This window comes from Odocoileus virginianus, chromosome 10, assembly GCF_023699985.2.
Source record: "Odocoileus virginianus isolate 20LAN1187 ecotype Illinois chromosome 10, Ovbor_1.2, whole genome shotgun sequence".
Classification (NCBI taxonomy): Eukaryota; Metazoa; Chordata; class Mammalia; order Artiodactyla; family Cervidae; genus Odocoileus; species Odocoileus virginianus.
Window position 1 is genome coordinate 67851823 of NC_069683.1, and position 271834 is coordinate 68123656.

The window sequence follows — 271834 nt, forward strand, 5'->3', positions numbered from 1 at the left end:
TGGTATGAAATAAATCAAGTAGTCATATTTTATCTCTAGAGTAATCATTAAAAGCTACACTAAAACATATAATTAAAAAGCTAAAAAGGAGAAAAATGAAATAATAAAAATATTATTTCTTCTTTCTTGGATTAAAGGAAAAAAAGAACAGAAATACAAAACAATAAACAAGATGGTAGGCTTAAACTCAACCATGTTCATAAGAGGACTAATATAAATATTTAGAAGACAACGGTACTGAAAATAAAATCAACAATGAAGACCAATATTGTGTGTGTGGGCGCGCGTTTCCCTCCCTGTTTCGCCGACTGCTGTTGGCTGAAAATGGAATAATCAAGATTATTGAGGACTAAGGGGGAAGGAAAGGGAGTTACAAGAGAGGTGGCAATGAACGACATTCTGCCATTTCTCAACTCCCTTCTGATACACAACTATTAGGCAAAACAAAACGACAACAAAACTACACAGACGAAACGCAATTTTCAATACGAAATCAGAAATATGTGTTTCTATTAAACAGCCCGTTGTACTGTACTGTATTTGGAAAAGTTTTTTTAGCCTTCAGATGTAACATTCAAAGAAAAAAAAAAAAAAAAGCCAGAGGGTGAAAAAAGTTTCCCAAGTAATTATATAGACATCTCTCTTGAAAATAATTAGTTCAGAATAACTTTTTCTTCAGAAATGGTTGAGTCACTAAACTTAGATGGCTATAAATCTAAGATTAGAGGTTTGAAACTAAGAAATTAACCCACGCGGAGTAATTATTATTAACGGTTAAATCCAACAAGTGTGTACTGGCGTTTTTCCATCACAGACCCCTAGTTTCCTCCTCCGCCGGCTCCGCCCGCGGACTCCTTGATCGCACTAGAGCCGTGGCCCCGCCCCGCTCCGCTGTGGCCCCGCCCCGCCGCGCCCCGCCGCGGCCCCGCCCGCCCCCGCAGCACCGCTCAACGGAGGCCGCCGCGTCGCCTTGGAAACGGCCCCCAACTCCTTGCAGTGAGGAGCAAGATGGCGGCTGGGGAGCCGGGCGATTTGGGCGTCTACAGCTTCAGATTCCTGCCTCAGAAAACCTTCCAGTCTCTGAGCACCCCGCAGACCACCAGCCGGCTCCGCCAGTGGTGAGAGGCCGAGGGGCTCTTCTCCGTGCCCCTCGGGCTTCTCGGCTCTGGAGGCGCGGATCGGGCGTCGAGGCGGCCCCGTCCTGAGTGAAACCCTGGGGCACCGTTACCCTCAAGAAGGGCGGGCTCCGTGGGTGGGACGGGTGAACTTGCTGCCCAGAGGGTACCACCCCGAGTTGACCGTCGTTCTCTTCTGTGCCCCAGGTCTATGCTGGGTAGAATCGAGGCGCAGGCGTTCGGGTTTGACCAGACGTTTCAGACTTATCGCAAGGATGATTTCATTATGGTTGGTATGGAAGTTGGAGCGTTCCTTGACCCACTGCTGATGTTACATTTTTTTCCTACTTTGGCATAGATTCTGGTGAACACGGCATTACTCTGTGACGACGTTTTCTTTAAGTTTGAGAAAATAAAAAGGTTCAATCGATTGTTTCACAGGAACTTCTTATCTTTTCCATCACCATAAATTAGCTCATCTTCAGTATGCCGCCATAGAGAGCTTTTCAATTTTGGAAAGTTAGTCTCTTCCTAGAAAATCGGTCTTTTTTTTTAGTAGGCACACCTCATTTTTAAATATTATCCAGCTTTAACTAGCTGGTGAGCTAGTTTCTCAAAATTGAATCTACCCTGTGAGAAGAGGCTCTATTAGCAGTTCCACATGAATTCCAGAGAAAGCTGTAAGCAGTGACTAAGTTACTGAAATAAATCTATAGCTGGTAGAGGTGGCTGCTTTGAAAGGGGGAAAACTCATTTGAAAGTAGATTTTGGTGTGTTCACTGTATTTCATTCACTTTATTTAAAATCTTAGGGGTTTTTTAGTCCTCAGTTAAATGGAAAAATACTTTTATTGTTTGTGATAATACCTTTGCAGTTCTTGTCCTCAGGCATTGACTGTAGTGTGTAGTTGACATAGTTTATTCACTCATTGACAAACACTTCCTCAGGGCCTACCATGTGCTAGAAATTCTGTCAAGTAGTGGGGATTCCAGAAGGAACAAAACAGGAGCCTGGCTTTCAAGGATCTTACCAACTCCTGGCAAGACTGCCAATAAATTTAAAAAATCAGATCATCTCATACAGAGTGGTAGTGCAGTGAACAAAATATTAATCTAATTAACAAACCAAAATATTTACTGTGAGGGTATATTGATGCTGTAGGGAAGTACCACAAACTGGGTGGCTTAAAACAAGAGAAATGTATTATCTTACAGTTTTGAAGGGTGGAGGTCCAAAATCAAGTGGTTAACAGAGTTGTGCTCTCCCTGAAATCTGTAGAAACGAATCCTTCCTCACCTTTTTCCTAGCTTCTCATGGTTGCCAGCAATCCTTGGCATTCTTTAGCTTGCAGCTGCAAAACATGAATCTCTACTGTCAGAGTCCCTTAGCTCTCCTTCCTGTGGTGTACATAGCTGTGTCACTTCACCTTTTATAAGAACACCAGCCGAATTGAATTAAGGGCCCACCTTATTCCAGTATAATCTCACTTTAACTAATTGTATCCACAACAACCCTGTTTCCAACTAAGGTCACTTTCCACGGTCCCAAGGACATGAATTTTGGGCAGGGGGCTGAGGGAATGCTGTTCAACTCTGAAATGAGGGTAGATTACTTAAAGTCTATTTCCCTTTACCTCAGATTGTGTTATAATGTTAATATAATATGCTACTGATTATAATATTAATGACATTTCTCATTCAGTTCGATTCTTATAGTTTTTAATATATTTCATTTATGCCAGGACTGGCTCTCCAATTAATTTTTTTTAAAGATCATCAGGATTTTAATTAACTGAATTTTAGAGTGCTGTAAAAATTTTAATATAAGTCATTTATTCAACAAATGTTTGTTGAATACTTACTGTATCCCTGCTGGGAGGTGTTAAAAAGACAGAGAGTCTTGATCTCAGCTTGTAGGTCATGTGTATAGGTTTAAAAGCTAGAAGTGTAGAAAATTCTCTACAAGACAAAATAATTGCTATATTGGAGGCTATATAAGGTGCCTTAGGCACACAGAAAAAGATCATTCAATGAAGGGGCATTGGTATCAGAATAATTTCATAGACAAGGGTGTAGACTTAATTTGGTTTGTTCAGTAGACACAGATCTTCAACAGAATCAATATTAATCCATAAAGCACAATAAATTTCTCTTAATAGGCAATTTTTTCAAACTAATTTTGAATATCTTCATGTTTATCCTAATTTTTTTCTTGTGAGTAGGCAGTATTCTCATATTTTAATATAAAGAGGTGTATTCATACAATCATTTTTTACTCATGCAACTAATTTGGAGAAGATAAAGAATTGTGGCTGAGAGCATGGCCTCCAGAAGGGGATTTACCTTGAAGCTACTGAATCTTTAGGACCCCTCACCAGCTCAAGCTCCTCACTCACAGAATCGCCTTACAAGGAAGTCTGAGCTACTCCAGCATCATACTCACTTGGTCATATGTTTTTGGAATTTTTCAAAATTAACTGTTTTGTATTCTTAGCGAAGATTGCTCAGTCATGTCCGACTCTTTGCGACCTCATGGACATGGATTTCTCCAGGCCAGAACACTGGAGTGGGTAGCCTTCCCCTTCTCCAGGGGATCTTCGCCACCCAGGGATCGAACCCAGGTCTCCCACATTGCAGGCAGCTTCTTTACCAGCTGAGCCACAAGGGAAACTCTTGTGTATTCTTAGAACCCCTAAAATTGTACATGCTTAAGACACTACAGACGGAGAAGGCAATGGCACCCCAGTCCAGTACTCTTGCCTGGAAAATCCCATGGATGGAGGAGCCTGGTAGGCTGCAGTCCATGGGGTCGCTAAGAGTCGGACACGACTGAGCGACTTCACTTTCATTTTTCACTTTCATGCATTGGAGAAGGAAATGGCAACCCACTCCAGTATTCTTGCCTGGAGAATCCCAGGGACAGGGGAGCCTGGTGGGCTGCCATCTATGGGGTCGCACAGAGTCGGACATGACTGAAGTGACTTAGCAAGACACTACAGAACCTGGATTCTCCCTTCATTTGACCTCTAAATAGCTGTCTGTCCAACTCTGCTGCTTACTGGCTGTATGACATTGGGCAAGTTATTTAAGCTTCTTCAACCTTTGCTTTCCTACAAAATTGTCACAGTGCTTAACACTTAAGTACTTTCTGAGAATGAAAATAATGCTGAATATATAGATTATTATGAAGATTGAGTGACATGAAAATATTTAGCAAAATGCCTGGCTCATAATAAGTGCTGTCATTGTTACTAACATTTGTATACTACTTTTCAAAATGTTTTCCCAAAGCAGAAATGACTCCTGTGTGCCAAATTTAGCTTTCAGCAATTTTTATCCATTTATCACTAATCTTTACAACAATCTGGTAGATTTGGTGTTTTGACCCCTACTTTACAGCTGAGGAAACTGAAGCTCAAAATGGCTAAATAATTTGTGCAAGCTCGCCCAGCAAATAGCAAAACCTAGACCTTTTGGCTCCAACTTCCATTTTGACTACAAAACCCATAACTGAGCAAAGAGGGCTGCTTAAAGTAGGATTCCAGATTTTGAATTTTCCCTTAAAATTTAGAAACAAATTAGGTTTCAAAAGTTTGTAAGGTAGTAAATGGATGGAAAGAAGGAAACATTCATCCAGCAAATATTTCTTTAGTTCTAGTCTGTACAGATGAGCAGGACACAGTGAAGGAGGGAAACAGCCCAAAAAGTGCATTGTAGAATGAGAAGCTGTATAATATAAAATGCACAAGGTGCTGCGGTGGCGCAAAAGAGAAAGTGGTCATTTTTGACTGAGGTGGTTAAAGGAGAGTTAAAAACGTTTAAAAAAAGTTAACCTTAAAAAGGTTAAAAAAGTGCCCTTCCAAAAGACAGGGCACTTGAACTCTGGCCTGAAAGATGAGTAGGAGTTTGTCAGGTAGACAGAGTGGAGTATTGTTAAACAGATGGTGGGACAATACTTTTTAAGACTTCCTGTGCCATGCAAAGGAGCTTGGTCTTTATGTAGCTGAAGAGTTGCTGAAAGGTTTTCAGCAAAACAGTAAAATTTAAAGTACTGAGATCACCTGGCAGAAGTATAGGGGTGGATTGCTAGAACTGAATCTGGAAACAGACTAAATTGGAAACTTATCTTCCAGACTGTATATGGTGGTGCCCTGAATTAAGACAGAAGCACTGAGATTGCCTGCAGAGATGTTTATGAGACAGGTAGTACTCATGGACTGATAAGATAACTGACAGGCAAAGGATGAAATGTAGGATGACCGAGTTTTTTATTTGGTTGACTAGAGTGGAAGATTTAAATGTATAGAAAATGGAGAAGAATAAATAACGAAAATGATTTCAGTTTCAGGCATGCTAAATTTGAGGTGCATCCAAGTGGCAGTATCCTAGATAGTTGAATATAAGATCTCACTTTGAGTCTCAAGAGAGCTCTGTGCTTAGAATATAATGCTGGCATTCTCACCAGAGATAATGATAGGAACCCTCCAAATTCACAGCAAGGGCGCTCCTCAGTTTACAGAGCTTCTTGAAGGTCTGCACATAGCTTCTGCTTATATCTCATGACCAGACTCTACGTATATCTCAGGATCACTTGCCACAGAGATTGCTAGGAAGCGTAGACATTTAGCTGAGCACATTGCTGTTTCAAATAAAATTGAGATTTCTTAAGGAAGGAGAGATATGATATTGGATCAGAAATCAGCAGTCTGCCAGATATAGAATCACATAACTACTTATATTTCAAATGTGTGTCATCTAACAAACATACATTTAAACTGTTGTTATATAAAATGTTAATTTAGAAATATGTTTCTACTCTCACATTTATAGTCCAACTCTCACATCCATACATGACTACTGGAAAGACCATAGCTTTGACTGCACGGACCTTTGTTGGCAAAATAACGTCTTTGCTTTTTAATATGCTGTCTAGGTTGGTCATAACTTTTATTTCAAGAACCAGGCGTCTTTTAATTTCATGGCTGCAGTCACTATGTGCAGTGATTTTGGAGCACAAAAAAATTAAGTCTGTCAGTGTTTCCACTGTTTCCCCATATATTTGCCATGAAATGATGGGACTAGATGCCATGATCTTAGTTATCTTATGATGTACTCTGAATATAAGTTAAATAAGCAGGGTGACAATATACAGCCTTGATCTACTCCTTTCCCAATTTGAAACCAGTCTGTTGTTCCATGGCCAGTTCTAACTGTTGCTTCCTGACCTGCATACAGATTTCTCAAGAGACAGGTCAGGTGGTCTGGTATTCCCGTCTCTTGAAGAATTTTCCACAGTTTATTGTGACCTACACAGTCAAAGTCATTGGTGTAGTGAATGAAGCAGATGTTTTTCTGGAACTCGCTTTTTCAATGATCCAACAGATGTTGGCAATTTGATCTCTGGTTCCTCTGCCTTTTCTAAATCCAGCTTGAACGTCTGGAAGTTCACAGTTCACATACTGTTAAAGCCTGGCTTGGAGAATTTTGAGCATTACCTTCCTACTATGTGAGATGAGTGCAATTGTGTGGTAGTTTGAGCATTCTTTGGCATTGCCTTTCTTTGGGATTGGAATGAAAGCTGACCTTTTCAGGTCCTGTGGTCACTGCTGAGTTTTCCAAATTTGCTGGCATATTGAGTGCAGCACTTGCATAGCATCATCTTTTAGCATTTGAAATAGCTCAACTGGAATTCTATAACCTCCACTAGCTTTGTTCGTAGTGATGCTTCCTAAAGCCCACTTGACTTCGTATTCCAGGATGTCTGGCTGTAGGTGAGTGATCACACCATCATGGTTATCTGGGTCATGAAGATCTTTTTTGTACAGTTCTGTGTATTCTTGCCACCTGTTCTTAATGTCTTCTGCTTCTGTTAGGTCCATATCATTTCTGTCCTTTATTGAGCCCATCTTTGTATGAAATGTTCCCTTGGTATCTCTAATTTTCTTCAAAAGATCTCTAATCTTTCCCATTGTATTGTTTTCCTCTATTTCTTTGCATTGATCACTGAGGAAGGCTTTCTTATCTCTCCTTGCTATTCTTTGCAACTCTGTATTCAAATGGGTATATCTTTCCTTTTTTCCTTTGCCTTTCGCTTCTCTTCTTTTCTCAGCTATTTATAAGGCCTCCTCAAAGAACCATTTTGCCTTTTTGCATTTCTTTTTCTTGGGGATGGTCTTGATCCCTGCCTCCTGTACAATGTCTCAAACCTCCATCCATAGTTCTTCAGGCACTCTATCAGATCTAATCCCTTGAATCTATTTGTCACTTCCACTGTATAATCCTAAGGGATTTGATTTAGGTCATACTGGAATGGTCTAGTGGTTTTCCCTACTTTCTTCAATTTAAGTCTGAATTTGGCAATAAGGAGTTCATGATCTGAGCCACACTCAACTCCTGCTCTTGTTTTTGCTGACTGTATAGAGCTTCTCCATCTTTGGCTGCAAAGAATATAACCAATCTGATTTCAGTATTGACCATCTAGTGACGTCCATGTGTAGTCTCTCTTGTGTTGTTGGAAGAGGGTGTTTGCTATGACCAGTACGTTCTTTTGGCAAAACTCTATTAGCCCTTGCCCTGCTTCATTCTGCACTCCAAGGCCAAGTTTGCCTGTTACTCCACATATCTCTTGACATCCTACTTTTGCATTCCAGTCCCCTAAATGAAAAGGGCATCTTTGGGTGTTAGTTCTAGAAGGTCTTGTAGGTCTTCATAGAACCGTTCAACTTCAGCTTCTTCAGCATTACTGGTTGAGGCATAGACTTGGATTACTGTGATATTGAATGGTTTGCCTGGGAAACGAACAGAGATCATTCTGTCATTTTTGAGATTGCATCCAAGCACTGCATTTCAGACTCTTGTTGACTGTGATGGCTACTCCATTTCCTCTAAGAGATTCTTGCCCACAGTAGTAGATATAATGGTCATCTGAATAAAATTCGCCCATTCCAGTCCATTTCAATTCCCTGACTCCTAAGATGTCGATGTTCTGTCTTGGCGTCTCCTGTGTGACCACTTTCAATTTGCCTCGACTGATGGACCCAGGCTCGCAGGTTCCTGTGCAGTGTTGCTCTTCACAGCATCGGACTTTACTTCCATCACCAGCCACATCCGCAACTGGGTGTTACTTTTGCTTTGGCTCCATCTCTTCATTCTTTCTGCAGTTATTTCTCCACTCTTCTCCAGTAGCATATTGGGCACCTAATGACCTGGGGAGTTTATCTTTCAGTGTCCTCTATCTTTTTGCCTTTCGTACTGTTCATGGTCCATTGTCTTTTCATACATGTTCATACTGTTTATATCAGTATATTTGTCATCATTCCTAGTTGGGAATCAAATATTCCAAACATGTCTCCTTTCTTAAAGCTATCTGAGATTCAGAGACTCCCTTCTAATGCCTCACTTGAAATTCTATAACAAACCCAAAATAACATTTGTACACATTAAGGCAGGGTGTTCTTGTTTTTTTAAGAAAATTCATTCTTTGGTGTATAATTATGATTTCAGTAGCAACTATTCCTTTATTTGAAGGGCCTTTTGTTACTGTTGTTGTTCAGCTGCTCAGTCGTGTCCAGCTCTTTGTGACCCCATGGACGGCAGCACACCAGGCTTCCCTGTCCATCACCACCTCCCGGAGCTTACTCACACTCATGTCCATTGAGTCGGTGATGCCATCCAACCATCTTGTCTCTGTCGTCCACTTCTCCTGCAATTTATATCAGTATCTTTGTTATCACTGGACCTTTTATGAAGACTTATTTCCATTGGCTCCAGGCCAATTCACTGCAGACCACTTAACCTACTTCCATTCATAGTGACTATTTAAAACGTAAGTGGATTCCCCCCAGGTATAATTACTAATTCTGAGCTAAATTTCCCCTTTTGCTGATTCTTTCAGGAGACTTCTAAAAAGCATTCAAAACTAGTATTAATTGGGATTGATTCCAGCATACATGTCTTTTTAAAATGTGTGTTATATGAATTAAAATAGTTGCACAAACACTCCTTATTTGACTTTTTAAAGTTATAAGGTAACTTCCTTTTTTCTGAGTAAGATTTTTTTTTTGTAGTTAGACATATATGATACCTGTAAGGTGTTTGTCTTTAATTTCCACCATTTTAATGTAAACACCATGGGACCAGGGACTTTGTCTTGCTTGGCATAATGTAGACGTTATTCATGAGTAGCTGTTGAATGTTGTACTAATCTTCACACACATACCTGTTCCTCTCCACTGTTGCCTCTCATTAAATGACATTCATTTGGCCTGATTTTTCATGCAAAAATTTGGAGAGTCATCTTTGAGTCCTCCTTCTCCCATTGTCTCTTTCTTCTAAATATTTATTGAATCCATCCACTTCTCTCCCTCCCCATTTGCTATCATTTTGACGTGTGAACATCAGATCTTCTTGGATTACAGTAGTACCATCTCTCTTAACCAGTCTCTACAGCCCCTCACTTCATTCTCCACACTACAGAAGAAGTGAACTTTTAAAAATATGGCTCTAATCACATCTTTCCTTTGTTTAAATCTCTTCAATGTCTTCCAACTGCCCTTACTGATCAGTCTAGAGCAGTGTGAGATTAAGATAAAAATTTTTGACTTTTGACCTCCAAAGTTCAGTTTAACTCCCCAACTTCATCAGACCCATTGGCCCATTGACTCTGGTCACCCTGAACCTTCTTACTTTTTTTTTTTGGCAGCACTGTGCAGGTAGTGACTGGACTGCCAGGGAAGTCCCATGAACCTCATTACTTTTCTTCAATGGAATGTCCTTTCCATTCTCACCTTAACGACTTTAAACTTGCCATTTTCTCCACCTTAAAAAAATAGTCTTTCCAGTGTCATGCTGGAACCAGCTCAGGACAGCCCAACTGCTAAATTTTCAGGAATCTTTGCTGGCTGTTAAACTGTTGGCAGTTTGAAATCCACCCTGGAAATCATCAAATGCTACAAATCAGGGCTTTGTGGGGAGGAAGGGGTTTCAGTTATTAAGCATTTACCAGTATGCCTTTTTTCCAGCTGACTCCTACTCAGCTTTTAGATTTGAACCTAAATGTTCTTTCTGCATTAACCTTTCATCCCACAGCTGTTAGAGTAGGTCTGCCTACTATATACTTCAGTATTAGCGCCCTGTATTTTTTCATAACATTCACGGTGCATTAATATCTTAACATCTCTCCTTTCAGTCTGTTGATTCTATGAGGGTGGGACTATGTCCACTTGATTTTGGGAATTGGGATACTTTCAGTTGAGTGTTAGGAGTAGGAGCCAGATATAGAAGAATAACTGGAAGACAGAAGTGAAACAAGATAGACTCCTCTTTCAAGAAACCATTTAAGAAAACAGAGCAATAGCTTAAAGGAAGTGTCGCAATAAGAGAAATGTTTATTGCAACAATCTGAACAGCAAAGAACAATTCACAGAGTCAACAATCTTTCTATACCCCAATCTAATTCAACCCTCTCAACCTCTTCTCACAAGCCTACAACTATCACTTCTTAGGTGACTGTTGGCAACAGTTTGGTATGTGTTCTTCCATACTTTTCTTTATGTTTGTGTAAAGTTTTTTGTTTTTTTCATATATATTACTCTTAAACTGTTGCTTTTACTCAAAAGACTTAACAGCTTTCCTTCAAAGTCAAAACAGTAAATTAAGTAACTGCTATATGCCAGGTACTGGCAATATAACAATGAATAAGAAAAACAAGCTTCTGGAGCTTACATGCTATTCTAATACTTTCTTTTCAATAATTGCATGCCATCTAGTGTAGATATACTATATTCAGCCATTTTATTTTTTTTATTATTCAGCCATTTTATTCAACCATTCTACTGATGGGCATTAAAATTTTCAGGTATTGACACTACAGACAATATTATTAAAAAATTCCTTGTACATAAATTTTACCTACTGATGTTTCATTTTTGTATAACATACCAAAAGGTGAACTTTTGTTGAGTCATAAGTTACATGTTTTTAGTGTTAAATATAATACCCAGTTCTCCCTGAATATAAAGTTATAAAGATTCACATTTCTACCTGCAGTATGTAAGAGTGCATATTTTCTGGTACTCCTACCAAAAGTTACTAGTCTTTTTAAATCTTGCCAATATACTGGGTAAAAATGATATCTTCTGGCTTTTATTTTTATTTTTCTCACTGCTCTTGAAGTCGAGCATCTTTTCATAAGTTTGTTGGCTATTTGTATTTTTTTACATGGCTTTTTGTTATCTTTTGGCTGTGTTTACATCAGGTTGTCAGTTTTTCTTATCATAAATGTTGGGTTTTTTTAAGCCATTAGGGATATCAACCTCCCAAGCCTCTTTTAAATCGTATTCATTGCAAATATTTCTTACCAATCTGTTGTTTTTCTTTTATTGCTCATCCTGGGCATCATTATGTTTTCTGACTGCCCAATATTTTTTGAACATATATGTGATTTGGAGTGATTTTTTACCCTTCATTTTTTAGGAAGTCCAAAGCAGAATCCAAAACACTTGCCTTTTTTGCCATGTGTCATGGGCTTCCTAGGTGGCTCAGTGGTAAAGAATCCGCCTCCCAATGCAGTAGATGCAAGAGACATGTGTTTGGTCCCTGGGTCAGGAAGATCCCCTGGAGAAGGAAATGGCAACCCGCTCCAGTATTCTTTCCTGGAAAAGTCCATGAACAGAGGAGGGCTACAGACCATGGGGTCACAAAAAGTCAGACACAACTGAATGACTTATCACGCATAACTGACATATGATACTAGTTTCAGGTGTATAATATAATGATTCACATACTGCAGAATGGTCAATATATTTAAGTCTAATTTTATCACCATGCAAAGTTACATTTCTTTTTTCTTGTGATGAGAACTTTTAAGATTTATTCACTTAGCAACTTTCAAATATTCAATACATTAATTATAGTCACTGTGCTATTCATTACATACCCTATAACTAACTTATCTTATAATCGAAATTTGTACCTGTTGACCTCCTTCACCCATTGCATCTACCTCGCAGCCCTTCTCTGTGGCAACAACCGATGTGTTCTCTGTTTCTGTTGATTTGGTTTGTGCTCAGTCGTGTCAGACTCTTTGTGCCCCTTTGGTCTGTAGCTCACCAGGCTCCTCTGTCCATGGGATATTCTAAGCAAGAATGCTGGAGTGGGTTGCCATTTCCTCCTCTAGGGTATCTTCCTGACCCAGGGATGGAACCCCTGTCTCCTATGTCTCCTGCATTGCAGGCAGATTCTTTACCAGTGAGACTTCCTGGAAGCTCACTTGCTTGGTTTGGTTTGTTCATTTATTCTGTTTTTTAGATTCCACATATAAGTGAAACCATAGAGTATTTGTCTTTCTCTGTCTGACTTATTATGCTAATTTAGCATAATACATTCAAGGTCCTTCCACATGTCACAAATGGCAAGATTTCAATCTTTTTATGACTGGGTGGTATTCCATCATATATATATATGTATTTATGTATATGTATATATATACTATATATGTATACATATATACATATATATATTCCATACATATATATATATATATATATATATATATATATATATAAAATGCAGCTGCTTTATCCATTCATCCATATATGGACATGTAAGTTATTTAGGTTGTTTCCATATCTTGACTCTTGATAAATAATGCTCCAGTGACCATAGGGTGCATATAGCTTTTTGAATTAGAGCTTTCATAGTTTTTGAATAAATACTCGGAGGTGGATTTGCTGGGTAGTATGTTAATTCTATTTCTTGTTTTTTGAGGAACCTTCATACTATTCTCCATAATGGCTGCATCAATTCACATCCCCACCAGCAATCCATGAGGATTCCCTTTTCTTCACATCTTTGCTAATGCTAGTTATTTCTTGTCTTACTGTTGATAGCACTTCTAATAGATGTGAAGTAACACCTCATTGTGGGTTGATTTGCATTTCCCTGATGATTAGTGTTGGGCATCCTTTCATGTCTTGTTTGGAAACATGTCTATTCAGACTGCCCATTTTTTAAATCATATTTTTAGTTTTTTTGTTATTGAGTTATGAGTTTTAGTTATTTGTTACTGAGTTCCTTATATAATTTGGATTAACCCCTTATCAGGTGTACGACTTGCAAATATCTTCTCCCTTTCAATGGGTTGCCTTTTCATTTTGTTGACGGTTTACTTCATTTTGTAATACTTGCCTTTTTTTGCACACAGAGTGCAAACCTGGGATCTAGTGTTACTAATCAGACTCATCAGTACAAAACCAGTTTTTCAAAAGTGAGCAACTTAAGGAAAGATTCTGCACACAGAACCCCAAGGGTTGGTGGCCGAGGCATCCAGCTTTCAGGCAGGGCAGTCCTGGCACAGCAGTGGCCTTGCTGAGGAAGGGATCTTGATAGCATTTTTTAGTGCTTGGCGAGGCTGTAGCAAGGGTGTTTGGCAAGGCTGTTTCCTCATCAGTGCTGGTCTACCAGTGATTCTGTATTATTCCCAGTGCCTTAGCCTGATTGTCTATATCTCCTGAAAATGATATGGACTGCCTGAGATATTTTTAATAAGTTTCTCTTCAGATCTTTTTGCCCAGAGTCAGCTGCTAGTGCCTAAAAATAAAACTCATGGCTACTTTTCCTTCTTTTGCCATACAGAAAGTTTTCATTTTTAAAAAGCAAACTCTATCACTTTTCTGTGTGCCCCTTGGATAGAATTAAATTGACAATTACATTTAGATTTCGTCCCTCAGTCAAGTTTAACTCTTTGTGACCACATGGACTGTAGCTTGCCAGGCTCCTCTGTCTATGGAATTCTCCAGGCAAGAATACTGGAGTAGGTAGCCATTCCTTTCTCCTGACACCAGGATCAGACCCAAGTCTTCTGCATTGCAGCAGATTTTTTATTGTCTGAGCCGCCAGGGAAGCCAGTGGCTATTGACTCCGGTGTTCTTGCCGAGAGAACTCCATGGACAGAGGAGCCTGGCAGACTGCAGTGTGTCGGTCACAAAGAGTTGGACACGACTAAGCAACTTTCACTTTCACTTTACTTTTTAGATTTGGGAGTTAGGGAGAGTGGGAGTAATGATTACTAAGTCAGTTAATTGGGAGAACGAGGTTAAAAGAAAACAAAATTTCCAAACGCTATTTAACTTCCTACTTTTCACTGTAAATCATAACTTTCTATTTATTATATTAAGTTCCAAAGGTAGCTACTTGGACATTACAGTATTGTTAATACTGTTCTAAAGTGAAGGTAACAAAACTTCATTTCTTTACGACACATTAATTATTTAGACATTTTACCAATTAAAGATTTCCCTTCCCCAATTTAAATAAGATTCTACTCTAGTTATTTTAGAAGTTATTTCTTATTATTGTGTATAATAATGTAACTAACTTTGTTCCCTTCAAATGTGTATTTTAGGCCTTTTTCAAAGATCCAAATGTTATTCCCAATTTGAAGTTACTTTCAGAATCTTCTGGAGAGTGGATTACATTAGGTAAACAAAATTTATTTTCATCTCTTCATATTACTATTTTACTATTATAACAAAATTTCACTTCAGGAATTTTCATTATCAAAATACAAATTATGAATAATGACTCATGTTTGATAACAACAAAGCCAAAATAATCGTCTGTGCCAGGCCTGCCATACATCTTCCCCCCCAAGGGCCCACTGCAGAGGTAAGAGAAATTAGAATAAGAGAAATCCTGTACTCAAGGAACTCATTATTATGTTTGAAAATATGTGCAGTAATATATCAGTGGTATATCCCATAGCAATGGGAGCAAAAGGAAGGGAGTGGTCAATTCCACCCAAGAGAAGAGGGTCACGTAAGAGTCCACTAACATGAGGGTGCTTGGGTGAAATCTTATTTGGGGTGGCCCATGGAGCCATTCAGCTGCAAGCATGTGCTATTTGTCAAGAAAAGAGAGGGACTGAGAAGGGAATTCAGAGATCATCAGGGCCGCCCCTCAGTGTCAGTGACACACTCCCCTCGGAAGGAGAAACACGGGGCCACCATCCAGTAGGTCTGGCAAGCAGAGCATTGGACCAGGGAGGATTACTCCTGAGGCTTAAAGTCTAATGAAATTTGCCTTGCCAAGTTTTAGACTGGCTTGGGACCATCACCTCTTTCTTCTTCCCTGTTTCTCCCTTTTGGACTACAAATGTCTGTCTTATGCCTGTCTCACCATTGTTTTCTGGAAGCCTGTAACTTGTCTCATTTCACAGGTTCATAGCTGAAGAGTTTTGCCTCAGTACAGATTATACCTCGAGTCTCACCCATATCTGCTTTAGATGATATTTAGACGGCACTTTGGACTTTAAACTTTTGGTTGATGCTGGAATGAACTGAGACTTTTGAGGTTGTCGGGATAAAATAAATTTAGGAGGGGGACAAGGGCAGAAGCCTATGGACTGAATTGTGTCCCTTCAAACTTCATATGTTGAGATCCTCCTAACCCCCTGTGACCTCATTACTTTCTCCAAAGACTCCATCTCAAAGTACCATCACTTTGGGGGACAGGTTTTAACATTATGAGTTTTGGAGGGACACAGTTCAGTCCACAGCAAATGCTATTTCTGTGTCTCAGACTAAGTGGTTTGAATTTAATTATGTTCTCTCAGCAGCCGTACCCTCCTGCCACTCCCCACATCAGACCCAGGGTAGACTTATTAAAGTGGCAAGTTGCCCGGTGCCAGTCCCTCATCCTGTGGCCACCAACTCATCGTCAAAGATTGTCTGGTTTTATACTGCTCTTGTTCTTTGGTTTTCCAATATTGCTCAGACCTACTTCATCACTTTCCAGGATCTTCTTTTCACTTTAATCCCCCAGAGGATTTTGCCTCTGAAACAAAAGGAGCTTTTCTTAGCAGCGGAGCTTTTGAAATAACTGAGGCGAACACAGTTTTTTACCATCTGAGCCACCAGGGAAGCCTTGTATCCATGGGGCACAGAGTCAGACACAGCTGAGTGACTCACACACGCAGTTCTTGGCTCCAGACGCTCATCTTGCCTCCACACTAGCCCAGCTCAGGATCAGAACGAGTGCAGTAGTTCCTAGCCAGGACTCTGGGTGGACAAGAGGGAAGAATTGCAAATAATCACCAATATTACTCTTCTCAAGCTCAAACTGCTTCTCAGATCAGAGATCAGCAAAGGTATTGGGGAGAGGACACACCACATCTAAGTCTGCAGTCTTCCTAGAACTTTAAACAAGGAGAACCCCATCCCTTTATATCTGAGTGAGTGCATGTTCATATGCAGGTGTGCAAAAGAGAGAAACTGATTGAGTGATTCACTGAGGCAATGATAAAAATATTCGCCTTAATCTTTATAACTTTTTATCACTTAATAGAACCTCTATTAATGGAAAATACACTCCTGAAAGACACATTCTGGAAATGTCAGGGGGGGAATATAGGTTTGGAAGGGGAAAAACTAGAGCTGAAAGAGAAAAATAGAATACCAGATTAGAGCAATAGATTTCAAATTTCTCTAATTCCATACTTGTAATAACTTGAGTAGGACCTGGTTCGAAATTTACCTTGGCTTGAAGAAAACTTTTTTTGTAATAAACAATGTCAGTGAGATCACAGGAGGAAATTTTTTAATGGAGAGAAACATTTTCAAAACACCCTCAATAACTTTAGAAACACACTTGTTACATTGATTAAAAATTTTGTATTATGAATTATAAAGCATTAAACATAATACAAATCCAAAATCATATGAAGCAATTTCTATGTTTTTTACAGGTAGTTCTGATATCATTCATTAAAAGTGATCTAAGAACTTCCTACTACCCAATAAATGTATTTCATTGTCAAGTGCTGATATTTTCTAATTTACATATCCTTTATCTAGGTCTGAAATGGTGAAATTTGGTTATAAATTTTTAATAATTAATAAAAATAAACAACCTACAAAATAAGAATTTAATAAAATCCCTAAACTAATGTGTCTTTTAAATATATCAAAACATATGTCTTTTTTTTGTTAATTGTTAGAATCTCTGCATAGTGATATTTGTTTTGGAAATAATTGAAAATACTAAATTAATTTTTATATCTTTATTCAGGAACTGAAGTGAAAAAAATTGAAGCTATAAATGTTCCTTGCACACAGCTTTCAATGTCATTTTTTAATCGGTTATATGATGAAGCTATTGTACGAGACAATGGATATATTGTTAAATGTCTAGATTCTTTTTGTGATCCCTTCCTTATTTCTGATGAGTTACGAAAAGTAAGTACAGAATTTAAAATTTTCACAATAGAATTTCATTTCAGGAAATGCTTGATGTCAAAAACTTCTGCCTGCCTAAAACCTGTAAAATACCTCTTATCAATGAATAATGATCAGTAATAATCATTGCACGGTAGGTGTCTTCTTGAATGGCACTTTTCTTATCAACTTGTTTATTTGCATATTTCAAATAAAATAACAAGAGAATGGGGTTTTACTGACATCTAAGGGGTAGAGACCAGGGATGTTAAACATACAATGCACAGGACAGTCCCCAAAACAAAGTTATCTGGCCCATAATGTCAGTAAACCCTGAGCTCAAGAAACACTGGCCTATTAAATTGATGACTATTTTTCTTTAAAATTTCCCTTAACTTGTGAAATGAGTACTTAAAAACATCCCTGGAGTGAAATAATCTTTCAATCTCATTGCTGAGATCAAAAAGCTATTTGATTAACCAAGTTAATTTTTGTTTTAATCAGAGGTGTACCAAACTTGATATCAGAAGACATGGATTATTCACCTAATTCCTAATTTATTATTTACAAGAGAATAATAACCTTAGGCAAGTCATTCAGTATCTTGAGCCTCAAGATCTTATCTATACACTATGAAAATTAAAATGCCCATTCTACTTTCTTTCTAAAATTGTTGAGAAAGCATTTATGAAATCCTGTTGAAATGAATTATTATTATTTAAAGGTGGTAAAAAATTAGGGCTATCAAATAGATGTAGGTTCCAATTCAGGCCCTGCCACTTAATCACGGTTATACTTAACCTCTCTAAGCTTCAGTTTCTTATATGAAATCAGAATAATGTAAGAATTTTGATGATATGGAGAATGGCATTGAACCATGTAAATTACCATATGTGAAATGAATCGCCAGTCCAGGTTGGATGCATGATACAGGGTGCTCGGGGCTGGTGCACTGGGATGACCCAGCGGGATGGGATGCAGAGGGAGGTGGGAGGGGGGTTCAGGATGGGGAAAACATGCACACCCATGGCAGATTCAAGTCAATGTATGGCAAAACCAATACAATGTTGTAAAGTAAAATAAATAATTTTTTTTAAAAAGAAAAAAAAAGAATTTTGTTAGATGATGCATTTAAAATGCTTTGTACAACGCCCAGCGCTTAGTAATCTTTCAATAATATTAACTACTACTACTAATTACTATTATTATTATTATACATTAAGAGAGATGTACAAGTCTAATGTATTACAAATCCAGATAAAAATGAACTAGGGAAGCCACTGGTATACCATTCTGGACACAGAAATCTTATCTGAAGGAGACCAGAGGGCATCCCACTAGTCTATATATTGATCTTCACTAGAACAGTACCTAAAAGAACTCTGCCTCCTATGCCCTCACTTCTATAGAGAGAGCCTCAGCAATGGACTTTTTAAAGGGATTTGGTTTTCAACAGAATACTTTGCAAAACCACCTGTTGCTGCCTGTCTTATTTATTGCTGGGAATAGCACCTCTATTCAGGAGGTGTTGGGGCTCCGTGTTTTTTGCTGCTTGCCTCTGTTGTACTCTTGTGTTCTTTGCCTTTCTGTGGCAACAGAGAAGGCTTTAACTTGGTTGCTTTCTGGCTACAAATATATATATAAATAGCCTGAACTGGAAAGGGCCCTCCCAATGTGTAGCAACACAGACCCTGTAGGCCAGCTCTCAGGTGAGAGCTGATCATAGTCTCCTTCCTGACTGGGGCTCGGAAGTTGGACTCACTCACTATTGCATGTCTACTCTCGGAGGGCTACACAACTGAACAGATCTGTATGTGAACAAACAGGGAGATCAGACATAAAGCAGCATCGTTTTAACATTCACTACAAAATTTTTCTACTACAATCTTTTAATTGCACAGCCTAATCAGATAAGTACATGAGAACCTTTGTGTTAGAAATGTGTGAACTGTTCTTTAAGGGCCAGAGCTTTAAGCAGCTGCAAACCTGGGTTTCAGTATCACATCATTTCCTTATTGAGAGAGAGGAAGAGACGGAGGGGAGATGTGCAAGTGTTATGTGTGGCACACAGAGAAGAATAGACTGTGGACCACTTCCTCTCGCCTCTCTCTTTTGATTTTATTTACTTTTTTATTCATAGCCGTGCTGCGTCTTTGTTGCTGGGTGGGCTTTTCTCTGCTTGCAGCGAGCAGAGGCTCCTCTGGCTGCAGTACGCAGGCTTCCTCTTGTGGTGGAGCACGGGCCCTAGGGTGTGTGGGCTTCAGTAGCTGCAGCACACAGGCTCAGTGGTTGTGGCCCTGGGCTCGGGGACGCGGACTCAGTGTGGCGCACGGGCTTAGACGCTCTGCAGCACGTGGGACCTCCCCAGACCAGGGATCAGACCTGTGTCTCCTGCGTTGGCAGGCGGAAGCTTCACCGCTGAGCCATCGGGGAAGCCCTCACCCATCTTGTACTGCGTATACTTTGGCTTTCATCAGGTCATTATGGGTAAATTATATACAGACAGTACCATAAAGTTTAGTATTTTTAAATGCCTCTTTATATAATGACCTTGGGGTGATTTCCATTTGAAATTAAGGTAAATAACGTGGTTAAGTTTAATCAATTTTCCTAATAAAAATGTGCTTCTTACTGCTAGACTGTGATTGTTATATGACTCACGTGTCCCTCCTTTACCTGTATGGTAGTATTAAGTGTTATACACAGTTTTTATAGCTTTTCTCCATCTAGAGTTTCATACATGTATTTATTTTCTCTTCCCAATTTATGTCTCGGTTACATTCTTTTGTTTCTTATTATTTTTATCTTAGTGTATCTATATTTTATTGTTAGCTTAGTTCACATTCTTTTATCAAGTAAGTGGTATATAACAATTCAATAAAAGAAATATATTTTGTATTGTACATTCATCACCTGTTTATGTCCACCATGGTCAACAAATTAATCAATTGTCTGTAATGCACAATGGTGTAAGAAAATCCTCCACATCAGAGCTAGCCAAACTGTTTGCTGAAAGAGGTAGCAAGGGCTCAAGAGAGCAGGAGTCCATGTAGGTTGGTGATGTGTAAGGTGATATTATTAGGAGAGCAGGAATAAAAGAGAGGTGATTATGAGGTTCCAGCTACCAGAACAGTTCAAAATGGAGTAACTGCGGGCATAAGGAAAGTAGTAATCCAAACACTATGAGAGGGCTTAGAAAATGACCATTTTTGTTTAGCTACTTGGTGGAAGCAGATGGAGAAGTTTCTCCATTTATTTATACCCCCATTGTTTCCAAATGAGATTCACAGTGACTCAAGGCTAAAATTGCAATAGCACTAAAGTATTAAAGATTAAACTAGAACAAAGAAAGCAACAGAAGAGAAGGCTAAGGTTCAGATTTATTCCTTTCACTGAGTGTCATTACCTAATGATAAAATGGAGGGAAAATAAGCACAGGTCTTACAGATCTTCTCCATGGCCTCTGGATTGGTTCTTAAAATAGGTCTAAAATCACTTTTAAACTATAAATTGAAACTTTTGAAAGCATATAAATTAGAACCTCAAATTATGTTACATTAAGATGAATTTTATCATCTTATATAGGTTTTGCTAGTGGAAGACTCAGAAAAATATGAAGTATTCAGCCAACCAGATAGAGAAGAGTTCCTGTTTTGTCTTTTCAAACATCTTTGCCTTGGTGGAGCTCTTTGTCAATATGAAGATGTAATTAGTCCATATCTGGAAACAACAAAGCTTATCTATAAGGATCTAGTGAGGTAATGTTGCTCTATTACAATATGTAAATCTCTGGTTGGTAGAGGAAATTGTTTAACTCTGGTGAGATTACCCAACCTCTATTTGTGGATCTATTAATAACCAAAGTGAATAAAAATAGCACTACTCTGGCGCGCTCCTCAGAGCCTCCTTCTTCACTTCCAAACTAGAACATTTCATTTCCCTGACCCTGTTTTGGTCCTCAGTTCTCTCTTCTGCCTCTTGACCTTTCCTCAGCCAGACCTGTCACTCACTCCATCCCTTACTGGCAGCTGCTGTCTTCCAGGTCTCCCTTTTCCCCCCAGGCCTCCTTGTAAATCTCAAGGAGACATGAGATCCCTCAGGATGTTTGAACTTGCTTGACTAATACTAATAAATAATAGTAAAAAAATTACCTTTGTTCTAAGGAGGGGGAAGAATTTTCACTGAGGTGTTTATCTTTTCAAAATTAATCCTAAGTTTGTTTTTGGAATTGCACCAGGGCTTTTTTTTCTTTTTGAAGATCACATGAGGATAAGAACTTTGATTTATTTTAATTCGAGTGAACATTCTATAGTTGGGTTTTTCAGTGATGAAGATATCGGATCATGTTTTTAGGCAAACAGGAAAAAGTAAAAGCAAAGGTTCCCAGAGTTTGGTTACAAATTTTTACTTTAATAGGCAAACAGTAGAACTAGCTTCCCATCAGACTCTTACTGCTTTACTTATTCTCAACATCTTGATTCTCACATCCATCACACGTGTCATACAGCCATACAACAAACTGCATGGTTCAGTTACTCTACTGGGTTTATTTCTGATACAGTTTTAAAGACAAAAATATTTCCATAATCTGTTTCTGATTTTTATGAAAGTTATTGTGTCAATTCATAGAGATTATTAGATGAGAAATTACAGAAACAATTTCAGAAGCAGCACACACATACCTACACGTCAAACATATTCTTATCGTTTGCAGCCCATGAAAACTTACAAGACAACTTCTAACACTCCCAGTAGATACCCAAACACACACACGCCACGGCCACCACAGTGTGCTGTCCCTCACCAGCCACAGGAACCTGTGGAATTCCTCACTGCCATGTGCTGTGGAGGAAGAGATTCTGTTAAAGATACTTGAAACAACTTCAGAACCTAAACATCGCAGAAACTGCAGTTTTTTCCCACATACTCGTCCCTGAATTCTTGGCGATTCTCTTCTGTGTTTTGAGGGTGCTAAGAAATACATGACTCAGAGTAATGGCCACTCATAAAGTGAGTAGCCAAAATTCATGACATCTTATACAAAGAATAGGAACTGCATCCATGGAATCACTTGATTAGGCCACCAGCAAGTGTTAATATTGGGCACAGAACTCTGGCAGGCACTGAAGAGTACAAGAGGAGGCATCATGTAGTCTCTGACTTTAAGGAAATTACAAGTTAACATAGGAAATAATAAAGTAATTGCTTAAATATTTCGTAAGTAAGTATTGTTTATATAATTCAATGCTCAGTTATGTATAGGCAAATGTTTATAGCTCTTTATACTGTAATAAAAATCTCAGAAGTTCAAAAGAAGACATTGTCAGTGTGGGTACAAGTGGTCAAGAATTTCTTGATGGAATGGAGTCCGCAAGGGCCAGCAAAGAGGACGGCAGCCTGTTCCCAATTCAGGGGTGATGCACCCCAAGTCTGTCATTGTAGGGAGACTGAGAAGACTAGCCAGTTAGAGCATTACTTTTCTTTGAGAACTATTAAATATCTCTCTCGATGACCCAAGTTTAAGTATGCTTATGAGTTTCTTTGGTGAATGAGGAAAAGATATAAAATTGTCTTCTCAATGCAACTTCAGTAGAAAACTATGATTAGAATAAACATCTTGGTTAAGATAAAGATACAGGGTGGTTCAACATAGCCCTTATCAAGGGATATAGAAGTAGAGAAAGCACAGGTGGGACTTGCAGTCATCAGTAATTTCTCAGAATTCTGAGCCACATATCTAGTCATGTCATTTGTACAAGCTAACTTAGCCAAGAAGAATATTTTTTTCTGTTCCTTTACTTGAAATTTGGGTGTCTTTACCTGCTTTAGAAAAAATATCTGCTTTCTTTCTAATTATACATGCAGTGGCTACCTTACAGTATCTAACCTGCACTTGCAGGTGTAAACATTGTTACTATTTAATTCTAGCAAAGAAGTTGATCCCTTATATTTGTATCAGTAGATATTGAGGGCACACATTACAGAGTCTGATTTTAGGGGTCTCTAGCTCAAACAAAAGGGTAAAAACATTCTTAAGGTATTTTTCCCTCATCCATAATTATTAATGTAACTCCTATAATAGACATCTTTTAAATGTTTTGGAAAATGCCTTATTTTCAAGGATTATGGCTTCTTTCAATCACATAGGCAATACTTTAGAATCATTTTATCAGAGTAAATGGTCAATCGTTTCATTACATTTCAAAAATGTCTTAGACATAATTCTATACTCACTAACAGTGCCTGTGTCTTTCCTATTTTAGACATTAAACACATTTGTCAGATTTTTTCGAGAGGTTTCCCAAACTACATATCTCCCCAAGATTTATGATTTGAACTGGTTTAGGCTTAGATTATGGCCTTCTGATGCTTATTAAGCAGTAGGATTATTGTTTCTTAAAATGAGCAGAGTTAGCTATGTCTGTACACCATGACATTTAGAGTCAATATGAGACAAATCCTTAGAAATTAGCACAAATAATATTGATAAGAAATCAATCATCATATTATTTTATTTCTAAACCATTAATATAATCATACTTTTAACATTCAATTTTTTTTTTTTCTTGGCTGTGCTGTGGGGGTTTCAGGAGCTTAGTTCCCCAGCCAAGTATCAAACAAGGAGCCCCGGCAGTGAAAGCGCCAAGTTTTAGCCACTGGATCATGAGGGAATTCCCTAATCATATTTTTTAAAAGAACCATGTGGAAATTATGTTCCAAAATCCTTAAAAACCATGGTACCTGGAGAGTGACTTCAGTTCAATCCAGTCGCTCAGTCATGTCTGACTCTTTGTGACCCCATGGACTGCAGTATGCCAGGCTTCCCTGTCAATCACCAACTCCTGGAGTTTACCCAAACCCATGTCCATCCAGTCGGTGATGCCATCCAACCATCTCATCCTCTGTCTTCCCCTTCTCCTCCCACCTTCAATCTTTCCCAGCATCAGGGTCTTTTCAAATGAGTCAGCTCTTCACATCAGGTGGCCAAAGTATTGCAGTTTCATCTTCAGCATCAGTTCTTCCAATGAATATTCTGGCCTGATTTCCTTTAGGATGGACTGGTTGGATCTCCTTGCAATCCAAGGGACTCTGAAGAGTCTTCTCTAACACCACAGTTCAAAAGCATCAATTCTTCTGTGCTCAGCTTTCCTTATAGTCCAACTGTCACATCCATACATGACTACTGGAAAAACCATAACCTTGACTAGACGGACCTTTGTTGGCAAAGTAATGTCTCTGTTTTTTAATATGCTGTCTAGGTTGGTCATAACTTTCCTTCCAAGGCACAAGCGTCTTTTAATTTCATGGCTTCAGTCACCATCTGCAGTGATTTTGGTGCCCCCCAAAATAAAGTCTGACACTGTTTCCCCGTCTATTTGCCATGAAGTGATGGGACCAGATGCCATGATCTTAGTTTTTTGAATGTTGAGCTTTAAGCCAACTTTTTCACTCCTCTTTCACTTTCATCAAGAGGCTTTTTAGTTCTTCTTCACTTTCTGCCATAAGGTTGGTGTCATCTGCATATCTGAGGTTATTGATATTTCTCCCAGCAATCTCGATTCCAGCTTGTGATTCATCCAGCCCAGCATTTCTCATGATGTACTCTGTATATAAGTAAGCAGGGTGACAATATATAGCCTTGACATACTCCTTTCCTGATTTGGAACCAATTTTTGGAGAGTGAGTTCAGTCAGTTCAGTTCAGTTCAGAGTGAGTTAGTGAGTGCTAAAAATCTGATACAATGTAATTGTCAGTTGAACACCCCAGGACAGAAATAAATATCACTTTACATTTCCTTCTCTTTTTTTCTTATGAGATGTGGGACAGATAATACTGTACTTTACTTGATCTATAAAAATTAGACAAATTGTCTTAGAGATATTTTAAAGTAATACAAGATCAGAGGTAGTAAAGTAGAATAATATTTATATCTATTAGGAATAGTGAAAGTGAAGTCACTCAGTCGTGTCTCTTTGCAGCCCCATGGACTGTAGCCTACCAGGCTCCTCCGTCCATGGGATTTTCCAGGCAAGAATACTGGAGATTTCCTTCTCCAGGAGATCTTCCCAACCCAGGGATTGAACCCTGGTCTCCCTCATTGCAGGCAGACGCTTTACTCTCTGAGTCACCAGGGAAGCCCTAACCAACTTCTAATAGTGTACCAATGTAGTTTTTTTTTTTTTTTTTCATTTATTTGTATTAGTTGGAGGCTAATTAGTTTACAATATTGTAGTGGTTTTTGTTAAGATATCTATGGTACATGTTTGTAGGTGTTAAGTGATTATTATATGTAGTATCAAATACTAAATTTTCCTCCAAGTTCATCTGATAAGCACAGACATTTACAAGGGTTCTTTTTTTTTAGACTTTTCTAAACTAAGGAATAATTTGCATACAGTAATCTCAACAAATCATAGTACACATAAGCTCAGTGAATTTTTATATATTTCTATACCCAAATAACCACCTCCAGATCAAGATTTAAAATTAGATATAACTATAGATAGGTTCTGTATTTTAATCCGGGTGGTCATATAGGTATATATAAATGTTTTATATGTAGTGGTTATAGTCTTCCCTACAATAAGCATGAAGTTTTAAATGTAGTCTCCAACTTTCAAGCAGTGTATCTTAGGCATTAGAAATGAAAGAGGATGACCTCAATTCATGTTACAGAAATAGAAATCAATATAATTGCATGATTCTTGGATTTCAATCTTAGTGAAATGTTTTCAGGATGAAACTCCCTAAGAATCTTGAACCCTGAACCCTGAAATGGTCCATGTGTGGCCACCTCCAACAGGTGCCCAAGCTCAAACACACGTACATGCATACCCTCCCCCAGAGCCCCCTTCTTCCTGCTCGTCTCTCTTTTCCCCCATTCTTTTTACATACATAGTGAAGGGAAAGCAATAATCTCACCTGACAAAGTGAAGAGGGTTCCCTTCCTTTAAATTTAAACTACACACATAACACACGAACAGTACCTTTGATGCATATGAATTTATAGCACAAGTATAGGATAAACAGGTGAAATGTAGAGAAAGAAAACTGGACTCTGTATCACCTACATCCTGTTTCCGGAAATGCCACTTTTAGTTGGAATGTCTTAAATATATCATTTAACTTCTCTAGTTCTATTGTCTATAAAATTGGCAAAATGATGCCTACCTCACTGAATTGTGTGATCTTTATGTGAAGTAAAGTATAACAAGGTTTTTTGAAGATTGTAAAGCATTATAAATTTAACATGTATTTATTTATGTATAAATTAAGTAATTTATTTCCCCAATCCTCAGTTTGCTTCCGCACTATATATTACTAAAGATTACCTTTTGTGGGGAGAATAAGTGAAAGAGAGCTAGGAGAGAAAGTGATTTTAATTTAGGAATACATGATATAACAGATAGTTTTCATAGATATTATTCTACCTAATTCTCATAAAATCCTAAAAGGAACCAAGTCATGAGTTCACATATGACAAAACTGATGTTCAGAAAGGTTAATCTTGCTTAAAGTAGAATAACAAATCGGTGACAGAACTGGCATTTATGTTCAGGCTGTTTAAATCTTTAGTATGCTTTTATCTACCCCTTTCAGCTGTTTACCCTTAAGTCGAACTTTAACCTATTCTTGTTTGTCAATAGTTGTCTCTGGCCTGAGAGTGCTTTTATCATCTGAGTCTCAAACTGACCTCAAACCTTCTAACTGAAAAATTCCATTTTCTGCAATTTCCATTCGGTCAACCTTTCTGAAACCACAGATACCATCCTTTTCAAACTACTTAATTAGATATTTTGTATTTCCATGTTATATGTGAATGAGGACACCCAAGTACTAAAAGGGATCTGTATCTTAAATATATTATACTAGTGTTTGCTGAATTTTAAAATGTTCCCTTTTCCCCCCTATTTTAGTGTTCGGAAGAATCCTCAAACCAAGAAAATACAAATTACCTCTTCTATTTTTAAAGTTACAGCATATGTAAGTGTTGAGGGGGAAATTTGCAGCCAATCAATTTAATTGTTATTAAAAGGATTGTTGTAACTGGAGTTAGCAACTAGGAGAGGCATGGTTAATAGAACATATATGTGTATACACTTCCTTAGTGACTCAGGCAGTAAATAAGCCTGCAATGCGGGAGACCCGGGTTCAGTCCCTGGTTTGGGAAGATCTCCTAGAGAAGGGAATGGCTACCTACTCCAGTATTCTTGACAGGAGAATTCCATGGGCAGAGGAGTTTGGTGGGCTACAGTTCACGGGGTCTTCCAAAGAGCTGGACATAACTGAATGACTTAACACTTTTCCTTTTTTACTTCATACATGTATGCACAGAACATAGTTAACATAAACTTAATAGTTTTCTCTTAAAAGTTGATGAACTGTTCTTTATTTGGAGAACAGTATGAACTTTTCCTCCCAGCTTTTCTGTTATCCATGCCTAATAATAGTTATTTCTTACTTTAGAGCTAAATCTGTAGCTCAGATGAGGTAGAACACAGTTCCTTAAACTTGTCAAACCAGATTTATAGGACAAGTAAGTAAGAATGACATAAATGTTTTTATATCACAGAATCTGATACTTGAATTTTAGCATTGCACAAAATATTATACATATGAAGCAGTTTCTAACTATTCAATCACTGAATAATTATTTTTAAAATTCCTACTATGTATCAGCTACTGTGCTGGGCTGGAGTCCAGGGTTAAACAAAAGAAACATAGTCCCAGCCCAAATAGTATGTATAAACTATGTTCTAACAAAAGCAAAGATAGAAGAAAAATGCAAAACTATTTTTTCTATATTAGCACTTTTTTAAAAGAATTTCCTCGATTATAAATTCCTTAAAGTCAAGAAGTATGCATGTGTGTATAGTATTATATGTATTGTTGGCATGGTAAACTGTGCTGTCCAACTTACTGTCAAAGATTTAATATGTGTTTCATGATATTTTAATAGAAAATACATAATAGCTAAATGTGTTGATTATTACTCAAATGTAGCTGTATATTAAATACATTCATCTTTTTCAGGATTCTGTTGGTGTGTGCTACCCTTCAACAAAGAGTCACGAACAGACATTTTCTTACTTTATTGTGGATCCTTTCAAGCGTCATGTTCATGTTTTATACCACTGTTACGGCATGGGGGAAGTGTCTTAATATTTTTTCAGGTTATCTATACTTACTCTTTTTTCTTTACCAATTTTTTATTTTAACACTGATTTACAGATAGACATTTACTCTGCAAGTTAATTCAAGTAAAATGTAAAGAACCTGCATAGAGCAGAAGAAAATACCAAGATGCCTTTCTTTAAATCTTTGTGAAATACCAACACAGGAACCAAATTTTACCCCTAACATAATCTACACTGGTACAGTTATGGAATTTTTACAGAAAGTCACAAAGAACTAAATATCTTGTTCATATTTGTTACGTTAAGTTTCAAGTGAGTCTTCAATATTCCATGTATTTTATTTTAGAAGCCAATTAATTCTGGATTGAAATTCTGAAAGAAAACTAAACATGTCTAACCATGAATCATTCATGTGAATCGTTAGCTTTTAAAATTTAAGTTTCATTTAATTATGTTTCTTCATTGCATGAAGATTTATGTTTCTGGAACTGTGAAAAGCATAACAATTCCTTTGTTTCATTTGTCCCACTTAAAATTCTCAATTAAAAAAAAATGTTCTGAGCATAATTGAAAACTCTTTTATTATGTAATAAAATTGGAGCTGCCCCACCACTAATTCAAGAGCTGTATAAACAAAGAGAGTTGCTCTCATGGTATTGTTAAGTTGGCAGACGAGTAAACTACAGGGTGTCTTAGTATTGTCCCCTCACTGACAGTGAAAGTCGCTCAGTCATTCCTGACTCTTTGAGACCCCATGAACTATATAAAGTCCATGGAATTCTCCAGGCAAGAATATAGGAGTGGGTAGTCTTACCCTTCTCCGGGGGATCTTCCCAATTCAGGGACTGAACCCAGGTCTCCCGCATTGCAGGCAGATTCTTTACCAGCTGAGCCACCGGGGAAGCCCAGGAATAATGGAGTGGGTAGCTATCCCTTCTCCAGCAGATCTTCCCGACCCAGGAATTGAACCAGGGTGTCCTGCATTGCAGGTTGATTCTTTACCAACTGAGCTATTAGGGAAGCCCCTCATTACCCTCATATAATGAATATATAAGTTTGATCTTTTTAATGATTGACATGTACCCCAAAGATGATGATGGGGAGCCTAAACCCTGAGGAAGAGCCGTTTGGAATATGCGTCTGAGTTGCAGGGATCAGGATAATAGTCTTAGATTTGAACCTGTAGTTGTACCTGGAAGGCAGCTGGCAATTTAGGTAAAGAGAGTCAATTTTACTTCTAATACTTAGCACAATGCTTTGGTATGTTAAATGTTTATTGAAAGTATTTTCCAGATATGATCATAATATCCATAGATTTTTTAAAAAAAATCATAAAAACAAAATCAAGAACTAAAATGTCCATTTGCCACTGACCTTGCTGCCTATCATACAGACCCCTACAACCCAGGGACCCTCTCTTAATAATTCTGAGTACCAGTTCTGTGCAAGGCACTGTGCTGTTTACTTTGGGGAAACACACTTGCTGTAAACCTAGTAGAGAACATAATCTGTAAGAGGTGTCTGTGCACAATGATTGTACACGAATTCAGAGATGGAAGTGATCGCTGTGAACCAGACCTAGGAGGGGTCTCCTCTGGCTGCTACAGAGGAGCTAGTAGGGTGGCAGCAACTAGGAGAAACAGTGCAGTGAGTGGAGAAGCGTAATGTTGCGGGGCGCTCTGAGCCAGGCCCTGCGGTGGGCGTTCAGAGGCGGAAGATAGGAACGCACTGTTGAGAAAGGATTATGCAAATTCTCTGTATTGAGAGGTGTAATAGACCAGTAATAAAGAATTTGGGCTGGCAGTCAGATTGCATGGATTCTTAATTCTGCCATTACCTGCTGTGTGACTTTGAGCTAGTTACAATCATTCTGAGCCTTAGCTGCCTTATCTGTGAAATGGGGAAAATAGTAGGACTCCTTCATTGGTTATTGTGGAAATTATTTAAATTAATATATATTGGGCTTAGAATGGTACCAAGAACATAGTTTAAGTGTTCGTGCATTTTGGCTCTTTTCATTCTCCATGGAGGAAATTAGAAAAAAAAAAAAAAATTGGAGCTAAACTGTCTGCATAATATAAAATACTTCTTTCTTAAGGTCAGAATTGCTTTTCTACAGATTATACCATTACTAATTTGATTAGATATCTGTAAGAGATGGGAACTGGTTTCCACCCCACTCCCCACCCCCGCCCCCAGGCCACTAGAGAATGTAGAGGACTTAAAATTGTACTCCAGGTATTTCTTTGGCAGCATTTTGCATACTTCGAATTATTTTACCAATTATTTGTAATAATTTATTTAATTACTGTCTTGAATACAGGAACTGTCTATTTGGTTCATCCCCAATGTGTAGCACACTGCCTGGCACTTAATTGACACTCAGTATCTGTTTCCTGATTGAGTCTACTTGCTGGAGAGAAGCTGGCCCTTGAAGTGTGACTGCAGGTGTGGTGGAGAGACTGGGAACGGTGGGCGAGTAGGGACCAGGAATATCAATAATGCAGTATTTCCTCTTGCTGTTTCTAAGCCTTTTGTAAAATTTTGCAGACTACTATAATTCGGATTTAGCTGTACTGTGTGGGATTAGATATGCAGCCTGGGAACATGCCTGGGACAAAATTGTCCCTGGAGAACAGTAACAGCCTGTGAAAGCCAGCTTTGAAAGAGTCAACTGTGATCAGCTGAGGGTGGAGGATTTTTCTGGGGTGAAAAAAACCAACCATGGTGACAAGCAACAACAGAATGATTTTCCAGAATTTGAGAGCATTCTTAAGAAATTCTGAAAGTAACTTAAAGAGAGAAGGCTCACAGAATTATAATTTGGATGTTCAAAAAAGGGCCCTAGGCTGAATAACAGAATTTGGGACTCTTAAGACCCATGAGCAAGCAAATAAATACAGAGACATAGAAGATGATTTGAGGAAGACATAAGTACACCTGGACTAATTGGAATTGAGGAGTTCTGCCCAGGAGTTCTGGGTAATGACACAGGGAAAGCAAGTAAATGGGGTCCTGGTCACTGAGGGCCATGGGTACAAAGCTAAAAATTTAAATCTTTTAAGTAGGTGATGTATACAAGTCATGAAAGACCTTTGAGCAGGGTAGTAGCATTATGAAAGTGGTACTCTGGAAAGATTAGTCCGTCGGTTATAAATTGGCATGAAGAAAGTTCACGGTCCAAAGGTTAAATAGAAGATTATAATAATTGTTGAAACACAAAACTGAATGATCTGAGTTAGTAGCAATAGAGACCTTTCTGGGCATCATGAACTACATGACAATAGAGTGCTCATTCCTAGGTCTGAAGTTTCTGAAAACTGACTGAAGGCTTCTCAGTCATCCAGTTAATCAGCAAATGTTTGCTAAGAACTAATATCCTTCATTCTTCCACAGATATTTGTTGATTACTTACTATGTGCTGGGTGGGCCCTTCTAGGTACTACAGATATAGTGATCAACAAAAAATACAAAAATGTCTATTTTGGGGAGTTTACATTCTAGAACCCATAACATTTGTGAGGAGCAATGAGAGAAATACCAGTTACTCTCAAGAAACTTGTGTTGGAGAAATGACACGCTCATAATTTTTGCTGTTTTCAATCTGTATGAAATGGTATTTATTATTTTAATTGTTCGGACTTTTTTATGAGGTGGAACATTGTGTTTTGTATATTTCCTTGATAATATATATTCATTCTGGTGGGCAACTCCGCGGTTGAGCAACTGCTCTCTACTTCTGTAGTTTAAAAAAAAGGAATAGATGAAAGCAAAAGAACAAAGGAAAGAATAAAAGAGAAGTATGTGTCTCTTACAGTAAAAGCTGCATTAATTAGCACTAAAAAGGTGCATTTAGAGCCACATTTAGCAGTGTCCAACTGGTAAACTTTAGTATACCTGATATCCTCTAATGTAAGTCTGCACGTTAGGAGACTTGGCACACGAGTTAAAGTGGATTGGGATAGGTGGGCTGAACTGATTTCAGTAAGATTGAAACTCGTGTGCTTAGTCGCTCAGTCATGTTTGACTCTTTGTGACCCCATGTATCGTAACCCGCCAGCTCCTCTGTTCATGGGGTTTTCCAGGCAAGAACACTGGAGTGAGTTGCCACACCCTCCTCCAGGGGATCTTCCTAATCCAGGGATCGAACCCAGGTCTCCTGCACTGCAGGCAGATTCTTTACCATCTGAGCCACCAGGGGAGACCAAGGTTGAAACTTATCATTCCTGTTTATCAGAACTAAGTCACTGAGCTTTAAGAAACAGAATTTGTAAATTATTTTTTCTTATCTTTTTTGTTACTAGAAATGTGTGTGAGAGAAGTAGTAAAATAGAAACCACCTATGACAATATAAATTAACTTTCATTCAACCAAATTTTTCATCAGGTATTACCTTTTATCCTCTTAACATGTTGTAAAATAAAATACTTATTTTGCTTAAAACTACTTACTTCCTTCATATAAAGTAAGTGCTTACTTCCTACATATATAAAACTTGTCACTGAAGTTCTGAGGGGGCCTAGAGAGATCAGGGTCAAGGATGATTTGTAATGAAAGGACTTCTTGAGAAGGGAATTGAGGGACATTTTAAAAGAAAGGACAGTTGTGGATTAGCTTGGGACGGGAGATTTCTAGGCAGAGAAAATGTTTCAGGCTATGGTGAAGAAGAAGTGAAGAGAAGTCGCTCAGTCGTGTCTGACTCTGCGACCCCATGGACTATAGCCCACCAGGCTCCTGGGTCCATGGGATTTTCCAGGCATGAATACTGAGTGTGTTGCCATTTCCTTCTCCAGGGGATCTTCCCAACCCAGGGATCGAACCTGGGTCTCCCGCATTGTAGGCAGACGCTTTACTGTCCAAGCTACCAGGGAAGCAAGAGGTAGAAAGAACATGTAAGATTATGAACTTCCTTGAATAGAGCAGTTGGACTATAAAGTAAGCTGAGTGCCAAAGAATCAATGCTTTTGAACTGCGGTGTTGGAGAAGACTCTTGAGTCCCTTGGACAGCAAGGAGATCCAACCAGTCCATCCTAAAGGAGATCAGTCCTGAATATTCATTGGAAGGACTGATGCTGAAGCTGAAACTCCAATACTTTGGCCACCTAATGTGAAGAACTGACTCATTGGAAAAGACCCTGATGCTGGGAAAGATTGAAGGCAGGAGAAGGGGACAACAGAAGATGAGATGGTTGGATGGCATCACTGACTCAATGGAAACGAGTTTGAGCAAGCTCTGGGAGTTGGTGATGGACAGAGAAGCCTGGCGTGCTGCAGTCCATGGGGTCGCAAAGAGTTGGATACGACTGAGCGACTAAGCTGAACTGGACTGCAAGGAGATCAAATCAGTCAAGCCTAAAGGAAATCAACGCTGAATATTCACTGGAATACTAATGCTGAAGCTAAAGCTCCAATACTTTGGCCACTTGATGCAAAGAGCTGGCTCACTGGAAAAGACCTGATGCTGGGAAAGATTGAAGGCAAAAGGAGAAAAGGGTGACAGAGGATGAGATGGTTAGATAGCAACACTGACTCAATGGACCTGAATTTGAGACAACTCCCAGAGACAGTGCAGGACAGGGCAGCTTGGCATGCTGCAGTCCATGGGGTTGCAAAGAGTGGAACATGACTTAGTGACTGAACAACAAAAAGTAAAATGGGGTCACACTGATGGGCCCTAATCCTATATGAGTAGCATCCTTATAAGAAGAGGAGATTAGGACACAGACACCAAGCGAAGACTCTGTGAAGACTCTGGAAGAGGACAGCCATCTACAAGCCAAGGAGAGAAAGCTGAGAAGAAACCAACCCTGATCACACCTCGATGCTGGACTTCTAGTCTCCAGAGCTGTGGGAAAGTAAGTTGCTGTTGTTTAAACCGTACAGTCCGGGATACTTTGTTATGGCAGCCCTAGAAAACTAACACATGGAGGGAAGTGGATATATTCCAGATGTTTTTCTGGACCCAGAACCAAACCAACATTACTTTCTGATGGACTGAACTGGGGGTTGGGGAGTGGGAACTGGAAAAGTTGAGGCTGACTCTCAAGTTCCTGGTTTTCAAACTTTTAGAAAAAGTCTATTTAAAACATTTAACAAGAAGCAATCTTGTGAAATAAAAGGGCAACAGTTAATTGAAGCCCTTGAAATCTGAGGAGAAAAATGGAAATAAATGGGATAGTGTGTGGAGAAGTTTTTGTTTTGCAAATGCAAGTCATTGACTGTATCATATTTATTAGTTTATGTACACACTAGGAATCTACTACAGTTTTGGATAGAAGATCAAGGGTGAAAATGCTACTTGAGGGAAATGGATTTTGAACTACAGAAAATTGATTGAAGCTGGAAAGGCCAGATGGGGCCTAGGAGACCAGCCAGGAGTAGGCTGCAAGAACTGAGGTATGAACTAAGAAGTGTCTGATATGTCAGGGAAAATCAAAGGGACTGAATACACTTCAGTAAACATTTAGTGCATTCAGTGAATACATTTGCATACATAAACAGTGGCCCCTTGAACAACACAGGTTTCAACAGCTCACACCCAGCTATCATTCACTAAATATACACCATGGTACCATATGATCTGAGTGGGTTGAATCCTCAGATGTAAAATCAAGGGACAAGTGTAATTTTATCTGTGGATTTTTGGACTGTGGGGAGGGTTGGAGCCCCAACCCACAGGTTGTATAAGAGTCAGCTGTAGATATTAAATAGCTGGAGGTCAGAAGGGAGATGTAACTAAACCTCCTGCTATTTTTTCCAATAGGCAGCAAGCCCACCTAACGTAATTTTTCTTCAAAGCTTTTTGGGGTCAGGATCCATGCCTCCCAAACTGCTTTTTATAAAACTTAATAAATGTTGTAGATAAGCAATCTATTCTGCCATTTTTAAAAGGTGGTATTATTATTTTAAAATAAATATGGTGAGATTTCTCTGGACCAGGAACGAGAAGCTCTGGTTCTGTCACAAAAGCTGTATGGCTTTGGGGGAAGTCATTTACCCAGTGCTATCCAATAGAACTTTATGGGGTTAAGGGAGGGTTCCATATCTTTTCTATCTAATACTGGAGCTGCTAACCACATGTGTAGCTACTGAGCAGTTAAAACGTGGCTAGTGCGACTAAGAACCCACTCCAGTATTCTTGCCTGGAGAATCCTGTGGACAGAGGAGCCTGGTGGGCTGCTGTCCATAGGGTCGCACAGAGTCGGATACGACTGAAGTGACTTAGCATGCATGCATTGGAGAAGGAAATGGCAACCCACTCTAGTGTTCTTGCCTGGAGAATCCCAGGGACAGAGGAGCCTGGTGGGCTGCCGTCTATGGGGTCGCCCGGAGTCAAACACAACTGAAGTGACTTAGCAGCAGCAGCAGTGTGACTAAGGGAACTGAATTTTCTATTTAATATGCGATTAGTGACTACCATATTGGACAGTGCAGAGTAACTCCTCAAGACCTTAAGTTCTTCTTGTGCAAAAGGTGGGAGCTGAGCTAAGTGATCTCCTTTGCCTTTTAGTTCTAAAATGCTCTCATTCTAATTCAGCATAAAAAATTCATATGCACATTGTAAGAGTTCAAATTTTGACTTCCTAAAACTGTATTTCCAAATAATAAATTATATACTTTTACATATAGAAAGTATCTAAATAATGACCTTCACCAATTTAAATCAAATGTGTATAAATGATGTTTTGGACACTATATAACATATATTGTGACTTAATAGCTGGAGAATAAGGGGTACTTGGAGAAGAGTCAGAGGACTGCAAGAGGAGAATTAAAGAGTTGAGAAACAAAACAGTGAAGAAAGTTTAAGAAACTGGGATCGTTTAGGAAAAAAAGACTGATGGAAGACAATATATTCAAGTATTTATGAAGGGTAATTAGAGATGGTATCCAGATATTCTCCATTAGATTGTCGTCGTTGTTCAGCTGCTAAGTCATGTCCAACTCTCTGCAGCCCCATAAATTGCAGCACACCAGGCTTCCATATCCTTCACTATCTCCTAGAGTTTGCTCAAACCCAAATTAAGTTAAAGAGGAAATAAGTTATACTGATGCACTTTCAGAGTTTGGTATATTAAATCCTCAAAAGAAATTCAGATTTTTAATTTAACTGTTTTAAACCATTTTCGTGCCATGTGTTATATGCAATTTCAAAATAATAATCACAGGACATTAACACTACAAATAGGAATCACTGCTTACTAGATCTTTTTTAATTGACTTTTTAATTGGAGGAAAATTGCTTTACAATGTTGTGTTGGTTTCTAGATCTTTTAAAATAGGATTAATTGTCAACCTTTACGTAATATTCAAGACATCACTCTGAGATCCTTTACAACATGAATATGTTACCAAATATGTATTTTTTCAATTATCAAATACATATTATATACTAGATGTAGATATTTCTAGAATAAAGGATGACATGAAAGGGATACTTATCTATAGAACAGTGAAGCATAATGTTTACAAAGCATGATGTTTTATATGTATAGATAAAGTCCAGATTTCTGTGTCTACCTCCAGGGTTTCTGATTCAGTAGGTCTGGGTTATGGTCTGAACATTTACATTTCTAACAAGCTTTTAGGAATGCTAATACTGCTGGTTTGGGGGCCACACCTTGAGAACAATTGATAGAGAATATAATGTGTGGGCGTGCTAAGTTGCTTCAGTCGTGTCCAACTCTTTGCGACCCCGTGGACTGTAGCTCACCAGGCTCCTCTATCCATGGGATTTTCCAGGCAAGAATATTGGAGTGGGTTACCATGCCCTTCTCCAAGAGAATATAATACATTTAATATTTTTAGAAGACACATTTCCATTTTTAGTATAATTTTAAACAGTATAGTAAAGGCTGAGACCAGTAACCTTTCCTTTCAAGCCTGGATATGGAAAGCACGGGCCTGAATTTGACAACCTATGTTGTGTACAGCACTAGAGAGGCCCGCTGGGGCCTCGCTGACACGTTCCACTCAAGTTCTACCCTAAGTCTGAAGGCTTCATACTCCAAAGTTCTTCACATCCTGCTCTCAAAATAAACTTTAATTTCTCCCATATGGATAACTTTAGCTAGATGTTAGAAGAAAAAGACATCTGATTTTAAATATATTTTTATACTGTGGCATGTATGACATTACATTTAAAAAAGCTTATTAACCAAAATGCATTACAGTGCTAAAACTATATATTTTATATGGATGTGTTTGAAAGTGATCCTTCTGTAATAGGCCTGACATGTCCTCCAACACAAAAGAACAGGATTGAGCAATTTACTCATGCCCCCAACCTTTTCTGGAAGGCTATGATACCTTGGCATATTGTTTATTAGTTTAGGCAACCAGCTCATTCAGGTGGCAACCTGAGTAGTGGTGGTTTATGGTGGTTTAGTCACTAAGTTGTTTCCGATTCTATGCAAACCCATGGACTGTGGCCTGCCAGGCAATTTGTCCATGGGATTCTCCAGGCAAGAATACTGGGGTGGGTTGCCATGTCCTTCACCAGGGGATCTTCCTGACCTAGGGATCAAAACTGGGTCTCCTGCATTGCAGGCAGATTCTTTACCTGAGGAGAGTTACTTACAAATATTTTTTCTGCTCTCAGGGAACGTGTCTACTTAACTGTCAGAAAAGCCCACTGAAGTCAGTGAAAAGTTGACATTATAAACTTTTACAAAGAAGTCCTGTTTACATACTCTAGCTTATGTCTTTTCTAATCCAGCTCCCTACCCCAAATCATACTGTGTGACTGAACAGGGGTGAACATGGTTTGGGTTTTTAAATGATTATTTACATATAGATGTCCATCTTTAAAGCACTTTAAACAATTCACAGTTGTTTTTTGCTGCTGTAGAAGAATCTCCTTCAAATCAGAGACAGTTTTATAATTATTGATTAGTGTCTAATATGGAACATGCATAACAATCAATAAAGGCTGTGGTGATAAACATTTTATATTTCAGTATTTAGAACATGAATTAGAATAAAAGAATAATTTCAGGACTATTTTAATTCACAAATGCATGCAAAATATCTTCTAAATTATTAAAATGGAGAACTCTGAAATAATGTGTTTGAGTTAAATAAGGAGGTACTCCTGAGAAACCTGTATGCACGTCCAGAAGCAACAATTAGAACCAGCACTGCAACCATGTGTAAAAGAATGAAACTAGAACACTTGCTAACACCACACAAGAATAAATTCAAAATGGATTAAAAACCTAAATGTAAGACCAGAAACTATAAAACTCCTAGAGGAAAACACAGGCAGAACACTCTCTCTGACATAAATCACAGCAAGATCCTCTATGACCCAACTCCCAGAGTAATGGAAATAAAAATAAAAATAAACAAGTGGGACCTAATTAAACTTAAAATCTTTTGCACAATGAAGGAAATTATAAGCAAGGTGAAAAGACAGCCTTCAGAATGAGACAAAATAACAGCAAATGAAACAACTGACAAAGAATTAATCTCCAAAATATGCAAGCAGTTCATGCAGCTCAATACCAGAGAAATGAACAATCCAATCAAAAAGTGGGCAAAAGAACTAAAGTTTTCTTCAGAGAAGACATACAGATGACTGATAAACACATGAAAAGATGCTCAACATCCAACCAGTGAAGTTGCTCGGTTGTGTCCAACTCTTTGCGACCCCATGGACTGTAGCCTACCAGGCTCTCCATCCATGGAATTTTCCAGGCAAGAGTACTGGAGTGGGTTGCCATTTCCTTCTCCAGGGGATCTTCCCAACCCAGGGATCGAACTCAGGTCTCCTGCATTGCAGGCAGATGCTTTACTGTCTGAGCTACCAGGGAAGCCCAACATCGCTCATTATTAGAAATGCAAATCAAAACCACAATAAGGTATCATCTCAGGCCAGTCAGAATGACCATCACCAAAAAGTCTACAAAGAATAAATGCTGGAGAGGGTGCAGAGAAGAGGAAACCCTCTTACACCATTGGTGGGAATGCAAACTGGTACAGCCACTATGAAGAACAGTGTGGAGATTCTTTTAAAAACTGGGAATAGAACTGCCATATGACCCAGCAATCCCACTCCTGGGCATACACACCGAGGAAACCAGAATGAAAAAGAGACATGCACTCCAATGTTCATCACAGCACTGTTTATAATAGCCAGGACATGGAAGCAACCTAGATGTCCATCAGCAGACGAATAAGGAAGATGGATAAGGAAGCTGTGGTACATATACACAGTGGAATATTACTCAGCTATAAAAAGGAATGCATTTGAGTCAGTTTTAATGAAGTAGAAGAAACTGGAGCCTATTATACAGAGTGAAGTAAGTCAGAAAGAGAAAAACAAATACTGTATATTATTGCATATATATGGAATTTAGAAAGACAGTAAAGATGATCCTACATGCAGGGGACAAAAGGAGACACAGATGTAAAAACGGACTTACGGACTCTGTGGGAGAAGGCGAGGGTGCAATGATTTGAGAGAATAGTATTGAAACATATATATTACGATACATAAAATAGATGACCAGTGCAAGTACAATGCATGAAGCAGGGAAGAACAACCCAGAGGGGTTTGGAGGGAAGCAGAAGTGGGGTTCAGGACAGAGGGAATATGTACCCATGGCTGATTCATTTCAATGTATGGGAAAAGCCATCACAATATTGTAAAGTAATTATCCTCCAATTAAATAAATTAATTTTTTAAAAAGAATATGACATGGAAAAATGGACTGGTTCAATATTGGAAAAGGAGGACAACAAACCTGTATATTGTCACCATGCTTATTTAACTTTTATGCAGAGTCAATTCAGTTCATTGACTCAGTCGTCTCCGATGCTTTGTGTCCCCAAGGACTGTAGCATGCCAGGCTTCCCTGTCCATCACAAATTCCCGGAGCTTACTCAAACTCATGTCCATTGGGTCGGTGATGCCATACAACTATTTCATCCTCTGTCATCCCCTTCTCCTCCTGCCTTCAATCTTTCTCAAAACCAGGATCTTTTCTTATGAGTTAGTTCTTCCCATCCAAAGTACTGGAGTCTCAAAGTGGCCAAAGTATTGGAGTCTCAACTTCAGCATCCGTCCTTCCAAGGAATATTCAGGGCTGATCTCCATTAGGATGGACTGGTTGGATCTCCTTGCTGTCTAAGGGACTCTTAAGAGTCTTCTCCAGAGATCACAACAGACAACACTGAAATACAAAGGATCATAAGAGACTACTACCAGCAGCTCTATGCCAATAAAATGGACAACTTGGAAGAAATGGACAAGTTCTTAGAGAAGTATAACTTTCCAAAACTGAATCAGGAAGAATTAGAAGATCTTAACAAACCCATCACAAGCAAGGAAATCGAAACTGTAATCAGAAATCTTCCAGCAAACAAAAGCCCAGGACCAGATGGCTTCACAGCTGAATTCTACCAAAAATTCAGGCAAGAGCTAACACCTATCTTACTCAAACTCTTCCAGAAAATTGCAGAAGAAGGTAAACTTCCAAACTCATTCTATGAGGCCACCATCACCCTAATTCCAAAACCAGACAAAGATGCCACAAAAAAAGAGAACTACAGGCCAATATCACTGATGAACATAGATGCAAAAATCCTTAACAAAATTCTAGCAAACAGAATCCAACAACATATTAAAAAAATCATACACCATGACCAAGTGGGCTTTATCCCAGGAATGCAAGGATTCTTTAATATCCGCAAATCAATCAATGTAATACACCACATTAACAAATTGAAAGATAAAAACCATATGATTATCTCAATGGATGCAGAAAAAGCCTTTGACAAAATTCAACATCCATTTATGATTAAAACTCTCCAGAAAGCAGGAATAGAAGGAACATACCTCAACATAATAAAAGCTATATACGACAAACCCACATCAAGCATCACCCTCAATGGTGAAAAATTGAAACCATTTCCCCTGAAATCAGGAACAAGACAAGGGTGCCAACTCTCACCACTACTATTCAACATAGTTTTGGAAGTGCTGGCCACAGCAATCAGGGCAGAAGAAGAAGTAAAAGGAATCCAGATAGGAAAAGAAGAAGTGAAACTCTCACTGTTTGCAGATGACATGATCCTCTACATAGAAAACCCTAAAGACTCCACCAGAAAATTACTAGAGCTAATCAATGAATACAGTAAAGTTGCAGGATATAAAATTAACACACAGAAATCTCTTGCATTCCTATACACTAACAATGAGAAAACAGAATGAGAAATTAAGGAATCGATACCATTCACCATTGCAACAAAAAGAATAAAATACTTAGGAATATATCTACCTAAAGAAACAAAAGACCTATACATAGAAAACTATAAAACACTGATGAAAGAAATCAAAGAGGACACAAACAGATGGAGAAATATACCGTGTTCATGGATTGGAAGAATCAATATTGTCAAAATGGCTATTCTACCCAAAGCAATCTATAGATTCAATGCAATCCCTATCAAACTACCAACGGTATTTTTCACAGAACTAGAACAAATAATTTCACAGTTTGTATGGAAATACAAAAAACCTCGAATAGCCAAAGTAACCTTGAGAAAGAAGAATGGAACTGGAGGAATCAACCTGCCTAACTTCAGACTCTACTACAAAGCCACAGTCATCAAGACAGTATGGTACTGGCACAAAGACAGAAATATAGATCAATGGAACAGAATAGAAAGCCCAGAGATAAATCCACGAACTTATGGTCACCTTATCTTTGACAAAGGAGGCAAGGATATACAATGGAAAAAAGACAACCTCTTTAACAAGTGGTGCTGGGAAAACTGGTCAACCACCTGTAAAAGAATGAAACTAGAACACTTTCTAACACCATACACAAAAATAAACTCAAAATGGATTAAAGATCTAAATGTAAGACCAGAAACTATAAAACTCCTAGAGGAGAACATAGGCAAAACACTCTCCGACATAAATCACAGCAGGATCCTCTATGACCCACACCCCAGAATTTTAGAAACAAAAGCAAAAATAAACAAATGGGACCCAATGAAACTTAAAAGCTTTTGCACAACAAAGGAGACTATAAGTAAGGTGAAAAGACAGCCCTCAGATTGGGAGAAAATAATAGCAAATGAAGCAACAGACAAAGGATTAATCTCAAATATATACAAGCAACTCCTCCAGCTCAACTCCAGAAAAATAAATGACCCAATCAAAAAATGGGCCAAAGAACTCAACAGACATTTCTCCAAGGAAGACATACGGATGGCAAAAAAACACATGAAAAGATGCTCAACATCACTCATTATCAGAGAAATGCAAATCAAAACCACAATGAGGTACCATTATACACCAGTCAGGATGGCTGCTATCCAAAAGTCTACAAGCAATAAATGCTGGAGAGGGTGTGGAGAAAAGGGAACTGTCTTACACTGTTGGTGGGAATGCAAATTAGTACAGCCACTATGGAAAACAGTGTGGAGATTCCTTAAAAAGCTGGAAATAGATCTGCCATATGACCCAGCAATACCACTTCTAGGCATACACACTGAGGAAACCAGATCCGAAAGAGACACGTGCACCCCAATGTTCATCGCAGCACTGTTTATAATAGCCAGGTCATGGAAGCAACCTAGATGCCCATCAGCAGACGAATGGATGAGGAAGCTGTGGTACATATACACCATGGAATATTACTCAGCCATCAAAAAGAATTCATTTGAATCAGTTCTAATGAGATGGGTGAAACTGGAACCCATTATACAGAGCGAAGTAAGCCAGAAAGATAAAGACCATTACAGTATACTAACACATATATATGGAATTTAGAAAGATGGTAACGATAACCTTATATGCAAAAAAAGAAAAAAGAGACTCAGATGTATAGAACAGACTTGTGGACTCTATGGGAGAAGGCGAGGGCGGGATGTTTCAAGAGAACAGCATCGAAACATGTATATCTAGGGTGAAATAGATCACCAGCCCAGGTTGGATGCATGAGACAAGTGCTCAGGCCTGGTGCACTGGGAAGACCCAGAGGGATGGGGTGGAGAGGGAGGTGGGAGGGGGGACCGGGATGGGGAATACATGTAAATCCATGGCTAATTCATTTCAATGTATGACAAAAACCACTGCAATGTTGTAAAGTAATTAGCCTCCAACAAATAAAAATAAATGGAAGAAAAAAAATAAATAAATAAAATAAAAAAAGCAAGGAAGCAAATTAAAAAATATATATATATATAAAGAAATATGACACAATTATGGAATTTTTTTTTTTTTTTTGCAAGGAAAAGGATTACCTGGAAATCTTTGCAGAAACCATTTTACAGATAAAAAAAAAAATCTAGTCCCAGGGAGACACCTGACCAGCCTTTGGTCTCATACCATTAATGGGAGAGCCAGTCTGAAGGCTAGCCAGGACTTACTGTTACGGCTGTGTTAAAACATTGAAATGTTCCTTTCTGTTTTTAAACAGTTTTTATTAGGGTATAATTCACATATCATAAAGGTCATGCAGGAAAATTATTCAATAATTTCCAGTAAATTTATACAATTGAGCAACTATCACCATAATGCAGTTTTAGAACATTTCTGTCACCACCAAAAGAAAACACTGAAATACTTTCATGTTGTTAATCACCAAGTCATGTCTGACTCTTTGTAACCCCATGGACTGTAACCCGCCAGGCTCCTTTGTTCATGGAATTCTTTAGGCAAGAATACTGGAATGGGTTGCCATGTCCTTCTTCAGGGGATCTTCCCACCCAGGGGTTGAACCCAAGTCTCCTGTGGCACCTGCACTGGCAGATGGATTCTTTACCCCTAAGCCATCAGGGAAGCCCATGAAATACTTCTATAGCAGTTAGTTAATAACCACTGAAAAAAAAAAAAAAAAAAAAAGAGTCTTCTCCAACACCACAGTTCAAACCATCAATTCTTCAGCACTCAACTTTCTTTATAGTCCAACTCACATGCATACATGACTACTGGAAAAACCATAGCTTTGACTAGATGGACATTTGTTGGCAAGGTAATGTCTCTGATTTTTAATATGCTGTCTAGGTTGGTCATAGCTTTTCTTCCTAGGAGCAAGCATCTTTTAATTTCATGGCTGCAGTTGCCATCTGCAGTGATTTTGGAGCCCCCCCAAAATAAAGTCTGTCACTGTTTCCATTGTTTCCCCATCTATTTGCCATGAAGTGAAGGGACCAGATGCCATGATCTTAGTTTTCTGAATGTTGACTTTTAAGCCAACTTTTTCACTCTCTTCTTTCACTTTCATCAAGAGGTTCTTTAGTTCTTCTTCACTTTCTGCCATAAGCGTGCTGTCATCTGAGTACCTGAGGTTATTGATATTTCTCCAGGCAATCTGGATTCCAGCTTCTTCTTAATCCAGCCAGGCATTTTGCATGATGTACTCTGCATATGAGTTAAATAAGCAGGGTGACAATATACAGCCTTGACGTACTCCTTTTCCTATTTGGAACCAGTCTGTCGTTCCATGTACAGTTCTAACTGTTGCTTCCTGACCTGCATACAGATTTCTCAGGAGGCAAGTCAGGTGGTTTGGTATTCTCATCTCGAAGAATTTTGCACAATTTGTTGCGATCCACACAGTCAAAGGCATTCGCATAGTGAATGAAGCAGAAGTAGATTTTTTTTTTAACTCTCCTGCTTTTTTGATGATCCAGTGGATGTTGGCAATCTGTTCTCTGGTTCCTTTGCCTTTTCTAAATCCAACTTGAACATCTGGAAGTTCACAGTTCACGTACTGGTGAAGTCTGGCTTGAAAAATTTTGAACATTACTTTGCTTCTGTGTGAGATGAATGTAATTGTGTGGTAGTTTGAACATTCTTTGGTATTGCCTTTCTTTGGGATTGGACTGGAAAGTGACCTTTTCCAGTCCTGTGGCCACTGCTGAGTTTTCCAAATTTGCTGGCATATTGAGTGCAGCACTTCCACAGCATCATCTTTTAGGATTTTCAATAGCTCAACTGGAATTCCATCACTTCCACTAGCTTTGCTCGTAGTGATGCTTCCTAAGGCCCACTTGACTTCACATTCCAGGATTTCTGGCTCTAGGTGAGTGATCACACCATCATGGTTATCTGGGTCATGGAGATCTTTTTTGTATAGTTCTTCTGTGTAATCTTGCCACCTCTTCTGAATATCTTCTTCTGTTAGGTCCATGCCATTTCTGTCCTTTATTGCACCCATCTTTGCATGAAATGTTCCCTTGGTATCTCTAATTTTCTTGAAGAGATCTCTAGTCTTTCCCAGTCTATTGTTTTCCTCTATTTCTTTACACTGATCACTGAGGATGGCTTTCTTATCTCTCCTTGTCTTTTTTTTTTTTTTTTGAAAGCTGCACTCACATGGATATATCTTTCCTTTTCTCCTTTGCCTTTCGCTTCTCTTCCTTTCTCAGCTATTTGTAAGGCCTCCTCAGACAGCCATTTTGTCTTTCTTTTTCTTGGGGATGCTCTTGATCACTGCCTTCTGTACAATGTCATGAACCTCCATCCATAGTTCTTAGGCACTCTGTCTATCAGATCTAATCTTTTGAATCTATTTGTCACTCCCACTGTATAATCATACAGGATTTAATTTAGGTCATACCTGAACGGTCTAGTGGTTTTCCCTACTTTCTTCAAATTTAAATCTGAATTTGGCAATAACAAGTTTATGATCAGAGCCACAGTCAGCTCCTGCTCTTGTTTTTGCTGACTGTATTGAACCTCTCCATCTTTGGCTGCAAAGAATATAATCAATCTCATTTTGGTATTGACCATCTGGTGATGTCCATCTGTAGAGTCTTCTCTTGTGTTGTTGGAAGAGGGTGTTTGCTATGACCAGAGCGTTCTTTTGGCAAAACTCTATTAGTGTTTGCCCTGCTTCCTTTTGTATTCCAAGGCCAAATTTACCTGTTATTCCAGGTATCTCTTGACATCCTACTTTTGCATTTCAGCCCCTTATGACGAAAAGGACATCTTTTTGGGGTGTTAGTTCTAGAAGGTCTTGTAGGTCTTCATACAACCATTGAACTTCAGCTTCTTCAGTATTACTTGTAAGGGCATAGTCTTGGATTACTGTGATATTGAATGGTTTGCCACAGGTTTATCTTATCTTGCCTGGAGAATCCCATGGATGGAGGAACCTGGTGGGCTACAGTTCATGGGGTTGCAAAGAGTCAGACACGACTGAGCGACTTCACTTTTCACCTCAGTTTATCTGATAGCTTAGTTGGTAAGGAATCCATCTGAAATGCAAGATACCCCTGTTCGATTCCTGGGTTGGGAAGATCCACTTGAGAAGGGATAGGCTACCTACTCCAGTATTATTGGGCTTCCCTTGTAGCTCAGCTGGTAAAGAATCCACCTGCAATGTGGGTGTCCTGGATTCGATTCCTGGGTTGGGAAGATCCCTTGGAGAAGGAGAAGACTACCTACTCCAGTATTCTGACCTGGAGAATTCCATGGAGTGTATAGTCCATGGGGTCACAAAGAATCAGACATGACTGAGCAACTTTCTATGCAGAGTGCTGCTGCTGCTGCTAAGTCACGTCAGTTGTGTCTGACTCTGTGCGACCCCTTAGACGGCAGCCCACCAGGGTCCCCAGTCCCTGGGATTCTCCAGGCAAGAACACTGGAGTAGGTTGCCATTTCCTTCTCCAGTGCATGAAAGTGAAAAGTGAAAGTGAAGTTGCTCAGTCGCATCTGACTCATAGCGACCCCATGGACTGCAACCTACCAGGCTCCTCCGTCCATGGGATCCTCCAGGCAAGAGTACTGGAGTGGGGTGCCATTTCCTTCTCCTTCTATGCAAAGTACATCATGCTAAATGCTGGACTGGATGAATCACAAAGTGGAATAAAGACTCCCAGGAGAAATATCAACAGCCTCAGATATGCAGATGATACCACTTTAATGGCAGAAAGTGAAGGAAAACTAAAAAGCCTCTTAATGAAGGTGAAACAAGAGAGTGAAAAAATTTACTTGAAACTCAATATTCAAAAAACTAAGACCATGGCATCTGGTACCATCACTTCATGGTAAATAGAAGGGATAAAAGTAGAAGCAGTGACAGCTTTTATTTTCTTGGGCTCCTGCAGACAGTGATTGTAGTCATGAAAATCACTGTAGACAGTGACTGCAGCCATGAAATTAGAAGATGCTCGCTCCTTGGAAGGAAAACTATGACAAACCTAGACAGCAGATTAAAAAGCGGAAACATCACTTTTCTGACAAAGGTCTCTCTAGTCAGATCTATGGCTTTTCCAGTAGTCATGTACGGATGTGAGACTTAAAGCATAAAGAAGGCTGAAGGCCAAAGAACCGATACTTTCAAACTGTGGTGTTGGATGAGACTCTTGAGAGTCCCTTGGACTGCACAGAGATCAAACCAGTCTATTCTAAAGGAAATCAGTCCTGAATATTAATTGGAAGGACTGATGCTGAAGCTGCAGTTCCAATACTTTGGCCACCTGATGCGAAGAGATGATTCATTGGAAAAGAACCTGATGCTGGGAAAGATTGAAGGCAAAAGGAGAAGAGGGTGGCAGAGGATGAGATGGTTAGACAGCATATCTGACTCAGTGGACATGAATTTGAACAAACTCAGGAGACAATGGAGGACAGAGGAGACTGGCTTTCTACAGTCCATGGGTTGTAAAGAGTCAGACACAACTTAACAACTGAATAACAACCACAACAACATCAGGTCAAGTAGAAATTTCTCCTGAAAGCTGTGCCTTAATTTCTTCTCATGCAATTATATAAATTTTCTGTTGGTGGTGGGGTTGTGTTCCCTCCCTGTTTTTGATCTGAGGCCAAACTATGTTAGGGGTAATGGCTGTAATGGCGACCTCCTTCAAAAGGGCTTGTGTCAGGACTGTTGTATTCAGTGCCGCTGACCCTGCGGGAGACCACTGTCAACCTATGTCTCTGTCAGAGACTCCTGGACACTCACAGGCAAGTCTGGCTCAGTCTCTGGTGGGGTCAGTGCTCCTTTCTCCTGGGTCCTGGTGCACACAAGGTTTTGCTTGTGCCCTCCAAGAGTCTGTTTCCCCAGTTCTGTGGAAGTTCTGCAATCAAATCCCACTGGCCTCCAAAGTCAAATTCCCAGGGGGTTCTCAGTCCCTTTCCCAGATCCCCAGGTTGGGAAATCTGTTATGGGTCCTAGAACTTTTGTAACAGTGAAATAACTTCTTTGGTGTAATTATTCTCCAGTTTGTGGGTCATCTGCTCAGCGGCTCTATGGTGGGGCTCTCACACCTTGCCTCCCAAGTCTGCTGCACCCAGAGCCCCTGTCCCCGTGGCAGGCCACTGCTGACCCCTACCTCCACAGACCCTCAAACACTCAAAGGCAGGTCTGGCTTAGTCTCTGTGGGGTCTCTGGGTCCTGGTGCAAACAAAGTTTTCTTTGAGCCCTCCGAGTGTCTCTGGTGGGGATGGAGTTTGATTCTAAATGTGATCTCTCCCCTCCTACTGTCTTGGTGGGGCTTCTCCTTTGGCCTTGGATGTGGGGTATCTTTTTTTGGTGGGATCCAACATTCTCCTATTGATGGTGTTCAGCAGTGAGTTGCATTTTTGGAGTTCTTGCAGGAGAAGAGGGGCACACATCCCTCTAGTCCTCCATCTGGATTAAAGACTTACTGAGCATGGCCCTGCCCATCAGAACAAGACCCAGATCCCCCCACAGCCTATCCCTCCCATCAGAAACCTTTCATAAGCCTCTTATCCTCATCCATCAGAGGGCAGACAGAATGAAAACCACAGTCACAGAAAATGAACCAAACTGATCACATGATTCACAGCCCTGTCCAACTCAATGAAACTATGAGCCATGCCATGTAGGGCCACACAGATGGATGGGTCACGGTGGAGAGTTCTGACAAAACGTGGTCCACTGGAGAAGGGAATGGCAAACCACTTCAGTATTCTTGCCTTGAGAACTCCATGAACAGTATGAAAAGTCAAAAAGATATGACATTGAAAGATGAACTCCCCAGGGTGTTAGGTGCCCGATATGCTACTGGAGATTAGTGGAGAAATAACTCCAGAAAGAATGAAGAGATGGAGCCAAAGTGAAAAAAACACCCAGTTGTGGATGTGACTGGTAATGGAATCAAGGTCTGATGCTGTAAAGAGCAATACTGCATAAGAACATGGAATGTTAGGTCCATGAATCAAGGAAAATTGAAGTGGTCAAACAGGAGATGGCAAGAGTGATAATTGACATTTTAGGAATCAGTGAACTAAAATGGACTGGAATGGGTGAATTTAACTCAGATGACCATTATATCTACTACTGTGGGCATGAATCCCTTAGAAAAAAGGAATAGCCCTCACAGTCAAAAGAGTCTGAAATGCAGTACTTGAATGCAGTCTCAAAAACGACAGAATGATCTCTGTTCCTTTCCAAGGCAAACAATTCAATATCACAGTAATCCAAGTCTATGCCCCAACCACTAACACCGAAGAAGCTGAAGTTGAACAGTTCTATGAAGACCTACAAGACCTTCTAGAACTAACACCCAAAAAAGATGTCCTTTTCATCACAGGGGACTGGATGCAAAAGTAGGAAGTCAAGAGAGACCTGGAGTAACAGGCAAGTTTGCCTTGGAGTACAGAATGAAGCAGGGCAAAGGCTAACAGAGTTTTGCCAAGAGAATGCACTAGTCATAACAAACATCCTCTTCCAACAACATAGGAGATGACTCTACACATGGACATCACCAGATGGTCAATGCCGAAATCAGATTGATTATATTCTTTGAAGCCAAAGATGGAGAAGCTCTATACAGTCAGCAAAAACAAGACCGGGAGCTGATTGTGGCTCTGATCATGAACTCCTTATTGCCATATTAAGACTTAAAATTGAAGAAAGTAGGGAAAACCACTAAATCATTCATGTATGGCCTAAATCAAATCCCATATGATTATACAGTTGAAGTGACAAATACATTCAAGGGATTAGATGTGATAGACAGTGCCTAAGAACTATGGATGGAGGTTCATGAAATTGTACAGGAGGCAGTGATCAAGACCATCCCCAAGAAAAATAAATACAAAAAGGCAAAACAATTGTCAGAGGAGGCCTTACAAATAGCTGAGAAAAGAAGTGAAAGGCAAAGGAGAAAAGGAAAGATATACACATTTGAATGCAGAGTTGTAAAGAATAGCAAGGAGAGATAAGAAAGCCATCCTCAGTGATCAATGTAAAGAAATAGAGGAAAATAATAGAATAGGAAAGACTAGAGATCTCCTCAAGAAAATTAGAGATACCAAGGGAACATTTCATGCAAAGATGGGCACAATAAAAGAAACAGTATGGAACTAACAGAGGCAGAAGATATTAAGAAGCGGTAGCAAGAATACACATAAGAACTGTACAAAAAATGTCTCCATGACCCAGATAACCACGATGGTGTGATCACTCACCTAGAGCCAGACATCCTGGAATGTGAAGTCAAGTGGGCCTTAGGAAGCATCACTGCGAACAAAGCTAGTGGAGGTGATGGAATTCCAGCTGAGCTACTGAAAATCCTAAAAGATGATGCTGTGGAAGTGCTGCACTCAATATGCCAGCATATTTGGAAAACTCCGCATTGGCCACAGGATTGGAAAAGGTCATTTTCATTCCAATTCCAAAGAAAGGCAATGCCAAAGAATGCTCAAACTACTGCACAATTGCATGCATCTCACACAGTAGCAAAGTAATGCTCAAAATCTCCAAGCTAGGCTTCACCAATACATGAACTGAACTTACAGATGTTGAAGCTGGATTTAGAAAAGGAATAAGAGATCAAATTGCCAAAATTCACTGGATCATAGAAACAACAAGTGAGTTCCAGAAAAATGTCTACTTCTGGTTTATTGACTACCCAAAGCCTTGACTGTGTGGATCAAAACAAACTGTCGAAAATTCTTCAAGAGATAAGAATACCAGACCACCTGACCTGCCTCCTGAGAAATCTGTATGCCAGTTAAGAAGCAACAGTTAGAACTGGACATGGAACAATGGACTGGTTCCAAACTGGGAAAGGAGTACATCAAGGCTGTATATGCAGAGCATATCATGCAAAATGCCTGGCTGAATGAAGCACAAGCTGGAATCAAGATTGCTGTGAGAAATATCTATGACCTCAGATATGCAGATGACACCATCCTTACGGCAGCAAGTGAAGAGGAACGAAAGAAGCCTCCTGATGAAAGTGAAAGACGAGAGTATAAACGGTGGCTTAAAACTCAATATTCAAAAAACTAAGATCATGGCATCCAGTCCCATCACTTCATGGCAAATAGATGGGGAAACAATGGAAACAGTGACAGACTTTGTTTTCTTGGGCTCCAAAATCACTGCAGATGGCAACTGCAGCCATGAAGTTAAAAGACACTTGCTCCTTGGAAGAAAAGCTATGATCAACTTAGACAGTATATTGAAAAGCAGAGACATTACTTTGCTGACAAAGGTCAATCTAATCCAAGCTATTGTTTTTTCCAGTAGTCATATATACATATGAGAGTTGGACCATAAAGCTGAGTGCAGAAGAATTGATGCTTTTGAACTGTGGTGTCGGAGAAGACTCTTGAGAGTCCCTTGGACTTCAAAGAGATCAAACCAGTCCAGATTTGAAGTCCAAATCTTCAAGGAGATCAGTCCTGAATATTCATTGGAAGGACTGATGTTGAAGCTGAAGCTCCAATACTTTGGCCACCTGATGGGGAGATCTGACTCATAAGAAAAGACCCTGATGCTGGGAAATTTTGAAGGCAGGAGGAGAAGGGGTTGATAGAGGATGCAATGGTAGGATGGCATCATCGAGTCAATGGACATGAGTTTGAGCAAGCTCTGGGAGTTGGTGATGGAAAAGAAAGCCTGGCATGCTGCAGTACATGGGGTCACAAAGAGTTGGACACGAGTGAGTGACTGAACTGTACTGAATTATTCCAAGTCAACTAAATCTTGGATCTTCTTCATACTGATGATGCAATAATAAAAAACTCATTTATACTTCCTATTTAATTTTTTTATTATCCCATGAAATAGGCATCATTATACCAATTACTACCAATGCCTGGCACAAAATCATCACTCTACAAGTACTTATACAAAAGTTTCATCTGAATTTCATCCACTCATATAGTTAGCACACCAGTAGGAAAATCCAAAAATAGAAGGGGAAAAGGAGAAGCTTTGAAGCTATTGAAGCTATGAGTGAAGAGAAATCATGAGGAAGAGATGGAAGAAAAGAGTTCTCCAGTTTTAGACCAAAGAGAAGCTGAGTACAGGTCACTATGATAGAGAATTTACAAATAGAGAGTGATGGATTCTGCAAGATTTAGAGTCCTGTCCTCTCTCCCCCACACACACACCATAAGGTTAGGGCTACAAGGACAAGAATCCTGATCAAGGTATAATGCTCCATGATATCCGACTCCACGCACTAGAACCGTTTCCTTCGCCTTCCTGTGAACTCTTAAGTTAGACTCTCATGAACCGAGGTAATCTATGTCCCTCATGGTATGAAAAGCCCTAAAAGTATATTGTTCAGTAAAATGTTTCCAAACATCTCCTTTGGGACAAAAGGTTGTATCTCTTTACACTTTTCGTTGGAGTTCCTGAATATCAATCCAGATTGTCCTTGACATTTAACACTAAGACTTTATAACCTTAAACTAGCATTTATTAGTCAATAGAAATAAATATTTCTTTATATTTATTTGAAATATATTGACAGGGTGCCTATACCCACTTACCTTTCTATATGTATAAATTTGTCAATAATCCTTTTGAATTACCTGAAATTAAATGTAATATGCCTGATGGCAAGTTTGCGTTCTGGACTTAAAACTGAAGATTCAAATGCAGCTCTACCATCTACTAGCAGTACAACTTTGGCAAGCTCTTTGGCTTGTCTCTGCCTCTATTTCCTCATCTGTAACAGGTTGCTTTTAACTTGAATTTTTAATTTTAAAGAGTTGTTATAAGGATTAAATGACTTAGCACAGTGTCTGGCATGTTAACTGTTCCTTTCATTCCATCAAGAACATTTGAAAAGCCAGGCAAATTCACTGGCATTTATTAAATGTTGTAAGTCGTGGAGGTATATGATACAGAAACATCTGTATGTTCTGTGGAGACTGAATTTTCACAATCAGAGTCAGGGCAGCAAACCCAAATCACTACTCTGGAGCTCTGGGATCCCTCCCTACCTCTCTCCCCTCCTTCTTTTTATTGAATGTCTATTGTTAAGCATTGACTGGCACAAGAATAAAGAGATGGGAGATATTGTTGTAGAAGCTCCCAGAGTGGTGTTAGGGACACAGAAACACACAAACATTATGACTATGGGAAAAGCCATGATGGAAGTGGTGGGCAGCTTCTGTGAGAGCCCAGAGGAGACACCTCTCAGCTGCTGTGGGGTGGAGGCCAGTGAGAAGGGCAGAGCCAAGGAGGGCTTCCCATTGAGAAGCTTTGCAATTCAAGTACTAAGGGAAATCAGGTGAAAAGGGGAGTAAAATGTTCCAAATGGCAAGAGCAGCACCTGCAGAGGTCAAAGCTGAGAGCGCAAATGGCTTATTCAAGGAACCGTAAGTGGTTCAGTAAGCCTGGAAAACAGAACTTATATAAGTGAGCTTAAGAGTTCAGAGGAGGAGAGGAGCAAAGGGCCTTACATACTGTGCCAAGGGAGCTGAATTTGTCTTGATCAGACCTGCACACTGGAAAAATCACTGATGGAGTGACTAGAGTCAGAATAGATGTCTGATGGAACCACGCAAAACTAGAAGCAGGGACACGATCTGGGGAGCTCTGCACAAAGGGATGGGAAGTGAAGTCTAAGTGGAAATAGACCTGGAGCTGGGCAGTAGGCTTTCAAAGATGCCAAAGAAAATCACATGTATTAACCGGTTGGATGGTGACAGGGAGGTGATTAAGAGGACACTCAATTTTCTGGTTTGATCAAGTGGGTGCATCCTGATGCCATTAACTGAGACGGTGAATCAGAAGGAGGATGTGGCTTGGGAGGGTGTGTGTGTGGTATAAGGTGGAGGAGGGTAGGGGTGAAGAGTTCAGTTTCAGATGGGTTGAGTCAAAGGGTCAATGATCAAAAGGTGAGGAAGTGAAGAACAGGCAAGTAGACTGCTTGTTCCAAAAATGTACCTGTGGAGAGAAGGTCTTGTGCAGTTGTATACATGTTTCTGAAGGTTTAGTTCAGGTCAGTCGCTCAGTTGTGCCCAACTCTTTGCGACCCCGCGGACTGCAGCACACCAGGCCTCCCTGTCCATCACCAACTCCCGGAGCTTACTCAAATTCATGTCCATCAAGTCAGTGATGCCATCCAACCATCTCATCCTCTGTCATCCCCTTCTCCTGCCTTCAGCATCTTCACCAGCATCAGGGCCTTTTCCTATGAGTCAGTTTTTTGCATCAAGTGGCCAAAGAATTGGAGTGTCAGCTTCAGCATCAGACCTTCCAATGAATATTCAGGACAGATTTCCTTTAGGATGGACTGGTTGGATTGTCTTGCAGTCCAAGGGACTCTCAAGAGTCTTCTCCACAGTTGAAAAGCATCAATTCTTTGGCACTCAGCTTTCTTTATGGCCCAACTTTCACATGCATACATGACTACTGGAAAAACCACAGCTTAGACTAGATGGACTTTGTTGGCAAACTAGTGTCTCTGTTTTTTAATATGCTATCTAGGTTGGTCATAGCTTTTCTTCTAAGGAGCAAGTGTCTTTTAATTTCATGGCTGCAGTCACCATCTGTGGTGATTTTGGAGCCCCTGAAAATGAAGTCTCTCACTGTTTCCATTGTTTCCCCATCTATTTGCCATGAAGTGACAGAACCAGATGCCATGATCTTAGTTTTCTGAATGTTGAGTTGTAAGCCAGCTTTTTCATTCCCCTCTTTCCCTTTCATCATGAGGCTCTTCAGTTCCTCTTTGCTTTCTGCCATAATGGTGGTGTTACCTGCATATCTGAGGTTCAGGGGAAGACTTCTAGGTCTTTTGTGCATGGTGGCCTCCATTCCCTGAGCAGCTGGAGGTGATGTGATTTTCTGAAAGGCAGGCGGAGGGGAGATGATGAGTAAACATGAAGAGGAGAGTGGCAAAGCTTAGAATATCACATGAGTGAGAAGCTGACTGTGGACATAAGGAAACATGGTTAGGGTCTATGAATGTGGAGGGGAACCAATCTACTAGCCTGTGAGATTACCTCCAGCTGTTCCCAGGAACCAGAGTGTCAGCAGGCTTTCTGGAGGCTGAGCGGAAGAGGGCTGGACACTTCCTCTTTTCAAGCCCCCCTGTATATCTGAGCATGCTGAAATGCCAAGAGAGGGTTACGAAATCAGAGTATGTTTCAAATCCTTACACGTCGCAAATTAATAACTGACACACAATCATTACTACACAATAAATTGTGCTGTTCATCCTGTAATTACAGAATTTACTTAAAATATTAATTCATAATGCACTACAGATGATATCATTTAGTAAAAGCACAAAGTTTAAGTTCTCTAGTGAATGCTTTCTTGTAATTGCATAGGTATATCTGTGGGATGACAGGATAACTTCATTTGGAGAAACTGTCACACGTTTTGGTTTCCTCAGGGTATATGCCTAGTAGTGGGATTGCTGGGTCATATGGTGGTTTTATTCCTAGTTTTTTTTTTTTTTTTTTAAGGAATCTCCATACCGTCTTCCATAGTGGATGTATCAATTTACATCCCACCAAACAGTGCAAGAGAGTTCCCTTTTCTCCACACCCTCTCCAGCATTTACGGTTTGTAGAATGTTTGATGATGGCCATTCTGACTGCTGTGACTGTCACAAGTTTCATTTGAGGATTTTAATGAATATGGAGCCCAGGACCTCTATCAGCCTCAGGTATTAGAATGGAAAAGACAGATGACCGGATTAATCCAGTTTAATAGGTCCAGCTTACTGAAATACAATAAACTTGAGGACACAGATGATTATAGAGGCTGAAGAAATGAGTTACAATTTCTAAACTGAATTGGGAAACAAGTGAAAACAGGAGTGATAGGTTGGTAGAAAAGACAGAGGTTAATAGTAAATGAGGTATGAATAATTAAGGGAATAGTATAATACAGTTTGATCACACAATCAGAGTATTTCTGGATGATGGTGGGGTGTGGACATAGATGCAGATAGCTAGAGTGAAGTGGAGAAGACGGTCACTTGTAGCTGGGAGGGCAAGCGCTGAAAGACTAGTCTTCTCAGAGAGTGATCTACACAGGTGTGGAAAATGATCCGGGATACCTGTGGGTCTGTGTGTGAAGAAGGCAACTCCCTGTCTCAAAGAGCCTTGGGTTAATTATCGCTCTAAAAGTGGAGCTGCAGAGGAACAGAGGGGACGAAGGGTTGAATTCAGGTTATCTTTATCCCTTGCTGACCTGTGACTGAAATTTATAATGAGGAATACTGAATTACAAAATCTTGATGTTACAGAGGTGCTTACAGAACATAACATCACTCCAGACAGCCTTTAAATCCACTTATCAAAGTAATTTTGTTCTCAATTGAACAGCAGGTGAAACAATACTGAACAAAGCAACCTTGGCTGTACCCTAAGCCCTTTAATTACAGTGTTCATAGTAATAAATACTCTAGTGAAGGGACAACTTGCATTACAATCCCAGGTTTTCAACCACTTTGGTTCTTAAAAAGTTTTTTTTAGTTGAAAAACTTAATGCATAGTTTGTGTGCAAAGGCTTTGTGTGTGTGGATTGATTATCAGATGTGAGAGGAAGGGGCTGCCGGCAGTGTCCCAAGGAGCGCTGTGGCAAAGGAGAGGCCGTGAGTAGTCTGTGAACACAGGGTGATGAGAGCTGATGTTTATGCAGATCTCACCACATGCCAAAAGCTGGGCTAAGTATTAATACTTATTTATGTCCACTGACTCATTTGTCTCAACGTATGCAGTAGGTGTCATTACCTGACCCCAACATTAAAGAAATTAAAGAATAGGAAATAAGTCACTTGTCCAATGTCACAGAGATAGTAAATGGTGGATCTGGGATCTGAATTCAAATATCTGTAACTCCAGAACTTATAAATTTGTGGTTAAATGCACTTGACATTTGGGGATGTGCATGACAAGTCACTGTTGTGTCTCTTTTCAACCCCATGGATTGTAACCTCCAGGCTCCTCTGCCCATGGGGATTCTCCAAGCAAGAATACTGGAGTGGGTTGCCATGTCTTCCTCCAGATCTTCCCAACTCAGAAATTGAACCCATGTCTGTTATGCCTCCTGCATTCCAGGTGGGTTCTTTACTATTAACATCACCTGGAAGGCTTCATTTGAGGATGGAGTGGGGATAAATATAAAAGCAGTCATGGGCATCATGGAGGCAGATCCCTTTCTTCACATGAAAGTGGAATCCAGAGCAGTTGATTAGAAACTTGCCTTAAAATCTTGGAGGGCCTGAGGCCTCTTTCCCTGGCCCACCCCACCACACCACGTAATACAGCTTCCTCTGAACTGTGGTGTTGGAAAAGACTCTTGAGAGTCCCTTGGACAGCAAGGAGATCCAACCAGTCCATCCTAAAGGAAATCTGTCCTGAATATTCATTGGAAGGACTGATGCTGCAGCTGAAACTCCAATACTTTGGCCACCTGATGTGAAGAACTGACTCACTGGAAAAGACCCTGATGACCCTGATGCTGGGAAAGATTGAAGGTGGGAGGAGAAGGGAAGGACAGAGGATGAGGTGGTTGGATGGCATCACTGACTCAATGGACATGTGTTTGAGTAAACTCCGGGAGTTGGCGAAGGACAGGGAAGCCTGGCGTGCTGCAGTCCATGGGGTCTAAAAGAGTTGGACACGACTGAGCGACTGAACTGAACTGACTGGTCTGGCTGGAGGAAAAGGTGTTTTTCTTTTTTTTCTCATGGGACCTTTTCTTGTTTAATCCTATTTACACATCTGTTTCACTAGCATTGCAGACACAATCTTTAAAACAAGAAGCTAGTTTTTCTATATAATGAACTAGTGGATTTAAAATCAGAGTGATGTTGCATAGCCCTGTGAATATACGAAACATACTGGATTGCTTGAATGGACACATTTTATGGAATGGGATATCTCAGTAAAGCAGCTTTTAAAATCAGACTGTATGAAACAAGAAACAAATTTTTGGAAAATTCCCTGGCACTCCAGTGAACTCCCTGGTTCCACTGCTGGAGGCACAAGTTCGCAAGCAGCGCGGTCAAACAAACCAAAAACCCCAACACATTTTCGTGGCTTTTGAGTGATTTCAAGTGGACTCCTTGCATGCAAGACACCGCCACAAAGAGAACCCGGTGCATGGCGTGAGCTCCTCACCCATTTACTTCTTGTTCGGTCAGCTTTCCCAAAGTGAAAGTTAAGGTGCCAGGCACGGGGTAACAAAGAAAGGTAGGCTCCCATCCCGTCGAGGATAAGACAGGTACACAGAGTTAACTTGCAGTTAAGCGTGGACTTTCTTCGCCGTTGAAGTTTTCACGACTATGTTGCAAATCTGAGTACTAAAAAAAAGTTTTCACTTTAAACAAAGGCAATTTTTTGGTTATTTAGTAAATTAGACCGAGTCACAGATTTAGTCTTTAAGCTTCAAATCACAAAACTGGTTTCAAGCGGGTTTTGCATGTTTAAGAAGTATCAAGTTCATGTTTTTACCAAAAAAATGGATCCTTATTAAGTCAATGTGTGTTACGGGTACCATTTTAGGTCCACCCTCGCCGTGAGCCCACATGGGCACTCCGGTCGGTCAGGTCGGGCTGACGCGGGGCGGGCGTCCGTGGACTCCGCCGTCCCCGCCCGCCTCCTTTCTGCCTTAGCTGTCCGGCATCGAGGGGCGAGGGGCGGCCTCGCAGCCGCTCCCGAGGGCGGGCGGGAGGCGGCCGGACCCCCTGAGCCCAGGGCGCCCGCGCTCCCAGCGGAGCCGGGGCTCCGACCTGGACCGGCTCCGCGCGCGTCGTCGAGCCGGCACTCCCCGGGCGCGGGGGGCCAGGCACGCTCCCGGCCGCGGCCGCGGCTCCGCGAGGCCCCGCGGAGGCCGGGCGCGCGGGCGCGCGGGCGGGCGGGGCGGCGGCGGCCGGAGTCCGCAGGAATGCGGCGCCCTCGCCGGGGAAAGTTTCCCTGCGCATCTGGCGCGGGCGGGCGCGCAGAGGAAGGAAGCGCCGCGAGGAGGCGGGGCCGCGGCCGCTCGGGCGGGCGCGTCTCCCAACTTTAGTTTTGGCGTCCGAGGCGAGTTTGCGTCTCAGTCGGGAGCGGCCGCCGCCGGGGGAGAGAAAGGGAGGAAGGAAGGAACAAGGAGAGGAAACCGGGCGAGGGGGAGGGGAGCGGCGCGGGCCGTGTGGCCGCAGCCCGGGCCGAGGGAGCGAGCGCGGGCGCCGCGGGCCCCGGTCTCCGGCGGCCCCTCCCGACGCGCCGCAGGCCCGCGGAGCCGGGCGCGGGGCGGGGGCTGCGGGGCCGCGGCGCAGCCCCCGGCCCTGAGCGCGAGGCCAGCGCCGCGCCCGCCGCTTCCCCCGCCGCGGCTCGTCGAGCCGGGCCGTCCGGGCGGAGCCCGCGCCCGCCGGGCGAGGCAGGAGCCATGGATCCCGGGCCGCCGCCGCCACCGCCAGCCCCCCAGGGCCAGGGCCCGCCGCCCGCGCAGGCCCCCCAGGGCCAGGGCCCGCCGTCCGCGCCCGGGCAGCCCGCGCCCCCGGGGCCCCCGGCGGCGCCGCAGGCCCCCCCCGCCGGCCACCAGATCGTGCACGTCCGGGGGGACTCGGAGACCGACCTGGAGGCGCTCTTCAACGCCGTCATGAACCCCAAGACGGCCAACGTGCCGCAGACCGTGCCCATGAGGCTCCGGAAGCTGCCCGACTCCTTCTTCAAGCCACCCGAGCCCAAATCTCACTCCCGACAGGTAACCGCGCCGCCCGTCTCCCCGCTTCCCCGCCGGGCGGGCCCCCGGCTCGGGGGCTCCGGCGGGGGCGCTCGTGGGGTGCGGGCTCCGGGGGCGCCGGCGGGGCGGGGATGGGCGCGCGCAGAGGCGGGCCGGCCAGGGCGCCGCGCTCCTCGGGAGTCCGAGGCCGAGATTTGTCCCCCCCCCCCCCGGGATCCTCTCTCCGCGGCTGCAGCCCCCGGGGGCGCGCTCTGCCCGCTCACTTCTTTCCTCCCCCGCGGGCTCCCGGCGGAGTTGGGGGGGAAGGCAGGGGCGGGCGAGGCGGCCGGGCAGCGGGGGGCTCGCACAATGCGCGCGCGCCCCGCACCTCCGCTCCCGCCGCCTGGCCGCGGACGGGGGCGGCCCTGGCCTCCGCGGGCGGAGTCGCGCCCCAGGCCCCCTCTCCTCCGGGGCCCCCCGGTCCCCCCCCCCCCCCCGCCCGTCTCCCGGGGAGGCACGGAATCGTGCCCTCGTTGGCCAGCGTGGAGCAGGGCCGGGGCTCGAACCGGCCCGGGCGGTCCCGGGCTCTTTGTCCCCCGCCCCCTCCCGGGAGCAGTTCTCCTCCTCGCGGCCCCGGCGCTCGCCGAGCACAGGATCCAGACTTTCCTGGAAGTTGTTTATGGAGTTGGGCGCTCTCACCCCGGCCCTTCCCCCTTGCGCTCTGCAGCTCGCGCAGGCTCACTCTCCCCCGAAACGCAGTGGGCTCACGTGCTGGCTTCCCCACGGCGGACGATTATTTACAGCCCGCTGAAATGCTTTTAAATGGGCCACATCTGCACGGCGCGCGGGCCCTGGGCTGGGTTGCACCGCGCCTGGGGTTTAACACAAGCCTTTGATAACGCTCCGCAGGTTGACTCACAGGCCGAGTCCTGCCTAGTTCAGCTGTGATTAGAACTTAATGTTTGGGAAGCGATGACTAATTCGAGGCTCGCCATTGCTCTTTAATTCTTACTGAGGATATGAACATGGCTGTTCCACATACACAGCGTTCGATTGTTTGGTCAACGTGATCCAGCATTGAAGTGCAACTGTGTATCATAAAAGTGTTAACATTCCGATCGGTCCCAGATTTGTTTAGGGGAGATTTTTCTTTCTGTCCTTCCTTTTTAAAAAAAGAACTTGCTTCAGGCTAAACTTCAGCATAGGAACTTTGCCCAAAAGTTAATTGGTTTTCCAAATACTGCGATGAAGTTAGTCCACTCGGCTGTAACTTGAGCGGAAAGAACACTTATCGCCCCCACTCCCATCGCCCCTCCTATTTGCAGGCCTGTGATAAGTTCTTCTCCCTCAGACCAGGGGGTTTGGGAACTCAGAAAAACTCGCTTAACCTGCTGACAAAAACCTGGGTTAAGGGAGAGGAAGGAAAAGCAGTTCAGCTGCTTGCCCTAAACATTTCAGTTTGTAAGAAGTAGACATCAAAAAACAAACAAACAAAAAAAGTAGCAGACTTAGGGATGCTTCTTTCTCTTACCCCTGGAAATGACTTTCCAGACTCATGGGTAAAAATGCGTGTTGGCATTGCACCCCACCGTCTCCACAGCTATGCCGCTAGTTAATATGTTTCGAAAGTATAATACCCATAGGAGGCTGAATTCCCCATTTTGTGGCATCTATAACCCGAAAAGAATTGCCAATGAAAAGTGTGCCTATTCTAGTAAGTGATTGCATGAAAGTTTGTTTCAGCAGTTTATGGATTCATAATATTCAGAATTTACTAGTTTTGTTTGTTTTAATGTGTTTGTTGACCAAGTGGTGTGCATCTGTAAGTTTGACTTTTATTTATGCTAATGAGTCCTAAATTCCAGTTTATTCTGATTGGAAACTCAGAATGTATATGATTTAACATCAAGGCATAGATGCCCTTGCTGATTGCTTCCAGTCTGTCTTCCTTGGCTGTATCAATCTGGGAAATTCTAACTTTTTGATAATCAAACCCTAACTCTAAGGAATTTAAATAACTATTTGCTTATGAATAGTATGAATATGGGTTGTCAATACTGTTGTTCACAAATTATTGAATGTTTGAATATAAGTTCATTTATTGCCTCATTTTTCCATCGTGGGAAAAAAAAAAAGCTATTACAAATGAGGAAACTTGAGGCTCAGAGAGTAAGATACTGTCCCGTGTGTCACACTAGCCAGGTTGGACTGGAACCCGTATCTTTAGGGTCTGAGTTCAGGAGGCTTTCTGCTGCTACACAGTTGTAAATATGTAAGTACGTAAATTCTTAAGTTACCTTGTAGTTACATTGTTGACATCTTTATCATCTAGGTACAAATATATGGTGGGTTTATATTTCATTCATTAGGTGGCTTTTAAAGAATATTTGGATGTTTCTGGATCTTTTGTAGTTCTTAAAAGTTGTATAAATTTTGATGGTTGCTGTATTGATGACATTTGTCCATGGTGAGAAAAAAAATGACACCTGTCTTGTGTTTAGGGCTTGGCTTAGGAAAAAACCATTACGTAAAACTTAGTTTTGAAAAAAGGTGGGGAGTACATAGTCATTTTATTCTTTGGGTTTTGTTTATACCTAAAACAGTTCAGACCTTGGAAAAACATCCGCCTTGGCGTTTACCTCAGCATTTAAAAGTATCCATCTGCAACCTGTATTCCTCTGTGTTAGACATTAAATGTTGAAATTTACCTTTGGTATTTAGAATTTCATGGCAACCAAATATCTATTGAAGAAGTTTGCAAGGATTCTCTTTGAGAACGTGTCTTAAGAAGTCTTTGTTTCCACCTTCCCGCAGGCCAGTACCGACGCGGGCACCGCCGGGGCGCTCACTCCGCAGCACGTGCGGGCTCACTCGTCCCCCGCGTCCCTGCAGCTGGGGGCCGTGTCTCCGGGGACGCTGACCCCCACGGGAGTGGTCCCCGGCCCGGCCGCCGCACCGGCCGCTCAGCACCTTCGACAGTCTTCCTTTGAGATCCCTGACGATGTGCCTCTGCCAGCCGGCTGGGAGATGGCGAAGACATCTTCCGGTCAGAGGTACTTCTTAAAGTAAGTGGGAGAAGGGTGGGAGATCGTTTTTCTGTTACCAAGATATGATTAATTTTCCTTAATGTTTATGTCAAGCTCAGTGATCTCTTCCATAATTTCTTTTTTTTCCAGGATAGTATGACCTAAATACCTTCTTTGGGTAATATTTTGAAAGCTTTATGGATTCCTGGCTCATAGCCTCTTACTAAACTTTTTTTGTGGCAGTTAGGATGTTCTCATTTTGAGTTTGTGCCAAACCTGTTAATTAGCCTAGCTCAGAACTGAAAGGATCCCGTGAAGAATTTCAAATTGTGAGAATTAGGAGGCTGGCATAGTTTTATAAGTTCGTACGGCACTACTTACCTTTTTAAACATTTTACTGGTAGAAAAGAACTATAAAAATAGGTAGGACTTCCCTGGAAATCTGATTTTACAGTATTTTAGGTATGAGGTGACGGATCCTTTAGCTACAGTTTGATGTGTATTGTCATTTTCTCCTTCAAAAAGCAAAGAGAAATACGCTTTTCATATTTGATATACAGTAGTTCAATGGCAAACTTCTTTTGAGCCAGCAGGTCTTCAAAATAGAATCCCTCTTCTCTGGGTAGACGGAAACAAGGCTATTGGGTTATTTGTTTTTCTCAGCCTAATTTTTTGTGTGTTTAACAAAATGGCAGATTTTCATTGACGCTGAAAAGATCAAAGTAGACTTTTGTCTCCTCTCACTTTGAAATTATGGATAAGACTCTAATATTCTTATTTGGCTTCTTTGGCATAAGTATATACAGAATGTTTCCTACAAGTAATTATAGGCTGAAATTGATATTTTCAAAAAGTTGCTTAGTTCTGTTCAATCATGTTGAGATGATAAAATAAAAAACAATCCAAGTTTTGATTGACATCTGTCTTTGACAGTCTCCTCCCAAGGCAAATGTAACATTTATTCATTAGTTCAGATAATACAATAATAATAATACTGTTTTGTTGTATATCTTAATATTTTATATTGGCTTTCAGGGCAGGTTGTTAACTTTCAGTGTAAGATACAGTTTTGTGACAAGCTTATTTAGGAGAAAAGCAGAGGGAAAAGTTTGATCTTGAAAAGTTTCTGCAGTTTTTTGCCCCCCTTTCCTGCAACTTTTTTCTTTTTTAAATCGTTTTCTGGTGTCCCAGTATCCATTTCAGAGGGTCAGGTTTCAACCAGAACAATAAAGCGCCTGAGACTGGAAGGTACACACAAGTCTGGCAAACTCATCTGCATGAGCAAGATCATTTGTTCTGAAGCAGACGTCCCCAGTAAATGGTTGAAAGAGTTGCTCGCTGTGAGGGATGTGCCTTGAAGGGAAAAGGAGTGGAAACAAACCAGGTTGTTAGGAAAAAGAAAGGCTGTACTTTTCTGAACCTCTCCCTGCTGGGTCGCACGCTGACCTGGGGAGAGTTTTAAACAGTTTAATAGCCGGCTTGCCTCTCTCCTTTGGCTGATGTTATGGCTGAAAGTCTGTGATTAAAGAGCAACATTTATGCTCCCCTTTTCGTCTCTGTGTCTTGTAATAATTGCTTTGAGGTGACATCTGCCTACATTTTTATGTATGTACATTTAACGATCTTTTTGTTTTGACCTGAAATGTTCTGTATTTTATTTTTTAAAGCTTCCCAGTGCTGCTTTCTTTGAGAAAGTGTTTCTCTCAAAGGTGGATTAACAAAAGATACACACATGTACACCCCCCACCCCAAACACCCCACTCAAGGGAGCCTCTAGCGAAGGTAAACCAGGAGAAAAAGGTCGGAAAATTATGCCACGGAAAAGAAAAACGGGAAAGAAGATAGATTAGCATGATTGTTTTTCAAGATTTTTGAGAGATTCTCACTGGAAGTAAAGTTAGATTTATTATGTGATAAGAATCATGAAGATTTTTGACTCCCAAGGAATATTTGGCTCACATCAAACCTTCAGAAATAAAAAGGTGTCCCCTTATGGATGGATCTTGGTTAGTAAAAGTCAGCAAAATCATGGGTTAGTTGGTACACATCAGGAATTACAGAGAGGGCCCCTAAGCACTGGATGTGGAAAATGGATGTGGACTTACAAATTTAGTATCTTCTAAAGGATCTGCTTTATGAGCAGGGTGTAAGTTGGAGAAGAGTTATACAAAGATTAGTTCACATCCAGTTGGTGGCTATTTCCATGATATCGTGGGGCATGTGAGTTGTCTTCAACAACTTATTTTTGTGTATTGCACAGGAAATGAGATTAGTATCTGCCTTGACTTAGAGTTGAAGGTAATAAATGAAGTTTTTGGAGCCGGGTTGTTAATTATCAAAGTTCATTTTTATTCTGGGTTTGATATTTTAAAGTCAAGGTCTCTTTGCAGTCAGCAGTACTTTCCTCTTGTGTCTAAAGAAGATTCTTATTGCTGGCTAGATGGTGAATGAAGATTTAAATTAGTTAGAGACTTCACACTCATTTCAACAGTGAAAGCTGTACCTTACTATACATTTTTTTTACATACTTGTTGGCACTAATTTTAAGTTACAAAGTATATAATGTGTTGAAATACACACTTGGCATGGAGAAATCTGACCATAAATGGTCCAAATTTGCAAGATGATATAATTTAAAACTTAGAAACATTTACTTTGGAAGCCACTGATTATTGTCTTGTGACATTAGATAAATGACTTTGAAGTTAGTTGGCCCATCCTATTGTTTCAAGGCAGCATAACTACTGAAGGATTGCAGGCAGGCAACTGTTGGGATTTTTAAAGCCCTGCCTCCATCAGTGAGATTTTCTGGAGAAGACTTGTGCCTTAGGTTGGCAAGTGATAAGGTGGAAGTATGCTCCTAGCTATTTTATCAGTGACACACATTCAGGTTCTGGTAAGACTGTGAAGTATTTTTTTTTAAAGTTTAGTCTGCATATTAGGTATAATATTTGTTCTACTGAGTTTACTGTTTAAAACTAATTCCTTCAAAATTGTGTATTGAGCTTTAAGAGAATTCTTTTATTGCTTTGAGAATTACTGCTTTCTTCATCTGTCTTACAGTTTTCCTACAGGAAATAGTTCTTCAAGTAGTTGGTCAACAACTTCCTATTTCTTTATAAGCTGCTGAATAACTTCCTGAATTAGAATTCTATATCTCTGGTTACAAGAGTGTTCTTACTTCTCCTATTTGTTTTATTGACTCTGATGCTCTGTAACTGTTATAACATACAAAGAACTTATGTAAAATGTAGCATATAGGGTTCCATCCAGTGATTTTAAAAATGTGTAGATTTTCATTGTTTTAATAATCTTCTCATTTTTAAGAGGTCATTTTGTTTCATTTCTGTTTTTTTTTTTATCATCTTCTAAATAACTGGACTCTGTTTTTAAACCTTGAAGACTCAAGGTTTCTTGTGGCTGTGATTTTATTAACAACTATATTGAGTATCTTGATTCACAGTTTTAAAATGTATCTTTTCACCAGCCCAGGTTGGATGCATGGGACAAGTGCTCAGGCCTGGTGCACTGGGAAGACCCAGAGGGATGGGGTGGAGAGGGAGGTGGGAGGGGGGACCGGGATGGGGAATACATGTAAATCCATGGCTAATTCATTTCAATGTATGACAAAAACCACTGCAATGTTGTAAATAATTAGCCTCCAACAAAAAAAAAAAAAAAAAAAAAAAAAAAAATGATCAATCAGCCAATAAAAAAAAAAAAATAAATAAATAAAAAACACATGCATTAAAAAAAAAAAAAAATAAAATAAAATAAAATGTATCTTTTCAGAGATTTTTGACATTCCACAGCATAGAAATTAGCCCATATTCCAACATTAAATGAACTTGCCTTCTAGGTGTTGTTAATTGCTGGAAGTGATTGGAGTCTTTTTTTTTTTGACCCTTATCTTGTTTTCGAAATGAATGTTCCACTAGCTAAGTAAAGCTACTTCAAACATGTATCAGTTAAAGGAGACTATTATCAGTTAAATTGTTTCTTGTTATAATAATTTGATCTTGCATCTTGTCCCAAACACCCAGTAGAAGACTATGAACACATATAATGTGTATTGCTACTGTAATAAATATTAGGTGTTTTTAAAAGGAAGTTTTATTGAGAAGCTAATCTGCTTGTTTGGTTTCTTGCTATATCAAATGTAACCCAGATGATTTTCCTTTAAAAATGAAGGCCTGTGATATTGCCCTTAACTGTTGATTAAGCTGCAAAAAAACAAAACCCAGAAAAGAGAGGGGGTGGGGACATGAGCCCATAAACAGTTGAAATTGCAGTCACAAAGTATTTCCCTAATATAATATTGTAAGTCAGTTATACTTTAGTGTCAAAACTCCCAGAACAGAGTTACTTGCCTGTCTGAGGGAGTGGCCAGCCTGCCCGTCTGTCTCGCTGGCTGAGTGGAGAGGGATGAAAGCAGCTCTCAGGAGAAATGCTTCCTTCAGCTCAGTGGGTGGGCACCTGGGAAGAATGACCTGCGGTGCCTCAGAGGTTTAGGCAGGAAAACGCAGGCGAAAGTGCTGAATATGGTGGTAGGGAAAAAACAGTCGGAAGATGGTGAGTGTGACAATAAATAGAACATAGAACTTACTTTCCTAAACATAATGAGTATTGTCAATGTGAACTGAGACAGATACTTGACCTTTCTTAAACTAGAAGTTTAACTGCAGCAAGCTCAATTAGCTGCAAGATGGTAGGCAAATTTTCTTTAAAAAGTAACATTAGAATATTTCTCCCCTGAAGCTTCATGTTAACTGTAGAAAAAAACCTGGACGAGAGTCAAATAGTTGAAACTTTAAAAAGTTTTTGAAACCCTGAGATCAGTCCTCATTAGTAATATAGAAAAGTTGGGAAATAAATATTGTAGTTGGGAAAATAAATTAGCATCCCAAGATAGTAATGCTGGTATGACTCTGAATTTCTTTTTACCTTGAGATTTTGGGGAAGATGTAAGCTCTAAATGTAATCTATTCATGAAAATATATGTGAAGTTTAGACTTCAGGCAAATCAAAATGAAGTTGTTTTAAAAATCAGTTGTTAAGGGTTAAGATTATTCAAACTTAATTTGCTACCTTAAGTGATAGCATAATTTAGCCATTAATTATGACTTGAAAGTTTAATAATAGTTGAGTAGCACATATAAAAGAAAGTCTTAAAGAGCTGTGTGATTCTATAACTATGGTTACTAAGTGATGCAGTTTTTACAAAAAGGGCTTCTGATTCGAGGATTAATCAGAACTTCAAGCCATGAAAGGGACATTTCTGTTTTTATGAAGAAGAATTACTTCCTGGTTCTGGATGCTCAAGTACTGTAGCACAAAGTTTCCTGGGAGCAGTACTGCCCCCGTGGAAGCACTTCTATTTGCGCAGGGCTTGACCCCTTCTGAAAGCAAACAAAAGAAGTTTAGTATAAATCACAATGGTCTTTTTCTTCCCGTTCCCTTTAATATTTTTGACAAGAAAAAGTGGTCAGTAGTTTAATCCTTATTTGGCATTTAGCATGAGAAGAATCACAATCTTTAACACATCAAGTGATAAGATGATGTTTCTCTGAATAGTGTTGCAAATTATCAAAATGAATAGAGCTATCTATTTAAAATACTGGTTTTTCCTTCTACCAAATATTTTCAGTGTTTTGTTTGTGGTTAGTACTGTTACCTACTTATTTTTACTTTAGTGGGCTTTTTCTCTGCACAGGATATTGTTACTCAATAGACTTAGCGCATTTTTCAACTAAGCCTTGCTTTGAGGGTGGAGGGCACAGTTTGTTAGAAGCTTCTTCTCTGCTCTTGCAGTTTCTTCAAGTAAGGTCTTTGTTTAACCAATAAATGTATGTTTAGAGAATGAGCTTTTTGATACACGCATGAAGACTTGCTATAGGCTCGTTGGTCTGGGCTTCAGAGTGAAAATGCCTTTCTTCAGAGTGCTGCTTTGCGCCTTCACACAGTCCAATGTGTATTTAGAAAGTTGCCTGAAATGTTAACTTCTCACATATTCTGAGGCGACTATAATATGAATATGAAGTAAGGTTTGAGGAAAGAACTAAGGAAATCCTGTCATCTAGGAGGTGGGGGTAAGAGGTGGATTTTTTTTTTTTTTTCCTCTGTAGAAGCATGAATGTGGGGTTCTTTTGTTTTATGTTTATAAAACTGTCCTTCCTTCCTTTACTTCTCCCATGTATCTGATTTTGTGAATTTTTAATGAAAGTGTATTTTTCAAATTATGCAAGTAACACATGTTCATTAGAGAGAATTGGAAAAATCAGGAAAGAATAATGTTAGGAAGCTCTAGATTTCTGCCAGAGAAAGGTGGTTGAAGATTCATTCATATGTATGTATTTTGAAATTTAATTTTAGGGGAGTAACATATACATAGATTCAGAAAATCCCTTGCTGCTATAAGGGTCATAAAGAAAAGAGCAGTTTTAACAGAACTTTTCTTTATCTCTAACTTACATTCTCCAGAGGCAAACACTTTCAGTTCTTTTGAGATTTTCCACCTTTTTAAAAATTCCGTATTTATAAAATATGCTGCACTACCATTTAAAACTTTTTCTGCGCCCTTTAAAATTCCCCTTTCCTTTACCTTGCCACTATAATTGCTATAATTGTTTTGCTAGTATTCTTACTAGTATTGTTAAGACTTTTTAGGGTTTGCGTACAGCTGAGTTGTATAATGTGATTTTCTGAACAACTTGTATATTCTCTTGGAATTGTTAAGTGCCTCATTTTTCTCGTTTGTATTCCTGTTGCTCTTTTGGCCCCTTGGAGACACCCCTGAACCTTTTGTCTTCCTGCCCTGCGCTAGATTGGTTGCTTTCAGCTTGCTTCAGAGTCATCTTTCTAGGACTTTGCTTCACCCTCAGCCTGGCGAGTCCCTGCATCACTCTTCTTGGTTTGATGCCCTGATTACTATTTTTCTTTTTCTTGATTTACTCAGTCTTAGAGTTGAAATTTCTCAGGAATTTGCTTAGAAAAAGGGTGTAGGTAGCTAACTGTGTTGAGATCTTTTATGTCTAAAAGTATCTTTATCTGTTGGCATTTGATGGCAGTTTGGTTGTTGAACTCAAGCTATTTCCCATTAGAGTTTAGAAGGTAATACTCCATTTTATGCTATCTTCTTATTGAACAGTTAAACCCAATTTGCTTTCTTTGGTGATTTTGGGTTTTCTCCCCTTTATTTTGGTTGGTGGGGGGGTGACTTAAATTTCATAGTATGCTTTGGTATGCACTTTTAAAAATTCATTGTAAAGATCATGTTGTTTGGAAACTCAATCCTCAGTGTGAGTGGCGCCCTTCAAAGTTTTGCAATGTAGTTTCCCTGTACTTCACTCCTGGGGAAGATGTCTTTTATTATTTCCTGCATAATTTCTTCCAGTCTTTTTCATCTCTTCTCTGTTTTTGGAATTCCTGCTAGTCAGAATAGCTCCCGAATTTTCTTACCTTTCCTTCCTGTTTTTCCTTCTCTTAGCCTTTTGTTATGCTTTCTGGGAGATTCCTTCAACTCTTAATTTTCAGTTGTTGTTTGTGTTTTTTTTTTTTTCCAGAAAGATATTTATCATTCTTAATTTCCAGGGACTCTTTTCTGAGCTCATTGTTCCTTTGTTATTTTTTAATAGCATGCTGTTCTTTTTTCATGGATGTGGTAGTGTCATAGTTCTCTCAGGATGCTACAGTGGGTGTTTCTTCTTAAATTTTCTTCTGCTTTCTGTGTCTTAAGTGGGCTTCACTGGAGAGTGATGTAACAGGACCCAGCCAGGCCCTGAGGTGGGAAGCCTTAAATGTCAGTCCCTGTTGTAGTGGCCAGTTTCTCCAGATAAAATCTGCCAGCCCCTCTAGAGCCCTGGCCGAGGAGCGCGTGTTAGGACTGGCAGCTCGTGTTTGCGCCCAAAGCGCGGGGCTTCGTCCTTGCTCTTGGCTGTGGCAGGTACGTGAATCCAGACCTTTGCAGTCTGCCTCTCTGCAGCGTAAATTTCGCATTTTCTGCCCAGGCCAGTGACGGAGTGTGTGCAGTAGGTTTTAAAAAGTTGAATATAGGCTTAATTTTTGTGATTCCAATTTTGCAGTTTTTAAGTTGACTATATAAAGTTGCCAGTTTTCTAAGCTCCAAACAGTAACCACTGACAAATTCATATGATTTGACTTAAATATTACAGGATAACTTTTAAATCAATACTTAAATGCTTTTACCAGGCAAGTGATTAATTCAGTGTCATTGGTCTCTTTCAGTCTTCATATTAGATAGGCTAAAGGAGGGACCTGTGTACTCTGATACCAGGGTGGTTGGCTTCAGGCAGTGTACCAGTTTATTCAGAGGGTTTGAACCCTGAAAAGTGTGAAGGGGCGCAGAGCCTGGAGACTTAACTCCTACCTGTACATGCAATAATGGAGCTGAGCCTGTCTGCTTTTCATGTCCTTTTCAAGTTTTCTGTCTAGTATCCACAGCTTTAAAAAGTAGGGCTTAAAAGTAAAAGAGCCTTATGAAATCAGCACATATATTTTCTTTCATTCTTTTCCTTTCACCTGGTTTTTATCAACATAGATGTTGAAGAAAATGTGTATGCATATCTAAATTCATTAAAGGTACGTAGCTTGATTTTATCTTAGTTTAGGTGGTTGCTTTCTGTAGCAAATGCTCTTTTGATAGCTCAGAAAAGTAACCAGTGCTGCCTTTGACAGGCCATTTTAGATGTCATACAGTAATATTAAGAGAGTATTTTTTACATATGAAAAAACCATGGACATGTAAAAAGTTAGAATTTTATGAAAACTGGGTTTAGGTTAAATTGGATTCACCTTAGGTAGTAACAGAGATGTGTTAGGACCCTTTGCTGGTAGCAGGTTGAATTTCTTCAGATTGACGTTTTCAGCAGTCTCTTCCTTGAGTGGTTTATTTGTTGTTTCTCCCTTGCTGCTTTTAATATTTGTTCTTTGTGTTTGATCTTTGTTAATTTGATTAATATGTGTCTTCGGGTGTTTCGCCTTGGGTTTATCCTGTTTGGGACTCTCTGGGTTTCTTGAACTTGATTGGCTATTTCCTTCCCCATTTTAGGGAAGTTTTCAGCTATTATCTCTTCGAGTATCTTCTCATGGCCTTTCTTTTTGTCTTCTTCTTCTGGGACTCCTATGATTCGAATGTTGGGGCGTTTCACATAGTCCCAGAGGTCCCTGAGGTTGTCCCTTGAGTGGTTTAAAAACTTACATATGGAAATTTTTTATAGAAAAAGAAGAAGCAAACATTTAAAAATCTGCATAAAGTCTTAAGTGACCAGTGCAAAACCAGACCAGAACACTCTTGCGTCAGAGAAGAGTGCTAAATGATACTGAAAAGGTGGGTACTTTGAGGTGGTAAAAGGTATTAAAAAAATATTGAATGGGGTAGAGGAGTGGAACAGAATCAATACATCTTAGTTAAATATGTTAGGTGGTGTGTTAAAATCACCAAGTACTAATGTTAGAAATGAGCTAAATTAGCTTTCTGAGACTCTGCCTGGAGCTAATCCTTACCAGTGATAGGGTCACAGTTAAAACTTACCAAGCTCTCCTGGATAACTTTTTTTTTTCTTTTTCATTTTAAAAACAGAAAAAAAATAACTCTGGGGAAGAGTAGGCCAAGATACAGATGTTTCTGTTTTTCCTCTACACATGTTCAGACTGATACAGGTTATGTTTCCGAAATTGTGTAGTCTGGATGGGCGCCAGCTGATGTAATAGATCACTGTTAACCCCTCCCAGTTGTAGGGGTATGCAGACTTTCCCGTTAAGACTGGTACAGATCTCTTCTTATGGGTCACACAGTAAGCACTGTTTCTGCACAGTGATAGATAAAATTAGTATCATTGTCCTCTGTGTTTGAAGATAACCCCCCCTCGTATCCCCGTCTGTTTTTCGGTTTTCAGTTAGGGCCCATCACTACAGAGAGGAATTTGCACAGCTCCCTCTGCTCCCTCAAACACAGGGTGATTTTTCTTAAAAAAAGGCCCACTTGGTTTTGGATGGTGTGTGTTGGATCACTCACATTGATATATCTGTGGTTTCTTTCACCCTCCTATTCTGAATTATCTTATTTGAATTCACTATATGTGCTTAGTGGTCTCTTCATTTCATAAGCCCTTACCTCTTGGTTTTACATAGAAGGCATTGGTTTAAGGGTTCACTGGGTTCCCCTCTGTGGAGTTGGGACAAAATTAATAATATATCAGTCTTGATAGACCAGACAGGTCTCAGGACACGTCTATTGCAGGTTTGCCTTTTCATTGCTAATTATCTCTCAGTGGAGAAGCTGTGGAGGCTAGCTCATCATGGACTCAATAAAGATAGATCTTTGTTCAGCACTATGTATGTAGCTCTAGACGTGTTTATTGGTGGATGACGTCCCTTTGTTATTTAGTCGATGTCATGTCCAGCTCTTTTGCGACCCCACGGACTGTAGCCCTCCAGGCTCCTCTGTCCGTGGGATTCTCCCGGCAAGAACACTGGAGTGGGGTGCCGTTTTCTTCTCCAGTGGCTCTTCCCAAACCAGGGATTGAACCCACATCTTCTGCATTGGCAGGTAGATTCTTTACCACTGAGCCACCAGGGAAACCTGCGCTGTCCCTTGGGCTGCTGATTTATTTCAGTCCGTTGGTTGATAGTCACCCTGATTAATGCCTGTAGCCCCTGCTTAGTTATTATTGTTATTCATTCCATGCTAAAAAGATGCTAAGAGTATTACTTGTGTATTCTGAAGTTTATAAGTTTGAGGTTATTCTTAAACTCTAATAGCTAGAACTGTTATAAAAAGACAGTTACTTATTTGGGATTGTAAATGAATAATCTAGGGTTCCATGGACAGGGAATATATGACTGCTTTAGAATTAAAGGAATAAGAAATGAAAGTATGTTGTTAAAACATTACAGACGGTGAGTAGGGTGCTATGAGAATTGAGGGAAAATTAATGAGGTGATGGCAGGAGGACTTTGAAGAGACAGTGTTGAAGTTATACCATCGGGCTCTGCGGTGCTCAGTCGCATCCAACTCTTTGCAACGCCGTGGTCTACAGCCCACCAGGCGCCTCTGTCCGTGGGGACTTTCCAGGCAAGAATCCTGGAGTAGGCTGCCATGCCCTCCTCCGGGGAATCTTCCCAACCCAGGGATTGAACCCAGGTCTTCCGCATTGCAGGTGGATTCTCTACCAGCTGAGCCACCAGGGAAGCTTGTACAATTAGGATTTTCAGTTCAGTGAATGTGGGGGCGTAGGGAGTGGGGAGACCAAGACAACTGCAAAGAGATTTTCTGGTAACAGCCAAAAAGCTTGCCCTTCCCATCCTGAATTCTATTTGCATCTTAAGAGATTCCTCCCTTCATCAAAAGGAAGCTATTAATTGTGGTTACATCTGCACTCTGACCTTGAGCGTTTAAAAAAAAAAATTCTTTATCAAAACACTTGAAAAACCACTAAGTGGCAGGGTTTTATTCCCTGCTTAGGGGAAAAAACAGTTTTACAAGTTGAAGACCATCTATTACAGACCGTCCATTACATGAACATTGTCAAATGCGTTTGTATCCTCTATGTGTTTTTTTTAAGGTTTAGTGTTACAGCCTATGTAAGATTTTTTTTTTTTTTTTTGCGGCGGGGGGCTACTTTTAACACTATTATTTGCAGGAAATGCTAGTAAAAGGGGATTGTTTTCAACTTTCTGGTACTGTTAGCTTGATGTTTATTTACCAAGTAAACTTTATTAAAATTGTGCAAAATGAATGTAAGCCCTTTTCATTCACTGATATTATTGTTGGACAAATTGAATTACTAATAAAATATGCTGTAAAAAGTTACAGTCTTTACTTTTTAAAGTTGGTAGGAAAGCTGCTAATAACTGAAATGTTTTCTTTCAGAGATTTAAAGAATTCTTTAGAGTTTTAGACAAGCAAAATCAGGTAGTTTAGAGTCCATTTTACATTACCAACACCAAATAAACATTTGAGTGCATATTTATTAATCCACTCTATTAAAATAGTGAAGCAAATCTAATATCCTGCCTATCACCATTATAAGTTACTGTTAAAACAAATCCAGTAACTGTTAAAACAATCAGATTTAAATTTATTAAAACTTTTGTGGGACACAGAGCAGTCAAAGTTCTTTTTACACAAAACTCATTAACATGGTTTTGGAAGGCAGTTAGGAGTTTCAGGAATGCTAGTAATTAGGACGTGTATGGCCGATAGCAGCGTATTAGATCATGAAGACTTCCAGCTGTTTTGTAGGAAGCCACATGGAGGTTATTTGGCCTTACTGGTTGCCTTACCAAACTGGGCCACCATAACAACAGCAACAGAAGAAAAGTAGACTGGGCGGCTTAAGCCATCGCCTAGGTCCTCTCATAGCCCTGGAATCTCGGGACCAGCGCCGGGTGCATCCTGAGCCTTGCTCTCCTGGCTTGCCAGTGGCTGCCCTGGTGGGCACAGAGGAGGTCTTCCGTGTTGGTGGGAGCCTTCCGAGGGATAAAGGGAAACGCTGCAAAGCCTTCTGAGGCTGTTCCATAATGTCACTTGTTACTGCATTCTGTCAGCTTAGAATGAAAGGTTTGAAATGACTCATTGTTCATGGGAGGAACTGCAAAATATTGTGGCCATGTTTTTCAGCCTACCATACTTGGATGGAAGTTTGTTAAAAAACAATGTTCAGGATAGTTGAATTTCACCTGAGGCCTAAAAAACTCAGGGTAAAGCATAATGTCACAGGAAAACAGTTTTTACTGTTAAAATGTGAAATCTAATCTTTTGTGAATAATGTAATATGAATTGAGATGCCATCAGATCAGTCAAGTTATTTCTAAGCCATTTAGTAAGTTAGAATATGGGCTTTTTGATTACAAGTCATCATGTATGTTTAAAACCATGAATTCTAATTGACAATTAATTATACCTATCCTGTAAAACTTGACTCTTATGTTTTATTTTTAAAAACTGCCTTATTTGTTGTAGATTAACGTAGGCATGAACTCACGTGGAAAACTGGATCGACATGGAACCTGAATTTTCCTGGTCCCTATTTGTGTTTGATTTAAATGCATTGCTGCTTTCTTTCTCTGCCTGAATTCAACTCCAGAAAAATCTTCATTGTTACTGCAAATATATTCAACTAAAGTGGCTGTTCATTGAGTTTTTGTTAATTTACAGTAAGTTATCCGAATGATCAAGTTACATACGTATATGTAAATATACATGAACATAAGGACTGCAGGAGGTGTGAGTGCTAGCGGTGACTTTAGAGCATTGGTATATATGTGGTTCCTGCTTTCCCAGAGTGTGTTCTGTGACCATACCACATGTGTCTCAGCTCGCAGGTGACTTACAGACACCGAAGGAGCCCTGCTCCACTGGGAGTTAAGGAGACATTCTCAAGCATTTAATTTCAAACTTAGTATACATCCCTTTTTCTACAGGCCTATGAAAACAACAGTTCTTTTTCCCTTTTGTGAAATTGCATGATTACAAAAACTAACTTAATCCCTTGTGATTTTTGCTACCTGAAAGTTGAATTCAAGCAGTGGAGCAGATTTCAGTACTGTGATTCATTCCCCAAAATGAGGAACCTGGTTAGCAGGCTAGTCCTCCTTGTTCTCTTGACCTTTTTTTTTAAAGGTCCATGGTGACTCCTCCATTTTTGGTAGTGCAGTTCTGTTGGGTCTACGAAGAGGCTTTACAAGAAAAAAGAGCTGCTATTTATGGAGCATTTCCTCAGGCCTGCAATTTGAAGCCATTACAGCGAAGTTGCTGAGCAAGTCAGTGATTCCAGGCCCGCAGTCAGAGGCCCCCACCCTGCAGCGGTGAGGGGCAGGAGCTCGGTAACGCTGCTCTGCAGAATGTGCCCTCTGCCGTTCTGTCCGTCGCTTCCTGTTTAAAGAGCAGGAGGGTTTCAGGCATTCCGAACAGTTAAGACTATTAAGTGGGTATAGAAGAGAAGCTAGCTTTTAAGTTTTCAGGAAATAGTTCAGCATCCAAGAACGGTGATTCCCTCCACTGCCTCCCTGGCTCCCACCCCAACTCCCTTTTAGTTAGTCAAGATCAGGTGACCTTATCAAATGTAGAACTTGTCCAGCAGTTTTGCTTAAGCTCCCAAAAACAGATGACAGGAGTTGTCTGTCACAGGAATTCCAGCTTAATGTGTCTGTCCTTTAGATCTGAGTCTGTGTTTGGGAGGAGTTTGATTTTCAAAGTTTAGGTAACTTTGTTGTCTACCTATGGAAACATCATTTCTCTATGGAGTTTTTCTTTTTTAAATAGTGTTAGAAAAGAAAAGAAAACGGTCTCATTTGTGATTTTTTTATTTTTTCTTTTTTTGGTCATCAAGGGATGAGATTGGGTTATGTGAATGTGGTTATGTTAATTACAGCAAATGATTAATTGAAAACCAGGGAGCTTCAGTCCACTCAGGGTAAAATCAGTAGCCATTTTATCTTAAACAGGGCACTCCTAATATGTGAATTTGACAAACTTTCCATTCTTTGGTGTCAAACTTTTAAAACTTAGTAGCTTCTATATTATAGTCTATTGTCCTAAAAAATTGAGGCATTGTTCAATGATTTTTTTCCATCCTCCTAAAAAAAAACTGTTTTCTCCACTGTTCTGGATTCAATTTCAGGGAAATTTTAAATTACTGAGAAAAGGTTTTTAGCCATACCTATAATTTGAATTTTAGGAAAGCATCAATTGATAAAATTGGGAATTATGTTACAAGAATTGAAATGTGCTTTTATGTCAAATTCTTTAAAAGTGCTGACATTTGGAACTGTAATAATCTAGGATATTTGAAATTATTTTCTAGTCATGGACATTATCTGTAAAAGGTGAGTTAATTCCTAACTTACTGTGTGTCTATAATTCCTCTCACCCCCCCCCCCAAAAAAAAAAAAAACCCACGGTAGTCAACAGCATAGACTAAAAGGAAAAAGAGGAAAGAGTATCCTTACAGGATGACCCCTAAGTTACGAGGCCTTTCCAAAGAGGCACCCTTGGACTTCCATGGTGGTACAGTGGATAAGAATCTGCCAAGCAGTGTGGGGGTCACAGGCTCCATCCCTGGTCCAGGAAGGTTCCTCATGATAAGGAGCAACTATCATGCTCCGCCACTACTGGAGCCTGTGTGTTTTCCGGCCAGCAAGCCACAGCTACAGGGCCTAACACCTGTGCCCGCAGCAGAGGGAGCCAGCTCAGCCCGAAGCCTTTGCACCACGCCAAAGAGGAGCTCCGGATCGCCGCAGCTAGAGAAGGCCCGTGTGCAGCAGTAAGACCCAGCACGGCCAAAAATAAATAGTTTTTTGAAAGAGTGGCACTCTAGCGACAAATCCCTGAATAATCCTCTTAAATTTCACAGTTAGATTGAGTGAAATAGTGTTTCTTAATTGTGGCAGTTATAATTGAAAGAAATTTCCTAGTTCTGTGACCTAAGTTGAGATTTAGGACATTTCTGTATTTTACTAAATGGTAGCTTTCTTCAAGATCCCTACCCTTCATCAGGGAATTGTTTAAATGAAACACAGATTCATTCAGGATTCTGCTCAAGATGTTCATTCCTGGGATTGTCTTCCTGGATTTTCCCTAGCCTCCAGTCTGCCTGGAAGTGCCCTCTTCTAGCCTGTCACGAACATTTCTACATGAGGAATACATTTTCACTTAAAAGCTGTTGATATCGTATCTCCCTGCACCTAGTATAGTGCCACCACATAATAAAGTCTCATCAAAAAAGTGTTGAGAATTGTTTCTAAGTGTTCTCAGTCATTTTGGAAGCACTGAGTTATATTCATCTGTGTTGATGTCTTTAGAAAGCGTTAGCACCGTGCTTGCCCAAGGTGTAAAACATACAGATTAAGAACCTCGTGGTCCCTTTCTCAGTTAGGAGTCAAGGTATGTGAAATAGAAATGGTCCAAGAATATGTCCAGTTGACTGCTAAGCAATGCGGTCAGCCTTAGGTAGTTTAGGTGAGTAACCCAGAAAACGACGAGATCATTGTGCCAAGTCATTAGAGGTTTAGGCAAGAGTGTGGTCTTTGGTTGTATTTAAAGGACGAACAGGATTCGATGGAAGAGGATTTTATTCTTACTGAATGTTGAGTGCTTTTGTTGACTCTGCTTTATTTGTGAGTGGTTTTGTAATTCGACATTATGTAAAGTTCTTTGTCTAGTGAGAAAACACTTCCTTCTTACTTGAACATCAGTTACCTGTTGCTTGTCTTCCCCGTTGGAAATTACAAAGCCCACATTCACTTCCTCATTACGTTTTTGACCCTTACCATAGTGTCTGGAATTTAATAACTGTTTAGTAATATGGCTGACTGGCTGATTGCTTACTTGGGAACGTTGATTTCCCCATCTGTGAAATTAGTGGATTAGAATATATGATTTCTAAGAACTTTTCCAGCTCTAAGATGCTGTGAAAATCAGTGAAAAAATTCACGTGAATTCCCAGTCTATATATAAGTATCAAATTAACTTTTTGATGTGACGTTGTATTTGCATGCTTTTACATTTACACAAAGAATACTAAGTTTAGTGTGTAAATGCCACCATTAGGCAAAATCTCTTAGCAATGCTGGCAGTAGAAGGGGGATTGCTAATGTTTAAAGGAGGGATTTTTCTTATTGTGACTAAGTGTAAAGGAAAATGAAAAGTAAAAGAGCTCTAACAGTGACACTAGGAATATAGGTAGAAATTTAAGATGAAATTGATAGTTAGAGTTAGAAAAGACAGGGCTGGCTATATAGATAAAGAATCGGTGATGAGTTTTGGGGTGTGGTTTCGCTGAGAGTTCAGTCGCTCAGTCGTGTCTGACTCTGCGACCCAATGGACTGCAGCACGCCAGGCTGATTTTAAGAAATATTTTGTTTGAGAAAATACTAACGTATCACTAATCGTTTATTATCTATTAAGCTGTAAATAAATATCAGAAAGAAGAGATTTGAGATTCAGACTTTCAGCTCTTTCTCATCTGTAGCTCTTCTGTTAGCACAGAAACTAAAAGGCAGTCACTGTCCCCGAGAGCCCAACAAAAGGCTTTTTCAGCCTTCTGAAGAAGAGCACTCTGTCTGTCCGAGCCACAGCGTAGTAGTCCCAGACACTTTCCATATTTGCAGCATCTGTTCTTTATAGTCAGCTGTAACTCTGGACTGTTTTGATTGTCAAATACAACTTAGAATTCTTTTTTTTTTTTTTAGCCCGTTGTCAACGGTAGTGCAAATTGCTGATGATTATTTTCGTTGCCTTATTCATTCCAGTGTATGGAAGAATGTTAGTATTTTGTGAGTCAGATAGTGATTTATATTTAATTTCAAAGAAAAACATTTGAAGAAACTTCTTTTTGAATATGCAGAATCACTTTATATGCTGCTGCTTTAAAGTTAGAGTGACCCTGCGTTGAACACTGCTGTGTGGATACCTAGCCGTGAATACTTCCCATACTGTCTCATTTAGTCCTCGTGGGCTGCCATCAGGGGGTCGCACAGAGTCGGACACGACAGAAGCGACTTAGCAGCAGCAGCATAGTCCTGTAGGCATTTCCCGTTACATAGATTGGGCCTCTGCCTTGAAGAGGCGAGGTAACTTCTACAGATTCACCTATCCTGGCCTGTGTCATTCATAGCTGTTAAATCTCTACAATTGTATACTTTGCTTTTATCCTATGAGGGTCTTTTTTTTTTTTTTTGTAGACTGAGCTAAATCTACACTGTATTTATCACAGAGTTTCATTCAGTAATTGTATACTCATTGGGTGATCTGTAAACACTTGCTGGATTAAACTAGGATGTTTTAATTTCTTTACCAGGTTCCTTAAATGATACCAGTAAGGCTGAATTATCTACTCTTTCAAAAGCTTCCAGAGTGATTCTGATATGATTTGATAAGTTGTTGAATTAATTGAAAGGACTTAAGACTGAACATATGCTTCTGTACATACAGTTGACTCTTCATATCCATGGGTTCCACCATTTGAGGAATGAAAATTTTCAGAAAAAAAGTTTTCCAGAAAGTTACAAAAATCAAAACCTGAATTCTCCATGCACCAGCAACTATTGGTGTATCATTTACATTGTGTTAGTTATTAATAAGTAATCTAGAAATGACTTAAAGATACAGGAAGATGTGTGGAGGTTATATGGGAATATGATGCCACTTTAAAATGAGGGACTTGAGCACCCTCGGATTTGGGGGTCTGAGGGGGTTCTGGAGCCAGCCCTCCGAGGATACTGCAGGAGGCTGTACTCTTTGGTGTCATTAAATGCATCAAGCGTGGAATGAATGGGCCCTCGTTTGACACGTGTGGAGGTTCAGCCAGCGCTCCTCCCGCCCACCTGCTGCTGATTTAAGGTGCCTTTACCATTGTATACATTTGTGGTAATGTATGCAAGAGTACTTCATAAACTGTAGCGGTCTGTACCAGTGTTGTCTTTTATTACCTGGCTTTGTCTATTGCTAAGAGCAGGTTACATAGTGCAGACACTAGGGAAGAAGAGGATACCCAGAACACCTTGTTTTGTCTGTTTTAGTTCAGCAGATTACTTGTTAGTACTTACCCATCGGATTAGAATTTAATAAGGATTTGATTCAGCGTCCTGTTGCTCTGCCTTCACATAACTGTGAAAACAGCAAATTCAAATGGCCACTCGTTCTTACAACTTTCTCTCTTCCGATTAATTTTTGTCGTTGGTCGCCCTGGGTCTTCCTGCTGCTTGCAGGCCCCCTCTGATGGCGAACGGAGGCCCCTCTTGGTGAGAGCAGTGCTTCTCGTCGGGAGCGCAGGCTCGAGGCGCTCGGCCTCTGCCCCTGCACGTGCGGCCCTCGGGCCTGTGGGCGTCCGCAGTTGCTACACTAGGCTCTGCAGTGGTGCGTGAGCTGAGTGCATGTGGAATCTCCCCGGACCAGGGATTGAACCCGTGTCCCCTGAGTTGGCAGGCAGATTCCTATCCACGGAGCCACCAGGGAAGTCCTAATATAACTTTCTTAATGGAACTGTCCCTATTGGAATTTCCCAGTTCTAGGAATATTAAGCAACAGGAGTGATTTTTTTTTATAGTACCTGATTAAGATAAAAGGGCCTTCGTTATAAAGACATTTAAAGAGTAAGCAAGTATGTGATAGAGGGCATTGGATCATTGGCAGTCCAATGTGAGAAGAGGCAGGACAACCTCGTGGATGCCTTCTGGCTCTAGACCTGTGATAAGAGTTCATAACTAGGGACTTGCCTGGGGGTCCATTGGCTAACATTCCAAGCTTCCACTGCAAGGGGCAAGGGTTTGATCCCATGTCGTGGGATTAAGATGTCCCCCCCCCCCCAAATTTTTTTTTTTTAATTTTTAAACAAAAAAATTCATAACTAAAGCTGTTTGAATGCTGAAAATAATAATATCAGACAAACCTGTTTAAAATGAAAACTGAAAATTCATGACATTATAAAAAGACTATTTACAACCCACACACATATATAATTTTTTCCCAACTATGTACAAAATCAGTTCAGGTTGCATAGTTTTTATCATAGGGCTGAATTATTTCCCTGGGAGTAAAGTATTTGACTATGTAATTTTAAGTAGGGAAAAAAGTTTTATTTAGGAAATTTATCTTGTAGCATATTAGGACCTCTAATCTTTAGGACACCTGGTATATGAATTTTAAGTCAGTCTTACTGATTTTCATGGGATGCCTCTTTTTAAAGTAAAGAATAAGTTTCTGCTTTCAGGAATACATTCTAGTGTTTCAAATGAGAGCTCATGTATTGCAACATTATTTATCTATTTTTGTAAAGGGCTGTTAATCACTTGGTGCCACCGTGTCTGAGTTGTGTGCTTGTGGATTGTCTACATGAAATCACTTGATACAGCCTTTCATTTTTGCAGAAATTTTTCTTATATTTTTAGCCCATCACTGTAGTATAAATCTAAATTATTTATTGGAAATATTTAAAAACCGGAAGCTTACTTTTAATAAAATCTTTATTAAAAGATTGCCCTACCTGTTTTGGAACAGGGCAGTGTTAAAGGCAAATGTCGATATAGTTATGAAACATAATTTCATTTATCCTGCCTTTGGCCAAAATACACACACACACACACACACACACTCACACTCCCTCATCTTTTCCCTCTGCCTTTCTACCATTTCTGAGTCACAGTCTTTTGCTTAAAAAGATTAGTGTGTTCAATTTATTTCCATATCATATTTCTAGATTTGAAATTTTACCGGATACTTGGATTTTAATGGAACTGTCACTTAATCCCTCTTGAATTATTCTGCAGGAGTGTTAGCAAGAATTGTAAACTGGAGTTCTTACTTGAAACGTGAGACTGTGACCTCTTGATCCAGAGGCCAGGAGTGTTGCCAGCCGAGCCAAACCCTGCTCTTCCCTAAGAATAGAAGTTCCCTGCTTAATGATTGGAGTTCGACTCACCGCCTATGGTGTTTTCCTATACTTGCTCAGAATCCCAGATGCACATGTTGGGTCTGTATGTCTTTTCTGTGGACAGGCAGGTATTTCTTTGTAGGGAGGAGGAGAGGGAAAATGGGAATAATTTCTTCAGGGTTTGGAAAGGAGTTCCTAGTATACCAGAAATACCACTGCTGCCTAAGGCCTGCCTCTCTTGGGACCACAGAGGTTGTCTTCAGATGTGGAGAGGTGTCCATTTTTATGTTACATATAACCAACTTGAAAAGAAATGTAATAAGTGTATCCTCTAAGTCTTTTCATCCTTGAAAAGTTAAGCCCTAGAAACCATAAATATTGAATGGAGAAAAAAAATTGAAGGTAGAGAAAGATAATTAAGAAACATCAATAAATAGGTTCATCTGTGAAATATCTGTAAAATGTTGACTGTATTAGTTTGAACTGTTTTAAATCAAAACACAGCAAGCCTTATAGGTCTTCGCTTGGTAGACAGGGTTAATCATAACGTCCACATTCATGATTCTTGTTCTCACATCCATGTTGCATTACATGTATTTCTACTTTTCCTGTCCTTTGCTTCCTCCTCTCTTTCTTTATGCTTTTCAAAATTTGTGGTGTTTGGATGCCTGAATATTTGTGAGTCTTTCAGGACCAAAGGGGTTGTCCAAAGCCATAGTCCACCAGAGACACGGAAGAGAAGCCCTTTGCCCTGACCCTGGGCAGTTGAGCCAGGGCACTTAATCCAGATTGATTTAGGATGAGTTGGTTGGGTCAGATATGTCAATAAATTAGTTTGGTAGTTAAATTAGATAAATCACATATAAGGATTGCACGTGTACAAGCCAGCGGAGCGGCCCGCCCAGGGATTACAGTTCGGCGCCTGCCCCAGTCTCCGTTCCCGCCTCCTCTCCTACTCTCCTCGCCTGCTCGCCCTGCACACCGACCCTGCAGAGACCACGCCGCAGAGCATGCTTGTTCATGCGTGTGTAACTCTGCAGGCCAGGTTCCCTCTGTTCGGGCTGCTTACCCTTCCGGTCCCCCCACCTTCTCCTAGCTTTTATTTTATCATTTAAGAAGCAGCTCCAGCTCAGATGCCAGCACAGATTTTTTTTGCACAGCTTGCATTGACAGTATTTGAACCTTCCTATCTCAACTTTGATAGTATTAAATTCATTCATTTTTATTCCAGTAGCATTTCTTCAGTTCTGACTTTGAAGAAAATCTAACATAATTTGAATAACATTCAATTCTAACATAATTTCACTCAGGGTCTTTTCAAATGAGTCAACTCTTCGCATCAGGTGGCCAAAGTATTGGAGTTTCAGCTTCAACATCAGTCCTTCCAATGAACATCCAGGACTGATCTTTAGGATGGACTGGTTGGATCTCCTTGCAGTCCAGGGGACTCTCAAGAGTCTTCTCCACAGTTGAAAAGCATCAATTCTTTGGCACTCAGCTTTCTTTATAGTCCAACTCTCACATCCATACATGACTACTGGAAAAACCATAGCCTTGACTAGATGGACCTTTGTTGACAAAAGTTTTAATATGCTGTCGAGGTTGGTCATAACTTTCCTTCCAAGGGGTAAGTGTCTTTTAATTTCATGACTGCAGTCACCATCTGCAGTGATTTTGGAGCCCAGAAAAATAGTCAGCCACTGTTTCCCCATCTATTTGCCATGAAGTGATGGGACCGGATGCCATGATCTTAGTTTTCTGAATGTTGAGCTTTAAGCCAACTTTTTCACTCTCTCCTCTTTCACTTTCATCAAGAGGCTCTTTAGTTCTTCACGTTCTGCCATAAGGGTGGTGTCATCTGCACCTCTTTGGTTATTGATATTTCTCCCGGCAATCTTGATTCCAGCTTGTGCTTCCTCCAGCCCAGCGTTTCTCATGATGTACTCTGCATAGAAGTAAAATAAGCAGGGTGATGATATACAGCCCTGACATTCTCCTTTTCCTGTTTGGAACTAATTAAATATTTAGTGATCCACTATGTGCCCTAACTGCGTTTCTCATATAACTCTCAACACAGGCCCATGAAAATTTATAATGTAATAGAACAATCCATCTAGTCATCTCTATAAATTCTAGTCCCTATTTTGGCACTATAAAGAGATACACAAGATTAAGGGATTTCTTACTGTTACGAGTACATACTGGAGTATTGAGGTTAATAAAATGATTTCTTTAGGCTTCTGTGTTTTGAAATTATTAAATTGCTGAAATACATCCAGACTTAAAGGAAATGAGCTATAATTGACCACTTTCTACACTTAAGATGGACATCATTCCTGTTTTACAAATGAAGAAACTAGGTTCAAGGAGATTACTATTGAATAAGAAATACAGAGTTCAATTTTAGCATTGGACCTCTGCTTTGAGAATGACGTCTAAACAGGCACAACCACTGTGGTGTTACGTTTGTTTTTCTGGTTTTTAAGAAGTCTTTTTTTTCTCCACAATCCTAAAACTCTACAGCTATTATCAAAATTTTTTAACCTTGTGTTTATTATTATAGCTACATAGTGTCTCTGCCAGCCATATGACAGACTTTAAAAACTGACTATTTAAAAAAAAACTTTAGAGTGATAGTCATGAAAAGCAAAAGGAAATGTTTGCTGTTTATGTTTTAAAAATTATTTGAGTATATTGGTGAAATTCCTTTCAACAAAATCTTTAGAAAAGTCTTTTAAAACCTTTAAAAGTGTTCTTGTGAATTTTCTAAGTCTATGCTAACTTTGGCTACCCTTGATTATTTAAAATAATTAAAATAAAGTTTAGTCTATATTAGGGAAAAAAGGATTTTGAATGTTACCAGTGTGTTTTAAAATCTAGTCATTTCATAACGTCTGAGATGAATAGAGCGTGCTTTAACTTGGGAAACTTGGTGTTTCTGCTGTTCAGTTGTGAAGTCCTGTCCAGTTCTTCACGACCCCGTGCACTGCAGTACGCCAGGCTCCTCTGTCCTCCGGTATCTCCGTGTTTGCTCAGACTCGTCCTTTGAGTGGTGATGCTGTCTCAGCACGTCACCCTCTGCAGACGCCTTCTCCTTTTCCCATCAGTCTTTCCCAGTGAGTCAGTTCTTCGCATCAGGTGGCCAAAATGTTAGAGTTTCAGCAGTAGTCCTTCCAATGAATATTCAGGGTTGATTTCCTTTAGGATGGACTGGTTGGATCTCTTTGCAGTCCAAGGGACTCTCAAGAGTCTTCTCCAACACCACAGTTCAAAAGCATGAATTCTTTGGTGCTCAGCCTTTTTTGTGGTCCAGCTCTCACATCCGTACATGACTACTGGGAAAACTATAGCTTTGACTGTGTGGACCTTTGTCAGCAAAGTGACATCACTGCTTTCTAATATGCTGTCTAGGCTTGTCATAGTTTGCCTTCCAAGGAACAAGCTTCTTTGAATTTCATGACTGCAGTCACCGTCTGCAGTGATTTTGGAGCCCAAGAAAATTAAATCTGTAACTGCTTCCATTTTTCCCCTTCTTTTTGCCATGAAATGATGTGACTGGACGCCATGGTATTTCTTATTTGCCTCATAAGAATGCAACTTTGGTCTCTAAACTGGAAGTAAATGTCTGACTTATCTGTAAATAGCTGGTTTCAGGTCTTTCTGGGAGCCTAAAAAGACCATTGGTTTCAAAGCTGAGTGTACATATATGACTGCCTGTGTTTCTGCAAAAGGAAAGCAGGCTTGGATTTAATTTCTGTGTCCGAAAGATCTTGTGTAATAGAAAAAAACTGAAGGAAAAAAAAAGACTTGGCAGTTAAGACATAGTTTAGCAGTGGTCTATTCAGTTCAGTGAATCTGTCTGCAATGCAGGAGACCCAGCTTCAGTCCCTGGGTTGGGAAGATCCATGGACAGAGGAGCCTGGTGGGCTACAGTCTATGGGGTCACACAGAGTCGGACTTGACTGAGTGACTAACACCTTTATTCATTCAGTTCAGTGAGTCCTGTGTGCCGCACAGTGATTCTGGAAGGCGTTAATATGCCAGGTTTAAGGATCCCACAAGAGTTAGTGATGCCTGCTCATTGTTGGTGTCAGTTTGGGGTAGCTGTCAACACTGGAGCTCTTAGAGTATTTAGTATATGATGTGCTTTATAAATGGGCTTCCCTATGGCTCAGTGGTAAAGAATCCACCTGTAACATAAGAGCCCCTGGAGACACGGGATTGATCCCTGGGTCGGGAAGATCCTCTGGAGGACGAAGGGCAGCCGACTCCAGTATTCCTGCCTGGAAAAAAATCCCGTGGACAGAGGAGCCTGGTGGGTTACAGTCCATGGGGTTGCAGAGAGTCACACACGACTGAGTGCCTAAGCACAAAGTGCAAATGCCTTATAAATACTATTTTACGTTCTCTGTAGAGCGCGACAGTATCTGAAATGTCTACTCATCTGCCGGTTGATCATTGTATCAATCCACTTTTAAAAGCAAGTTTCATTTTTTATTGCACAGGTAATGGAGCTATTTTGGAGTAAGAATTTGAAGGTGCTGTAGGATAATAGAGAGGCATGGTTTGTCCAGGGAGATGGAATAAGATGAGCATGACCTCTGTGCTGGATAAAAAATTAACAGTATATCTGAAGGAGGGAAAAGCTGGTGAGATGTGGGGGTGGGGGTGGAGGTCAGATGAAGTGTTAAGCCAGGGATGATGATAGGGAAAGCCAGATTTACTGTTGTAAAGGAAAGGGAGAGAACAGGTAGGGATTGTGTTTAAGGGAAGCTGGCCTAGCAGCTGATGTAGAAGGTGGCCTGTGAGGCAGGGAGTCAGGTCTCAGTCCTGTAATTAGGATGGATATGAACTGATTGGCCAAACTCGTTATTGCTGAGTATAGGTGGTTAAAAAAGGGGGGCTGCTGCTAAGCCACTTCAGTTGTGTCCGACTCTGTGCGACCCCATCCCTGGGATTCTCCAGGCGAGAACACTGGAGTGGGTTGCCATTTCCTTCTCCAATGCGTGCAAGTGAAGTCGCTCAGTCGCGACCCCATGGACTGCAGCCTACCAGGCTCCTCCGTCCATGGGATTTTCCAGGCAAGAACACTGGAGTGGGATGCCATTGCCTTCTCTGAAAAAAGGCGGGGGCAGGGGCATGTAAATATTTAATACTGCTTTCGTGATTGTGCAAAGGTGTAAAGAATTTGGGAAAGTTAAAATGATAGCTTTTGATTGCATTTGTATAAAATATTAAACTTACTTCCTTTCTAATCCTTGCTCTGTGGAATCTCGGGGCTCTGGTTGGGGACTGCATCTCACTTATTCTATTCCCCACATCACCCCTCCGTGGGGGCTTTGCCCACAGTTGGTGCTTAGGCACCTTCCTCGTCTGATTGCACAGATGAAGGGATGTGTCTTCCTGAGGTATGCTGCAGCACCAGGGCCGTCCTGTGCAAGGACGGGGGCCTGTCTGCGTCCGTCTTTTCGAGGCTGGAAAAACAGGAAGAGCTGTCAGCACTGAAGTGAGAGGCCAACCATGGGGCCCACTGATTGTTGCCAGAGAGAACTCTGGAGTCTCGACAGGGTGCTTAGACTTGGAAGAGAGAAGAAAAGAAAACTCACTTTCTTTGCATTTCCATTTTTTAACTCTGCTGCTGTTAATTAGCTCAGGAAGAGATTGCAAGCAGTTTGCAAACTTCTTTCCAGAGAAATCGGGAGTGTCATTTTAGTGTCTCTTGTTTGTCAGACATAAGTCTCGGGATGCTTTGATTGTTGGCCAATTGAAGTATTGTCGAGCAGTAGTTTTAAAAATGATGGGTTAGAGCTCAATTATCTTGTGTGGCAAATTGTTGAGATATAAAGTCTCAGGAGAAATAGCTTTAGTTACCAAGTTAAGCTGTAGTTAAACAATATATTTGGTTATTTAATAGTTTCATCCAACTATCTTTCTTCCTTGAGATAACTCTTTAGATAACATCCTTAGAGAGGAAGGGTTCTATCTTGTATTTATTTTGTAGTTCCCACAATGTCTATAGTTAGGCGTGGTCTACAGTAATTAAAAAGATACCTGTATACTAGTCTGATGTATGTATTAATTTTTGAAAAATTCTTGTTATTATTCAGTTGCTAAGTTGTGTCTGACTCTTTGCAACTCCATGGACCCAGAGTACACCAGGCTCCTCTGTCCTCCCCTGTCTCTTGGAGTTTGCTCAGAGTCACGTCCATTGAGTCGGTGATGCCATTCAACCATCTTATCCTCTGCCCGCCTTCTTCTTTTGCTCTTAATCTTTTCTAGCACCTGGGTCTTTTCTAATGAGTCAATTCTTCGCATTGGGTGGCCAAAGTATTGGAGCTGCAGCTTCAACATCAGTCCTTCCAGTGAATATTCAGGACTGATCTCCTTTAGGATGGACTGGTTGGATCTCCGTGCAATCCAAGGGGGACTCGAGAGTCTTCTCCAACACCACAGTTCAAAAGCATCAATTCTTCGGTGCTCAGCTTTCTTTATGATCCAGCTCTCACGTCTGTACATGACTACTGGAAAATCTATAGCTTTGATTATGTGGCCTTTGTCAGCAAAGTGATATCTCTGCCTTTAATATTGTGTCTAGGTTTGTCATAACTTTCCCTCCAAGGAGCAAGTGTCTTTGAATGTCATGGCTGCAGTCACCATCTTCAGTGATTCTCAGTTCAGCTCAGTCACTCAGTCATGTCCAACTCTTTGTGACCCCATGAACCACACAGCACACCAGGCTTACCTGTCCATCACCAATTCCCGGAGCTTACCCAAACCCATGTCCATTGAGTCAGTGATGCCATCCAACAACCTCATCCTCTGTCGTCCCCTTCTCCTATTGCTCTCAATCTTTCCCAGCATCAGGGTCTTTTCAAATGAGTCAACTCTTCGCATCAGGTGGCCAAAGTATTGGAGTTTCAGCTTCAGCATCAGTCCTTCCAATGAACACTCAGGACTGGTCTCCTTTAGAATGGACTGGTTGGATCTCCTTGCAGTCCAAGGGACTCTCAAGAGTCTTCTCCAACACCACAGTTCAAAAGCATCAATTCTTCAGTGCTCAGCTTTCTTTATAGTCCAACTCTCACATCCATACATGATTACTGGAAAAACCATAGCCTTGACTAGATGGACCTTTGTTGGCAAAGTAATGTCTCTTCTTTTTAATATGCTTTTTAGGTTGATCATAACTTTCTTTCTGAGGAGTAGGCATCTTTTAATATCATGGCTGCAATCACCATCTGCAGTGATTTTGGAGCCCCAAAAAAATAAAGTCAGCCACTGTTTCCACTGTTTCTTCATCTATTGGCCATGAAGTGATGTGACCAGATGCCATGATCTTAGTTTCCTGAATGTTGAGCTTTAAGACAACTTTTTCACTCTCCTCTTTCACTTTCATCAAGAGGCTCTTTAGTTCTTCTTCACTTTCTGCCATAAGGGTGGTGTCATCTGCATATCTGAGGTTATTGATATTTCTCCCTGCAATCTTGATTCCAGCTTGTGCTTCCTCCAGCCCAGCATTTCTCATGATGTACTCTGCATATAAGTTAAATAAGCAAGGTGACAATATACAGCCTTAACATAATCCTTTCCCTATTTGGAACCAGTCTGTTGTTCAATGTCCAGTTCTACCTGTTGCTTCCTGACCTGCATACAGGTTTCTCAAGAGGCAGGTCAGGTGGTCTGGTTTTCCCATCTCTTTCAGAATTTTCCACAGTTTGCTGTGATCCACATAGTCAAAGGCTTTGGCATAGTCAGTAAAGCAGAAGTATATGTTTTTCTGGAACTCTCATGCTTTTTTGATGATCCAGAGGATGTTGGCAATTTGATCTCTGGTTCCTCTGCCTTTTCTAAAACCAGCTTGAACATCTGAAATTTCATGGTTCATGTATTGCTGAAGCCTGGCTTGGAGAATTTTAAGCATTACTTTACTAGCGTGTGAGATGAGGGCAATTGTGCAGTATTTTGAGCTTTCTTTGGGATTGGAATGAAAACTGACCTTTTCCAGTCCTGTGGCCACTGCTGAGTTTTCCAAATTTGCTGGCATGTTGAGTGCAGCACTTTCACAGCATCGTCTTTCAGTGATTTTGGAGCCCAAGAAAGAAATCTTGTCACTGCTTCCACTTTTTCCTCCTCTGTTTGCCATGAAGTGACGTGACCATGATCTTAGTCTTTTTAATGCTGAGATTCAGGCCAGCTTCTTCATTCTTCTCCTTCAGCCTCATGAAGAGGTTCTTCAGTTCTTCACTTTCTGCTGTTAGGGTGGTCTCATTTGCATATGCAGATGAAAAATTCTTACTTACACATAGTTTTGTCTACACTTCTTTATGAAAACACATGTCTAAGCAGTAGCTATAATCATAGTTTGAGATTTTATTTTCTTTATTTTGATGAAATTATCAGACCATTTTTCAGTCCACATGGTGTCTTTGTGCTGGTCACTCTAGGATGTAGGCTGTGGGTCATTGAGAGATGCTCACTTGTGTTGGATGATTGTGCGGGCATGTCACAGAGCTATGTGCCCAGTCTTTCACCTACACAGCTTAATATTCTGCTCTGACTTTTGCCAAAATCCTGTATTCTCACAGTCAGTTAAAATACTGCCTCTGGGGTATGAAACGAGCTTGGAACCTTTACCTGACCTGAGCATATCTCATTGTTGATTGCACACAAGACTGGCGTTTCTAGTTCTGTATCTATGTACCTTTCTAGTTTCGTAGCTGGAGCTTATTGTTTACAGTTCTGCTTTAGTTCTTCAGGAATTTCTGGTGCCTTGCTTGCTTACCATACTGTCTGTAGCTATCAAAGGCTGCCACAGCCAGTGGTATCAGGTGGATTTGTGAAGTCAGCAGATACTGCATAGAGATCTTGATTTTCACTGAATTTTTCCCTGTACAGGTTTACTGAACTTCCTTTGAGGAAGTTCTTAGACTGTAATGGGAATGTGGTTCAGTACTGCGTTTAGAAGAATTTCACCAGGCCTTAGGTGGTGAAGGAAAAAGAAACAGCAAATAGTCTGCGTGATTAACTTTTTTACTTAAAAAAAATTTTTTTTTTTATAATGGTGGTATATAACATATACCATAAATTTTACCATTGTAACAATTTTTAAGTGCACAATTCGGTGGCATCTAAGTGCATTCATAATGTTACATGATCATCAATATGCATTTCCAGAATTTGTTCATCATCTGAAATAGATACTCGGTACCCATAATGTTAAATAGTAGCTCTCCATCCCCCCCTCCCCCGCCCCCATCCCTGGTGCGGGATGGGAGGTGGGGCTTTAGTCTGCATTCTTGTGTCTATGAATTTGCCTATTTTAGGTCCTTCTTATAAGTATGTGTTAGTCACTCAGTTCTTTGCGACCCCATGGACTGTAGTCCGCCAGGTTCCTCTGTCCATGGATTTCTCCAGGCAAGAAGACTGGAGTGGGTTGCCATGCCCTCCTCCAGGGGATCTTCCCAACCCAGGGACCGAACCCAGGTCTCCTGCGCTGCAGGCGGATTTGTTTTTTGTTTTTTTTTAAACATCTGAGCCACCAGGGAAGCCCTTCATCATGCAGTATTTGTCTTTTTTAGTAAATGTTACGGCTAAATACCATTCCACTGTCTGTGTATCACAGTTGTGTATCCATTCGTGTGTTGATGGACACTCCGTTGTTCCCACCACTTAGCTGTTGTGAATAATGCTGCTTTTGAACACTAATACACACGGCTGCTTGAGCACTTGGTTCAAGTATATATCTAGAAGTGAAATTGTTGGATCATATGGTAATTTTATGTTTAGTTTTTTTTTAAGAACTGCAAAACGTTTTCACAATGTCTGCAGCAGTTTTCATTCATATCGTCAATGCACAAGAGTTCCTAACTGTTCTGCTTCCCTGCCGATACTCCTTTTTTGTTTTCTTGATAATTGTTGTTTAGTTGCTAAGTCATATCCCAATCTTTTGTGACCCCGTGGAGTGTAGCCTGCCAGGCTCCTCTGAGATTTCCCAGACAAGATCACTGGAGTGGGTTGCCCTTTCCGTCTCCAGGGCATCTTCCCAACCCAAGGATCCAACCCACGTCCCTTGCATTGTAGGCGGATTCTTTACCACCGAGCACCAGGGAAGCCCTTTTCTTGAGGATAGGCATCAAATGGGTTGTACTTCATTTGGTCTTGGTTTGCATTTCCCTAATGACTCTGATAATGGTGGTGTTGAACATCTTTTTGTGTGCTTATTGACCATTTGTATGTTTTCCTTGGAGAAATGTCTATTCGTGTGCTTCTTTATCTTTTAAAATAAAGATAGAGTATATGGTGAAAATTTTACATTTTGGTGTGTGATAGGTGAGTTTAGCAGCATGAAGATTCTTCAGGAAGTAGGTGCTCGCATGCCTCAAGCATCTGAGTGAACACGCGTCAGATACTAGCAGCGCTTTTTGGTGTTTTGTGCTGGGACAGGGGAGGTGGTGGTGGGTGACGCTTGATCCAGAAAGTCTCGTGTCTGAGTGCCTTGTCTCTCACTCACAGGATGCTTTTGACTGCACGGGGCCTTCGCTGCTCCCGAGAGCTTTCTTAGTTGCGGCGAGCAGGGGCTCCTCGGTCGCGGGTGCGGGCCGCAGTAGCAGTGACCCAAGGGCTCAGCAGGTGAGCTGTCCTGTGGCATGTGCAGTCTTCCCAGGCCAGGGAGCAAACCCGTGTCCCCTGCGTTGGCAGGCAGGTTCCTATCCACTGTGCTACCCGAGCAGTACTAGAGGGTAGCATTTTAATATAGCTTGTTAGGTTCGCAAGAAAGATAGCTTAGTTGAATCAACATTATTGAACATATAAGGGACTTTTAGGAACTAGAGGTACATAGTGAATAACACATGATCTTTATTCTCAAGCCTAGAGTAGTACTTCTCAAACAGGATTGGTTTTACCCTCTCCCAGGGAGCACTTAGTAATGTCTGGAGACATATTTGTTTCTTACAATGATGTTAAATCTTTTTCTATCACAGTGGTTTAGTTGAAATCTACTCCAGCCCTTTTATTTAAGTGGACAAAAGCCACACTTCTGTGATTTAGCCTGTGTTTCTCCTTTGGTGGAATGCTTTTCCAGCCTCATCAGTGAGCTAATTTTATAGATTTTTGAGCACTCAGGTCAGAGGTTATCTTCTCTTGTGTGTCCTTTATATACCTAGGTGGGACCAAGATCCTTTCCATAAACACCATGAGCCTCACTGTATCATTTTCAATTAGAACTTTATCTTAGTGGGTCTTTCCCACTAAAAGGAAACATTTCCAGGTCAGGAACCGTGTCTGACTCATTTTGATGTCAGTAGTAGCTTGTACTTAGCAGTATTCAGTAAATGTTTGGAATGAACTGTAGTCCAGATAATGCTGTTTTGTAATATTGTTTGGCTTGGGTGTAGATCTGTTTTTGGTTTTGTTTCCTTCCTTTTGTGTGTCTGGAATGGGAGAGGGCTGGGGGAGAGAAAAGCTAACTCCAGGTGTTTTCCCTATAATTTAAGATAGAGGACTGTAAAGAGTAGTTGATAGTAAATTAATACCCAAAACTGAGAGTCCAAATGAAGAGGTCCTTGCGCTTCTCTGTAAAAGAACTCCTGGGGTACACTTTTCTTCTTTCTTAGTGACCTGGGTAGGCGAGGTGTGTTGTGCTCGACCTGGTTCACGTTCAGTCTTCGGTAAGCACCTGGCTCGTGAAGAACCCGTAAGATGCTGATCACGTGGCTTTGTTGTGAGTTGTTGTTCATCCTCTGAGTCATAGGCATCAAAGCAGTTGCAGATGCTTCTGCCAGTGTCCTTGATGTTACAGGTGTTGGACAGGTGAGACGGTGCCATGCACCTTTCAGTCTGGCCTCTCTTGGCCAAGCTGCTTGGTTTAGGGGATCAGGCTGGGTGTTGCCAGTGGAAACTGTGCTACTGTGTGAGTCAGAAATCTGTTAAGGTGCCCCTGTGAGCACTGACTCACAGTCCTCTCTTATCTGTCCATCTCCCCATCTGTGAAATGAAACCATTGGTCTCTTGGTCCTCAGGTTTCCTTTCAGTTCTAACATTATACTTTTCTATGTAAGTTTGCCATTTGATTTCAGCAGTTCTTTAATTATATTGACTTAATCACCAGTTTAGTGATTCAAAAGATTCGGGTTATGCCTAGAAATAACTGAATGATCTAAATATAATTTAGGATTTGCTTCAGTTAGTAGAAGTAAGCTGTGCTGTCTTTGGGTGATCAAAATGAAATTTTTAACAGTTCATCTTGGAACATACATATATAGTCTATCAGTTCAATTCAGTCGCTCAGTTGTATCCAACTCTTTGCGACCCCATGAACCAAAGCACGCCAGGCCTCCCTGTCTATCACCAACTCCCGGAGTTTATTCAGACTCATATCCATTGAGTCGGTGATGCCATCCAAACATCTCGTCCTCTGTCGTCTGCTTCTCCTCCTGCCCTCAGTCTTTCCCAGCATCAGGGTCTTTTCCAGTGAGTCAGCACTTCACATCAGGTGGCCAAAGTATTGGAGTTTCAGCTTCAACATCAGTCCTTCCAATGAACACCAGGACTGATCTCCTTTAGGATGGACTGGTTGGATCTCCATGCAGTCCAAGGGGCTCAAGAGTCTTCTCCAACACCACAGTTTCAAAGCATCAATTCTTCAGTGCTCAGCTTTCTTTATGATCCAGCTCTCACGTCTGTACATGACTACTGGAAAATCCATAGCTTTGATTATGTCGCCTTTGTCGGCAAAGTGATACCTCTGCTTTTAATATTGTGTCTAGGTTGGTCATAACTTTCCCTTCAAGGAGCAAGCGTCTTTCAATGTCATGGCTGCAGTCACTGTCTTCAGTGATTTTCAGTTCAGTTCAGTTGCTCAGTTCAGTTCGTGTCCAACTCTTTGCGACCCCATGAACTGCAGCACGCCAGCCTTCCCTGTCCATCACCAATTCCCAGAGTCCACCCAAACCCATGTCCATTGAGTCGGTGATGCCTTCCAGCCATCTCATCCTCTGTCATCCCCTTCTCCTCCTGCTCTCAATCTTTCCCAGCATCGGGGTCTTTTCCAATGAGTCAACTCTTCACGTGAGGTGGCCAAAGTATTGGAGGTTCAGCTTCGGCATCAGTCTTCCCAATGAACACCTAGGACTGATCTCCATTAGGACAGACTGGTTGGATCTCCTTGCAGTCCAAGGGACTCTCAAGAGTCTTCTCCAACACCACAATTCAAAAGCATCATTTCTTCAGTGCTCAGCTTTCTTTATAGTCCAACTCTCACATCCATGCATGATTACTGGAAAAACCATAGCCTTGACTAGATGGACCTTTGTTGGCAAAGTAATGTCTCTTCTTTTTAATATGCTGTCTAGGTTGGTCATAACTTTCCTTCCAAGGAGTAAGCGTCTTTTAATTTCATGGCTGCAATCACCATCTGCAGTGATTTTGGAGCCCCCTAAAAATAAAGTCAGCCACTGTTTCCACTGTTTCTCCATCTATTGGCCATGAAGTGATGGGACCGGATGCCATGATCTTAGTTTCCTGAATGTTGAGCTTTAAGCCAACTTTTTCACTTTCATCAACAAGCTCTTTAGTTCTTCTTCACTTTCTGCCATAAGGGTGGTGTCATCTGCATATCTGAGGTTATTGATGTTTCTCCCTGCAATCTTGATTCCAGCTTGTGCTTCTTCCAGCCCAGCATTTCTCATTATGTACTCTGCGTGTAAGTTAAATAAGCAGGGTGACAATATACAGCCTTGATGTACTCCTTTTCCTATCTGGAACATATAATGTATATTCTGAGTTTTTTCCCTACTGGTCATTAACTTGGGTTTGTTTTTCTGTGCCTTGACATGGTATACAAGAAAGAAATATGAATGTTTTGTGTATGAACAATAAGCAAATAATTATAGATGTTTTGTTTATAATCTAGTTGGTGAGCTAAACCATACCAGACAAACGTCCTGCAGTAGATGTAGAATCCCTCAGAACCAGGAAACAATTTCATTTTTGTTTCCCCTGCACCTGCTACCATGCTTAGAGTTAAGAAAATGAATGTTTAAATGATTGGATGATAAGTAATACACTATACTATGATAATTTTGGGAAAGAAACTGTCACTGGGGGCTGAAGTAATTAAGGTTTTATGAGACAAAGCAGACCTGAACAGTTTATTGAAAGAACAAAAAGTTTTGGGATTTTCCTCCCCAGTTTTACTGAGATAGAATTGACATGCAGCACTGTGTAAGTTTAACCTGTCAACATAATGATTTGACTTGTATGTATTGTGAGATAAGTACCATAATAAGTTTACTTAATGTCCATCATCTTATACAGATACAAAATAATGGAAAAAGAAAAAAATGGGTGGTTTTTCCTTATGATGAGAAATTTGAATTTACTCTTTTAGCATTCATGTGTCATACAGCAGTATTAACTGTCATCACCATGTTGTACATTATGTTCCTAGTATTTATCTTACAACTGCATGTTTGTACCTTTTGACCAACTTCATCCAGTTCCCCCTACCCCTGCCCACCTCTAATAACCATGAGTCTGATGGCGTTTTCTATGAGTTTTTTTACCCCCTTAAGTTTCCGCATATAAGTGAGATCGTACAATATTGGTCTTTCTACCTCTGACTTACATCACTTAGCATTATGCTCTCAAGGTTCCTCCGTATTGTCTCAAATGGCAGGATTTCCTTGTTTTTTTGGCTGAATGGTACCCACCCCCACACACACCTTCTTTATCTGTTCACTCATCGATGGACACTTAGATTGTTTCCATGTTCTGTTTATTGTAAATAATGCTGTTATGAATATGGGCGTCCACATAGCCTTTTGAGTCAGTCTTTTTGCTTTCTTTGGATGAGCACCCGAAAGCTGGATCGTCCGGTCGTTGTAATTTTAGTTTTTGAGGACCCTCTGCACTGTTTTCCACAGTGGCTGTCCCAGTTTGCAGTGCCACCGGTAGATTCCTAGGGTTCCCTTTTCTCCTCCTCTCTGTAGCAGTTGTCTCTTTTTCTTAATGCTTGCCATTCTCACAGTCTGGCAGTGATATTTCATCATGGTTTTCATTTGCATTTCTCTGATATTTAGCGATCCTGAGCATCTTTTCATGTGCCCTTGTGTATCTACTTTGAACAACTGTCTTTTCAGGTCCTTTGCCCATTTTTATTGGGATTATGTAGGGTCTTTTAGCTATTGAATTTAATATTTTGGATAGTAACCCCTTACCAAATATATATATGGTTTGCACTTTTTTCCCCCCAATTCCATGGGTGTCTTTTCATTTTGTAGCTTGTTTCTTTTGCTTTGCAGATTTGAGACCTTTTAAGCTGCCTAAGGTTGATGGCTTTTGTAAGGCTTTTGCATGATTTTTGAAGATTGCTTAAGCTAGCAGCATATTTTTATTTTTTAATCTTTTGTTTGTCATTTTCCTCATCTGTAACATGAATATGTTGGATTAAGTAATTCTGGGATCTCAAGGAGCTCCTCTAAACAAATACTAGGTCTTCTCCCTGATGCCACTTGGCGGATCACATAAAAACTCTTCATACAGGTGTGTTTTCACTTTATGCATATGAAATGATTCATATAATAGAATAAGAGTTTGGCCTAATACTACTGAAACTAAGACCTTTAGATGTTTTCTTTGCCTTAATATTTGTTATGGTGGTATAGTACTTTATTAAAAAATAATGCCTCACACTTCCATAGAACTTCATAAATCTAGAGGATTCCATGTTACGTCCCTTTTCTGTAAAATGTTAATTAATGTATATTACAGTGGGGATTGAAGAACATGTATGCATAATAGCCCTTTGACCTGTATAGTGTTAAAAGTAACTCTAAAGACATCTCCATGAAGGCAGAGGAGGACAGTTAGACCCGTGGTGGGGAGAGCACAGGGGGCCCGGCAGCGGGCCTTGGGGCCAGCTCGGAGCTGCTGACACGCGGGGCAGACACGGAGGCCGGGGCCCTGCGAGCAGAGGCGTGGAGGCAGGGACGATGGCTGAGGGCAGGAATTTTCCTTCAGACGTGACGTGTTTTTCATATTTTAAGAAATTCAGGATTTTCCTTTCCATTTGTGATTTTAATCACCTCCACTTGGACTTCATCTTTATAGACTGAAGCGTTCCAAATAGGCCTCGTCTGTTTCATCCCTTAAGCGATTTTAATAGTTTGTCTTTGTCCAAGGCTCCATTTTGTCGGTCTTGAGCAACAGTGACAAAAACTTTCCACAATTTCGCAGATATAAGTGATTCATGATCAGCAGGCATTATAGCCCATTCTACCACTCAGCTGCAGCTCCTTCCCAGAGTCGCAGCAGACGAAAATATTTCATGCAAACTTTTGTGCAGAGATGGGCTTTTTTTTCCTTCAAGATTCAAAGAAGTACTTATTTTATAATTAAGGTATTTTAGTCTTACCTTAAAATCCAGTTCTGATATTATTCTAAAGAATCAGTTATTTAGATTCCTAGAGTCTGGATTTGTTTTCATAAGCTCGTGGGCATTTGCCATTTTAATCAGAGTAGAGAGAGTACACTGGAGTTCTCAAAGGAAAAAAATGACAATGTAAAAGCTAGATACCTAAGGAACTACTCTTTGGGCAGTGTCTTATGTGAAATGAGGATTCAGCCAACCAGCATGGCTCAAAAACTGAGACCATTGCCAAATGATCACGTTACTTAGTGTTTACAATATACCCTTTTTTGTTAATTTCCTTTTAAGGAGGATGACGGTAACATTTTCTATCAATATCCATAAAAATCCCCTTCAAAAGGGTGTTAATATATTTCATAGTGTAATTGAATTTCGTAGTCATTTAACTTGAAAGTTTCAAAGAAGAAAATTGTATTTTCACTGACATTTCAGTTGCGACTTAGAAAAACCAACCTGAGCAGATACTCAAAAATCATAAAGTGATTTTTGTTCTTTTTAATGAACATAGTAAGCCTCGAGGAGGCAGAAAGAAGACATTTAATTTGTATTTATAATTAGTTTTGATAGACTACTAAGTATTTATGTAAGTCAACACTACCTAATAAGGTAAACCTGGATTGGATTACTGTCTGGCATTTATTTTCTTTAATTAAAAAAAACAGTAGTATGGCATGACCATATAAAGAAAACTTACGGGATGGCAGAAAGGTGAATGACTGCTTGGCCATGAATGAAAGAATCCTACTCCCCTTTGGCACATTTTACACAGGCCTAGCAAACCACCTTATTAGTTCCTGCAAAAGTCCTACACATGAAACCTATTCATTTATTTGTCAGTAGTTGTTAGCAGTATAAACTGTTAACCTTAATTTAACTAAGTGGTTCTATCAGTCCATTCAAAATAATTTATTTACTTTGGAAATAGCCCTATGGATAAAGTGCTTGGTTTTTGTACAGTCGGTGTTCAAGAAATGAAGTATTGATTCTTATCAATAACTGGAGACCAGTCGTATATCAGAGCTACTGAAGATGAGGTCCAGAAAAGTTGAATGACTTGACTAAGATTGTGTACCGTGAGTCTCGATTTAAGTAAATAAACATAGCACATTTCTACCAGTGTCCTGCTTTGTCTTCTGAGACACCCTTTGTGAAACCCCTGAAGACATTACTAAAATTTCAGTTATGTGAGCAAGCAGCACTCCTGAAATGACATCTACCTATTAAGTAATGAGATATCAAATAAAAAAAGGTTTTTTATATGAGGTCATGAAATGCAGTTAAGGCTGAGTAAGACTCTGAATACTCTTCTATAGAAATCATCTCTCATTGTTCAACGTGCATCATGGATATTTATTCTGAAAGCGTGATGTCTTTGTCACTAAGTGGCGTCCACCTCTTTGCACCACCATGGACTGCAGCACGCCAGGCTTCCCTGTCCCCCACTGTCTCCCAAAGTTTGCACCAGCTCAAGTGCGTTGAGTTGGTGATTCCATCCAACCATCTCAGCTTCTGTTGACTTTTTGCCTTTTGCCTTTAGTCTTTCCCAGCGTCAGGGTCTTTTCCAGTGGGTCAGCTCTTCACATCAGGTAACCCAAAGTATTGGAGCTTCAGCATCAGTCCTTCCAATGAATAGTCAGGGTTGATCTCCTTTAAGTTTGACTGGTTTGATCTCCTTGCAGTCCAAGGGACTCTCAAGAGTCTTCTCCAGCACCACAGTTCGAAAGTGTCAATTTTTTGGCGCTCAGCTTTGTTTATGGTCCAACTTGCACATCTGTACATGACTACTGGAAAAACCTTAGCTTTGATTATATGTTCTTTTGTTGGCAAATATCTCTGCTTTATAATAGGTTCGTCATAGGTTTTCTTCTAAGGAGCAGGCATCTTTGAAGTTCATCGCTGCAGTCACTGTCTACAGTGATTTTGGAGCCTAAGAAAATAAAATCTGTCACTGTTTCCATTTATTTCCTCATCTTTTTGCCATGAAATGATGGGACCAGGTGCCATGTTTTTTGGGTGTTGCGTTTTAAGCCAGCTTGAAAATTCTCTTCTTTCACCCTCATCAAGAGGCTGTTTAGTTCCTCTTTGCTTTCTGCCATTCTAGTGGTATCATCTGCTTATCTGAGGTTGTTGCTGTTTCTCCCAGCAGTCTTGATTCCAGCTTGTGATTCATCCAACCCAGCATTTCACATGATGTACTCTGCATAGAAGTTAAATAAGCAGGGTGACAGTATACAGCCTTGATGTACTCCTTTCCTGATTTGGAACCAGTCTGTTGTTCCATGTCCAGTTCTAACTTTGCTTCTCGGCCTGTGTACACATTTCTCAGGAGGCAGATCAGGTGGTCTGGTGTTCCCATCTCTTGAAGAATTTTCCAGAGTTTGTTGTGATCCACTCAGTCGAAGGCTTATCTAGTCAGTGAAGCAAAAGTAGATGTTTTTCTGGAACTCACTTGCTTTCTCTGTGATCCAGCAGATGTTGACAGTTTGATCTCTGGTTCCTCTGCCTTTTCTGAATCCAGCTTGTATATCTAGAAGTTCTCAGTTCATGTAGTGTTGAACTGAAGCCTACCTTGAAGAATTTTGAGCATTACTTTGCTAGCATGTGAGCTGAGTGCAATTTTATGGTAGCTTCAACATTCTTTGGCATTGTCCTTCCTTGGGATTGGAATGAAAACTAACCTTTTCCAGTCCTGTGGCCACTGCTGAGTTTTCCAAATTTGCTGGCATGTTGAGTGCAGCCATATACACTCAGTATGCAATATACACTCCATTGAGATTTTGGGGTCCTTCCCCAGGTTATTTTGCTAATTTCAGTAAGACTCATTTTAGATGATTGAAGACGTTCTACACTGTTAATCCAGTTATTGTTTAAAGCAAGTTGTGAATAAAATAAAAATACATATAAGAATGAAGTATATATATTTAAGATTCTTTCATTGTATCATTTTTATCAAAATGGTGGTGGTATTAAAAGTAGGGCCATTTGCCTGCTTTGCTTAGAGGTGTTTATTGTGCCTTCCTGGTGATTTACCCTTTGGGAAATGTTTTCTAGGCTGTTTGACTCCTCAGGTCTTAATATTTTGGGTGACTTAAGCCATGTTCTGTTGATAACAGTTGAAAACTTGAATGTCACCATAAATATGCAATGAATATGGCTCCAGGTTTGTAATTTAATGTGATTTCTTCACAGTAGGCACAAGAGCCAACAGACTGAACACATCCTTATTTGGAAGCCAGCTGGTGTTTGATGAGATGCAGAAGGCTGATTATAGTTTTGCTTGACTGCCTAAACCTGTCTTCCTTGGTGCCTGGCTGAGGGCCTTAGGCCTAAGTCGTGTCATGGCAAATGAGGTCAGAGTTGGTACTCAACACATTTGTTTCCTTACCTTCACAGGGCTTGTTGTTTAAACCTAGACTGACAATTTTAAAATGAAAGGATGATACTGCCAAGGTCTGACATATATATATAAGAAAGTTCACTTCACTTTGACAATCTGACATCTAGTAGTTTAATTTAAAACAGTATTTGCTAAGGAATATCACTCTAAGGATTACAGGGGAATGTGAGAAAATCATCAACTGCCTTTAGAATGGTTGTATTGTATTCCTCATTTAGCTCTTCTGGTAAATGAATGTCTTATTATTGTATGTAGTGATCTCAGATTATGAAAAAATATGTAAAAATATATGATAAATTGTTCTTCACTCTTATCCTGCTTTGAAATACTGAGGAGCTAATAAATCTTCCAGGTAATTGTGATGCAGGTGGTTTAAGGACCATATTTTGAATAATGTGTATATATATTCTGTGTCTTAATATTTCTCAGAACTCCAAAAAGTTTTTTTCATCATAATTCTGCCATTCAGCTATTTCTTTTTTCTTTAAGATGACTCTTACAAAAGAATCTAGGTAGACCTTATAATTGAGAATCAAGAGACTTGAACTCTGGTCTTCTGTTAACAAAATTATGAGCCTCAATTCTTGCTGTGATGACATCTGACTTTTTCTATAACCTGGAATAAGGACACTTTTTTTTGAACTTTTGCTGAGAATGTTCTCAGTCATTATTGAAAGAATGTTGCTGAACCTAACTACAGATAAAAGCTATCTGGAATCAAGTTTGAGAGAACTGTGTGTTTTAAGAAGCCTCCACTAGAACTTTGGCATTATTCTCAAAGCTGCTGCATCCCACGCTCACTTTAGGGAATACCCATTTCCAAGGGAGATGTATATGGGCGTGTCACTTTTATACGACGACATGGTTAAGTTTGGGCTTAAACTGGTTTCATATTTGTACATGCATGCATGCTCAGTCGTGATCGATTCTTTGTGACCCCGTGGACTATAGCTTGCTCGGCTCCTCTGTCCATGGAGTTTTCCAGGCAAGAATCCCGGAGTGGGTTGCCATTTCCTCCTCCATCCTACTTGTGATCAAGTACTCAGTTTATTCAACTTGAGGCTATAGGGTCAGATTGCACTGTGGTTATACAATTTGTAGAGTGGAATATAATCAGTTGTCACATTTGCTTTTATGTGTTTCTGCCCACAATTAATTGTTCATAATTTTAACTCATTTTTAAGCCTTTAGTGATAGTCCAGTTAAATATAAGATATTAATTTCCATTCATTATAAATACTATGTTGTAGTATAAGTGAAATCTGTAAGTTTTCTCATCCTTATCAAGAAATGATAGTATATGCCTATCTCTGAATTTTTGAAGATTCTAAAAATAGTTCGTGGTAGATATATGTACAAATGTAAAAAGCATATGGTTGTGGCTTAGAAACCAGCTCATAGAAGGATTAAGTTGAACAATGTATCATTGTTCCTAGGGTCAATTAGGCGTGTAGGTTTAGCTAGCTTGGGAACAGCCTCTAGCATGTGACTCTATAAATAACACTTGACAACAAACATTGGCTTGATAAGTGAGCAATAAATCTGGGCTGACTGCCCGCTTTTCTGAATTTTAGAACCAGTCCTGCCATCATAGTATTTCGAGGGCCTGACAGCAGTAACAATTTTTAAATGAAAACATTTTTCATATCTACTTTGTGTTATTCCTAGTTAGCCAGTTTTATTCTTATTTTTTGTTGTTTCTCAAAAGTCAGCTTTGTTTGATAAAAAGAATCCTTTGGTTTGGTCACTTGTCTTCTCATTAGATACTTAGGTTTTGTGGTCTTGCATACACTTTTAAGTACAAATTTTCTTACATTCTTAAAGAATTGTGATGGTTTGGTGGCCCAGATATCTATAAGCATGAAAGCAAGCACACTTCTCTCATTTCATCTTTGTTTACCTTTATTGGAAAGAAGTAGGAACTTCCAACAGTTCCCACAATGTCCTTGATTTATAAGCCCAAGCAACAAAAGATAAATTCACAAAGACGCATTTTATCAAAGGATCTATCAGAGCAAGTCACTATTGCCAAAAAAAACACCCTTTTTTGTTTTGTTTTCCCATTGCAACACAGGGTCTGAAAGGTGTGTTAGGAGATTAAACATTTGTCAGATGTAATTTTTTAAAATTTCTGTTGGTTTAGTTTGTAAATTATGTTGTTAAATTCTTACGACCAATTTGTGCCATCTAATGTCACAGAATCTTGGCAAAGTTGAAAAGAACCAATTTGTCAGGTAGCTATAAGGTACAAACAATTTAGGACTACACTGCTGGGATTTTGTGAAAAAGTGGTTCTATAGTCTAGAAGAAAACTTTTTCAAAAGTGGAGTATGAAAAGGGAGTAAACCATACAAATTATATAGTTAGTCTTAAGTTTATAAGTTTATGGCAGCTTCATTTTACTGGTATTAGTCCTAGATTTTAACAGAGATTGCAAGTATTTTCCTGGGGCTTTCGAGGACATTTAACTCCTTCTCTGCCATCTTTTCTCCACCTAAAATCCAGGATGTTGTAAACCACCATTTTGTTCTTACTGTGTATAACTACATTGTTACCCTTAACACCTTATCTTGAAATATTGGTGTTTATTTCTCATTACTTAAGAGTCTTGGGGGCAGGATTTTGTCTTTATTCTCAACATCTAACTTATTTATTTCTCACAAATGTGCCACACCCTCCATTGCAGTTGAACCCATTTAGGATTTAGGTCACAGGTATTGGTGGTTAAAAAACAACCCAGTAGAATAAGCTTTAAACTCATCAGAGGAGTTAGTAGTGAGCATTTATGCAGAGCACTGTGTTCATTGAAATGTAGAATGGGAGGGAGAGGCAAATGTGAGATCATTTGCCCTCCAGAAATTCATAATCTGATGGAAAAGACATCTTAGACTTAAGCTAAAAATGCTGTTTAGCATTGAAACATGTATATTATCTAGGGTGAAACAGATCACCAGCCCAGGTTGGATGCATGAGACAAGTGCTCAGGCCTGGTGCACTGGGAAGACCCAGAGGGATCGGGTGGAGAGAGAGGTGGGAGGGGGGACCGGGATGGGGAATACATGTAAATCCATGGCTAATTCATTTCAATGTATGACAAAAACCACTGCAATGTTGTAAAGTAATTAACCTCCAACTAATAAAAATAAATGAAAAAAAAAAAATAAATTAAAAAAAAATGCTGTTTATAGTTTATGGTCTCTAAATGCAATGGTTCTTATCTCTATCAATCCCATCAGTCTCTTTTAGTAAGAAATATTTTGGAAAGTGTTTATTATTATCCTAAAGTAAAATTTTTATGTAACTACATACATAATTTTTAAAAGTTAGCATTTATATCAAATGTATGCAGTATGGAGGAGAAATAAAGTAATTTATGATCAAACAACACAGATATTAACTTAGAGATCTTTGTCTGTGTCAGTCGCTCAATCATGTCCAACTCTTTGTGACCCCGTGGACTGTATCCCACCAGGCTCCTCTGTCCATGGAATTCTCCAGGCAAGAGTACTGGAGTGGGTAACCATTCCCTTCTCCAGGGGATCTTCCCAACCTGGGGATCAAACCCAGGTCTCGGCAGACTCTTTGCCATCTGAGCCACCAGGGAAGCCCCATAAATGCTTGGGCATTCTGATATACTCGAAGCTCTAATAAAGTAGTCAGGTGCCTGCATCCATATCTAAAATTGCCCTGAACATGGCAGTTTTGAATAAAGACCAATTGTACTGAGTTGTTAACTAAAATACCAAGGGGCATTGCTGTGATGATATGATTATCCAAAAAGAATACACTATTAACAGATTTCCAAACAAAACTAAGTATAATTGATTGCTTTCCAGAAAAATTTGGTATATAACTAAAATTGTGCAAAACATACTTTGTCCATGTATAAAATGGAGTTTTGTATTAAATTTGGATTTTTATATACATGAATGTCTGGCATGACATTCAGAAATGGTGGGAGGCCATCTACTGCATTACAGGAAACCTAGCATCCAGTACTCTCTGCCCATTAGATGCTTATGACCGTGATAACCAAGAATACCCTTTCCCCAGTTTCTAAATTGAGAGTTGTTGCTTTAAATAAAAACGTGTCATACAGTACCAAATCAGCTTTTGAAAAGCTGCGGCACTTCGTTTTGTTTTGAGTTAAGAGTCGGCATGAAGGGGCAGGAAACACGGCCACCAGTGCAGCGGCCATGCAGACAGTGGCGCGCGCTGCTCGCGGTGAGAGCGGCGCCTCACCCTGCAGTCGGGATCGGGGCGTGTCAGTGAGCCCTTCTGCAGCAAGGGTGCAAACGGAAGTTTGAGTTTTTACCACGGGCTGTTGGCTTTGCTTTAAGTGTAATATCTAAACTATATAGCTCTTCATGTATACAAAATATTTACCCTCCAGGCATTAGTCATCCTTAAAACACAGCGTAGGTGATCCAGTCTCAAAGTAGTGTCTAAGGCCGTGTTTCTCAAACTATAATGAGCTCACAAATCTCCTATGGATCTTGTTAACCCACAGATTCTTAATCAGCGCGTTGGACAGAGCCTGAGGCTTCCTGCCAAAGTTCTGTCAATTCTGCTGGCTCAAGGCCGGCACTCCATTTTCTTCACTTTCTTGGCCACGCCGCGTGGCATGCAGTATCTTCGTTTCCTGGGCAGGGATGGACCCTGCGCCCCCGGCAGTGGAAGCCCAGAGTCTCAACCACTGGCCACCAGGGCAGCCCTCAAGGCCCACGCTCTTACAGAGCAGGGCCATAAGAAGTTGTTAGACTATCCATTCCTTGAGGTGTTCAACTTTTATCGGTGTTAATGTTGATCACTAAAATTATTTTGCTAAACTACGTTAGCTTAGTTCTCTAATACTTTCACTAGTGCATAACATAAGGTTATTCTAAATTTTTAGGATAGAGATAAGAAAAGTCCTCAGTATTTTTCTATCACTATAAAACTCATTTCCCATTATGTTGCTCAGTATTCCTTAAGTAAAGGTTATGGATTTAGTATTTGATAGATAAAATGTACAAGAACAAATTTGAAGAGCACCTTAGAATTTGTTGGGATGGGCTTTGCCTCATTCATAAGAAATGTAGCATTTTCTTTGCCCTTGGTTTAGGTGGATAAAGTTGACCACCTTAATGACTTAAGTTAAAATTAGAGTGATTTTTTTTTAATAGTATTTTAAGATACTTGCTTATACGGATGGCATTTTTCTTTTACTTTCAAATCACTTAGCTGCTCTTCCCTCAGAGCCAGTATGATTGTGCTTGCACGGTTCATTTTCTAGTTCATTCTTATTCTAAGTAGATAGATATGTGCAGACTGAACTTCGGGTCCAGAGGCATTTTGTTTTCTGCCCCAAAACCTGTGTGTACTACATCTCTTCATCACCTATCAGAGGAAAACTAAACTCTTTTTCAGAGTTCTTCAAGCCCTGAATCTGTCATTCTCACTTAACCAAACTCATCTCATTCTTAAATATTCTCTTGACTTTACCTGTCTACTATGAAGTTTTTCCTGTGTTGAACTAGCACAGAAATGAAGTCAGAAATACTTTTGATGCTTTTGAACTGTGGTGTTGGAGAAGACTCTTGAGAGTCCCTTGGACTGCAGGGAGATCCAACCAGTCCATCCTAAAGGAAAACAGTACTGAATATTCACTGGAAAGACTGATGCTGAAGCTGAAGCTCCAATACTTTGGCCCCCTGATGCGAAGAGCTGACTCATTTGAAAAGACCCTGATGCTGGGAAAGATTGAGGGCAGGAGGAGAAGGGGACGACAGAGGATGAGATGGTTGGATGGCATCACCGACATGATGGACATGAGTTTGAGCAAGCCCTGGGAGATGGTAGGGGACAGGAAAACCTGGCGTGCTGCAGTCCATGGGGTTGTAAAGAGTCGGACACAACTGAGCAACTGAACTGACCGACTGAAATCAGGAAAAATATTTGAGGGCTTTTTGTATACCAGGAACCACAATACTAGCTGCTTTTTTTATATGCTGCTGAATTTATTCTTCAAAACCATGAGAAGTAAGTAAATACGTCAGTCTTATTTTCATGAAGATGAAACCACTTAATAAAACAACCTGCCTGTACAACCCAGTTTGTCGTTGACACATTTGAGACTGGAATTTGAGTCCATGTCTGCTTTTTCTTACTGTTCCATAGAGGAGAATTCTGAAATGAAGGATCTGGGTCTTGAGAAGTTTAGGTAGAAATTAAGTATTTTGTGGGCCAGTTGGGGAAGAGATTACCGGAGTAAGAACAGTCGTCTCAAATATAGCAGATGTCTCAAAAGAAACAGATGTTTACATTGAGTTTGTGTTGTTGTTGTTCAGTCACCAGCTTTTGTCTGACTCTGTGACCCCATGGACTGCTGGTGAGGGTACCTCACTGGTACCCTGCTGCTGTGCAGTCGCTCAGTCATGTCTGAATCTGCGATCCCGTGGGCTGCAGCACGCCAGGCCTCCCTGTCCTTCAGTATCTTCCACAGTTTGCTCAAGCTCAGGTCCATCGAGTCGGTGATGCCATCCAGCCATCGCATCCTCTGTCGTCCCCTTCTCCTCCGGCCCTCAATCTTCCCCAGCACCAGGGTCTCTCCAGTGAGTCACTTCTTCGCATCAGGTGGCCAGAGTACTGGAGCTTCAGCATCAATCCTTCCAGTGAATATTCAGGGTTGATTTCCTTTAGGACTGACTGATCTCCTTGCTGTTCAAGGAATTCTCAAGAGTCTTCTCCAGCACTACACTTGGAAACCATCAAGTTCTTCGGCACTCTGACTTCTTTATGGTCCAGTTCTCACACCTCTACATGACTATTGGAAAAACCATAGCTTTGACTGTGTGATATAGTGATATATCACTTTGTTGGCAAAATGATGTTTATGCTTTTTGATATGCTGTTTAGGTTTGTCTTAACTTTTCTTCCAGGGAGTAAGCATGTTTTAATTTCAAGGCTGCAGTCACCATCCACAGTGATTTTGGAGCCCAAGAAAATAAAATCTGTCACTGTTTCCACTTTTCCTCATCTATTTGCCATGAAGTGATGGGACCACATACCATGATCTTGATTTTTGGAATGCTGAGTTTTAAGCCAGCTTTTTCATTCTCCTCTTTTACCTTCAGGAGTATCTGAGGCTGTTGATGTTGCAGTCTTGGCTCCAGCTTGTGATTCATCCAGCCCAGCATTTCACGTGATGTACTCTGCATATAAGTTAAATAAGCAGGGTGACAATATACAGCCTTGACCTACTCCTTTCCCAATTTTGAACCAGCCCTTTGTTCCATGTTCGGTTATGACTGTTGCTTCTTGACTTGCATGCAGGTTTTTTAGGAGATAGGTAAGGTTGTCTGGTATGGTTCCCATCTCTTCATGAACTTTCCACAAATTTGAGATCCTCACAGTCAAAGGCTTTAGCATAGTCAGTAAAGCAGAAGTAGATATATTCCCCACAGCCAGTTCCTCCCATCAGGAAGCTTGCACAAAGCTAACCAAAATGATCACATGGATCACAACCTTGTGTAGCTCAGTGAAACCATGAGCCGTGCCATGTAGGGCCACCCAAGACAGACGGGTCATGGTGAAGAGTTCTGACAAAACATGGTCCACTGGAGAAGGGAATGGCAAACCGCTTCAGTATTCTTGCTTCAAGAACCCCATGAACAGTGTGAAAAGCAGCAAGAGATGACAGCAGAAGATGAGCTACCAGCTACTCTCCAGGTTGGTAGCTGTTCAATATGATACCAGTTGAGAGGGGAGAAATAGCTCCAGAAAGAATGAAGAGGCCGGGCCAAGGCAGAAATGACATCAATTGTGATGTGTCTGGTGGTGGTGGTTTATGTGCCATTGTGACAATATCTGTTGAAGTAAAGAATAGGGAGAAGTACTTTTAGTAGATTCTGAGGAAGTCCAGTGCTGCAAAGAACAATATTGCATAGGAACCTGGAATGTTAGATCCATGAATTAAGGTAAATTTTACATGGTCAAGGAGATGGCAAGGGTGAACATCCACATTTTAGGAGTCAGTGAACTAAAATGGACTGGAATGGGTGAATTTAACTCAGATGACCATTATGTCTACTACCGTGGGCAGGATTCACGTAGAAGAAATGGAGTGGCCCTCAGAGCCAGCAAAGAGCCCGGAATGCAGTGCTTGGGTGCCGTCTCAACGATGACAGAAGGAGCTCAGTTCATTTTCAAGGCAAACGTTCAGCATCACGGTAATCCAAGTCTATGCCCCAACCACTGATGCCGAAGAAGACCTAAAAGACCTTATAGAACGAAGACCAAAAAAAGATGTCCTTTTCATCATAAGGGACTGAAATGCAAAAGTAGGAAGTCAAGAGATTCCTGGCGTAACAGGCAAGTTTGGCCTGGGAGTACAAAATGAAGCAGGGCAAAGGCTAACAGAGTTTTGCCAAGAGAATAAGCTGGTCATAGCAAACTCCCACATGAGGTGACTATTCGTGGACATCACCAGACGGTCATTTCTTGAATCAGATTGATTATATTCTATGCAGTCGAAGATGAAGACGCTTATATAGCTGTTGATTATATAATATTGATAAGAGTTGATTTGCAATGAGGAATTTATAAAGTCACACATGCGATCTAAGCTATCTCTCCATGGACCACTTCTAAAATTGGTTCACTGCTTTCTTAAAACAGTTGTTTATGTGCCATTGTGACAGTATGTGTTGAAGTAAATAATAGGGACAGTTACTTTTAGTAGATTCTGTGGAATGATTTAACAGAAGTCCTTAAAACCAGTACTTTCTCAGGAGATTAGACCCTATGTTATAACAAGAGAACAATGTCTAGATAAGGAAGCAACTTGCAGGTTATCATACCTGTATCTTAATTTATACCAGTGCCAATAATCCTGTTTCCAAAGTAGGAAACAAAGCAAGAAAGAGAAACACCAGTGTCACTGCAGACCACCAGATCAGAAGACTAGCAATGGAGGCCTCGTATTCCATAGCCAGTTTATGTCTGCACCCATGCCACCAGTTAACCGAGCACCACCATCTCTAATGACTGTGCACTTTACCAAAGACAGCTTTGGCTCCGATTGCAGAGCTCATCTGCTTGTCCTGGAATAGCCTTTTTTCTGGGGCTGCCTTGGGTGTTCGTTGGAGCGTGTGGACTTCTCTAGTTGTGGCGCATGGGCTCAGTAGTTGTAGCTTAATTGCCCCGTGGTCTGTGGGATCTTAGTTCCCAGGCCAGGGATCAAACCCGCAATCCCTGAATTGGAAGGCGGATTCTTAACCACCCGGGATTGAACGAGGAAGCATGTAAAAGAACTCTGATTCTCTTCTTAAATTACATTCCCTGGAAAGATTTTATTCTGTAGAGTGTCAGATTATCATTTTAGAAAATCTTTTCCTATTTAGTGATCAGTAAGGTAAACTGAAAAGAGCACTGAGTTAGAAGCTAAAAACATGTATTTTAATCCTGGCTTTGTGTGATTGGATGTTTGGTCTACTGAGTGTTGTTGCAGAGATTTTTGTCTCCTTGTACTTAATTCTTACAGGGATTGCAGGAGGGAAGGTTGGTGATGTAGAGGTTAGTTTTAAGATATCCAAACAATACTGACAATACTCTCACAGCAGAAGAGGAATTCTGATAATGGTTCAAAGAATACAGATTTTTGTATCAATTCATTCCTGAGTTTAAATCCCATTTCTACTGCATACTCATTGGCTGTCCTTGGGCATATCACTTAATCTTAATACACTGTAGGAAATGATTATTTTGTTCAGCCTTTGTGAGAACAGTCACACAATATCATCTTTGCTGTTGAACACCGGTCCTGGGGAGATGAGTCTCCCTGCTGTAGCTTCAGGCAGCATTTCATGTTCTTATGGTTTTCCCGCTTCAAATTTGAAGATGTGATGGTAATGTTCTTCTTTATAAGATAATAATTCCTTATGTTCCTTGCCCACGCTTAAGTTTCGTAAGGTTTACATCTCATAGGAGGACAGAAAGCTTCATACTGTAGCCTCAATTAACTTTTGTGGAATTATGCGAAAAGTCAATAGTACTAATAATTCACTTCGGATTTCTGCCCTTTTTGTGTCTATATGCATTTTACTAAGGCATCCAATAGGTGAGGCCAGATTCTGCAATATAAAGTAAAAGACTAAAGCCAATAGGAGATTGGCTCTGCATACGCCGGAGAGATCGGACCTTGGTCAAAGTACAGCTCCTTAGGTTTCACCAGTCTAAACTTTTGAGCGGGTCACTGTTTCCCAGCTATAACTGCTCTAGAGTAAGGTCATATCTTGGTCATAAATTCAGTCACCTTTCCTTTTCCAGAATAATAGCAGAAACTAATTTATTTACATACCTTGAAAGGGCTAGAGAATTTCACACATTATTTTCCTTTGGTAAGGCTTCCCTGATAGCTCAGTTGGTGAAGAATCTGCTTGCAATGCAGGAGACCCTGATTCGATTCCTGGGTCGGGAAGATCGCTAGGGAAGGGATAGGGTACCCACGAGCTTCCTTTGTGGATCAGCTGGTAAAGAATCGACCTGCAATGCAGGAGACCTGGGTTGGAGCCCTGGGTTGGGAAGATCCCCTGGAGAAGGGAATGGCAACTCATGCCAGTATCCTTGCCTGGAGAATTCCATGGACAGAGGAGCCTGGTGGGCTACAGTCCATGGAGTCACAAAGAGTCAGACACGATTAAGTGACTTTCACTTTCACAGTAGGTTTAGCAGCTAGACTATTCTTAGGAACAAGATAAACTAAATTTTAAATTATTTTCTATGTTATATATAAGTACTCATACATTTAACTCTGAAAATACTGTTTTATGAGTTTTTCTTAATTTTATCTCCTTGGTTTATATATTTTGGTTCTGTTATTTTTAATTTGACGTTTTTTAGAATCTTCAGTTTAAGTGAAAATTCTTTTCACCCGTTTCTCAGATGAGCATTTATGTGAACTCTTACTTACCTACATTCTTAAATAATGCACACTGCTTTAGTGTTTATGCCATTTACATGTTTACTGAGCCCTACTATATACTTCGGCCTCCTCATGCAAAGAGCTGACTCATTGGAAAAGACCCTGATGCTGGGAGGGATTGGGGGCAGGAGGAGAAGGGGATGACAGAGGATGAGATGGCTGGATGGCATCACTGACTCCTTGGTCATGAGTTTGAGTAAACTCTGGGAGTTGGTGATGGACAGAGAGGCCTGGCATGCTGTGATTCATGGGGTCGCAAAGAGTCGGACAATACTGAGCGACTGAACTATACACCAGGCAGTCTCCCAGGTGCACTTTCTTCAAGAAGTTTATATTCCAGTAGTAATAGAAATTGTGTTTCTTAATATTTTTTTTATTGAGTCTTCAGTACCATGCCATTATATTCCCTCTTAAGCATTTATGCAGTATATTTGTTTTTCAGTGTATATTGCAGAGATTTATGTTTTTAAGTCTTGTCCTTTTCATGTGTATTTCTAGTATGGAAATTGCTTTCAGAACTCCTGGACACCGTGCCGTCCTGCTGTGGACTGCTGTGTGACCGTGTCCATGTGCCTCGGTCTCTTTTTTTCAGTGTTTGTTCACTTACTTGGCTGGGTCAGGCCTTGCTTGCTGCATGCTGGGTCTCCGTGGGGCAGGCTCGGCCCTTCAGTGGGATGCACAGACTCCCATTGTTGTGTACAGGCTCCAGTTTGCATGGGCTGCAGCTGTGGTGAGGCATGTGTGGTCCTAGTTCCCTAGTTGGGGATTGAACCCGTGTCCCCTGCATTACCAGGCGGATTCTTAACCACTAGACCTCCAAGGAGGTCCTCATTCCCTCAGTTTTCTATTTGCATAGCGGAGGTGCACCCTCGTTAATCCTCGTGATGATAGATCTTTCAGTAAGAGAATAGAAGCCATCACACTGGAATGCGATGAGCTGACCAACCGTGAAATTATTTGCCCTGCCTTGCCCCTCCTCCCCCACCTCCCGGTGCCCTGGACACCGTGTCTACACCTGCCCTTCTCACGCTCTGATGGCTGGCTGGAACTCTTCACATGCTCCCTGAGCAAATCTTCAGCCACTCTGTTTTCAATCACACTTAAACACTTCCTGAAAAAAACAAAAATTCATACCCATTCATAGGTGGATTTTCTTACCTCCTATTGACTCGCCCCTCATCACGCCCCTGAAGCTGCTCTTGTCAGTGTTGCCAGTAATCTTATTGCTATTTCTAGTGGGTCTGTAGTGTTTGCCTGTGATTACATTTTTGGAAAAGAAGATGGGTATTGATAAGGTTAGTCTTTAAGACTGCAAGGACTTTGGGAGACAGTTTGAGTCCTTAGGTCAGAAAGGAAAAAGTTTTCATTAATTCATTGACAAATATTTATCAAGCACTCTACTAATTGAAGAATGGTAGTTAACAAAATAAGTAAAAGTGCCTTTTCCTCTGGAGCTTGTTGGAGAAAATAGATGAATACAATATGTATATTATGTGTCAGATAATGATAAAAGATAATCAAACAAAAATAAAGCGAAGAAGGAGTAGAGTTTAAATAGGGTGGATTTTAAATGACATGACTACAGAAATCCTCTCTGAGGATAAGACGTTTGAACAAAGATGAGAGAAGATGAAGGAAAGTCCCATGCAGACATCTGGTGGAGGAGCAAAATTTCTTAACAAAAAATACTTCTTTGTTTTATGAAATGTTTTTATAAAGATTCTTATTCTTGTGGTAAAAAGGAAAGCTAGAATAAGTGAAGACAAAAATTCTAAAGTTAATTTTGTTTCCTGTTCCTTTTGGCATCTAAATGGTTACATGCTTTTATAGTTGGGACAGTTTGTTACTGTTGTTGTTCAGTTTCTCAGTGGTGTCTCTTTGTAACCCATGCACTGCAGCACACCAGGCCTCCCTGTCCTTCACCATCTCCAGGAGTTTACTCAAACTCATGTCCATCAAGTCAGTGATGCCATCCAACCATCTCATCCTCTGTCGTCCCCTTCTCCTCCAGCCTTCAAGCTTTCCCATCATCAGGGTCTTTTCTAATCAATCGGCTCTTTGCATCAGATGGCCAGAGTACTGGAGCTTCAGCTTTAGCATCAGTCCTTCCAATGAATATTCAGGATTGATTGCTTTTAGGGTTGACTGGTTGGATCTCCTTGCAGTCCAAGGGACTCTCAAGAGTCTTCTCCAACACCACAGCTCAAAAGCATCAGTTATTTGACATTCAGTCTTCTTTATGGTTCAACTCTCACATCCATACATGACCACTGGAAAAACCATAACTTTGACTAGATGGACCTTTGTTGGCAAGGTAATGTGTCTGCTTTTTAATACACTGTCTAAGTTTGTCATAGCTTTTCTTCCAAGAAGCAAGTGTCTTTTATTTTTGTGACTTCAGTCACCACCTGCAGTGATTTTGGAACCCAAGAAAATAAAATCTGTCACCGTTTCCATTGTTACCCCATCTATTTGCCATGAAGTGATGGGACTGGATGCCCTAATCTTAGTTTTTTGAATATTGAGTTTTAATCCAGCTTTTTCACTCGCCTCTTTCACTTTTCATCAAGAGGTTCTCTAGTTCCTCTTCGCTTTCTGCCATAAGGGTGGTGTCATTTGCAAATTAGAGGTTATCGATATTTTCCCTGGCAGTCTTGATTCGAGCTTGTGCTTCATCCAGCCCGGGATTTCCCATGATGTACTCTGCATATAAGTTAAACAAACAGAATGACAATGTACAGCCTTGACATACTCCTTTCCCAATTTTGAACCAGTCCATTGTTCCGTGTCTGGTTCTAACTGTTGCTTCTTGACCTGCATACAGGTTTCTCAGGAGGCAGGTAAAGTGGTCTGGTATTACCATCTCTTAAAAAAAATTTCCACAGTTTATTGTGATCCACACAGTCAAAGGCTTTAGCATAGTCAATGAAACAGATGTTTTTTCTGGAATTCTCTTGCTTTTTCTATGATCCAGCGAATGTTGGCAATTTGATCTCTGGTTCCTCTCTCTTTTCTAAATCCAACTTGAACGTCTGGAAGTTCTTGGTTCATGTACTGTTGAAGCCTTACTTGGAGAATTTTGAGCATTACTTTGCTATCGTGAAATGAGTGCAGTCAGTTGTGCAGTAGTTTGAACGTTCTTTGGCATTGCCTTTCTTTGGGATTGGAATGAAAACTGACATTTTCCAGTCCTGTGGCCACTGCTGAGTTTTCCAAATTTGCTGGCATATTGAGTGTAGCACCTTAACAGCATCATCTTTTAGGATTTTCAATAGCTCAGCTGGAATTCCATCACCTCCACTAGGTTTGTTCATAGTGATGCTTCCTAAGGCCCACTTGACTTCACATTCCAGGATGTCTGGCTCTAGGTGAGCGATCACACCATCGTGGTTATCTGGGTTATTATGATTTTTTTTTGTATAGTTCTTCTGTGTATTCTTACCACCTGTTTTTAATATCTTCTGCTTCTGTTAGGTCCATACCATTTCTGTCCTTTATTGAGCCCATCTTTGCATGAAATGTTCCCTTGATATCTCTGATTTTCTTGAAGGGCTCTCTAGTCTTTTCCATTCTATAGTTTTCCTGTATTTCTTTGAATTGATCAATGAGGAAGACTTTCTTATCTCTCCCTTCTTTTCTGTGGAACTCTACATTCAAATGCAAATATCTTTCCTTTTCTCCTTTGCCTTTCGCTTCTCTTCTTTTCTCAGCTATTTGTAAGTCCTCCTCAGACAGGTATTTTGCCTTTTTGCATTTCTTTTTCTTGGGCATGGTTTTAATCACTGCCTCCTGTACAATGTCACGAACCTCTGTCCATAGTTCTTCAGGCACTTAGACTTTTATATTTGGGACAGTTTAGATGATGGCATATTTATTCCTTAAAGAAAAGTAGATCTTTTTTGAGTAAGTGAAACATTTGCTGAAGTAGCATAGAATAGCTCTGTACCTCTCTAGACTGGCTTACTGAGGTTCAACAGAAACCTTTTTAGGAGAAGAAATTTTAGCATTTGTACACTTAGTAGCATTTCAGCAAAATAGTCACTCTAAAGAGCAGTGAAGCTATACATTCTCTGCATTGTATTTAAAAGCCTAATTTGTTTAAAGGAGATGAAAACCTTAAGACCAGATTTATGGATTGGCTACTCTGTCTGGGAGGATTTGCTGTGCCACTAGTCATCAGAATAGGATCTTCCTAAACCATCAGGTGGACTTTAGTTATAAAGGATTAATGTGATTTATGTCATTGGTTAGTTTTCAGAGAAACCCAGCTGTTAGATATCAGAAAACCTTCAGCAGTTAAAATCCTTGTCTTTTACCTCTCACAAATACAACATTTTCAGAAGTACTGGAGACAAGGTGTGGGCAGGTGCTACAAATTTCATTGAAATTTAAGAGCTAGTAATAATGACTTCCCTGGTGGCTCAGATGGTAAAAGCGTCTGCCTACCACGCGGGAGACCTGGGTGCGATCCCTGGGTCGGGAAGATGCCCTGGAGAAGGAAATGGCAACCCACTTCAGTATTCTTGCCTGGAAAATCCCGTGGATGGAGGAGCCTGGTAGGCTGCAGTCCACGGGGTCGCAGAGTCGGACACGACTGAGCGACTTCGCTGCTACTACTGCTAATCAATCCCTGGCCACTTTCCCTGGTTTCTTAGCGTTATAACAGGCGGTGGGACGCAGAGCAGTTCCTTGCATTTGGTCGTCTTACAGGTTTCAGATCTCTTTGCTCAGTGTGACTGTATTAATTACCATGTGCGCTGCTTTGTAAGCACGAGGCTATCTAGAAAACATTTTATGGTTTAGTTTGTTCCCTGACTCACTGAAGGATGGAAGAAGTTAGCTGTTACTGGGCTTGACAGGCACGTGACCTCTCGGAATGCGGTGTTTACATATCCAGACTTGAACAGGGTTTCACCTGTATTGTCTAGACCTGAGCAGTGCTAAAAACCGCCTGTGACTGGTAAAGAAGTGCTGCTAAGGCAGTATTTGAGAGACTGTGTACTCAGTCAAATATTTTCTCTCAGCATTGTTAGTTGGTGTGTAATAACATTCAGTTGTCAGGTATTATTGTTATTCCCACGTGTACAAATTTTTCACGTTTTTTACCCCCTCTGTTTTCCTCTTCTTTCTCCTTCCTTAGGAAGAAGGATGCTTCCATCTCTAGGAGATAGTACTTAAGGTCTGTTCTAGCCTGAGCACGTGGCAACCCACGCCAGTATTCTTGCCCGGAGAATCCCCATGGACAGAGGAGCCTGGCAGGCTCCAGTCCGTGGGATCACAAAGATTCGGACAGGACTGAGCGACTAATCACAGCACAGCGCTAGTCAGAGCCTTGACCCCTGTGTTATTGATCAGATAACATTATTGACGAGAGAGCATTCGGGTTTCAAGAAAATTAATCACAGGGTGTCATTTCCTTACCATTTACATGAGTATCATGCAGATGATTCAAGAAGAGAGAAATCAGATTTGAAGTTTAAACAGCCATAGAAAAAATGATTTGAGTTTTTTTAAAAAAATAACCCTTATTTCTAATGTCCTTCTACACCCTTTTCAAAGATAGTGAGCGCATGACTGTCTTTCTAGGTTTTCCTATTACTAAGCAAAGTTCTGTAATTTTGCCATCTAGAGAGAAACACTGTTAAAAACATTCTGATGTTAGAAGGCTGATTCACTTTGCTCTATGGAGGAAACGAATACAATATTATAAAGCAGATATACTCCAGTAAAAATTCATTAAAAAGAAACATTTTGATGTGTATCCTTCCCATGTGCTTTCAGCACACAGGTTTAAACAATTAGCTTCATGGTGTACATACTATTTTACAGTCTACTTTAAAGAGCTGTGAGTGATTGAAAGCCTCTCAGTCGTGTCTGACTGTTTGCAACCCCGTGGACTATACAGTCCTTGGAATTCTCCAGGCCAGAATACTGCGACGGGTAGCTTACCCCTTCTCTAACGGATCTTCCTGACCCAGGGATTGAACCAGAGTCTCCTGAACTGCAGGCAGATTCTTTACCAGCTGAGCTATCAGGGAAGCCCAAAAATTGAAAGCCAGATCACATCTAAGGAAAGGGACTAGTTAAATATTGTTACATATGATCTACTATATATTGAAAATATTTTAGAATAATATTTAATAGCATAGAAACTAATAATCTGTATACTCTGTTATAATCTGTATTATTATTTTCTATGCTATTAAATATTATTCTAAAATATTTTCAATAGCTGCTGTACAGTACATCATATGTAGCAATATTTAATTAGTGCCTTTCATTAGATGTTATCCGGCTTCTATAAATTATACAGAAGAGAACTTGGCATAGATCTTGAGTACTTCTCTATTTCTTCAAGATAGATTTCAGGTAGTTTCATGGGTTTAATTTTTTTTTTCTTTCACTGAAGTAATTATACTTTGCTGGAAGATGAAAGCTAATATTTTTTTTGCATGCTCGTAAACCAGATACTGTGCAAGATGCCTTGTAGTTTCATATTCATGTAATTTTTAGCTAATTTTAATCCCCAGTTTTTTAGATGGAGATGTCCAAATGCATATGTATTAGACATTGTGTAGTAAGTTAATAGCACATAGAAAATGTTTGCATGTTTTGTTTAGCAAATAAAAAAGTCCTTCAGTAGTCAACAGGAGACAATCAAAACTTAGTTTGTATTTCTGTTTTGGCTTTGGAGTATATAGTATAATAAGAATGTTTAATCTTCTTGTGTTTTGTTCGGTGTAAAGGGTTTTAGGTCTTCAAATTTTATAGTTAATTAGCATTTATAGCTTTGGGAGGAAAAAAAGTGGGTGAGTCCCTAATGAATTTTGCATTTAGCTTATATGACTACTATAGATGATTTATAAATCACATTTCAACTTTAAATTATGGCAGATAATTGTCTACGTCTACTAGGTGAAAATGGTTTCCCTTCACTTAAAATTTCAGGTTTAACTTTCAGATTTTGCACTTATAAAATCTAAGAGCAGAAAGTTCAGTGATACAAGGATGAGAAAAGTTTGCAGAGGAAGGGTGAGGGCAGTGAGGTGGTAAGACTGCTTTTACAGAGCTTGCTTAGAATCCTTTGCCTGCTAGTTCATCCAGCAAACCTGTTTTGATAAGCGAGGCTGCTGTTTGTAGGGCCTCGTCGGTGTTATCTAACACAGGGGCTGTTTTGTCTCAGTCACATAGATCAGACGACGACCTGGCAGGACCCCAGGAAGGCCATGCTCTCCCAGATGAGCGTCGCCGCCCCGACCAGCCCGCCAGTGCAGCAGAACATGATGAATTCGGCCTCGGGTGAGTGAAATGCTGTCATCAGGGCACACAGGTAGTGCCTGTGCATTGGTGAAGCTTTCTATGGAAAATAGTATTTATTCTTTTAAGGAAGTTGGAGCATCGGTGATGGTTATTTTCTATCCTCTTTCATAAGAGAAACTTATTTTATTCAAATAGCCCGCTATACCAAACCCTTATTTAATGATGAATACATATGGGAGTTGGTGATTGAAAGCCAGCAGTCTTCCAAGTTTCATTTCTGAAGTGACTGTCTCATTCCTAGTTTGATTAATTTTGACATGCTCATGCTTTATTCTACTGCTTTCTTGTGTCCGAGACCTTAGAGTTGAACTTTCCCTCTTCTTTTGTGGTTTGGATGGGAAGCCACCTCTTATCGTAAATGTTTGTTCTATCTTGAGAATAATGGGAAGGTAGCAACTTATAAAACCCAACCACCTTTCTTAGGGCTGGCACATATTATTTAACACATTTCCCCCTTTTTCACAGAAGATAAACCTGAGTGTAAATTTTTTTTCTCTCTCCTATTTGGCAGTTTACTAAATCTGCTGTTTTTCTCATCTGTGTAATTGGGAGTCACAGTGCCCCTTGTTAGGAAGACAGCAAAGGAAATAGTATCCATGTAAAAGTTTTATATTGCAGTTCTAATACGGAGTAGCTACTAAGTAAAGGTTTACTTCCTTCTTCCCTCTGTCACTTAGATTTTGAATGGCTTCTTTCTTCTTTGTTACATGCACCCAAGGCTATAGCTACCCATTAGCATCTTTGTGCATGGTAGGAAAAGGGCTTGCCGGGCTGCGTTAGTGGGTAAAGAACCTCCTGCCAATGCAGGAGATTGAGAGGCACAGGTTCGCTCCCTGGGCCGGGAAGATCCTCTGAGGAGGGCATGGCAACCCACTCTAGTATTCTTGCCTGGAGAATCCCCATGAACAGAGGAGCCTGGTGGGCTGCCGTCCATGGGGTCACAAAGAGTCAGACAGGACTGAAGCGACTGAGCCCGCGTCCCCGCCCCACGCTCTGGGAAGATGCCCCCCAAGCCTGGCGTCGGGGCTTGGGGCGTGTGGCCGGGTCTCTGACCAGGCCCCTGCCCCCGCGCTTTACCCCCCGCTGAAGTCCTGGGTTGGGGCGCAGACGGCGGCGGCAGCAGCTGTGACCTGCAGCCTGGCGCCCCGCTGGCCTTCCCCCTCACAGCCCTGCCCAGCAGGCCGGTCAGCGTGGTACTGCTGGAAGCTGCACTGCAGATTTTCTCAACTGGCAAGCAGCCTTCGGAAGGGGACTGGCAGAGGTGGGGAGGCTGGTACAGTTCTGTGTCAGAAGGATTCCTTGGCTAGGAAAGCTCATGAAACTTAAAGTGTCCTTCCCCTGGAGATGGTGACAGTGTGTTAAAATGTTTTGCTGGTCCATAACCCTGTTCTTGCCTTCGATGGGTTTGACACTTGAAAGAATTCAAGAAAATGAAAATCAAGGCAAGATTTGTGACTGAGCCTTTCTTGTCATATAGTTTCCATTTTATCTGCTCTTATTTTAATATCAGTACCTTTACTTATCCTCAAAATATGTTTTATGTGTGACATTGAAGTTAAACTTTTTTCAAAGGCCAAATATTATGCAAGTATTTATTGACTAAAATTTTTACTTGACAACTATTTTTTTAATTATCAAATATCCAAATAAGAGCTATGAAAGCTGCTTTGTATTTATAGTTCAAAAAAGATGATGCACGGTTTTCATTTTGTCATAATCCAACTAAAACTATACCTGGGAAGTTAGTAACAATAATTCATTAATTTAACATTTATCTTGGAAAATCAGGCATTTTGCTTCTATAAGATTCATTATGATTCTTTTAGAACATTGGTTTGTTTATGTTTTTCCTATTAAATTTTCTAACAGCAATGATCTAAGGAAATGAAAAGAATTGGAATCAAGTTTATGTTTAAAACCAAAAGTATGTATCAAATTGGTTTTAATGGATTTTAGAATATTTGTGTATATTATATTTCAGCTCTGTGTTTTGTAAAATACTAAATGTGTTTTTCTGTACTGCATAGAAATTACTAGACATGCTTGCTGCTGTGTTAATGAAAGAGGTGACTTTGGCAGAAGCGGTCTGAGTAAAGTGGCGGGAGGCACGATTGTAGTGGGTGGGTGTGTTTTTGTTGGGGAGGGGCTGGGAGTTGTGTGAAGAGAGGCTTCGATGTGGAGCTGGAGGCAGGACCTGAAATGGGAAAGGCCACCCCTCAGAGAGACTTGAGCGTGTTTAGTGGTGGTGTGGTGCGTGCTGTTCTCTGCTTAGTCGCTCAGTCATGTCCAACTCTTTGCAAGTAGCCCACCTGGCTGCTCTGTCCATGGGATTCTCAAGGCAAGAATATTAGAGTGGGTTCCCTTGCCCTCCTCCAGGGGAGCTTCCCCACCTAGGGATGGAACCCAGGTCTCCTGGATGCAGGCAGATTCTTTACCATCTGAGCCACCAGGGTATTAAATAATAGCAGGAAGCCCTACTTACATGCCAGGCTTCCTGCTAAGGTCATTTTGTACAATCTGATTTAATTCCCATAATGGTCATTAAATTAGGTGCTGTTATTAGTCTCACTTCACATTTGAGAAACCTTGAATGGCTGTTTAAAAATAGAAGACTTCTTCGTGGTGTTACGATGCTTTGGAATCAATGTCATGGGAACTGTAATCTTGATAACCGCATGTTCACGTACAGTTACGGCCATAATGTCACGTTAATAAGGGTTCACCTCAGGGGCTTCCCCTTCTCCATCTGAAACGAACTCACGGTGTTTGACGGCTGTGCATTCTCCACTGAGATACAGAGCATGATTTCTCGAATAACTTTAAGAGAAAATGATTTTCTCTCTCAGTCAAGGATTTCTCTTGAGTAAAGCAGCAAAAAGTGATGCTCCTCTGTGCTTGGGAAATAAGTCTTGAGTTTTCAAAGCCTGGAGCCTGTGAGCAAGAATTGTGAGGATGTTTAAATAAATTTTCAGGATATTGACTATAACAAAGTAGCTAGCCTATTTCCAGTTAAGCAGGGTATCTGACAGTTTTCACCTTGAAGACAATTCCTTCTGAACCTGCTAATCTGCAGCCTTTGTGTAAAAGAGATACACAGCTTTTTTGAAGCCCTTTACTGAGTTAATCAAGCTAAATACAGCTTGATTTACATTTTTGTCATTAATTATTTTAACTGGAACTTCCTATTGTTAATATTTTTATAAAAGAACTCACCTCATTCAAATATTTGAGTCCAGCTTTGTGTTCTGTTCTAATTATTTCTAATCAACTCACTTTCCCGTATTTTCTCTAGACTCTCTAGTTTTCTACATAGGTTTTAATGGAACTGAATAATATTTTAAGACTTTCTCCAGTTCTAAGATTTTATGAAATCCATTCTTTCACTAGAATTTGGTTTAGCAAAAAATGATTAGTTTACTTTTGCATTTTATAAGTCTTCTTCACAACATGGAGTTGAAATGATAAGTTTTATTGCTAGACTGGAGGTGTGTGATTTAAAATTGGCTAAATTTCTGTTACTATTAGTCACTCACTCATGTCTGACTCTTTGCAACCCCATGGACTGTAGCCTATCAGGCTTCTCTGTCCATGACATTTTTCCAAGCAAGGATACTGGTGTGGGTTGCCATTTCCCTTCTCCAGGGGATCTTCCCAACCCAGGGATTGAACCCAGGTCTCCTGCATTGCAGGCAGATTCTTCACCTCTGAGCCATTGAGAAATCACTTAAAGATGCACCTGGAAACGGTTTAGAGGCAAGACTTACTTAATCCTAGGAAGAAATTTATATTCTTTAACTGGCCATTTAATTAGCAAGACAGTGAACTTTGTAAAAAGGAATTTGAAATGTGAGGAAAAGAAAATTACAAAATAAAAGGAAATTTGAATAATTAGTAAAATAATTCTACTTTTCTTTACATTAAAATATATAATATATAATGTATAAAAGTACACACAAACCGTATTCTATTAGATGGATGATTGCCCCTTACAAGTTACATTAAATGTATTATGTTTATGGCACATTGTTGTTGTTCAGTCACTCAGTTGTGTCCGACTCTTTGCATCTCCATGGACTGCAGCACGCCAGGCTTCCCTGTCCATCACCAACTCCCAGAGTTAGCTCAAACTCGTCCACTGAGTCGGGATGCCATCCAGTCATCTCATCCTCTTTTGTCCCCTTCTCCTCCTGCCTTCAGTCTTGCCCAGCATCAGGGTCTTTTCCAAGGAGTCAGTTCTTCGCATCAGGTGGCCAAAGTATCAGAGCTTCAGCTTCAGCATCAGTCCTTCCAGTGAATATTCAGGACTGATTTCCTTTAGGATTGACTGGTTTGATCTCCTTGTAGTCCAAGGAACTCGAAAGATTCTTCTCCAACACCACAGTTCAAAAGCATCAATTCTTTGGTGCTCAGGCTTCTTTATGATCCAGCTCTCCTTTTATGCTCCTTAGAAGAAAAGCTATGACAAATGTAGACAGTGTATTAAAAAGAGGTGACAAAAGGTCTGTATAGTCAAAGCTGTAGTTTTATCATGTATGGATGTGAGAGAGAGTGTGTGAGAACTGCATTTATATGAAGATTTTTATTAGTAGCTTGTTACCAATGACTCACAAGATTGCTGAGTCTTAAGGCAGCAGTATAAAGAAAATATATCCTGTGATAATCCAGAAATAACTTGGTGCCAAAGGACAGGTGACTGTTTAGGATAATTAAAAATGGCATAAGCCGTGATTTAAATGATGCAAAGTCAATGAACCCTCTATTGTCTGCTTTTAAAAAATCTACCTTTGATAGCAATTTGATAAAATCAAATGTCTTGTTACAGGTACATTTTAAGGAATTCATTATTTTCATGGTTTAAGTCTGGCATTTATTTGACTAATGCCTGAATCTGCCAATACAGCACTTTCTGATTTCCCCATTATGAAAACCTGCATGGAATTCCTAGGAAATCTGTCAAGATGGGTGGAGAAAATGCCGTCTTGATCGTGGAAGATGATGCATGTTGAAGGAATTTGCTTAGCACCTCCCTTGCTGTGGGGGACACATTGAGAAGCAGACAGAGTGGGTCTTACAGAGGTGCCTTGATATTTACCTGTTGTATTACTTCTGCTTTGTGTAATCTCTCTCAGAGGACCAAATTCCAGATGGGCAAGAGAGATTATTACCAAGGAAAATATGACACAGAGCAGATGTAAAATGTAACAACAACAGGTAAAAGGTTGATAGTGAGGTTTTTAACTTTAAAAAGCACAGAAGAGGTAAGGATGTATGAAAAGTACAAAGCTGACCACAGAGTTTAGAAGTTGCTGATTCCTACTTCATGTGTTGTGGTTCACAAGCGTTTAAGTTCTGCTTTTCACCTTTGGAGTGCACTCAGGAGGAGTTTAGAATAAGGGTTAAAGATCAAGGGCTCTGGGTCAGGTGGGCACAGGTTTGAATCCCAGCTCTGTCTCTTAATTGACTATAAGATCTTGGATAAAGGAGTATATTTACTTGTGCCTCATTTTTCCACTTGGAAAATGGAGTGACAATAAAAATAGTAACACTGAATTTGTAGAGCTGTTGTGAAGATTAAACAAAACAATTTTAATACAAAGTGGGTACATAGAAATTATTATTAACAAAATACAGCACTTGGTATAATATACTGAATAATAAAGTAAGTGTGATTTCATCTGATATTTTACAATTTAATCAGTTTACATTACCTGGTAATTACTGTTCAGTTCAGTCGCTCAGTCGTGTCTGACTCTTTGCGACCCCATGAACCACAGCACACCAGGCCTCCCTGTCCATCACCAGCTCCCGGAGTTTACTCAGACCTCGTGTCCATCAGGTCAGTGATGCCATCCAACTGTCTCATCCTCTGTCGTCCCCTTCTCCTCCTGCCCTCAATCTTTCCCAGCATCAGGGTCTTTTCCAATGAGTCATTTCTTGGCATCCGGTGGCCAAAGTATTAGAACTTGAGCTTCAACATCAGTCCTTCCAATGAACACTCAGGACTGCTCAGCTTTAGGATGGACTGGCTGGACCTCCTTGCAGTCCAGTTACTGTTACTTCATTTTAAATAAGTTTGTTATAATCTTTTACCACACTATCTTTAGGGCTATGTTTACAAGCTTTTTAACACCAAATGTACATCATTGGTTCTTATTCAACTCACGTGTTATCTGCTGACTTTTAGAGTCACATAGATTTTCCATTTGGTATAGAAGGTGTAAGAGTGTTAAATGTAAATATGGTTTTCTTCTGTGGGTCAAACTTTTTCCTTGATTCTTAAAGTTTTTTTTTTATTGTAAGATGGAAATAATCTGCCAACATGAAGTTGTAATGTATGGAAGAAGACTATACTAAAGTATACCAAATGGGAATAAAACTATAATAAAGCCCAACATCAAAGCACTGACGTACAAGAGAGAGGCAGTGTCCCAAATACTCTTTTTTTAAACCAAAATTGCTGCTTTTTTCTTGTCTGCAAATTTTGGTAAATTAAGAAAGATAACCCCAGGAAAAGAGAAAAGAGTAAAAAGCAAAAAACATAATAATCCCAAATGAATATAATCTTTAAGAAACTCAGTTTGTTTTATTCAGTGTCTTGATTTATTTGTTAATTAAGTTCCTGAAAAAAATGGTTAATAATATGGAAGCAAGAACCCCCTTTTTAATTTAAAAATATGGACCAGTCCATTTCATGTTAAAGTTATCAGTAAACTATATTGGAATTTTGATGGTAAAAATATTTATTTGTGAAATAGAAAAGATAATCCAATTAGAGTGTCCAGACGAGTTGCAGATGACAGTAGCTTGCAATTGTACCTTCAGTATTTAGGAGTTCTTCCAAGTTAGTTAGTGTTAGCCGCTCAGTCGTGTCTGACTCTGCGACCCCATGGGCTATATCCCGCCGGGCTCCTCTGTCCATGGGGCTCTCCAGGTGAGGATACTGGAGTGGGGTGGCACTTTGTCATCTTGGTGGCTTCATGGCATTGCTGCTGATGAAACATGCCACTCATGTCAGGGCAGCTAAGAGCCTGTATGTTACTCTGCTGGTGAGAGCTTCTCACTCCTCCTACACTGGGAGTCGATATTGGCTAATTCCGTTCAAGATTTTTAACTGAAAAGTATTTTCTAAATAATATTAAAACTCAGAATACCTGAGCAAGACAGCAACATTTGGCAAATGAAAAAATGTGTTAGATTTATTCTGAATCTACTCAGTTACATTTCTGAAATGACTCTCAGAGCAAGACACCCTCCATGCCAAATGTATCGGTAGAACTTTAAATTCAGTTATTCTGGAATCAAGGCATGTGTTTATATATTACTTAACATATCGGCATGTACAATATATGTTGTTCGATTCTTTGCATCCCCGCAGACCCTGCTAGGCTGCTCTGTCCATTGAATTCCCAGGCAAGAATACTGGAACGGTTGCCATTTCCTACCCAGGGGATCTTCTCCACCCAGGGATTGAACTGTATTCATATTTTTAATTATATGCCCTATTATTTCATACACGGTAATTCTTTTCTGTCTTCTTTAGAGGTTATCTTTGAAAGCAAGGGGAGACATATAGAAGCTCAAGATTGCTGAGGTCCCTTGATCTGATCTTAGAGCATGAATAGCAAATATTTTTTAAAATGTATTAAAGGCCTCTTAAGTAATCATTTGGGAAAGTAAAGTTCATTTGAATTCTGAAAGTTACTAAGAATTTGTTGTAAATACTGCACCTAATGAAAAAAAAAAGGATGTAAGCTTATTTTGGTTACTTTAACTGGCTGACTTAGAAGAGTGAGAGGATATTGTTAAAGAATATACAGAAAAAAATTGATGCATACCATTGCTACCAGCTCTTAGTAAAATGAGTTATTAGATAATGGTGTTTAAAAATACAAGTGTCCATGTTCAACTTTTCTACAGTGATTATTTGTAGAATTTTGGAAGCTTTGCTCAGCTTTGGAGTAGAAAGGATAAGAAAGAGATTAAATTATTTACGTGTAAGAACTAAATGAATGCCTGTTCTCGTTCCTTCCTTTGATAAGTTCTGGGTTATTTCTTTTGCCTTTGCTACTGGTTTCTAAATCCTTCTGGCTATTCTCTGCTGGAATAATTTTATGACTCATAAGAGGAATATTTGTGTGAAAGATTAAGATGCTAATTCTTTTTAAATGATATCCATAGACTACCATATATAGCCAGCATCAGTGAAATGAAAAAAATCCTGCAACAACAGAGTTTTTCCAAATAATATTTTCTTTGGAGTGAAAAAGGTAAAGAGGTGATAAAACATTAGGTTAAAATTTTACCAAAGGTCATTACTTTATTGGAACATTTCTGAGGTCTAAGTGAGCTTGACGAAAGCTAATCTTTTATAAATTTACACACTAAAGCTATAAGCCATTAAGTTAAAATCTTAAGACTCAAGTTACACTTAAGACAGTCTGAAGAGTTTCATGTTAGAAGGGTCTCTGAGCTTGCATTCGACCTTTTCCTCTGGGAAGTTCATCTGGCTGTAACAGACTAACTGATTTAAAAGTCTTCTTATTCAGCTGTGAAACAGTTGAATTGTTACCTTTCTAAACTACTCATTCAACAAATATCAATTACTCTATTGTAATGGCCACTTGGATTATGAAGTCAAAGTAAAATAATTTTCCCCTTGCAACAGTAAACGCTATGGGAGACATACATGGAACCGAGAAAGCGGAGGAGAAACAGGGAGATGAGTGCTCCAGAGGGCAGAGTGGACGTCTCTAAGGTTTGCTCATGCCCACAGCAAATACTGAATATTGAACATGCGCAGAGCACGACTCTGAATCATAAGAATATAGAACAGAAACAAAGAGACAGTGTCATCAGTTAAAAATGGAAAGAGAAAAATAGTTAAGAATCAGAGAGGGATTGGGGATGGAGGGAAATGATCATTTTAGATAGCTTCTCCAGTATGGCCCTCTGTAATCAGTGATTTTTGAGCTTCAGTTCATTAAGAGCCATGCAGATAGCTGGGGAAACAGAAAGGAATGTTCCATGCCTATCGCAACAGCCAGATCAGAGGGGCTGAGGACATTTGAAGAACAGCAGGAAGGCCACTGAAGCTGGAACAGAGCAAGTGAAAAGGAGCATGGATGGAAGCCAGATTATATAGGGATTTGTAGGTTTTGAACAGAACAGGGACATGATCTGAGTAAGGTTTTTAAAAGTAGGAAGATTACTTACTGGGCAATTGAAATAATTCAGGGGAAACAATGGACCAGGGTGTTTGAGGGGAAGTGATAAGAAGTGATTGGACTCAGAACCTAAATTTTAGTAGATGAGTGGGACTTAAGTTTACAGAAGAAAGGGGAAGATAAAGGAAGCATTTTGTAAGAGATCACTGAACCTGAAATCCCCAGCCCCATATAACTTGTGATGGAACAGTAAGGAAGTGAAACTAAAGACAATTAAAAAGGCTGGGTCCTGAAAGGTTTGGGAGATGAGTAAAAATGATTCCTTTCTAGGGTTCTTCTCCTATGGAAGGGAAAACCTGTGGGTTTCCTGTTTTTATTATCCAGTCATTTAATCTTTGAGACCAGGTTTATTTTATCATAAGCATATCTTGATATTATATACAATTTTTCATAAAATATGTATATTGTTAGAACAAAATGGCGGGACTTCCAAAAAAGAGTTGAAATGACTCTTTGTAAAAGTATCTATTATAAGCCCAGCCCTTTGTCGAGCACTTTCTCCTTTTAATCCTTTCAACAATTAGTTGAGAAAGTACTTATGTCCATTTTTATGAAGAAAGTGAGCATCAAGCAAATCAGGAATTTGCTCAAGGTTAGATGGCTAATAATTACAAATATTAGATTCAGAATTTGAACCCAGGTCTGTCTGAATTTAAACCTTTCATAGTTTTCTTTAAAGTGTGCTGTCTCTAATTTCATTTATAATGCATGGGGAAAAAAACAAGCAAGCCATATTAGTTTTCTGTATTGTAAATCAGTTCAGTTGCTCAGTCGTGTCCAACTCTTTGCGACCCCATGGAGTGCAGCACGCCAGGCCTCCCTGTCCATCACCAACTCAGAGTTTACCCAAGCTGATGGCCATCGAGGCAGAGATGACAGCCAACCATCTCGTCCTCTGTCATCCCCTTCTCCTCCTGCCTTCAATCTTTCCCAACATCAGAGTCTTTTCCAAGGAGTCAGTTCTTCGCATCAGGTGGCCAAAGTATTGGAGTTTCAGCTTCAGCATCAGTCCTTCCAGTGAACACCCAGGACTAATCTCCTTTGGGATGGACTGGTTGGATCTCCTTGCAGTCCAAGGGACTCTCAAGAGTTTCCTCCAACACCACAGTTCACAGTATTGTAAATCAGTGGTTCTCAATTCGTAATGTGTAAAGGAATCTCCTGGAGATATATATGTTTTTTTTAATGAAGATTCTGATTCTATAGGTCATGGGTGGGGCCTGAAATTCTGCATTTCTAACAAGTTTCAAGGAGGTGCTAGACTGCTGATTCATGAACTACAAAGATAGAAGACGCTAGAATAGTGAACTTAAAACTATAGAAATGTTATTAAAGATCCACTTTGTTATTCCTATTCTTATTTTATTTCTATATTCAGTCGGGGAAAAAAAGCTTTCCTAAGTACCTATTACATATGAATGACTCCACCATTTCACGTGAGAGCTCATTTAATATAAGAGCACTGCAAAATGTTAACAACTTATAAAAAAAAAAAAAGCCTGTGATTTGTAAAAGCACAAACTGAGGATCAGAGAGACTGACTTGACCAAGATTAGTCAATCATTCTTTTCACAGGTAAGTTCTTAATCATTTCAGCTCAACAAACTTCAGTTGTATTTGGTTGTAGTGCTAAGCCCTAAGAGATATAAAGACCAAAAAAGTCCAAATACTTCCTTTAAGACTTAGAGCTTCCTGGGAAGACATGCCAGGATATAGGCAAATGAGTGGAGTTCACTGAGGCATCTGCTAAAATGGGACATGAGCAAAGTGGCTGGGGACACAGTTTACGGTAGTGAGTAGAATACAGGTAAGTAGCAGTGTCAAAATTCCAATCTAAGCCTTAAAATGTATCAGTTCAGTTCAGTTGCTCAGTCATGTCTGACTCTTTGGACTGCAGCACGCCAGGCCTCCCTGTCCATCACCAACTCCCAGAGTTTACTCAAACTCGTGTCCATTGTGTTGGTGATGCCATCCAACCATCTCATCCTCTGTCATCCCCTTTTCCTCCCGCCTTCAGTCTTTCCCAGCATCAGGGTCTTTTCAGATGAGTCAGTTCTTCACATCAGGTGACCAAAGTATTGGAGCTTCAGCATCAGTCTTTCCAGTGAATATTCAGGACTGATCTCCTTTAGGATGGACTGGTTGGATCTCCTTGCAGTCCAAGGGACTCTCAAGAGTCTTCTCCAACACCACAGTTCAAAAGCATCAATTCTTCGGTGCTCAGCTTTCTTTATGCTCTAACTCTCACATCCATACATGACTACTGGAAAAACCATAACTTTGACTAGACGGACCTTTGTTGGCAAAGTAGTGTGTCTCCTTTTTAATGTGCTGTCTAGGTCGGTCATAAGTTTTCTTCCAAGGAGGAAATGTCTTTTAATTTCATGGCTGCAGTCCCCATCTGCAGTGATTTCGGAGCTCAAAAAAATGAAGTCTGTCAATGTTTCCACTGTTTCCCGTCTTACTTGCCATGAAGTGATGGGACCAGATGCCATGATCTTAGTTTTCTGAATGTTGAATTTTAAGGCAACTTTTTCACTGTCCTCTTTCAAACTTTCATCAAGAGCCTCTTTAGTTCTTCTTCGCTTATGGGCTAGAGTTTAATCTTACCTTTGCATCCCCATGAACTGCAGCATACTAGGCCTCCCTGTCCTTCACTATCTCCCCAAGTTTTCTCAAACTCATGTCCATTGAGTAATGAGTTGGCTCTTAACATCAGGGAGCCAAAGTATTGGAGCTTCATCTTCAGCATCAGTCCTTCCATTGAATATTCATGGTTGATTTCTTTTATCTCTCTGCTGTCTAAGGGACTTTCACGGGTCTTCTCTAGCACCACAGTACGAAAGCATCAATTCTTTGGCTCTCAGCCTTCTTTATGATCCAACTCTCACATCTACCTGACTACTGGAAAAACCATAGCTTTGACTATATGTTATACGAACTTTTGTTGGTAAAGTGCTGTCTCAGCTTTTTAATACTCTTTAGGTTTCTCATAGCTTTTCTTCCAAGGAGCAAATGTCTTTTAATTTCATGGCTGCAGTCACCGTCCACAGTGATTTTGGAGCCCCCAAAATAAAATGCGTTACTGTTTCCTTTGTTTCCCCATCTATTTGCAATGAAGTGATGGGACTAGGTGCCATGATCTTAGTTTTTTCATGTTGAACTTTAAGTCATTTTTTTTTTTTTCACTTTTCTCTTTCACCTTCATCAAGAGGCTCTTTAGTTCTTCTTTGCTTTCTGCCATAAGGGCGATGTCATCTGCGTATCTGAGGTTATTGATATTTCACCTGCAATCTTGATTCCAGCTTGTGCTTCCTCCAGCCCAGCGTTTCTCATGATGTACTCTGCATATAAGTTAAGCAAGCAGGGTGACAATATATAGCCTTGACGTACTCCTTTCCTGATTTGTAACCAGTCTGTTGTTTCATGTCCAATTCTAACTGTTGCTTGTTGACATACACGTTTCTCAGGAGACAGGTACTGTGGTCTGGTATTCCCATCTCTTTTAAGAATTTTCCACAGTTCGTTGTGATCCACACAGTCAAAAGATTTTAGTGTTGTTAATGAAGCAGAAATTAAATATACCACTCAAAAAACATGGAGAACTCTTTATTCACAGGTAGGGAAGAATGTTAGTAGTGGGATGGAAATTAAGAAAAACTTCACAAAGATAGAATAGGAAAAGAGGGTAGGATTTTGGTGGCTAAAAATCATGACGGCTCGGAGGAGACAGGCTGGGGTTTGTGCATCGGGGATATGTGTGGAGGTGAAAAGTGCATGACCCTGCTTGAGTACTGGAAAGACAGGCCATGCCAGAAGTACTCACTTTGAATGGATTACTAAGTTACTGATGTGCTAGAATCATCTCACCAAAGATGCACATGATGCAAAGGAGAGGAATGAACCTGTGTGTGTGTAGGCGAAGCCCTCTTGAGGAAGGCGTGTCCACACTGAGGAGGGAAGAGGAAGAGTTGGCTGAGCAAGGCGGATGGGAGAGTAGCCGCCTTCGGGAGGTCCTCGGAGAAGGGAGAAGAGTTGGCAGGACTGAACCAAGACTGAGTGAGGAGGGCGTGAGCTGTAGTGGCGACACATTAGAGCCTCTTCAGCGTGCTGTGTAATGGTTGGCAACTGAGGACCTTGGATAGTCCAGTGACGATTTGGGAAGTTTTCCTCGGGGCCTTAGGGAGCTCTGAGTCATAGAGCTGCTTCCTCAGAGGAGATGTGAGGCAGGATGCTCTTCAGTTCAGTTCCGTTCAGTTGCTCAGTCGTGTCCGACTCTTTGCGACCCCATGAATCGCACCACGCCAGGCCTCCGTGTCCATCACCAACTCCCGAAGTTTACTCAGACTCAATGTCCATTGAGTCCGTGATGCCATCCAACCATCTCATCCTCTGTCGTCCCCTTCTCCTCCTGCCCCCAAGCTCTCCCAGCATCAGGGTCCTTTCCAATGAGTCAGCTCTTTGCATGAGGTGGCCAAAGTATTGGAGTTTCAGCTTCAGCATCAGTCCTTCCAGTGAACACTCAGGACTTATCTTTAGGATGGACTGGTTGGATCACCTTGCAGTCCAAGGGACTCTCGAGAATCTTCTCCAACACCACAGTTCAAAAGGATCAATTTTTTGGCACTCAGCTTTCTTCACAGTTTAACTCTCACATCCATACATGACCACTGGAAAAACCATAGCCTTGACCAGACCGACCCTTTGTTGGCAAAGTAATATCTCTGTTTTTTAATATGCTATCCACGTTGGTCATAACTTTCCTTCCAAGGAGTAAGCGTCTTTTAATTTCATGGCTGCAGTCACCATCTGCAGTGATTTTGAAGCCCCAAAAAATAAAGTCTGACACTGTTTCCACTGTTTCCCCATCTATTTCCCATGAAGTGATGGGACCAGATGCCATGATTGTAGTTTTCTGAATGTTGAGCTTTAAGCCAACTTTTTCATTCTCCTCTTTCACTTTCATCAAGAGGCTTTTTAGTTCCTCTTCACTTTCTGCCATGAGGGTGGTGTCATCTGCGTATCTGAGGTTATTGATATTTCTCCCGGCAGTCTTAAGGTTGCTTAAGGATGCTCTTAAGGTACTTAAAATGTGCCCTTGATTAAGACCAGCTGGAAGGCTACTGCTAAAATGTAGTCATGGAAATACAAAAGTCTACATTTAACTTTTATTTGAAGAACAGGGGCAATTGTATTGTAAAGTAAAATCAGCTCAAAATATGAGGCCATGTTTTGTGGAGTGTAGATGTGCAGCTGGTGGAGGAGAAAGACTGGTGTCCCTGTGAGAAGTATTAAAGATATGAGAGCCAACTGTATGAATATGACCAAAGTGATGAGATTTCATGGAAGTTCTAGGAGAAGAAATTTTTAAAAATACTCCTTTTGATTAATGTGTGTCATAATTGCAGTATAGTACTTAAAAGCATGAGTTCTGGAAAGCTAGAACTATCTGGGTTTGAATCCACCCTCTGCCAGTTACTAGTCTGGGCTAAGTAATCTGGGGCAGCTTTCTTGTGCTTTAGTTTCCTCATCTGTAAAGTCAGGATAATAATAGGACCTATACCATGGGACCTATACCTATACTATGCTTTTGAACTGTGGTATTGGAGAAGCCTTCTTGAGAGTCCCTTGGACTGCAAGGAGATCCAACCAGTCCATCCTAAAGAAGATCAGTCCTGGGTGTTCATTGGAAGGACTGATACTGAAGCTGAAATTCCAGTACTTTGGCCACCTCATGCAAAGAGTTGACTCACTGGAAAAGACCCTGATGCTGGGAGGGATTGGGGGCAGGAGGAGAAGGGAACGACAGAGGATGAGATGGTTGGATGGCATCACCGACTCAATGGACATGAGTTTGAGCAAGCTTCAGGAGTTGGTGATGGACAGGGAGGCCTGGCGTGCTGCGATTCATGGGGTTGCAAAGAGTCGGACACGACTGAGCGACTGAACTAAACTGATACCATGGGACTGTTAAATGAGTTAGTCTGTGCTTGTAAGGAACTTAGAACAGTGTAGTAATGGAGTTCGTGACTCATTATAAATGTCAGAGACCAGAATGTCAAAACTGAAATTGGTCAAAATTAGATTGCTCTGAAAGATGTATTGTGTATACTTTTTCCAGCTGCTCTTAATTTTCTAAGGAAACTACTTCTTGATAGCCCTGCACTTTGAACCACTTAGCAGGTTTTGTTTAGTAAACTTTCAGTATCCTGGGTTACTTCTTTATTCCTGAGTTGTGGGGCAGGTGAGAGGGAGAGATTGAGCATCTCACTTGTGGTATAATCAGGACTTTCTGGTTTGATTAGACGTTGCAGATGGTTTGTGAGTCATTCCTGATGCAGGAGGGTCCTTAGGCAAGAGCAGGAAGTTGGTGTTGAGTCACCTTCAGTATTATGACATAGAATATTTTGTTTTCAAAATATTACAGGAAGTTAGTGTTTATTGTAGTAGTTTTTCAGCTAGTAGCAGTAAATAGGACATAAAAATTTATTTTTCCCAAGGATAACTAATTCTAAATTATTAATTATAGGCTACTGCTGTTTCTTGTTTGTCCTAATTCAAATTTCTCACCCTCTTTACATCTTATTAAAGTGATGGCCTCTTACTCTTTACCTTCATGTCCAGGGCCTACTTTTTATCTCCTTATCCCCAAAAGACTTTGCTGCAGTGGTTAAGCCTAATAGCCTAGCCTTTGAAAACTCCCACACCTTTCCCACGTCTAAGGGTCTGCCTCTCATGTGTGTGCACGTTATCTGGGATGAAAATGTTTGTTGCCCACTTGTACATCTTTAGAGGTGATCCATCAGTTTGGAAAAGTCGTTACCATCCTTTAGGATTGGTGGTTCCCTGTAGGTATTCCCCAGTCCACCATTTGCCGCTTAAGATGCTTGGCCATCTGCTCATGGAGCCTGGGTCTTGACCACACGGTGACCGAAGCGTCAGCCCCACTTCCTCTGCCCTGGCCCCTCCGCGCCCCCTCCTGGGATCCGCGCGTCCCAGTCATCACGTCTTGGCTTGCTTTGTGTTTGTGTCTCTGCCCTGAGGTCACCAGCAGTGAGCCCCTTCTTAGTCCACGTTGCTGAAAGACCGTTTCAGGTTTGGTTTGGCTTTCTGGTTTTTTTTCACTGCGCTTGTCATTAGTCAGCACTGTACTGTACATACCTGTCTGTCTTCCTGGCGAGACCATAATCCATGAAGCAGGAACTGTTTTGCTTACTGCCCTATATCCAGGGCCTGGATTAGAACTTGAATATAGTAGGGGCTCAGTACATACTTACTGAATAAAAGAGTTTGCTACATCCTTGTGCCTTTAATTTCGGTGATACTTAATAATGGAGAAATTGAACTTAACATGGAAAGGATAAAACGGGATATTTTTCTCTCACAGTCATAAATGAAGAATTTTAACTGGACTTTGTTTTGATTGCATTAGTGTCAGCCAACATGTATTTGTGCCCTTCTGAGTAGTAGGCACTCTGCTCAACAGTAAAATAGAAAACTGCATAATATACACTTCTCTGTTCAGGTATTTCAGTCTCGCCTGGGAGCAAACACGTATAGACAGTACCGTGTGATAAGTATTATGGCATTAGGTATTAAGAAAACATTTTGTTTGCACAGAGAGAGGACTCTTCATTTGAATTGAGAAAGTGAAGAGGTCTCAACTAAAAATGGTTTGAAGCTCAGTTAAGAGTAATAATAATTCCCACGGATCACACCAGTTTGGTTGCCTCCAGAGTCTTTACTCTTCGTTACAGTCTGGTCATTAGAAGCCAAAAAGAAATGTATCTGGTCTACTTCTCCAAGATAGTTGCTTGGGCCGTTTCAGTTTTTTAAAAAAGAAGCATTCCCCTTCTGCTTTATCCTGATGGAGGCTGAGCCGTTTGCCTCATCTTATTCTAGCAGAGGTGACTGTGTGCTGTCCTCAGACATGGAGTGCTTGATAGTTTGGTCTCTGAACTGCGCCGATGCCTAACAGTGAGCAACTGCAATTTCATAAAAGTTAGATAAATTCAGGTAACAGTTATATACCAGCAAAAGAATTGTAAGTAGTTTTTTTTTATATCATTGTTTCTCAAAAATGTGTTCCTTGGACCAGCAGCATCAGCACCATCTGGGCATTTTCAGGCCCAACTCCAGACCTACTGAATCAGAAATTCTAGGGATGGGACTCAGCTTGTGTTTTATCCTAAGTCATTAAAATATCACTACTTATATTTGCTTCATTTCATGTACTCCCTATTGGAGAAGTTTTAATATTTATGATGCTAAAATCAGGAGGTAAATTGAACTCCAAAATTTTCTGAATATATTTTGATCTATCTCTTAGGGTTAGGGTTAGGGTTAGGGTTAGATCCTCTTGTAAATCTAGTTTTGTGAGAAGCCCAGATTCCCCCACACACTTACTGACTTTATTCAATTCCAACTCTAGCCCAAACAGATGCTTGAATCAAACTTTCAGTAGCCTGTGCAACTTGATGATTCAAAAGATATATCATTCTTGCTGTCTCAGCTTCTTCTGGTTATTCAGCAGTTAGCTTAGTTTAACACAGTGACTTAGAAACCTGCATCATCAAGTCACTGAATTTCATCCCAAGAGCGTTTAAATAAAAATTCTCTTTGTGTGTGAATAAAGTGCAGATCTGTTATTGTTTATTTAGTTCATATTTGAGGTTGAAGATTGTTTTTTTCTTTTCAGTTTTTTCTATTAGAATTTGATTGTGATGTGATGCGAAGCTTTTTAAAGGTAATGTTTCAAATTAGTACAGCCACTATGGAAAACAGTGTGGAGATTTCTTAAAAAGCTGGAAATAGAACTGCCATATGACCCAGCAATCCCACTTCTGGGCATACACACTGAGGAAACCAGATCTGAAAGAGACACGTGCACCCCAATGTTCATCGCAGCACTGTTTATAATAGCCAGGACATGGAAGCAACCTAGATGCCCATAAGCAGACGAATGGATGAGGAAGCTGTGGTACATATACACCATGGAATATTACTCAGCCATTAAAAAGAATTCATTTGAATCAGTTCTAATGAGACGGATGAAACTGGAGCCAATTATGCAGAGTGAAGTAAGCCAGAAAGATAAAGACCATTACAGTATACTAACACACATATATGGACTTTAGAAAGATGGTAACGATAACCCTATATGCAAAACAGAAAAAGAGACTCAGATGTATGGAACAGACTTGTGGACTCTGGGAAAAGGCGAGGGTGGGATGTTTCAAGAGAACAGCATTGAAACATGTATATTATCTAGGGTGAAACAGATCAGCAGCCCAGGTTGGGTGCATGAGACAAGTGCTCGGGCCTGGTGCACTGGGAAGACCCAGAGGGATCGGGTGGAGAGGGAGGTGGGAGGGGGGCCGGGGTGGGGAATACATGTAAATCCATGGCTAATTCATTTCAATGTATGACAAAAACCACTGCAATGATGTAAAGTAATTAGCCTCCAACTAATAAAAATAAATGGAAAAAAAAATAAATAAATAAAGGTAATGTTTCCTCATCTACTCCTTTGCCTTTGATCAGTAGCTTTTTCTGTAAAGAGGACATCCTGTTTTAGACAGTCTCTTTCCATACATTAAATTTTTACCTAGTGTTAAATGAACATAAGCATAAAAGCATTCTTTTGTGTTTAGTATATGTATTTGGTATCAGTTTGAATGCTTATAAAAGTTTACTGTGATTATTCTACTTCATATGTACATATTTACTTCTTTAATTAGAAATATGGGTAAGAAAATAGGCAACAGTCACTACATTCTTTTTTTGTACCAGTCTTATCTCTCCTTTATATCTTTATGTCTAAAATTAGTTGTTTAGTCACTCAGTCATGTCTGACTCTGCATCCCCATGGGCTGCAGCACGCCAGGCTTCCCTGTCCTTCACTATCTCTGGGAGTTTGCTCAAACTCATGTCCATTGAGTCGATGATGCCATCCAACCATCTCATCCTCTCTCGTCCCCTTCTCCTCCTGCCCCCAATCTTTCCCAGCATCAGGGTCTTTTCCGATGAGTCAGTTCTTCGCATCAGGTGACCAAAGTATTGGGGCTTCAGCATCAGTCTTTCCAATGAATATTCAGGGTTGATCTCCTTTAGGATGGACTGATTGGATCTCCTTGCAGTCCAAGGGACTCTCAAGAGTCTTCTCCAACACCACAGTTCAAAAGCATCAATTCTTTGGCTCTCAGCCTTCTTTATGATCTAGTTCTCACATCCATACCTGACTTCTGGGAAAACCATAGCTTTGACTAGACAGACTTTTGTGGGCAAAGTGATGTCTCTGCTTTTTAATATGCTGTCTAGGTTGGTCATAGCTTTTCTTCCAAGGGGCAAGTGTCTTTTAATTTCATGGCTGCAGTCACCATATGCAGTGATTTTGGAGCCCAAGAAGATAAAATTAGTTAGAGGTTTATTTTTTGTTTTTAAATTGAAGTATAGTTGATTTACAATGTTGTGCCAACCTCAGCTGTATAGAGGTTTGTTTTTGGTTGTTTATACAAGAACAGAACTGGTGGCAAGTTTGCTAAATTTAATTTTTGAAGTCTACTGTTTTTAGTGAAATCCTCAATATTATACTTAATGACATATATGAAAAATACTTGAGAAATATGATTTATATAGGCTAAATAGCTAATGATTTAAACTTAGTGTGAATGAATAAAGTCATTATTTTGCTCTGCAGAGTTAATGTATGGAAACACCTGCATAAGTTTTGGGGACATATATATGTCTTTGGACAGCAGCACACTGTATGATTTTAAACAGGGTCTCTCATGTCAGATTGCCTGGGTTCAAATCTTTATCTTGGGAAAGTTTGCTCTGCGGTCTGCGTTGGGCAGGTGATCTGCCTGAACATCAGTGTTTCATCAGTGTGATGGGGTTAAGCACAGGGTGTGCAGTGATAGTGAGAGAGCTGGTGCCCTCACTGCGGGGGGGCAGTGCATTGCACAGTTTGTAACAAATTCAGGACAAAACGTGGAAACAACTCTGACATATAACAGTGGGATAAATGAATTCTAATATATCTGTGTAGTAAGATCTGTGAAACCATTAAAAAGAATGAGAGAGACTTACGTGTTGTGTTAAGAAAAGCGGTCCGTGATAGATATTAAGTGAATAAAAGCAAGTATGGTTCAGGTATATAGCATGACATCAGTAGTTATGCATGTGTATTACAAAATGTGCACAGGAAAGATAATCCAGAATCTATCACAAAACGAAAGTTCGGTTTTTCTCCTGGAGAATAGACTACAAGAAACTTTCACTTTTCCATTTTACTCTTCTACAAATTTTAAACACTTCTTAGGATGTCAAATGAGCCGTAAAAATGAAAACACTTAAGGAACAAAAAGCACTAGATTAATATCAAGTCATTCACATATTCTGTTTATAATAGAATGTGTGACGCCACTCACCCTCTCTGATCTGCTTCAGTCCATCTGTGAGGATTCAGCCGTCAATAATTTCCAGCTCTTTTTCTTAACCAAGTAAGAAAAAGAATGGTGACAAGAACTGGTGACATGTTTGCTAAATTTATAAAATACTAAATATTATACTTAGTGACATATATGAAAAATACTTGAGAAATATTATTATTATAGGATAAATAGCTATATTTATGGCTGCAGTCCTTGGGGCTGCAAAGAATGTAGTGTTTAAGAAAAGAAGCAGGGAATCCATTCCCTTCGGCAGGTTTGCAGGCTGTGATGGAATCTGTCAGGGCCACTTTGCTGATGCTCCCAGCGATGCACCCAGTGACTGCTGTTGGCTTGTTCGTCATCATGTCTTAAGAACTTAAGGATTTTATTACTTGTTTTTCAGACTCATTCAGCCATCTTCTGCAATTAAAGTTAGTAACAAACCCTTGGGCTTCTCTAGTGGCTCAGTAACAGAAAATCCTGACTCAGTACCTGGGTCGGGAAGATCCCCTGGAGAAGAAAATGGTAACCCACTCCAGCGTTCTTGCCTAGGAAATGCCATGACCGAGAAGCCTGGTGGGCTGCAATCTGTGGGGTCGCAGAAGAGTCGGACACAACTGAGCGAACTAAACAGCAAGAGCTCTGAAGTTTCTGATTTCCTAGTGGGGAGGCAGAGACCGAGGTGACACTCACAGCTGCTGAGAAAAGGGGTTTGGTTTCTACGTGTTTTACCGAGTCTGCTTCCCATCCACCTCTTAGTAAACACAGGATGCCTGCAGCAGAGTCCCAGCTCTGGACATAGCATCGTGTGCAGAGCTTCACACCAGGACCGGAGGAGGGTCTTCCCCCATGGTCTCTGCAGTAAGAGTCTAGAACACTCCAGCCACGTGCCTGCATTCCCTAACATGATTTTGACCCCATCAAAGAAGACCTTTGATAATAGTGTAATAGCAAATCAGTCTATTCTTGATGCAAATGGCACTGGCCTAGAATTAGGGCCTTGGTCCCATGGGCCCGTGTGAGTGGTCTGTTAGCGAAGTTCCTCTTCCAGGACCACTCACAAGGCTGTCTTGGACTGCCAGTACAGTCAGTCCCCTGCACATGAAGGAGTTCTATTCCAAGAGCTTGTTCATAAGTTCAACAGAGTTAGCCTAGGTACCCAACTGACACAATTAGGCTATATGGTATTGTACTGTAATAAGTTAATAATATTTTTTCAAAAATAATACGTTAAAAAACACAAAAAATGAAAGTTCCAATCTTGCAGTGTAGTACCTTGAAAAGTATGGTTCTAGAGTGTGACGGCTGGGTGCTAGAGTGTGAGGGCTGGGTGCTAGAGTATGATGGCTGGGTGCTAGAGTATGAGGGCTGGGTGCTAGTTTGAGGGCTGGGTGCTAGAGTATGATGGCTGGGTGCTAGAGTATGACGGCTGGGTGCTAGAGTGTGAGGGCTGGGTGCTAGAGTATGATGGCTGGGTGCTAGAGTGTGACGGCTGGGTGCTAGAGTGTGACGGCTGGGTGCTAGAGTGTGACAGTACTAGAGTGTGACGGCTGGGTGCTAGAGTGTGACAGTACTAGAGTGTGACGGCTGGGTGCTAGAGTGTGACAGTACTAGAGTGTGACGGCTGGGTGCTAGAGTGTGACAGTACTAGAGTGTGACGGCTGGGTGCTAGAGTGTGACAGTACTAGAGTGTGACGGCTGGGTGCTAGAGTGTGACAGTACTAGAGTGTGACGGCTGGGTGCTAGAGTGTGACAGTACTAGAGTGTGACGGCTGGGTGCTAGAGTGTGACAGTACTAGAGTGTGACGGCTGGGTGCTAGAGTGTGACAGTACTAGAGTGTGACGGCTGGGTGCTAGAGTGTGACAGTACTAGAGTATGACGGCTGGGTGCTAGAGTGTGACAGTACTAGAGTGTGACGGCTGGGTGCTAGAGTGTGACGGCTGGGTGCTAGAGTGTGACGGCTGGGTGCTAGAGTGTGACAGTACTAGAGTGTGACGGCTGGGTGCTAGAGTGTGACAGTGCTAGAGTGTGACGGCTGGGTGCTAGAGTGTGACAGTACTAGAGTGTGACGGCTGGGTGCTAGAGTGTGACAGTACTAGAGTGTGACGGCTGGGTGCTAGAGTGTGACAGTACTAGAGTGTGACGGCTGGGTGCTAGAGTATGATGGCTGGGTGCTAGAGTATGACAGTACTAGAGTATGAGGGCTGGGTGCTAGAGTATGAGGGCTGGGTGCTAGAGTATGACAGTACTAGAGTGTGACGGCTGGGTGCTAGAGTATGATGGCTGGGTGCTAGAGTATGACAGTACTAGAGTGTGACGGCTGGGTGCTAGAGTGTGACAGTACTAGAGTGTGACGGCTGGGTGCTAGAGTGTGACAGTACTAGAGTATGAGGGCTGGGTGCTAGAGTATGAGGGCTGGGTGCTAGAGTATGACAGTACTAGAGTGTGACGGCTGGGTGCTAGAGTATGATGGCTGGGTGCTAGAGTATGACAGTACTAGAGTGTGACGGCTGGGTGCTAGAGTGTGACGGCTGGGTGCTAGAGTGTGACAGTACTAGAGTGTGACGGCTGGGTGCTAGAGTGTGACAGTACTAGAGTGTGACGGCTGGGTGCTAGAGTATGATGGCTGGGTGCTAGAGTATGACAGTACTAGAGTGTGACGGCTGGGTGCTAGAGTGTGACGGCTGGGTGCTAGAGTGTGACAGTACTAGAGTGTGACGGCTGGGTGCTAGAGTGTGACGGCTGGGTGCTAGAGTGTGACAGTACTAGAGTGTGACGGCTGGGTGCTAGAGTGTGACGGCTGGGTGCTAGAGTGTGACAGTACTAGAGTGTGACGGCTGGGTGCTAGAGTGTGACGGCTGGGTGCTAGAGTATGACAGTACTAGAGTGTGATGGCTGGGTGCTAGAGTGTGACAGCTGGGTGCTAGAGTGTGACGGCTGGGTGCTAGAGTATGACAGTACTAGAGTGTGACGGCTGGGTGCTAGAGTGTGACGGCTGGGTGCTAGAGTGTGACGGCTGGGTGCTAGAGTATGACGGCTGGCATAAACTGGCGTCAAGTGAACAGGCAGGCTTCTGACGGGGGAGCGGAGGTGGAGGACGGGCGAGTGACGCATCTCAGCGATGGGAGGCAGGGGGCAGGCTGGTCTCCCTCCTGCCGGCCCTGGGAGCACAGGCTCCTTGCTGCGTTCAGCTCTGTCCTCCTTGAAAGCACGATCGGACGATGCTGGGTGGAACATGAAGCGCAGCCGCATGTGGGGGGTGCACACGTGTGAGTGTGCGCCGGCACCTGAGCCAACGGAAACACGGTTGGCGTGCATGTTTGCGTCTTGCAAGTTCACAACTTGAAGGCTCGTGTGCAGGGGACTTACTGCCTAGAAAAAGGGACTGTTCCGTTTTTGCACAGGAGACACACTTAGTCCCTAATCCTGGATGTGGAAGATGAATAAGGGGTTGTGGGAGTAAGAGGGAGGTTCACGAGGGAGGGGGTGTGTGTATACTTGCGGCTGACTCATTCCTGTGTGACCGAAACCAACACAACGTTGTGAAGCAGTCGCCCTCCACGTAAAGTTTCTTTTAAAGTTTAAAAATGATAAAAATATAGAAAAGAAGTGTTATGAGGAAACTGGCTCAGGAATCACGCTGCTGGGTTTGAGTACCATCTCTGACACTCGCTCTGTGATGTACTGCTGAGCCGCTCTGCCTCAGTTTCCCGTTAGAATGGAGATTGTCCTGCTGCTCGCGTCCTCAGTCATCGTCTGCATTAGATGAGTCCGTGCGCATGTGTACCTGGCACTGTGCCTGGCGCACAGTAAGCAGTCAGTTCCTGTTGGTCCGTTTCCCTTTGCCTCTCCTGATCCTCGTGGGGCTGGGAAGTGGAGGAGACAAGAGGAAATGTGCCTGGGTTTGATCACTTACGCTAGGCCTCTCATTTCCTCACTGTTCCCTCTCAAAAGCAACTCGCTACCCTCGTAAGGATAGCATCATCTTGGTGATGGTTTAGTCACTAAGTTGTATCCAACTCTGTGACTGCGTGAACTGTAGCCTGCCAGGCTCCTCTGTCCATGGACTTCTCCAGGCAAGAGTACTAGAGTGGGTAGCCTTTCCCTCCTCCAGGGGATCTTCCCAACCCAGGGATCAAACCCAGGTCTCCCACTTTGCAGGTGGATTCTTCACCAGCTGAGCCACAAGGGAAGCCCAAGAATACTGGAGTTGGTAGCCTATCCCTTCTCTAGCAGATCTTCCTGACCCAGGAATTGAACCATGGTCTCCTGCATTGCAGGCAGATTCTTTACCACGTGAGCTACCAGGGAAGCCCAAAACTGAAAGTGAAAGTCGCTCAGTCACATCCGACTCTTTGCAGCCCCATGGATACAGTCCATGGAATTCTCCAGGCCGGAGTACTGGAATAGGTAGCTGTTCCCTTCTCCAGGGGATCTTCCCGACCCAGGAATCAAACTTGGGTCTCCTGCGTGGCAGGCAGATCCTTTCCTGAATGAGCTAGGAGGGAAGCCTAGCATCATCCTAAACTTCTGTGTTCTTAGCCCTATCTCCCAGGTGTTGCTTCCTCACGCTGTAGTTTCGGAATTTGTACCTCCTTTTTCTTCCTGAGAAACGTGCCTCCCAGCAGTCTTGGTCCTTACTCTCTCCGCTTCCCACATCTCTAACAGACTGAAACTCCCAGCCCCGTCCCCACCTCCTAGCACCTTCTGGGCTGCTTGAGAATCAGCTCTTTTCCACCGTTTCCTCTGTTACTGTGTCTTGGCGTGTCAGTCACGTACAGACTGGAAATCAGTGGCAGTTGGCAGGCTGAGCTAACTGTGCTCTATGTTGAGCCGTGTTTGCGATGCCACAGTGCTGCAAGGACTCCTGCACAGACTCCTGGGGAAGAGCTCTGGGGAGGTGCTGTCACGATGCAGGCTGGATGGGGGGCAGCCCCTGGGCTGCGGCACTCCGCATCTTGCGTTAACACCAATAGTAATTGCTTGGGTCATGACTCCAGAGAGTTTTCCCAAAATCTGAAGTTTGTTTACATCTGTGTCTCCGGGGATGTAGATTTTATTATTGGATAGTTTCTCTTGGCGGAGAAGAATCAAGTATTTGGGTGTACCTTTCTACCCTGAGCACATCTTAAGTCTACTTTAATGAGTTGTTTTATGTCAGGATGTGTTTTCTTTTTAAATTAGCACCTCTACCACTTTTTTTATTTTTGGGTGCACCGAATAAAAACAAACCGTGATTTTTTTTTTCATGTTGTTTATAGGTCCTCTTCCTGATGGATGGGAACAAGCCATGACTCAGGATGGAGAAATATACTATATAAACCACAAGAACAAGACCACCTCTTGGCTAGACCCCAGGCTTGACCCTCGTTTTGGTAAAGGTTCATCTCAAAATCTTTTTAAATATTTTTGATTACTGGTTTTTGGTATGTGAAATTTGGAAGGTACATTTAAATTAAATTGCGTTGCTTTATAGTTTTAAAAAATGACTGCCTAGCCAACTTATCTAGTTCTTTGCTTATGCCTTTCACTTAAAACTTGAATTTGTATCTAAATCAACTTTTTAGCTTTGACTTCTTGGGATGGGATTGGAGGAATTTTGTGGTGGTTTACTAACCAGACTCACTGTTTCTTTCACATATTTAAGAAGCACAGTGATCTTGTTTAAAATGATCTTTCTAGCTATAGAAATAATCAGGCTGTTGCTTCATCTAAAACCTGAAATACCAGCTTTTGTTGGTGAATGACCTGGTGTCTGCTTATGCTTAACTTGAGGAGAGCAGTGACTCTCATCCTGTGTTTCAGTGTTAAAATGTTTTCTGTCCTCAGCTGGGTCAGGGACCCTGTCACCTAGAGATAGGCCAGTGGAAGCATTTCCCCTTCTCTCCATTTCTGCCCTCACTTCCCAACCCCACACCCATATTTTAAGGGTTTTTTTTTTTTTTCTTTGTTTTTCATTTAGGAAACAAAAAGTAAAGCCATATTTCTCTCTCAAATCAAATGACAAAAATCACCATTTGCACAAAGAAATACTTCCCTCCCAAATGTGCATATCTTGATAATAGTATACAAACTCTTTGGAGCCTTTATATCCATATTTTTTTACTGTTTTCCTTTTCTTCAGTTGGGTTTCTGAGATATTTTCCCAAAGCCATGGAAAAATGAATCTAAAAAGGAGCAGATCATTGTGGTTTTAAAGCTTTCGTCTTGGACTGGATGTAGCTAAATGAAAACAATGTGCAGATCACTGAGTGGGTCAGACTGAGGGAACTCGGAACCTTTGAAGCTTTGCAGGGGTTGACCTAACAACAACTGCGGGGCCCTTACGGGAAAGAGGAATTAACTCCTTGAATGCCATCAAAACACAGTCTCGGGTAAGAGGGAAGAAAGAGAACTCTACCCAGGGCTGAGCAAAATAACTGCCCTGTTAGGAACGTTCCAAACAGTTCTGTGTCTGTATGTATACCTTTAAAAAAACCCCGACGTTTGGGTTTGCTGCCCCAAGCTCATTGGTTGGTCAGTGTTAGGAACTGATCCCCTATTCAGGTAAAGTCAGAATGGGATCAGGGCAGAGACTGTCACTTTGACAGATACCCGCTTTGGCTTAAATGCCAGCCTTTTGAGCTTCAAGACCTATTTGGGTGTTAAAAAAGTAATGTGGCATGTTAATAATTTGCAACTTCAGATTCTATTTAATACTTGAATAAGCCCTTGTGGTTGAAACAGGAAACCAAGTAAGGTAGAAAATTTAATAAATGTTGCCATTTGTATGGGCTAGAACGATAACAGCCATGTTTCCCCAAATCATCTTTAATGAAATGAATTCAGCTTGTCCACATTTGGAAATTTTTAAAAATGGTACTGTGGGATTTTTTTTCCTCTCTACATGAGGTTATGAAAAATGATGAGTAACTCTTAGCTAGCTATAGAAATCAGCAGTTGCAACAAAGGTTTTTGTTTTTAAGTATTTTCAGTTAATAAAAAGTGAAGTAAAGCAAGTTGTCTATGAGCTTAAGTAGATCCATTAATTACACACACAGCTTGGTCTTTTGTTTTAAATGGGAAAAAAGTACCAAAAAAATAATAGCCTCCCTCCCACCTCAACATATGTACACAGAGCGTACAATTAAGTATGCCAAGAAAAGATTTCATAAAATACTCTTACTGCTTTTAGTTTCCCTTTTTGGGCCCACTGTTGTATGTGTATTCCAGACAGGCTTGACAGCTTGCCAAAGCTTTTTATTTTGTGGCCCGACTTCTAATCTGTTCCAGACCTTTTCAGGCAGAGAGCTCAAGTGTAACTGACGCCGAGCAGGAAAGGGGAAGAAAACAGTGTGGGTCTCTGACCCTCAGTGACAGCAAAGAGACGAGCTGTTAGCTGCTGGACTCGAAGGAGTTTTCCTTGAAATCTGAAGTTCTATGATAGATTGCATTTTATCTGCCAAAAAAATATAAACTGTCCCCTTTCTGACCCTTTTAACCATGCAAACACCAACAAATGATAGGTTATTGCCTTCATGGTTGTGGAATTTGCTTTCCTGTATTCCCCAAATCTATATTAAAGTATTTACCATTTTTTACCTTAAGTTGACCTATGTCTTTTGACATTTTAGAGTGGAAAATACGCCTGACCTCTGCATAAGCTTGACTTTATCACTTAATTGCCTTCAAACACCAACCTGTTTTATATTTCTGTTCTTTATCAGATACTTTGGAATAATTATATTTAGAATAATTTTTTAATCAGTTCTTCACATCCCCCATGAAGTTAGTAAGTTATCCATATAATATAATTTTAGGAAATTCGTAATTTGTTATGCATTGGTTCCTTTTTATCCGATTTTCTTGTTCTTCAACATTTAAAAACTATATCTTTAAAGAAAATTATTGAAGTTTTTATTTTATGTTGATTTACTGTATTAGTCTTAGGTATATCACTTAGTGATTCAACATTTTCATATACTCCATTTAAAGTTATTACAGAATAATGACTGTTTCCCTGTAGTGTGTTCTTCCCTGTTGCTTATTTTTTATACATAGTAGTTTGTATCTCTTAATCTCATACCCTTTTCTTGCCCTTCTATAAAAACTATATATTTTTGACATTTATATTATTTTACAGCATTGATTGGTAATTTGTAACAAATCATGAGGTGACATACAGTGGCAATAAGAACTAGCTGATACTGGCTGTGAAGAAAGGAGGGCTTTTATCTATTTTTAAGGAATCATACTAGGACCGTTTTTACACTTTATTAAAGTTGATGCTTGAATATTACACAGGTCATTAAATTATTTCATATTTACACTTTCTTCCCCCTACAGATTTTATGCTTGCAAACATAAAATGTCTCAAGTTTAAACATTTTCTTGTACATTGTAAAATTATTTATTTTATATAATATAGCCATATGAATATTTTCCAGTGAAAGCCCTAATGAAAGCAAACAAATTACAATCCTGTTCTTCAGGATGAAAAACCTGTTCCAAAGTACTGATGGTCAGCAAACTGATCTTTTATGTAATGTCCCTGTTTATGTGAAAGAACATATTAAAGTGTTAGAATCTGTGTTTCTGGAAATAAGTGCTGATGGAACCACTGGGATTAAAAACACATTTGGTGCAAATAAAGTACTGGAACTAGCGATGTGGATTAAAAGGTGTATCTTTTGAGTCTTAAAGGAGGTAATAAATAACCTAGGTTGGCAGAAACCCAATATCCTTTGGAATCACTGACAGCCTTTCTGTGCGTACACATTCTATGCATGGAAATGTAAACAGGTAATTGAAACCTAGATGTTAATTTTGGTCCTTGGTTTCAAGGCATCCCAAAATTTGCTTTTCAGTCAGAAACCAAAAGTTGTTCAGCACACCTTTCTGATCACAGTTAAATATTTTGCATCAGTAGTTAAAGGTCTGTTAAATTTTTTACGTGTTCAGACATGCATTAACCTTTTCCCTTTAAGAGCAAATATTTCCGATAGCTGTTAAAAGTAATATTTTGCTTCCGATAAAGATGCACCTAATGACCCACTAAATATCTTGCGTCTATTGTAGAGGAAGGGAAAGCCCCGAAGGCTGTAGGAACTAACTCTGTAACTCCACTAATGGAGTCTTGGGTAGCTAGAATACCAGTATCAGCTCATTTGAACTTTTACTGAAGCAAGTCTCTTGATTATCCAGCATTAAAAACAAGTTTTTCCTTTGTTTTTGTTTTCCTTACCCTCTTTTAAATATTACCTAGTGATCCTAAAATGTCAGTTTTGGTTGTGAACTGTATTATTAACTACTTAGGGTGGGGAGGAAAAGCTGTTTCATTGTGTTTTAGGTAAATAGAGCTGTTGCTAACTGCAGCGTCTTCACACAGATAAATCTCACCAAGTTTGGCACGTAAAAGCAACTTGTGACTCTTCTCGTCACCTTTCCTCAGAGGAGGAGGGAGGGGTGCCCTGGGCGCCGAGGAGCGTTTAGCGCCCTGACCCCTGCGCGCTGAGCCACGGTGCCACCAGTCCTGTGACTGCAAACCCACCAACGTCCGCTAAAAACACTGCGAGAGGTGGGGAATGCTGCCCCAAGGCTGAGTTTCTCTGAGGTCTAAGAAAATCATGACTTACCAAGTTGCATAGTTAAGTGACAGAACTAGAATCTGGACTTGATCTTTCTTTGACAGCCAGAATTTTAAGGAAATATAGATTGCAAGCAGTTAATCTTTCAGAAACACACCTAAGTCACCAATACATGGAAATTTCAAAGGGAGGAAGATGACAATGGTTAATGCATTTACTTATGTACTGTGACTTACATATTGTGACTCATCTTGAGGAAATTACCAAAGGTGCTGAATTTCCAGTTACAGAAGTGAAACCATCCAGTTGAATTATCAGGCCTCACCTCTGCCACATCCTTAAGAGATTACCTTCCAACCTCATCTTTGACCTTTCCCTTGACTAGGAGCTTTTCACATTACAAGGCAGTCCATTTTAGTTAAGGAAGGTTCTAATGACCAGAAAGTATGTGTTCCTTTATTACTCAGAAGTTTACTTCCCTTCGAATTTGTGAATACAGTCCTAATATCAGAACGTTCTCTTTTACTGTGGTTTCTCTAGTTTTTTCCATGTATTAAGAGTTCTGAGTTCTTCACCAGTTTAATTCCCTTCTTCTGGATGCCTCTCATTTAACTAGTGCCTCTTCACAGGTGACACTCAGTGTAGTTTTTAAGTGCACATTATCTAGTGAGAAAAACAGTTATAGCACTTCTCTCACCTGGCATTTTATATGACCTTGAAAAATCCTTTAGAAGAAATCAGTGAGCATACTCTTTTCTCCATAGTAGTTGCATAATACATTCAATATAAATTTGAATTAAACTGTGATGCAGAAAAATTCAATATGAATTAAATTCTGAGATAGAAAAATGTACCTTCTCAGTTAGAAATCAGGAGCCCCAAGTTATTCTGGTATCACAGTATAACCAGTTCATCCAGAAAGATACCTGACTTCTCAGCTCATTTGGACTCACATACTGGATGTTTTAAGAATATTTCCAGTCCTGAATTATTGTCGTCTCTGACTCTTTGCAACCCCATGAATTGGGGCCCTGCAGGCTCCTCTGTCCACGGGGTTCTCTGGGCAAGAACACTGGAGTGGGTTGCCATTCCCTTCTCCGGGGCTCTTCCAGACACAGGGACTGAACCCCAGTCTGCCGCATTACAGGCAGATTCCTTACCGTCTGAACCACCAGGGAACCCCCTTCTCAATTGTTGTGATTTAATACAACATGCTAGGGTATGAACTCTTCAGTGGCGGCTTTGGATCCTTGCTTAAGGTTATTTCTCAGTAGCTTTCTGGATTTGAGTGCCCTGAGGTTTCAAAGATGCTTTTGAACTATTTATTGCACCATTTAAGTTTAGCTTTTGGCCCTCTGGTCACAGCTGGAAATTACTTGTGAAGAGGAGACTAGGAAATCTTTCAGCTTAATCTAAAGATAAGCCTTATCTCATGGTGAGTATGCCCAGGCAAACATCTGACAGGGAATGGCCGGTGCTGGATGGAAGAGTTAAGTTTTGTCTCCACCGTGGAACTCTGACACATAGAGGAATTCTGACACATAGAGGAATTGAAACGTGCGTGTGTTAGCAGGGTTCAGCTTTACTGCCTGAAAGATGGACACAGTTTTGGTGTGCTCGGCTTCTGAACTTTCTAACTTCCCTGAAGTTGCTGTAATAGAAGGCCTGATGTAAGCTGATTGGAGGTGTAACTCCAGGCCATGTGCTCAGTGCAGCTCAGTTTAAAACACACTGTTAGAGATTGTTACAAATTGTTGCCCTCACTACTTTTTTTTTTTTTTTTACTTTAAAAAAAAGCAAACACTGAAATGAACGTTTTGATGTATAAGGTTATGGAATATCAAAATTAGTTCAAACTTGAGGTTTGCAGTTTTAGTCTTTTTTTTTCTTTAATTTATGTTTTATTCATGAGGATAGTGTCAAAATAGTCTATTATTCATATATTCAATCTCTTCTATTTGCTGAGGGTGAGTAGACGTACACGGCTGTTGTTCAGTCGCCCAGTCGTGTCCAACTCTTTGCAGCCCCATGGACTGCAGCATGCCAGGCCTCCCTGGCCGCACCATCTCCAGAAGTTTGCCCAAGTTCATGTCCATTGCATCGGTGTTGCCATTCAGTCGTCTCATCCTCTGACACCTTCGTCTCCTCACATACATTAATGAGGTGAAATTAATAATAGTTTCTACTTGATGATGGTTCAGTGATACAAATAATTATATAGTGAAGAAGTATTTTTCTTTGCATGACGAATGATAATTTAAATTAATGATTTGTGTTAGTAAAACTCCTCCCATCAAACATAAAATTTATTTTTAAAAGAAACCTGTGTTTCAAGTTATTTGCATCACCTCTACATTAATAGCAAGTGTCTTATTTTTTTTTTATTAGTGCTGTTATTTCTTTTTTTTTTTTCCATTTATATTTATTAGTTGGAGGCTAATTACTTTACATCATTGCAGTGGTTTTTGTCATACATTGAAATGAATTAGCCATGGATTTACATGTATTCCCCATCCCGGTCCCCCCTCCCATCTCCCTCTCCACCCAATCCCTCTGGGTCTTCCCAGAGCACCAGGCCCGAGCACTTGTCTCATACACCCAACCTGGGCTGGTGATCTGTTTCACCCTAGATAATATACATGTTTCGATGCTGTTCTCTTGAAACATCCCACCCTCGCCTTCTCCCAGAGTCTACAAGTCTGTTCCATACATCTGAGTCTCTTTTTCGGTTTTGCATATAGGGTTATTGTTACCGTCTTTCTAAATTCCATATATATGTGTTAGTATACTGTAATGGTCTTTATCTTTCTGGCTTACTTCGCTCTGTATAATGGGCTCCAGTTTCATCCATCTCATTAGAACTGATTCACATGAATTCTTTTTAATGGCTGAGTAATATTCCATGGTGTATATGTACCACAGCTTCCTCATCCATTCGTCTGCTGATGGGCATCTAGGTTGCTTCCATGTCCTGGCTATTATAAACAGTGCTGCGATGACCATTGGGGTGCACGTGTCTCTTTCAGATCTGGTTTCCTCGGTGTGTATGCCCAAAAGTGGTATTGCTGGGTCATATGGCAGTTCTATTTCCAGCTTTTTAAGAAATCTCCACAGCAAGTGTCTTATAAAAGGCACTGAAGAAGAGATCCATTTGGTGATGCCACTTTTTGTGCCAACCCAGAGATTCAGATAAACAGAAAAAGAGATTGTAGTCTTCCATAGGGAAAAGCCAGATCGATTTCTGCTGAAATCAGTTGGAGTGACTTAGAAGGGGAGTGGTTCGTATTCTTTGTTTTATGTTCATGTTGTTCTGCTACCCTGGTTGCTTGAGGTCACTTCAGAACTCATTCTGGACTTGCTTCAATTTGGAGATTCTCCTGTGTATTACTAATAGCATCCTACTAACCAGGGATAAAAACTTTTTGTACTTACTTACTCATTCAACAGATGAGTGCCAGTTACATACCAGGCACTATGCTAACAGTTGGGGTGGGGGTTGCAGGCTACTGAGTAAATAAAACATTACAAAACCTGTTCAATACAGTGAAGGGCTTTATCATAAGGTGCTCCAAAAGGGAATGAGGTGAGGTAGTCGGGAACACTTTTTTGAAGTGGGACATTAAAGGATGAGAAGCCAGTCAAGCTCTACACTGTATAAAAGGACCAGTTTTTGTGCTTATCAGTCAAAACTCAGATTCATCTCTTCTAAATTATAAATTCCCCTAGTGAAAGAGTAAATTACATGTAATTAGAAATAAAGCTGTTATTGATGGAACTGTTTACTCATTAATCTAACATGAATTCTTGGTGCCAGGTAGATTTTTAAACCTTATTCCCTGTCTCTCTATAGACCAGTCATTTCATTATTTGTACCTTAAACACTGTTTTCGTAGTAGAGGGTAAAAACAGTTATGTCCTGGAGACAGACAGAACTGAAGGCTAGTTAAGACTACTTTCTCCCTTCTCCTCCTCACCTCATTTAGCAACTCCTGTGTCCTGCCCCAAACTGCTTAATGAGGTGATGAGGAGAAAATGTTCTGTTGAATGTTTCTTAAGCTCTATTCACAATTGTATTGTTTGAAAAATACCATTATAATGAATTTTCATGCCAGACTTTTGATAGATGGTTGAAGGAAGATGATATCAAACTGGTCTAAATAGAGACGTTATTGATATTTTTGAACAGTTTAAAGATTCAGATACTTTAACCCAGTTTGGGGGGCCTGGTGGTTGATAATTGGGAAGGGAGAAAAGTACAGAGTGTGCCTTTGATAAGACCTAGCGTGGATTTTTAGAGGAGATTAGCTCTTACCACATCATACAGACCAAAGCCACAATGGGATACCACTTTATTCTCAGTAAGATGGCTGAAGTGAAAGACAGGCGTCAGTAAGTGCTGGGGAGCACATGGAGCGGTTGGCACCCTCATCCATTGTCCGTATGATTGAAAACGGATGCAGACACTCGAGAAAACCGTTCTGTTGCGGTTTCTCAGAAAGCGCACCCACTGTGCGGCTCAGCAGTTCCGCGCCCTAGATACTTATGCCCCAAAGAGGAAACCACATGTCCTACAAAACCTGCAGACTTGAATGTTTGTAGCCACATGATTCATAAAAACCAAAAGGTAACAGATGTTCCATCAACCGATGAACGAACTAACAAAATGTAGTATTCTGTACAGTGGAAGGTTATTCGGTGATAAAAAGGAATAAAATGCTGATACATGCTATAACATGGATGAATCTAGAAAACATACCAAGTGAAATAAGCCAGTCACAAAATTGATTCCACATATATGACCTGTTCAGAATAGGCAATTCCAAAGAGACAGAAAGTGGTTTAATGATTACCAGCAACTGGGGAAGGGGCAATAGAAAGTGTACTCCCAAAGGAATGCATGGCTTCTTTGGGGGATGATGAAAATGTTCTGAAATTAGATAGCGGTGATGGTTACACACAGTCCTATGACTTTATTAAAACTACTCATAAAGGGGTGAAGTATCTCAGAATAACTTTTCATTTAGGTATAGCTTAACAGTGTTGAGACACATCTTTTGCATATTGATAATGAAAAGGTATTCAGTCATTAAATTGGGACCCTAGCCTTATTTAAAATACATAAATTATTGTGCCAGTTAGTAACAGCTTTTTGTAGACAGTGCAGTCCCCTCGGTCATGTTGAAATACTGAACTAGCAGTGGGTGTTTTGTGTTTTGTTTTCACTGTTTTAAGACTGACAGGTGGCCTGTTAGATTGTTTTCAGAAAACTTTCATTTCTTTTAATAAGCCTACTATTTTACAGAAGTCTTAAGTATCTAATCAATACAGGAAAAACCTAAAATTTCTTTACAAATGTTATGAACAAACTAATACAGCCATTCTAACACGTAACCATGTAATGTCTAAAACTTGATAAAATATTAGACAAAGAAGTGCTTTCTTGTGTTTGGGGAGATTTGATGTGAGTTAATGTTTTAAAAGTTCAAAAAAAGTTTAAATTTACACTTAGTGATATTACTGGGATAGACTTCATTATCACAGTCTACAGTTGATTACCAGATCTGAAATACTTTGTAATACTACAAGATTGAAGATACCAATTATGCAAACCTAAAATTTGTCTGGAGTTTGAAAACTCAGATGTTGAGAATGACATTTGAAAAGAACCCATGGTGACGACCTCCTTTGTTTTTGAGAAGGTGGTCTTTTTTTTTTTCCTTCAGTAATTGCTGACTGTATAATTTGCTACCATAAAGCTGTCAGGACTGATTTGTTTCTGACTGATTTGTTCAAGTTATGAAATAGTAACTTGTTACTATTAGGCAGCAAACTGAATTTTTAAATATAGCATTTTTTTAAAAAAAAATTCTGTCCTGTTTCAGGGATTTATTTTCTCTTTACCTTTTAGAAATTTTGTTAAAACTGGAGACATTTGGATTTTGATGGTTGATCACTTAGGGGAAGAAGTTGGTAATGCAGTTCTTTTCTTTTTTAACTGCTCTGCCCGCTTCCCCCATGAAACAAAGCCTGTTTTGTTTCTTGCCTGCCTGTGAGGTCTCTGGTGCACCCCATGTGGGTGCGCGGCTCTGTGCTTTGTTGAAATGCCTGAGATGGTCAGAAGGTAAAGAACTTGGGATGCTTCTGAAGAGAAGAAATCCCAGCCTCAGTTCATAAAGAAAGTTGTTTGAATTTGTCATTTAAGTGAACCCTTAATACAGAAACTTGTAGGACTGCTTGTATCCACAGGTAACAAACAGCGTTTAAGTAAACAACGAAAAGGACTGACCATTACTAGCCAGAGAAACTATATCTATTGTGTATTTTGTGCAGATTTCTCTTTAATTTGTGGCGTTTTTACTCTGTCTTTTGATTCCCTGTTTTTCCCTTTCTGTGGTTTTTAGCAGTCAGCTTAGGTTTGGAGACGACCGCACCAACCGGTTCCGTGTGCCATCAGCAGTGGTCGCTGCCATTACTGATTACGGCATTTCTGGTCACTGGCATTTAATTCTGAGAAACTGGTGAGGCGCAGAGGAGAGTTACATTTATTTTCATACAATATTGTTATTGTCCAGCTAGTTTTCACAAGAACATATATTTACATTAACTTGTTATATGCAATATTAATAAAAGTGCAATGTGGAAAGTTCAAAACTTTTTTTAACTAGCTTTTTTTTTTAATTCTAGAGTTTCTTAATAACTCTAGAATCTGTTTTGAAATCAATCATATTTTATCATTTCAACACTTTTCAACTTACTTAGGGGTTATTCTCTAGCAGTTTTTTTTTTTTTAATTTATTTAACTGCTTGGAATGGAAACCATTTTTCCCAGTAGTTTTTTGCTCTGAACCTCAGATAGTGAGAGGTTCACCATACGTGATAGATACTCAGATCAGTCCCCCAATTCATATTTAACTCATATTTTCAAAACTGATACAGCACAAGGTATGGAAACATCTCTTTGAGAAAATACGTTGAGTGCCCTTTGGGAATGCCAGGAACATTTTCACCAAAAGAGAAGGATCCCTGAGGAGGTTGAACTAAGGCTCAAACTCCACCACCTGTTTTTTTCCTGTTTAGATCTTGTAGGGAAAGATAAATATGCATGTCTTTGTGAATCATAAAATACTTAGAAATAGTGACAAGCATGATGGAGTCGAGGGATGGGGGAGAGAAGGTATGGGAATTCAAGCCAGGGCACTTGTATGTCAATTCAGTCAGTTCAGTCGCTCAGTCGTGTCTGACTCTTTGTGACCCTATGGACTGCAGGCACCCCTGTCTATCACCATCTCCTGGAGCTTGCTCAAACTCATGTCCATCAAGTCAGTGATGCCATCCAGTCATCTCATCCTCTTGTCATCCCCTTTCCCTTCTACCTTCAGCACTCAGATTTCTTTATGGTCCAACTCTCACATCCATACGTGACTGCTGGAAAAACCATAGCTTTGACTGGGTGGACGTTTGTCAGCTAAGTAATGTCTCTGCTTTTTAGAATTCTGTCCAGGTTTGTCATAGCTTCTCTTCCAAGGAGTAAGCGTCTTTTAATTTCATGGCTGCACTCACCATCTGCAGTGATTTTGGAGCCCAGAAAAATAAAGTCAGCCACTGTTTGCATTGTTTCTCCATCTATTTCCCATGAAGCGATGGGACCAGATGCAATGATCATAGTTTTCTGAATGTTGAGCTTTAAGCCAACTTTTTCACTCTCCTTTTTCACTTTCATCAAGAGGCTTTTTAGTTTCTCTTCACTTTTTGCCATAAGGGTGGTGTCATCTGCATATCTGAGGTTATTGATGTTTCTCCTGGCAATCTTGATTCCAGCTTGTGCTTCCTCCAGCCAAGCGTTTCTCATCCTGTACTCTGCATAGAAGTTAAATAAGCAGAGTGACGATATACAGCCTTGACGTACTCCTTTTCCTATTTGGAACCAGTCTGTTGTTCCATGTCTGGTTCTAAGTGTTGCTTCTTGACCTGCATACAGGTTTCTCAAGAGGCAGGTATGGTGCTCTGGTATTCCCATCTCTTGAAGAATTTTCCATGGTTTGTTGTTTTCCACACAGTCAAAGGCTTTGGCATAGTTGAGAAAGCAGATGTTTTTCTGGAACTCTTTTGCTTTTTGTATGATCCAGTGGATGTTTGCAATTTGATCTCTGGTTCCTCTGCCTTTTCTTAAACCAGCTTGAACATCTGGAAGTTCACAGTTCACATACTGTTGAAGCCTGGCTTGGAGAATTTTGAGCATTACTTTGCTAGTGTGTGAGATGAGTGCAATTGTGTGGTAGTTTGAATATTCTTTGGCATTGCCTTTCTTAGGGATTGAAATGAAAACTGACATTTTCCAGTCCTGTGACCCCTGCTGATTATCTGAAAAACTAATAATCTTCAAGTTTTAGAAAGAACTGTTTGGAAAAGGGGGGAGGCTACCATTTTTGGAGCACATATTGTCTTCCAGGAATATAATGGATGCTTTACATTTTACTTATAAGCCCCACGGTGGCGTCCACCTGGCTCAGTGGTAGGGAATCCTCCTGCCAATGTAGGGGACACAGGTTCGATCCCTGTCGGGAAGATCCCTAGAGGAGGAAATGGCAGCCCACTCCAGTCTTCTTGCTTGGCACGTTTCATTGACGGAGGAGCCTGGTGGTACAGTCCGTGGGGTGGCAGAGAGTTGGACACAGCTGAGTGACTGAGTGCACACACCCACAGTGATCCATCCCCAGGGTAGAGATGAGGAAACTGGGAATTAGATGAAGTACTGAACTGATGTGCCTAACTCTAATCACGGTTTGTTTGACTCTGAAGGCCATGTTTTTTATATCGTACTATGATACCTGTCGGTTGTGATCTAGTAATGTTGGTGACAGGTAGGTACAAGCAGTTGTATTAATGAGGTCGCTGTGCTGGGCTTAGTCAATCTGTCGTGTCTGGCTCTTTGCGACCCCGTGAACTGTAGCCCACCAGGTTCCTCTGTCCGTGGGATTCTCCAGGCAAGAATACCGGGGTGGGCTGCCATGCCCTCCTCCCGGGGATCTTCCCGACCCAGGGAACGAACGAGGTCTCCTGCGCTGCAGGCGGATTCTTTACCATCTGAGCCACCAGTGGGGCAAATCTTAGCTGTTAAGTGTTTGCTTTTTTCTGTCCTTTCCCCTGTAAAATACTGACTGTAAACCATAATTATTAAGGTACCAACCGTTTATTCTTTGTAAAGACATTTCATAAATATGGCTTTTTTGCCGTGTGAAAGATTAATAAGGCTTTGAAGAATACGAAGCAGCGAGTCATGTTTTTTGGACATCCCTTCTCTGCTGTATCAGACAGAACATTAAAAAGAAATAACCAAAAAGACTTAACTTGATTCATAAATTTAAAAGAAAAAAGTCTCTGTCGGTCAGAAAATAAAACCACACAAGGAACAGGGAGCACAGACAGGCCTGGGGCCAGTCATCTTGTCGGGATATCAGACCTCAGAGTGTTGAGAGCACAGGAAGAGATGCATGACGCAGCCCTGATGGGGAAAGGCAGGCTGCAGCTGGCTGGCCCTGGCCTAGGACCAAAGCAGGGACTGACCACGTATCAATCACAGATTTCAAAAAGCAGTGTGCCAACCAGATTATTTTAACCACAAAGCAATAAAATTAGATCCCAATAACCAAAAGTTGACTTCAAAAAAAAATATGGCTTGCCCCACCAGCTATTAAAACATACAGATTATAATTAGAACTGTGGTACCTAATAGGAAATTAGTTGAATGAAATACTAGTCAGTTATTTTTCAAAGAAAATGGGAGAGAAACCTTAATACTACTTTGGCATAGTCTCAGGGATATTATTATCAAAAATGCAGAGTGAAGTTAAATATTAAGGGTATGCTACCAACATACTACTTACAGTGTACTGTACAGTACCCTCTTGTATCTGTGTTTGCTTGGGTTTTTAAACTGTTGGGGACAGGGCCATGGTGGGTGGTAAGTAAAGCAAGTGTATAAAATTCAAAAGCACAGTGTCACAAGTGAACCAGTATTTTAGTTGGTGGCTGAGTCACATAAAGAAGAATTATTTCAGGTAATACTTAAGATGATTTGGCTGGATATACTTAATGAAATATCTTAAGGACAAAAAAAAAATGACAAAGAATTCAAACCTTTTAATTATCATTTTGTTCATCATAACTTTAATATTCAGTCATAATGTTATTTTGAAATAGTTGTATAAAAGAATAATACATATTAATGTTATTAGAACCAAGTTTTTCAGCATTAGGCAGCAAATAGTTATAAAATCTAAGCAAAACTCCCAAATGACACATATTGAGGTTATTTACAGATGAAAGGCTATATTATTTGTTTGAAAGTAATTGAGGGAAAAGTCAGAACAGATGTAAAACAAAATCAGTTAGGTATTGATCATTGGGAAGCTGGGTGATGACTACATGAGGATTCATAATATATTTTTTTCTGCCTTCTCTGGCAGTTATTTTTCAAAATTTTAAATATATGCTTAAGAGTATAAATTGTACTCCTGAATAACTCATGAGTTAAATGGAAATCAAGATAAAAATTGCAGATATTTGAAATAGAATAATCATGAATTATATGTACGATTTCAAATGTGGGACATGCCAGAAAAGCAGTCCTTAAAGGTAAATTTATTGACTTAAATGTTCAAAGGAAAGATTTAAGCTAAGTGAGTTCAACTGAAGAAGTTAGAAAAAGAGATTTCCCTGGCAGTCCAGTGGTTACGACCCTGTGCTTCCAAAGCAGGAGGCATGGGTTCAGTCTCTGGTCAGGACGTTGAACTAAGATCCCACATGCCATCTGGCATGGCCAAATTTTTTAAAAAGTTAGAAGAAATACAGGAAAAATAGAGGGGGAAAGTAAGAACAAAAATGTTATCACCTTACATTAATATCTCAGTAGGTTGAATTGAACTAAGGCTTTCTGAGAGAGGATTGGTCTGTAATTTTCCTTTTTTCTAATATCCTTGGCTTCAAATCAATTTTATATTGCCACATAGAAGAGTTGGTAGTCTGTAGGGAAATTGGTAGGATTTCTATATTGCCATATCTTTTATAAAGTTAAATTTCTGCCTCAGTGAATAGTGAAAGGACTGAGAATCATTTCAGTGTTTATTCTCAGCACAGATTTGATGCCAGGCTGCTGGACTAGGCACTGAGAATATGTGCTTGACTGGGGTCTGTCCGCACTCCCGAGGCACTTGGCTAAGAGAAGGTGTGTGCGCGCTCAGTCGCTTCAGTCGTGTCCGACCTGCCAGGCTTCCGTCCATGGGGTTCTCCAGACAAGAACACTGGAGTGGGTTCCCTCCTCCGGGGGATCTTCCCGACCCAGCGACTGAACCCGTGTCTCTCATGTCTCCTGCATTGGCAGGGGATTCTTTACCACTAGTGCCAGCTGGGAAGAGAAGATACAAATTTGTAAATAAAAAATTACAATCAGGTGAGAAATGTCAGTAGACAAAGTCCCAGGGCAGTGCCCTGAAAGAAGGTGATTCTTAGTGTCCATGGCAGACACTGGGAAAGGCTGGGAGGTTTGTTCAAGTAGCCTCCAAGAGCTGTACCTACGGCACGACGGAGGACGTGTGCAGATCATCACAAGGAGTTTGCTTTGTGGCCGGGTCAGTAAGTCATGAGCACCAACAGTGGATCGTGGCAGATTTTGGCAGCCAGGTTGATGAGAGAGAGCCATCTGGTTTTTCTTTATTTTAATGTCTTCATAAGGTATTAGGGATATGCTGGTCGCAAAAGTGTCGTGAAGTTTCCTTCTTCACTGTTCTCTGCAAAAGGTTGTAGAAGATTAGTATCATTTCTTCAAGTGTTTGTGAAGTCATTTGGGCCAGAGGTTTTTTTTTTGGTCAGTATGTATTAAACAGTGACCTGAAATTTCACCTTAAAAAGTTGAGTAGATGTCTGAAAAGGTAATATATCATTCTTACTGCCATTTTCATGTAATAAGACTTCCATCTGCTTACTGAGGCTACCACAATCCATAGTTTGATCAATGTATCAGTGGCAGAAATTCACTAGTATAAGAATCCAGTCTGTTTCTAACTGTCAAATGGTGTATTACAGGTTCAACTAAAAAAAAAACTGACTCCCTTGGCTGTATAGGGGTACAGTGGTGTTGGATGAGACCAGTCTGTGCCATCCAGGCTCTTACAGGCTTTATTTGGAGCATGCGTCAGATCATCTAATCTACTTGATTTGTTAGCATTATATTTAAAGATTAATAATCTTGAACTTTACTGCTTAGATTGCTTTCTCTTAGTTACTCTGAGGGATTTATTTTTAATTAGATATATATTTTGTAATAAGCAGTGCATTCACATTATTCAAACTTGAAAAGTTACAAAAAATGTCTCTCTTGAACATCAGTTCTTTAGTCACCCATTTCCCCAGCTACAGAGCCAACAGGTGTTAATTGCTTCTTAGCTGTCCTTCAATTCAGATTCTCTGGATATGCATGTAGTATATCAATATAGGCCTCCTCTCCCTTTTCAAAAAAGCACTTTTCTGTTCTGTAGTATGCTTTTAACTTGGTGTGTCTGTGACTGCTCCATGGCCTTGCCTATTAGAGCTGCTGCTTGTTTCTTTGTCTTATGGCTGCCTAACATATTACACTGATGACAAGCATGTCTAATAATAATAAACTAATGTACCCTTTGTACTAGTGGTGGGTTTTTAGGTTACTTCTGGTCTTACTACAGAAAAGGCTATGTTGACCATCCCCATCGTGCTTGTGAATAACTGAATATCGTTTTTCTTTGCTAGTTTTTTAGACCAGATCTTCTGTTTCCTTTCAGCCATGAACCAGAGAATCAGTCAAAGTGCTCCAGTGAAACAGCCGCCCCCGCTGGCCCCCCAGAGCCCGCAGGGCGGCGTCCTGGGTGGCGGCAGCTCCAACCAGCAGCAGCAGATGCGGCTGCAGCAGCTGCAGATGGAGAAGGAGAGGCTGCGCCTGAAGCAGCAAGAACTGCTTCGGCAGGTGAGGCCCCAGGTTAGAGACCAGCCTTCCGCTCTCGGGGCTTTGTCTTCCTACCTGAAGCTGGGTGTGTTTCGTTTCGGCATTTGTTGGTTGCAGAGGAGCGTTGTCTCTCTCAAACTAGAGTGACACAGAAACATTCTGTCCAGCTCTGTCCTCGTCTTAGTCTTCTTGCTGGCCTCTGAGCACGTGGGCTGTGACTTGTATACCTGCATCACACAGAGGCGCTCGGGCCATGTTCACGGCAGTCAGGCAGAAGTCAAGGGGAGCAAGGGTGCTTTTCCTCAAATATACAGGCATGCCTCAGAGATATTGCCCATCAGTTCCAGACCACCACAGTGAAGCGAGTGTTACAGTAAAGTGAATCACACGAAGTTTTTGTTTGCTGGTGCATATAGGAGTTAATGTTTATACCATACTATATAGTCTATTAAGTGTATAATAGCATTATGTCTTAAACAGTGTACATTTTTTAAAGTACTTAATTTTTAAATACTTAACTGCTGAAAAAAATGCTAGCCATCACCTGAGCTTTCAGTGAGTCATCTTTTTGCAATAGTAACATCACAGATTACTGTTATAAATAAAATAATAATGAAAAAGGCCAAAATATTGTGAGAATTGCCAAAATGTGACACCGAGGCATGAAGTGAGCAATTGCTTTTAGAAAAATGGCTCTGATAGACTTGCTAGTCGCAGTGTTGCCATAAACCTTCAGTGTGTTTTAAAAAAAATTGCAGTGTCTGTGAAGTGCAATAAAGCGAGGTATGTCTGTACAGGGAACTGCAGACCATTTAATATCTGAAGGTTTTACTAAGGGAGGAACTGGAACATCACATGGGGAGAAACATCTTTTACTTTAAACAAATTATTTGTCTGGGAGAATACACCAGTATGATACCTCTCACAGGAGAGATAGCTTTCACTATTGCTGATCTAAGATGTGTTTTATTTAAAATGTAACATAGGCTATCCCAAGTTTAGAAGATCCCCAAGTGTCTTAAAATTACCTGCTTGTGGTTGTTTTTTTCACTTTGGGAAGGGTAGGTTCTAACATTAGAGAGCTGGAAACCTTTAGGGCCATTTCTATAGATTTTCTTTCAGAAATACTGTTGGCTTTTTTATGCCATAAAAATATAATCCCTCATCTCAAATTTCAGAATGATAAAATCTAAAGTTCAGATGTTGGGGGTATGATCTTAGTATATTTTAAAATTTTTATATAAATATTTTGGGTAATAAAAACACAATGTGATTTTGAAAGTGTACAAAAGGTGTAAATGAAAATAAAATCTCCCTTTCCGTTTCTCTAGTTCTCTTTTCTGGAAGTAAATAGCTAACAATTTCTTACACTTCCCCCCACCCCCACCCCAGACCTTTTCTTTATTTACAAACATGAAATACATGTGTCTATACTATTCCCCCTGCCCCAAATTATAGCATACTAAGATAAGGCATTAAAAATATCATTATATAGTACATTTTTGTTGCCAGGATGTAGACATTTGAACAAGGTACTGTTTTCTTCATGAAGGTTATATTTTAATAGTGTCACTTGAGTGTTAACGGAAATAGATGAACTTGATGTAGTGATTGAACTCTGATTTGGGACTTGAAGAACTGGTACCTAAGAGTTAAACTGAGCCACAAGCATCCCAGACCGCCACACCTGCAAACTGCGCTGTCAGTAGCCGGCCAGTGTCACGTGGTGTGGCTGGCCCCAGAAGTGAGTGAGGGAGATGATGCCCGTATATGGTGTCATGAAGTGGTCTTGAAAGAAGTATTTCCTCATCTGCCTTTAAGAAAGTAGAAAAAGGAAGCACATTAACAAGTTTACTATACCTCTGACAGACTTTTAACATATTACTATAAAGAAAAGACATTTTTCATTTAAATAAAACTTTATCACCAGAGCAAGGTAGCATCATCAAGAATATAATTATATAGCTATTAGAAGAAATAAAGTAATTTCAGGGTACATTTTACACAGCCTATTTTCATTGCTTGCTTTTCATTTTGTCGTTACTGAGTACTAGATGGTGTAAGTAAATATTATTTCACATATGAATTGAAGACCATCAAAACCAAGAAACCTTATTAATAAGAAAGATTAAAATCCGTCATTTCGTTGCTGTAGATCAGCTGTCTCCCATCCCCTTCCCAGCCGGTGGGCAGAATGCTGCTGCTTATGAAATTCTTTATTCTAAAGAATTTTCCTAAGCCTTATTCCCACTCTTACTCTGGGTGACGGTCCCGGACAGAATAGCTTCCTTTAGAGGTGACTTCTTTGTCTCTTTACTGCCTACTGTGTTGTCTATTCTTCTGTTGAAGTGACCGACCTGCTCTAATCTTATACTAATGGTGTATTGTTTAAGGTGTTTGTTTTTTAGCAATCAGTATAAATTCAGTTTAAGTCTTTCGGCTTCCTGTAAACTTCTTCCACTGACAGTTTCTCTTATCACTGAAACATCAAATTATATTTTCCGTGCTTCATCTAATACTCAGAAGTAAAGAACCTACCCGACCAGTATCAGATTGTGTTTGAGTCCCGACACCTGTCCTGCCCTCAACGCTGTGAACACTGCTGAGGCTTCCGTGTGTCCGTGGTGACTCCATGGTCTCCTGTCTCCCTCAGTCTGCTTCTTCTTGAGCTAGCTTGGGAATTCTGTGCTATGGTGATATGTCTGGATGGAATTTGTAAGTCAGCCTACACAGCCAACCCATGTGGCTTAAAGTAATTTTTATCCATCTTATTTTTCACTCTTAGGCAATGCGGAATATCAATCCCAGCACAGCCAATTCTCCAAAATGTCAGGTAGGCTCTTGTCTGATGTTTTAGCGTTGAAAACAGATATTCTGTTAGGAAAGAGAAAAACTTGTGCTCCGGGGGCCTGTCCTCACTGAAGAATAACTTCAAGGCCTCTTCCTACCAAGCTACTTAAGTTAACATTGCTATTCCCAGAAAGTTGACACTATCCGCTCTTCCCACAATAGTAGTAGTCCTTCTGACTCCGTAGAGGTCTCCCCCCTCAGCCCCCACATTTGATATGTAGTGTGTGCATCCTGTCAGCCTTGAAGTGTGTCTGATTTTTATTTGTGTAGCCTGAAGTGGTGCTTACAGTGACTTTCAGGAATTAAAAATTTGAACAGTAACAAAGGTGGCACAGCTTATTTACCTAGGTAGGCTACTTTAGGAAATCCAGTAGAGTGTAATGATACTGCTAGGAAGGGAGACTTTTTTCTAGTGGACATTCCAAAGAAAGAATGTCAGAATCCCTGGAGAGAGAAGGGAGCAGTGCTCTGCCTAAGTACTCTTTGGGTCTCTTTGTTGGCTTCTATCAGCATTTCTCCCTGGTGAACCCAAAGAAGCACTGCTTGTGAAGGTATCTTATTCAGATGCAGCGGGTGCAGCCACTTTTTCCTTCTGTAACATAGGCACTTGTCTGACTCATGAAGAGAATCTCATTCTTAAAACCAAAGAGATCTCTGTGTTAGGGTTCACCGATTGTGGAGGAACTAGAAGCTGAGGGATTATTGCATTTTTTTCAGGTGGGCAGAAGTGACCATCAGACGCCTCATTTTATTCTCTCTAGCTCTTCTGCACTAGGCTGACAGGTGCATTGTGTTGGAATGAACTGTGGAAGTGGGAATTGTCAGAACTCCACTCATGTTAGATTCTGTTAACTTGTCTGTGTAGATACTATACTACATAGAGTCCTCACAGAGACCAGTTAACTTGGTGAGAGGAAAATCTCTATTCTTTATCTCTCTCATAAATGCTTTCTTTAATCAAGAAATCAAGTAAGGGAATAATTCATGAACATCATCTTTGCTAAAGCAGTGCAGACATTCTTACAATGAGGGCTGCTAATTTCACATTTGACTGGGAAGAGCACTGTAGCATTGGATCTTTAAATAAAGTGGAAACATAGGAGCAGAAATTAATTCAAATGAGATTTGGGATCAAGCAAAAAGTTCTCCGTGTTAAAGTGTTTTGAAATTGTCTCCTGTTTATTTTTTCCTATTAAGATCCTAAACTTTAAATCTGATAAATACATGAACTGCCTTCAGGTCTTTATTTCATACATCAGTATAAGTGTAAATAGTTGCTCTCATTAAAATTATCAGGAGTTTTTAGATACTTCTTGTAGTAGTAAAGCTTTATAAAAGTTAAAGCTTATAAATTAAAATTCTATTATCAATAAATTTTTATGGTATTAAGATTACAGTGTTGATCCCTTAGATTTGTCTAAGCCAGAGCTGGAAACCTGAAAGAGATAGGTTTTATAAAAAATTTTAATTTTTAAATTAGCTTCGTGTATGTGGAGAATAAAATATTATTAGCTTGTTGTATAAGTTTCAGTTGTCAGTGTATTTACCTGACACAATTGGGAAAATGTATGAAATTCCAATATAGGGCTAAATTTGGAATTGCTCAAATACATAGAAACTGGTGGTATTTGTATCAAGCAAGTATTTGTGTTTTTCTCATCCTACTTATTTTCTAGATTATCTTAATGTAGATGTCAGGAAAATTTTCACAAAGAACAGTCTTAAGTGAAGATTCCTTTAAATAAGGTTACCAAGATAATCAAGAAAGCAAGAAGAAACTTTCCAGTCTCAAAGAACAGACTGTACAAAGGAATAATGAAGAAAAAGCGATGGATCCATTCAATACTTGAATGCCAGACACTTTTGTTCAAAGTTGTCAGATATCTTTGTTTTTATTTGTTTTTACTTTTCTAATAGAAATTAGTACAGATGAGTTAACAAGCAAAATGAAATCAGTGACATTATTTTATAATTATATAACTCATTTGCTACGGACTTTGGGAAAGTATCAGACTTCAAAATGTTTACAAATTACTAAGTACTTCTGCGTAGGATTAACAAAACATGTCTGTACTGTAGAATTCTCTGGTCATGTAAGCTATGGGTGAGGGTAATGCAAAATTCTGAAAAATTAAGACAACTTTAAAGGCATTAGTATGTCTTCTTAGTTAAAAATGGAAATTATTCCCTTTGTTAGGGTTTGTTGGCAGAATTTTGGAAAAACTTGTCCTTACAAAGCTTTAAATTGTTTAATTTCATTCAGATTAGCTTAGCTATTTTTATGTTTCTAAAGCAGTTTCTAGTCTCAGGAAAAAACCAAAGAAGACTTTGAAACTAAGCATTGTCTTTGCTCTGTGAGATTGAGCATGCATGTGATGTTCAACTTGGAGAAAAGATGGTTCCCCCGCCTGAGTGTGAATGTTTTTACCTGTCTTACGCTTAAGAATGTGGTTCCTACTGCCTGTGGTTCCCTTAGTACCTGTGAGGTCAGGCCTAAACTCTGCAGCCTGGCTCGTTTATGGTCTGTGGTCAGTAGTCTTCTTTCTTTCTCTCAATTCTGGTTAAGCCAGTTACCTTCCTTCAGCCAAGTGCACACCCCTGCCTTGTTGCCATGATCCCACTCATGAGGAATCCTTTTCCTCGTTAGGAGTACCTGTCTTTTCCTCTTCCCTTTTACTAATTAAGATTCTCCATTTCTTTCATCAGGCCTAGGTCAAAACACATCCCCAAGAGCCCTCATCAGAATTCTTGAAAAACCCAGAAAATAGAAACAAGACTGCTGTGCATAGATATCTTAACTTTATTTTTGAGCAAGTAATTGCTTTACTCTTAATAGAAATTATAGCTTCATAGAAATTATTTATATTGCAAAAAATATTTTGCAACTAGTGAATATTGTGTAGTTGCCATTCCATGTATATAGTAATATACACCAGGGTCAGTTACTGGTTTTGAGGGATTGAAAAATTAATTTAAAAATAATTTAAATAAATAAAAATTAATATTGTAGTATTAATATTGAACATATTGTACTACACTCTTAGCCCAAAATGGTGAAGAAATTCAGATGTCCATAGTTTTAGTCAAATAGAGCAAAATGATACCTCTTTTCAGAGCCATGTGAAAATAATCACCACAACTTTTTTTTCTGAATTTAATAATAGCAAATCTTTTGCTTTCTTTCCCTCCAGACTCTCTTTTATGTTAGCAGATACTAGAAAAGCTAAGATTATCTCTCCTTTTTGAATTCCTAATATTGAGTAAATCATAGATTCATTTTGGTATTTTCCCATGAATATTTTATTTTTAATGGGCATATTGAAAACTGTATAAGAAGGGATGAGATTCAACCTCACGCCCTACGTACTCTAATAGAGTATCTCGTTTGTTTTATTCATTAAGGTCATGGTAATTTGAACAATGTTATAATAACTTTATTACTTTGAGACCACAATTAAGTAGCATAAATTACAAAAGAGATCTGTCAGAGTGTTGAATCTCGGGATCATGCTATGGGAACATAAAACTGCAAATCTATTTTGATTATCACTTTTAAGAATTTAAGATTATCATACAGTAGTCATAACTATTCCCAAATCCATATATACACATTTTTTAGTCAAAAGGGTTGTTCTGAAGTTGAAGGTAACTTCAGTAAATGCCACAAATATTTTTTAAAAAATCCAAAAAGCATTCTCAACATTGGTTAAATGTTTTAATAACTTTTGACATAATTAAATATTTTATGGTGGTTTAAAACTGTGTTGTAAAATGGGGTATGACAAGAACCTATCTTGAATGGTTGGAGGAAATGGCTTTTTTTCCTTCTGTTGACATAGACTGCTATTACTAAGACAAACTGTTTAAAAGATATGTATTTTTAGAGTTTTTCTCCATTTCTAAATTTGGGTTTCTAGTTCACTAAACTAACCTACTTTAAATAAATTGATTGGGTTCAAGAAGGGGAAACTCATTTGTGTGCCATGTATTATCCAGAAATGAGACATAAATTGTATTGGCTGAAGAAAAAAATTGCTTTAAGAAAGTAAAGTTGACATTAATTTTATAGGATTTTCTATGAATGAGATCATAACTTTTTCACCTTAGCATTTTGAGATTCACTCATATTATATCTATAGTTCACTTCCTTTTATTGCTACCTAGTATTCCACTGTATGGATATGCTACAGTTGTTTATCTGTTCACCTATTGATAGATATTTGACTGGTTTCTAAATTTTGATTTTGTGTAGGCATATGCCTCCATTTTGGTAGGGTACTCTTAAGAATTTAATAATCTAGCAGTGTTCAAACTGTTTCCGGACTACTGACTTCTTCTACTGCCTTTCTCCTTATTTTTCTAAATAGTGTGAACCAAAGCATCAATTTTTTATGGGGCCAAAATACTTAATATTTTAAAGTATCTTTTTTATCCTATGAGAAATGGTACTGCCACTTAGAGAAGGGAAATTTAAAAAGGACCAATGGCTCATGTCTAGATTTTGAGTCCATAAAAGTCCACTATATGAACCAGGCAAATCCCGTTTTCCTTTATAAACCATCCTGCAAACTTCCCTCCAGACCAAACTGGGTCCATGAGTTTTACTTACAGGGCGGATAGCCCTGGCTCCACACGCATACCAGATTAGCTAAGATTTACAGGCTCAGTGGGAAAAGTCACCACATTTTTGTATTATTACAGAAGAAAATGAGCTAAAAATACTTGCTTCCTTTAGAAAAAGTCAAATACTCTAAAAGAATTGTTTGACCTTTGAAATACAGAAGCATGATAAATTTTGGCTGAATTTCCTATAACTTGCTTAGTTCTCCATTTTTGAAAGTCTGTCATACTATTTATTCTGACTACCTTTGGGAAAAGAGACGAACTTGTATTTTTAGCTCAGTATTCTAATTTTAGATGTTTGTTTGGGATAAAAAGCTTCTTTAGAGATAGACATAACTTTCAACATGAGATGTTTCAACTGAAATCAGTTTTTGTAGACAATCCAAATATGTCCTAAGGCTAATTTTTAAAACAGCTACGCCACATTTACTCAATTACAAAATAATGTTCATATTCATCCAAAATGTTTTAATTGCAATGGAATGGGTGTATTCTACATAGGTATATGTAGATATATACGGGCATTATTTTAAGATGGATATTATGAAGAGAGTTTATATGAAATATTTTTGATTAAAAAATTGAGATTATGTAACTTCATTTCATAGTTATCCATATTAAAGTAATTATTTTTCTATAAAGGGCCTGGGCTTTCCTGGTGGCTCAGATGGTTAAGAATCTGCCTACAATACAGGAGACCCTGGTTCGATCCCTGGATCGGGAAGATCCCCTGAAGAAGGGAATGGCAGCCCGCTCCAGTACTCTTGCCTGGAGAATTCCATGGACAGAGAAGCCCGGTGGGATACAGTCCAGGGGGTCACAAAGAGTTGGACACAACTGAGCAACTAAGCTCACAAAGTCACTAGCAAAAATTCTGTACACTCTGAAACATTTTTAATAGTTTACTGTAAAGTTATTAATTGTATGCAGTGTGTTCACTTTCACATTTGCAGTCCTTGACTAAGAATGCAAGGAATTATAAAGCTTACTCACAGTGAAAACCCATGATCTAATTGTTCCTCACTGGCAACAGAACAGCTTTAGGGAGGAACTCTCTCAGTTAACCTGACTCCACATTCACACTCCTTTAGAACCTGACAAGGCAAAGCAGAGTCGGACACTTCTGTGATTTTCCATCTCTATGTGGATGTGTGTGTGTGTTTATGTGGAAGTGGACCCTACTGTTTTCATATTCACGTGAACTCCAAACTTCATATATATTATATATAAGAAGTGGGGGAGAAGTTGGCCTGTTTTCCTACCTGAGTACATGTGGTTTTCCCCCCCAATTCTTGACAGTTTCTTTAAAATATCAACAAAAATGTTTCATCTTCCTTATTGAAGTCCGTGAAATAAATTATGTCCACAGCAAATGAAAATGTTAACAAAAGAATTAGTGCTTTGGGGAGGGAGCTACCAAGTCAACTTTAGTTACTTGAAGTCATTTTATCTTTAGCAAATACTGAGCTATGTAAAAATATACCCATTTTTGGGTAACATATATGTAAACTATATCGATTATACCTCAGTAAAACCAAAAATTACTTCTAGATCAACCCTGGTTGGTTGGTTTTGGGGTTTTGTTTATTTTCCCTATAACTAGAACTTTCAGACCACAGCTGAATATTCATACTTGGTGTGTATGGGTTCTATAATCTATGTATTTATTTTTGTATCATTGGCCGTACCACATTACGTTTGTTTTCATACTGTATTCCCTACCATTAATGCTAACACCATCCTGCCACCACTCCCAGTAAATAAAGTGGCATTTTTTTCCCCTTGTTCCTTTCAAGTTCAGTTTAGATGAATCCCTAGGTTAGTTGCTCTTAGTCTTGACTCATAAATAAGTTTGATGAGAAGTATATATTTCCATAGCCTTTCAGGAGATTGGATATCTTAGGCAACTTATAAGAAAGATCAGCCTTCTTATTCACACCTCTAAATTACCTTTCTTTGTAAATGTGGATAGTTGGTTTTCAGTGTCTGCTGACAGTAGAAATTCAGTTGTGAAAGGCAGCAAGAAGTAAAAATCTGACAGCTTCAAACAAGCAATGTGGCAGAATGAGAACGTGGAGGTTTTGCACATGGCAATTAGCTTTAGCTTCATAAAACCTTAAAAAATAGAAGTGATTAAAAAGGGTAAGACAAAAAGCTATGAAGGACAATATGAAAAGTATAGCCAGTTTATTAAGTTGTTTCAGTAACGATCTATTTGCTTCATGTTGCAAGGAGTTCAAAACTAGGTACACAGAAAACAAAAGGATGCCTCTTCCTGAGGCATTGATCTCATCTGGAGCCTGTAATTTTACTCATTTTAAACTTTATTGCTTTTAACATCTTCATATTTTATTAGCAATGTAAATTCTTCAAAGTGTTTAGGAGCTCTTTTGTGCTCCAAAGCAGCCATTAATTTATTCACTTTGTACCCTTAGGGGACAGAGAAGAAATAATGAAGGAATGATTACAATATCATGTGATAAGTGCTGAGATCATATTACATAGATACGCTCAGGGTGAGAAGAGAAGCAAAGGGAAAAAGGAGCAAAGCAAAGGTATATCTACCTGACTGCAGAGTTCCAAAGAATAGCTAGGAGAGAGGAAGCCTTAATGGAAACAGTGAGAGACTTTATTTTGGGGGGCTCCAAATTCACTGCAGATGGTGACTGCAACCATGAAATTAAAAGATGCTTGCTCCTTGGAAGAAAAGCTATGACTCACCTAGACAGCATATTAAAAAGCAAACATCACTTTTGCCAACAAAGGTCCATCTAGTCAAAGCTGTGTTTTTTCCAGTAGTCATGTATGGATGTGGGAGTTGGACTATAAAGAAAGCTGAGTGCTAAAGAATTGATGCTTTTGAACTGTGGTGTTGGTGAAGACTCTTGAGAGTCCCTTGGACTGCAAGGAGATCCAACCAGTCCATCCTAAAGGAAATCAGTCCTGAATATTCATTGGAAGGACCGATGCTGAAGCTTCAACTCCAATATTTTGGCCACCTGATGCTGGGAAAGACTGAAGATGTGAGGAGAAGGGGACCACAGAGGATGAGATGGTTGGATAGCATCACCGACTCAATGGACATGAGTTTGGGCAAGCTCCAGGAGCTGATGATGAACAGGGAAGCCTGGCATGCTTCAATCTATGGGGTCGCAAAGAGTCGGACACGACTGAACAACTGAACTGAACTGAACTTTGCATTCATCAATGCAAAGAAATAGAGGAAAACAATAGAATGGGAAAGACTAGAGATCTCTTCAAGAAAATTAGAGATACCAATGGAACATTTCATTCCAAGATGACCACAATAAAGGATAGAAATGGTATGGACCTAACAGAAGCCAAGAATACACAGAAGAACTGCACAAAAAAGATCTTACTAATCCAGATAACCACAATGGGGTGATCACTCACCTAGAGCCTGGAATGTGAAGTCAAGTGGGCCTTAGGAAGCATCACCATGAACAAACCTAGTGGAGGTGATGGAATTCCAGCTGAGCTATTTCAAATTCTAAAAGATGATGCTGTGAAAGTGCTGCAATAAGTGTGGCAACAAATTTGTAAAACTCAGCAGTGGCCACAGGACTGGAAAAGGTCAGTTTTCATTCCAATCCCAAAGAAAGGCAATGCCAAAGAATGTTCAAAGTAGCACGCAATTAAACTCATCTTAAACACTAGCGGAGTAATGCTCAAAATTCTCCAAGCCAGGCTTCAACAGAATGTGAACCGAGAACTTTCAGATGTTCAAACTAGATTTAGAAAAGGTAGAGGAACCAGAGATCAAATTGCCAACATCCATTGGATCATAGAAAAAGCAAGAGAATTTCAGAAAAACATTTCTGTTTTATTGACTACACTAAAGCCTTTGTGTGGATCACAACAAACTGTGGAAAATTCTTAGAGATGGGTATAGCAGACACTTTACCTGCCTCCTGAGAAACCTGTATGCAAGTCAAGAAACAACATTTACAAATGGACATGGAACAACAGACTGGTTCCAAATTGGGAAAGTAGTACATCAAGGCTGAATATTGTCACCCTACTTATTTAACATGTAGAGTATGTCATGAGAAACACTGGGCTGGATGAAACATGAACTTGAATAAAGATTGCCGGGAGAAATAGCAATAACCTCAGATATGCAGGTGACACCACCCTTATGGGAGAAAGTGAAGAGGACCTAAAGAGCTTCTTGATGAGGGTGAAAGAGAAGAGTGGAAAAGTTGGCTTAAAACTCAACATTCAAAAAACTAAGATAAGGGCATCTGGTCCCATCACTTCGTGGAAAATAGATGGGGAAGCTGTGACAGATTTTATCTTCTTGGGCTCCAAAATCACTGCAGATGGTGATTGTAGCCATGAAATTAAAAGATGCTTGCTCCTTGGAAGAAAAGCTATGACAAACTTGGACAGCACATTAAAAAGCAGAGACATTACTTATCACCAAAAGCCCATCTAGTCAAAACTATGATTTTTCTAGTAGTTATGTGTGGACGTGAGAGTTGGACCATAAAGAAAGCTGAATGCCGAAGAATTGATGGTTTTGAACTGTGGTGTTGGAGAAGACTCTTGAGAGTCCCTTGGACAGTTGGATTTCATCACTGACTTGATGGATATGTGTTTGAGCAAACTCCAGGAGTTGGTGATGGACAGGGAAGCCTGGAGTGCTGCAGTCCATGGATTTGCAAGTGAGCAAACCAGTCAGTCCTAAAGGAAATCAATCCAGAATATTCATTGGAAGGAGTGATGCTGAAGCTCCAGTACTTTGGTCACCTGAAACAAAGAACTGACTCACTAGAAAAGACCTTGATGCTGGGAATGATTGAAGGCGGGAAGAGAAGGGGACCACAGAGGATGAGATGGTTGGATGGCATCACCGACTCGATGGACATGCGTTTGAGTAAGCTCCGGGAGTTGGTGATGGACAAGGAGGTCTGGCGTGCTGCGATTCATGGGGTCACAAAGAGTCAGACACGACTGAGTGACTGAACTGAACTGAACATGGTGTTAAAGACGTAATTTCCATGTGTCTAATTCAATCTAAAGATGGAGATGGGGTCATTCTGGAGAATTATCTAGAGAAGGTACCTGGATCTTAATAAGAAAAGTGTTTTTTTGTTGTTGTTTTCAGTCAAGAGAAGAGCACATGAAAGACATGTTACCAGAGGAAAACATGCCCTGTTTCAGACCCACAGTCTGTGGGGAGTGGAAACTGTGTTTGTTTGAAAGTCACTTGTCACCTTGTAAGATGAAAGTGGGCCGTGGTTGATGTCAGAGATAGAAGATACAGAGAACACAAGTAAATGAGGTCCCCAGAAGCTACTAGGAGTGTGAGGTGGCGGTAGGGAGTCCATTTTTTGAGCCTGGAAGAAAAGTTGTAAAGTAAGTATGAATGAAGATGGCTTTGTGGGCGCAGCCCAGGGTGACAGGGGGACCTGGAAAAGCATAGATTGTAAGCTATTGACCACTAGTGTCCTGATCTAAATGGGGGGAGCTAGAAAAAGCAAGAGCACGTGAGTGACCGGGGGCTTAAGTGAGTGTGCCAGATTTGGAGTAGTAATCATAAGAATGGGAGAAAAAATAACCAAGAACCACCACCCCCCAAAAAACACAAAAAAACGGTTAAGTGGTACTAGAGGCCTAGCCAAGACCAGAGAATTAAATTATGATAATCTGGATAGCTGTATGGTTTTTCTCTTAGCATTTCTTAGCAGTCTCAGTATAGAAATGACACAGGCATATTTTAAGTATTGATTCATTGTTGGAATTTGCTGTGGTGAAACAAAATGTGTGTGTACATCGGGAGTCTTAAAGTTACGCGTGTGTATTTACAATGATCCGCTCAGGGCTTCCCTGGTGGTTCAGTGGTTGGGGGTCCACCTGCCAGTTCAGGGAGCACAGATTCTCGACCCCTGACTTGGGAGGAAGTCTCAGGGTGGCCGGGCCCGGTGCGCCAGCTGCCGACGCCTGCACGCTCGAGCTGCGCTCTGCGGCAGGAGGGGCCACCGCAGCCAGGAGGAGCCCTCACGCTGCGCAGCTAGAGAAAGCCCACACACGACAGGGAAGACCCAGCCAGGAATAAATAAATTAAAAGTTTTTTAAGGAATAAATAAAATGATCAGGCCCGAGTTCAAGCTTGTAGGGAAAAAGAACCAGTAAACTGGAATAGCAAGAGTTCTACCTCTTACTGGGTGGAAAGAAAATATATGGTCCCAGAAAGCAGGATGAGTATGTATAAGATTTCTGGGAAGGAGCTTTCTACACCAGTTTAGGATGTGACGGGGGCACTGCTGATTGAAATACAGTAGTGAACGGTATTGTTGCGATGTAGAGATCCAAGGATTTCAACTTTAGATTACTGTATAGATCTTGTTCATGGGTGTTGACAGTTCTCAAGTGGTAAAGTGCAGTTTCAATGAAGTGAAACACTGGTCATTGTCCCAAACGTGACAGGCAGGTTTGGTTTTGAATAGCAAGGTCTTGGCTGTACAAGTGGATGATTTTGAGGTATGTGGGGATAAAGATCATTGGAATCCAGAAATTTAGAGAGCTCTCATGCTGAATAAATCATCTGCATAATGTATAAGTAATAAGATATTGTGGCATGTCTTATGACTAATATTGGAATAGTAATGAACATTTTTAAGAAACTTAACAACTGGAGTATGCTATGAAAATGTTTTCTACTGATGAAAAATCGGAGGTATAGTAAATACTACTGTTCGTTGCCTAACATAATTGAAGAAAATGCTAACTTTCAGTTACAGTTTAATGAAAATAAAGATGTAACTTTTCTCTCCATCGAAGTTCATAGACCCTCTGCATTCCATCATGACTTTCTGGCTAAGAAACCATTTAAAGGATGGTTTATCTAGAAGGCAGAAACCTGAGTAAAAAGTGGTTGTTGCAAAGTGTAGAAATGTTGGTGCAGAGCTCAGAGAAAATCTCCACAGCCTCTGGACCCTGTGGTGCTCTGGGAGTAAGGGTCTTGTAGGTGGTGTGTGCCTCTGTGAGTAGGCCAGCCCACTTGCAAGAAGTGCGGTAGGGTCCTTTGTGATAGAAAGCCATGTTTCAAGGCAGACCAAAACTGTCAAGGAGAAGATGTTGATGAGAGCTTCAGAGGCACAGTGGAAATCCTCAGGAAAGGGTACAGTGAATGGACGAAACGGTGAGGAAAGGACAAGCTGGTAATGAAGCTGTAGAAGTTGGCCAGAGTGAAGTGAACTCGCCTGAAGCCCTGGGCAGATAAAAAGCTGAGACCTAGAATGTTTGAAAGCATGTTGGGACAGGTGTTCTGAAACAATCAGTAGTAAGGGCCAAAGCTTTTGCTCAGTTTCCAGGTGGTATCCTGCTGAGAAACTGTTGGATACCCCTGAAGATATCAGTAGTTCAAGGCTGAAAAACCTGAAGTCAGATTGAGTCAGTTGATACCAAACAGTGCAGAAAGGCAATGAGGTGTGTGGTGTCTTGGGAAATCACCAAGTTTTGTTCTTTTGACCTTATTTTTATTACTGGTGCCAAATACATAAAACCATAAGAGGGTTGGTCAGATTTGCCACCCTACTCTAAAGGAGGGATTTAGGCATGTCTGCCAGAATAAAGAAAATAACAAGAGAAAACTAAGTATTTGTTGGGGGATTAATAAGCCTAGATAAACTTTCAGTTGATATAATTTAATGTTCAGTGACTTGAAATGGAGAGAAGAACCTTGGTCCTTCTGACTGGTCAACTCAGTAACTTTTAGATGTTAATACTTAAGCTTTATATGCACAGGGTTATTACTTTAATGATAAATTTGTTAATTAGTAGATTGATTCTGTTTGTGTTGATTTTTTTTTTTTTTAATTTTTTTTTTTAGGAATTAGCTCTCCGTAGCCAGTTACCAACACTGGAGCAGGATGGTGGGACTCAAAATCCAGTATCTTCTCCTGGGATGTCTCAGGAATTGAGAACCATGACGACCAATAGCTCAGATCCCTTTCTTAACAGGTTGGTAAGAGTTGCTGCTGGCCAACACCTGAAAAAAATCCCAGCTTACGGTGTTCTCCTTAGTGCTTCTATATAATAAGCTATTTGAACATCCGTGTGGGCCAAGAACCACGGCTGTAAATGAATCTCTCCATAAACGGCTCGGACGATAAAGCTTGAGGATTAGACGCTGGCTGCTGTGAGAGGAAGTGAGCTGTTCAGACTTGTAGAGGGGATACTTACTCAAGAGTCACGTGTTTGCTTGTGCCTGTGCTGTTGACTAACAGTTACTTGCAGAATCGTGAAGGAACATGTGAATGCCTTTCTATGAAAGCAGAAAGGAAAAAAAGCATCTTAAACCTGCTTAGGGCAGCATTATAAGGATCTTTGGAAGGAATTTTCCACGTAAGTGTTCAACCTAAGAAGTTTCACTACAGGAGCACTGTAAGGCCTCATATTCTTAAGGGCTATAGGTCAAAGAGATAAAAAGTAAGGTTGTGTCTTTTTCAAATAATGTGTTAACATAAAGAGTATTCAAAAATAGCACAGTTAAGGATGATTTTTAGTGAATTACCAGAAATTTGGATTTCAGGCATATTGCAAAGATGTTATTATATATAGTGCTGTGTTGAAAACTGCAAGCTGAGACAGATCATCTTCTTTGCCTAGAAAGGCATTTAAAACTAAGACTTAAATACAATTCTTTCTTGTAGATTGTCAAATATTTATTCAGTTTCAGTTTTTAAAATAAGGAACAAATGCTTTCTGGTCTTTGCTTTTGTTTTTAATCAGTTTTAGACAGTGCACTTTTAAGAATATTAAAAGGTATATTGACTTAGGAAGATTATTATGCTACCCTTTCAGTTCTTACAAGTTGAATTGAAAACATCCAGATCCTAAGAAAAAAAGATACCTTGTCATACCAAAATGTTTAGTACAATAAACTTGCTGTCTCTTAAGATTAGTGCTGGTGCCCTGATTGACTGGTTTGGTTTCAAAGGCCATCTAAGAAGAAATCAAAAGAGAAATGAAAAAAGTCCTGGAAACAAATGACATTGAAAACAGGACAACTCAAAGGCCATCTAAAATGTATTTAAGTTTTGTATTTACTCTCTGACACATGCAGTTTAAAGTTCTGCCAATAATTGAGTGTATTTATAGAAGATTATAATTCTGAGGTTAATTAGGAAAAGTCATAGCCACAAACCTTTCTTCCCCCCACAGAGGAAATTTCAGATCAGTGTAATCCCAGTACCCATGTTGTTGAAGGCCTGTGTTTATTGGTCCAGGGATAAAATGAGACCATCTAGAAAAAAGGGATGTAGACCGCATATCCTCCTGGTAGTCGTTTGTGCAGATTCTTAGAACTGTTGATAAAAACTGAGCTACAGTTTAAGATTCTATTTTCTGGTAAAGAACACAGAGTGAATTATCCCCAAAGTTGCTAGTCTCAGGGCAGAATCCCATGTCTCTTGTCTGTAGTACCCCAGTTTCTAAAACACACATCTGACTCTCATTTTTCTTTTCAGAGACTTTGGATGGTTTCCCCCACTGCCTGTGTGTAATTTATGCATATTCCTTAAACTCTAAGCGCCTGTTCCCCTGACTGGCCATGGAGTTGCCTCAGTGGTGGTGGTACATTCTCTCGTCTCCCTTTTACTCAGGTGTTTCAGGGCCCACTCCGGCGTCCCCTCCGTTAAACCTTTCCCCTGTACTTTGAAAGTTTTCTCCTCTGCTCTGAACCTTGTACATGTATTTGTTCACCTCCTTCCCTGAAATGGTGAGCCTCTCAGCAAGCATCAGTTGTGGGCTGTTGTTCACCTCTGATTCCTCAGCCTTGTCTCACCGCTGTCACATAGTAGCAGATGCTCAGTGCGTGTCAGTGAAGGGAGGCGGGGGCTGCAGGGAGCAGTTCCCAGTCAGGGAAGTGGCCTTGTGAACCCTGTCCTCAGGAATGCCCATGCGCTTCCCCTGAGGCCTGGAAAGAACTCTGAACAACTCTGTAAATCCAGCCGTTCTGTAACAGTCTTGAGTGTCTTGATATGTGCCCCGTGGTGAGCAGTGGGAATAGTGATGACTAGGACCAGGCCCTTGTCCCAGATCGAGTCAGGCAAAATAAAAACAAACCACATCCTGAGGGCTTCTCCCAAGTGGCTGCACTGTGCACAAATGGTCTCAGAGGCAAATTTGTGTTTTCTTGGATCTGTGTGAGGCTTTCGAGCCTTGCCAAAATCTGACAGAAGCATTAAACTAGTGGTTGCAATATACAGTGTGAAGAGAGGGGGAACAAGGCAAGTGCATTGAGTAATGTAGGAAAGAAGTTTAGGGGCTTGAGCTCTCAACCTTGAGCAACTGTGAAAGCTCGTTTTTAAAGCTTAGTTATTTTTTGTTTAATTTTTGTGTAAACTGAACAGCTCTTCAAACGTCCAAGCTGTGAGGAAAGTTAAGTTCACACTGCAGTAAGAGACTGTTAAGAATTACAGTTGCCTTTATTTCACACTTTGCTGTAAGATTTTCTAGAATTAGTGGAACCCCCAATTTCACTGTCGATGCCAGCTGGTGTCTACATGTTACTAGGTGAGGGAAGTGTTCTGTTTATGAAGGTAATGTTCTGAGGATATTTACCATACTTGTATGTAAATCTGTGATACTTTTTATTCAGCCTAAAGTAAAAATCTGTCTTGGCTCTGTTTTTCTGTTTTTCTCAAGCTATGTGCCTTGCAGGGTTGTTTTGGTTTTTGTTCTTAATCAGTTCCTTCAGCTGGAACTCTCGGGACTCCTGTTTCATGCTGAGGTGTTTGTTCGGGGTTCCCCCCACTTTCCTGAACACAGGCAAGGAGATCAAGCTAGTGAGTTCTGTTCTTATCAGCAGTTACTCATCTGTTTTGGCCCAGTCCAAAAAGAAATTCTGGTTCTTTATTTAGGGTTGATTTTTCTGGCTTAAGCTCTCTGCATGAGCCAAGGAATTCAGCAGGAACCTAGTGCAGGCCTGTCTTAGTCCCACCTGGAAGCAGAGTTTTGACCCGTGCCTGTGACCACTGCCACTTGGGGCACGGAGACCTTGAGACAGATGAGCAGTGTGGAGCCCCCCAGTTCAAATGGCGTTACACCGAGAGTTTCCCGTCACTCAGGAAAGCCGTGTGTATCTTGCTTTTCCCTTATGACCACAAAACCTTGGGAGAAATTTTGGCCCCCTGAGGTTGCCCGTCTGAATTAGGATCAACTTGTCCATTTCGCTTCATAGCGCAGGAGCTTGGCACGGGCCCTGATGTTTCAGATGCCGCAGGGCAGGAGTCTTTGCTAACCCTCCGGGAATCATGTTGGTACTGAGCAAGCGTTTACGTGTTCACCTTGAATCTCCTCTTACGTGTGTTGCGTTGGTCTGTGACCCTCCTTCTTCGCAGTGGCACCTACCACTCTCGCGACGAGAGCACAGACAGCGGGCTAAGTATGAGCAGCTACAGCGTCCCTCGGACCCCCGACGACTTCCTGAACAGCGTTGATGAGATGGACACAGGTTGGTACTCTCTGCTCCTGGTGAGCTAGCTCTCAGTCAGACACAGCCATTGTGTCGCCGGCTCTGATAAAGTATGGTGAGCCGAGAGTATGTTAAGAGCCTGTGACTTACTTGACTCTGCTTTGTTTTCTTTCTTTTTAAGTAGCATCTTGTAAAAGTCTCTTCCGACTTTTTAAATGTCACGGATGTCTTATCTCTATTTGACATGACTTATTTTAGCATTTAAAATATTGAGTTAATTTAAAATAGTTAATGGGCAGGGCAGTTGAGGACCATATTAGAAGTCTCTGTTACGTGGATATTCATTCTTAATTTTGGAGCGAGAGCTCTGCATTTGATTTATATGTCTCTCTGTGTATGTGATTCTTTGTCTGCTTTCCTCTTTTTGTGACGGTCATTTGTCCAACTTAGGTGATCCGGGGCTCAGGTTGGCAGGTTGGAAAGGCTCGGTGGTGGCCTTACCTCGTTTGTTTGAAGAGTTGCAGGAGCTTGAAAACCTGCCCCCCTGGGGTGGTGATAGAACCCTTGCTCCCGTGGCTTACCATTTTAACCTGGACTCGGCGGCTGTCAGCGGGCACGAGCTGGCTGGGCAGTGAAGCGGCTCTCCAGCTAGCTGGCCACTTCTGGGAGCGTTTGGCAGGGCTTCTGTGCCGCTGTGCATCCAGCCCATGGCTCCGGTGTCCCTGGGAATCTACACCACCCTCTCCTCATCTGGATCTTAAATCATCTGTACAAGTCACCTCAATGCCATCTCATTCACAACACCTTTCCTTACTCCTCTCTCCCCAGTTTCTCCCTTCTCGCTAAACTTTTATAACAATTAATGGATTGTGTTAGTTTTTCTGAAAGCATATTCCATTGAAGTGTTCAGGAATGTTAACATCGTCATGGGCAAAAAAAGGTTCTTGGCCAGGTAAGTTTGGGAGACCCGTAAGCAAAGCTAGGAAGACTTACTTTTCCAAGGACTTCTGGGAGGCGTGATTTTACTGTTGTGAATGTGAATCTCCCAAGAGTGGGATAGAGTTTCATGCAGCCTTTTTATTTTATTCTGTTCCATAGTGTGTACTTACGAGAAAGACAGGTACACACCATTCATCTTTTTATTTTATCTTATTATGGTGGTGCATGCCTGGCACAGAGTCAAGTCCTGATGCTGTTGTGTCATACCTGTTCTTTCTCTCTCGCTGTATATAATTTTTCAATAAGTTTTTTTTCAGGACCCCCATCACTGCTTAGCACGTAGTAATAAGCGGTCAGGCTTGTTCAGTATCTGAACAGATGAAGCAGAAGGAAACTTGGCGTTGTTACTTTGCCGTCTGTGGGTTGTTTGGCCTAAAGTAAACTGTGGGCATCAGTGGAGGAAGTCCAGGAGGAATGCGTTTCTTTCCCTGTGTGTGTGGACCTACCTCTATGCTCACATGATGTCGGCTTTTCGAAAAGGACCTGTTTTCTTTGTGTCTCTCTCTGGTCCCTCTAGGTGACACTATCAACCAAAGCACCCTGCCCTCCCAGCAGAACCGTTTCCCAGACTATCTTGAAGCCATTCCTGGGACAAACGTGGACCTCGGAACCCTGGAGGGAGATGGGATGAACATAGAAGGGGAGGAGCTGATGCCGAGCCTGCAAGAAGCTTTGAGCTCTGACATCCTCAATGACATGGAGTCTGTTTTGGCCGCCACCAAGCTAGATAAAGAAAGCTTTCTTACATGGTTATAGAGCCCTCAGGTAGACTGAATTCTAAATCTGTGAAGGATCTAAGGAGATTAAGACCTATACCTGAAATTTCCAGTTAAGCCAGGGGCAGTCTTCTGGCTAATACAGAAAAAGATGAACAAACGTCCAGCAGGATTCTTTCATCCACTATTTTGCTCTTCCTTGTCCATTGCTGCTGTTAATATATTGCTGACCTCTTCCATAGTTGGCTCTAAGGAATCAAAAAAACTGTTTTGTTTCTTTTGCTATTATAACTACTGTTTGTTTTGGGGGCTGGGGGAAGTGAGCCTGTTTGGATGATGGATGCCATTCCTTTTGCCCAGTTAGATGTTCACCAATCATTTTAACTGAACACTCAGACTTGGAAGTCAAATGCTTCATGTCATAGCATTTAGTTTGTTCAAGCAGTTTTTCTTCAGCTGCCTTTGGCCAGTGGAAAAACATGACTTACTGGTCTAACAAGCCAAAAATGTTGTATCTGATGTTTAGTACTTAGACTGATTTGAAAAGCTAGCTGAAACCAAGGCTGAAGACTGTTTTATTTTCAGTGGTTTTTTTTTCCTCCTAGTGCTATCATTAGTCACATAGTGACCTTGATTTTATTTTAGGAGCTTATAAGGCTTGAGATAATTTCCATAGAAATATATTAATTATTGCCACATACTCTAGTATAGATTTTGATGGGGTTTATTGTGGGTTTTTTTTTTTTTTTGTCTTCATTGGAATTTTTATTGTCTTAGGGGTTCTTCCTTTTTTCCTCAGAATCTAGGCGAATTACCGTTGTAGTGCATCTGTTTATACTTCTAGCTTGGGACAGTTATTATAGTTCCTTTGGTAAATCTACATGTCCTGGTTTTTTTTTTTACCATCTTATTTAAATCTTGGTAATCAGCTCTCTTTATATATACCCACACACACACTTATAATGTCTATAATAGTGTGATAGCAGAATGTATCTTTTTTTTTTTTTTTTTGAGTTTTCCCTATTTTCCAATTTATTTTAAAACGGTAGCTATGAATGTATGCATTTAGAATACAAGACTAGTAGTTTATATTTCACAAGTAGTTTAAATCCGGTTGGGGTAGTGTGCAGTGGTGGTGGTGGTTTAGTGTTCTAGAAAGGGCTGTTCTTACGGATGGTGCCTCGAGGAGTCCTGTATGCCCTCTGGGCACACAGTGGATATTATCTGCTGAATTTGAAAGAAGTAAACAAGAAATGGCTTTATTATCCCCTTTAACTTTGGAAGATTACCTTCGCCTTAGTTTTGGAAGTAAAATCTAGTAGTTTAGTTCTCTTTTATAATGAACACATTAAAGACTACATTGAAATATTGCCTACGAAATTGTTTTTACTTATAAAACTTGCTCCTACTTTTATATGCTGAGAATTTACCCTGGATAGTATATGGGATACTCTAAGGTCATAAGTTAGCTGGTAAAGTGATCAGATTAATGTATATTACTAGTTGATTTTAGCAAAGAAATAGAGATAATCATGATTATACTTTTATTTTTACTGGAAGAGATATAACTAGAGTATGTGTCTACAGGAATAATAATGTTTTCCAAAGAGTATTTTTAAAGGAACAAAATGAGCATGAATCAACCCTTCAATATAAGCTATGAAGTTAATACTTGCTTGTGAATTATAGTGGCATCAACTAGCACCTCTGCGATTAAGGGTCTTTCAATGTTTATAGAATAAGCCCTTATTTTCAAGGGTTTATAAGACATAAAATCTCTCTTTTCCTGGCTAAAACTGTTATGAAAAGCCTCAGCTTAGGAAAACAGGTGGGGTTTTTTATCTGATTACAAAATATAAGTATTTTGACCCTTCAGTTTAGAGGATTGCAAAAGTTGGAAGTAAAGTTTTACATTAGGTAATTTCAGTGCTCAAAATGCAGTCATGTTATATATATTGATTCATAGGCCAATCATTCATAATAATTGACTCTAAGGCTATTAAAACAGCAGAAAGATTAAATCTTGAATTAAGTCTGGGGGGAAATGGCCACTGTGCAGATAGATGTATTGATTTTTTTTTTTAAGAGGAATAATGAAATTCTGCCTGGAACGCATATTTGAGTTTATGGATGGATGATACAGCATGTTGGCTTTTTTTATATGCAGAAGATCAAAGCTACTTAGAAGGAGTGCCTACAATTTGCCATTAAGCCACAAATTAAGATCTCATCTTATATATCAGCAGAGTAGCTAGATTAGGGGAGAGGGTGGGAAAATGGGAGGGGGGTTGTGAAGATTTAGTGGGACCTTGATAGAGAACTTTATAAGCTTCTTTTTCTTCAATAAAAACTTGTCTATTATTGCTGTCATTAAAGGCAGTTGTTCCTAAAATTTCAGTCACTTAAGTACACCCACAAAACAAAAATATGGAGTTTTCATTCCCCCTCAACTTGGATTTACCCAGTTATACCTCAGTGTTGTAGCAGCACCATGGTGCCTGAAGGACGTGGTGCTTTGACCTAATTATACCCATTGTACTGACCTGAAGGAGACCTAAGCCTTTCTCTTTCTGAGTTTGAATCACAGCCTTGATGTGGTCTTTCTTGTTTTTTGTCCTTGTTCCTAATGTAAAAGTGTTTAACTGCTTCTTGGTTGTATTGGGTGGCATTGGAATAAGATTTTAACTGGGTATTCTTGAATTGCTTTTACAATAAACCAATTTTATAATCTTTAAATTTATCAGCTTTTTACATTTGTGTTCTTTTTAGTTAGGGCTTATTAGATCTACTTATGGTTGATGGAGCATATTGATTGGTAGTTTCAGATTTTCCAGAGCACTATTTGTTATAATAACCAATTTATAAACAATAGTGCTTTAAAAAAAAATTAGAAAGTTAACTTTTATACAAATGGTGTTGCTGTCTTAAGTATTCATACTAAATAGATGCATTTTATATGGAACCTTGGCAGAAACACTAAAATTTTTAAAATAAAACTAATTGTGTAATTCATAATTTATACTAATCAGTGTTGAAACTCAAACAGTGCAAAAGTGGGAGGCAATATCCAGTGATTTACAGTTTTATAGCTTCTTCGCATCTGAGAAATGAATGCTCAGATCAATTTTATCTTCCATAAGCATGTTTTTATAAGAATTGTGGGTGTGCCTATCTTAACAGTTGTTTTCTGTGTCTTGGCAAAATATTCTCCACATTTTAAATGTTTTATATTAGAGAATTCTTTAATGCACACTTGTCAAATATATATATATAGTACCAATGTTACCTTTTTATTTTTTGTTTTAGATGTAAGCGCATGCTCATATGTTAGGTACTTACATAAATTGTTACATTATTTTTCTTATGTAATACCTTTTTGTTTGTTTATATGGTTCAAATATATTCTTTCTTTAAACTCTTCTTTGTTGTTTTTAACCATTAATATACTTAAAACTTTGACTTCTTAATGGGTCTTCCAGTAGAACAAGTGCAAGTAATAAAAGGTGATTATAGTGGTAACTAACTGGCAGACAGGTTACACTTAAGGTTGGTCTGGTACTTGGCACTTTTGTAGTGTGGATATAATTCTTTGAACTTTATGTTCTGTACTCTTCCTGTAAACCATCCTCAGTGATAAAAGTGTGTAAGCAGAACTGTATCCCCTTCAGTCTTAAGTGATTTTACTACATGTGTTAATAGCAGCACAGAAGAAAATAGTGTTTCTTTCAAAACAGCCTTTGGTTTTATATCTCCAAAAGAGAATACTTAATGTGCTATGCTAAGTCCCTTCAGTCTTGTCAAGCTCTTTGCAACCCTGTGGACCCTAGCCCACCAGGCTCCTCTGTCCGTGGGAATCTCCAGGCAAGAATACTAGGGTGGGTTGCATGCCCTCCTTCAGGATATCTTTGCAACCCAGAGATCAAACCCATGATTCTTATTTCCTGCATTGGCAGGTGGGTTCTTTATCACTAGCGCTACCTGGGAAGCCCTATAATACTTAAGAAAATTTTTAGGTATTATTTTATAAATTAAAACACTCACAGATTTAAGTGGTAGGCTCTGAACTTTGAAGAAGTAGATTTGATTGTCTTTGAAAATCATTTATTTTTGTGTGTATATAATATCTTAATTATTGACGTGGTTTTGGTAAGGCAAGTCTGAAAACAGTGTTTTATTATGTATAATTTCTTTATGATAGTAAAACATTTTGTGGAACTTGAAATTGATTATTCCCCTTCTGCAAAATGCACAACCCCTACTGGCTGTACATTTTAACACAAAACCATACTGTGTGTCTGTAGACACTGCCCCTCTTACTAGGGAGCTACTCTTAAGATGCGGTACGCTTTACATTGGATGGCTTGCAGTCCTTCTGGAGTCTGTGAACCAGAATTGTACAGCCTTCAGGTAACTGATGTAGTCAGTCTGAGTCAGTAAGATTCTCAGAGGAATATATTAATTTGGATTTGGGAAAAACAGCCTCTAAAGAGAATAAGGACTAGTAATGGGAAGTGGTGAGCAGACCAATGAGTCTGCTGATTTCCATCCTGTCAGCTGATTTTGTAAAGGAAGAACAGTGTCAAGGACCCCATCACATGTTCTCTCCTTCTCTAATGACAGCTGGGCCATCCCTGGTCCTGGCAGCCATCACTTAGACCGAAAATCTGGCTTTATGTGGTATTTAGGGTAAATCCATGTACTGCTCTCTTGGGCTTCAGGGTTGCACTCACACTGGGCTTCTGGAATCAACCTTATCTCTGGCAGGGCGACTTGTCCCTATCCTGCTTTAAACTGTTGCCATTTAATTTCTCTATTTAAATAGTTCTGGAAACTTTCATTAACAATCCTCTTCAATTAAAAATTTTCTGAGTTAATATCAGATGAGAATTCTGTGACATATAGTGCTGCAGTTATTCCAAATCAAACATGAAATGTTTTTTGTCATATCATCTGGATACAAAAAGCTCTGATACAAGTGAAATTAATCATTTTCTAACCATAAACATAGCCTTAAACTGGCAAACGTAATACTGCCACAAATGAAAACAGTTGTAGAATCAAGGCACTAGCAAAATAAGGTAATGTTTAAAAGATACTGTGAATTTTTTAACCTGTCATATTTTAACCACAAACAAAACTCCTGAATCAGGTGACTTGACATCTAAACTGAGAGGACTCTGTTAGAAGTTGAAGACAAAATGAGACAAAACTGGATCGGTGTGTTGCTGATTGGAGATGTCTGAGTGAAGAGCCTATTTCTGTAAAATTCCTAAATAGCTAATCTGGCACTTGGATTTCTTTTTTTTTTTAAGTGAACTATTAAATACTAGAGTTACTGTAACTTTGTGAAGTTGATACTGGTTTGTATTGCAAAGTCAGTGAATGGACAATGTCTTATTCAGTCACTCAGTCATGTCCAACTCTTTGCGACCCCACAGACTATAGCATGCAGGTCAGTGCTTGATTCTTACTAAAAGAAACCTCTCCAAAAAACAAACAAACACCATCTAAATCAGAAGGGTATCCTATTAGCATGACTTAAATTATTTCTTAGGCTTAGGACACAATTTTACCCATGTTTCCTTATGTCTCGAGTATCTTTTGAGACTGTAGTCCCTATGACCTTCACATAGGACTTCACATGTGGACTTCAGAGTCCATATAAAGTAGTCTATGAGTTAAACATCACCTTTTGGGTATAATTTTCATTGTAGGATTCTCGAAGTCACATCTCAGTTCCATTTAAGGATGTATTTGTGAGCTACCTATCAAGTTTTTGTGTAGAGTAGATTTAATTTACCCAGGATTAGATGATGGTATATGTAGCCAATTAGAAGAGAAGTTCATTTTCTTTAAGTTGTAGGTTAAATGGCAGAACCTGAGGAAAAAGCACTGCTGCATGAGTGCTATCTCCCTGAACTGCTGAAGCCAACAGTGATAAATGGACTAGGAAATTGAAGATCATTTCTCCTTAATTGGGCTTTATAGCAACTTGTATTTATCTACAGCTGTGGTTCAAGAGAGGCATCTCTTGGCTCAATGATGAGGATCCTGAATAATGGTCAGAATATCACAGCTGTATGAGATTCCAATCACTGGGGTGACCATGAAATAGGACCTTAGATTTTATGAAAGATACAGAGAGTCTTATTCATGAAGCATCAGGCTGCTGAGTAACTTGGAGTCACACTGCAAAGCTACATGTTCAGTACGTGAAGAAGGCCATTTGCTGAAGCATTTTCTCCAGACACCAAGAAATCTCTTGAGCCCTATAAAATAACCTCAATAAGACTGGCCAGAGTAGAAAGTGGGCTCGAGATTTAGTTGTCTCTTACAATCTAAATCTTAAATAGCATATGCCCATGTTTTGTCCAGTCAAAAAGTGGCTGATGCCTTACAGGAAATAGGTTATGTTATAAACAGCTCAGAACTACACACATCCCCCCCCTTTATTTTTTTAGCCGGACCACGGGGCACCTGGGATTTTAGTTCCCTGGCCAGGGATCACACCCATGCCCCTGGCATTGGAAGCCCAGAGTCTTAACTGCTGGACTGCCAGAGAAGTCCCAGGACTCCCTCTGAGGGTGCATCATTGATCTAAAATGGAGCGGAAAGCCCTAGCTGAATCTGAAATGTTGTTCAGGGAATTTAATATTGATTAAATAACTATTGACCAAATCCCAATCAGTTTTCCAAAATCCTTAAAGCAAATTTCCCAAGGCCTGAACATTCCCAACAGTCTTAAGTGTTGTACCATGCTAAATATTGCAAAGTTCAAAAGCAGATTCTTCCCCACCAAGGTTACATCCCAGTGCCATCACTATGGGAGTGGAAGACTGAAACTTCTATCAAGGGTCAAGTGAAAATATTATAATTTACACAATCTCTGACAATGGTTATAAGGACCAAAATGAAATATAGGAATAACTGGTAAGTTACTGACATTCTTTAAAAGCAACGTTTTTCAACATGAGTATGATCTTTCTCATCTTTACATTGTTATTGAATAGCTCAAAATGATCGTTCAAACTTGAGTAGGTCTGCTGAGGGTACTTGCATAGTTACATGAGTCTGCTTGCTCTCATTGGTATGCACTCCAAGTGACCTACCCCTCCCATTTTTATCTAAATATGCTTTGATTTTTTTTTCAACAGCAATGAATAGTATTCTATAATAATTATCAAAATGTTTATACATGTTACTTGGAAAACTCAGCAGTGGCCACAGGACTGGAGGTCAGTTTTCATTCCAGTCCCAAAGAAGGGCAGTGTGAAAGAATGTCCCAACTACCAGACAGTTGTGCTCATTTAACATGCAAGTAAGATTATGCTCAAAATCCTTCCCAGCTAGGCTTCAGTAGTATGTGAACCAAGAACTTCCAGATGTACATGCTGGATTTGGAAAAGGCAGAGGAACTAGGGATCAAATCGCCAACATTCATTGGACGATAGAGAAAGCAAGGGAATTCCATAAGAACACCTACATCTGCTTCATTGACTATGCTAAAGTCTTTGACTGTGTGGATCACAGCAAATTGGAAAATTCTTCAAGAGGTGGGAATACCAGACCATCTTACCTGTCTCCTGAGAAACTTGTATGCAAGTCAAGAAGGAACATTTAGTACCAAGCAACATGGAACAACTGACTGATTCCAAATGGGGAAAGGAGTATGATAAGGCTGTATATTGTCACCTTGTTTATTCAACTTACATGTGGAGAGTACATCATCTAAAATGACGGGCTGGATGAAGCACAGGCTGGAATCAAGATTGCCAGGAGAAGTAACAATAACCTCAGATATTCAGATGATACCATTCAAATGGCAGAAAGTGAAGAGGAACTAAAGAGCCTCTGATGAGGGTGAAAGAGGAGAGTGAAAAGCTGGCTTAAAACTTAGCATTTGAAAAACTAAGATTATGGTATCCAGTCCCATCACTTAATGGCAAACAAAAGGGGAAAAAGTAGAAGCAGTGACAGACTTGTTTTCTTGGGCTCCAAAATCTCTGTGGACAGTAACTGCAGCCATGAAATTCAAAGACACTTGCTCTTTGGAAGGAAAGCTGTGACAAACCTAGACAACACATTAATAAGCAAAGACATCACTTTGCCAACAAAAGTGTGTATAGTCACAGCTATGATTTTTCTAGTAGGCTTGTACAGATGTGAGATAAAGAATGCTGAGAACGGAAGAATTGATGCTTTTCTGGAAATAGAACTGCCATATGACCCAGCAATCCCACTTCTGGGCATACACACCAAGGAAACCAGATCTGAAAGAGACACGTGCACCCCAATGTTCATCGCAGCACTGTTTATAATAGCCAGGACATGGAAGCAACCCAGATGCCCATCAGCAGACGAATGGATAAGGAAGCTGTGGTACATATACACCATGGAATATTACTCAGCCATTAAAAATAATTCATTTGAATCAGTTCTAATGAGATGGATGAAACTGGAGCCCATTATACAGAGCGAAGTAAGCCAGAAAGATAAAGACCATTACAGTATACTAACAGATATATACGGAATTTAGAAACATGGTAATGATAACCCTATATGCAAAACAGAAATAGAGACTCAGATGTATAGAACAGACTTGTGGACTCTGGGAGAAGGCGAGGGTGGGATGTTTCAAGAGAACAGCATCGAAACATGTATATTATCTAGGGTGAAACAGATCAACAGCACAGGTTGGTGCATGAGACAAGTGCTCAGGCCTGGTGCACTGGGAAGACCCAGAGGGATTGGATGGAGAGGGAGGTGGGAGGGGGGACCAGGATGGGGAATACATGTAAATCCATGGCTAATTCATTTCAATGTATGACAAAAACTACTGCAATGATGTAAAGTAATTAGCCTCCAACTAATAAAAATAAATGGGAAAAAAAAATCAGGAGAAGATATAAAAAAAAAAAAAATGATTACATGGAAAAAAAAAAAAAGAATTGATGCTTTTGATTTGCGGTGCTGGAAGAGACTCATGAGAGACCCTTGGCCTGCAGGGAGATCAAACCAGTCAATCCTATAGGAAATCAACCCTGAATATGCATTGGAAGGACTGATGATGAAGCTGAAGCTCCAGTACCTTGGCCACCTGATGTGAAGAGCCAACTCATTGGAAAATACCCTGATGCTGGGAAAGATTAAGGGCAGGAAGAGAAGAGAGCGACAGAGGATGAGATGGTTAGATAGCATCACCCACTTGATGAACATGAATTTGACCTAACTCTGGGAGATGGTGAAGGAATGGGAAGCCTAGGGTGCTGCGGAACTTTGTGTGGGAGCCCAAAGATTTAGACATGACTTAGCAACTGAAAAACAGCAGAACCTTACTTGATCATGCCAAGTCCTTTAAGGTATTACTACTGCCTCTCCTAAGTGCCTTAAACCTAGGTCCAAATCCCACCCTATGTGAAGTGACTGGTAAAAGTTGAGGGCATGGCACGTAACTGGGGAACCTGTGCACACAGTTGAACTATACTCACGGGGCCTCTTCCATATATATCCCTGGCCTCACTGCAGGAGAGACTGTGCCTTCATACAGAGCTAACCCTAGAAAGACTGCCACAGCATCGCAGTGCTCTTGGTTATCAAGGCTAATGCTACGTTTTTGAGAATGATGTATACGTAGATTCAAGAAACAATGCTGTCGGGTCATATTCTAGTCTTGAGTACTGGTATGGTCACTTCCTTGAGTTGTTCACAAGCATAAGAGAGAAAGCTGCTAAGTGCTGTAGTGTAGTTCACACTGTGTACCAAGAGAGTGTCGTCCTGGGAAGGCTGAGAAAGGCCTCATACTGGTGGGATTTAAATTGAGCGTTGAGGGGTTATGATTTAACCAACAGAAATGGTGTTATAAGCAGAGGAAAGAGCACAAAGCAGGAGGCCTGTGGGAATGGAGAGTATTCCCTTTGGTCTGGAAACTGTATAATACAATGGATTGACTCAATATATTTGGTATGCATCAGGCCTTATTCCTGACTCTGGGAATACAGCAAAGATCAAAGCGGACACAAGTCTCTGCCCTCGCTGAGGTGACTACACTCCACGGCCAGGACCAGATAATAGTATGTATTGAGTGTGCACTATAGGCCAAGCACTTTTCTTGTATTAATTCATTCAATCCTGGCAACAGCCCACTGAAATATGTCCTATCCTAGTTTTGCAGGTAAGAAAACTAGCAGAGTTCACACAACATTTGTATTGAAAGTACAGGCTCGTCATTCACATTTTGAGGAAATGATGATTGAACTTGCACAAAGGTTAACAAAATCAGCTGGATACACGAGAGAAAAAAAAATGTAGATCGCTGCATACACATCCTCACATACTACCGGTGAACTAGGGTACTTTTTCTACATAGCAAATGGAAGACAGGAGGGAAGGTCATTTCAGAGGCAACTGATGTTTCCCCAATGGTATAATCAGACTTGTCTGCTCAGACAATGAAGTACTGTAGATTGTATTTCTCATATAGAGATAGAAATTAGGAAAACTGGTGTCTGAGCAGATTCCTAGCTTGTGAACTTAGCTCAAGCAAAGAAAAACTGGAAAATCGAATCTCCTGAGTCCGCCAAGAGCAGTTACTCATAGGCTAAAGGGCCATGAACCACTGGAGTGGTTGAACGGGAGTGTCACTGAGCAGAAACAGGCGATTAAACCACCAGCAGAAGACTGAAGTCACAGACTTAGCATCAGCAAGAGGCAGCAGTACTTCCATATGTGCTAAACCACGCATCCAGTCTGAACCCTTTGGACTGGACCACCCGTGAGCTGAGACGTGATGCTGGGACTTCACGCTGACTGTGCCCGCATTCCAGCTGAGGGGCAGTAATCACAAGCCGGTATGGGCAGAGGGGACACTTGAGAAGGATCTCAGTTTAACCTGGCTTCTGTGTGGCTCCTTGGAGACCAGGGGCAACAGACCAGTGCAGCTGTGCCCCCAGAGACGGGTATGTGGCAGTAAGTCAAGTGGCTCCAGAAGCTCTCAAAGGTAGCTAGAAGGGGGGGTCACAAGACCTCAGCAACCCAGACTTGAGTTCTTAGCACCCCTCACACTTCACTCTTCCAGAGAGGGGTGAGTTCTGGGGGAATTGTCTCCGGGCTTTCCATTCAAGAGGAGACTGAATCACGTCCAGGAAAAAGATAAATGAATTTATAGAGTAAAACAAGTGCCAGAGAGGAAGCCACCCACACAGGAGAAACTACTTATTCTGTCAGTATCAGAGAGCACCTCCTAGGTGGAAGGTATTCTGCTGGGTGGGTGTGGAGTCACCGTGATGAACAGGACAGCATCTCTGCCCAGGTGGAGCTGGCGATCTCGAGGGGGAGGCCGACCTGAAATACTTCACAGCCATCTAACTATGATTGTGGTCACTGTTAACCCATAAGGAGTCTGGGAGCCAAGAGAGATGTGTTGGCCAAATGGATAAAAAATAGAGGTTGCTAACTCTGTTAATCCTGTTTTGTCGTGAAGAACAAATTTACTTGGGTGATTAATGGGCAACTCTATAGAGTGTATTTGATCTCATTAAACTAACTTGACACTCAGGAAACCATAAAAACAAGATCAGTCCACGACCCCTTTAAAATCAAGAGCAAAACCAAAAGAAACCCAAACTAACATACAGCAGTTCCAAACACATAACATGGATTTAAAAGCTTTGTCACTTCCCAATTTTTAAATGCAGGTCAAATTTCATTAGAACATGCCTGTTTATGGTTAAAGCAAGAATTCCATGGTCCTACGCAAAGAGTCTCACTTAAAATAATACAAGAAGAGAATGTTGGCAATTCTGTTATTTTATCCCTAACTGGAATTGACCTTATTTCTCCAATTGATTTTGTGAATTTTAAAACTGACCAGAATGGGTGCATTGGGGGGTTGTGTTGGGCATCTCTCCAGCTATTCCTGATGCGCACCAGGCTGAGAAACCTCCCTTGATTAGGATAAGTAGGGCAAAGGCCAAGCTGACTGACTGAACATCAGATGGTCCTGTTTTTGTTTTGTTTTTGTAAAGAAATGCCCCAAAGCCTGAGCTGGATCTTAGAGCTGTCTTTATACCCCAGAACCAGCATCTAGCAAAGAAGAGATTTATTTGTTTATGGCACTACCCTTTCCCCTTGGCCACAGCAGAGTATTTTTCCTTTGGGCTAAACGTGTAAGTGGCAGCTGGTTTCCAAGACTATTCAACTCACACGGCTGCTGAACAATTTCAGACTGATACTAACAGCCTCCCTTGACAACCCCAGGCGTGGGGAGGCCTGGGGCGTTGGTGGGGAGAGAGCCTTGCTGAAGAGGAGGGCCGGGTGGCCAGGAATGAGGTCAGCATAGTCATGACTGCAAGCCTGATCCATCAGACTCACAAGGGCAGACAAGATGGTGCAAGACAGGGTTCACCCAGGTTTCCAAATCAGAGAAGAGAGGGACTCAGAGATGAAGGCAGCCCTGAAGGTTGGAGGAACCTGCTCAAAGCCATCCAGCTAGTAAGAGGCAGAGCCAGGGACAGAACCTTAGACTTCAGACTCCCAGTGAATTTATCCTGTTAACTACATCGATAAAAATCGCATCGAGTCAAAAACTCTTCAAATTGCCTGTATACAGGACAGCAAGATGCTCACACTGTGAAAAGCAGGCCCGTAGGACTAAGACTTACAGAAGGAAAGGCAGATCCAGGTTGCCAGTTGCAAGATTTCTCTGGCACCTAGTCTTATAGAGTGGAGGGGCCCAAGCAATCACCTTCTAAAGGGTTATTTTTCTTGTGCTCTCTTCTCTTTGTCTTCAGAATATATAGTTCATGTGAGTTCAGTTGGTGGGAAGGTGGCTACTTTGTGTCAGAAACCCTGCTTGGCCAGTGGGGAGTTCCTGCTACTAACCACCCAGCTATCCAGAGCTGAGTGTAGGCCAGCACTATTCTAAGAGATTTATTAGCTCATCTAACACCAATGATGAATCAGCATGTGCCTACTTTCAAAGAACTCCTTTAGGGAAGTGTCTCTGAATCCTGGTTGAATATTAGAATCCCTTGGGGAGATTGGAGAACACCTTGATGTGTGGGCTCCCCCTTCAGAGGCGGTGCTTTCATTGGACAGGGGTGGAGCCTGGGTACCAGGAGTGTTTGAGGCTCTCCAGATGATTCGAAAGTACAGCCAGGATTGGGACCCACTGAGCCAAGTGAAACACACAGATGCGTAAATGGCAGTGACAGGTGAGTGCACCACAGCCTGGGTCATCCTGTGCTCGGGGAGCCCACAGATAGCAAGAGTCAGGAGGTTCGCAGAAGAAGTGAAATGTGAGGGAGCGTCACTTCAGGCCTGTCTCACCAAGGTGTGTCCAAGGAGAGTCTGTTCCCAGCACGCTGCTTTTTATTTTTTCATTTATTTTTATTAGTTGGAGGCTAATTACTTTACAATATTGTAGTGGTTTTTGTCATACATTGACATGAATCAGCCATGGATTTACATGTATTCCCCATCCCGATCACGCTGCTTTGACTCAAAGCTACCCGGGTGGCCCTGTCCCAGATGGAAACTTTGAAAAAGCCTGAGCCAGTTAAGGTCCAACCAGCACTTGCGAAGGTAAGAGGTTCCCCCACGAAGCCACACCCAACAGGACGTGCCTATTTTCTGCCTGGATCTGCAGTTCAGCAGCAGAGCCTCTGTCCCCAGGAGGGACTGCATGGGACTGGGCATCAGGGAGCAGGGGGCTGGCTTGTTTGAGAAACTTCCCTTCTTGGCATGTGGTGGTTTAGTTGCTAAGTCATGTCCGACTCTTGTGACCCCATGGATTGTAGCCTGCCACGCTCCTCTGTCCATGGGATTCTCCAGGCAAGAATACTGGAGTGGGTTGCCATTTCCTTCCCCAAAGGATCTTCCTAACCCAGAGACTGAACCCGGGTCTCCTGCATTGCAGGCAGATTCTTGACCCACTATACTATAAGGGAAGCCTTCTTGGCATAACTCTCCATACTCCAGCATAATCTTTAGGGTAGGAGTTGTAGCTCGACCATGGAACTCCTGATTAATATTGTAGCTACACTAGAAGTCAGATGGATTTTATGTGAGAATTGAGGGATTGACAACTAATTCATAACATCACTTTCCGATAGGTAAATTCATTCTAGTTCTAAACAGTCAACTGGTAAAGAATTCTTGGAATATGTTCCCGCTATGGAAATTGAGTCTGTATGGTATACATTACAATCCAAGACATTAATCAGATACTAATTAAAATGTAAGAAATTATATTTTAAAATCAATATTTGGCCTAACTGCATCAATAGCGGTCAGTTCAGTTGCTCAAATGTGCCATACATTAAATTGTTTAACATATGGAACAAAATGGGAGCAGGATGCTGGTTAAAATTTTACATGAAAACATTTTGCAAATTACCCAAAACTTCACAATTTTCAGGCTTTCTTTCTATCTGTAGATTTGAATATTTTGAAAGCAAACTATCCACAATGACAATGGATGAAACACCCTGGCCTTACTGTAAGTGACCTTCAGTCCTGCCTGAAGGTGAGAGTTGTGGGCTGCGCAGACCTTCTCCTTCTCCTAGGCAGTGATCAGAGTGAGCTGGCCCTGGATCTACATCACCGCAGGGAACACAGTAGCCCAGGGGCCCAACAAGCAGAGAATACAGATGGGAGATCTGATTTGAAGTTTTCTGACAAGACTGCACAGTAGTTTCCACTCCTAGGACCTTATCCCAAGAAAAGAATTGAGGATGTATGCAAGAATTTAGCAAAATAAGAGCAAAAGCCTGGGAATAACTTAGTTTTCCAAAACAGAGTTTTGTTACATTCATTGTTATATTCATAAAATAAAATACTATGCAACCAACTATCAGGAATGATGCTAAAGAATTATATTAATTGATACGAAAAAATGTTGACAATACTGAATACTCTGACAAAAATTATAATATAATAAAATTTTATTCTTAGGACCAACCTCATGACTAACACAAAATAGTATTGAGTAGCAAAATACTAATGTTAAACATTTATCTCTATTTCTGTTGAAAAACTAGATAAATGCATTTTTAAAAGAGAATTATAGGCATTAAAGTGATTACAGAGATTATCTCTGAGTGACAGGATGATATGTGATTTTTATTCCTTTTTGTTTATCTCTGGTCATTTTTCTTTCTAAAAAAATTTTTAATTTACCTATTTTGGGGGGGGGCTGCACTGCATAGCATGTGGTGTCTAAGTTCCCTAACTAGAGATCAAACTCATGCCTCCTGCAGTGGTCATTTTTCTACAATGAGTGTTTCTTTTGTTGAGTTAGAAAATAAAAATTCCTTTAGATTTGTGACCTATCTCTATATCTGTCTTTGAGTAGATGATATTCCTTCAGGGGATTTATATTTCTGAAGGCCCTGTAGAGTGATGCATCTCCAATCTGAAACTGCTCATCACTTGCTTTAAGTAAGTACAGTTACTACATGTAAGGTTTATATCTCATAAAACTTTTTAAAATGTTACTTCAGATTTTTTAAGGTATGAATTCTTTATGATACTGTAATGGTATATACATGACACTGTGTTAGTCAAAACCCTTATAACTTTACAAGACAAAAGAGCTACCCTGAATGTACGCAAATATTTACAAGATGGTTTAGGAAGTAAGGGTATCCCAGGATGGAACACAGAAAGTGACAAGAGTCTAAATGTGTTACAAGTCTATGAAACAGCCTCACCAAAAGGAGTGGGGAAAAGTTGCTGACCTAAGTAACCTTGGGAATGAATGCAGTAAGACTAAAGGAAAACAGAACTGCACATAAACCTTGTAGTCTGATTGATAAAGTTACTTGCCACAGGAATATGTGTTAACAATTCTGACACCACCATGAATGTCTGTTGAAACTGAATAATTAACTAAATGGATGAGGGCCCCTGAGAGTTAGGTTTTTCATTGTTGGAGGAGGGGTTACAGAGAAGCAAGGGGAGGAGGTTAAAATGATCCATGTGGTAATGGATGAGAATTAGAGATCTTGGTATGAACTCATATTTAGTTTAATTTAGACACAATTGATTAGGTACTAAAATAATTATAAGTATGTGTAAATAATTATAGACACAGATATACTCTTACTCTGTCAGCTAAGAGGGCTTATAAGCCACAGCAACAAATACTCTTACTCCCCCTCACCTTTCTCACACAAACAGCAGCATATTATACACACTGTTCTGTACCTTGCTTTTCCCTTAATATATCCTACATAACTTCTATGTAAATGGATGAAGCTCACAATTTTTTCACAGTCACACAGAATTGGGTTGTGTGGATATAACATAAAGTGATAGCTTCCTATTAGTGAAGAGTGAACATGTATTATTTCCAATCTTTTCCACTTCAAAGAATGCTGCAATAAATCGCCTGGTACATGGGTCATTTTGTATACACACATATACCTTTAGGCTAGAGGCCTAGAAGTAAGAATGCTGAATTAAAGGGTACATGCATTTGTAATCTGATGAATGAGTACAGATGTTGTTTTAGACCGTAGAGGCCATTCCATTTTTGTACTCCAGCCAGTAGTTTATGAGACTGCTAATTTTCCCACAACCTTAACAATAGAGTGGGATGTCCTGATTTTGGCATTTTGCCAATTTAATTGGTAGGAAATGATCTCTCTCTAGTTTTCATTTACATGTCACTTATTGTAAGTCAAACTGAGCATCTTTCATAAATTTAAGGTGTATTTGTATTTCTTTTACTCTTAATTTTCCGTTAAGTCATTTTCCCATTTTTATCGTTGAGTTTCTGGATTCTTCTCTCATGAATGCAAAAAGTTCTTTACAGGAAATTAGTCCTCTGTCTGACACAAGATATAGGAATGTTTCCCAATTTGTCACTAGTCTTTTGACTATGCTTTAAGGTATTATGCTGATATGTGAATATTTTTTTATAGTCATATTTAATGACCATTTTAATATTGGAAGAAAGTAGCTCAAGCTGCTCTAGACCTCTAGACCCTTAGAAACATCATGTGGTGTCAGGCCCCTGTGTTTTTGTGGGATGTATCTACTGCAAGGAGATCCAACCAGTCCATCCTAAAGGAGATCAGTCCTGGGTGTTTATTGGAAGGACTGATGTTGAAGCTGAAACTCCAATACTTTGGCCACCTCATGCAAAGAGCTGACTCATTGGAAAAGACACTGATGCTGGGAAAGATTGAGGGCAGGAGGAGAAGGGGACAACAGAGGATGAGATGGTTGGATGGCATCACCAACTCAATGGACATGGGTTTGGGTGGACTCCAGGAGTTGGTGATGGACAGAGAGGCCTGGTGTGCTGCAGTTCATGGGGTCGCAAAGAGTCGGACACGACTGAGCAACTGAACTGACTGACTGATTTATCCACCTCTCTGGGATGTAAGTGTCTTACTAAGGCATCTAGGTCATCAGCCATTTCCTGCTCACAAGGTCTGATCACTTGTGAATCTAAGAGTGATTCAAGTCAGGCCTCGGTTCACGAAACCGAGCGACCTGGGGGTTTTGTTTTGTTTGTTATTATTACACAGATCAGGGGAGACCTGCAGGGGCTGCCCTATAGTTTGGCCATGAGGAACTCACAATTGTCAACTTCTCCCAAGCCTGTAGGTCGGATTATTCTGAGAATGATTCTGACCCTGCTGCCTATTTTTGTCATGACACTCGCTTTGCCTCTGGCCATTAATGGCCTCAACTGAGCCTTTGCCACATGTCTTGTGTTGTATTTTTTGCCCCATAGAAATCAGGGTGTTCATTTCAGTTGGGGTATATTTTGACAGCTACTATATCAGTATTCAAAGATGCTGGTTGCTCCTCTTTCCAGTAATTCTTAAATGTCTTGGTGACTTCTCAGAGACCTAGGTAAACAGAGTGAATTCTAGCCCTTTGAAGGACACAGCTATGAGATAAGTAAGCAGATCACCATTAAAAATTTACTCCAGGGAGGAGCCAAGATGGCAGAGGAATAGGACGGGGAGACCACTTTCTCCCCCACAAATTCATCGAAAGAACATTTGAACCCTGAGCAAACTCCACAAAACAACTTCTGATCACTAGCAGAGGACATCAGGCACCCAGAAAAGTCTTCGAAAGGAGACGCTCAGGCTAACCAAACCTGAAGATGTTGTATTTTTATTTAGTAAAGATATTCTCTCTTGGACTTATATCCAATTTATCATTAACATATAGAAATGTGTGGTCTTGTTATTGACATGGACCAAAAATATACCAAAGCACAACAAATAGATTACTTAACTTTTAAAAGTGCCCTGATAATTCCTTTGACCACTCAGTGCTTCCTGTATCTAATTCAGTTTTGCTGCAAGAAACACCATACAGAATGCCTTTAGATTAATAAGAATATCAACTTACTTGCTAGATCTTCCTATTGGAAAGAGGAATTAGACAGTAGGGGTGATGGTGTGTTTCTGTAAAAAAATGTGGGACAATTTGAGTTTTCTTCCCTCTGGTTTTCCCCTACTAGAGGAAAAATAAATTGGGAATAAAATATCTGTATTCCTTTGGAAAAGAGTCTCACAATATAACAACTCATAGAGGACACAAAAATGGCCTAACAACATTTAAAGTGTTCTTTTAAAGTCTGTTACATTCTCAAATACTATTTCTAAATGGAAAACTTTTCTTGCTTGATAGCTTTGATTTTTCCAATACTGTATATGATTGCCTATCTTAGTGTGCACATTCAAATTTCAAAAGGCATTTTACTTTCCTCCAAGATCGTTCAAGTTGTGTTTGGCTTTGTTTTAATCTTGGTTTCATTTCTAGTCAGAATATTAACATTTTGGGGCAGAAATTTAAGGTGTTTAGATTATTCAAATTTTTATCTACCCTTGATCCAATTTTCTTAATGATAAAATATATAGATCTTTCTTTTTAACTAAATAAAATGGAAGTTTTATGTGATTTCTAATGTGTTGTAAATTACTCTATTTTGTGACATTTTACTCTTATTACCTTATATGCTGTTGAAGTTCATTACAGACATTAAAACTTTTATCAACAAATGGAGCAAAATTCTAAGATATTGTCATTTTGACCTGAGTACCCATCAGTTTCCAGGAAAGCATCTACTTCTGTTTCATTGACTAAGCTAAAGCCTTTGACTGGGATCGCAATAAACTGTGGAAAAATTCTTAGAGATGTGAGGACCAGACACTTTACCTGTCTCCTGAGAAACCTGTATATGGGGCAAGAAGTAACAGCCAGAACCAAATGTGCAACAACTGATTGGCTCAATATTGGGAAAGGAGTATGACAAGGTTGTATATTATCATCCTGCTTATTTAACTCACATGCAGAGATGTTGTTGTTTAGTAGCTCTGTCCAAATCTTGTAACCTAATAGACTGGAGCCCACCAGGCTCTGCTGTCCATGGGGTTTTCCAGGCAAAAATACGGAAATGTGTTGCCATTTCCTTCTCCAGGGTCTATTCCCAATCCAAGGGTAGAACTTCTGTCTCCTGTACTGCAGGTGGATTCTTTATCACTGAGTCACCTGGGAAGACCTATATGCAGCGTACATCATGCCAAATGCCAGGCTGGACAAATCACAAGCTGGAATCAAGATTGCCAGGAAAAATATGAACAACCTCAGATATGCAAATGATACCAATCTAATGGCAGAAAGTGAAGAGGCACTAAAGAACCTCTTGATGAAGGTGAAAAAGGAGAGGAAAAGGTGACTTGAAACTCAACATTCAAAAAACTAAGATCTTGACATCCAGTCCCATCACTTCATGGCAAATAGATGGGGGAGGGGGGGAATGGAAACAGTGGCAAATTTTAACTTTGGGGCTCCCAAATCACTTTGAACAGTATCTGCAGCCATGAAATTAAAAGATGCTGCCCCTTGGAAGGAAAGCTCTGACAAATCTAGACTTTGTATTAAAAAGCAAAGACATTGTTTTGCCGACAAAGGTCCACTTCATCAAAGCTATGTTTTTTTCCCAGTAGTCATGTATAGATTTGAGAACTGGACCATAAAGAAGGCTGAGTGCCAAAGAATTGATGCTTTTGAGTTGTGGTACTGGAGAAGACTCTTGAGAGTCCCTAGACTTCAAGGAGATCAAAACAGTAAATCCTAAAGAAAATCAGTCCTGAATATTTATTGGGAGGACTGATGCTGAAGCTGAGGCTCCAATACTTTGGCCACCTGATGTGAAGAGCCGATTCACTAGGAAAGACCCTGATGCTGGGAAAGATTGAAGGAAAAATGAGAAAGAGGCAGCAGAGGATGAGATGGTTAGACAGTATCACCAACTCAATGGGCATGAATTTGAGTGAACTCCTGAAGATAGTGGAGGACAGAGGAACCTGGTATGCTGCAGTCCATGGGGTCACAAAGAATGGGACAGGATTTAGTGACTGAGCAACAACAATAACAACCCATCATTTTCAGTCTTCTTTATCCTTCAAGTAGAATATTTCTAATATGTTAGAGAAATCAGTCTTAATCAAATGCTTTGAATGTAATTAATTCCAGAAGGATCATCAGACTTGGGTCATGGAACTGTTGTAAGCTGAGGATTTTCTGTAATCCCAAATGTAACAAGATGATAATTAAAAAGGAACTCTAGTATGAAAAAAAAAAAAATTTACCCCAACATTCCTATCTACTTAAGACTTTGAATTGTTTCCTTCACAGTACTCCAAGGAATTTCCAGCTTCTCAACATCAATTAGCATGGGTAAGCTAGTTCACTTCAGCTCAGTCACTCAATTGTGTCCGACTCTTTGCGACCCCATAGACTGCAGCACTCCAGGCTTTCCTGTCCTTCACCAACTCCCAGAGCTTGCTTAAATTAATGTCCATCGAGTTGGTGATGCCATCCAACCATCTCATCCTCTGTCATCCCCTTCTCTTCCTGCCTTCAATCGTTCCCAGCATTAGGGTCTTTTACAGTGAGTTAGTTCTTTACATCAGGTGGCCAAAGTATTGGAGCTTCAACTTCAACATCAGTCCTTCAAATGAATATTCAGAACTGATTTCCTTTAAGATTGACTGGTTTTATTTCCTTGGTATCCAGGGGACTCTCAAGGATGTTCTCCAACACAAAAGCATCAGTTCCATAGTTCTTCAGACACTCTATCAGATCTAATCCCTTAACTCTATTTGTCTCTTCCACTGTATAATCATAAGGAATTTGATTCAGGTCATATCTGAATGGCCTAATGGTTTTTCCCTACTTTCTCCAATTTAAGTCTGAATTTGGCAATAAGGAGTTCATGATCTGAGCCACAGTCAGCCCCCAGTTTTGTTTTTGCTGACTGTAGAGAGCTTCTCCATCTTCAGCTACAAAGAATATAATCAATCTGATTTCAGTATTGACCATCTGGGGATGTCCATGTGTAGAATCATCTCTTGTGTTGTTGGAAGAGGGTTCAGTGCATTGGAAGAGACCAGTGTGTTCTCTTGGCAAAACTCTGTTAGCCTTTACCCTGCTTCATTTTGTGTTCCAAGGCCAAACTTGCCTGTTACTCCAGGTATCTCTTGCCTTCCTACTTTTGCATTCCAGTCCCCTATGATGAAAAGGACATCTTTTTTGGGTGTTAGTTCTAGAAGGTCTTATACGTCATCACAGAGCTGTTCAACTTCAGCTTCTTCAGTATTAGTGGTTGGGGCATAGACTTAGATTACTGTGACATTGAATGGTTTGCCTTGGAAACAAACAGAGATCATTCTGACATTTTTGAGATTGCACTCAAGTACTGCATTTCAGATGCTTTTGTTGACTATGATGGCTACTCCATTTCTTCTAAAGGATTCTTGCCACAGCAGTAGATATAATGGTCATATGAATTAAATTAAATTAAACCCATTACAGTCCATTTTAGTTCACTGATTCCTAAAATGTCGATATTCACTCTTGCCTTCTCCTGTTTGACCATTTCCAATTTGCCTTGATTCATGGACCTAACATTCCAGGTTCCTGTGCAATGTTGTTTTCTACACTTCACCAGTCCCATCCACAACTGGGCATTGTTTTCGCTTTGGCTCCATCTCTTCAGTCTTTCTGCAGTTATTTCTCCACTCTTCTCCAGTAGCATATTCGGCACCTAAAAACCTGGGGAGTTCATCTTTCAGTGTTCTATGTTTTGGCCTTTTCATACTGTTCATGGGGTTCTCAAGGCAAGAATACTGAAGTGGTTTGCCATTCCCTTCTCCAGTGGACCACGTTTTGTCAGAGCTCTCCACCATGACCCATCTGTCTTGGGTGGCCCTACAATGCATGGCTCATAGTTTCTCTTAGTTAGACAAAGCTGTGACCCATGTGATCACTTTGGTTAGTTATCTGTGACTGTGGTTTTCATTCTGTCTGCCCTCTGATGGCTAAGAATAAGAGGCTTATGGAAACGTTCTGATGGGAGGGACTGGTTGTGGGGGGATCTGAGACTTGCTCTGATGACTGGGGCCATGCTCAGTAAATCTTTAATCCAATTTTCTGTTGATGGGCAGGGCTGTGTTCCCTAGGCAGTCCACAAAAGTGAGTCCATATTTGTACATTGATGAGAATGACTACTCTGACTTGGCTAAGACTTCTCTCACTTAGTTTTACAATCACTGCAAAATATACAGAAATGATTAATGATACATGCCTGGTGTGAGCAGTGAAACACCTAAGGATCCCCATTGTTAACCGCAGAGGTATACCTTAAGTTTGGTGGTCTCAGCAGACCTCATAGAATCATGAATTCTTCAGGTCAATAGAGTTTAGAAACATGGCTGACTATCTTTCATATCAATTAAGGAAAGCCCATGCCTTCATTCAAGGGCCCACTTACTTCCATGAAGGAAATTTCTTAGTCATTTGCAGGTACATAATCTGTTTCCTTCTGCTTTTGTGGCTTTCTGCATCATCAGGCCTACTTGAAGATTTATTGCAGCAGGTCTGGACACCAGATTGCCTCTGCTGGCTTCAGTGGGCCAGCTTTTAATATAAAAATGGAGCATACAGGTAAAATTTCCCCTAGCCCAGTAATTTCAGAATCTCGGGTAATTTCACCCACGTTGATAATTTTGGCCTAATCTAAAATTTAATCTTTCCTATTTGATCCAGCACCATCAGAATATCACTTAGGTATTCCATCTTTTTTTTCCCCTAATAGAAATTAGCAAAACTCTCTGACTTTGTCAGTGGCTCTGATTATAGTTGTGTTTTTGCAAACAATGGAGGGCAGATGGCAAGTGAAGAACTGACTTACTCTTGTAAGTAAATTGTTGTTGGAGCTTCAAGGAAGGCAAGATAGATTCATAAGAAGAGAAGCAGGGCAACTTTCTCTAGGAAGGGAGGCTCAGAATATGCTAGAGATTCAATACACGATCTATTTCAATCTGGGGGCAACATTCTTTTCAAGACAGAGTTCCAATTTTCACTTTTAGAACTGGGGAATCTGTGAATTCAACTAATATAGTTTGGCAATCAATAAGATCCAACGGTGGGTTTGGCTTTATCTACCTTAGTTCAGTAGCTGCAAAAGACAAGTTTTTTTTAAGTACCATCATAGAAAGTTTTTTGTTTTCAGCTGATCCTTGCCAGCAATTTAGGACTCTGAGCAGGACATTCTCTTTCTTTAAACTATCCAGCAATAACCACCCACTTGTAGATTTCTTCAATTCCTTGTAGCTTTCATATCATTTTATGTCAGTTGTCACTTGTTTCTCCAAAGTCTTACCTTTAGTGAGCGCTTTCAGATACCATTCTGGTTAGAAGTTTGCCACTGTAATGGCATGGGTTCCCAGAGCTCTGTCCTTTAATACTTGAAGGATTTTTCTTGCTGTCACACACAGCATCCAAATGATGATTGCTTCCTGAGAGGCTTTGGCCTGCAGTTGTTACTGTCATTGGTTTCTATATGAATTAAGATTCTTGTTATAAGCAATAGAAACAAACTCAAACTATTTTAAGCAGAAACCAGTATTTTTTATAAAAAAAAAAAAAATGCACTGAGTAGATCATAGACTCTGCAGAAGCCAGAGAATCATATTTAGCTGTTGCAGATGAGCTGGGAACCATGCCCATAATAATGCTACAAAGGGAATCTGCTGGGGGCACACATATTGCCACTTGTACCACTAACATCAAGTCTTGCATGTGTGACAAGTTGCTTCATTCATATCCAACTCTTTGTGACCCTGTGGACTATAGCCCACTAGGCTTCTCTGTCCATGGGAGTCTCCAGGCAAGAAACCTGGAGTGAGTTGTCATTTCCTCCTCTAGGAGATCCTTCCGACCCAGGAACCAAACCCATGTCTCCTGTGGCTCTTGCATTACAGGCGAATTCTTTACCATTGAGCCACAGTCCTGAATATTCATTGGAAGGACTGATGTTGAAGCTGAAACTCCAATACTTTGGCCACCTGATGCTAAGAGCTGACTCATTTGAAAAGACCCTGATGCTGGGAAAGATTGAAGGCGGGAAAAGAAAGGGACGACAGAGGATGAGATGGATGGCATCACCAACTCAATGGACGTGAGTTTTTTGTTTGTTTTTTCATTTATTTTTATTAGTTGGAGGCTAATTACTTTACAGTATTGTAGTGGTTTTTGCCATACATTGACATGAATCAGCCATGGATTTACATGTGTTCCCCATCCTGATCCCCCCTCCCGCCTCCCTCCCCATCCCATCCCTCTGGGTCATCCCAGTGCATCAGCCCTGAGCATTTGTCTCATGCATCCAAACGGGGCTGGTGGTCTGTTTCACCCTTGATAGTATACTTGCTTCAATGCTATTCTCTCAGAACATCCCACCCTCGCCTTCTCCCACAGAGTCCCAAAATCTGTTCTGTACATCTGTGTCTCTTTTTCTGTTTTGCATATTGGGTTATCGTTACATCTTTTTAAATTCCATATATATGTGTTAGTATACTGTATTGGTCTTTATCTTTCCGGCTTACTTCACTCTGTATAATGGGCTCCAGTTTCATCCATCTCATTAGAACTGATTCAAATGAATTCTTTTTAATGGCTGAGTAATATTCCATGGTGAATATGTACCACAGCTTCCTCATCCATTCGTCTGCTGATGGGCATCTAGGTTGCTTCCATGTCCTGGCAATTATAAACAGTGCTTTGATGAAAATTGGGGTGCATGTGTCTCTTTCAGATCTAGTTTCCTCAGTGTGTATGCCCAGGAGTGGGATTGCTGGGTCATGTGGCAGTTCTATTTCCAGTTTTTTAAGGAATCTCCACACTGTTCTCCATAGTGGCTGTACTAGTTTGCATTCCCACCAACAGTGTAAGAGGGTTCCCTTTTCTCCACACCCTCTCCAGCATTTATTGCTTGTAGACTTTTGGATAGCAGCCATCCTGACTGGCGTGTAATGGTACCTCATTGTGGTTTTGATTTGCATTTCTCTGATAATGAGTGATGTTGAGCATCTTTTCATGTGTTTGTTAGCCATCTGTATGTCTTCTTTGGAGAAATGTCTGTTGAGTTCTTTGGCCCATTTTTTGATTGGGTCATTTATTTTTCTGGAATTGAGCTGGAGGAGCTGCTTGTATATTTTTGAGATTAATCCTTTGTCTGTTGCTTCATTTGCTATTATTTTCTCCCATTCTGAGGGCTGTCTTTTCACCTTGCTTATAGTTCCCTTTGTTGTGCAAAAGCTTTTAAGTTTCATTAGGTCCCATTTGTTTATTTTTGCTTTTATTTCCAATATTCTGGGAGGTGGGTCATAGAGGATCCTGCTGTGATTTATGTCGGAGAGTGTTTTGCCTATGTTCTCCTCTAGGAGTTTTATAGTTTCTTTAATCCATTTTGAGTTTATTTTTGTGTATGGTGTGAGAAGATATTGTAGGTTCATTCTTTTTTTTTTTTTTTTCCATTTATTTTTATTAGTCGGAGGCTAATTACTTTACATCATTGCAGTAGTTTTTGTCATACATTGAAATGAATTAGCCATGGATTTACATGTATTCCCCATCCCGGTCCCCCCTCCCACCTCCCTCTCCACCCGATCCCTCTGGGTCTTCCCAGTGCACCAGGCCTGAGCACTTGTCTCATGCACCCAACCTGGGCTGGTGATAGGTTCATTCTTTTACAAGTGGTTGACCAGTTTTCCCAGCACCACTTGTTAAAGAGGTTGTCTTTTTTCCATTGCATATCCTTGCCTCCTTTGTCAAAGATAAGGTGTCCATAGGTACGTGAATTTATCTCTGGGCTTTCAATTCTGTTCCATTGATCTATATTTCTGTCTTTGTGCCAGTACCATACTGTCTTGATGACTGTGGCTTTGTAGTAGAGCCTGAAGTTAGGCAGGTTGATTCCTCCAGTTCCTTTCTTCTTTCTCAAGATTATTTTGGCTATTCGAGGTTTTTTGTATTTCCATACAAATTGTGAAATTATTTGTTCTAGTTCTCTGAAAAATACCGTTGGTAGCTTGATAGGGATTGTGTTGAATCTATAGATTGCTTTGGGTAGTATAGCCATTTTCACAACATTGATTCTTCCAATCCATGAACACATTATATTTCTCCATCTATTTGTGTCCTCTTTGATTTCTTTCATCAGTGTTTTATAGTTTTCTATATATAGGTCTTTCATTTCTTTAGGTAGATATACTCCTAAGTATTTTGTTCTTTTTGTTGCAATGGTGAATGGTATTTTTTCCTTAATTTCTCTTTCTGTTTTCTCATTGTTAGCATATAGGAATGCAAGGGATTTCTGTGTGTTACTTTTATATCCTGCAACATTACCGTATTCATTGATTAGCTGTAGTACTTTTCTGGTAGAGTCTTTAGGGTTTTCTATGTAGAGGATCATGTCGTCTGCAAACAGTGAGAGTTTTACTTCTTCTTTTCCTATCTGGATTCCTTTTATTTCTTTTTATGCTCTGATTGCTGTGGCCAACACTTCCAAAACTATGTTGAATACTAGTGGTGAGAGTGGACACTTGTTTTGTTCCTGACTTTAAGGGAAATGCTTTCAATTTTTCACCATTGAGGATAATGTTTGCTGTGTGTTTGTCATATATAGCTTTTATTATGTTGAGGTATATTCCTTCTATACCTGCTTTCTGGAGAGTTTTTTTTTTATCATAAATGGATGTTGAATTTTGTCAAAGGCTTTTTCTGCATCTATTGAGATAATCATATGGTTTTTATCTTTCAATTTGTTAATGTGGTGTATTACATTGATTGATTTGCGGATATTAAAGATGGACATGAGTTTGAGTAAGCTCCGGGAGTTGGTGATGGAAAGGGAGGCCTGGCGTGCTGCAGTCCATGGGGTCTCAAAGAGTCGGACATGACTAAACAACTGAACTGAACTGAACTGAGCCACTGGGGAAGCCCCAACATCAAGTCTTGAACAAGGACAAAAAATGTGTCTTTGCTGCCTCTGGGAAGTGTTTTCCAAAACCGCCACTGAGTCTACCTGTGCCAGAACAGAGACAGTGTGATCTCTACATTTTTGTATCATTAGTTTCCGATGCAAAGTCCTGGAGAGAGGTATCTAATAGGGAGGATCTTGACTCCTCCACTCTAAATGGAAGACTGTCCTACTGGAAAAGGAAATATCCAGCATTTTCAGTTTCTGTACTGGTGATGGGGGTTTGCAAATATAAGAAATAGTGCTTGGATGCTGGGAAGTGAAAAGGAATGACAAATGACGAATTAAGCTCACAAGATCATAGACATTTCTCCAAGGAAGACATACAGATGGCTAACAAACACATGAAAAGATGCTCAACATCACTCATTATCAGAGAAATGCAAATCAAAACCACAATGAGGTACCATTACATGCCAGTCAGGATGGCTGCTATCCAAAAGTCTACAAGCAATAAATGCTGGAGAGGGTGTGGAGAAAAGGGAACCCTCTTACACTGTTGGTGGGAATGCAAACTAGTACAGCCACTATGGAAAACAGTGTGGAGATTCCTTAAAAAGCTGGAAATAGAACTGCCATATGACCCAGCAATACCACTTCTAGGCATACACACCGAGGAAACCAGATCTGAAAAAGATATGTGCACCCCAGTGTTCATCGCAGCACTGTTTATAATAGCCAGGATATGGAAGCAACCTAGATGCCCATCAGCAGACGAATGGATGAGGAAGCTGTGGTACATATTCACCATGGAATATTACTCAGCCATTAAAAAGAATTCATTTGAATCAGTTCTAATGAGATGGATGAAACTGGAGCCCATTATACAGAGCGAAGTAAGCCAGAAAGATAAAGACCATTACAGTATACTAACACATATATATATGGAATTTAGAAAGATGGTAACGATAACCCTATATGCAAAAAAAGAAAAAGAGACTCAGATGTATAGAACAGACTTGTGGACTCTGTGGGAGAAGGCGAGGGTGGGATGTTTCAAGAGAACAGCATCGAAACATGTATATCTAGGGTGAAACAGATCACCAGCCCAGGTTGGATGCATGAGACAAGTGCTCGGGCCTGGTGCACTGGGAAGACCCAGAGGGATGGGGTGGAGAGGGAGGTGGGAGGGGGGACCGGGATGGGGAATACATGTAAATCCATGGCTAATTCATTTCAATGTATGACAAAAACCACTGCAATGTTGTAAAGTAATTAGCCTCCAACTAATAAAAATAAATGGAAAAAAAAAAAAGATCAATTGACATTTACAAAAAGAAGAAATATCTCTCTCAAATTCCTCAGGAGTAGAAAGGATATTCAAGGTCTCCGTTTTATTTACTGAAACACAATATATTTTTTACTCATCTTTCCTTATTTGCACTGAGTAGGACAGTAGGAGTAAGAGGATTATTTTGAAATCAAATGATTACCTTTCATTTGGGTTTTGTGCTTTACTAATATACTGAACCTATGCCATTTTCAGGATCTTCCCTGGTGGCTCAGACGGTAAAGTATCTGCCTACAATGTGGGTAGACCCTAGTTTAATCCCAGGGTCAGGAAGATCCCCTGGAGAAATGGCAACCCACTCCAGTACTCTTGCCTGGAAAATCCCATGGGTGGAGGAGACTGGCAGGCTACAGTCCATTGGGTCACAAAGACACGACTGAACAAATTCACTTCACTTCACTTCATGCCATTCTCAACTGTTACATTTTATACAGGTTAATTTCATTTTTTAAAAAATTTCTTCTATGTTAAAATAATTGAAAAACAGCAGAGTCATAAGTTAAAATAATAGAAACACATTCTTTATTTTTGTTATTTGTTAGTACAATATCCTAAGGCTTCCTGAGTGTGCTTTGCTTTGTTTCAAGCAGAATTGATGATGGTCCTGTCTCTACACAGGAAATTGTATTTAGTGAGTGGCAGCTGCAGCCACACAGCGAGTCCTTAAGTGGCAACCCATTTCTAACACTGAGCCTCTAGATATCATACTAATCCTGGCAATATGAGAGAGAGCCAGATCAAAGCCCATTTGGAGAAAGAAAGAAAATAATCCCAAGCTGCTCTTTTGATGTCACATTAGGCCATTAATATACATCATGTCTGTTTAATTTAAAACTTCTGACTAGTGCTGGTATGACTTAATTGCACACCTCTTGAGACCCAGCATTAAGTTACTGTGTGCTTGGGTGGGAAACATGATTTGTGCCATAGTTAATGATAAGATTTAGAGTCAAGTCCAGAGTCATGCATTCTCTGTACTCTCCACTGACCTGATTGCATGTCTCTCGTAAATAACATCTTCAGTGGATGAAGGGACCATAAATCTGTCCAATGATGGGTCTCTCCACCCTGTTTCACTCTCTTCCTGGACATTGCCTTTTGATTCCCTAGAGTATAATGAGAAGTCTGTTGAGTAAGTGTTTTTCTTTTTTCTCTCAGTGGGCTGTTCATTTCCTTCCTGCTCTTACTCGGGCTTATGTTAGGGAAAGTAGGGTCGTTTGTTAGGGTATTTTGACAGTATTTTTAAAATAAATCCATAATTCAGACTCTGATCTCTATTCATATTCTAAGTACTTTTATATCATGTTCCTTTATTTTTTTGTTCATAGAAATTTTCTCTAACAGATTTTATCAGGCTTTGTGCAAAACCTGGAGGAGTTGAAATAATTGAAAAAAATTAAAGAAAATACCAGGCTTAAATATTATATAAAATGGCATCATAAACTATATTTACCTTTAGCCAACTTGGGAAAAAATGGCATATCAGATTTTAGCAGAAACTATCTCTGTTTTCACCTCTTATCTCTATAGACTAGCAGGAGAAGCAGTCATAAATTTCTAGAAAGAAGCTGGAAGGATAAACTAAGGGTACTACAGAGGGAGTAGACTAAATGTGAACAGTTTCAAGTCAGAGGTAAGGATCATGCAAACCTGGTGTGTATGTGTGGGACCTGGCACTCTTGGGAAAGGGACATCCAGTGTGAGATAAGCAGCAGGGTCTGAAACCATGAGCCTCATATACAATACTTAGGTGTTTATAGAAAATTGGGAGGGAAAAAAAAGAAAGAAGAAAGAGAAAGTTCATAACAACTTGGCACTCTTCTCTCAGTCCCTAAAGGTAGTATAAACTTTAAATGAGCTCCTTTTGTTGCTGGAGAAAGAATGATAACGACCAGACACAATGTCAAGGTTGGTTAGATTTTCTAAAGGTCATTTAGTGAGCCCTGACTGAGATTAACATATTAGGTTAGAGCATCTTAAATTTCTCCCAAACAATCTCAAGGAAAAGGAAAGTGAACACAAATCTTTGGCAACGAGAGAGAACGCCTGCACTGCGAGCAAAATTTTCTTTGAAATGCTCTGTTTTATCCTAAAAATTGTACAAATGTTGCCTTCTATACATATTGTGTATTTTAATATAAAATATTTAAGTTAAAGACTGTTTAGCAAAATCAATGCTCCCAGAAATTGTGTCCCATTAGTCTATGATTTTGCAAAGCTCATAGCCCATTGCCAAGGGAATCTTGGAGAGGGCCACATTATCCATTTGAGAAGCAGATGAAGAGCAATTAGCTCAATTTCAAATGTTGTATCTGAAAATATTGTGATATTCAGTTAAGTGTATTCAACCATTTAGCCAAATATTTTAACAACCTGTGGAAACCCAGGGAATATAATTGTAAACTTTGGCCTGCTCTGTTCTCAGTTGAACAAATCAAGCTTTGCATGACTCCTTTCCAGCAGGAGATGCTTAGTTCAATCACAGACACTGCTCACTCTCAAAATTTGATCCAAATCTGGAGTTAGTGTTAAATGACACCATGTGTTTCCTCTGGTTAAATAAGGTCAATAAATTATTATGTTCCTTTTGTTTCAGAAAACGAAGATATTTAAGTCTTCTCATGTTGAAAGAATACTAATTGTGAATTTAGAGGAAGAGTGGAGACTCTAACTGCATTTGCCATGCCTGCTCATTTTGCCTTCAGAGTTCTGGGGTATTTGAGCAGTTACTATAAATAAGCTAGTCTGCTTTTCTTATGGCCTAAAAAATGTCCAAAAATGTTTTGAGAAATGACAGACAGCATTGTTAAATAGGTATACAGCATGCGGCAACATTATTTGAGTATTTAAGTGAAAACTTAAAAATCATCTACAGCTGAATGTCAGAGATGAGGGTAAACATGATTCCTTCCTTTGAAAAATGAAAACTCAACACTTAGCCCTCCATGATAATTAAAAGTCTACCACCCAAAATTAATATCCCTACAGTACCCAATATGTATGGAGTACTGCATGGAAATATGTGGAGAAGGAAGGAATGCTAAAGATGAAAATCTCTTAACTGAATACAAATAATTTAACAGTTCCAGAATTCCCAGAATAACTGCTATCTATGTAAGTGTGGGTTAAAGGTGGAGAGGAAAGAATGGTAGATGTAAAATGCAATAACTGGCAGTTATTTAGCTCAAACATATATCCTGAGAGACTTCAAAATATAAAAGATCAAATTAAGGAAGTGTTGTCCCCTTGTTTCCAGTGCCTCATACTTCATCTGAATGCATCTTCCTGTCTGACCTGTTCTCCACAGTCAAGGAAACAATCCACACGATGAAGACGCTTTCCTTCCTGACTACTGAAGGAACTTCTTTCCACAACCATACTTCTAAGTGCCAGGGACTGTGCTGACAAAGGAACAACAGACTGTTTCTGACCTAAGGTTTCCCAGCCTCGTGGGGGAGCTAGATCAAAAAATATCTACTAGGTAAATTTAAAATGTGAGTTCTCTGCCTGAGGTGGAAATGTACGGGGTGTTGTGGCACCAGACTCAATAATAGGTGCTTAAGAAGGAAATGCAGAACAGAGAACGGAGGCCTCAGGTTCCAAAACGCCCGGCGAACTTCAAGATGAGACGTCGAGTTGGCATCAGAAGGGGCGGGGTGTGTGTGGCCTTGGCTACTGTGCCACGGTGGGTTTGCTCCACACACGGTGGGCTCTCAGGGACCCGGACAAGGTCAGTTTCAATGGATGAGAACAAGAAACGCAGAGTATGGAGAGCAGCTTCCAGTTCAGGCTGAGGAAAACATTCTCCAAGGAAGCACCAGATTCCTGAAACGTGTCCAGCCCTTGTGGAAAAGATACAGTCTGGGCCGCAGTTCAAGTAAACTTCTGAGGAGCTTCAAACGCTCGGACTTGGCAGTTCAACTCAAACGGCTATTCCAAGTTCTTCCTAATCAACTGCCACTTCTAAGGCAAAGTCATTGTTTACAGCCTGGCGGAGTTGGAATCTTGTCGGAAAAACAAACTTGTCGTGACAGTTGGGGTTTATAACCACCCTCGGACTTCACGAGAGGCGAATTTGAGGAGCTTCCAAACTCGTCAGCCGGCTACCTGACGGCTCTCCAGCGGCCCTACGTGCGTCCCTGTGTGAGGCTGACAGAGGAGCCGGGGTCTCAAATTGGCTACAGACTCCTTTTCGGGAACACGACTCTCACCGGCCACGCCCCCAGGCCACCTAGAACTGCAGCGTTGCCGTTTTCCACCGCATTTTCGCAGAGTAAAGCCAGCGGGGTCATGCCCGCACCGCCGCCCCTTCTCTCCACGCCCCGACCCCGCGGCCCGGTCCCCCGCCAGGCACGGGGTAGGAGGGGCATCCGGGCAGGGGCGGGGCCCCGGGCAGGAGGGGCGGGCCGGGCCTGCGCACTAATACCTGCTGGCACTGGGGGCGGGATGTGGGGGGGTGGGGGTGGGGGTCAGCCCCTGGGGCGGAGTTAGCGCTACCAGCTCTTTAGGCAGTCAGGCGGCAGCGCCACACCACTTGGGAGGCGAGCGTCCTAGCCCTAGACGACGGACTTTGTGCTCCTTCCTGCCTGACTTGCCCCTCGCTCATTAGACGCGAGTTAGATTCCTGGGTCAGGAAGACCCTCCCCCACTGGAGGAGGAAATGGTCCCCCACTGGAGGAGGAAATGGCCAACCACTCCAGTATTCTTGCCCAAAAAATCCCATGTACAGCCGGGCAGGATACAGCTCTGCTCGCAAAGAAAGTGAAGTCGCTCAGTCATGTCCAACTCTTTGCGACCCCATGGACTGTAGCCTGCTAGGTTCCTCTGTCCATGGGATTCTCCAGGCAAGAGTACTGGTGTGGGAGCTACCAAAGGGCTACTAGTTTTCAGGCACTGGGGGTGTAATGAAAATAACCCTCCAGAAACTTGGCCAGTGAAGAAAAGTGAAGGGGCCGTGGGGAATGCAGTGATGGCAGGATGGCTGGGTGGTCTGGGAGCACCCGAGAAATGCGCCTAAGCCAGTTTCAAGGTGTCAGGGGAGGCTTCTGCCTGCGGACAAAAAAATCATAAGGTGCTGGCGGAGCAGAAAGGGCTGAGGAGGGAAAAGAGGCTACAGTTAGAGAGAGATGGGATTGATGACTGAAAAAAAAAGATGTACAACTTGAGACTTGCAAGTTAAGTTTTATTGGGGGCAAAATGAGGACTGCAGCCCCAGAGGCAGCATCTCAGATAGCTCTGAGAGCCTGCTCCAAAGCGGCAGTGGAGGAAAGTCAATATATGAGGTTTAGGTAAAAGGGGAGTTCAGTAACACAAAGCACTCATTTCACAGAAGGTTTTTTTGTTAGTCATGAGGGTCTGATGTCACCATGAAGGGACTTAGTGCTTCTCTAGAAATGTGGAGATGCAAGGATTCAGATCATAAAATCTGTTCCTAAAATCAGTTCAGTTCAGTTGCTCAGTCATGTCTCACTCTTTGCGATCCCATGTACTGCAGTATGCCAGCCCTCCTTGTCCATCACCAACTCCTAGAACTTAATCAAACTCATATCCATTGAGTCAATGATGCCATCCAACCACTCATCCTCTGTTGTTCCTGTCTCCTCCCGCCTTCAATCTTTCCCAGCATCAGGGTCTTTTCCAAGGAGTCAGTTCTTCACATCAGGTAGCCAAAGTATTGGAGTTTAAACTTCAGCATCAGTCCTTCCAGTGAATATTCAGGACTGATTTTCTTTAGGATGGACTGGTTGGATCTCCTTGCAGTCCAAGGGACTCTCAAGAGTCTTCTCCAACACCACAGTTCAAAAGCATCAGTTCTTCGGCGCTCAGCTTTCTTTATAGTCCAACTCTCACATCCATACATGACTACTAGAAAAACCATAGCTTTGACTAGATGGATCTTTGTTGGCAAAGTAATATCTCTGCTTTTTAATATGCTGTCTAGGTTGGCCATACCTTTTCTTCCAAGGAGCAAGCATCTTTTAATTTCATGGCTTCAGTCACCATCTGCAGTGATTTGGAGTCCAAAATGATAAAGTCAGCCACTGTTTCCGCTGTTTCCCCATCTATTTGCCATGAAGTGATGGGACCAGATGCCATGATCTTAGTTTTCTGAATGTTGAGTTTTAAGCCAACTTTTTCACTCTCCTCTTTCCCTTTCATCAAGAGGCTCTTTAGTTCTTCTTTGCTTTCTGCCATAAGGGTGGTGTCATTTGCATATCTGAGGTTATTGATATTTCTCCCGGCAATCTTGATTCCAGTTTGTGCCTCATCCAGTCCAGCATTTCTTATGATGTACTCTGTATAGAAGTTCAATAAGCAGGATGACAATATACAGCCTTGACATACTCCTTTCCCGATTTGGAACCAGTCTGTTGTTCCATGTCCAGTTCTAACTGTTGCTTCCTAACCTGCATACAGATATCTCAGGAAGGCAGGTAAGGTGGTCTGGTATTCCCATCTCTTGAAGAATTTTCCACAGTTTGTCATGATCCACACAGTCAAAGGCTTTGGCATAGTCAAGAAAGCAGAGATAGATGTTTTTCTGGAACTCTCTCACTTTTTTCAATGATCCACTGGATGTTGGTAATTTTATCTCTGGTTCCTCTGCCTTTTCTAAATCCAGCCTGAACATCTCGAAGTTCATGGTTCACATACTGTTGAAGTCTGGCTTGGAGAATTTTGAGCATTACTTTGCTAACATGTGAGATGAGTGCAATTGTGTGGTAGTTTGAGCATTCTTTGGCATTGCCTTTCTTTGGCACTGGAATGAAAACTGACCTTTTCCAGTCCTGTGACCACTGCTGAGTTTTCCAAATTTGCTGGCATATTGAGTGCAGCACTTTCACAGCATCATCTTTTAGGATTTGAAATAGCTCAACTGGAATTCCATCATCTACACTAGCTTTGTTCGTCGTGATGCTTCCTAAGGCCCATTTAACTTAGCGTTCCAGGATGTCTGGCTCTAGGTGAGTGATCACACCATCATGTTATCCAGGTCATGAAGTTTTTTTTTTAATTCATTAATTTATTTTAACTGGAAGCTAATTACTTTACAATATTGTAGTAGTTTTTTGCCATGCATTGACATGAATCAGCCCTGGGTGTACATGTGTTCCCCATCCTGAACCCCCCTCCCACCTCACTCCCCATCCCATCCCTCAGGGTCATTCCAGTGCACCAGCCCTGAGCACCCTGTCGCATGCATTGAACCTGGACTGGCGATCTATTTCACATATGGTAATATACATGTTTCAATGCTATTCTCTCAAATCATCCCACCCTCTCCTTCTCCCACAGAGTCCAAAAAGCCTGTTCTTTATATCTGTGTCTCTTTTGCTGTCTTGCATATAGGGTCATTGTTATCATCTTTCTAAATTCCACATATATGCATTAATATACTGTATTGGTGTTTTTCTTTCTGACTTACTTCACTCTGTATAATAGGCTCCAGTTTCATCCATCTCATTAGAACTGATTCAAATGCATTGTTTTTAATAGCTGAGTAATATTCCATTGTGTGTATGTACCACAGCTTTCTTATCCATTCATCTGCGGATGGACATCTAGGTTGCTTCCATGCCGTAGCTATTGTAAAGAGTGCTGCAATGAACACTGGGGTACATGTGTCTCTTTCAATTCTGGTTTCCTCAGTGTGTATGCCCAGGAGTGGGATTGCTGGGTCATATGGCAGTTCCATTTCCAGCTTTTTAAGGAATCTCCACACTGTTCTCCATAGTGGCTGTACTTATTTGTGTTCCCACCAAAAATGTAAGAGGGTTCCCTTTTCTCCACACCCTCTCCAGCATTTATTGTTTGTAGACTTTTTGATAGCAGTCATTCTGAATGATGTGAGATGGTACCTTACTGTGGTTTTGATTTGCATTTCTCTGATAATGAGTGATGTTGAGCATCTTTTCATGTGTTTGTTAGCTATCTGTATGTTTTCTTTGGAGAAATGTCTGTTTAGTTCTTTGGCCCATTTTTTGATTGGGTCCTTTATTTTTCTGGAATTGAGCTGCATGAGTTGCTTCTGTTTTTGAGATTAATTTTTCGTCAGTTGCTTCATGAAGATCTTTTTTGTATAATTCTACTGTGTATTCTTGCCACCTCTTCCTAAAACTCCTAAAATCATCCAGCTATCTGGAGCACAGAGTGCCTCACTCCACCCTAAATTCCCTCAGGGGTTATTGAAGGTCAACAGCTATAGCAGCATGGGGTTCAATCTCCATAGAGACAGATGGCAAATGCCTTTGTTGTTCAGTCGTTGGCCATGCTCTTGGTAAGTGCCAATTTGTAATTTCTGTGGCCCCCTTGTGGTCATAAATCCGACCATACTTTGGGGGGCACTTCATGACCATTTTGTCTCACATTGCTGGGAAGGCTTGTTCCCAGTTCTGAAAAGGTTTTTGTTGATAGGGCACTCAATGTGCTATTACTGGACTAGGTCTTAATAGTCAAAGATCTCTGGACACCTGTCTTCTAGTTATGGTCCAGGAAAGTATTCCCTTTTGTTACATCTTCCCATATCTAGAGTTACACTATTACAATCATTGATCATAGATCGAACTATGCATTTGATCAACTCCTTCAAGTCTAGTCATCATTTTCATTGGGGCTCAGTCATACACTTGGTAATACAAGAAATAATTATCTCGTGAAACAAGCAAAATATAAATGGTATAGTTAGTAACATTAGTGGAATTAAAAGTCAATATTTTAGCCATAAGCCTCCCACACCAAATCAGTTTTTTTTTTAAAGATCATCAAGACTAGGGAATGGGTCACTTAAAGCAGAAATCTGATTTTTCATGTGGTTCATCAACTGTGTTACATTAAAGGATTTATCAGGTATGAAAATATAGCATTCACTTTGAATTATAGCACAGAAATCTCCTGAGATGCTGTAAGGTGTCAAGGGCCTTGCAGTTGTGTAGCACTGCCTTTCTCATCATAGAGATCTCAGAATTCAATAGGCTAACAGCCCAGTTACTATCATTTAAAGCTTATGAAAGTTGTTAAGGCTTCAATATGGTCTATTATATTCTCTGACCCCATTGAAGGCATGCACTCACACACACACACGCGTGCACACACACACATACACACATGGTCATACCAGTAGAACACAGATCCTTGACCCACTGGGATCATACCAGTGGTAGATAGGTTGGGGTTACCTCTAATTTGTTAACATGTATGAACTTAAATTCATGGGAATCCCAGGCTACACCTTCATATCCATCCCTGTAGATGTGAAGGCCATAAATTAGTGCCACAAATTCACTGAGTTCCATACCAATCACTCTTTCTAAGGGTAATAATAGATATAGTTCATTAAAGCACCCAGCCTTGTCTCATAATTTACAAGTTGATCATTTTTACTGTGATTTAACCCTTCCCAACATAGAGGCGCTTTTAAACTTAAATGACCATAGCCTGGTGTTAACCATATAGATCCACCCCATAATTGTGGAAGTTTTCCTTTTAATAGATGAGCAGTTAATTTTTTTTAATTGAGACTTAGCTCTTCACTCTGATTGAGTTTGAATGACCCTAAGAGAAAACTTAAATCTATGGCCAGCATCAGAGCAGGTATTATTAATTGGCCAGGTGAGAGGATCCCATCTAGTAATATCATGAATAGATAGAACAGGACTGAACGTTCATCTAAAATAAATTTCCTAGGGGGTATCAAATCAGAGCCCTAGAGAACAGAAATCCGCCAAAGTAACCAGAAATACACAGGTAATTGGCCACAAAGCAACAATTGGATTGAGTTTTAAACTAGCATAGGATCATGTCCATGATAGAAAACATTTGATTGATAGGCATAGGTCCAAGGAATCAAGAAAATGTTATATATGATACTACAAGTCAGATCAGCATCTTGGGCAAGCTGTCTACTTCTGATGTCATATTCTTGTACTAGTGTAGTGTGGTTTCCTCTGTTGAGCACTGTTTTAAGGTGAGCTTGAGTTCAGCAGGCCTCTCTATAGACCAGTCCAGCTTAGGGCCTTTGGAAGTGGGATTTAACTCGAGTCAATTTCCCTTCCACTTCACTGGGCATGAGCTCGTTAAGAGTACCTGATAGAAAGGTCCTTCCATCCAGATTGGACAGAGTTCCTTAAATTATGTCTTCTTCCAGTCTTGGTTGCAGGTCACGTGTGAGGCATGTGATCTTCATCCAAAGACAGATTACTGAACAACCCTAGAAACAACCCTAGAGTGTCCTTTAATAATTCAATTAAATTTTACATTAATATACTCTAACAGCCAAGAATTATTCAGGAAATGAGTCTTAGTAGATACAGACCTCCATTAACAAACTGAAATCTAACATTCATTGAAACATCTTTTTCTCCCTAAAATCCCTGTCATTTTTACCAAATATAACCAAATTAAGACTTGTTTGTAATATAGGTCTGGTCTCAATAAACTTGGCCTGATGATTTATATAACCATAATTGATCATAGACTTTTTTGCCTTGCTGAGACTTTTATAGAGACTCAGACTGAACTTTTAAAATAAAACCTTTCAGAGCTAGGAAAGTCATGCCAAAGGCTTATCACAGATTTTGCCTAACAGATCTAAGTAAATTCCTCCCTTCTCAAGGTCTCAAAATTCCTTGAGATTTCTGTACCTGTTATTGAGATAACCTTCCTAACTTATCTGATAAAGTTACTGGAAACTAAGAGCTTCCAATCTCTGGAGGGTTCAGATAGAGAGAAAAGATAAATGTTTCAATTTGTTTATAAAATATAATTTTACCAAATTACTGTCATAATTAGTTTGAGGGGAAGGTTTTTTTTTCTTACACCTGAAACACAGATTCAAATCAGTAAGTTTTCAGATAGAAACCATTAAAGTTTTAAGCATATTCACCAGTTCATTCAGTCCTTTTGTTAACCTTTGTGAAGTCATCAGGTTTTCCATTAGAATCCTTACCCAGTTCAGAAATTGATATTTATTCAAAAGTCCTTTTCATAAATCTTCTTGAAGAGGAAGCATTTTTGTGAATCTTGGTTAGAGCTATGACAATATTTTGAGATAGTAACTAGCATTATGCCTGATAACATTTTACCCAAACATGTGAATATTTTAGGAACTCCATACTGTTTCTAGGATATCTATATTAGTAACATTTACCATACAATATAACCCGAGACTTATTACTCACTTGACAATACTTCCCATGTAATTCTGTATACAAAATGAGCCTAATTAGTGTAATATCTCTCTTTGGGGTGTTTCAGGGGCCCTTTGAAGCATCCCCAAGTTAGCTAGAAAACTTCTTCATTAGAATGATTTAAGAAGGTTTGTCAACAAATATCAAAAATGTTTAGAACACTCTTTCAGATAAGACTATAGGTCATCGTGAAACAATAGCTATTCAGTTAGCCAAAGTAACAATAAAGGATTTCAGAACAGATCATTTAAGAGATAAAGAAACTTAAATCTATTATCAAAGGCAGTTCAGTATCTGAAGAAAAGATGTCCTCTTAACAGAGAGGAAAGCTAAATTCAAGTTTTTGCACCAGCTTACTTTATTTAAAAGGTAAACTTAATTTATTTTACACTTAGTCCTAACCATGTATAAAACTCTTTCCTCATGGTTCACTTTTCACAAACCTATCACTTTCTGTACCCATTACTGTGTTCTTCCATCTTAAAAAATCACCTGTAAGTCAGGCTTACTTCCTTTTCCTTTCACAAAATGCAATTCCATTCCTCATACCTTCTTTACCAAAAACACACTTCCTACTTTCCTTAAGCAACTGAGAACTGACTTTTATATTAGTATTTTATAGATTGGTGAGCATAAATACCAGTGACAATTTCTAAAAACTTGCTTTCTTAGGGAGAACATTTTAGAATGGCACCAAACATCATATATTTTTAATCCCAAATCTCTTGAGTTTCTCTGTAAGAGGAAATTAGTGTTTAGTAGTAAATGTTTCAAAATCTGATATTATTTGGAAATGACTTGGCTATTCAATAGACTTCCAACACTTAGTTTAGCACAACCCTTAGAAGTTCAAGTTACCCCAATCTGGAGAGACTATTGTAGACACATAATTTAGACACATAATTCCTAAAAAGCATAATTATTTTTAATAGAGTCTATCTAAAGGCTCATATCTCATTTATATTTTTAGAAATTTCATCACTCGAGGTAATTTCCTTGCTGACAAACTTGTAAAAGATATAATAATATTTAACTTACATTAAAATTAGATATAATGAAAATATTCTGTTTAATTGCTCTTAGACATGTCTACATTAGTTAGATCAACAAACAAACATTAATATCAGGTATTTAATACCGAATATTTCCCAGTTCACATGAACCTGAAATTCATTTAGGTTAATTTCTCTTGTATTTAGAATTATTTGATTTGTAAGTGCATATTTCTTTTAAGGCCAATTAGATTAGAGTTCATTTACAAGCTGATCTCAGCAATCAGCAATATTATCCAAAAAAATAAAAACACACATCGAGACATACATATATTCAAATAGACCCAAGAGATCCTATAGCTTTGTTTTCCAAACTTAGTCATGAATAAAAAATCATTGGAATAAAATTTTTAAAGACTTTGTCCCCCGCCCCCCTTTTTTTTCCTCTTGGTCTCAGGAATTAGAGATGGTCTAATTAAGTGATCCAGAGAGCTCTGGTCTAAAGGTATCAATTCAGTTCAGTCATTCAGTCATGTCCGACTCTTTGCGACCCCATGAATCACAGCACGCCAGGCCTCCCTGTCCATCACAAACTCCCGGAGTTTATTCAAACTCATGCCCGTCGAGTCGGTGATGCCATCCAGCCATCTCATCCTCTGTCGTCCCCTTCTCCTCCTGTCCCCAATCCCTCCCAGCATCAGGGTCTTTTCCAATGAGTCAACTCTTCACATGAGGTGGCCAAAGTATTGGAGTTTCAGCTTCAGTATCAGTCCTTCCAATGAACACCCAGGACTGATCTCCTTTAGGATGGACTGGTTGGATCTCCTTGCATTCCATGGAGCTCTCAAGAGTCTTCTCCAGCACCACAGTTCAAAAGCATTAATTTTTCGGTGCTGAGCTTTCTTCACAGTCCAACTCTCACATCCATACATGACCACTGGAAAAACCATAGCCTTGACCAGACGGACCTTTGTTGGCAAAGTAATGTCTCTGCTTTTTAATATGCTGTCTAGGTTGGTCATCACTTTCCTTCCAAGGAGCAATCGTCTTTTAATTTCATGGCTGCACTCACCATCTGCAGTGATTTTGGAGCCCCCCAAAATAAAGTCTGACACTGTTTCCACTGTCTCCTCATCTATTTCCCATGAGGTGATGGGACCAGATGCCATGATCTTAGTTTTCTGAATGTTGAGCTTTAAGCCAACTTTTTCACTCTCCTCTTTCACTTTCATCAAGAAGCTTTTTAGTTCCTCTTCACTTTCTGCCATAACAGTGGTGTCATTTGCATATCTGAGGTTATTGATATTCCTCCCGGCTATCTTGATTCCAGATTGTGCTTCTTCCAGCCCAGCATTTCTTATGATGTACTCTGCATATAAGTTAAATAAGCAGGGTGACAATATACAGCCTTGATGTACTCTTTCCCTATTTGGAACCAGTCTGTTGTTCCATGGCCAGTTCTAACTGTTACTTCCTGACCTGCATACAGGTTTCTCAAGAGGCTGGTCAGGTGGTCTGGTATTCCTATCTCCTCCAGAATTTTCCACAGCTTATTGTGATCCACATAGTCGAAGGCTTTGGTGTAGTCAATAAAGCAGAAATAGATGTTTTTCTGGAACTCTCTTGGTTTTTCGATGATCCAGCAGATATTGGCAATTTGATCTCTAGTTCCTCTGCCTTTTCTAAAACCAGCTTGAACATCTGGAAGTTCTTGGTTCACGTATTGCTGAAGCCTGGCTTGGAGAATTTTGAGCATTACTTTACTAGCGTGTGAGATGAGTGCAATTGTGCGGTAGCTTGAGCATTCTTTGGGATTGCCTTTCTTAGAGATTGGAATGAAAACAGACCTTTTCCAGTCCTGTGGCCATTGCTGAGTTTTCCAAATTTGCTGGCATATTGAGTGCAGCACTCTCACTATATCATCTTTTAGGATTTGAAATAGCTCAACTGGAATTCCATCACATCCACTAGCTTTGTTAGTAGTGATGCTTTCTAAGGCCCACTTGACTTCACATTCCAGGATGTCTGGCCCTAGGTGTGTGATCATACCATTTTGATTATCTGGGTCATGAAGATCTTTTTTGTACAGTTCTTCTGTGTATTCTTGCCACCTCTTCTTAATATCTTCTGCTTCTGTTAGGTCCATACCATTTCTGTCCTTTATTGAGTCCATTTTTGCATGAAATGTTCCCTTGGTATCTCTAATTTTCTTGAAGAGATCTCTAGTCTTTCCCATTCTGTTGTTTTCCTCTATTTCTTTGCATTGATCGCTGAGGAAGGCTTTCTTATCTCTCCTGGCTATTCTTTGGAACTCTGCATTCAAATGGGAATAGCTTTCCTCTTCTCCTTTGCTTTTTGCTTCTCTTCTTTTCACAGCTATTTGTAAGGCCTCCTCAGACAACCATTTTGCTTTTTTGCATTTCTTTTCAATGGGGATGGTCTTGATTCCTGTCTCCTGTACAGTGTCACGAACCTCCATCCATAGTTCATCAGGCTCTCTGTCTATCAGATCTAGTCCCTTAAATCTATTTCTCACTTCCACTGTATATTCATAAGGGATTTGATTTAGGTCATACCTGAATGGTCTAGTGGTTATCCCTACTCTCTTCAGTTTAAGTCTGAATTTGGCAATAAGGAGTTCATGATCTGAGCCACAGTCAGCTCCAGGTCTTGTTTTTGCTGACTGTATAGAGCTTCTCCATCTTTGGCTGCAAAGAATATAATCAATCTGATTTTGATATTGACCATCTGGTGATGTCTCTGTGTAGAGTCTTCTCTTGTGTTGTTGGAAGAGGGTGTTTGCTATGACCAGTGCATTCTCCTGGCAAAACTCTATTAGCCTTTGCCCTGCTTCATTCTGTACTCCAAGACCAAATTTGCCTGTTACTCCAGGTGTTTCTTGACTTCCTACTTTTGCATTCCAGTCCCCTATAATGAAAAGGACATCTTTTTTGGGTGTTAGTTCTAAAAGGTCTTGTAGGTCTTCATAGAACCGTTCATCTTTGGCTTCTTCGGCGTTACTGGTTGGGGCATAGGCTTGGATTACTGTGATACTGAATGGTTTGCCTTGGAAACAAACAGATCATTCTGTCGTTTTTGAGGTTGCATGCAAGTACTGCATTTTGGACTCTTCTGTTGACCCTGATGGCTACTCCATTTCTTCTAAGGGATTCCTGCCCACAGTAGTAGATATAATGGTCATCTGAGTTAAATTCACCCATTCCAGTCCATTTTAGTTCGCTGATTCCTAGAATGTCGATATTCACTCTTACCATCTCCTGTTTGACCACTTCCAATTTGCCTTGATTCATGGACCTAACATTCCAGGTTCCTATGTAATATGGCTCTTTACAGCATCGGACATTACTTCTATCACCAGTCCCATCCACAACTGGCCGTTGTTTTTGCTTTGGCTCCATCCCTTCATTCTTTCTGGAGTTATTTCTCTACTGATCTCCAGTAGCATATTGGGCACCTACCGTCCTGGGGAGTTTCTCTTTCAGTATCCTATCATTTTGCCTTCTCATACTGTTCATGGGGTTCTCAAGGCAAGAATACTGAAGTGGTTTGCCATTCCCTTCTCCAGTGGACCACATTCTGTCAGAGCTCTCCACCATGACCTGTCCATCTTGGGTGGCCCCACATGGCATGGCTTAGTTTCATTGAGTTAGACAAGACTGTGGTCCTGTGATCAAGTTGGCTAGTTTTCTGTGATTATGGTTTCAGTGTGTCTGCCCTCTGATGCCCTCTCACAACACCTACCATCTTACTTGGGTTTCTCTTACCTTGGACGTGGGGTATCTCTTCACGGCTGCTCCTTACCTTGGACGAGGGGTATCTTCTCATGGCCGCCCCTCCTGACCTTGAACTTGTAATAGCTCCTCTCAGCCTTCCTGCCCCAGCACAGCAGCCACTCCTTGGAGGTGGGGTAGCTCCTCTCTGGTGGGGCCGCTGACCTCCAGGGTGGGGAAGGTATAGGAGGACTTATTTCCTCAAGGCAAGAATTCTTAAAGAGATAATTTTTTTTTCTTCAAGCTTCCTCTGGAGTCTAAGGATTATTGTGAGCACATTGTCAAAAATCATATTTTTATGTGACCATAGTTTTATAGCCAAAATTTAAACCAGTTAGCGCTCACCTTGGCTGGCCCTGATAACAAGGGCAGGTTGTTCCCAGCAGGTATTGTCCACCTGGGGAAGCAGGGGGTCTTGGTTTGATCAGCCCCAGGCTGTTGATTACAGGAGGAATTCCTGGACATAAGGGAACGTCAACCCATTTTCCTATCATATGTTAATAAAGATCTAATATTTTTAGGCCATTTTTCTTGTCATTGGATCATAGCTATAGATTGACCAGTCCAAAAAAAAAAACACGCAAAATTTTTTTTCCCCAAGGAGTTCCCAGGTGGAATGTGGAACCTTAGAGTGAACAATTCCCATATTAAATCCAGCAGTTTGTACCAGATGTCTGTGCGCTCAAACCAAACCAACAAAACCAAACCGAACCAGAACTTCACCAGCCACAAGTCACACTCCAAATGAAACAAAAGGCAAAGAGATGCCCAGAAACCAAAAGCCAAGGAACAAGAGTGGCCCCAAAAGATGGTAAAGTGATGCCCAGAAAGCCAAATGGCATAAATGCCAAACGTGACTTCCCAGTTCCACTAGACCTGTGACCTGGCAAAGTCAGAGCTAGCAGTCTTTTTTAGTTCTGATATAGTTTTGAGCAATTTCTTCCTGCTTTTCAGAAAAGAAATTACTCTATCATTTCCTGTTTTAGAAGCTTCTAGATGCCAGTCAAAGTAAGCATGGCCGGCCTTTTCTAATTGTGTGTGCAAAAATATCAATTTTGGAATATCAAAAGAACTCCAATTTGGCCATTTTAGGTTGAGATCTCTTTTAGTATAATTTCTCCAATTAACTAGGTACTTTCAAGTATGAGTTCCATACATATTGTACATCAATCTGGCTGGAGTGTTAGTCAGAGTCTGGCTTTCTGACACCTCTTTGTTTCTGTTTTTGAGAGATTCTGTTTCCCATTTTAAGCCAAATTTGTCAGGGATAAAAATCACCAGTGAACTTGTGTAGTGGGCCCATGTGCTACTTGTGAGCTTAACTCCTCCAGGAGTCACCTCAGGGTCATTTCAGCTCCTCTTATGTGCCTTGGATTCTGCTTCCGGCAATCTAAGACCACCATGCCTGCTCAGGTGGCTGAAAGGTCAGTTCTTATATGCGACCCTTGGATGAGCAAGTGTTTTATTAATGAATAGGTTTCCCTATGGGACCACTGCATAGTATGAGGACTAGGCCTCCACCACTCCTGTAAATTTCTCAGTCACCTGAGAAAACCGAAATCGGCTGGGAGGAGACTTGTCCCTTTCCTTCAGAGCAAAGCTCTCATATGTTTTCCTCACTTTTATCCTGACAAATTCTATAATGGCAGTCAAATTGAGGAAAAGTGTCAGATTAGTTTCTTAACCACTTAGCCAAAACCCCTACAGCAGAGTCCTCTAAAACAGAGCGACCTCAGCATCTTTCAGCCAAGCCCCAGGTATTCGTTGATTTTTTTCCCAATCGAACCCCCTCCACCCAGTTCCTTTCCACTGGGTGGGCAATTCTCCTGGCATCTTTCAGCCAGCCTCCCATGCAGTATCTTTTGACTGAGTGAGAATTTCTCAGTATCTTTCAACCAAGCCCCACTCAGTGTCTAGACCAGGAGTGGGTATGCCCCAGATGTTTCACCTTTCCCCCCCACCCCCAGTATCATTCCTCCTGGGAGGGGGCAGGCAACCTGCTCCACTGCCAAATAAAACTCAGAATCTCAACCAATACGGGAGATTCAAGACCAGGAGAGACATACCCAAATTTGTCTGCACTCCCAGAGGAGGTGGATGGGCGCAAGAGGCCACTGCTGGTACCAAAGCTCCAGTTCCCCATGGAGTCCAGTTGAAGGAAGGAAGTCCACTCTGGGTCCCTTCATGGTTGCCATAACTGTCAACTTAAAAAAAAGATGTACAACTTGAGAGTTGCAAGTTAAGTTTTATTTGGAGCAAAATGAGGACTGCAGCCCCCAAGACAGCATCTCAGATAGCTCTGAGAGACTGCTCCAAAGCGGCAATGGGGGAAAGTCTATATATAAGGTTTTGGTGAAAGGGGAGTTCAATACCATGAAGCACTCATTTTACAAAAGGTTTTTTGTTAGTCATGAGGATCTAATATCACCATGAAGGGATTTAGTGCTTCTCTAGACATGAGGAGATGCAAGGATTGAGATCATAAAACCTATTCCTAAAATCATCCAACTATCTAAAGACCTGTCCCACCAGATTCCCTGGAGCCCAGAGTGCCTCACTCCACCCTGAACTTCCTCAGGGGTTGTTGAAAGTCAACAGCTACAGCAGCATGGGGTTCAATCTCTGGGAGATGGCAAACGCCTTTGTTGTTCAGTCAATGCTTTTGGTAAATGCCAATTTGTAGTTGACAGGATGAAAGCAAGGACAGAGGGAAGTCAACTTCAAAGGTGAAAAAAATTGCAGGGCCAGACCATGAAAGAACCCTCAAATTTTAAATTTTTAGTAGCTAGAGTTTCCTCTTGAAGGAAAGGGAAGTCATTGAGATATTTTAAGCAAGAGATTTACATGATCTGCCTTGGATTTTAGAAAAATTTCTCTGAGTAGATATCACATAGATGACAGGTACAATTTAACTCACACATTCCTCATCTTTAACAGCAATATGTGAGGGTCAAATGAAGAATTCTTCTGGAGTCTTAAAAAAACTATTCAACAATTTTCAGGTCAGGTAATCCTGAGTTCTCAGAAACAACTAACTAGAAGGATTTGTCCTTTCTCTACAAGTGGGATTGAGTTGGGCTTTAATAGTCCCTCTATGAACGAGGCTTGGTTTCAAGGCAAATTTTATTATTCAATTGGAGAAAAAATTAAATTTTTTAATCTTCGTTACTCAACTGCCTCCTGGTAAACTTGCTTTCTCCCTCACCTCCACATACTTGGCTGCTGGGATCCAGAAGCAAGGAAGCAGTGAAAAGTGTTATCAGTCTTGCATAAGATCAACCCCTCCCTAAAGATGTTCTGAAGACAAAGCCAAATAAGGTGGAGTTGGGCAGGGTGGAAGCTTCAGGCTCAGGCTTGCAGGCTGGCTTGTGGGATTAGAGGCCCTGAACAAGTTAGAGGGGTTATTCCGCTCCCTTTGTTTCCCATTAGGTGATATGTGAGTTTGGTTATGTTTTTATTTCAATGATTCGCCCCTGAACATTGCTTTTGAAACTGCAGTTTACAGGATTAGCTAATCACCATGCTGCAATCCTTGTTTAAACCCACTGTACTGTGATTTAATGTCAGATTGCTCTATGCCAACTTCAGGTGCTATTCATCCAGCCCTAGCCTTGCATGGGGAGGGTGACTTAGTGGGTATGGGGAGGAATTGTTTGGCTTCTTCTGAGAGATCCCCCAAAAGGGGGAGTTGTGAGAAAGTGAGTCTTGTCAACATCAACTCCTTTTTTATTTTTTAATTTTTCTAGTTGATTATATGGGACACAGTGCAGATCTGGCATTCAGCCTTGAGCTGCTCCCAATTTGTTCTGTAATCTAAGATTGTTTCTTCCACTCTCTGTTGTTGTTGTTCAGTCACTCAGTCATGTCCAACTCTTTGTGATCCCATGGACCGCAGCATGCCATATTCCTTTTGTCCTTCACCATCTCCCAGAACTTGCTCGAACTCATGTCCATTGAGTCAATGATTCCATCCAACCATTTCATCCTCTGTCATCCCCTTTTCCTCCCACCTTCAATCTTTCCCAGCATCAGGGTCTTTTCTAATGATCAGTTCTTCCCACTGGGTGGCCAAAGTATTGGAGTTTCAGCTTCAGCATCAGTCCTTCCAATGAACATTCAGGACATATCTCCTTTAGGATGAACTGGTTTGATGTCCTTGCAGTCCAAGGGACTCTCAAGAGTCTTCTCCAACATCACAGTTCAAAAGCATCAGTTCTTTGGCACTCAGCTTTCTTTATGGTCCGACTCTCACATCCATACATGACTACTGGAAAACCATAGCTTTGACTATACAGATCTTTATTGGCAAAGTAATGTCTCTGCTTTTTAATACACTATCTAGGTTTGTTATAGCTTTTCTTCCAAGGAGCAAAGTGTCTTTTAGTTTCATGGCTGAAGTCATCATTGGCAGTGATTCTGCAGTTATGAGAGTTTGACTAAATGCTGGATGTTTCCTTCTGGCTCTAGGAGGGTCCAGGTCATCAGAGCAGTCAATATCAAATCCTTGCATTTAAAACATAGCATGAAATTATAATCTAATGAACCCTTCTCCTCAGACACTCTCTGGGTCTACATCTGTGCCTATCAACCAGTCTTTGTCACTGAAAATTGATTTCTAAGTGAAACTGCAAATCTTGTCAAACATACAGGGTTACATAAAGTTGATGAAAGTAAAGCCTTTGACAAACAAGATTTAGTATCTAAAAGCCAAAGGACAAAATCAACAAGGATGTTGACAAGGTAAGTGCTTTAAAAGAGAATTAATTAGCAAAATATTTAATAGAGACCTTTAGGGGAAAATAGTGAAGCCCATTCACATTCTTTTAAAAATGATCAGTCTGTAAACTCAAACACAATGATGAAGGATATCAGAAAATGATGCCAATAAAACAGTAAATTCTTGATTTGGGGGAATTATAAATGAAGATAAAATATACTTACTTTATAATTTAATTATGTTTTTCAAAATAAAATGCAATGAACAGATGGGTGAGATTCAGCTGGCCAGTTGTGGTGACGGGCTCTCCGTCCTAGAACCGTGGCCCCGTTTGTCTGTGACCTCGCAGAGAAGGCCCCTAGCACTGGTCAATGCTGCTCTGACTTACTTGAAGCCTCAACTGGCTACGTTTTGGTACTATGTCAAGGTTGAGCTGGTTCCTCAACCCCTGCTGAGATCCCTACAGCAATTCAGAGCTTGAAAAATATTATCAACAGTGCTAAAACCAGTAGCTTCAAATAGCTCACAGTTAAGGAAGCTCTACTGAATCATTTGGAGGCCACTGAGGTGTGGATGTGGTTTTATGTTGGCGAGATCATAGGCAACTATGGCATCATTGGCTATGATGTTTGAAGACTAATTTTTAACATGTGATTATATTTGCTTTATTATTCAAGTGTTCTTGGATAATGTGTGAGCAGACTGCTATTTGAATAAAATAAGACAATGTGTCAGAAAAAAAATGCAATCAAACTTTGACATTTTGGTTCCCTTTTAGTGTCCATCTTAGGTGATCATTTTTGGATGCCAGCATCTCCTGTGTTTGTTCATTTTCCTTGTTTCCAAAACACTTTAAGGTGTCTAGCATTCTTTGTTGAATATCAGTATATTCTAAATTCTTACTAAATAAATATACTAAATATTAGTATATTCTAAATTCTAATGCACCAAAAGGATCCACTTCCTAATGCTTATGGTCTTACTTTTTAAAATATATTTTGCCTACTAAATGGCATTTTTAAGTAGCATTTTTTTTCTCTGTTAAATAAAATTTTGTGTACTTACTTTGGATTAGCACCACAGATAGTGGCTATAATTATAGTTAAAAGTCGAGGTGTCCTTCTGACCTCCAGTCATACTCAGTGTTGGACACCATGTGTTTGGGAAAGAAAGAGAGCTTCCAGGGCTTGTTCAGGACATAGGATCCAAGCTGTGGAGAAGAGGGGAGAGTAGACAAGAAACTCAGATGATAATATGGTCACTCAGCTGTGACTGGGCGATTGAGTAGTAGGTCTAAGTCTTTCCAAGTCTGGGGAGTATGAGAGAGTGAGTGGAAGTGAAGTGAAAGTCACTCAGTCGTGTCCGACTCTTTGGAACCCCGTGGACTATACAGTCCATGGAATTCTCCAGGCCAGAATACTGGAGTGGGTAGCCTTTTCCTTCTTAATTTATGCCAGGCCTGCATCAGTTCAGGTCTGCGTGCCACTTAGGTAAACAGGAGGGACAGTGAGACAAATATCAGATTTGGGTAGATGTGAATTTAAGTTGAGGACTAACAGGAAATGATTGTTGTTGTTGTTGTTGTCCAGGGTTTATTGAAAATATTACAGCACAGCAGAAAAGACTCACACGGCTCCACGCAGTGTTTTGAAATTCATCCGGACTCCAGGCTGAGTGACCTGCAGGTTGGAGAGACCGCCCAAGGCCAAGAGCTTCAGCATTTCCTTCGTGTCAGGATCTACTTCAGTGATTTCCTGACCCAGGGCTGAGACGTCAGGCACGTGATTGTCGCTGTCTCTGCTTCTCCTGCAGCTTGATGGCGATTCCTCTCACCGAGCCTCTCTGAATCCGCTTCATCAGACGGGGGATGTAGCCAGCCATCTTGTTGTGGAGCTTCTTGCTGGGAATAATGGCGGTCTCTGCGCAAACCCGCTTGTTGGTGTGGAAGTCACTGCCCAGGCGCGTGTGGTACTGCTCAAAGACCCGGGCCGCCTTTTGGTGCAAATGCGGCACCTGTTGGCGGGTCCTTGGAAAAAGAGCAGGAAATGATTTTTTTTTTCTTCCCTTGCTGGATGGCATCACCGACTCGATGGACATGAGTCTGAGTAAACTCCGGGAGCTGGTGATGGACAGGGAGGCCTGGCGTGCTGCGATTCATGGGGTCGCAAAGAGTCGGACACGACTGAGCGACTGAACTGAACTGAACTGAGTATACTCAGAGGAAGCTGAATTTATGCCTGGCAAAGTTTTCTTTCTTTCTTTCTTTCTTTCTTTCTTTCTTTCTTTCTTTCTTTCTTTCTTTCTTTCTTTCTTTCTTTCTTTCTTTCTTTCTTCCTTTCTTTCTTTCTTTCTTCCTTTCTTTCTTTCTTTCTTTCTTTCTTTCTTTCTTTCTTTCTTTCTTTCTTTCTTTCTTTCTTTCTTTCTTTTTCTTTCTTTCTTTCTTTTTTCTGCCTACGTCTGCTTTCTCTGTTCCTGTATCAGAGACTTGGAGAGCTATCCTGCATGGCAGTGATGAAATCAGCTTTGTTAGAAGTGTGAAGTCCAGATGTACGGATGGCTAACAAACACATGAAAAGATGCTCAACATCACTCATTATCAGAGAAATGCAAATCAAAACCACAATGAGGTACCATTCCACGCCAGTCAGGATGGCTGCTATCCAAAAGTCTACAAGCAATAAATGCTGGAGAGGGTGTGGAGAAAAGGGAACCCTCTTACACTGTTGGTGGGAATGCAAATTAGTACAGCCACTATGGAAAACAGTGTGGAGATTCCTTAAAAAGCTGGAAATAGAGCTGCCATATGACCCAGCAATACCACTTCTAGGCATACACACTGAGGAAACCAGATCTGAAAGAGATATGTGCACCCCAATGTTCATCACACCACTGTTTATAGTAGCCAAGACATGGAAGCAACCTAGATGCCCATCAGCAGACGAATGGATGAGGAAGCTGTGGTACATATACACCATGGAATATTATTCAGCCATTAAAAAGAACTGATTTGAATCAGTTCTAATGAGATGGATGAAACTGGAGCCATTATACAGAGCGAAGTAAGCCAGAAGATAAAGACCATTACAGTATACTAACACATATATATGGAATTTAGAAAGATGGTAACGATAACCCTATATGCAAAAAAAGAAAAAGAGACTCAGATGTATAGAACAGACTTGTGGACTCTGTGGGAGAAGGCGAGGGTGGGATGTTTCAAGAGAACAGCATCGAAACATGTATATCTAGGGTGAAACAGATCACCAGCCCAGGTTGGATGCATGAGACAAGTGCTCAGGCCTGGTGCACTGGGAAGACCCAGAGGGATGGGGTGGAGAGGGAGGTGGGAGGGGGGACCGGGATGGGGAGTACATGTAAATCCATGGCTGATTCATCTCAATGTATGACAAAAACCACTGCAATGTTGTGGGGTGGTTGGCCTCCAACTAATAGAAATAAATGGGGAAAAAAAAAAGAAGAAGTGTGAAGTCCTTTCCAACCCTACTGTTTTACATTTAGGTGCCGCAGATAAAGGAGAAAAGAGTGAGTATAATCTTAAAATGTTTAAAAATAATTACAATTAGTAATACTGACACATTAGTAATATTGACACTTAGAGAATTTAAAAAAAAGGAAAAAATCATCTAATAACTTCACCTGTCTAAACAATGATCAGTATTCTGGTGTTTTTTCTTAATTTTTTATTTGTATGGTTTTTGCTTTATCTATTTTTGTATCATTTTCTTTCACTTACTATTATATAAAAAATGTTTCCATGTGTAAATATGGTCTTGATAAGGAACAAAGGGCACACCATAATCTAGTGACTAAATGAATCATAGTTTTCTTACTTTATTATTGGACAGTCAGACAAGTTTAAAGCTTTTGTCTTTGTCTTTTCAAGGTATTGTTTTTTATGGACTTTTGGAGCATACTGTTTCTTGTGGACTTAAAATTTGAGTGGGAGAAAGAATTTCCTAGTGGTCTAGTTGTTAGGACTCCACGCTTTCACTGTGGAGGGCTCAGATTCATTCCGTGGTTGGGAAATTAAGATCTCACAAGCAGCAAGATGCAGCCAAGAGAGAAAAAAATGAATGGGAGAAAAAAATAATTTCATTAATTTATTCACTCAACTAATACTAACTGAATAAGACACCAAATTAGGTACTGGGAATAAAGGACTTCAAGGAAAGGCTCAATGATTCTTCAGATATAGTACAAGGAATTGCCAGATCAGTTTTAATATATAATTTTATTTATTCATTCATTTATTTATTTTTGGCTATGCTGGGTCTTCCTTGCTGCGGGGACTTTCCTCTAGTTGTGGCAAGTGGGTGCTACTGTCTAGTTGTGGTGCGTGGGCTTCTCACTTGATCTTAGCCAAAAGGCCAAGAAGCGATCGCGTGGGCTTCTCATTGCAGTGGCTTCTCTTGTTGCAGAGCATGGGCTCTAGGGTTCATGGGCTTCAGTAGTTGCTGCGTGGGGGCTCAGTATTTGTGGCTCCTGGGCTCTAGAGCACAGGCTCAATAGTTGTGGCACATGGGCTTAGTTGCTCCACGGCATGTGGAATCTTCCCGGATCAGGGATCAAACCTGTGTCTTCTTCATTGGCAGGGGGAATCTTTACCACCAAGCCACCAGGGAAACCTGCCAGATCAGTTTTAAACTTACACTGATTAACGAATGGCAGCATCAAATCCATACTTCTGAAAACCAGCAGTTCAGGTATAGGCTCCCCCTATTAACCACACTTTCATGGCTGAAGGTCAGCCAATCCCCATATACTCCACTTCTGAAAGTCTGCCAATCCTGGAAGTTCCCGTTTCCCAAAACTTTATATAAGAGTAAATCTAAAAAATTTTGAAATGGTAACTATGTGAGAAGATGGCTATGTTAATTACTTGATTGTGGATGATTTCACTATATATATATATATCAAAACATCAGATATACACCTTAAATATATAGTTTTTAATTTGCCAATCAAACCTCAATAAAGCAAAAAAAAAATTATTTCTAGCTTTCTACTTTGTTTAGAGAGACACTGCACAGCTTTCTCTTTCATAGCAAGCCAAAAAAATTCAGCTTTTTTTTTTTTTTTTTTTTTGGCAGCTTCTTCATTTCAACATCTGTATCAAGGATAAATAAAAAATATTCCTTCCCCTGAAAGACATCATGACTTAGAGAAAACTCACTTACACACAAAAAACTATTATAACTAGGTATGCCACAAGAGAAGTAGTAACAAAGAACCGTGTGAATTCAGAGAAGAGTCCTTCCTACTAGGAAGTTCAGAGAGAGTGTCACAGAATGGACCTAGAAGGGGGTATAACTAGAGTTGCTTATACCCAGGAATAAAAATATCACAGTAACAATTACAAAGATTTTTTGTTTTCATATTGTATGAGTCTGCTCAGGCTGCCATAACAAAATGCCATGAAATAGGCGGCGTAGACGACAAAATTACTTTCTCACATTCTGGAGGCCGGAAATTTGAGCTCAAGGTCCAACCTGTTTGGTTTCTGATGACAGTGCTGTTTCCAGCTCACAGATAGCTGTCTTTTTGCCATTTCCTCACCTGATAGAAAGAGCAAACTCTGTGGTGCCTCTTATAAGTTTACTAATTTTATTGGATAAGGCCCGATCCTGAGAACCTCGTTTGACCTGAATTATTCCTTGCAGTTCCTATCTCCAAATATAGTCACATTGAGGAGATTAGTGCCTGAACAGATGAATTTGGGAGAGGACACATTTCAGTTCACAACATATATGAATTTCAGAATGATGCTCAAATTACAAGACACACAAATAATAGACTTGACAAAACTTAGCAAGTGATTTGAAATTGACTGAGGAGAGAGTAAGAGAGAGAAGTTAGAGGTTAGGGTGTTTTACAGATTCCTAGATTGGTGACTGGAAGTAATTTAGTGAATGCAGAAGAAATAAGTTTGAAAAAATATAAAGAGTTGAACATGCAGATGCTCTACCTATGGAAAATTCAGATAGGCTCTGGTCTTGGAACAGCATATGCTGCAGTCGCCAGCCTCCTAGGTGGCGGCAAACAATTCTTAACTCCAGTATTCATGCCCTAGGCAGTTCCTTCTCATGCTGATCCATATAAGCAGCAGGGAATAGCAGAAATGGTGGTGTGAGTCTTCCAAGGCCAGGTATTAAAAAGATACTGTGACTGTTTCTTCTTGGATCACTCAACCTGGGAAAGAGAGTTGCAGTGCTTCGAGGACACTCAGGGAGGTGTCTGGAGAGCTCCACATGCGGGGAACTGTGGCCCGCCTGCCGACAGCCAGCGCCTGGCCTGGTGGGAACGAGCCGCCTTAGGAGGCAATGCTCCAGCCCCAGTCAGGCCTTCAGATGACTGTAGCCCCTGATACCATCCTACTGCCACTTCATGAGAGACCCTGAGGCAGGGTCACCCACCCAAGCCACTGTCAGGTTCCTGATCTGCAGAAACTGTATGAGATAAGAAGTATTTGTTATTTTAGGCCACTTTTGGGGGGGTAATTTGTTAGCAAACGATAATAAATCTGCTTTAGAGATTGGGAGTCATTCAGTAGCAATCCAAAGAGTTAATAATACAGCACTGAGACTTTTAAGAGCATGGATTCTAGAATGGCTCGGCTTAAACCATGTCCCTACCATTCAACTTCTGGGCCTCTATTTTCTCATTTGCAAAGTGAGAAAATAAAAAATTGTACCTATCACCAGTGCTCCAGTGGTTGAGTTTTCATGCTTTCAATACAGGGGTTGTGGGTTCAGTCCCCAGGTCAGGGAACTAAGATCCCTCATGCAGCAAGGTGCAACCAAGATTTTTTTATAAATAAATTGTCCAACACCTTGTATAGGACAAACAGACACTTCCAAATATGGAATTTCAAGTAAAATATCAAAAAAAAATTTTAATTATACCTATCTTATTTTTTAAAGGTTGATTGAGTTAACACATATAATTACAATAATGCCAAGGACATAGCATCCTTCTTAGCCATTATCATTAGATGGTGCTACTCAGTATTATAATCTAAGTAGTACAATAGTAACAGGCAAGCAGGAGAACTGGAAGTTCTCTAGGAGAATATGGAGTAGTCAAAAGAGAAGCTGGATGTATACGTCAAAGCTGCAGAGCTTCAGTTGCTCCAAATCAAAATTTCATGGTCTAATGGACTTTAAGAATTTGTCCAAGTATTTCCCCACCACCATTTTCCCAGTGACCCAAACCAGAACTCTGAACTTATCCTAAAGCCTTTCCTGTACCTTGTCCTTCACATCCAATCTTTCACTCCACTCAGAATTGTTAAGGCTCCAATTAATGCCAGTCACTGTTTCTAGTGGCCAGAACAGAAGGCAGAACAGTGAATAAGACAAAGTCTCTGCCCTAAGGTGACTCGCATTTCTATCTCATTCTAGAGAGGGACACAGCCAGTCTACAGAGTATACTGTCAGATAACAGTAAGGAAAGAATGGTAAGGAAATGGAGGGGGAGCGACTTTAGAAAACCTGACCATGTCTGTTAACTTTATCACCTAAGTCTCTCCACCTCATCCTTGCCTTTCCACTGCCAGAATCAGTACCGTTCACCATCCTTGGTCTGGATTGTCCCACCTGCCTCACCACCCTTACTTGTTATGAATCAGTAGCTCATGTCTGATCACATTATTTCCCAGCTCAGAGTGCTTCAGTGGTTTCCTATCCAAACTGAGAGTAAAACCTAGGCACCTACAAACTCTCAGCTGATAACCTTTTTTCCTGTTTCACTGAAAAAAGTGAAGTGATCAGAAAGAAAAAGTGAAAGTCGCTCAGTCATGTCGGACTCTGCGAAGTGATCAGAAGAGAATTTTAATTCTCTCATTGCAACTACGCACATGCCTGAGTTTGTGTCCATATGCTCTACCTGTCCCTGCATTTAATGGATGAACTGCCCTCACGCCAATCAAAGGCCACGATTTCCACTTACACACCAGATCCCACCCTCTCAGCCACTCAGGGACATTGCTCATCAATTTTCTCTTTCTCTTCTACACCATCAACTTCCCCCACTTTAGCAGGCCGTTCTCATCATAAACATATTATTTCTGGTACTATGAAAAACTCTGTTGACTCACTTTTCCCCTTGTTACAGCCTCATTTCTCTTTAACGAATAACTACTTCAAGAGTTGTTCATGTTCATTGTCACTAAATCTGCTCTTTCCATTCTTTCTTGAATCTATTCCAATTATACTTTCAACCTCAAAACTGCTTTTGTGAAGGTTACCAGGAACCCCTGCATTGCTAAATCTAGAAAACAGTTCCCAGTGCTCATCTTCATTGATTCATAAGCATAGTTTAACGCAATTGATCAGACTCAGCTCTTTGAAAGATTTTCTCTACTTATTTCCAAGCATTGCAAGTTTTCTGATTTTTCTCCTACTTCACTGGCTTCTCTTTCTCAATTTCCTTGCTTTTATACCAAAGAAAATTGAGAGTCTGACGTATGATTGATCTCTTGTTGATCACTCAGTCTCATGGCTTTAAAACCCACCTGCCAGGATACACTTACCTCTGCTAACTTCCTATCCCCAGCCCAGAGCTCCCTCTTGAACTACAGACTTGGTCACCTCTCTGTTCTCCCAAGCTTCCCTTTTGGCTCAGCTGGTAAAGAATCTGCCTGCAATGCCAGAGACCTGGGTTTGATCCCTTGGTGGGGAAGATCCCCTGGAGAAGGGAAAGGCTACCCACTCCAGTATTCTGGCCTGGAGAACTCCATGGACTATACAGTCCATGTGGTCGCAAAGAGTCGGACACGACTGAGCTACTTTCACTTTCACTTTCTGCTCTCCCAGACTCCAGTCTCTCTCCTTTGCATGCATGCATGCTAAGTTGCTTCAGTCATGTCCAACTCATTGTGAGCCTATGGACTGTAGCCCTCCAGGCTCCTCTGTCCGTGGGATTCTCCAGGCAAGAGTACTGAGGTGGGGTGCCGTGCCCTCCTCCAGGGGATCTCCCCAGCTGAGGGATGAAACCCTGGCCTCTTACATCTCCTGCACTGGCAGGTGGTCTCTTTACCACGAACGCTGCCTGGAGAGCCCGGCTCTTCCTTTATAGCTCAGGAAAGTGACAGTGCCGTCCTTCCAGATGCCCAACCCAAAACCCTGGAGTCAGGGTCTTTCTTTCAGACCAAACCCTCATTATGCAGGTCTTTACTCAAATGTCATCTTTTCTTTGAGTTCTTTCCAGGTTACCATAGTTTAAATTCAGCTTCCTTCCCTGACTTAATATCCAAAGAAAGCTGAGTGCCGAAGAATTGATGCTTTTGAACTGTGATGTTGGAGAAAACTCTTGAGAGTCCCTTGGACTGCAAGGAGATGCAACCAGTCCATCCTAAAGGAGATCAGTCCTGGGTGTTCATTGGAAGGACTGATGCTGAAGCTGAAACTCCAGTCCTTTGGCCACCTCATGCGAAGAGCTGACTTATTTGAAAATACCCTGATGTTGGGAAAGATTGAGGGCAAGAGGAGAAGGGGATGACAGAAGATGAGATGGTTGGAGATGGCATCACTGACTCAATGGACATAGGTTTGGGTAAGCTCCAGGAGTTGGTGATGGACAGAGAGGCCTGGCGTGCTGCAGTTCATGGGGTCGCAAAGAGTCGGACACGACTGAGTGACTGAACTGAACTGAAGTCACTCATTATAATCTGACATGGAGCATTCACTAATTTGCCTTTTTCCTCTGAATGAGATAGTTTTTTACTTAGAATCTTGGCTGAGAGTGAAGGGAGGGCAGTTTTAGAGTTCTGTACTAGGCTTTCCCCACTAAGATAGTTCTTACCTCCCAGGCCAACCCCCCATTATGGGTTTCTGCCAAGCGTGTCTATTCCAGTGGAAACATCTGGAAACCAGGGAAGTGGACATGGGGGTGGGTCTTCAGAGCCAGTGGACTCATTGCAAGTTGAGCTCAATTCTTACTTTATCCCTATATGCCTCCCTCTGCAAGGGGAAACATTCTATTGCTTCAGGTCTCTGCATATCCATTTCAAATTGGACCCAGTGTCCAGTTCTTGAAATGCTCCCTTTTCCTGTTGAGAAGCTGCTTGAGCACCCACTGCTTCCTTGGGGTGGAGGATTCTCTTCATGTCCCATGGTATTTCAGGGCCCTTCCTCCTGGGGACCTGACCTCTTTTTTTCCCCTCTCTTTTAGTCAGTAGGTTCCAAGTTGGAAAACTGGTTCAGGTTCAGAAACTTAGCAAAGGACTGTGACTTTTTATTGAGCTATCTTCATCCTCCTGTTTATCAACCTTGATTTTTTTTCTTTTTAAATAGGTTTATTGAGATATAACCCACATACCACATAATTCACTTGTTTAAAATGTACAACTCAATGGTTTTTAGTGTATTCACAGATATATGTAACCCTCTCCAAAGGAAATCTTAGAGCATTTTCACCATCTCAAAAAGAAACCCTGTGCCCTTTAGGGATCAGCACCTTATCTGTTTAACCCCCCGCCCTCACCCCAGCCCTGAGCTGTCACTTTCTATATCTATGTAATTGCCTATTCTGAACGTTTTATGAATCATATAATACGTGACCTTTTGTGACTGGCTTTTCTCACTTAACCAAATGTTTTCAAGGTTCACTCTATGTTGTAGCATATATTCAAACTCCATTCCTTTCATGGTCAAATAATATTCCACTGTATGGATTTACCAAGTTTTGTTTACCTGTTCACCAGTTGATGAATATTTGAATAGTACTGCTATAAACATTTGTGTGTAAGTTTTTACGTGGACAAATATTTTCATTCCATCCTTGATTTCTTTTGATTATACAGACTGAGTCGAACCTAGGTTGGCCACACATCTGTTTTTCCCCTAGGGAAAATTAACTATCTATTAACTATCTCCACAATTCTTTGTGGATCAGGCTTCCCTGGCTGCCCTCCAGTCTTACCACTCATGACAATAATTGCATCCACCTGCCTTTTAATAACTAAGCACGTTGCTTGGTCTCTTGTTTTTCAGGGTCCTAACATTCCCAGGGCTATTACTAATCCCTATTATTACATGACATCTCTCACCATCAGCTGGTGAGGCTGGAATCTCTTGCACCAGTGCATTCCTCAGTACTTCAATAAATGATGTGTCCTTTGACTCTTTCATGGAACATAGGGCTTTAATGGATTTTCCAGCCTTACATAGTACATCCTCACCAACATACCCATTTCACCAAGCATTTTCATCCTTTCTTCCACTTTTTAGCAAACTTACCTCATTCAGTGTGGGCTTCTTCTTTTCCATGCATCTAGTAGCCAGACTATTAGCGAATCTGCAATACTTCCTGGGATCTTTTCCAGGGTGTTAACCGTATATTTTGATTCAAGCTGATAAAACTCCAAAGTCTTTTTTATTTTTTCCATTCTTATGTTTCAGTTTCCTTAATTCAGTCTCAAGCCTAGTTTCCTGGCTCCTTAAAGTCCATGCTGACCAGGGACTGCAGCATCTTTGTAATAGTTCCTTTCCTTCCTCATCAATTCCTTTCCTTCCCCATCTTAACCTGTGACTTAACCTAGTTATTCTGTAGAAGGGAATGGCTACCCACTCCAGTATTCTTGCTTGGAGAATTCCATGGACAGAGGAGCCTGGTGGGCTACAGTCTATGGGGTCAGAAAGAGTTGGACATGACTTAGTGACTGAACAACAGCAACAACGACAATAAATCTAGTTACTATCCTTGAAGTCAGAGGTTAGGTGGGTACAGCTCTTGGGAGGGAGTAAGAGAAAGAGAGAAGAGCACATGTTGTCTTTGTGGGGAGATCTCTTCATTATCCTCAAGAGAGAAGGGAGTATAGATCTGAATCAGATGGGTGGGTATTTTCTGCAGGCTCAGATTTGAGGAATCTGGGGATTTGGGAGTGATAAACTCAGATGAATCTCACTGCACATGAGGGTAGTATCCTTTCCCAACCAGAGCCCGGATCTTGGCATAGCAGACCTGCCTCTTTTGGCGTTTAGTTCTTTTCATGGTTAAGTCCTGGGTCTGGTCTTGGCTTTCTCAGCTTTTCCACTGCAGGCAATGAGTGCCTTGTTTTTCTGTTAACCAAGGGGGCCATATGGCTTTCACAGTGAGCTTTCAGCCACTGTTGGTCTTTTGTTTTCTTTTTCCAAAGAATCACTCCTGCCTAACAAGAGCTGCCCATGAGTTACTATTTCCCTCCAAACACCTGATAGTGCTATCACCTACTGCTAGTGACCATCCATCTACATTCTACTTTATTACTGATGCTAGTTTTAGGAAGAGCACGGTTACCTGTGCTGATGCCAACCAGTGGTGGGGAATCCTCATTTCCAAGTGGGTGGTCAGTGAGCCAACTCCAAAACCCCATCCTGGTTTGTGGGTACTTCTGGTACCAGCTGCTGTGGGTTGGGTTCCCTAGGATGCAGACTCTGAGATGGAGATCAGTATGCAATAGGTTGACTGGTGATCTTGGCATCAGTTCCTGTAGGAGAGAAGGGAAGGGAAGAATGGGAAGAAAGTTGGGGCAGAAGGAGACATTGAATAGCAATGCAGTTTCAGTGAAGTCCACAGTCAAACCTATGGGAAGCCCTGAAGTTTGAATGACTCTTCTGAATTGTTCCGAATTGGGCTGAGAGTGCTGGGCCCCACTTTGATCAACCATGCAGTGTGGGCTCCTCTGGGAGTGTGGTGCACCGCTCTTTATTCAGGCTATCCCTTTAAGGGCCTGAAAGCTGAGGGCTTTTTGCCAGTAGCACTTCCAGAGCCAGGGAATAATCCTTCATTCACGAATAGAGAACAAAGTGGCGCACTGTAGCATCCACATATGGATCCCTAGGGCTTCGCTGGTGGTAAGGAGGCTGCCTGCAATGCTGGAGACCTGGGTTTGATCCCTGGGTTAGGAAGATCCCCTGGAGGAGGGCATGGCAACAGTCTCCAGGAATGTCTGGAGAACTCCATGCACAGAGGAGTCTGGTGGGCTACAGTCCATGGGGTTGCAAAGAGTCAGACACAACTGGGCGACTAACACTTTCATGTTTTCATGGATTGCTATGTGCATTTCCAAGGTTTTGTCCAGTGACTAGAGCACAATGAATACTCTAAATTGTTTTTTCTAAATTGATGTGTTGCCCTGTGAGCTGAGTTCTACTACACTTTGTGTTTGGTTCTCTTTAAATATGACTTCTCAGACTTAACGCCCAGAGACTTCAGATGATGAAGCCTCACTCCAGAGGTAAGTTACCAGTGGAAACCACTTTCCCGACTCAGCTCCCATCATAAGGCACCTTCTCTCCCCGGACTTTCTCCATCTGCAGCCTCCTCCTGGTCTACCGTGGGGCTGTTACAGCATCTGAATGTGCCCAGCACCCCGACTGAAAGCCCTGTCAGAATGGGTCTGGCTTGACCTCCCGTGTTCTGGGATCTGCCTCTGCCACTTGTGCCTGGCTTTCATTCCAAGTTTTGATTTTAACCTTTTGGTTAAAGGTTCATTTGGACTCTCAGTCCTAAACCTTGACTTCTGGATGTTGCCTTTCTGGTGTTTCCTGGTTCTGAGCTCTGGGACTGATGAGCAAGACCACCCAGCCCTGTACTCAGGTCTGGCCCCTGCTTGCCTTGAAAGATAAACTTTGAGAGCAAAGGGCCAAAACAGTCAGGAGAAGCTCTGGATTTTAGCAATCATCTTGTGGAACCCAGTTGTCTTTACTTCCACCCAGAGCACATCCCTTCCAGCATTCCTGGAGGATGGGTGAATGTTGAAGAACCTGTCCCTTTTGCAGTCTGTAAGGCCCCCTAAGTATAAATTATTGTACAATTAAGTCAAGATCTATTTCCAGAGGACACTGATGGGTTTAACTATAAACATTGTGTATAATAATAGTTCCTTCTTCTGAAACTGTTTTGTGCAGTGATGACACATATCTTTTTTTTTTTTTTTTAACCTAAAGGGGACGTAAGGCATTTCAAATTGTTACCCGCCCCCTCCCTCTTTTTTAAACCTGTTTACACCTGATTTTCATTTTCCGTATCATCATCTATTTGTTTTCACAGTACAGATGCTGTGATTTCCTGTCATCATATACTTTTCACCATTTACTAGAAATGAATAGCTTCTGGACTTATTGGCAGGCAAAGAAAGCATTGTGAAAGCTGATCTCTTTTCCTATTAACTAGCAAATTGGTAGTAACCACTTAATGGAAGTGGGAAAGTACAAATTTTATTTGATGCAGCGAAGTGGTAATTTCTCCAGATACGCAACAGTGCTTGTTTATCCTTATTATGAAGTTAAATCAGACTGGCACACACAAAAAAGTGGTTTCAAGCCCTGGATTCCCTACCACATCCCTCCGACCAGCCAGCCCCTAGCTGCACATGGGCAGTGTTCCAAAAATGTGTTTGAAAGTCAGTTTAGGACTCAGATCACTTTTCCCATGGAAGCAAGGTAGTAAGTGACTCAAGGGGCCAGCCCCTCAGCCCTCAAAAGCCACTGAGCTGACCAAGTAGCTGAGATTGGAGAGGCAGCAGTTCTGTTGTGTTGCCCCCGCCCCACTGACTGTGCCCCTAATCTTATCTACTGTGCACACATCCACGACCAGTGGTCTCCCTCACCCCATGACTCAGTGCTTAAAACCCTATCTCTATCCCAGGACCCTATATCAAATCTAGTTTCAACTCTATCCCCTCAATATTTCTCTGATCTTAATTTTTTCGCGTCCATATTGCTAAAATCTTAATCTAGGCTGTGAGTGGTTCTTACCCAGACTACAAGAGTGGTCTCCCAACAGTTCTGCTTCTCCCCTTTCCAGATGCCCACCACCCTGCTGCTAAATGCTGGAACAGAGCTGGTAGGATCTTTCAGTCTTGGGACAACCCCCTTGAAAAGCCTCAACTGCTTTCACACCAAGTCACATGCTTTTGCACATGCTATTGTCTTTACTTGGAATTCCTGAGACATTTCTGGTCAAGTGTCAGCTCCTCTGGGAAGTCTTCTGCAACATCCAGAAAGAGAAACTCACTCATTCCTGCATGCTTCCAACCGAGCACTGTGCACATTACTCACAATGGATAGTCAATGGGAATATAAAGATGGTAAATTTCCACTCCTCATCTTTCAGAAGCTCACTCTAGACAGAAACAGAAATCAGTAATTACAAAACGTTCACTTTACATAGTGTGCTGAGCATGTTGTGGATTCAAGGACAAAGGAGTAACCAACTTTGCCTTAACCGGGGGCCTGGAAGTGATTGAAAAGACGTGTTATTTGAGTTGATACTTGAAGGATAACTAGATCGTTTTGAAGTGCTTCAAGGGTGAAAGGGCATTCCAAGTAGAGAGACTAGTATTTGCAAAGGCATAAAAGCATGGGAAAGGTTAGAATATTTGGAGAATTTGTAAATGGTTTCATATGGTTCCGGGGTAAGACATGTAAGACAGCAATGGAAGCCAGGCAAAGTCAGATCAGGAAAGGCCTTAGCAGCCAGAGTAGAAACTTTCCATTTTACTCCATATGAATGTCTATCATAGAGTTAAGGCTAAGTGGTTATTCATCTTCATATCACCTCTGGAAGCTGGCACCAGGTGGGCACACAGTAGGCCTGATATTTATGTTTCTGCAAAGAGATCAAACCAGTCAATCCTAAATGAAATCAGTCCTGAATATTCATTGGAGGGACTGATGCTGAAGCTGAAACTCCAATACTTCGGCCACCTGATGCGAAGAACTGACTCATTTGGAAAAGACCCTGATGTTGGGAAAGATTGAGGGCAGGAGGAGAAGGGGACGACAGAGGATGAGATGGTTGGATGGCATCACTGACTCAATGGACATGAGTTTGAGTAAACTCCAGGAGCTGGTGATGGACAGGGAGGCCTGGTGTGCTGCAGTCCATGGGGTCACAAAGAGTTGGACATGACTGAGTGACTGAACTCAACTGAATGATTTTTAAAATAGTTTTTGTTATCTCTTAGTGATAAAGTCTGGGAAAATATAGGCAAAACTGAAAGTTAAATCTAATAAAATTAGCAAACAAACTTTTTGTTTCTATACATTTGCTTCTATTATTTTAATACTAAAACAAATCAAGATACACAAGAAAGTGGGTATTATGTTTTCCCTTTAATTGTATATGTTTCTGTATAGTTTAAACATTTAGAAAATCATATTCATATGCTTTTCTAATTTTAAAAAGAGTTTGCATTTTTTAATTAAGAAAAACAAATAGAGGCCTCAATATTGAAGGCTGAAAAATGATTCCCTCATTAACTTGCATTCCCTTTGAGATTTATTGCACAGTAAATTAGTTAATTGCAAACCTTCCAGCAATGTTTTACTCCATTATAGATTACTTTGGAAAAACAAATTTGAGTTTTCCCTCTTGAACAATGAGTGGTTTATTTTAAAGTAGGTGAAAGGTAATGTGAAGGAAAAAAAACCTGGCTTCACAGATGTATGGTTTAAAGTTTGCCAAGTACTTAGTAAAGAGTTACACCAACTTCAAACGGTTGGAAAGTATAATGTAATGTGAGAACACGAAGGTCTTGTTTCTTTTTCAGCTCTTACTCACTCAGTTCCCTGCAAACCATCAACATAAAGGGCAGAGTTTTCAAAATCACATCCCCTAGTGGAGAGCAAATGAACGTAATGAGAAAGAGAAATGCAATGCAATGCGTGTTCTCCATTACATTTGCAATTGGGTTACGCTGTCCTTGGATAAGAATTTTATGTTCCCCGATGAGTCTGAGAGTCTGTGCTCTACATTATTATATTGCTCAATTCAAGCAATAATCCAAAGTCAGTGACAGTGTGCAGAGGTATCACTTCTTGGTAGGTTGAGTACTCACTTGTGTATTTTATGTATACACCTTATAAAAGGCAGAGTAAATATTGGTACTATAAAAGTTGATATTCCCCATGAATTGTCAGTTGCTTGCCAAGCACCTCAAGTCTTTCCCTTTAGGTGATGGGCCTTAAAATCTCAGCAGGGAGAGAGGCCCTTGGATTTGAAGGTTCTCCCGTAAGCATTCCAGTAAGACACTTTTTTCTAAGATAGACCTCAGTGTGTTGGTATGAAGGGGAGCAGAATATGCCCACCCAGGATATAGTCCTTTGTCATAAGGATTATATTGAGCTGATTATTTGAGAAACAGCAGGTATAGGAGATCTTAATCAGTGGGAGTTACCTTTGGTAAGGGATATTTACATTTATAAAGGAAATTTCCATTTCTAAGCCACCTCCCTTTTGGCACCAGGAAGAGAAGTGTGATTAAATCAAAAGAGAATCTCCTCAATGGAGAAGGCAGCAACCTAAATCTACATAACTAACTGTACCCTTTTCCCAGTAACCTCCCATAACTGAACTCTCCCTCCCACACCCCTGTCTTTTTCCCCCAATATCATGTAGTCTTTTAAAATTATTGTCATTGTTTTAATTGAAGTATAGCTGATGTGTTGTATAGTATTATGTAAGTTACAGGTGAACAGTATAGTGATTCACGATTTTTAAAGTTCATACTCCGTTTATACTCATGCGCTTCCCTGGTGGCTCAGATGGTAAAGAATCCCCCTGCAATGCAGAAGACCTGGGTTCAATCCCTGGATTGGGAAGATCCCCTGGAGGAAGGCATGGCAACCCACTTCAGTATTCTTGCCTGGAGAATCCACATGGACAGAGGAGCCTGGTGAGCTACAGTCCATGAGGTCACAAAGAGTTGGATATGACTGAGCAACTAAGCACATACTCATGGAAAAATGTTGGCTATACCTTATGTCTTTAGCAGAACATGGTACTTAAGTTGGTGACTTAGGCCACCATGGGAAATTACGCACTTTCCTCAGGTATCTCCCATGTATGTGTGAGGTATACATGTTGATAAATTTCTGCACTGTTTTTATCTTGTTAGTTTGTCTTTTGTTAGAGAAGATCTAGGCCAAGAACTCTGGAATGGGGAGGAAAAAGAATTTTCCTCCCCATTAAGTGTTCTCAAATTACAATCCAAAAGACAATCTCTGTCCTTATTTGTGACTCTTCTTCAGTTCTGTTCAGTTCAGTCACTCAGTCATGTCTGACTCTTTGCGATCCCATGAACTGCAGCACACCAGGCCTCCCTGTCCATCACCAACTCCCAGAGTTTACCCAAACTCATGTCCATTGAGTTGGTGATGCCATCCAACCATCTCATCCTCTGTCTCCACCTGCCCTTCTCCACCTGCCCTCAATCGTTTCTAACATTAGGGTCTGTTCTTTCAAATGAGTCAGCTGTTCACATTAGGTAGCCAAAATATTGGAGTTTCAGCTTCAACATCAGTCCTTCCAACGAACACCCAGGACTGATCTCCTTTAGGATGGACTGGTTGGATCTCCTTGCAGTCCAAGGAGCTCTCAAGAGTCTTCTCCAGCACCACAGTTCAAAAGCATCAATTCTTTGGCACTCAGCTTTCTTTACAGTCCAACTCTCACATCTATACATGACTACTGGAAAAACCATAGCCTTGACTAGATGAACCTTTGTTGACAAAGTAATGTCTCTGCTTTTCAATATGCTGTCTAGGTTGGTCATAACTTTCCTTCCAAGGAGTAAGCGTCTTCTAATTTCATGGCTACAATCACCATCTGCAGTGATTTTGGAGCCCAAAATAATAAAGTCAGCCACTGTTTCCACTGTTTCCCCATCTATTTGCCATACAGTGATGGGATCGGATGCCATGATCTTATTTTTCTGAATGTTGAGCTTTAAGCCAACTTTTTCACTCTCCTCTTTCACTCTCATCAAGAGGCTCTTTAGTTCTTTGCTTTCTTCCATAACGGTGGTGTCATCTGAGTATCTGAGGTTATTGGTATTCCTCCCGGCAATCTTGATTCCAGCTTGTGCTTCCTCCAGCCCAGCATTTCTCATGATGTACTCTGCATATAAGTTAAATAAGCAGGATGACAATATACAGCCTTGACATAGTCCTTTTCCTATTTGGAACCAGTCTGTTGTTCCATGTCCAGTTCTAACTGTTGCTTCCTGAGCTGCATACAGCTTTCTCAAGAGGCAGGTCAGGTGGTCTGGTATTCCCATCTCTTGAAGAATTTTCCACAGTTTGTTGTGATCCACACAGTCAAAGGCTTTGGCATAGTCAATAAAGCAGAAATGCATTTTCTGGAACTCTCTTGCTTTTTTGATGATCCAGCAGATGTTGGCAATTTGATTTCTGGTTCCTCTGCCTTTTCTAAAGCCAGCTTGAACATCTGAAAGTTCACAGCTCACATATTGCTGAAGCCTGGCTTGGCGAATTTGGAGCATTACTTTACTAGCATGTGAGGTGAGTGCACACTTTTTAGAGTATACTGAGTGACTTAGAGTGACTCTTCTAGAGGATACTATTTTGCCTCAAACTACCCCAAATCTGGCTAAAGGCTAGCCTTGACTTCTGGCTGGGAGCATGCATGATTCCACTACAGGCAAGCTGTTTCCCCTCAGTGATAAGTCTTTCCTTATGGGTGAAAGAGGTGACTTCCTAGGGGATGTCATTTCAGGAGTGGAAGTTTCCCTGAGATTCCTGAAGAAATCATAAAAAAAGGCTGAGCGCCAAAGAATTGATGCTTTCAAATTGTGGTGTTGAAAAAGGCTCTTGAGAATCCCTTGGACTGCAAGGAGATCCAACCAGTTCATCCTAAAGGAGATCAGTCCTGGGTGTTCATTGGAAGGACTGATGCTGAAGCTGAAACTCCAATACTTTGGCCACCTGATGCGAAGAGCCAACTCATTGGAGAAATGCTGGGAAAGACTGAGGCAAAAGAAGAAGCAGGTGGCAGAGGATGAGATGGTTATATCGCATCATCCACCGACTCAATGGACATGAATTTGAGCAAATTCTGAGAGATACTGGAAGACAGAAGACCCTGGCGTGGAGTCCCAAAGAGTCGGACACAACTTAAGTGACTGAAAAACAACCACCTGAAAGAATGCCTTCCCCACCTGCTGGCTCCCTTATGTAAAGCTTCATTCCTGCTGTGAAAATGAAGGTACACCCTACAGAATAGTTTACATCATAGAGTAGACTCTTCTTTATCCTCAGCACAAGCTTTAATTATAAGTGAAAGAGAAAGGAGCTTGAAGGAATTGAGATGTTGGCTAGAGAAGGAAAGGGAATGTTGGTTTTAAAAACAATAATAACAGTAAATAGAGCAGAGATGTTCAAGATAACTTTCATTACAATTTTGCCTAAGGCCTCCCCCACCCCAACCCCCACAGTGTTTACCTTTTTAACAGAAGGGACAATGCATCCATTCAATAAACTTTTTTGTGCCTTCTAGAGAAAGACTGATAATTCAATTTTTTAGAAATTTTATAAAGAAATAAAAACTAATACTAAAAAATAAATGCCGATTTTTTTCCTCAGTGTTATCAAATGCTCTGTTATCGAAGTATAATTAGCATTGTAAGTGCAGAGTTAAACTCCATTTTTTTATCAAGAGGTATTTACAAGGGGTTATTGTGGTTTTTCTTCTGAGCAATCTTCTGCCTCAAAACCATTTTCTGAATATGATTTGCAACCACCTTTTAAAAATTTTTTTGGTTGAGACACCAGCACTGTGACTTTATGCAGAGTATCATTACCGTGCATTTTAAAAAATGTACCAGTTGGGGGGGGGGGGGGAGGAAGGTGGGGGTGCGAGGCTTCCCTACTGGCTCAGATGGTAAAGAATCTGCCTGCAATGCAGGAGACCCAAGAGATGTGGGTTCAATCCCTGGGTCTGGAAGATCCCCTGGAGAAGGGAATGGCAACCCACTCCAGGGTTCTTACCTGGAGAATCCCATGGACAGAGGAGCCTAGCAGGCTACAGTCCATGGGGTCCCGAAGTTGTACACGCTGAGCAACTAACATTAAGGGGAAAATACACAAATAGTACCTCTCACTAAAGCAACGGTTGGCAAAGTACAGCCTGTAGGTCAAATCTGGTCTCCTGCCTGTTTTTGTATGGCCAATGAGATAAGAATGCTTTTCACATTTTAAAATAGTTTTTTAAAAATGTCAAACGAAGAATAACATTCAGGACATGTAAAAATTGTATTAAATCCAAAATCCAGTCTCCAAAAACAAAGTTTTATTCAAACGCAACACACCCATCCATTTACATGTTGTCTATGGCTGTTTTGTAGCCAGAGGGCACAATCTTGCAACAGACCATTTGGCTCACTGAGCCTAAAATATTTACTATTTGGTCCTTTACAGAGAAAGTTTGCCAGCAGATAGTGAGGAGTATTCCTTCCCAAAATGTGTTCTCAGGAACAGTCTGGCCAGGTGCTCTGCATAAAAAAAGCCTTCCATGGTCAAATAAGTTAGGCAGCTATGACAACTCACTTTGAGGTAATCGAGTCTGTGTTGACGTATTAAAGAATCTGAGAAGTCTTGAAGTAAATATATCCTGTTTAACTATTTTAAGCCACTTTCCAAAGCTTCTTTGGCCTTAGCACAATCTCCACTCTCTTCTCTTTACCTTACACCCATGAACTTCCCATGGGACTGAGAGGGACTCTAGCTTAGCAGACTTGCACTGGGACCTCCTTACAGGTAGGAAGTATTTTCAAGCAAGGTTCTGTTGCAGGAACGGGGACCCCTTCCAGGGCCCGAAACTGGGCTCTTGTCTAACACTTGGAAATGTAGTGTCCAAGGAGACACATGTGCTGATGAAGCAAGAGATTTTATTGGGAAAGGGTACCCGGCGGAGAGCAGTAGGCTAAGGGAACTCAGGAGAACATGGCTTGCAGTCTCGAGTTTATGAGGATGGGATTAGTTTCCAGGTTGTCTTTAGCCAGTCATTCTGACCCAGAGCCCTTCCTGGTGGCGCATGCCTTGTTCAGCCAAGATGGATGCCGAAGAGAAGGATTCTGGGAGGTGGTCGGACATGTGGTGTCTCCTTTTGACCTTTCCCGAACTCTTCTGGTTGGTGGTGGTTTATTAGTTCCGTGTTCCTTACCAGGACCTCCTGTCGTAAAACAACTCATGCAAATGGTTACTGTGGTGCCTGGCCAGGGTGGGCGGCTTCAGTCAGTGAGCTTCCCCTAACGGTTCCTGCTGCTGCTTTGACCCCATACGCTCCACATACTCAGTACATTTCTAAGGAAGGTTTAACATCACGTGGTCCAGATGTCTCATTTCACAGATTGGATCATGGCGGTAGATAAGAACCCTGTGCTTGTTATTTCTTTTGCCCAGCAAGCTCTTCCCCCTGGTCATCTCTGTATCTCCATCTTTTGCCGCTTCCAGGTGTTGGCTCAGAGAACTAACAGTGAAGGCTTCCCTAAGGATCCTAATGGGAAGTGAAACTCTCTTCCCTACCCACCTTATTTTGTTTCACAGCATGTACTATTGGACCCTACACTGACGAATTTTTTTAAAGTCATGAATTGCCCCTCATTAGCCTATAAACTTCCAAGGGTTTTTGTCTGTTTTACTGTATCCCAGGGCCTAGAATAGCATATGACTCATATGTATTGTATCCCATGTGTATTGTTGTATGCAGTAGGCATAAGATGAGGGCTTGTTCCCAGACCTCCTGCATCTGGCGGGAAAACAAGTGGGCTAACAAAAGAAACGTGAGATTTTAGTTTCATGTAAGTTCAGTGCATGGACTTCCTGGGTGGCTCAGTGGTAAAGAATCTGCCTGCCAATGCAGGAGACTTAATGCAGGTTCAAACCATGGGTTGGGAAGATCCCCTGGAGGAGGGCATGGCAACCAACTCCAGTATTCATGCCTGGAGGATCCCATGGACAGAACAACCTGATGGGCTACAGTCCGTAGGGTTGCAAATAGACAGACACGACTGAGTGACTAACACTTTCACTTTCACAAAGATAAAATAGAGTAGAAAGATATAATAGGGTAAGGAATATGAGTTATGTACAGTAAACAGGGAGAGACTGGGCAAAGTCTGCTTATTTGGATTCTTGGTGTCTCTTGTCTTTGAAGACCAGGGTGTTTCTTCTCTTTTGAATAGAGGAAAACCATCTCTTCAATTTAAGTCTGAATTTGACAATAAGGAGTTCATGATCTGAGACACAGTCAGCTCCCAGTCTTGTTTTTGCTGACTGTATAGAGCTTCTCCATCTTTGGCTGCAGAGAATATAATCAATCTGATCTTGGTGTTGACCATCTGATGATGTCCATGTGTAGAGTCTTCTCTTGTGTTGTTGGAAGAGGGTGTTTGCTATGACCAGTGTGTACTCTTGGTAAACTCTTGTTAGCCTTTGCCCTGCTACGTTCTGTACTCCAATGCCAAATTTGCCTGTTACTCCAGGTATCTCTTGACTTCCTACTTTTGCATTCCAGTCCCCTATGATGAAAAGGACATCTTTTTTTGGTGTTAGGTCTGGAAGGTCTTGTAAATCTTCATAGAACCATTCAACTTCAGCTTCTTCAGCATTACTTCTTGGAGCATAGACTTGGATTACTGTGATATTGAATGGTTTACCTTGGAAATGAACAGAGATTATTCTGTCATTTTTGAGATTGCATTGTAGCACTGGATTTCAGACTCATTTGTTGACTATAAGGGTTATGCCATTTCTTCTAAGGCATTCTTGCCCACAGTAGTAGATATAATGGTCATCTGAATTAAATTCGCCCACTCCAGTTCATTTTAGTTCACTGATTCCTAAAATGCCAATGTTTACTCTTGCATCTCCTGTTTGACCACTTCTAATTTACCTTGATTCCTAGACCTAACATTCCAGGTTCCTGTGCAATGTTGTCCTTTACACATCAGACTTTACTCCCATCACCAGTCACATCCACAGCTGGACATTGTTCTTGCTTTGGCTCCATCTCTTCATTCTTTCTGGAGTTATTTCTCTACTGATCTCCAGTAGCATATTGGGCACCTACCAACCTGGGGACTGGTCTTTCAGTGTCATATTTTTTGAAAAAGAAATCTTTATTTCCTAAGATTTAATTAATTTAAAGAATTTTATTTAAATTAAATTTAACTTTAAAATTAAATTTAAAGAATAATTTAAGAAATCTTCAATTTCTTGAACTGAAGAAAGTAGGGAAAACGGTTAGACCATTCAGGTAAGACATATATCAAATCCCATATGGTTGTACAGTGGAGGTGACAAATAGATTCAAGATTAAATTTGATAGAGTGCCTGAAGGACTATGGACAGAAGTTCGTGACTTTGTATAGGAGGCAATGATCAAGAACATCCCCAAGAAAAAGATGCAAAAAGGTTGTCTGAGGAGGCCTTACAAATAGCTGAGAAAAGAAGAGAAGGTGAAGGCAAAGGAGGAAAGGAAAGATATACCCATCTGAACACAGAGTTCCAAAGAATAGCAAGGAGAGATAAGAAAGCTTTCCTCAGTGATCAGTGCAAAGAAATAGAGGGAAACAATAGAATGGGAAAGACTAGAGATCTCTTCAAGAAGATTAGAGATACCAAGGGAACATTTCATACAAAGATGGGCACAGTAAAGGACAGAAATGGTATGAACCTAACAGAAGCAGAAGATAGTAAGAAGAGTTGGCAAGTATACACAGAGGAACTGTACAGAAAAGATCTCCATGACCCAGATAACCATGATGGTGTGATCACTCACCTAGAGCCAGACATCCTGGAATGCAAAGCCAAGGGGGCCTTAGGAAGCATCACTATGAACAAAGCTAGTGGAGGTTATGGAATTCCAGTTGAGCTATTTCAAATCCTAAAGGATGATGCTGTTAAAGTGCTGCATTCAGTATGCCAGCAACTTCGAAAACTCAGCAGTGGCCACAGGATTGGAAAAGGTCAGTTTTCATTTCAGTCCCAAAGAAAGGCAATCCCAAAGAATGCTGAAACTACCACACAATTGCACTCATCTCACACACTAGCAAAGTAACGCTCAAAATTCTCCAAGCCAGGCTTTAGCAGTACATGAACCGTGAACTTCCAGATGCTCAAGCTGCATTCAGAAAAGGCAGAGGAACCAGACACCAAATTGCCAACATCTGGTGGATCATTGAAAAAGCAAGAGAATTCCAGAAAAACATCTACTTCTACTTTATTTACTATCCCAAAGCCTTTGACTGTGTGGATCACAACAAACTGTGGGAAATTCTTCAAGAGATGGGAATGCCAGACCACCTGACCTGCCTCCTGAGAAAACTGTATGCAGGACAGGAATCAACAGTTGTATGACAAGGAATCCGTTTCTGGCCTTTCTTAATGCTTATTTATAGGTGGTTTCATGCATATATGAGAGGCATTTGGTTCTGAGGATTAACCCTGGGGAAAATTAAGCTGTTGGATATGAGAAATATTGTTCATCAGTATCACGGGAAGGAACTTAGGGCAATCAGTGGAAGTGCCTGTGGCAGGCAGGTGTCTTGTGAGTGGATGCCCTGCACAGAATCCTCCCTTCCTAGGAACCACCAGCAGCTGGACCAGAGCCGCAGGACTGCCCCGAGACCAAAGCTGGTGGGTCTAAGAATGAACCTTGACCCTGGCCTACAAGATTTTTTTTTTTTTTAAGTATCTAGAATTTTAAACTACAGATGTAAATGGGGAGTGAGTGGAACCGAGCCCTGTTGTTGCAGGCTCCCGGTCTTGCTTCTTGCTTGCTCCAAGGACAAATGCAGATCTTTGCAAATCCTCTGTGATTTAGGGTTCTTTGAAGTTGGCGCAGGTCATTTTCTGCAAAGCAAAGGACCTTAACTGATAAAATACTGAAGTTCAGGATTATTGTTGCTGTTCAGCCATTAAGATGTGTCCAATTCTTTGCGACCCCATGGACTGTAGCCCACCAGGCACCTCTGAACTCCACTATCTCCCAGAGTTTGCTCAAATTCATATGCATTGAGTTGGTGATGCCATCTAACCATCTAATCCTCTGTCGTCCCCTTCTCCTTTTGCCTTCAATCCCTCCCAGCATCAGGGTCTTTTCCAATGAGTCGGCTCTTTGCATCAGGTGGCCAAAGTATTGGAGCTTCAGCTTCAACATCAGTCCTTCCAATGAATATTCAGTGTTGATTTCCTTTAGGACGGACTGGTTTGATGTCCTTGCTGTCCGAGGGACTCTCAAGAGCCTTCTCCAGCACCACAAATCTAAAGCATCAACTCTTTGGCACTCAGCCTTCTTTATGGTCCAACTCTCACATCCCTACATGAAGTCTCAGGATGTGTGCGTGCATGCTAAGTCGCTTCAGTCATGTCCAGCTCTTTGCGGCCCTACATACCATACATAGCCCTCTAGGCTCCTCTGTCCATGGGATTCTCCAGGCATGAACAGTGGGGTGAGTTGCCATGCCTTCCTCCAGGGTATCTTCCGGACACTGGGATCAAACCTTCGTCTCTTATTTCTCCTGCATTGGCAGGCGGATTCTTTACCACTATCGCCACCTAGGAAGCCTGAAGCCTCAGGATACAAAGAACAGTACACACATTACAGATTGTATCTACTTTCATAAGCTTTCTATTAAAATAGCAATATCTATTGAATTTTTCTGATCTTGAAACCATTGACAAACCTTATTTTAAAACAATTTTCATTTTATGGCTAAGCATCAGAACATTAAACCCTTAAGAGAGTTACAGAACCCTTAAGTGTCAAGTCTTCCATTCTTCTGAACTCTGCGAGGTGGAGCTTGAAGAGCCAAGCAGATGCAGAAGGAATGAGCACAGAGCTGGGATTTCTATGCAGATCTGCATATTCCTTTAACTTTCCATTATTCAGCTTGAAAATCTGTGGCCAAGAACATTAAGAAAAAATAGAGGCAGAGCTCAAAATAACCAAGTTTTATAGTAAAAATCTATACCAAAGTGGTTTAACATTCCCTCTATAATCAAGAAATTAAAGAAGAAAAGGTCACACAAGTTATTTTCTTTCTTAACATATCTATGTATTTAAAAATATTTGCCACTGCATTTTAACTTACTCAAATCATTTAACATAATGATGTTTGTTGGTAGCATTTTTACTAAAATAGAAATAAAGATAATTTTTACATTGGAAGCATATTCCCCATATTCCCTTGTTCCCATATATTCAAGAATAAGGGAAAAGAAAGATATAAAGGATCTAAGAAAATTTTGGTGTGGGGAGAGATGAAGAATGGGCTTCTCTTTGGGGCTTCCCTGGCAGCTCAGCTGGTAAAGAATCTGCCTGCAATGTGGGAGACCCAGGTTCAATCCCTGGGTCCAGAAGATCCCCTGCAGAAGGAAATGGCAACCCACTCCAGTATTCTTGCCTAGAGAATCCCATGGACAGAGGAACCTGGCAGGCTGCAGTCCATAGGGTCTCAAAGAGATAAGACTGAGCGACTTACACACGTAACATGCTCTCATATTTCAAAAAATAGAATTGTTGTGACCACTATATAAAAGTAGGATGAATTCTTCCCTCCCCCGCCCAAGTTTAATTTGGATGTGGAGATTATTTATTTCATACCTGCACCAAGAGGGTATGAAAAGGCTTTTTTATTTGTTTGTTTCTTATAGCTGGATAGCTTTGCTTTTTATTTGTTATTATTATTACTTTCAGTGAGGTATAATTAATATTATACCTCACATGTATAACATAATGACTGCATATTTTGTGAAATGATCACCACAACTAATCTGATTGCCATGTGTTGTGCTTGTGCTAAGTTGCTTCACTCATGTCTGACTCTTTCTAACCCCATGGACTGTAGCCTGCCAGGCTCCTCTGTCCCTGGGATTCTCCAGGCAAGAATACTGGAGTGGGTTGCCATGCTGACTCTTTCTAACCCCATGGACTGTAGCCTGCCAGGCTCCTCTGTCCCTGGGATTCTCCAGGCAGGAATACTGGAGTGGGTTGCCATGCCTTCCTCCAAAGGATCTTCCCAAACCTCAGAAATTGAACCAAGGTCTTCCACATTGCAGGTGGGTTGCAGGTGGATTCTTTACTGACTGTTGCCATACATAGTTACACTTTTTTTTTTCTTATTATGAGAACTTTTAAGATTTACTCTTTTATAGACTTTCAGATATGTAATTTACAGTAATGTTAACTGTAGTCACTGTGCTGTATATTATATCCCCATGACATAGTTTATTGTAAAGCTGGACGTTTACATACTTTGACTTCCTTTATCTGTCTCCTCTATGGCCCACCCCCTTCCTCTGGCAATCACCAATCTGTTCTCTGTGTCTAAGGGTTCAGTTTTTTCCTAATTTATACATATAAATGAGATCATATGATATTGTCTTTCTCTGTCTGATTTATTTTCCTTTGTGTGCTGCCCCCACAGTTCATCCATATTATCGCAAATGGCAAGATTTCCTTCTTTTACATGGCTGAATAATATTCTATTGTGTACACCATCTTTGTTCATCTGTCAATGGACACAGGTTGTTTTCATATCTTGGCTGTTGCAAATAACGATGCAACAAACCTGAGGAGTGCATATATATAATTTTTGAGTTAGTGTGTTCTTTTTCTTCAGATAAATAACCAGAAGCAGGATCATACAGTAGTTCTATTCTTAATTTTTTTAAAGGAAGCTGCATACTGTTTCCCATGGTGGCTGTACCAATTTACACTTCTATCAACAGTGTACTATGGTTTCCTTTCCTCCACATTCTTGCCAACACTTGTTGTTTTTTGTCTTTTTTGTTTTAGCCATCCCGACAGAAGCAAGGTGAAATCTCACTGTGGTTTCGGTTTCATTTTCCTGATCATTAGTGATGTTGACCACTTTTTCATATGCCTGTTGGCCACCTGCCTATCTTCTCTGGAAAAATTTCTATTCAGATCTTCTGCCCATTTTTTCATCAGGTTGTTTGGTTTTTTGTTTGTTTGCTTTTGTTATTTTACTATTGAGTTGTATGAGTTCTTTATATATTTTGGATACTAACCCCTTCTCAGATGTATGATTTGCAAGTATTTTCTGCATTCAGTAGGTTGCCTTTTCATTTTGTTGTTGGTTCCTTTTGTTGTGCAGAAGTTTTTTAGTTTGACACAAGCCCTGCTTGTTTATTTTTGCTTTTGGTGTCAGATTAAAAATATCATCACAAGACTGCTCTCAAGGAGCTTACTGCTTAAGTTTTCTTCTAGGAGTGTTTTGGTTTTAGGTCTTACATTTGAGTCTTTAATTCATTTTGAGTTTATTTCTGTGTATGGTATAAGATATGGTCCAGTTTTATTCTTCTGCATGTGACAGGCCAGTTTCCCAAAACCACTTGTTGAAAAGAATGTCCATACCCATTGTATATTCTTGACTCCTTTGCCATAGATTGATTGCCCAAATAGGTATGGGTTTATTTCTGGGCTCCCTATTCTGTTCCATTGATCTGTGTGTCTGTTTTTATGCCAGTATCATACAGTTTCAGTTACTATAACTTTGTAACATAGTTTGAAATCTTGGACTGTGATGCCTCAAGCTTAGTTCTTCTTTCTCAAGATTGCTTGTGGAGGTTTATTAAGTTCATAATGAGCCGTTCTGGGGAGAACAGAGTGGCTTCTGAGCCAGTCCACGACTGGCTACCTGAGAGAGCAGGGATAGGAGACTGCCTCTGTTTTCACTGGGATCAGGAGGAGGGGTCCCCATGAGGGCCAAGGTTTGCATTGAACTTGCCTTAAGTACCAAAAGAGGAAGCACCAGGACTTCTTATAACTTTCCCAGATGTGGGGCAAAGAGAAGGAAGTAGTGAGGCTCAACATCTGTCAGCAAACATGAAAAATGGAGTCAGATTTTTTATTGTCAAAACAAAAGGCCTAAAGTCTCATTTTAATTAATAATAAAATATTTAATTTTTAGTTTATTATTTTTCCACATGATGTTCCATAGCATAAGAGAACATACATTTAAAAAATAGTATATGGTCTTAGAAATTTTAAGAATTGAAGAAAGAGAAAGTACTTGAGGTGGTATAAAGTAGTTTAAAAAATATCATGCAAGAGGAACTTTCAAGCTGGCTCGTTCAGAAGCCATTTTCCCCAACAAGTAGTGTGTGCATCTTTTCTCTGTTAGCGGAAAGCTTCACTTTAAACAGTGAACAGTAGTGTGCTATCTTAATTTGAGGCTTCCAAGTCCGTGACGGCTGTGCTGAATCCGTTGTGCAGGGCTACACTACACTGTAGGGCTTGGGACTCGTCTGTGCCCTGTTAGAATGACAGTCTCACTAGCACTGAGGCTTTCGAGTCTCTCCGTTCACATCTGCCGTTACACAGTGCCTGACACTAGCAGACACGCGAAAAATATTGGATGGGAGGTTGGTAAGTTCCGGTGAGCTGCCACTGGGTGGCAGTCTTTTCTTGGGTCTGTGCTACGCATCTCCACAGCGCCGAAACAGTCCCTACTGACGGGTGTGCCCCGATCGATCACATCAATCACACGTGTCCAGACCTCCATGATCCTGCCCCCTTCCTGGCTGAAACTTCGTCCCCCACCAGCCCTCAGAATGCTAGGGGTTGGAGAAGCATACACGGATTTCTCTTTGTAATTAATCTTAGATATTATCTGTTCTGTTCCAACGCCCTAATCTTTCAAGCCAACAAAATGGGGCACAGTCAAGCCCTAAGCCTCATAGTGAAAGCACAGCCTTCAGCAATTGGTTTAGTGCAGGTACATCAAGATCATGGGCCCAAATAGAGATAATACACTGAACCACTCTATATATATGTAAGTAGGTGTTAGTCGCTCAGTCGTGCCTGACTCTTTGCGACCCCATGGACTACAGCCCACCAGGCTCCTCCGTCCATGAGATTTTCCAGGCAAGGAAACTGGAGTGGATTGCCATTTCCTTCTCCAGGGGACCTTCTCAACCCAGGGATTGACCTGGGTCTCCTGCATTGCAGGCAGATTCTTTACAGACTGAACTACAAAGGAAGACCAGTATATATAAAGTATACATATATATATACACACTTTAGTATAGCTATGTATATATACTTTAGTCTAGTTATATATGTGTGTGTATGCTTTAGTACAGTTATATGTGTGTGTGTGTGTGTGTGTGTGTGTGTGTGTGTGTGTATGTATATAATTTGGTACAGTTCCTGGCCCACATTAGGTGGTCAAAACATGCTTCTTCCCTTCCGCTTCTCTGTGCCAGAGGTATAAACAACATTTGTGGGGACACAGAGTAAGGAGCAGTAGCTGTAAGAATTTCCTGAGAGCATTGTTAAGAATGCGACGCTGGAGAGTGGAAGGACGTGCCCTTGGAGGCGCAGAAGGAAGAGAAAGTTCCCGGCAGAGGACAGAGCAAGCAGAGAGGAGGCGGCGGCCGCGCGAAGCAGGAATGCTGCCTGGTGCCTCTCCAGCCCCCTTTCCTCCCAACACGGCTCGCCCTGTCATTTCAGGCCTCAGCTCAAATGTCAGACATCCTCAGACGGGCTTCCCTGACTAGTTCTCTAGAATCACCGCTGTCTATCCCCTCCTGTTTCTTTTCTTTCTGAGCACCTCCCCAGCTACAGTGTGGAGGAGGAAATGGCAGCCCACTCCAGTGTTCTTGCCTGGAGAATCCCAGGGACGGGGGAGCCTGGTGGGCTGCCGTCTATGGGGTCGCACAGAGTCGGACACGACTGAAGCGACCTAGCAGCAGCAGCAGCTACAATGTAAGCTCACTGAGGTCAGGATAGTATCTGTCTTTTCATGGAAGCGTCACCAGTCCCTAAAATAAAGGAGAGCCCTTTGTAAACATTGATGACACAGAGCAATGTACACAACGCCAGTAATAACAGTGAGTGACTTCTGCACGGCAACGACTGTCCTTTCCATCACAATCTCCTACCGGAGAGGAAGGGGCGGTGTGTATCATGCGGCGGCCGTGGTCTCTGCTGCGAAGAGGAGGCTTTGAGCCAACCATAGGTGAACCACTCGTGTCCCTGCCTTCCTGTGGTATCAAGAAGAGGGAGAGAGATTGCCTGAGCTTCTGGTGGGGAGGAATGTGATACAAACAGAAAGCACACAGCCAGAGTTAGTTAAAATTCACCTCACCCTCAAATCCACCCATGGTCACGGTCCTGCTGTTGTCTCAGATCCAGTTCTCAGGACAAAACCCCCTCTCGTGACATTTTCAAAGTCACAAGCTACTAAGAAAAAATTACGAAGATTTCCCATACAAGGGAAATGTCAGATTAATTATGTCCAAAGTTCTGAACCACATCAAAAAGAAAATCTTCATCATGGCATTTCAACTGTCCACCCTACCGCAGGGAGGGGTCTGGGTGCTGTCCAGTGCAGGAAATGCTGCAGGAGAAGCAGCGGGCGAACTCTTCTCCAGTGCTTTCCAGTCTTAGTAAGGCCAGATTGTCTTCCTTTTGTTCCTAAATGTGCCATGCCACATCTTCTATTCTTGTTGCCAGATGGATGTGATTTAGCACAATACTGTCCCATCAGCATTTCTGTTCAAACATAAGTCAGTATAATGCTGAGCTGGAAGCTATATAAATTGTCTACAGAGACAATTACAGTGTAAAGTAGCTGTTCAAAAATCTGAGACATTGTGAAAAGTTGCCACCTAGAAAAAAAAAACACCTAAAATTTCCTGAAACATCTTGACCTTTGGTAACCAACCTACAATACATGATTTCATATTTATGATGAAGTTTATGTCCCAAATTGACTTCACACTATTTTAGTTTCTTTTTTAAGAGTTTCACAGTCTCTGCAGCTCTCTGAAAAAAAAAAAAAAGTAAAAATACCACGAAGCTACAGATTGATATTTATGGGGTTTTTTGCATTATAAAAGAAGCAACCCAAACTATCTTCCCTAGGTTTTGCCTTGTTACCACTAGAAGGTGCTACAATCAGCTCTAAACCAAAGTTTATTGTTGAATGTATCAAGTGTGACAAAAGTGAAGAAGTCGGGAGAGCCCAGGGTAAAAGGCATTGTGCTTACTTTTGAAGAATTAACTAATAGTTTGACTTGAAAAGACAGAATATAAAGGTTTGGTTTTTTGCTCAACTGGGAAAACAGTTATAAATGTTATTAGTGTTCAATCTAGAAAAGGAATATGAAGAAGAAATACATTAAAAGAATAATAAAACTCTTAGTCTTTTAACTAAAGTCAACTGAGATGTACTCTTGATATGTTGAGATGACTCAGTGACAATGCTTCTTGAATTTTGTATCAATGTGAAATATCAGACCTACTGAATAGAAAATGAATGAATAAGATGTTCACCTCTGTTGGGATCCTTTAATGACCAGAACCTGGTGGTCCAGAGTCAATGATAAGAAAGTGAAAGAAGAAAAGAGGCTAATATTCCCTGGGTTATGCAGCCAGCATTCATGTTCCAGGGAATCAGCCAGAAATAGAGAGAGAGAGAGAGAGAGAGAGAGAGAAGGACACGGGGACCCAAGTCTCTGGTGGAGCAAGGGTGCTTTATTGAATTCTGTAAGAGTATATATACCGTAAAACAAGGTAGCCTCTTCAGATAAAGATCAAGAGACCAGACTTTAAAAGTTACCACAGAAGCGAGGAGCAATAGAGGCCATAAGGCCAAAAGGCGATCCATATCAGAAGAGGGTTGTAAATAATCCCTTTCACCAAATGGAAAAGCTAATGAAGGAAATCCTATGCAAGCATCCCATCTCTTTGATCTCCGTCCTGGGAGTGGCTTGCCTGCTCCTCTTGCCCCTGACAGGGACTAATAAGGAACAGAGGGTTCAAGAGAGATAGGAAACAGCACACAGGAATCTTACTGTTAAATATTCTCTGTCAATTCCCCCTATTTTATTATATTTGTAAAAAAGGTCCTGACCATTTGAGTTTGTTTAGTTTTAACAATTTTTGCAGAAAGACAACTGCAAACAACAAATATAATTGCCAAGACAATCTCCAGAGTCACAGTTCCAGCATCACCTGATGCTGTGGGTGATGCTTTGAAACCATTCTCGTGGGTCTAGCCCAGATAATTGATCAGCTAGTTGTTCAGTTAAAATTTCCAGATTAGTGGATGAGGGCAGACTTTTAGAGAAGGAATCAAAGATTTCTTTTTGCAATAGTTGTACATTCAGAGAGGCATTATCATGTATATTTTGTAAATGAAATTTTATTTGCTCCCAGTTATAGGCACTATGATTGAATTGAACAGGAGTGACACAAAATTGAGGAAATTCCAATCACATTTTAATATCACTTGTTTTTGTACATCTATTAATTGATCTCCAACCCTTTTAATGACTGTTTTTAGTTCCTGTATTTCATCTTGAATGTCCTCATCTATCTGAGCCTGAGTGGCCCACATAGTATGAGCATCTTTAGTCCAATTTTGGATGAAATTATGTGTTTGAATTGAGGTTTGTAAAGCAACACCAGTGACGGCAGCAGTGGTGCAAATAGCTATTAATCCCCAAATACCAAGAATCAGCCATCCAAGAATCGTTTAGATTGTCAGAGTAATTTGGTAAGTAACTGGGAAGCAAGCCTGGCCATGGGAACTTCTTCCCAGGGCCGGTGAGATTCACTGGTAACCACAAATGATGTCGCGATCGAAGAATCAAAAGGGATTCATTTCTTACGGAAACAGAAGAGTTAAGACAGGTATACAATTTGCAATTTATACAAGTTACAGAAAGTAAAGTTTTATTAAATTGTAAGTTTCATATAGCTAAAACAAAAGTAAGGGGAATACAAGCTTGTATGAAATACTATTATTTATAGTGAAAGAAATAATTACTATGACTACGACTGGTCTCTTTGTAATGTCTGGTCCAAGTTCCAAGTTCTTCGGTGCTCACAGCAAGTTTCCATATGTCCCATTGTTCAGGCCCAATTTGTTTATTGAGGATGATCGGAGGACAAGGGGGTGCCATTCCACCCTCAAGCCAGCCAAGAAGTCCTTTGTCATGGTAATGTTCCATCGTAGTGTTAGTAACTTTCCAAGCGACTTGAGTAGCATAATCACATACAGTGCTGTTAATATCATCTGAGCAGTTAGACAACCACATACCACGGGGTCCCCAATCTACAATGGTGTGGCTAGCCACAAATATTAGTTTTCCTGATTTGGCTTGACATTTGTTCCAACAAACAGTAGTATATTTAAAGTTCTTATAAGTAAACCCTTTACATAATCTTCTTTGTTCTTTCCCTAACTCTTTCCCTAAAGTTTCAGTAGTATAAACATGGTTCACAGACAAAGAAAGGGCAGTAAATAATCCAAGCAATGTCCAAAAGTCTTCTTTTGGAGGCAGGACGAAAGCCCAAGTTTGCTGACGTTTATGCATAATTCCCCTGGGCCCAGGCACAACGGAAGGACTTCATAGCCTAAAGAAATGTTAATTAGTTTTCCCTTCTCCCCGGCCCCTCCACGTCCCAGGGAGGGGGCATATGGGTGGAGTCACTGGTTGATACGTTTGGTCCTTTCTCTGTCCATTCTATAACCTGTAGTAAGGGGAGGTTGGGTAAGTAAGCCCAGTAAGTGTGATTAGTTAATCCGGCTTGAGCGGGGGACACGCAGGCCAACAGAGCGAGCATAGCGATAAGAAGGTTTTCAGGACTTCAAGGCATTCCCTGTTGCAGTGAGTTACATCCATTTGCCATAGTTCATTAGGTTGCAAACTGCGAGGATTAATACCTTGTGCAATGGGTCGAATATGCAGGGGTCTGCAAGTAGAGCAATTATTAATAATTTCTTTAGCCTGGCGGTATGGGATTTTTCCATAGCTGTTGTAGGGAGCCAGCATTGTTGTGTAACAGAGCATGCTGTTCCTCCGGAGTAGCAAAGGAAACCAATTTATCAGACTGTTCATTACCATGAGTCATGGGCCCGGGAAGGCAGGAATGTGCTCAAATATGTGTAATATAAATGGGAGAATTGCAGTTTCTAATAACAGATTGTAGTTCGAAAGAGTTGTTGAATAACAGGTTGATTGGAATTTATGGTGGAGGTTTCTATATTTTTTAATATGAAAACAATACAAGGAATCAGAGACTATATTAATGGGGTAAGGATGTAGGCTAAATAACTTGAATAAGAGCATATAATTCATTTTGTTGAGCAGAATGGAATTTAGTGTAAAAGACTTTATATTCCTTGAGAGACCAGAATGCTGCTTTGTTTTTAGTCCCATCTATATAGAAAACTTCAGTTTGAGGCATAGGCTATGAGCTGACAATGCAGTAAATAATAAATTCAGCATTTCTGAAGAAATTCCATAGCTTGTTAGAAGGATAATGAAATGAAATTTCTCCAAAATACTCCAGAAAAACTATTTGGAAATCAGTAGAAGTTTGTAAGGCATTCTCGAATTGAGATTTATTGACAGGCATCACAATTGTATGGGATCGGAGCCAATTAGAGTTTTAGTCCTATTTCTTTCATTGGTAATGATTAGAGCAATTAAATCAAGGTAGGGTGTGACTTTATTCCTCTAAAATGGGTATGCTACTGCTAAGTCACTTCAGTCGTGTCCGACTCTGTGTGACCCTATAGACGTCAGCCCACCAGGCTCCCCTGTCCCTGGGATTCTCCAGGCAAGACCACTGGAGTGGGTTGCCATTTCCTTCTCCAATGTGTGAAAGTGAAAAGTGAAAGTGAAGTTGCTCAGTCGTGTCTGACTCTTAGCGACTCCATGGACTGCAGCCTACCAGGCTCCTCTGTCCATGGGATTTTCCAGGCAAGAGTACTGGAGTGGGGTGCCATTGCCTTCTCCACTAAAATGGGTATAGATCCATCCTATTGGGTGTTCTTGTTGGGCAAGAAGTCTCATGGGAGAATGAACAGAGGGGAGCACAAATATTTCTAAAGGTAAATCTAATCTAACACGAGTAAGAAGTTGCTTTTGTAATTTATTTTATACCAAACAGAGTTCCTCTCGTGCCTCTTGAGAAAGTGATTGGGGGCTATTCAAATCAGGATCTCCTTTCAAAGTATTAAATAGATTAGTCAGTTGATAA

The 271834-nt window shown here is 40.6% G+C and overlaps 2 protein-coding genes, 1 long non-coding RNA gene and 2 pseudogenes across 12 annotated transcripts; 3 read left to right on the top strand and 2 right to left on the bottom strand.

The window, feature by feature from the left end:
* Positions 1-934: 934 nt before the first annotated feature.
* On the top strand, positions 935-28622 carry CFAP300 (cilia and flagella associated protein 300). Of its 3 annotated transcripts, XM_020879380.2 has the most exons (7): positions 941-1118; positions 1323-1404; positions 14517-14592; positions 17180-17346; positions 20911-21083; positions 27243-27309; positions 28360-28622. In XM_020879380.2, the coding sequence occupies exons 1-7, from the start codon at positions 1009-1011 to the stop codon at positions 28486-28488; spliced, it is 804 nt and encodes a 267-aa protein (XP_020735039.1). In that variant the 5' UTR covers positions 941-1008; the 3' UTR covers positions 28489-28622. The 3 variants fall into 3 exon arrangements, with proteins under 3 accessions (XP_070329773.1, XP_070329772.1, XP_020735039.1); XM_070473671.1 differs by lacking the exon at positions 27243-27309 and having other exon boundaries at positions 939-1118; XM_070473672.1 differs by lacking the exons at positions 20911-21083; positions 27243-27309 and having other exon boundaries at positions 935-1118.
* Positions 28623-52432: 23810 nt separating this feature from the next.
* Positions 52433-60311, bottom strand: LOC110128546 (uncharacterized). Its single transcript, XR_011490064.1, has 4 exons — positions 60221-60311; positions 58783-58964; positions 55648-55752; positions 52433-55489 (listed from the first exon to the last, which is right to left on the bottom strand). It is a non-coding gene; the product is annotated as an uncharacterized lncRNA (long non-coding RNA).
* Positions 59930-188405, top strand: YAP1 (Yes1 associated transcriptional regulator). 8 transcript variants are annotated; one of them, XM_070473673.1, is made up of 9 exons: positions 59930-60349; positions 63122-63372; positions 121696-121811; positions 147754-147873; positions 164871-165064; positions 167817-167864; positions 180363-180493; positions 183877-183989; positions 185467-188405. In XM_070473673.1, exons 1-9 carry the CDS (start codon positions 60032-60034, stop codon positions 185703-185705), a joined length of 1530 nt encoding a protein of 509 aa, XP_070329774.1. In that variant the 5' UTR covers positions 59930-60031; the 3' UTR covers positions 185706-188405. The 8 variants fall into 8 exon arrangements, with proteins under 8 accessions (XP_070329774.1, XP_070329778.1, XP_070329775.1 ...); XM_070473674.1 differs by having other exon boundaries at positions 59933-60349; positions 147754-147867; XM_070473675.1 differs by having other exon boundaries at positions 59934-60349; positions 164871-165052.
* A 46607-nt stretch (positions 188406-235012) lies between these two features.
* Positions 235013-235965, top strand: LOC110131058 (ATP synthase subunit g, mitochondrial pseudogene; annotated as a pseudogene).
* A 607-nt stretch (positions 235966-236572) lies between these two features.
* Positions 236573-237097, bottom strand: LOC110131064 (small ribosomal subunit protein eS17-like; annotated as a pseudogene).
* Positions 237098-271834: the final 34737 nt, after the last annotated feature.

Bases quoted from the DNA above. Each gene is read 5' to 3' on its own strand.
- CFAP300 (XM_070473671.1), top strand. From the start codon at position 1,009: ATGGCGGCTGGGGAGCCGGGCGATTTGGGCGTCTACAGCTTCAGATTC. The intron at 1,405-14,516 runs GTTGGTATGGAA...TGTGTATTTTAG, and splicing joins GCAAGGATGATTTCATTATG to GCCTTTTTCAAAGATCCAAA. The intron at 14,593-17,179 runs GTAAACAAAATT...ATCTTTATTCAG, and splicing joins TGGAGAGTGGATTACATTAG to GAACTGAAGTGAAAAAAATT.
- YAP1 (XM_070473673.1), top strand. From the start codon at position 60,032: ATGGATCCCGGGCCGCCGCCGCCACCGCCAGCCCCCCAGGGCCAGGGC. The intron at 180,494-183,876 runs GTTGGTAAGAGT...CCTTCTTCGCAG, and splicing joins TCAGATCCCTTTCTTAACAG to TGGCACCTACCACTCTCGCG. The intron at 183,990-185,466 runs GTTGGTACTCTC...TGGTCCCTCTAG, and splicing joins CGTTGATGAGATGGACACAG to GTGACACTATCAACCAAAGC.